Below are 278,666 nucleotides of genomic sequence, written 5' to 3'. Positions count from 1 at the left end.
ACCTTGCTCTTTTGATGTGACAGTTGTGTTCAAATAGCAGTGTTGCCGAGAGAAAAGAGAGGTACTGTCCCCGTTTGTAAAGAGCACTCACTGCCCTTTGTGTTTGGTTTTACAAGAGGAGGAGTAACTGCTGACCACATCAACCACAGGCCTTTAACTCACGGTGCAAGCACTTTCTGTTTGACCTTCACATAAGAGCAGCTGTAAACTGATGTCTAGAGTTCAGTGAGAAAAAAGGTACTCTCAATTTGTACCTTTTCAGAGTATAAAACAGTCTTTCATTGGGGCAGTGCCATGTTAGAGTACAATTCAGCATCCTTTTTTAAACCACTTATAATTGCCCAAACAATCTTCATTAGAAAGTTATTTGTCTATGTATCTTCCTTTTTTTTGATATGATAGACAGTGTATATTGATTTAAATCATATAATAAGGCTGTCACCATGGTGATGAATTAAGGTGTGAAATCAATGTTTTTTTAAATCCCTATTTAAATCCCTATCCTATTTTGTCCCTTTAGGCATATTGTTGACAAGCCTCTGTAGTGTCTTTCTGTATCTGAAAAGAACAATACTGCTGCATATTTAAAAAGTCTCATTTCACTTTAAAATGTTTTCACAGCTCAGTTGATGTGTCAAAAGTAATAGGCCCCTTATGACATCAAACATGTTACTTTTTTACCATTCCTTTGAGCTGTTTTCACTTGTTGTATTATCAAGCACTTTTCAGACACTCAAAGACAAACTTTATAGTTCAAAGTCTGTCCAAAATGTTGTTGGAGCTGCAATAAGAAATGTTTTTTCTCCACGGGTTCAACTCTGCTCAGGTAGAAGCCTGGCAGATTTCCAGACTAACTAAACTGCATCAGAAGAGACAGATCCAGTCTTCATTCAACATACTAGCATTTTAAATGTTTGTTTCTGCTCTCGAGTAAAGATGTTTTTCTTTTTCCACTTTTTACAAATCTGCATCATGATGTTGATATTTCAGTAAAATCGAGTCTAGCTAATTGCAAGTATGATCACAAGAAGATGATTGAGCAGAAGATGATCATACATCAGTTATCACAAAGTAGGAAAGAAAGGAGACATTGGAGGAGACCAAAGTTTACTGAAGAGAACGGGACATTTTTTTTGCGCTTGTCCAGTCATTGAGAGACAGAGATGGGGGAATTCTAAGGGCATTAGGTGGAGAAGTGGTAAAGGAGAGGAGAGACAGGAGGACTAGCGCAGGGTCTTTGGAGAAGTTGGTGGTTTGAATACAGGAAGTAAGAACACAATGCAACAATGCTAAGAAATAATCTTTAAGTAACCCAGCGTAAGAATGTCCATTTTACTCATTCATTCTTGTACTGCTGCTTTTCGAAACAGGATATAGGTTGCTCAAAAGCTGTAGAGGTTCTGTTAGGTGGATTTCGTTACCTTCCCATGGCCATCCAACTGTTCTCAGATTCATGCACGCAAAACAAAGATACTATATGGCTGCTGCCAACAGTGAAGAACTGTTTAATTTACTAATTCACTTTTACATCTTTTATTGATTTAAAAACACAACCATCGTCTTTAAACTTTGGGGAAGCCCAGCTAGCATTTTGCTGTATGCGTCATGTATCACACTGTGGGTCTTTCTCTCTACATACCTCTGCCTTTGAGAGTGTTTCCTCCTCTCACCCCTGTGAGCATTTACTAAACCCAAACCTGGGACTGATTAGCCCTCACCTCCTCTCTGGCTGCCTCTGTATATGTCTGCTGATGTTGTTTATGGCAGTACAGACCACTTCAAATTGTCCTCAGTGTACAATGTTAACACTTGCAGTCAGGGGGAGTGCTGAAACACATTCTTACATGTCACTTTTTAGCAAAACATTCAAGTGAAGCTCTTATTCTCTGTCTCAGCGTGGAGTTTGCAGTGTGGGCAGAGGGTGATGAATACAATGGAGAGAAAATAGAGGAGAGGAGCGAGGGGGAGTGGGGATGGAGGAGAGTGCGTGGGTGAGCAGATAGGACTGGAGATGAGGGGGAGGGTGGGGGGGGGCAGGTTAAGTTGGTGCCTACACAGGCCTCTATCCCACAGGCTCTCTCCTGTCTCCCACGCCTGGCCCCTCTAACCTGGCCTAGCTTCTGTTTAATGTCTGGCTCTGTCACACCTCAGCCCACTCCCTGGAGATCTGCACGTCTGTGGAGCAAAGAACATTTCAAACTAGTCCTCCAAAGAGGAAAAAACACTAAAGAAGCCTTCTGTGTATATCTTTGTAGGGCCTTCAACCTTGAGAGAAACTTCTTTTTGGCTCCAGCTTTGGCGCTTTTTCTAATTGCTGCTTAAAGCTCTTTTTTTCTTGCATCCTGCTCCCATTACTGTAACAAAGCTCATTTAACTCATTTAAATAAAAAGGTCTTACTGTATAACATGTGAATCTGATATTTTTGCAGCAGAAGGAAGGTTTGCTGGTTTCATAATTCAATAGGAACCCATTCACTTTCATTGTTCACATATTTAAACATCTTAATAGAAAGCTGGATTGGTTGTGAGAAAACAACTGTAGTGCAAAATGCTTTCTTCTATTTCAGATTACAGAGGAGCAGATGAGCGCTGAGTGATGTTGCATTAACCTCTAAGCGCTATTTAAAGGAGTGATACTGGATTCCTGTATTTCACATCACGTCCTGCGTCGTTTCCAGGTGTGTGACGTGTTTTCTTCAATCTGAATGTCGCAGAGGCGCTATGGTGGGACAAAGTGACCCTACATACTGTTTTCAGAGGTAATACTGTAGATCGACGAGATCAGATGAGGGGAAGGGGGGGGCCTCAACCATGTGTGTTTGTGCACATCTGACTGTGTTTTGTGTGGAGCTCCAGCTGTGCCATGCTTCTGCAACGCCGAAACAAAATGCAAATTCACAGACAGAGACATCAATATTACCCAATCATGGAATGAACATGTACAGATATGTGATGACGGTTGGGCTTAGTTACAGCACTTTCATGAATTTGGTTTGATTTGGTCAATTTTATACTGTAGAACTACAATTTCATTCAGGGACGATTCATTTAACAGAACGAGTCAGCACTATTCAATCTGATCCATATTGATCATCTGGATAAAGTTGTGGGAGTTTTGTGTTGTTAGTTTCGGATTAAGCTATAATACACTTTAAATCATACCTTCATTATGCATTATTTTCACTGCTTGTATCACTTCATTGGCATTGCTATAGGTTGTTGTTAATAAATGAATGTAACAGGCTTTATAACTGTGCTTATGAGTCATGGTAAGTGGTGGCTTCATATTAAGTGTTTCCAAAAATAGTTTTCTTTGGACTTGCTGGTGCTGGTTTTTGAAGTTCCAGGAACACTTTTAAGGACTTTAATGAGCTAAACCACCAGAGGCTAATGGAAAACAAGGTTGTCTAAAAGGGAACATACAGGAACTGATACAATGCCTCATACAGGGAACAAAGACAAACAGGCAATGACATACACTAAAAGAAGATAAAAGCATTTTTTTATACAGATGTTGTACAACAGTGTTGTAACGTTACTGTCTTCATCATTTCAAACCAAACAGAACGGTCATATGAGTGATTCTGTGTAGTTTTGCACAGTGTTCCAGTGTAGTGTGATTAATACATTACAAGATAGTGAATTTTACAGACATCTGTGTGACATTCAGATTTCCAATAATGAGCATCTTCAATGGTTCTGAAATCTTTTTAAAATGTAAACGCATCCAGTATGTTTCTCTGGAATACTGCTTCATGCCGAACGCCTGCCAAGACGGGAGCCTGAACAAGATTTTCTGTCTGAATGGTGGTTTCCCTCCTCGCTGCTTATCGTCTGCTTGTGTTGGCCAGAAAACAGGTAATACTTTATCAACTGTCGGTCTCCATAATCACTGAGATATTCAAATCCACATGAGGGCTGGATGAGCAGATTAATAGTATTGACAAATCCTAATTAGCGTCATGCTGAATCAAATGATTAATGTGAACAGTTGTTTAGGAGGCAGTGTGTGTCTAAATAGACCCAGAGGCTAGATAATAGAGTAATAGCCTATGACTCAGACTAGCACTGTTTTAATGAGAAACAGAAAAGACTGCAAGAGAAAAAAAGAAAGAATGACAGAAAAAAAGATAGAAAAATAAGAAAAATGGGGAAATAAGAGAAGGTGAGGGGAAATGACAGTGTTTTGTATGCATTCTGTTGTCTGCCTGCCTTGCTGCTTGGCTCCCTCCAATGTTTTTACACCTCGAGTTTTAAGCAGCGATGGGATTAGTTTGTAGGATTGTTGGCTTGCATTGTGTGCTGAGAGGATAGGCAGCGAAATCCCTTTTTCAGCCACCACTACTTATCCATGTCCCTGTGTTGTCTCTTTCAAACAGCAGCGCCTCGCTCTACATGCATGTAATCTAGGTGACAAGAAAGAATGAAAGGAGGTTTGAATGTGTATGAAGGGAGTGAAAATGGGATGGCTGACAGGGACAAGAATGTAGCGAGGTGAGAGAGAGGGGGTGTGGTGTAAATGTGTGTTGACTTTGTAGCACACAGGTTGCTGTTCTTTTCCTTTGGTTGCCATTAAAAGTGGGGTACAGGCACATGACATAAGCACAGTGCATTTATGTCTGGCATCAGTGTGTGAATAATTCATCCTCAACTCCACGCCTGAATTATTGATGTCTTAAAGAATACAGAAACAGGCAGCAGAAAACAGCAGTCTAGAGGGAGGAAGCATGATGCAAGATAGAGAAAAGAATTATGATTTCATCATTATTTACAGTATCATTTCAAAATGGGGAATTTGCAAAAAGAAAACTTTGAGATTTGAAGAGATACAGAAAAACTGGATTTATAGTCTGTACTGATTTTGATGTGCAAAACAAGATTATTCTTGGCAAAAACAAATGTCTCACACTGGGGAAGCTTTTGTGTATGAAAACAGGATTATGGATTGTGTTGTCGATCTGGTACAATACACAACTTGTTTGCTATATTTAGGTTGCGTACTGTTTTGGCCTCGTACATTAGCGATGACGTACCAGTTTACCGGTGGTTCTGCCACAGTAAAATGTAGTGGATTGCTATGCAATGTTGTTAAGAGATGCCTGGCGCCCAGATGGATATTACTGAAGTTATGTGTGCCCTTATTAAGTAGGTTATAGTATTCCAATTGATCTGAGTAAAAACAAGTGGATGGGTTTATAATGAACGTTCTGCCTCTGGTGCTGAATAGCTAATGCTAGCATGCTAAAATGAGGGGAACACATTTACTAAACATGGACCGGTCAATGTCCAGTTTAAGCTCAATTGTCTATTTCTGTATTAGAACATTAAGGTCAATGTGAAACAGAAGCATATTCAGACTTTGTAAATCAAGCCTATTCTGATGCTGCTAGCATTTTTTACTCAGAGCATGTGTGACATTAAGAGGCGGCTGCATTTTTACCTTCACAAGAGAAAGATAAATGGTTTGTAATAACAAAGTAGTTGATATGTTATGATGTTTTTGAAGCTCATCTGTTGGTGATTGGACTGTAGGGCCACACAGAACATCATAAGCTATTAGACGTAATGTGCTTTTCCCCCCTCTTTTTCGCTCTTTTGATTGTGACTCTTCATGAACACGTCGTGCCTTCGTGCTCAAAACTTGTTTAGAATCATTATGTAGAAGAGATCTGGGAGAGAAAACCAGGAGAAAAAAAAGAATAAAGAGCTGAATGGGTGGATGAAAGGACTGATAAAAATAAATGACTTGGATCCATTACGGTGTGACAATTCTTGTAACTGATTGGAACAAAGAGGACCTCCGTTTCTCTCTCTCCATCTTTTGTTAACTTTGTTATCCCCCTGAGCTGCACCCAGATTGATACTCGTGTGTGCTTACGTATATCTTCTGTTCGGTGGGTGTAACTGTACAGACGTGTGTGTGTGTGTGTGGTGGCGGTGCTGCCTGCTCAGAGAAGCACAAGGCCCAGACACTTGGAATCATTTAGTGAGAATTTCAAGTGTGGGAGGAGAGGAATGTGCGCCCAGATAAAAGAAAGAAAAGTGAAAGAAAAATATAGCAAAGAGAGGGGGTGGAGAGCGCGAGATAGACACAGATATAGACAGAGAAAGGGCAGGCTGGGAGGGAGTGTGGCAGGTGAGGAAGAGGTGGTGGGAAGATGGGGGGGGGGGGGGGGGGGGGGGGGGGGGGGGGGGGGAGATGTGCCACCTGAGAGAGAGAGAAACATTTGGAGTGGAGGAAGACAAGCTCGAGTTGAGGACTGGGTTGAAAATGAGGGCACAGAGAGAGAGGGGAACGAGAACGGAGAACGAGGCGCGCAGAAGACAGAGATCTGGAGAAAATGACAGACAGTGGGAGCAGCAGAGAGATAATAGAAGAAAATGGCTGGGAAAGAAAGTACTAGCTGCCCACTCCTTACCTACTGTTCTCCATTAAGCTGATTTTTCAAATGGCTCTTGCAGGTCTCGCTTAGGGGGAACATCTATTCCTATCACAATGCTGCCTACACACAGCGCAGTGACAGGCAGAGCGGTGGAGAAGGAAAAAAGTATAAATGAAATATGATTTTAAAAAAGGGGAAATGTCCACGGCAGTGTGTGGGATGGTTTTTTAAAGAAGAAAAATAATTGAAAGTTTTTTGTTTTTTTTTGTTTTTACTGCAGTCTTCAGTGACTCATTGATGAAAAAAAAGTTACCATTTATGCTTTGTGTTTTGCTTTAGTTTTCTTAACATTTTCTGATATAGCTGTTGTAACCATTTTTGATCACTGTCTTTTGTTGGTTTACTGCCGACAAATTTACACTCCCACATTCTATCATCGCTTTTCCTGCCTCTCCTTCCTTCCCTTGTCTGTGCCAAAGCTAACAACGTCATGTAGCATAACTGCTGTGTTTGTCTGCATGTAGGAGTGTGTTTGCGAGCTTGCAGGTGAGTCTGCAGGACAGCCAGAAAAATCCCATGAAATACAGATGACTTCCAATCTTTTCTGAGGGAGTTTGAACTGCTTGTGATGGTCTGGGAATGGAAGCCAATCAGAAATTAGCTTAATTATAGGAACTCTAAGCCTTTAACTACATTTAAATAGATTAAGAACCAAACTGTAGATACGAGGAAAAGCTTGGCTGTGAAAGCAAGTTCTACTTTGATGCAGTTTAAAAAGGCTTTGATTTGGATTTGATGGAAAATGTCTGCCGATGCAAATCTGCAATTGGCCTCCTGACCCAGCTGATGAGCTGTGTAGTTTAACTGGAAGGAGTATACACTGAAAACAACGGCAAATCAGCAACCATTGTTCACTATTGACAAGCACCAATACCTAGCCGGCACCCTGCCAGCAGGTCAAGATGATTGCCATCCAAAATCAATCCCGAGAGTAAGGTGTGCATCTGCACGGCCATTCCTCTATCTTCAAGGGAATAATAAGTGCTGGCTACATATTAAAAAATGTAATGATGAATCAGAGTCCTATTGATGAAGGCGAGGCTCTATTGAACAGCCAGGGTCACAGAATGAACTGGGCCAAGCTAACCTTTGTGGCTCCCGGCAACAAGACGGGCACATTCAATCTCACTTGACCCACTCAGCTTTGACCTATGACCCCTGGAAAGGCTGCCCCTGTGTGAACTCTCGCCTCCAGGGATCAGAACCTCTTGACCATTGCCTTAAGTCTTTGGATAGAGAGTTCAGGACAATGGAGGGAATTCTCATGATAGTGGACGGAGACTGCAGACCCGAGGCAGCTGATGCAGGCTTACACTGGTAAAGAAAAATAATGGTCGACTCAGGACGCATCGATTGTCTTCTGATGAAGATTTACACCACTGTGATCATTGTCCAACAGTTTAGGGCTTCCAGTATAGCCAGCAGTGAGCATCAGGCCCGGCTCTAGGCATGGGCAGGCTCAAAGTTTGATTGGTTGTCCTGATAATAAAACTGAATATGGCATGTTTTACTTAGCCTACTTTACTCAAGCTCTGTTGCTTGTTAGCTGCATGTGTGTGTGTGTGTTTTGCCAATTACTCAGTTGCTTCCCATTCTAAAACAAAACACATAGTTGACTCGTAAAAGATATATACTGGATAACAACAGATTGCATATTCTAAATATACCAGTCCGTATAAGAATAGATTATTTGGTGTACTGCAAATAAAGTTGTTCCCCTATAAGGCGGGGTCGGTTGATGGATTAAGATTAAATATATCATACATATTATTAAATCATACAGCTTTGTTTTAAAATAACAAAAAAACATTTCAGGTTATAGCTGACAAATCTAAAGAACATTTGTACAGTTCCCCAGTAAAAAGTATTGAAGTTTGGCAGTATGACCAATCATATTACTTAATGCCTTCCTAATCAAAGCAGTCTAGAATTGTGTCTGGTGAGCAATCAAGAACTTCTTGCCAAGACTTCCTTTTCTGTGGGTTGATGCTAACCGACTAGAGCAACTTGCACGGAGTGTTGAGAGATGAGGTGTAAGAGGATTGTTGGCTACATGTGCAAGCAGATATCTTTTTAGAGACATTTGGTGCAGGCCAAAAGGTTGTGGAAAGGATGGGGCAAATTTCTTACAAGCCTGATCCATCTTTGAGGGTAGTATCAGAGGTGCACTGGGAGGAACGAGCTGGCAGTATGTAACGCCGGAGCCAGCAAAGTGGAACAGTGGTGTGTCTCTGTGTGCATGCTTGAATGTGTGTGTATGTGGAGCTCTCATAGCATGCCTTTCAGCATTGCAAACACCATAATGCAATGTAAATGTACACACTAGGAGACCTATAGTACATGGTTATGGGTGCAGTGTGTAAGTAAAGGTGCATAATGGTGGGGGAAGTTTGTTACTCTGCTGTTGCAGAACCACAGTTTGTAAAGCTAATAATTAAAGCTAAACAGGTGTTGGATAGCATTACGTTGGCTTTTCACTCCTTTTATTCTGAACACAGACCAACTGAAACTCTTTCTCAAGATACTTCATATTTAGGGTTATAGAATGTGCTTTGAGTATAACTGTTGTACCAATAGATAGCAAGTCACATTCATGAAAATGCTAAAACATTACTGATGATTTTTATGTGGTGCTTATATGCAAAACATTTTTTTCAGTAAGTTATGTTGTGCTATTAAGTTGTTAGCCTCAGTTTCTTGTTCTTGCCAATGGGTGCTTATTTTGTAACCTGTTTGGGAGATTCATTTGTAAATTGACTCTGCAAGGGAAAGAGACATGTGGATATATATGAGGATATTAAACATATCACATACATCATTCATCAGCATTTTTTCTAATTTAATCATTTTCTTAAAAAAAAAAAAAATCAGCGATGAAATGTAGCATTTTAAACTTCAAAGGCCTTAACTAAAAACTTCAACACAGTGGGAGAAATCTTTTGAGCTCCCACAACTTAATAATGTCATGTGGATACACATGGATCCCTTAACTTTTTGGTTCTTACTTATTGTGGTTTTGTTGCAGTTTAGTTGGAAGTTTTGAACATGTCAGATCACTAATCCTCTTGTGCTTGAGATGAGCATGTTAAGATGCTCTGCATTTTAATCAGAAAGGTAAAGTTCTTTGATCCTGGGTTTGCAATCCTTCCTTAATTTTTACTAAGGATTCAAGGAAGGAGCTTTATCTTTTTAAAGCCTGCCAGCTTTTGCTTTGATTTTACACCAATACATCTGACTTTGGTACTAGGTTGCATGCAAAAAAAACCTGCTACTTCAATCAATATGACAGTTTCCAACTTCATTCTTACTTTTGGCTTGATCCTCTGGATTTAAACACATATAGAATCATGCTAACAAAATGCACTCTCACAAATAGTGGGTCTCAGTGGGAGCCAAAGAGATATGCTGAGGGTGTTATAACAGCAATGAGTCATCATCAACATAACACTGCAGAACACTGCTTTCTCGTCTGTGAGTACATTGTGCCCATGTTTCTGTACCAGACAATTTGAAACATTGAAAAACAAAAGGACAGATGAAGTCATCAGACACGCTACAGATGACATACTGTTCTCTTGCAGTGAGTACAGGCTCCTGAAAAACACGTTTTAAACCCAAACAAAAGAGTCTGAGACTAAACATGTGAAAGTTTAGCAGTTTAGGAGTTATTGATCACAGAGTGGGTTGATTTCATATCTCCTCTTCCAGCTGCTTTTCCACATGTTAGCGTTAGAGAAACTGCACCCCTATTTTTCCAGCACCTGGTGTTTTTGCACGTTCTGACATGACCCAGAGTTTTTACCGCTAGTCCCTTCGTAAATTTACTGTGTGAAGTTGGGGCGATCTGATGAGAGAACGTATTAGCAAATATTCAGGAAAATCCAATGCAGCAAGCATGAGGGTATGGTGCAATTTTTATCTTTGCAAGCAGCACGTGAACAATGACCGCATGCATACAACTAATGTGCTCGAAATGCCTCTGATGACCCGACTTCATTGTTTTCTTATCGTCAGTATCTTCTGCTTTTCTCTTCTGTTGATACTGTATAATGTAAAAAAAAATATATGCCGCTGTAGGTTTGCAAACTTGCGAGCAAGACTTAAAAAAAAACGTGACACTGTCGTCTTCCAAAATCCTTGTTATGCTTGAAGACGGCGTGGAAAAATCTGAGAGGGATTTAGGAATGTAGTGTCCTGAAAATCAAACTGATTCTTAGACGATTTGCAAGTTGAACCAACAGCAGCCCGAGCACCAGCCCACACCTAGTCTGTAGGTGGCTCTTACATTGATTAACCTGTAATCATCATACACACGTTTACTTTAGTTTGTTATGTCACCTTTCTTTACACTGGCTGCAGTTCAGACAAAGTTGACCATTTAAAAAAAAAAAATAGTTCAGCAGTTACTGAAACAAAACTTATCTTCCCTGTAACTTCTTCAGACATGTCCCACAAAGCTCAAACACTTTGAACAGCTTACATTGGTTGTGAGAAACAGGTGCTCCAGTCTGGCTCCAAGCTTATTCATCCCAGAATGCTCCTCTTGCACAAAAATATCAATGTGTGTGTTTGTATGTGGGTGTGTATGTGTGAGTGTTTGTGCAACTGAGACTGTGTGTCTGTTTGTTCTCTCATTTCCCATTTTTCATATCTCATGTCTGTGGTTTCACAGACAGCAGGGCCCATCTCACGAGAGCCGAGGCATGACTCAGACCTACGCAGACTTGTGGCTGGCGGCTGTGACTCAGAAAGGAAGGGAGGGAAAGGCTTGAGAAAGGGGAAGGGAGTAAGGGGGGGGTATAGACACAGTGATGTGGAGGGTGTCATAGATGGGATGTCGCCTTCCTACTCACCCTGGTCTGCATGGAGGAGCAGCTGTCCGTAATGTTTGTGTGGTAGAAAAACTCAACAAACATGGAGACAGAGACGCTCATACTGTGCTCGCATGCAGACGCACAGGAGCAGCTGAAAATAATGAAACAGAGGCCTTCCACAACATCTGCACAATTATCTGGCAGAAAGCAGGCCTGGCTCCAGCATCAGAGTAGTCCCAGCTGTGGGCCTGGACTGGAGGATGGCACTGATAGAAATAAACAGTGGAGAGAGAGAGAGAGATAGAGAAAGAAATGTCAATAACAGACAAAGGGGTTTTACAACAAGCGAAACTGGCCTCCATTGAGACTCGCGCATAGATCAGTCTGTCATAAACACATAGATTTATTTTATCCATATGTGCCGCAGAGAAAAGACCAGGGCCCCAGCCCTCCTAAAGCATTGGCAGGAATCACAATGTCTCTGACAGTCAGTCCGTTTGCCCACCTTCCCGGTCTCCGTTGCTCGCTCTCTCCTTCCCTTTGGTCTTCTCAGCTCTCAGAAAACGAAAGACAAACTCATTTCCATACAAATGGAGTGAGAGCCTGCAGCCCTTGGGACCTGGTGGAATTGCAAATATTTCATCTTTGCCTGGTAGCCTCGTGCTATTGCTGCTTGGCCATTATCCCCTCTTTCATTCTTTTCTCTTCTTTTTACCTTCTCTCTCTTCTTTGCTCTCATACCTGCTCACCTCCACTATATCCAACTGTACTTACGCCGACCCTCTGTACCTCAGTCAATCATTTTTACAAATCACACATCTAATAGAAAAACATCCTCCCGCAAATACATCATTCACTTCTACTTCTGTGCAGTCAAAGAATAACTAAACTACAAACACAGACTCAGTTCAAGTTTCCCATGCATGTGGTCATGTTAAAGTTATAGCGCTATTTTTTTTTTTTTGGAGGCCAAGCACTGTCCTGACTTTTAACTCAGCCGGAGAGCACCTGCTGCCCTTCTGTTTCGACTTGTTTCTCCCTCTCTTTCCGTGAAACATCCCTCCATCCGCCTCCTTCATATCATCTGCCCAGTGCCCACATTCTTGGTCACACATGGTGTCCAGCAGCTGCCAGGTCAGCATAGGTGCTGGAGCACAGATTGCCTGGCGCTGGCCTCCTACTCAGGCGAGCTGCCAGTTGTGGACTCGGAGATAGCAGGGAGGTGCCGCAGAGGGTGGAGGATTTCACAGACTTTGCTCGTCATAGTCTGCTTCCATTAGAGATCAAGATTACGGAAAACGCATGTGGAGATGAAAGGGGCCCAAGAATTAATCTATACATGGATAGTAATTGCCGAGTGAGTATTGGATTGCCAGATTGGAATCTTTCGATTAACATTAAAATTTAAACTTGACATTTTAGCAGCTGTGTTCATATTGATGGATGTCAGTGAAGCTGCACATTTCTGAAGCATTCAGTTTACCTTCTGTATCTGAGCATGCCAAATTTCCATCCAGCCCCCTTAACTTCTCCTCACAGTCCACTATTTTCTGCTTGCTCTACATTTTATTCCCACGAGGAAGGCCCTGGACTGGAGATAGGGAGCCCTTTACATGGCTGATTTTGCTGCTATACAAAGAAGAGCAGAGGGAGGACAGGCTAAGCCCCAGATGGACAGTGTGTAATGTTGTTAGCTATAGTTAGCCAATTTAGTCACACTGCCAGCAGCTCTCATTACATGATCTAATTCTCCTTCTCTATATCTCTTTTTCCTCCGATTTCTCAAGCACATATGCGCACACACACTCTCCCACACACGCCAGAGAGAGTGAAGAGGGAGTGCCAGGAGGTGAAAGACAGACAGACAGTGTGTGTGTGTGTGTGTGTGTGTGTGTGTGTGTGTGTGTGTGTGTGTGTGTGTGTGTGTGTGTGTCAGGATATGGGCGGTGATGGTGGACCTGCACTACTACCAGTATGTGCTCAGGAGGTTATGCAGGGCCTCCTCACTCAGGAACTTGTACTTTTCGAACAAGAGAATGGCATCAAAATTGAATGAAGATATTAATAATTCAGCGGCAGATTTCTCCAAGAAAACAGGTTTTCTGAAACGATAAAGCAAAAATCAATGCTGCCTCCCTCTCCTCGCTTTCCCCATCTCTCCGTGTACGAGTGGAGGAGAAAAGGGAAGAGGGGGTGGAAAGGATCAGCACATGTAGCTGTATGCCTCTTTGTTTGCACCCAATGTGTGTGGGAGCCTCTGCTTCTGTCTGTGTTCTAGCAGGGTGGACAGCAGCTTCGTGCCCGGCAGCCTGTGCTGTTACTCAGTGAATTCCCCATGAGGCATCAGCACTGCTTCGGCTGCGCCACCTCCAGACTGGGTCAGAGGAGAGGAGACACCATGTGGATGGAGGTGCAAATCTCACAGGGGCTGGAGGAAGACAACAACAATCGGAACACATGCGCCAGCACATGCAAGCACGCACCTATCTGAGCACACACATGTAACCAAAGCCCTTGCTGTGAGACAAACAGGTGGCTCATGCGTTTGAACATTGATGATTTGGGTCAGCCAGCATACAGCATGAGCTAATTATCACCTCACCGTGAAGCTATCTGTGTGTGAAGAGGAGCAGGTACAAACCCAGCCGTGCCTGTCTGTGTGTGCGCACGGGTGTGTTAATGTCAGACACACCACTGTGTCTCTCCTTGGTGTTTTCTTTTTTTTTCAAACATCTCCTGACAGCCAACTTTACATACCACACAGTCTCTCTCCCTGAACTCCCAAATGACCCTAAAACCTGTCGTCTCCATCACCTTCCTGGTTGCGTGCTGTAGATGGCATGTCCGATATTTTTTTTTTCCTCAAGTCATTTTTAATTCGGGAAGCTGCAGAAAGACTGTGTGGGCAGGGTCGTTTACTAATGTTTTTAGAAACACTTGACTTGCAGGGTTAGTTGGTTGGGACAGTTTCGGCTCTGACGTAATGAGGAGGAGGGAATGTAAATAAGAAGCAAAAACTGGAAGACGATGGATTTGTCTAACTACAACAACATATATTAGTTTATCTTTAAAGACAAAAAAGAAAAGACACGACTCTAATGCCTAAAGTCTGACTCTGAAGTGCCTTTTCTCCATAGAAAAGACAGACAGGCTTCATGTGTGTTGCTACTCGTTCAGAGCTGCATGTATCCATAGTTACTGGCAAAACTTCTCATAGTCACAAAAGTAGTCACAGTTACAGTTGAACAGGTAAAATTAAAACATTAACCGAAAAAAAGAAAAATCTATGTGTTTTCAAACTTCAACAGGAATATGAGATGCATTAAAACCCCTTGAGAGCCATTTTCTCCTTTGCTGCTCCACTGTTTGTCTTTTGATTGAAAGGGAAGGCGTTCAAAGCAACAAACAACGTAAAATGACGGATGAATGTTTTTGCTTGGTTTGTATGGTGGTGAGGGTCCTTTATTTAGTGCCGAGCGTTATTCATTGGGCGATCAGAGGCAGCACGGTCAGACTTCCTGTGATTGTTGAGGACAAACGATGAGGCCTGTGTGTTTGTGTGTGGGTGGCACATCTGGCACCGGAAGCAAATCGTGTGTAATTGTGTGCGTGTGTGTTTCTTCCTTTCCCTCTGTGTCCGTAAGGACGTGCATCTACTTTGGGCATCTAAGTGTGTGTATCTGCATGTAATTGTATCTATGGATATTAGCTTCTGATGTATGTCTGAATGTTCCTACGCATGTACAACCCTGAAAGTTTGGGCATGTGTTTGTGTGCGCATTCGTTCTGAGTGTTCATTTGGCGTGTCGAAGGATGGAGGAGGTTCTGCTCCTCTGACACAGCCACTGTGTCATGCAGACACATCCAGAGTAGAAGAAATCAGTCCTCTATGTTCTCAGTAATAAATTAGTGGGTTGAGGTAACCCAAGGCAAGGTAATACAAGGTTAATAATGCACTGTTATTCCCACTGGCAGAAATAAACAACCTCTGTTTATTTGCCTTCGCTACACTCCCACGAGAAGCTCGAAACAGCAGGACAGAGGCGTGGAAAGAGGGAAATGAAGGGGAAAAAAGATAGCGGGATAAGAGTGAGAAAGATAGATGACAAATAGATGATGCTCTAGTCCCACTCTTGACACCCACCTACCCCTCCTGCCGTGTCCTTCGTTTCGCCGCCGAGAGAAATTAAAACAGGTCGACCCACGTTATTTTTTTCATCTCCCGTCCCTTTTTTTCTTTCCTCCACATCGGGCCGTCTCTTTCTCGGTTTATCTGTCTTCCTTTCTCTCTCATCCTCCCACTCTCCTGGTCATTGGACGGGTCAGGATAGGAGTCACGACAGGCTCTGGGATAAAACCCCCCACTATCTGTCATTCATCACATCCCACAAATGACAGCTGCCTCTACCCACTCGCTCTTTCACCTCTGCATTTCTCATGAAAGACAATGTGTTGCATGTAGCACCTATTTGCCAAAGACTACACACATCTTTGCTACAGTCACCACTGTGTTTGTACATGAATAATATACCACAGAAATCATGACCAATTAGCTGGTGACACTATGAATCCCAACATTTATTGTCAAGCAAGTATGTACATAAATGCACTTTTTATAGCAGGTTAAGAGAAATAAAGATGCATAAGTAAGCATAAAATGAATGTATGTTTCTAGCACTCAGTTCTGCTGTGTGTGTTTGCATAAATAGACTTGTAAGAACATGTTGTCTCCAGAGAAGCCATGTGAACCAGAAGGTTAACGACCACAACACAAGTGTAAAATACATGGATGTCGTCTGAGGAGGTGGGCAAAATGAATGTTGTTTTCTGAAACATGCCCACCGAGCTCGTCTTCAAGCCAGCAAATTCCAAACAATAAAAAAACAAAAGCTCATTTAATGTAAGTAACAGGATAAAGCCAAAACATCTATCAAATCAATGCTTAGCCTTGATATAATCCAAATGGATGCGTTATAAAAACATTTACCCCCTGTACAGTAGAACCACTTTGTGTAACTGTGTGTGTGTGTCATAGACTATAAAACATGACACGACTTCTGTTGTAGACTAGCTGTCTCAAAGTAACTTTTGGTCAACCTACTATTAGGCAAACAGCTCCAGCACACTCACCCTTCAGTCAGATCAGCCACATCCTTTATTATGAGGAACTCTTGGCCTTTATTTATTTAAAATGGATGAGGAATAATAACAAAAAGTTTACCCCCTGAACAGTTTGTGCTGATTCTTTCATTTATTCTACTTTTGCATCGACCTAATTTTTCAACACAACAAATGAAAGTTAAATATTAACAACCTCACTATTACTGTAAGTGTAGATAGAAAGAAACAAAACTTAATATAAAAAAGAAACACATCATTGGGTACAGTCTTGCTTTGAAGATGTAGGGAACTATATGACTTTGGTGTACTGTATATCTCGACCATGCAGTAACACAACAGGGGACAGAGCAGAGAGAAGGGACCAATAACAAACTTGTCTCGTTTTATTACGAGAGACGGTGTTCCCTCATCATGACAGCTCTCCCCACAGTGACATTCTGGCCCCCGCAGCCGTCATCCAATGATCTCATTGGTGACACTCGCACTCGCACACAGACACATATACACACATTCACCTGCACAGCTATGACCTCGAATCTCTCCCACCAAAGACGGTTCTTGGAACTACGCATAGCTTAAGCAGAGACCTGACATGCGTGGGGAAACCCACGCATAAACACACAAACGTGTAGCATCGTCACCTGCACAGTGAAAAAGGACAGGAAATGCAGAAGTAGGAAGGAGGTGGTGAAGGCCAGAGATGCAGAGCAAAGTGAGCAACAGTGCTCGAGTAATAAAGGAAGTTACGAGCTAAAAACAGAGCTCACATGCGAGGCGAGTCTGTGTGAAGAACTACTAAAACCCACCACAGGGACTTACTAACTAGGTCACCCAGGACCTTTGGGTGTCTAGATGAGCGCTGCACATTTCAAAGAGAGGCCAACTTCTCTCCATTAGCGTAGAATAGAGGAGTGTGGGATCTATCATGTCCACCTTAATCTCCTCCAGGGGAAAGATCATTATGCCATATCTACCACCATGATCAGTTTTTTTTAGCATTTCCATTTCCCTAGGTAAACACTTACTTTCACCTCAGGCTGCTCTTTTGTGCTGTGTGTGCATCACTAAAATGAGGTCGACGTTTCCCTATTGATTCCTTTCAGAGGAGTACTTCTTTGTAAAATTCATTAGATGGTTACTCCTGAAGTGTGTTTAGCTAAGCTAACCTTTGGGGAAAATTGCAAGCCATCAGTCACACAATAATAATACTTATGTGCACAACAAAGCAACATTGGTTGTATGTGTCAGGATGTTGTGGTATATGGCAGACATTTCTTGTTAAGACTGGAACCTAAACCAAGTCAGATTTTACTGACCAACATCGTCGTTTTTCAGATCCCCCAAATGAACATCTCCCTGTCACCCCTTTGGTCGTTACTAAAATCACAAGTGCAATAAGGATCATGTTTCTGCTTTCCAGAGACCAGTAAAATATCTGATCCAGGCTCTTACAGCTTGACTACTACTATTGATAATCACATATTTAGCAACATTATTAAGATCAAAAACAGATTTCAATCATCAAATCATTTCTTATACCTTTCTCCTTTTGAAATAGCGTTAAACTAATCCCGTTCATTCCCATTCATACACAACCGACAAAGCAATTTAGGGTTAAGCGTTTTGCCCAAGGACACGTCGGACATGTTGTTGCAGCAGCAGCTGGGGATAAAACCCGCCACCTTCTGATTGAGAGACGACGACTCTTGCACTGAACCACAGTTGCCTCATTCACACTTGTTTTTACTGAATTAAAACTTTTAATGTGCTAATGTCCTCACCTTACGTCCAAGGTCGAGCATGCAGCCTTTAAAGGCAAAAAAATGTCCTTGGAGATGTATCAGAAATGTTGATTGACAGCTGGCAAATTTTGAATGTTGACTCTAAACAGAATAAGGGCTATCCAACTTTGATTGAGCCAGTTATTGGCCGACATTGTGCGGGTAATGATATTGAAGAGACAGGAGCAAAGTTGCATTGAAAGATTTAAATATGTGTATATCATAAGTAACATTCTAATGCTGTATGTTATGAATATTACCTTTTTAGTCTGTGAATGTCTGTTGTGCACTTCATACAACATATGGTGCATTTGGCAAACATTTCATTTTTGTAAAGAACTTTACAATCTTAATGCCTTAAGCCCCAACATAAGATCTAATTGGAATGAGACACAAGCTAACTATTATTCTGACTCTATTAGATTCAGTAAAGGCTTCAGTGTTATCAATGCTTTTAACTGAACATGTATGAGTATGTTTAAAATTAACTGTGGTACCCATGAGATGTGATTCTCATCAAAGCTAAGAGAGTAAAGAAAGACCCAAACATGTATGTAATATAACATGCAAAGCCATAATATTGGTCTCTGTGTACACATCTGTTATTCTTCGGTTCATGGTTGCGACAGACAAAAGTGCTTAAAGTTCCTGGCTCAGAGACACTATAATCAAACCAACACCCACAGCCCACACAGAGCAGAGGGGCCAGCAGCCCACACATGCACACACGTGAGTTCACACATCTTCACGCACACGAGCTCATAACACTTTCTGTCATGCAGACATACCGTCTCACATAGCCCTAAGCACTTATACCTGCAGTTTTTAATTGTACTTCCTCTGTTCTCATTGTATAAAACTCCAGACACCCACAACCTCTGTGCTGCCTACCTTCTTCATAATCCCTTTTTAACTCCTTTAAGAAAACATGAAGCAGATTTGTCCAACATGACTACGCCTGTGAGTCAACTCATTACGTTCCCTTTTTGTCTTGTGTTCATATCTCAGTACGGCGTACACAAAAGCCTGTTTACACACGCAGTATATGGTCAGCTCCATAAGGGCGGTCCGTCAAGGATGTGAATGAGATCCAAACATTTCTTTATGATTAACACTGGATGACTCATCCGCCACAGCTTCCCGTCATGCACACTCACAAACACACACACACGCACGCACACACCAAACTCTTGCACATAGGTGTACTAGAACAGAACACGTACATCATTAAAGGCATAAAAGGGATATATGTATGTGTTCATTCTCTGCACCCACACACATTTCAGTCCTCATACAGCTCTCGCCAGATGTCAAATCCTTTTTGTGCATTCAATATGTAGGCTGCGGCTGCTGATGTTCTTATTCAAAGCGTCTACACTTGGACTCTGCCGTTGACATTCAGTCCATTCAAAGGCGAAGATCGGGTGCCGGAGCTTCATCACAAGAGTGTCTTCTTTCACAGAGCCTGTTCGGATTTAACGGTTTTCTGTCATTTCGGCTGGTTGCGAGCCAGTACAGTAATTCCATATGTGTCAGCAAAGAAGGAATTCAGTGTGGGTGATTGTAAAACATAATTGCTTGAACATAAAAACCTCAACTTTATTTTTCCTGAATATGAACAGTGTGTTGCTGGATGATCTGCTATGCGACATGCCCCTCCCTTCTCGTCCTGAACGTCAATTAGACTCACTAAGGAATGAGAGGCATCTGTTTTGATCATTTGGTACGGCAGCCTGCATGGACATTTAGCTCAAGGAAACACACAAGTTGAACTTAGATGTCTTATAGATTGTAGATAAAGAAATCCCTGAGAACATACGCATTGCACTGCATAATTAACATCAGATCTCAGCAGATTCCCCTTGAGAAGGGAAACATCTGGTTTTATAAATACGCAAGATCAAGCACAAGCACGCATGCATTTGTATAAGACAAACCTGTGTGTGTTTATTCTGTAGGTGAGGGCCATTTCAAGTTTCTGCTTGTCGTGTGTGTGTGTGTGTTTGAGCCTTTTTTTTCGACCTGCTGCACTTTGTCACTAACAGCTCCTCCGGTTACGACCCGGCCCCTCTGTTGGGGCCTCTGGGGGCCCTCTGGTTAAATTAGTTTCAGCAGCACCAGGAACCCGAGTTGCAGGCCTCTAACCTCTCTTTGGATTACAGAGCTCTAACCCTACTCTCTGTCAAGGCCCCCCAAGGCCTTTGAAGTTGCTCATGGCTTTTCCTTCTTTACGCCACCCGACTCTGAATGGATGATCTACAACAGCCTGCCCTTCACTGACCCTCACCTGTATCCTCACCCCCTTATTCTTCTATCTCTCCACTCCTCCTTTCTTCATCTCTGACAGCAGGACGAGATCCCCTTTCCTCCCTCGTCTTACTCCCACTCTTCTGCCCTCTTACCCTCCCCTTTTTTTTTTTACTTTGGTCCTTCATTTCTTCATCGCCTCTTCCTCTTTTCCAATCTCCAACATTTAGTCATCCTCTCCTCAAGCTTTTTCTCAACCTCCTCTTGTCGCCTCAAAATCTGTTTCATCTCCCACTCTTTTTCTCAACTTCTCACACCATCTTGTGTTTCTTCTTCACCTCATTTTCTCTTAACCCACCCTCTTCTTCTCTGTCCCATTTGAACCCCTTTTCCTTCCTTTTTACCCCCCTCCTGTCTTCCTTTACACACTGTCCCAAGGGTTTCATACATGCCTCACACATTCCTTTGTGCTGACGGACTGTGTTTACATTGACATCCTCGAGTCTATGTGTGGACCAGAGCGGCCCAAACACCCGACAGCACAGAAGCTAGCACAGATGCACAAGAAAAACACGTTATTTTACCAATCCTTTTTTTCTGTTCCTTTTTTATTCTGAAATAAATAAATATAGAAATAGATAACATATTGGTTTAAATAGAAAGTTTAGAAAAATAATGATTCCATCATTAAAACTACAAGGCTTCAAATGTGCTATGGTTTATGTCTTTACATTCTAGGACCCCCCTTGACTTTCCCTCCACTAATTACACTTCCACTAGCTCTCTAAAGGTGGACATTTCTCATTAGGATGGCAGGTGAGTTGGAAGTTCAAATGGAACTCAAACACATTTGAGTACATTATGCCAGCAGAGGTTATGGAGCAAAGTCAAGAGCTGCCTAACTGTAATAGCGCCCTTAATCATATACCACCTGATCCTGCAGAGTGCAAAGCAGGAGGGGAGGAGGCGCGGCCCAGATTCATTGAAAAATAAATGCAGCCAAGTGGATCTTTTTATAGCTCCCAGCAGACAGAGGACAATGTGTAGCCATGTGAGCTATGTTTATTTTATTAAACAGAGTCAGAGAAAGAACAAGGTAAGAGTGTGAGGGGAGTGGAACAAGACAGAGGACAGCGACAGGGCTGGAGAGAAAGAAGTTAAGAGTGAGAGAGAGAGGGACAGGAGGGAGCATTAACAGGTGATCTATCATAAGGTCATCTTTTTCCACCGCGTACACGTCACCTGTACATTCGCTACCCAAGGACAGTCAGCACATTCAAATGTCACTGTCTGCGGCTTGTATTGTGTAATGTCATGCTCACACTGCCACACACACACACACACACACACACACACACACACACACACACACACACACACACACACACACATCCAGGCTCACACACTTCTGTGTTGCGTAAAAGTAGAAGAGCAGTGTGAGTACAGGTGCTTTCTGAGGCTGCAGCCCTTTTCACTGTGTTTTGCAGGACTTTACCAACCCGCCCCCCTTTTCTCAACCTTTCCATATGAAGATGTTATTTCTATTTAATGAGACATTTGATCTGTCTGTGTTCTATCCTTGAATTCACCTGTCATTCCGGCTTAATGAATCTTATTATTTGCTGTAAAAATGCGCTATTGTGGACCGGCTTTAGACACAAAATGGGATGACACAGTAACAGATGGCTTTATCACTAATCTGCTATTGTTTTTAAAGCTCATGTAGCTGACATTCTTGATTAAGCATAGCTTGACTAAACCCAGTGCTTATGGGTTACACACAGGCATGACCAATCTGCTGCTTCTCGTCAGTCTACCCTGTTATTTATAAGTATTTTCTTATTGATTGATCCTGGCTTGCACGTGTACGTGTGTGCGTGTGTGTGTGTGCTGACACATACGTCATACCAGGTCATAATTGCCAGGTGGCTTATTTGGTGTTGAAAAGTGATGGAAAAAATAAAAAGACATTTGGGCAGTGATTCATTCCAACTTCTACCAGCACTCACGCCTTCACTTCCAGTAAAGATCCATAGCAGCATGCCCACCTCTTCCCAAAGCTTCCGTGAAAACACACATCCCATGCCAACCGCTCTGGAAGTGCCCAACAAAGAGTTAACACCTCAGATGGAGCGACATGGTGGAGTGGGAGGAGGGGGTGGAGTGGGAGGAGAAGGAGGAAGGATGATGTGAAGGAGAAGAAAAAAGGAGTGGCTGGCGGCACGAGCTCAAAGGTGGTGAGCTCAGGGTTGTGGAATCAGGAACTGCTCTCTGCTCTTTAACTCTACTACGCCCCTGCACTACCGCCACCGCAACACCCACACCTCCACCCATGCTCTCTGCTGAGGAAGACCTCTGCTCCACTCTGGTCTTGCTGGAATGCTGCATGGCTTTCAATTGCACCCACCCCCTCTACATTTCCAATCCCTTCTTCTCTTGCAAAATACAGAGAAATAATGGTGAAATTGCATCCTTTATTATGGTAGTAAAAGTCTCAGAAAAGACTCCGAATCAGAAAAATCTATCCTAAAAGCTGTCTTGTTGTATTGGAGTGCCACTGACTAACTAAAAATATCTCCCCAAGCAGCAGAAAGATAGTCTGTTTTCACATGAGGCTCTATTAAAACCCACAGATTTAGCAGTGCAGACCTCGTTCCGATTCCAGTGAGGATCATTCCTGCCTCTAGAGCTGCACTTTGTTCTGACTGAAAACAACAAAAAAATATTCACACACATTCCCTGTTGAAACGGATTCCAGTAAAGAAAGTTTGTTTAAATGTGTGTCCAGGGGAAAAGACTTCAGAGTGGGTGTGCAGCTATTAATAAACATGATTTTTTTTTTCCTGGAATGATGAGCTGTTACAGCTCTTACATTAATACATAATTGATTTGTTGTAATACTTGAGTCATAAAGGGGAGAATGCATTTTTCCCCCTCCTCCTTATGGCACCTTGCTGTATGTTTTAGGTGAAGACAATTAGTTTCTCCAAGTTGAGACGCTCCAGACATAACTGGCTCATCATGTATTGTCACTATCTTTCTTTGGTTGTAATGGACCATATACACGGTCTGTCTTCTATGACTCATCAGGCATACTGTCTGAATAAAGGCCTTGTTTTTGTTGGCAGTGGAACATTCCCTTTATTTTTTGTGAATGTGGCCATTGTTTCTGGGAAAGATAAAGGTAAACATGTGATCAAATAGAGTAGCTTATTCAACACGTAAACCTTGTCCTTTGAAGAAAGTTTGACTCTTTTTGCCGTAGCTAGGTCAACATTTAGGAATGGAAGTGTCTTTAGCGGAGAGAAAGGAGCAGGGCGGGAGCTTACACATCTGTCATCTGTTTGTGGTGGGAAAGGAAAGGACGGTTCTCTGCTTATACCTGTGCAGTGTCAGCTCAGGAGGGCCGTTGAGGACATTTGTCAAGGAGCCGGGGAGTAAATGGTGAAGAAACAAAACACCATCTGTCTGGGCCCATTGATTTTCACATGAAAAGCAAATACATCCATTCTGTTTGCGCAGCCTCCCGGCCCCGTCTGCCTGCTGGGCAAGTTGAAGTTTACCTTTCGACATCATGTTCCTCTAATAATCCTTATGACTGAACCTCTAGCCTGATGACTCTATCTTGTAGGGTGTGACTGGTTGAAAAGAGGAGGAAACATTATGTGCTTGAGTCAAATAAGATACGATCTGCTTATTGTTGGTGAGCTAAGCAGATTGCATGTATGCTGTTTAAGCAACAAACAACAAAAAGAAGTTGTTGTGTGCTATCCACTGACCTGAACAGAGAACAATGTCAATGATCCAAACTTTCACATCCTTACATGATGGTTGTTTCTGCCTGCTGCTACCATGGCTATGCTCAACCCCAATCGATAACATGATCATGCACAGTTACATTTTGTACAAACAGATGAATGTTTTACCCCTTTCAATTTCCTGAACATCTCCAACTACGCACTCACATCGACTCACCTGTCCTTTTGCATACTAATTTCTAGGAGTCTGCTAGGAAAAAAAAAAAGTTTGGAAAAAGAGAAGGACAGGTTGCCGAAACAAGGGCTGCAAAATTTGGTCTTTTGTGTTAATAAATATGGCTAAACTGTGGACTTTTTTGGGGGGGACATTTTCAAAAATGCCGTGCATGTGTGTAAGAGGACTATCCATTTGTTTATTTCAAAAACGGTATGTTGCTGCCACTCTTGCAGGTCTCCATTGCAAAAGAAATCTCCAGTCTTATCGTGACAAAACTGATTTTAAAAAAATGCAAGGAGAAACAAAAAGATGATCTTAAATGTTGATATTAGTCACATTTCTACTATAATAATTGGTAATGCTACAAAATCCTACTTTCTTTTTTGTTGCTTTCTGTACGCTATCTGCCCATGTTGGTCTCTTTTCTTTCATTCCCCTTTCTTTTTGGAATGTTTTCTTGCAGTGGTTGCTTATCATCGTAGGCTACTGCAAGGTCTCTCTAAATATCATTATTTATGTAGTGTTATGAGATTGTTTTTATGTTATGGTTATAGAAATAATCAATAATTGACCCTAGGTTTTTGCGACATCTTTGAAAATGCAACATTTTCTGTCTCGTCGACCTTATTATCCTCCAGATGTCCATTCATATCTGTGACATGTCACCAAGACGTGTGAGGAGGTAGGCAAGAGAAGAAAAGATAGAAAAAGCGAGATGTGGAGATTCATCCTGAAGAAGAGAGAGAGAGAGCTTTCATGTCTTGTGTCACCACCACCTGCCTCCTCTTATGAAATCTCCTCATGTTCCACCCACTGAGTTTCCAATCCTCCATTCTGCCCTGAACAGACACTAATTCAGCCACAGAACCTTAATCCCTAATGCAACGACCTGATAAACCCCTTTCACTACCACCGTGTAAATGTTTATCATTAAATGGAGACTATTCACAGAATTGTCAAGGGGTGTAATGACTTTGTACACGCTCTGACTAAGGTTTGTGGGAAGATAACCTAACAAAGAGTACCTAGGTGCTCTCTGGGTGTATTATCCTCCCTATTTGGCTTTGATCGTTTTGGCATTTTGCGGCAGACACTCTAGATATACAGCTGATGCAACTGAAATGTCATCCCTCTTTTTGTACAACCGCTGGAGAGAGGGCCTTTTCATTTAGTGGGAGAATTTGAAACAGCTCTAACCTTTCATCAACAATGCCACCACTTTACACCGCGGAATTCCTAATTCAATGAGAGGCATACCGTGGCACCTGCTTAAATCAGTGTGAGGGTCCTCAGAGAAAGTCTGCAAAAAGAGAGAAGTAGAAGGACAACAACTTGTTGACTAGACTCTGTCGGCAAAAACAATGTGAGACGAGCACCCGAGGGCTTGTGATGTCATGTGGCACAAACAGGTTTTTTCTCTTGCGACAATAGCTACACATTATCACAAACACTCATATTCAAACAGATACATAGGCACATAATACAAATGACATGGCAGGAACTTTGAGGTCACACTTTGTGTTTTGATAATTATATGTCAGCGCATTTTCACGTGTATTTGCACGTAACAGTATGCGTGCACGTGACCTCACAGTATGTGTGACCTAATGCCATTGTTTTGCACGTGAAAACACTCCAGCAAACAGTCCCCTTAAATGGCCTACACTGCATCAGTACGAAGTGTCATTGCCCGCTTTTGCCAAATCATTCTTGTCCCTGCTCCCACGTTATCTAATTCCCGAAAAAACACTCCCATGACGAGGAGTTCTACCACGGTGGCCTTTTATTACCATCGTTCTCTAAGAATCGAGTCTGCACTAATCTTTCCATTTCTCCTTCTTCTCATTGCCTCCTCTCCTTATACCCCATCTCTGCCTCTCACAAAGCCCCCCCCCCCCCCCCCCCCCCCACACACACACACACACACACACACTCCCTGCTCTCCACATTCCTCGGTGAGTGGGTGGAAAGTTCAATGGGGATGTGGGATCCCAGAAGTGTAGGGGGGGGTTTGCCTCATACCAGAGCACAGTATGTGTGCAAACCAGGGGCTTCTTATCAGCCAAACCATTCGTTCAACAGCAGAGGGTGACTGTTTTTTATTGTATTGCATTGAGTCCCCAATGATTTAAGATTCTTCACAAAAGATGGACCTTTGTGCAGTGTACTCATGAAAGTCCTTCCAATGATACAGCTGAAATAGTGGACACATTGAGTTGTTGCGTTTGTCTTCATTGTTGATTCCCTCGACCAGACGGGACAGACACTAACAACACTTAATCAGAGAAGGACCTCTGCTGGATGTGTATTGGTACCGCAAGCCACCTTGTTTTCTCCGAGGTAAGTTTGCGTTGATGAGTTACTCTCAGTTTGATTGTAACAGTAGGTTAAAGTTCTGTTAAATTGTGTTTGCTGTGAATGGGGATATTGGACTTTGATTGTCTGGCGATGGGATGCATAAAGGAAGACACCCCGACATTTTAAGGATTTGTTATCTGCTGCTCTGTCATTCTAACACATCCAGATTGCCTCACTACATGAACTTGGCAAGGTTTAAAATAAAGAGCAGGGCAGGGCAGTATGGGTAGGCCACTTCCAGTAACTTGCATAACCTTCCTTTAGGGACAAACCCATCACTATTTTGTAAGTCGCATTCCACACTCTTTTGTCACTGTGTTTACCTTTGCTTCTGCCTTATCTCTACTGCACTGCAAAGACATAAACTGGTTTTAGAAGCAGCTCTGGTTCGTGGGCTGCGAGTGTAGGAGACACACAGGAAGCGGTGGGCGACCAGAAAACTGTATTTCCCCTTCCTGTCTATGTCCTCCTTCCCTGCTTGCCTGCCCTTTGGCTATTAATGTAACTCTGAGCTACCCACCACACACCCACATGGCCGCTGGGAGCTGGTGTGCACAACAAATCACAGACATGGATACACACAAACACACTAAAACACACACACTGACAAACAAACACGCAGCAGATTCCAAGTGATAGCCGTATAAATAATTAGAAGCTAAACAAGCAGGCAGCATAAAAAAATGTTCAGTGCAGTATGCCTACTAGCTCTTTCGTCTCCCTCCTACCTTGCTGGTCCATAAACAACAGACAGTGGGGAGCAATTAAATAGGAGTCCATCACTCAGTCAGGACATCCATCATGGCCAATGGGAAGACGATGTACAGTATGCATGCACAGAAGGAAAATACCAGCAGAGTGATAACAAGGAATCCCTGTTCTTAGCTGCACCTGTCCCTGCTCACAAACAGGCATGTTACACACACAGACTCAAAGCAACACATAAAACAGATTCAGTTCACTCTAAAACATTTCTCCCCTCCCTCCTTCTAGTAGGCCTGATTTTTTTTTAAAGTGGGCTGGCAAATTTAGCACTTTAGCTGGGCACTTTCAATATCTCCACTCTTTCTTTTTCACTCTTTGTTCAATTTACTATTTATGAGATACAGCCTACACACACACATGCACACAAAACAGGGGTCCATGTTCCATTACCGCCCATATCTCCTCCCTCCCCCCTGTCGGTCATCTAACTCATCTATGAGGACAGAGAGAACACACTCTGGCATGAATCACAGTGAATCACACAGTCCGGATAACACCCAAAGAGAGGTGTTGCATTTAACCAGGACACGTGCTATTTATAATGGCCTGGGTGTGCTAACTCTCATTATAGGCCAAGGAGGATGCTGACAATGGACGTGCAGATGAGGGGGTCGTGACTCCTGGTAAATGTCACCAAGTACAGTACGCAGACAATATTTACAGCGGGGTAAATAATCCAGATGTAAGAAAAAAGATCAATATATTCAAAAAAATGTTAAATTGGTTCTTAATCAACACATACAATACATTTCTTTTGACTGAATTACACCTAGTTCCTCCTGTTTAGAGTCAAATTTAAGGAAGATCAATCATGTTCATTAAACACTGTAAGCACATGAAAACACAGCATGAACATGAAAACAAAATGTCTCTCCAATGCAGACCTCTTCTTTAATGAGCTTGTTAAAGTCTAATTAGTGTAACAAGTAGCAGGAAAACAAATAAACATAATTATCATATCAAATACATTATCCGCTTGGGGGGGTGATCGACTCATTTGACAAACACTTTGTTCTTCTGTTTTCTTTTTTGGCTTATTTTCTCTCACCGCATGCCAATCATGGCCAATTCATGCATCACATCAGGACAGAGTTAGGACGTGCGGGCTCATCACTCTTTGGCAGGCTAACATTTAAATTACGCTATGTCTGATCCCGAGGACAACAATGCATAGAACTAATTCCAAAAAGCAGAAGTTTTGAGCTCAAATTTCAGATGAAACGAATGAGCAATGTATAATTATTATTAGGTTAGGACACCAGGCCAGGAACACAATATTGTAAAGGTAGATCATACAAAACAAGGACACTGTGTCCATGGCAGTTGTCCTGTTTGTCTTCTGTTCCAGCGAAGAGGGAGAAAAGAAGAAAGGAAGGGCCATTTCATTATCAGCCAACATGTAGGCTCATGCCGCACAGCTTTACCCAACCAGGCGTTGTCATGGTAACAACTTGTCATGTCATCTGCGTCTCACCTTGAATGAATGTAGATTTGCGGATTGTGAACCTCCCCTGGGTGCAAGGGCAGGGGGGGGGGGGTGTTAGTGGAAGTGCGTCAGCCCCATTTGAGCAGCTGGGGACACACCCACGGCAACCTGTGTTACCGCTCATTGTGTGCACTTGTGTGTTAGTGCAATTTTTGTGTGTGTGTGTGTGTGTGTGTGTGTATGTGTTTGCTTTCCTAGGAGGTGACAAGCAAAGCTGGCCTCCTCAGGACCACGTTGTCACTGTGGAGACGACAACAACAGCAGCTGCTCCTACATGTGTAAACTGCACTTAAACTGGCAGCCTGCCAAGAAAGGTTATATACTGTTAATTCCTGTTATCAGAGAGCATTTCAGTGTGCCAAGGGTTAAATGTAAGCACCATTTAGTTTCAGTTATAAATTTATAAATACCTAATAACATACTAGGGCCAGCTAAAAAAGGAATCAGACTAAAATCATCTCTAAAGCAACATTATATTTTAAAGTGACTATTTTTGGACAAATCCTCCCTCTATGAGATTTAGCAGAAAAAAAAAATGAATGACTGAAGATATTTTTGCAAAATAGTTTTGTTGGACCATTTTAGCTTCGCCATTAAAGCCTGATCCCCGTACAGAGACTTCAGAGTGCTCGATACAACAGCCAATGTTGAACTGTTTGCTTTTACTTCATGTCGTCCCCCAGTCTATCTTTACGATATTCCCCATCTCACTTTTCTTTGTCCGAGCATAACAAAAAAAAAAAAGAATGGTTTTCAGTGTTCTGATTCTATAAGAGAATGTCATGTCTGAAATCTTATCTGAGTAGCTTTCAAATGTTCTTTATGAATGTTGTGAGCTGTATTGCTTTTGCACTTTTTAGGATCTCTCCTTATGTTTTTTGTAATGCTCACTCAGTCTTCCTCTTCGTAACAGTCGGACATCCTCTTCCTGCACAGTCTATTCATGTTGTTTCTTAAGTATTTGTAGTGTAAATGCAAGATAGCGTGTGTGTGTGTGTGTGTGTGTGTGTGTGTGTCTACAAGTTTGGGTGTTGAGTCGAGTGATGAGTGGAGAGGAGGATAGGCACGGCTGGTTTCCATGACAACAACTTTTATTTGTGCTTCCTCAAAGGCGTTGGTGGAGTGGATGAATGGATGGATGGATGGACGGACGGACGGACGGATGGACGGACAGAGACAGACTGTGAGAGTCTGGCAGATTTATTTGGAAGAGACAGCCTGGTGGGCTGCAGTGCAGCGGGCAGGCGGGGGTGGAAGAAGGCAGCCGAGTTGTATGCTTGTTTGCTTGCTTTGTCTAGAACACAATGTCCTCTTTATATACAATCTTCATTGATAGATTACACCAACAAATTGCTAGCAGTCATCCACAAACCCCCTCTGAATCGAGCAAAGCTGATGTCTGTAGTAACTGGTCAGAGGAAGGTTAGACTCTCAAAAGCAAATCTGACAATGACACTTGTATGTGTCTAACCCCATTTACAGTGGGTGGTTGTGTAGTGATAAGACAAGTAGTGTGTTAACATAATTATAATGTTCTTTTTTCTTATGAATTTAAAAAAGTGGTCAAAACCTTACACCACAAAAAGAAAAGAAAAATCATCACACACACACGGCAGTAGACCTTGTTTCCATAGCAGGAAAACGTTCAAGAATCTTGTGCTGTAACTTTCAGTAAGTTTGTTTGATGCTGAAACCACATGAATCTGACACCCACCTTCAGCGGCGGAGTCGGGTGGCCTTAAAAAAAACTGTCCTCATGCTTCTGCAACATAAACAAAAGCAAAGTGATGCACAGAATGTTGTACTTAAGATTGCTTAGTATATTTCAATTTCAACTTTATTTGTAAGGGACCATGTGCAGTGAAAACATTAAGGTAACCATTTGATGCATTGCATCAGAGTTAGCCTTAGGCTAATTTACATCTGCAGTGCCTTTGCAGGTAACAAAACAACAGATAACAAAACAAAAACAAGCATCACTCAGAAAGAAACAATACTAATATACTAATAGTCAAATGTGAATGCAAAAGTGTTCTTTCCAACTGTTATAATGCATTTAAATATATATTTAGGTTATTTAAGGGTAAATAAAAAAGACAAAAGTAAGATGGCATCAAATATTTGTCTTAATACTTTTTTAAAACTCTTTTTTGATGCGTCTAAACTCAATTCAGTGTATACATGCCTTTGGAATTTTCTGAGCTGACCCAAAGATCACAGATATACTCACTTTATATTTGAAAGCTACACAGATTAACCAAAAATAACACTGTCATCTGCACACACAACCTAATACTCCGAGATGCACAAAGCAAGCAGTGTTTTTTATTCTGTATGCCTCTGCTGCTCAAAGCTCTATTCTATTCCCTCAACAACAATTTAGGAAACATACACGTGCACACATACGCACACAAACACACACACAATGACAGACTGTCTATCTATGTGGGGAATGACTCACCTCCTCCACCTGGAGTAGAGCCAAGCCTTTCTCGCCTCCTCCCCCTTCATCTGTGTGAGCCCTTCACTTCACTCACTCCAGCTCCACTATGGAAGCATTTCAATCATTCAAATTAGCTGTAATCACAGCCAAAGGCATGGAGTGGGAATGGCAGCACGTCACTCTGCATACTTGAGAACACTTAATACATTGATTTTATATCGAGCATGCTGTGTTTAAAAAAAAAAAAGGAGGGATCTGGGGAGGAAATAAATAAGCTATCCAGGCCAAGCCTTCTACCATGCATGTTTCAGAGACAAAGGATGGAAACTGGGATGAGAGGATGGCTTTATAATGAGTAGTGCTATAAGACTCCTTTAAAATTTTCAGACCTGACATGTGAGAAGCAGTGCATCGGTGGAACCAGCTGCAGCTTTCACATAATGACACAAATTATTGGCTCGTTAATGGGCGGCTTATCCTTGAGTGTTCAGCCTGCAACCCCATTCCAGAGAACAGGGGCACACAGGATCAATCTCGGCCTCCTTGGATGGAGCTGTAAAACACGGGATGCATCCAAAGGACATTTTATCCTCGCAACGCTCGCTCTCTCGCTCTCTCTGTATCTCTCGTTCTCTCGATTCCTCCACCTCTGTCTGCCTCTCTCCCTCTCGCTCACTCTAATCCATACTGGTCCCTGGAGACTCCTACACTCGCCCCTCCCACACCTTCTCTCTCCCCCACACACCACCCTCAGAACAACTATCTGTCCACCTCCACAGTCGGCCTGTGGACAAACCCAGAATAACAATGTGATCTTGCCTCTTAAAGGCACACAGGCAGCTTTTGTGCATCATTATCTTTCTGTTTAAGACTGATAACCTTATATGAATGTGATCCTCATTATCCTGATTCCAGCTAGACTTAGTTAATTACACCATCCCCTTCATGTGGATATGACTGAAAAATGTGTGATGTTTTAACATATGCATTGAATTAAATAATAACAACTTCAAAATTGCCTGAGGTAAACGAAAAGGGCATCAAATTCAATCACTCAGTCATCTTATCTTTAAGCCTCTGCAAAGCTGCCACTGCAGAATAGCAATCAAGTACAAATACAGAGTCAAGTGCAGGACACAACACTGACAGTATTCTTCAGTCAATGAGCCTCTCAGGAGGAGGTACTGGTCCAGACTTCTACAGTATACTTACATCAGGAAGCATAGGAAGGTTTGCTTACAGTGCCCCCTTCTGTCATAACAATATGGATTGCACAAATGACATAGCAAAAATAGAAAAATGAAAAACTAAAAAGATATGTGTCTACATGTTTAGGCAATACAAAATGTAAGTGGTGCCATTCACAACATTACATCTGCAAAATCTGCAACTTAAAATCTGATCTTGTTCAAAAACTGACGTTTTCCTTTTTTGACTTGATTGCATCCTGATTAATTGTTTAACTGGAAAAATCTGATATATTAAAGCATCAAGTGCGCTTCCATTTTTTTCCTGTAGTTTGCATTAAAAGACTGTTCAATTTATAAACAGAAACTTAAAATGTCTCTGGAGGTTATCTTACGTTCTCATCTGACAAAAGTAAAATGTGAAGCTTTTTAGACGTGATTATACGGCAATGGAAAACTGTGGTGTTGCACAGGAAGCCGTGAGGTGCACTTGTGTGTAGGAGGTGCTGAGGTAGAAAACGGGTAGTTCAGAAGTTAGAGTGCTAACTGCAGCAATATCTACTTCTATTTTTAAACTGACTGTGACTGACTGTGTTCTTTACTTTCTAATCACAATTGACATTACCAGCACATTTGGGTCTAGATTCACATTTTAAAACTCCTTCCTGCAAGTTTAAATAGTTGTGTTGTTGATAAGTAGCTGTGAATGAAGAAAAAAAAATAAAACAATAAATAGTCCCTCTCATTCTTCACTTATCTTTTGCAGAAAAAATGGCTTTGATCTCTTGTCACTCTGGCCTTTAGGCTGTGTTAACTTTAAACTCTTACTCGTCCTAATTATTTACACATTTTCCCACCATACCCACTATTACTTAAAAGGTAATATTTGCTTTAGCTGGAATAAAAATCAATACATAAGATGTATTATTTGTCCTAAAACCCTGAGTTAAACAACTCAAGGCTGCAAAATAATGCAACATCAAATAGATCCTGTCAAATATCAGCGCTGCCATCTAGAGGACAAAAGTATTGAAGCATCAAGCGCTGCACTGTGCGTGCTGTAATTTACATTTTCTGTAACTTCAAGGCACAGATTGCCAAATGGCTTTTGTCCAACTCTCTCATCCTAACATTAAACTACTTTTCAACTGTCAAAACTTCTTTGAAAATAAGTCGGGACAGAATATACATCTTTAGTGTCTGTTTCACAGAACTTTAAGCACTTTGTTTAAAAAAAGGAGTAATAGGGGAAGGATATAAAAATAAACATATACATGACATAGAAAGCTCATGAATACCGTTGTGATTAACCCTGTTTCATTAACATTATAGTTTCGAATGTTAATTTTACACTAAGCAGTCTATCATACCTTCATGTTGTGACTTCGTCTCATACTTTAACCATTATTACAGACACTGTTCCTTTACATTTATTGAGTGCTTTTCATTCTCTCTCTTTCTGTATCCCCTCTCACCCCTGAACACAGTTGATGACTGTTCAACAGGAGTCTGGTTCTGTTCAATGCTTTTGAGGGCAGTTTTTCCTGGCTACTGTAGATTTGCAAAAATGTTGCTTATACTACTGTGCTCATTGTGGATTCATGTTGGGTTGTTATAAACAAAATGCCTATAACAGACCTTCTCTTGTGTCTTCAAATCACTTATTTTATGAATTGAAGTTATACAATTAAAGATTGGTTGATTGATCGATTTCTGAGAGCTTTGTATGGCTAATAGTCCCATTACAAGTATGTAATGTTGTAGAGCAGAATACTACAGTTTAAACTATTACATTTACATGTTGGCTAATCTACAAATGTAATGTAAACAATTATTCCTTTTTTACAAGTTTAGCTCATAGACCGTAAATATTAATGGACGAAGCCTGATTGACGTCACCCATTAGTTACTGCAGAGGGCTTAGGAGTCCCCTTAATGGTGGTCACTATGCTGGGAATCCTGTCTCAGCCTATTGACAGGCAGAGAGCTGGAGCTTAGATTTTATTTTATTTAGGTTTTAAACCTCTTGGCAAACTGCTACAAACTGCCTGATTGACAGGCGAAGGTGACTTTCGGGACTTGTCTTGGAACCAGCCTTAAGCTGACCCTCGAAGATCTGCATAAATGCATCAGAAATGCAACTGCTGGTAGATAACTTTGAGGAGGCCGCATATGACAGCATTATCAACAAGCTGTCATCTTTTTCTTTTATAAATGACACTTGTAATGACAACATTACAAACATTATAAACAAGAAAATGAATCAGTAGCTTTTGTAAAAGTGTCTCTTTTCTCTGGCTTTTGTTCATTTTTTTTTCTCTTATATGACATTTTTAGTGAGAGATGAAATGGAGATCCACTACAGCTTTGTGTATACATAAGCTTCACTGTGAGCTAACTAAAGTAGGTTGTTGTGGAGTGTTTCCACTGTTAATATGCAGCTATGATCATATTTGAAAAGTCCTCTACATACCTTGTTATACAACTGCTACTCTTTCAGGAAACTTAAAAAGCACTTGTCCTCATTTATTATTGCGGATATTCTACTTCCTCTTAAACTCATCCATTTAAGCAGTTATATAATAGACACTCATTAGTAGTTGTAATGGTTATTTTTACTTACTTCTAGAAAGCGTAACATTACGATAAAAGAGTCAGAAGTATGGTGATCTTTTTCTTAAACATCACACACTGCCTAAATTTGGAAAAAGGTCGGATACAGTTAAGTTATTAAACCATTTGTTTCAGGATTCAGACTAAGGGGGCTTTGCAGAAGGGGTAGACTTTGCTAGATTTTCTCAATATGTATTTCCCATTGTGTGTAAAGTACATGCTGACTGAATGTGTGTGTTGTGTGAGCCTGAAAAATGCAAAATTCAGAAAACAAAATGTTGAATATGTGTGTCATGGAAAAAGTCTAACACTAACAGGAAGTCCAGTGTCAAATCTTCATGAAAATACAACTTCATTTATATAATGCTCAAAATAACAGTTTCTGAAATGTGAACCTGTTATTGATGAATTATTACACTTTATTCACTAGGAGGCAGTGTTGTCTTTACTGTTGATTTTATTTCAGTTTTAGAGCTCATGGAAAGATAGCAACACTATGTTTTAAAAAAGCGTTTTGATAACATTTTAACAAAAGAAAAAATATGAGCAAAGCAGTAAAGTAGTTAACCATAAAATGTTGCATCAAGTAGCAGGAGATCACATCTATCAAACAACTGGAAGTCTAGACAGAAATGTTTGTTTGTGAATGGTTAAAAACTGTTTAAAGCATTTTTTATAAGTAAAGATATTTAATCATAAAAGCAAATGTTTTCCAAGCAACTGAGTAAGACTCATTTAAAGTGTGCAAAATGAAAGAAAAAAATGACAAATGTTCATCTCATTTAATTATAACAGAGTGAACAGAGTAGAAATCTTCACACGTTGTTAGATCAGCCAACAATAACAGCATTTTAAGGAGTGTTCATAATCTTGTCGATCCAGTCCCTGTAGTCAGGAATTTTAGCGTAGCTACAGATGGTCTGACCATCTTCCATTTTACCACCACCAGACACCACTCCGTACGCCTTCCCTTCTTCACAGACCAGTGGACCCCCAGAGTCTCCCTGTACATACACAGCATGTTATGATTGTTTTAACAGTGAATTTATCCCCATTGATTTACACAGTGTGCTTGTTTCATATTAGAAAATTGTACGTACTCTATTTGGTCCAGTCTCCCCCAAAGAGCAGTAGGAGTTATCCTTAGGACACTTGTCACTGTCAATGATTGTGACATTGGCTTCCATGAGCACACGAGAACTATGTCTATTACTCGTGTTTGTCAGTCCCCAGCCGGAAACTGAACAGGATTTTGGCAAAAAGCCGTCATCTTTTCCTGCCAGAGCAATAGGACTCACATCTTTGCTGAAAGTGGCTTTGGAGCTTAACTGTGAGAAACAGTAACAAACTTGAAATTTGAAACAGGTATCAGTCAAGAAACATAGTTCTCATAATAAAGTATTCAGTAGATTATCTAAAAAATATGCCGATGTAGAAAGAAGTCAAAATCGTCATTGCTGTTTTGTATAGGTATTTTAATATAACAGGGTTGTTGTTGTTGTTTTTTTTGTTGTTGTTTTTTTTTTACCTTGAGTAGCATAATGTCATTTTGTAAACCAGTGGCATTGTAATCTCTATGTGGAAATGTTTCCTTCACGATTATGGTCATCTTTTGAGGACTGTCAAATCCAAGCAAGACTTTGAGGGACCTGACATGGCAAGAGCAAAACACATTTTTTTGGGGTCAGACAATAGGATTCTTTTAAAATAAACATAAATAATTTATTTTGCATAACTCCATTCTCAATGCATGACCTTTAGTTGTTGTTTGGATAAGAAATCTAATGAGGGATACCAGGATTCCAACTTAATAAACATGGAGTGTGTTAGACTTACTTGGCTTTGCAATGTGCAGCAGTCATCACAAATTCTGCATTCAGAATAAAGCCACCACAGCGTTCTGTTTTTCCATTCTCCATATGAAGTTCCACACGCACCATGTATGGCCTGCCGTGCGGTGCAACCGCTTTACCTCCAATAATTTTGCCTGTATGAACTGGAAAACTTTGCATTAAACTCTGACCAAAAAAATTGTTCAAATAATTGGATTTATTCTTATGTACTGTTTCTAAACTTTTTTTTAATAAAGGGATCAACAGCAAGGTATAATAAACTGTGTTAAATGCTACAATATACATGCAATGCAATAAAAACAAAACTAACCTTGACCACTGAGACTCACAGCAAGTATCAGTATCGCCAGTTTCAAGTTGATAGTCATGGTGAGATCAGTCAGGATGAGTTCCTGAGGAGCAATGACACACATCACTGACACGTACAGGCTATGAATGCTTCCTTGTATTAGAAGAAGGAAGTGTTTATCTCATTTGTACATCCAAATTAGGCGGTTTTGAACCAAATTCATATGAACGATTTCCTCATCTCATTCAGAGAATCTCCATATTTAATTGCCCTAACCCTAACCCTAAAAAGAATGCTGTTTTTTTTTTTTGTTTTTTTTTTAACCAGGGCTTTCCATTAAGAAATTACAGTGTAATACTCTCTTTTCATAAATTGTTTTTTTCATAAGACGTGTGTTGTGATCTCGAGCCAGGTATAAAAACATGTTTTCTCTTAATTAGAATTCAGAATTAAAAACAGTTGGTAGTAAGTAAAATCTCTATATCTCAGCTCATTCCCTCTAAAACAAAACATCAGAACAGAAACACAACCTTGTCATGAATAGAAGAATATATCAATGCTCTGAGGTAGTTATATTATAGTGGAGAAATGCAGAATACTGACCTTAAATCACTTGGCATATATAAACACTTTCAAGCTGTACCCAATGTTTCTGCTTATACTTCTGATGTTGACAGATAACATGACCATTTGTTCTATATAACAGAAGGGAAACATATAGAGTATGTGAGTATGTGGTAAGGGCACTGTAAAAATACACACATCCGTTGTCTCTTTTCTTAGAGACAATGGATGGATGAGGATTTATATAAAAAGAAACTAACTTTTCTTTAAAAAAAAAAAAAACCCTGAACTATCTGCTAATGTGCTCGTCTTACTATTGATAGCATCAGGCAGCATAGAGCTTACAGAAAGCGGAACTTGCAAGGATATTGTACAGCGCAGAGACGAGTGGCAATTTACAGCTCGTCAGTGGCTTTATGTCTGCATATCTGGGAAATATATAAAAGTTGCTGGTGTGTTTCAAATCAAGTTGTAGCCATTCTCATTAGGATTCTTGATTACGTGAAGCAATCTTTATATGATGAGCATCTTGATACAAACTAGGTCGCATGCAACCACCATGGCTTCTGCATTAACCTTTTTGCAGACCATCATTCTAAGGGAGAGGCAAAGTGAGATTTTTGTGGCTGACAGAACAACTTCCTGAGGAGAGTAACAGGAAGCCATGTGAGCTGGGGAGGATAAAGATCATGTCCCCTAAAGTTAGTGTCAGCATTAAAATGTTGTGAATTATATAGACCTGTAAAATATTAGTTTGTGTATGATTTCAAGTTTCCACTCAGTTATCTTTAACAATTATAGCAAAGATTATCATGAGGACAGGAGCCAGGAGTGCTGTCATTAAGGTAATGCTAATAGGAAAACTACATTTTCAAACTATTTTGTATACTAAAACAAAACAAAAAGAAGTTGAACAAGTTGTCCTAGTCGAGGTGTAACATATTCGTTACGATCTTGTACTGGATCGAACCCAAAAGCACAACTAGCAAACCAGGTTCAAGCAAGTGTCAATTTAATGAAACAAGTAAGTGACAGTGAGGGAGAGGGGGTGATGAAGCCAGGGATCCCAAAGGTGAGGTGTACACTCGGTCCGAGTGTGGCGCGAGTTCCAAACAATCCCGTGGTGAAGTTCCTCCTGAGTAGTTGCAGCAGGCAGTGAAAGTAACACAAGAGTCCAAGAGCAACGATGATCTGAAGTGGAGAAGCACAGAGGAGTTAGTAACCCAGCTTAACCAAGCTAGATAAAAATACAAAGGCCGTGATCAACAAAACACCACTACCACACTGGTATGACAAAACAATCTGGCGCAGAGGAAATCCAGGTTACATGTACAGCCAGGGTTGATGAGGAGATGAGGTACACCTGGTGCAGCCTGCACCCAGGTAGCCACGCCTACAGCCACACACAGAGACTAACAGGGGAAAGAAACATGAGGATCACAGACAGGGAATACAAACAACACACAACGGGGAAGGAGGGACCTGCCATGATGGGATTATGACAATATTTCCCTAAAACCTGGGGATCTAACTAATCATGCAATGGAAACAATGTCATCAAGACACGTTTTTTTTTTTTTTTTTTTTTTTTTTATACACATTTTACCACCAAGTCTCTCTTCTTCAGCTGCATTAAAGTTTTTATATTCCACAAATAAATAAAATGCTCTGGCATTTCCGTTATTGGCTTGTCAGTGAAATAAATGCATGAAAACAGATGATTGCATTGTGTACGTTTATTTTAGATGCAATATGATGTGTAGCCAGTGAATTAAATAAGTGAAACGCGGTTTCACCAATACTACGTAATATTCAGCAGTTAATAGACACACCGTAGAGAGAGAGATAGCACTGCTGAGGGGCCCGTTAGCAAGGCACCAAACCCTCAACTGCTCTTCTTTGCTTCCTGTGTAGCATTTATAGCAACCCCACTCTAACATCTCTCCACCAATGCATGTCCACATGTTTGTGCATGTGTGTGATGTCTTTAAATAGTGTGTAAGAGTGTAAACCAGATTTCCTCTCGGGAATTAATAAAGTGTATCAAAATAAAACACGAAAATAACTCTGCTTAGTAATAACATTGCTCCTTTATCATGATTAAGTTTTTTCTTCAAGAATTTGTCTCCCTGTATATGGATATGACAGACAGACAGACAGACAGACAGACAGACAGACAGACAGACAGACAGACAGACAGACAGACAGACAGACAGACAGACTACTGATTCTGTAAAATAGCATTGATTATTACTCAATATAAATATTGAGTATGTGCAGATTATTTTCATGAAATAGCATTTATGACGATATTTATATTTTTCTTCAAAATTTTCTGCATTTATCAGATGTGTTGGTGTACCTTCTATTAACCTTGTGTATGATCACGAACACTAACAACCTCAGGGTCCTGCCGGGCCCTGTTCTCTGTACGGTTTATTACAGCTTAATTTTTACAGCTTATTATTTAAAAAATAATTTAATTTACAACTCATCGTCCTTTTTAACTTCTGAGAAGAATATAAGGCTGATAAACATGATTAACCACATCCTCTGCCTGAGGTGAGAAACAGCAGACTATCAAATTTCAGATTTTATCTTATTCTTCATGAGGTTAGGGTTTACTTGCGTCTGCAGAATTTAGAATTTAGATTTTGTTATTCTTAGACTTCAGGTACGTTGCCTCACCTAACCCTAACCCTAAACCTTATTTCATTTACACTGTAATGCAATGTTAAATCCCCACACGAACGCCAAGATTAAACTCCAGGGAACTGAATTTATAAAATGCACAAGGCTTCTTTATGGAACTGTGGTGCAATTTGGAAAAATGGCTTCCGTGATTAGCTTCAAGTCATCATAGCTGACCTAATGTATAATCTAACATTATTAAATTTCTATATACCATACTATAACACTGTGGGACAATGTAACACTTGATCACCGACATTAACCCTTTGCAGATTCAGTGTTAAAGTACAAAGGCGTAGTGATGGCAAAGCTTTGTTCCAGTGCTGTTGCTGAGTCACAATGTAAAAAGTGCCATGGATCTGCTGCACATCATAAATGTGTCACTGTGTGTAAGATGAGGACATGTGCTTTCCAATTGAGGGAAATGAAAATAGCCTACCATGCTCTTATATAGTTGAGATTCACTGTTTTTATTCTATTCAGCTTGTTTGTCAAAAGCTGTCATAAAGGCTTGTTTAAAACAATGAGAAAAAATAAATAAACATATCTTGCATTACAATGATGTGCATGAGTATCTAATAATGTAATCACTAAAAGGGTTGTATAGAAAGGAAACAGCCTGATTGTGGGGAAACACAGACACTAAATGTTAATGGAATCTTCCACTTAGCAACACTAAACCATGTTTCTTAGACGTGCCTCCCTGTGTGGAACTAAATGATGTGTTTCATTAGTTTTTCTCAATAAAAATATTTGCCTGTCTGAAATCTATCACAAATTAAGATGTTAAACAATATGTAGAGCTGACCAAAGATAAATAAGAGTTTGTTGTAAATGGGCGCTAAACAAATACAAATTGATTAATTGATTGATTTAAAAAGGTAGAAACTTTTTTTTTCTCAAGACATATTTTGACAGTGGAAAATAATTGAATGAATGCATAATTTCAGGATTGTTTCATTTAAACATGCCTACAGTAGGAGATACTGTCAATGTGTCCTCCATACATCAAACACTAAAAAGTAGATTTACATGGTCGTATACACAAATGGCTTGTCAGTGTACTGAGCTGTTCAAATTAGAGAAAAGACCTTCAGCTCTATTTAACTCTTCATGATGTGAATACTGAACCAATTTCAGCTGCAACGCTTAATTTCTTTCACAAGGAGGCAGCGTTGTCTTTTTGTTGCTTTTATTCATTCTAAGACAGTGCAGACAGGGATTCAGAGCCCATTCAATGACACAGCAAGAGTTACACTTTCAGAAAAAAACAAATACTGAGGATCTTCCATCATGTCAGGGATGAGAAATACACGTGTGATATTCAACCTACAGTATAAAATTTGCAATGATGCAGAATGATATGCATTCTAATTGTTACATCTTTAAACAGCATAGGGTCTCTAACATTAAAGAACAAAATAATTGACAAAACACAAGCAGATTTTTTGAAGTCATGATATTGGTATATCGTATATGTATAAACGTGTGAATTAACATTTTGTGAATATTTTTGGAAAAATACATTATGCCATGTTCAAGTAGTTTTTCATGCATTTTTCAGTTTTGCATTGATCCAGCTCTCATGATCAGAAATCTTTGTGAAAGTTATGATCTGTGGTTCATTGAGACGTTTGACGCCAAAGGACACCACTCCGTATGCCTTCCCATCCTCACAGACCAATGGTCCCCCAGAGTCTCCCTAGAAGTACATAAAAAGCAGTAATGATTGTCACTGTGATGATTAACTAATGTGTGTCCATGGTATGTAAAAAAAAAAACGTGTATACAGTACCTCAGCTGGTCCTGTCTCTCCTTCAGAGCAGTACAGATTTCGCTTTTCACACTGCACATTGTGAATCAGGGTGACATTGGCTTCCCTGAGTACCTGCGACATGGTTTGGCTGCTCTTGTTGCATCTTCCCCAGCCTGAGACTGAACAGGACTTTGGCATGCCATCATATTGATGCACTAGAGAAATGGGTGCCACATTTTTGCTGTACTTGACCTGGGAGCTCAACTTGAGGGGTCGGGAGAAATTGAAATATTATTAAATTGTGTAACCATCAAATTAATCAAAAGCAACTTTTTGATTTTATCTGGAAGGGTTATTTTACCTTAAGAAGCATTATGTCATGTATATATTCTGTTGGTTTATAGTCTTTATGTGGGAATGATTGTTCCACAGATACAATCTGTACCTCATGTTGATCATGGAAATTGTGAACTCCCATGAAGACTGTGTAGGACCTGAAAGGAAAATAAATATTATGTCTCACAATAAATGATTTGTTTGCCCCTTCCCTGCAAAAACAGAACATTGAAGGAACTTGAATTCATACAACTATTGGTTAAGCATTTGTTCTCCCAGTAGGTATCATTAATCATTAAGTTATGGGTTTGTGTTGTTGTAGGATGAGAAATAAACACAGTGGCTCCAGAGTTTCTTAAACTTTTACTAATACTTGTGTAACAAGGTGTGTTAAAGTGACCTGGCTTGGCAGTGGGCTGCTGTCATGACAAAATCCTCATTTAGAAGGAATCCTCCGCAGTAGCTTCCACTGTCATGCAGCTGCACAAGAACCATGTACGGCCTGCTATGTTCTTCAGTCACACGTCCTCCAATGATTCTCCCTGTGTGAACTATAGAAAACAAATATATTTATTATGAATGAAAAAGCTGTCATGGGCCAAGAGGCCCATCAGAGCTTTAAAGACAGAGGACCATTCACACCCAATTACACCTAAGAACAATTCCTAATAAGAAGGCTGGAGTATAAAGAACCAACACAGCTACATGGAGAGATGTGATGGTTAATTTGTTTGTTCTTTATGTTTTTTGCAAATAGATACAACAAAAATATATTTTCTCCCAGACCCCAGCAGTATTACAGAAAATGAATGTATCTTAAAAAAAAGAAAACAAACAAAATTCTACTAATGTAAAAATCAAACAAAGAAAGTTGGACCAAAAACAATCAAAGTAAAATACATGGTGTATACAAAGCATTATCCACAATGTTTACAAATCAAAGTGCAGGAGTTCTGTTGTCTGAAGCAAATTCTAAACCAAACTGAAAGAAAATCCATTTTTACCACTGAAATAAATTTGATGAACTTACCTTGACCATTAAGAGTCAGCATGAGCATCAGGGCTGCCAGTCTAGCGAGGATATGCATGGTGAGAGTCTACGTTAGCACACAGTATTGACAGTATCAGTCTGTAAATGCATTCTTGTACCAGAAAGAAAGGAAGTGTGCAAATACGTGTGGCTTTTGACCACATACTCATATAAGGAGGCGCACTCCATCACTTTCAGAATATGAAAACCTTTCTTTTCAGGGTAAAGGGATTCATGATAGGGTTGAGATACCAATATGTAAAGTTATGAAATCTTTAAGCTGGGATGAACATTGGAAGGTGGCAATCATAACATTGTTTATATGGAAATACACTATAGGTATTAAATGTTTAGGGTAAGTTCCCATTCCAATAAATGAAAACCACATAAAAAGACAGCTTGTTCATACATTGTGAGTGAGTCAAATAAGCCTGGGCATAACTCAGACCAATGTGCGATTGTTAATAGTTTTTCCGTTGATCCTTATCTGCAATGCCATTTCATGTCCAGATCCTCATCTCCCTCAGAGGAACCTCTGAGTCTGTCACAAAGCTCCAAAGGTGACATTTTTCTCACGTTATCATGTCATATGACTGCTACAAAACAGAATTGTTTTAAATGTGCGTGGTGCAAGAAATTGAGAGGAAAACATGACCCTGAGCGACCGGAAGAATGAAATAGCCATTAGGAGATCAACCTGTTGATCCGTTTAGGTCATTGTTCTTCTGTTAGGAAATGAGCCACTGAAATATTATATTTGTCAGAAAAATGTATTCTTAACATAAATCTATGGAAAATCCTAACGTGTTCAAATCTGGTGGGCTCTGCAGATTGTTTTGTTTCAGTTTGGCAAAAATAAAGAAAAAGAAACTTTTGAGGCATTACCAAAGGGAAGCTGCTTCCTAGCTCACAACAATGACTGTGAAAGCCTTCTTCATAAAGCTGGGATAGAACTATAAAGAGTTTACTAAACCAAGATATAGTTGTGGGTATAACAGGATCCCCTTTTCTATAGCACGCTTAAGCCTAAAGGAATGCTGCTGACCAGCCACAGTGCTGATATATCTATTACAAAGCTTCATCAGTCTAGACTCAAGTATGTCCTTCTTATCTGTGTCAGAAAAATTTACTGCAATTGTTTTGGAAAATTCACAATACAGTTTTCATGAGTTGAAGTGAAGAACCAAAGGAGGAGATGTGGTTAAATGAGATGAAAAAGTATGAACAGGTTTTAGGGATGTGAGCTTCTGGAGTCCAGGGCAGTAATGGGAATCACAGAGAGGAACTTGCTCTTGCTATAACACGGCCTTTACTGTTAGCCCGTCACTTTTATAGGAACCCTGGAGCTGAGGAGATGGGCTGGTTTAGCCATCGGGCACAGGAACACGGAAATAGGGAATGTAATAAAAGTGATAAGACACATCAATCACGCAGCATAAATTACATGTTTATTAATAAGAAAGGACATCGGTGATAATAAAAGCCACAAGACGCTGAAACAAAAATTCCTAGATTAGCAATGATGGATCAAACGTGGTTTCACAAAATCACATGTGGTAACAGAGATTTATAGTCTGAAGGAGACATGCTGATGTAACTCTGACTGTGTTCAGCCACTTTCTTATAAGCTGACTCTGTGCAACAAAGAATCAATTTTGCATTGTCTAATAGGCATTTCATTCACATCTCCCATCGTTTATGTACTTTATTTGTGTACTTTAAATTCCACATGTTGGCCTCTATTACTTTTGTTGAGCATGAAGTGAATTGGATTGAGATTGCTTCATCTAAAAAAGGAAACCACTGTGGCTTGAGGGTCGACATCGCACTGCAGATATGGCGTACCACCTCATTACCCACAACAAGAAAAAAGAGCAAAAGCAAATATTAAACATGACCCCACCTCTGACCAGTGTAAGCCTGGCATAGGACGAGGGAGAGATAGGTATAAAGAAACCATGAGTAAAGCATCTATGCCTTTGTATCCTGTTTGATTTTGGATTTTAAAAACAAACACAAAAAAGGATACTTAAAAAAACCAAGACACTCAAGTCTGTATAATTGTTGGTGGAGTATAAAAATCAGCCTCACATTAAAATCTAAGATTTAATTTCTCATCTGTACAACGACAGATACTGTTGCAGATCTTGTCACCTACTGTTTAGACTGACTGCAGGTTCAATGCACTTACACAACTGTTTCACAATTGAAACACTTTTAATACATATTCTAAACATATATTGCAATTTTGTTAAAGAAAAATGTGAAATCAATGTCAAATCCCATGCAGGGCAGGCACATAAAATAACTTCTGAGAAAAAGGCGTTTGGAGGGTTCAGCCTGTTTATGTGTGCGAGTGTTTCCAGTAAACAGTGTGTTGCAACCCTGTTTTGAGGATTTCAGCCGACTAATAGAAGCTCTCCCTGTCCACAATAACGGGCAGGATGAGTCTAAATTCCAGGTCTGTAACTCAGCATCAATGACGGGAAGACGTCACCCCTGTCAGAAGCAATAAGACTTTTCCCAGACAGCAGAATAAGACAGCATTCCCAATGGGCTCAATAAACACACATACACAAACACACAATCTCAGCTAAACCCTTTAGTAAGAAAAGCTTCTTTCGATCTCAAAAGAATCCTTTTGATCTCCTTCCAGAAAATCACATTAATCATTATTATTCTGTTTAACACAAGACAAGGTCAAACATTAATCAGTTTTGGGTACACAATAAATTTCATTCTCCACAAAATTTTAGCAAATGCACTGATTACATGTTAATTCGAGTTACTTGTTTCTTTCAAAAAAAAAGAAAGAAAAGGAGATCCTGACTCATTCATAACACATCTTTCCTTTCTCCATTTCCTAGCTTGACAACATTTTGATGCAGTGGAAAATAATAGATTCTTTCATTAAAAAATTGCATTTAGTCGACGTTGCAAATGTGCTACATGCTTTCTTGTATAATTATTTTATATATTATCCTGTACTAAGTCAACACAAACATTAGTGTGTAAACAATTGGGACACTGTTATTAAAAATCCCGATCATCAACAAATGGAAATAGCACTTACTAACTGATCATGTCACTGAAAATGAAATAGTTTCCATATGCAATGTTGGAGTCAGGTAGCACTTCAAAAATGATTGAAGTTTATTGTTCACCTAAACATTATTTCTGAAAGTTATGAAACTTTATAAAAAATCTCCGGGATCCTGTGCTGACTGATCACAATCAACTGTGTTGATGTTGTCAGTCAATTCTAGTGAACAGGAAGCTTTAGAGCAAACGCAAAGAACCCGTGGTTAGTAAGATTTTGAGATAATCTGTAATGAGAGGTTCCTTGAAATGAACATTTTTCTTGATACGTTAGCAATAATTTATACATCCTGTATTAGAGCACAATGTTTAAAGTGCAATAATATGTGAAATAAATCGTATTTTATTCTATCATAATACTCATTACAATGACACTATTCAGTACTAAATAACAAATCAAAGCTGGCAAACAAATGAGAATAATCGTTAACAGCCTTTTAACTACTATGCTCTCACAATTATTCACACAGTTTTCAGAGTTTTCTTTAAAAAAAAAGTATTTTCACAGATGGAGACTGAGCCTGGACAGAGTCTATCAGAAGGAAGAAGATAGCATTCACAGATGCACCTGTGAATCCAATAAAAACTTTAACTATTTACACTATACTGAAGTGAGATATGTGCTGTTCAAATAAAGTTTGTCAGACATCACACAATGAAAGCATCCAAAAAACTGTCCACTGAAAGCAGAGAAGAAGGAGAAAACTACAGGAGGCTTTTGTTTTTGCCTTGAATGACCTGTCTTTCTCAACTGTTATTGTGAACAGTGCAACTGTTTAAGCATCATTGAAGAGTCTCATTTTATAATATATATTTTAATTTAATCTTAACATACAGTTGCTGTTTTTACAAATGCACTACTGAAAAGTTCAAAACAATCGGATGTATCCACAGTTCCAAGGTGAAAAAAAGTGTAGGAAGCAGCTTCATAACAATGTACAACAATTGCACTTATCATGCACTAATCTTGTGATGGAAATGTCATCACTCCCTGCTGTTGAATTTTCATGAATATTTCCTGCTGCATTCTCACACTCATTCATCCCATAACTGCACATCTTTTATTAAAAGTCTGGTACGAAAATGTCTGTGTGAAGAATGAACACACAAGCATTCTTGCTGTAGGTTAAAATACATCTGAGGTGAAATTACAAATGTTTGGCCTTGAAAATCACAACAAGAAGCTGAAAAATAATAGCTTTATCAATTGAATCATTTAAAATCAAATGTCTCAGATTGACGCTGTGAGAGAAAGATGTTGTGGTACATGTCTATTTGTTCACATTTCCACCATCTCTTGTTTGTTTTGTAGTATATAGCCTTGATGTGTGTTGGAGACGCTCAAAAAGGAATTTAAGAAAGCTCATTTTCCCACCACAGACTCTGATTTCTATGAAAAGTCTCCTAATGCAAACTTTGGCTTCCCATCAGACAGTTTTTTCCGACCAAACTGACCAAAGCTTCAGGATATGAGATCTTATGATTCAAACCTATATATGATCTTATGTTGATTGATGCTGCGAGTCCTTGTTGAATAAGCGTTCTATAAAGGATGTATTTGTTATTCTACGACAGCAGATCTTCAGCACATGAGCTGCTTTGCAGTGTTTGTTTTTATCTTATGCAATGAGCCTACTGGACGGTCTCACCCACATAAACACTGCATCAGGGGCACATCCTTCATATCCTGTCTGCAGTTTACATATCACAGCTGGCCAGTGTTATTGTGTAAGCATCCACTAACACTAAATGACCCGAACAATAAAAATATGAGCAGAGAGACGGTTAATGACTTGATGTAACTATAAAAACTGCAGGTGACCTCGCAAAATCTACTTAAGGACCAGGGTGAGTATAAAAGGAGAGAGGAAAAAGATTCTAATGATTGGACTAGAGCTTTACCAACATAAATTATGTCAGCGCTATGGGTGTTTTTCTGTTCAGCTTAAACCATTTAAATCCAAAAACCATATGGTGTCTATCCGCTGTAGACATGGGATTCATATTTAGATGTATCAGATTTAAACGGGTCTAATAAGAGGATGGGAATGTTCGTCTTTGACCCTCTTTTTAGTTTTGTGAAAAACAAAGCATTCCAAACTAAACAGTTAGAAAGGTGAAACCGTTCCCTAAAAGCTTACGTGTCTTAAGTTATACTATTAATCAGGCCCTGAAAAGAGGACCTGACAAAATGAGGAAATAGTATAAAATCACTAGTTATTTCGAAACTTAACAGTTTATTCTCAAAAAGGCTTCCAAATACAGAGATTGATGAAAGCAGTCCTCTAATCTATTACCGCCAACTATTGATATGCGGGCTTGTTATGACAATATTAGCTGGCAGATTTTTTTCATCTGTGTCAAGCTAGCAGTGATGTTTATATGAATTCCAATAGTTGGTTTCAAGAAGGCAATATAAGCAGCTCCAAATTGAGGGAGATGATGTGTTTGATTATCTACAGGTTTTGAGCAAGTATTTTTCTGTAGAAAAGACGTTGAAAAACCTTTCAAAGGTGAAAGTTCTTTCACCAGCTATTTGGAGATGTTGACTGAACTGTTTTTAAGCCGGATTTTAACAGGAAATCACACGATCACATGATCTGTCACACGACTCTTCGTTAATTCATGAACATACATTTTAAAGATGCATCTCATATTTATAGCCAAAGCTACATTTGGATCATCACTCTTTAGGGGTGAAGTTAAACAAGTTAACAGTTATTGAATTCAATAACTGTGACTACTTCTTTAAAAAAGAACCATATAATGGATTATTTCACGGGTCTTTTTGTGTAAGAAAAGTTTGATACAGAGCCACCTATAATCAAAAGATATAATCGATGACAACATCCATCTCTCTCTCTCACTCTCACTCAAACACATACACATAAAAACACCTATGCATACACACGTCCACAAAAATATCTTTGTAGTGTGCTGTGTCTCCTCATCACTCTGTCTGAACACACAGATCCAATGTTTCGACCACAGAGAGAGCTTCTGAAAGAAAAACGTGTCGGTCAAACTGTGTGGAAACAAAAACAGACCTTTGAAATGCTGCTGTATAGGTTTTCACTGTGGCGTCTTTTAGTAGGTAACAGAGGACCAATACATCAGCCCTTTTCATAAAGGGGTCTGATAGGAAAGGTAAGCTGATATTTAGACATTACCATTAGCTGCAGTAGCACTAAGAAATAATCGAAGTGCCAGATGTGGAAGTTAAAACGAGTTTGGTCTGACAATGTCAAATTGGGTCACAATATCTATGAAGGCTTTTCAGCTCAGGATCCATCCAAGATGTAGTTTCTTATTTAGTTCTTGGTGATAACGCTATACTATAATAAAAGGTCAACATTAACGTTAAAAGTTTAAGTTCCAAGTAAAAAAATAGTGATTAAGCTTCATCCTTTGAGCCATGACTCATTCTCCATTTTGTTGAAGTGAATTTTGGCTAAAGTGAATTGTATTTTTTTTTTCAGTTGTTTTACATGGCTACATAGATATAACACACACTAAGTTGGGTTTGTTTGACACAAGATTAAAATAATTCCTACTATGTTGGATGTGTTTTGGAGATAGAAATCAGAGCACACTCTTGAACTTTGCTTCTCACAAACACTTTTTTCTTCTCACTGTGGGGATTTAATAAACACACAGTTCGTGAAAAATATCCACTGCTATCTGATTGTGAAAAACAACAATATTTGTACTGCTATGTGTATGTGTCTTTTGGGGCCAAGCTTCCCAGTACCTTTTTCTTTTTCACAGAAAACCTTGAATAATTTGGTCCCAACAGATGGAAAAGGAAACTGGTATTCTGGGTATTTGGCAGTCACTGGGGAAAGAAAATGCAGGTATTTAGAGGTATTTGAGTACACAGTGGACAGAGAGGAGTTGGATAAGGAGGATGAGAGTGAGAACAATAGAGTGTGTATCTTTGGAGCTTGCCTTGGGGTGGAAGAAGAGTCAGACAGTCTGTGTTTGTCATTAAAGGCTTTTTTTTTTTCAATGGAGAAAACAGGCGAACACTTCTTATCGGAAGATTTCTATCAGCTGTGATCCAACAGAAACCGGATTAGTTTGTTTGTGTGTACACATTTGTGCCAACCGTGTATGAGTGTGTGCAGTATGCTTTGCTTGTCCTTTTATGTTTTGTTTTTGTAGTGAAAATTAGACATGGCTCATTATCCAAGACCACCCATTGTACCATTAATGTGCTCAGATTTCTGTAATGTTTAACTGAAGGTCAAGCTTGCAACATTATTACTCACGTTGTAATGAACCTCAGAAACATGCAATGGTAAGCTAATATATTTTCATTTTTCGTTTCATTTTAGCTTTGTTGTGCTGTTTTAAATTAAGTGTGTTCTATTTTTCTTTATGGTTTTGTATTTGAGTTGCATGACATAAACATTTCAATCACTGTCTGATTTATGGTTTATTAATGGTTACGTAATGGTTAATTAATGGCTACTTAATGGTTTAGAAATGGTTGATTAATGGTTGATTAATGATTTATGAATGGTTTATGAATGGTTGATTAATGGTTACTTTATTAATATTTTGCATACTTAATTAACAATGAATGGGAAACTAAGCACATATGCAATGGGTCAATAGTTAGTACTTCTTCATCACATGTTCTAGAGTAAGTTACATTGATTTAACAGATAATAATGTTTGTAAAACAAGGAACTAATGGTTAACTTAATGGCTTTTAAGTTACTTAGTGGTTACTTAATGGTTCATTAATGGTTTATTAATGGTTACTTAATAGTTACTTAATGGTTTATTAATGGTTACTTAATGGTTTATTAATGGTTACTTAATGGTTTATTAATGGTTACTTAATGGTTTGCTAATGGTTAATTAATGGTTACTTAAACATCAGCTAATAGCTGCCATTTTCCTGTGTTAATCATGGCTTATTTAAATGTGAGGTTGCAAAGAATTGGAACTGAATCTAGACAGGGATAGTCAACAAGATAAACACTATAGGGAGATGAATCAAGTTGGGGGACCATAGATAAAGATTACAGCAAGGAGAAGCAGCAAGTTTAGATAAACACATTCTTTCCGCTGAAAAAACAAATTGGTCACTCACTCAATCACTTTCTGGTCAATTATGCAACTTGGTACTGTATATTCTGTTTCTGGCAACAACAAAAAAATTATGCCATTTGTAAATTCTAGGACATATGTTTTGTCAATATTATAGATGACCTATATGACATCCAGCACCACCCCAGCAAACATGTACAGTTGGGGCCCATATAGGCCTCACTTGGGCTGGTTGGGCTTTGGGTGGGCATGGGCTTAGAGTGGGCTTCGTTGTTGGGCCCCACATGGGCAGTGGGTGGGCAGTAGACCCTGTCAACACACCCATGTGGGTAAGATATGGGCTGGTGAATGGGCCCCATCTGGGCAGCTCAGCTGGGTCCCGGTTAATTTTGTACGGGGGTTCCATGGTGGCCCCATGTGGGCAAGCCCAGATGGGCTCAAGGTAGGCATTACATAGGCCCTAGCTTAGACCCACATGAGCAACCCAGGTTTCTCCCATCTTGAATTAGTCATTTCCCCACCTAAAAGTCCTTATTGAGGTGTTGCAAGTTATGATTCACTGAATGTTTGGACCATGACTCAGAGACAGCTTAATCAGTTTTAACAATAATTTTAATAAACACAATGAAGTGACACGAGTGAAATCAATGTGCAAAAGTCCCAGTTCGTCCGTGACGGTCCAGTGAAATCCAAAATCCCGAACGTGTGCGATGAACACAGATGAGAAGAACAGCAGACGACAGGTCGACAGGCAGACGGAGGAGCAGGTGAGGCCTTGCAGGGAGATGATGCAGGGAAAAAACACGAGGAAGAGAGAGTCAGCTTATATGCAGACGCTGATCGATGATAAGCTGCACCTGGAAACAACACCTGCTGCAAATCTACACCGGGGGAGGAGACACAGGAGGAGCAGACAGACAGGGGATAGTGTGGTCTAGTGGCCATGTACTCGGTCCTACACACAGCAGGACTGCTTTTGGATTTCACCGGGACTGTCGTTAGGATTTACATTGCTGGATTGTTCACGGACAAACTGAGACTTTTGCACATTCATTCCACTCGCGTCACTTCATCGTGTTTATTAGAATTATTGTTAAAACTGATTTAGCTGTCTCTGATTCATGCGTCTTGTTTCAAAAATTCAGTGAATTTTATACACAGGCAACACCTCAACAAGGACTTTGAGGTGGAAAATGACTAATTCAAGGTCTCATCTTTGTTTTCGTTAAATAAAAAGTAAAAACGTAATTAATTGTAATACTGGTCTCTTTGTTAATATTATTATTATTATTATTTATTTATTTATTTTGTTATTATAGCATTTAGCACAATAACTGTATTGCATGAGTGTGTAAAAAGAGCGTTTGTTTACCCAAAATAATAATGGTGACTACCCTTATGGGTACCATCAGGAACCCATAATAAGCCCACATGGGGCCCAGCTAGTTTGGGCCCCAGATGGGAGAAACCTGGGTTGCTCATGTGGGTCTAAGCTAGGGCCCATGTAATGCCTACCTTGAGCCCATCTGGGCCTGCCCACATGGGGCCACCATGGAACCCCCAGACAAAATTAACCAGGACCCAGCTGGGCCGCCCAGATGGGGCCCATTCACCAGCCCACATCTAACCCACATGGGCCCCGCATGGGTGTGTTGACAGGGTCTACTGCCCACTTACTGCCCATGTGGAGCCCAACAACGAAGCCCACTCTAAGCCCATGCCCACCCAAAGCCCAACCAGCCCAAGTGAGGCCTATATGGGCCCCAACTGTACGTGTTTGCTGGGTTGTTTGATATGGAAATGAAGGGGTCCTGGGATAAGTGGCTATCCCAAGATGGCTGTAAAGATATAGAAGACATATTGGGACAAAAAGTTAGCCTAGAAGACTTGTTTAGTTACGCATGCTTCATGGATGAACAATGACCTGTTTTGCCCTGATGATTCATGACTCAAACGTCTGGCTTTCAGAGGCAGTCCAACTAGGTCCCAGTCTAGGTTTTTAAATTACAGGCAAATGCATGATCTGGGGGAAAAATTGTAGTATATTGTTGGGGTCAGATCATCAATGTCAGACACAAATAATGTGGACATCATTCTAAACACTTTTTCAACATCCAGAATTGGTGATATATATATTTTTTACAACATCAGAATAATGTATCTATAGTAGCTCTCACTCAGAACTGCAACTCAAGACTACTAAATCTCTGAAAGTTGTTTGGGGAAAAGGCTGCTGCAAAGTTTATGCAAACTATGAAAAAATCACTGGGTCAAAATGTTGCCTAGACTGCTGCATAAGTATTTTAGCTGCACAAGCAGTTATGCCCTTGGAAGAAGAATAGCAGGCAGTCAGGTTTGAGGGATGGTATTTGGAGCAAAAGAGCAGCTTGAATTCACCTCTTCAAAAATATTTATAACTGCAAAAACTATGTGCAATAAATACTGATTCAGCAAAACCATACAAGTATTAGTTTTTAACTTGGATAAACTGGATATTTCATTTTATACACATTTGTGGAAGTCATTTGAATGTTTTTCCCATCTGAACTTCTTTTCCATTACTCCTCTTTCACACTTGTTCTCCCTGAACCGTCCGACAAATAAAACTACAAACGTAAAAGAACTAAATATATATATTAAGGCCAGTAACAAGGTCATGAGTATCAGAGCAGCTGCTTCAATTATCTATGATTTGATGGGGTACTCTAGCAACAACAGCAAACAGATCATAAAAACCTGTTTAACATCTGTATGAAAAGCCTCTGCATCTGCTTTGTAGTTTATGAGAAGTACAGATTAATATCCAAAACCATTTCCTTTGCCTAGGTTGTGAATCAGCAGAATATTGGGTTCTGATTATATAAATTTTTAGGCATTTATTCAGTGATTTATACAAAGTTGCCTTAATGACTGGATCTTTTTCTCTCCAGTTTCTGATTAAAGTATTAAATTGGACAATCACTGGACCTTTGGCTCTCCATATTTCTGGAAAGACACCTTGTAACTCATCTAGTGTTCCACTTTAAGGCACACAGCTCAAACTCATAGGGAAGTCAGGAAAACATGGAGGATTCCCTGGACAAAATTTATTCATACCAGGTAGCTTCTGCACTGACCTATTTTTTAGCAAGTGCAACTTATTATATTTGCCATATCTGAAGTGAATTATGGGAACACGTGGAAGACAACAGGTGTCTAAGGTTTGGGCAGATTTTTGACCCAGATGTTCATGAGGTGTGGCAAAACAGAACTGCAGCTCCAACAAGTAACCTAAACATTATTATGCAATGGAGGGATGTTTATTTGAATAAGTATTAACCATTTTGTTCAATCACTCATGGTGTACAGTATTAAGACAGGGATGCTTTTATGATAGGGATGAAAATCTGTTATGGTGACTGTAAGATAAAGTTTGACTGGTAGAGTATGGTTTCTTTGAGCATGAGCGCTAGGTGAAGTGGAATGAGGAATAAGTATATCCTCACGTTTGAAACTGATGTAGAGACATACAGAACTGAAAGATCATGTATTTCAAAAAGAGGATCAACAATGGCCCGTATACCTATACATTTTGAAGATCTTTCATTTTTCTCAGTGGACCCTCTGCCATCTGCTTTACAATCTCATGTCTCAATTTACCATTTACTTTAAATTTCCAGTAAGAAGCTCTCAGTTTGCAATATATCAAAAATGTATTGATGTTTCTTTATGACGTTCAAAAGTAAATGAGAGAGTCAGCGGATAGATTATTTTTTATATAAATCTAATTATTGTATAGAAATCACTGATGCAGGGTAGGTGTTGGACAAAGAGAATAACAACCAATTGAGGAAACATTTGTTTTTGTTTTTACACTCTCTGCCAAAAAGATTTACACTGAATGATACATCTACCTGTTAAAATACGAACAATGAGCTTTTAACAAAAACACGACTCACAAATCTACAGAATTAAGTCAAAAAAAGTGACAATAAGACACAGTTTAAGGGGGCCAAAATTGATACAGACCAAAAGTTCCTCACAATAGTTATAAACTGCTGTTGTTGTGTTAGGGCTTAGGGGGAAATATAATAAAGCTGGTATGTGCCATGTTTGCACGCTGAACATTACAGACACTTGAATCTGATACACACAAATGATACAGGTCCCAAGCCTAGTCAAATCAAACACTCCAATAATGGATGAATCCAGTGATGTTCAAAATCCATGTAGTATATGTCTTTGGGTTGAAAAGAATCCATTCAAGAAGAAAACCCTTCAGAATTGGGCCCACTGAATCAAGCTATTTTTATCTGCAAGTTTCTTTCTTAACAAGTCCTTTGAGACTCATGTTTGTGAGATGGCAGATGCATGCTCCTCTTTTAAGCATCGCAAGTCAACAGTCATAGGAGATAAGAACTTTGAGAGAGTGATTTGTTAGTACTGCAAAGGGAACATGGCTTAAAAGAGATTATATCCTTAAAAGTTTCAAATACCTAAAATAATGACAGACACTAACTGTTGTTGTAGCAGATAACATTTTGCTAAGTAAGATAGCTGATCTTATAATACACATGTTGTTACAATGATTATTCATTTAGTTTATATATATATATATATATATATATATATATATATATATATATACATATATATGTATATATGTGTGTAGGTGTGTGTGTGTGTGTGTGTGTGTGTGTGTGTGTGTGTGTGTGTGTATATATACATGTAATTTTTTAGAGCTTTGAGCACATTTAATTAGTCATACATCTTTCCAGTGGCTGTTTGGCCTCTGCCAGGTCTAGCTATTATCATCAACTGCAGATGATACTGCTCTTTTGGCACGATCAAACCACAACATACAGATGGAATAAGGGCGGCTTACAGCTGTGAAGTGGTCTAAATAAAGTCACCATCTCCAAGTCTGAGGCCATGGATCTCAGTCAGAAAACAGTGTATTGTTTCCTCCTGTGATCTCATTTACAAGAATGTCCTGGCCATAGTTCTTGGCTAGAAACTGCACTGAACCTTAATTTTGTTGGAGTTGTTTTCACTACAAAGGTTCACACAAGATAAGCAGACAGGTTGGTGAAATGTCAGCAAACATAAAGGCTGGCACTGAACAGTCATTGTGACAGTCATTGTGACTATCTGGATGGCAAAGCTTTTACTGACGGTCTCCACTCTGGAACTTTTCTATACGTTCATGAGCTTTGGGTCTTGATCAAGAGAATGAGATTGCATTAGAAGCTTCTGAAATTAGCGTTTTCGTCAGGATGGTTTGCCTCAGCCTTAGAAATATGGTGAGAAGCTCAAACATACAAGGAGCATACTTGGAGCAACTGTTGTTTCACTTTATAAGGAGCTAGTTTAGGTGCAAGTTTACACATCTGATTAGGGTGCCTGCTGGCGCCTCTCTGGGGACCCCTGCATAGTGAATGGATGAAGAAATGTTACTTTATTTAACCTGTATCAGTTTTTAGCTTCAGTTGCTAAACCTCTTTTAATAATAATGTGTCCACTATAAACGTGCAGTATTTATTTCTTTCATATTGTAATTATGTTCAATCAAATTGTCTGAATAAAATTACTGATACAAACTTTTGCCTGAAAGCCCTGTAAAAGTTGGATTCAGTTATGTACTTCATTACTTTATATATCTTCTGTGTTATTCTGTTGTTTAAATTAAACTCTACCTGGTGCTTACTCAGCTATGTGTCATGTTTTGGTCTGTGTGTCTTCTCCCCACGTGTGTTGGTTTTGTTTCCCTGTCTGTCACTCCCTCTGTGTCCCCTTCATTCCAATTAGTGTTTTCAGGTGAGCTCCACAGGTGTGGCTCATCCAATCATCTGTCTATTTAAACTGGCTCCTTCCAGGAAGCCAGCGGCAGATTATTGTTCATCCCCAGTGGTTAGTAGCGCTCCGTGTTTTGACATTCAGTACTCTGTGATATATCTTGTATAATTCCCTGTCGTGTTTTTTGACCCTTCGTGTTTTTTTTTCTTCTCAGTGTTCCCAGTCCTGCCGTCCCGCACCTCGTGTTCCTCGTCGTCTTGTTCGTCTCCATCTGGCTTCCTCACGCATGCTATTGTACATCTCGATTCACATAGTATTATTGTTGCACATTTAGAGTCACTTAGTTTCCTTGTACACATAGTTTAGAGTCACGTTATTTACTTGTGCACATATTAGAGTCACATTAGATTTCATGTTCCACATTAGTGTCACTTATACTTCTTGTATACATTATCACCGTGTCACTCGTGTTTCAAATAAATTGTTATTTCGTTTTCATTCTGTCTCTGTTTCGTGCATTTGGTTTGAACTTATTCTGAGTCACAACACTATGTATTCATAAAAATGATTAGGCTCTCAAGGGACCAGATAAATAAAGATTAAAGATACATAGATTACCAATATTTGTTCGACTCATTCAAGAACTTATTGATCTTTTTATTGCAAAGAACATTGTCTTCTCCATTGTCTATAACTGATTATTGCTTTAAGTTTCATTTTCCATTTTAACCCATTGAGTATGCCGCAAAACATTTAGAAACTGCTAACATGTTGAGTTTCGCTCACGAATGGACCGTTCATTTTCCCAGATGGAATAGTCCCCACTTACAAATCGATCTTTCGTGCATGAGTCCTGCCTGCCCTCAAGCCAACTGAGGCAGACTGGGTCAGAGAGTCTATGATGTGGTAAAAACTGTTGGCCAACACATTTTTCATCTTTCCTTTCATGGTCTATTAAATGATCTTTTATAGAGCTGAATCTTCTTTCCATGAATCCTTACATTTATTGTGACTTTAAACATTTGATTAGTAGACATTTCCCGTTTGGTGTTGTTACAGTGATCATTGTCTCTTAAAGTAATACATCCTCCCCAGAATGGAAACTTGGGAACATAATTGATATATGGTTGCTGAATTTGGTTTTAAACCATTAGAATTTACAAAAAACTACAAAAAGTACATACGTCTGAAAAAAGCAAAGACCATACACACATGAAAATGATTTATTTCCCTTACTTTGGAAGGTATGGCCTCCATTATCCAGTCCCATATCTATCTTTTTTTCCAGACTGTTATACTCTTCATAAAATGTCCTATTTGTTTTCAAGGGCCAGGGAGTACAGTTATGTCTTTTTAAGAGTTCTGTTATTTGACATATGCAGATCACTGAGGCTTGAAGAATCCTTTGGAGTTTGACTAAGGGATAACATCTGCAGATAGCACTTAAGGGGAAAAAAATGTAACCTTTCCTAATTGGCCATTTTCAAAGTAATGTTCTAGAAGCAATTTCTCTCTCTTTTTCTGATCCTATCAGGTCCCCAACTAACTTTTTTTTCATCACATCCTCAACTTTATGCTATCACTGGTTTGACTGCAGTAGATTTGTGTTTCCAGTGATAAATATTTTGCAGACAGAGGCATATAATGTTGTCATTTCTTTGTTTAGGCTAAATCAACAAATTGCTTTAAAGACATAACTATTTTTTTTACTTTTCTTCATCCTCATATTGATTTTCTATGGACATCCATACTGCTGCATTGGAAAAATGCATATATATATGGGTTAGGAAACAGCACTTTACTCAATTAAGAAACAGTGTCTGAGTCCTTTTCCTTCAGTCATTGTCCCCTTGCTTTTCTCCTTGTTTGCATCACCTAAAACTAATTATTAATGATTTTCATAAAGTACATAATGTGTACATTTTTGATGTTAAGGCTGACAGCTCGATTCTGATTAAAAAATAAATAAAGGATGTTGCCTTAGAAAAGATCTTTTTTTATCATTGTGCAAAACATTGTCCCTTTTGTCATTACTCACTCCAAACTGGGTAATCTTACCCTTTATCAGACTGACTCATGTAACACACTCTTTCTTTTACTTAGAAGGTGAGATCTTTATCATTGACAGTATGCTAAATGCCAGAGAAAATAACTTCAACCTACAAGGTTAAACCTAAAAATATGTGACTCGATTACCCCTGACTTGTCAACCCACTTTCTCTGAAAGATAGTATCTATTCAGTTGCATACATTTATTTGTTTCTAGTTTACTAAAAGAGGTATAAGGTTTAAACTGAATAGACATTCACGTTTGGCCTTGACTAAGAAGTACAATGAGGCTATTATTGTTACATGATGATTACATCAGAGATCTTTTTAATTGATTTCCTCAGGAAGATGACATTTTTTTACTGATAGAAAACCTTTGATTTCAATTTAATTACACCAGAAAATACGATTTTTGTTACTCTTTAATGGTGCTCTATGATGAACATGATTTGCAGTAGGGGGATTTTTTTTGCTGCAATACCAATACCAAACGTAATGAAAGTATCTTATATTAAAGAAATAAGAGTAAATAAAGCTTTACTATCCCCTGTCTCACTCTTTAAATTACACTGCAGCTTACAGTAATCACCTTCAATCTCCAGAGTCTGGACCAACAGAGTGCCCCTAGTTTTTAATTAGCCATGCTAGCTTCATGGCTCTAGGGATGGTCCTCTCTGTCTGCTCCATAACTCAATTCTACACTTCCACATCTCAAAAAACTATTACTATTGCTGTGCTAGATAGCCATTGAATTACACAGACATCATAATCCCAAGAAGATAAACCTTAATACCTGTGGTGATCCCCTGACTTTTCCTCAAACATTAGCATGACATTTATGACTGAATGTATCTCCACAATCATTTGCTGGATTTTCACAATAGTTCGTGCAGCTACAAGTGTTTCCAAACACATTTGAAGACCTGATGACTCCTACATTTGGTTTATTGTTCTGTTGTTTGTGAACAGTGATTTTTTTGAAAATTTTTCTATTTTGATTTTATGAAGGACAGCTGAACTGTCTGAGGGGCCAGCACGGTGTAGCTGTTTATCATAAGGCTTAAAACCTGCCTCCACAACAGCTCTTTGCCCGTCATTAGGTTGCAGTAATTCTAATATGGTGAATGCCATCAACAGTCTTCCAAAGCTACAGTATAACCACTGGCTGACTTCCATCAGGCTTTGTCCACTATATTTTACAGTCTATGCCCAATACCTGTAAAATAAACAAAACCATTATCATTCACTGCATTCCTAATAGTATTTTCAGTTTTCTGCTAAATAGAAAGCTTGCTAACATATTTGACTGTGAGCATGTTGAACATAACATCTAGCATTGGCTAAAAGCACTTCTCACATACCTACCAGCAGGGTTGTGGACTCTTAAACGTGTTAATGTAAGACACAGAATTGACTGTATTTATTTAATCACCATAATATAACATGAATCTTGTAATATTTCTTATGGCCTGTGCTGCTGCCCTCTTGGCAGAAAGAGATCTCGATCATGATGGGTTAGTTACCGTGTTCAAAAAAAAAGGAGAACAAAAAAAACCATGTTAAAGCGTAAAGCAATCACCATCTAGGCATTTCACGACAACACCTTTGCATTCATACTCTCCATCAAACTCGCATCTTCACTTCTTGAGATGCCTCCCATAACAGTCCATGTACTATGCTGGGAACATTGAAGAACAAGATGTGTTGTGTCTGGATTAAATCAGGTCGGAGGACATGAGGGAAGGAATGTAGTCTGATCACTATTGCAGACATGTATGCTGTGGAGGTGTGGGGGTGGATGGCAGACTACAGAGAAGCTCTCACGAGTAAAATTAATGATGTCTTTTTTATACAAATAGTTTGGAGAAAGCCACGTAAGGTTTATATTGCTTGTGGGTCAAATAAGGTGTACTATACTGAATCATTGCAAATCGTTCTGAATCTTGTTGTCTGTTCCTTTTGGCATATTGTTGCTTCATAGCATTTATAAAGAATAACACTGCACAATATGTTTTGAATTACACTTTGTGTTAGCAGAACATTATGTTGCATCTAAATGGTTAAACGTGATTAAATTACAATTACAAGAAATATTAAGGATGTTGAAATAAATTGCTACTGTATGTTGACAAGTTAATACATAGAAATAGGAAAGAGTGGGAGGTGCATGCATTCACTACAATTTCAGCACAATCATCCCAGCAATATGATTAAATTCTCAAACTTCAATCACAAAAGAAGCAAACAAGGCCATTTATCAAGATTAATAACTGGATTTTTGATCCCCATAAATAAACTTGTTATTATAGGCAGTAAGTATTCATAATACATAACTGACCTTGAAGTTGCTAAATCATATATAAATCAGGCTACACAGGAGTCACATTAAAAGCTGAGCAGCAGTAAGAAGTGTGCTTATTGTTCTGTTTTCTGCATTTTTCTCTTGTTCAGCTGAAACGTTGGTCAAATCCGTCATCTTGACATTTACCCATTTTCCTTCACTAATGTAGCTTTATGTTTGGAAAAAGCCAAAGGATGCATTTAGTCTACCTTGACTCCTGCCAGCAGCTTAATATAGTGGATCTGTAATGGTGTGAACAGGCATGCCCTGTCATTAGATCTGATTATTGCTCTGCACAGTCATATAACAGCCAACAAATGAGACTTTTAAATAGGCGCAGGAGGTGCAGACACTGTTCGAACCGTGATCCTGTTGATCCTGATGGGCCCGCAAACACTGTTAAACAAATTATAGGGTAGTTTCAGAAACACTATTAAAAATAGAATCCTTGCATGGCCTCCCTTGCAACCAGATTTTAAAATCGTAGAGCCATTATGAGATCAGGAGCAGACAGTAGGGTTGCTTCTGTCTTATCCCTAACAGAAATGGAGGATTTTAGTTGGCTTTCTTCACCAGAGATTTTAGGCTATATGACTTTCTTTATTTAATATATTGATTGTTTTTTTCAAGACCGAGTACGGACGTTGCCTGACCTTTATAGTTGAGAGTTTTCAATCTAAGGCAGGGCATACACGATTGTATAAATATGGTAGACTGCCAATTCATACTGTATAAGTAAACCGTTAACAACACACAGCCAAAGCTCACAAACAGAGTCCTCACACGACGTGTTAAATTGCGAAGAAGCATTGACAGTTTTAAATAAATGTTACTTTTGAAAACTCTCACTGATAGATGTTGAAGAAAGAATTAGAAGCTTTGGTTTTGCTAGCAAAGGGAAAGATAGTGTGCAGAAACTAAAAGTGCAAATAAAAAATGAGATAACATTAAATCTTGAATCGCAAAATAAGCATATAACCCACAAAACTATAAGTCTTTAATCTATTTCAGGGGGAGTTTGTTACTCACTTTTTGATCAAATAATTTGTTATTTAAGCTTGACCAGAGCAGATTAATTTAAAAGAAGAGCGCTTATCAAAGAAGGAACCAGACATAAGTGGTCCCGACTAAATGTAAATTTTTTCTTGATCCTGTACATTAATTTTTTTTTACATTAAATAGCTTAGAATTGTTGGTTACGTATTCCAGCAAGGTCAGCAGCATTGTAGACTTATATAAGAGCACTCTAACGTTTATGACAGGGCCTTCAACCACTTATCGTTTTCACATAAGACACCGCAGAGCCTCGGGCGTTATTGGGAACGCAGGTCTCTGAGGGCAGACATTGGGACCGGGCCGAGGAGTCAGTGGTGGGTTTAGTTTCCTGTCCTCAAAACATCAAAGTTGAGTCTGGATTAGCATTTGAAGTGACACAAGGACATGATGGCTATTAATGGTCCACAGCTATAGCAGACACAAGTGGCGCAAACAACAGCGTCGTCCTTCCTGACCTCCATTTGGAGCTTTCAATCCAGCTGTCCTATCAGGACTTTAGACAAGAAGCACTTAAATGACATCATCTTGCAGAACAAGGAGCAAACAAGCAGGTAGTGGTGTTGCAAGATTGGCTGAAGCATTTGCTTAGCTAATGAAAACCATCTTGGCTATAGAGCCAGTCTTCCAACCACCCTTGGCGAATGAATTAGGAGACTTTAGAGGGTGGTTGCTGGGTTATGGACAAGACGAGGCTAATGATGGATGAGTTTGGGCTCCAGTCACAGTCTAATGTATCATTGAAGCCAGATTTCTCTACACCAAATTTCGCCTCATGCAAATAGTTACACTGTCCAGTGGTCTGAGTACTGCAATGAGAAGTCAAAGAAATTTATAGACAGTCTTATCCTCCTGTGATCATTTTGGCTGTGTCTCACTGCCTGCACCTTTGTTTATTAATCCCACCCTGACCACTGATTCAAATTTTCCACAATATATCATTTTGATTTCTCTACATAATAAACTTCATTTGGAACTAATTTGCATTCTTTGCAGTTTTCTCACCTTTCAGCAGAGCTGTGGCTGATGACTGTCAGTTTGTCAGTGCCACCTCCCTGCAGACTGTCCACGTCTTGGCTGAAATCCTCGAGGAGCCTTTTCATAGCTTCAGTACTAAATCCTTTCATTAGTAAAAGTTGGCAACAGTGCTGAAAATAAACACTCTTGGTGTTTCCTCCACACTGCTGAATAAGTGAAGGCGTCATGATCAAAGCCTTACACTTATTATCATGCTAAAGCACTCCTGTCTGTTTATTTTTTCACAGGTATTTCTACAGTACAATGGCATTAAACACTTGCTGACAGTATGCCATTTAAACTTGGAAATTGCCATACTGTTAGCCTATAATGTTTCCATTGTTGACAGTTAGAAATATCTACAAACAAAAACCATCACAATACTGTTCAGGACAGTAATTTGTTTTGTTGTTCTGACAATCAGGTAAGGCAGTTAGATTAGCACAAAAATAGAGAACTAGGTCACTGAGTACAGGTTTCTTTATTCTGGCTTTCTTTATTCTTCAGTGATTTTTCCTTAACATTTACTACTGCTATAGGATCCAACAATTGACAAAAGGCAGTAATGTTTTTTGTTTCTACTCATGAAAAGTTTTAACGCCACGGTGCCCTCCCCTGTGCTCAAACAGCCTGCCTTACATGAGTCAGTCTCTCAAAGTGAGTAATCAGAACAAGTGGCCTCTGTTATGTATCACTCCAGTCTAGACTGTAACTCACATTACTTGTATGCTAAACTGCCAGCAGCATACTGGCACAAAAAAATGCTGGAGCCAAGGTGAATAAAAGTGGAAGAAAAGCAGATCAGGCAAATTTTATTTTTCCAAATTGCCAATTGGACAAATTTGTAGAAGCACAAAGCTTGACTTCTTCTTTGGTGCCATTTATTAATTATTAATCTTCTTTGATCAAAGACAGATGGCCAACTTATTCACAAATTTAAAAATATGTAAAAATGCTACTCAGGTAAATGGTTGAACAGATGGGTATTGAACAGACTGAATTTTTACATGAATTATCAACTTTAATTTAGCCCATTAATGCATTGCAGATGGATTTTTTTTTGCAGACAGATTTTAAAAAGTAAAAACATTAGCTCAAAAACACTTCGGTTTACAAAGAGATGACTTCCTTTAAAGTCCACTTTTAGACAGACAGGCTACCTGTCTGGAACACAATGACTTTCATGAAAATACATTAGCAGGCTTTAACTGAGCCAAATGTTTTGAACAATGTAGCCTAATGCATAAGAATACAGGCTTTTGAACGCTCGCATCAATTGAAAAAGAAACAACTTATTCACCAAAAAGGATGGAAAAAATAGGTTGTAACAGGAAGTGTTTGTCTGGCTCTGTGCTTATTCAGGCTAATGATGGTTATAGACCAGTTGAATAACAAGCGTTTTGCTGAGGTTTAGTGTTTATGCTTGTTCTGGCAGCTTGATCATTCGGATTTTTTTTTTTTTTTTTTAGGACAGCTGTATAAACACGTATAACAACGGAAAACAGCAAAACCTGAACAGGTCTTTTGAGGAATATCTGCGCCGCTTATTATCTGTTAAATACATGACTTTATAGTTTAAATTAACGGGAGCTTTAAGCCCGATGCTCGGCGGGTCTGTTGCCCTGCCTCAGCTGGCAGGATGCAGCTCGTTTCGGAGGCAGCTCAGTCGACAGGGCTGACCGTCGTAAGTCGGCCTGCTGTTTAATATGGTATATTTTCTCAGTGAGAAGCGCCAAATCCATTTTTACCGGCGGGAAAAAAAAGCAACCCCGTAGCAGCGCACAGTAGAAAACCAGCCTTTCGCCGATCCTTATGGCTTCTGGCTTCGGGGACGAAGAAGGAACCACGGACGAGGCTGCATGGAGACTCATAGGCCCAACCTCGGTGCTTTCCAAGCAGCGCTGCCGTCTAATGTATTCCTCCCTCGGCTACGGCTCAGATGTCTGTCTCTTCTACGTGAGGGGGGAGTTCTTCGCTATGGATGCTCGCTGTTCACATTCCGGTAAAGGATCAACCTATCCTCCCAAATTAACCCTTGTTCAAATCTGTTATGGCACAATTATGCACAATGGCCTATATCCCATCTTTGGTTTAACCAGTTGTCAATTTCCCGTTTTATCCAATTAACATTTTCTTCTAATGTATGTGTCAAATGGTTTCTAGGAACATAACCTTTGTTTAAATTATGAACAATAGTTTCCTGTGTGTCCCAGGCGGACCTCTGTGTGAAGGGGACATCGAGGAGGCTGATGGTGTCCTGCAGGTCTTTTGTCCCTGGCACGATTATAACTTTGACCTCAGAACAGGGAAGTCTGGGACCTCCTTACAGGTCAGTGATTAATATGCCTTATTTAAGAGAGAAAAAAATGTTCAGCACAACAGTTCATATTCGTCTTGTTCCCTGTAGGCTATACAAAAAAAATTACACAATATAAACATTACTGAAATTTAGAAGCTGAAATATGATCCAACCTGGAAAATCTTACTATATCATGGAATAGAGGCTTTATTTGCTGGGAGTTGAGGAGAATATTGGCAGTGATATGTGGATAAATCCTCCTCTGCTAGGAGATGTTGGCCATCTGACTGATTGACATGGCATGAGAAATCAAAGCTCATCAGTCAGAGTTAGGATTAGGTTTCCCCTTTTGTTCTATCAAACATTTTGTTTCTATTGTTAGGATACATGTGCCAATGAACAGTATAAACACGAGCTTGACTTTCAATAAACATCTCATTTTTTTCCATTAATCATTTTATAAGCTCTTGTTCTCTCTAACGTCTCTGTGAAGTTAACTTTAAAGCAAACGAATTCAAAAACAAATCTCCTAATGTCTCTGAGTTCACTGAGGAGTTTATACTTTATTTTTAACCCATTAAATCCAGCAATAAATGTGAGCTTACTTGTACTTTGGCAGGTTCAGGTGCTGTGTGAGTTCTAACTGCTTTAAACAGAAGTTTGTGATGGCATGTTTGTTGCAGCTCTCATCTCTTTGTCCTTTGACTTTTACAGCAACAAGTGTATGAAGTCAAGCTGGAGGATGGGAACGTGTATGTGAAACATGCCAGTCGTCTTTCCTTACAGCCTTTTCCTGCGGACAAAAAGAGTTGAATATCCTCAGTGGGAACGGTTTATCCAGCCAATTGTGAGACTGGTAACAAACCCACTCTGGCTGTTTGTTCGACTTGTTCCACAAACCTTAGCCATCTGAAACATTCCTCAGCCTTATCAGCCATTTTCACAGACTGTTGCTCCTTTGATTGCTGTGAACTATAGGACGATATCAAGAGGATTGTCCGGAGGAGACATGACATTATGAAATTGTTTCAGAGTTTTTCATGCTGGCTTTCCCAGATAGAGACTCATCACACACAGTAAACATGGAGAGATGCAAGCTCACTGCTTACATTGAAAGCAAACAGAGTTGAAAATATGAATCATAAAAACACGTTTATAGAACTAACCAGAAGATTTTATTTATTTGCATTATTAAAGAAATCTGTGAGATATGCATTTGCTAAATGATTTTGAAGAAGATCACAAAGTTATATGTGGTGAAAATGACATAGAGTGACACTCAAAGTAAGTTCATATTTTATATTCAAGCAGTCATTTTTGCACTGCCCAAAGTTTACCTCAATACATTTCTTGACTTTTTATCCTTATTCTCAGAATCTTTTCCTGTCATTTTATTGCCAATCCTAATTTCACTTGTGTGCATCTGCAAACAAAAAATGTTTTTTACGAGTCGTAGAGGTACCGTGGTACAAGCCAATACAGTATATTATGCAATAACACAATGCTTATCTTGAACATGCACAAAGTAAATGCTGCAGATCATGACTAACAACATTGAGCTGATCACCTTTATTTAACTCAAAATGTTTTTATCCATCATTTGTGGTCTGTTTGAAAACTTTCAACATGTGAAATGGAATATTCAATTAGCCTTTTCATGAATAATAAATATCCCCTTATTACTATGACATATTTGTTATTGGAGAAGTGCTATGAAGGTTTCACTCACCAGCTAATATCTAATTAAACTAAATGATCTCATGTTCATTAATAATCCATCCGTGTCTTAAATAAAGCCACAAACCAAACAACTCACAGCCATCCTTGTTGAGTTACAACCTTTGGAAACCTCTGGACAATTATTCCAGTGATGTCACGCAGCAGAAAAGCCCTTTCTGTATTTCTCTAAACCTAAATGCAATTCCAGCAAATAGAACACACATGAAGGGCACAGCAATTACCACTGGTAGCAGTCCCAGAATAAAGGCGTCTCCATCAGCCTTTCTCACCATCCTTGGCCTGTGCTCAGACAGGTTTGTCTGTTACTGACGCAATGGGACCCAAAATACACGGTTAGTGAGGCGCCGGAGGAGGGTTCACGACCTGAAATGCACCATTGACTGAGGAAAAATGTGTTTTTCTACTTTCGTGTGTGTGTGTGTGCGTGGGTGCGCGTGTGTGTGTGCAATGATGCATGTATGTTTTCCTTATTCCTTAGTGGTGAGGGCAGTCACTCAGTATATTTTCTGTCAGCTCCACTTCTGGCAGAGGCACAGAGCCTGGTCTTGGAAGTGTCAGTGACAGTGTGGCTCAGCACTCTCATTTTGCTCCCTGTTGTGCAACTTTATTGCAATAATAATTCAACTGGCTAAAAACTGTCTGTGATGTGCACAGGAGTGCTTGCTGTGTGTATGATAATTCACCACCTGGAGGGTAACGGTGATACACGTTGAAAATGAACCATTATGTTTGGGTTGAAAAGTCAATACAACCAGTGTTCAGAGTTTTGCAATAATGTATTTTTTTTACTGTTGAATCTCAACAAAACATTCAGCATCAATGTGAGTCTTTACCATGTGTTTCCATGTATTTACTTATTAATTAGATTGTATTGAGTTATTTTTTGTTTGTCAGAAATCAGGTTGAGAAAGAATTGAGCAACTAGGCCTCCTGCTTCAAGGTGACTACAGCATCAGTACAATTCAACAGCTTCTGGCACCCTGTTGATTGTTTTCTTTTCATTTTCTTCTTTTTTTTGAATTACTTTATTATTCCCAGAGGAGAAATTCTGCTTTACACTCTTTTATTGAGAGACATGCTTGGAAACAACCCTTCCCAAGTCCCTAGAGACAGAGCTACTGCCACCCCCTAAAGTACAGTATGTTAAAATGATCTTATTGTTGCTTTACTGGCAAACCACATTTGATCTATCAGTTTGTTACAAGCTGCCATTGTTTAACTTTTTATTGTTGTGACTTATGCAAAGCTGAACATTTTGCTGCATTGTTTCAGACACAAAATAATGTTTTTTTATGACTTGAGTAAAAAAAATGTTGTTTAAAATGTGTTTGTTCTTTCTTCGTCTTCTTCAACACATATTTTAAAAATCTGATTACAATCTGATTTACAATGTGTGTTTGCAATAGTCAAAAGAGTGTGAATCAAGAAGTTTACACAAATGATTTATTTACAGTTCCTTTTTTCTACAGTTATAGTAGATTTCGTACAATACACAATTTACACATACCAACGTAAATCAGAGAAAACGAAACAGTCAGCATTACCATGCAATAGTTAAGGGTTTACAGACAATAAGCAGGATTTTATTCATGTATTACTATTACTGGAGCTCAGCTGACCTTCTACAGTGGCAAATTAAAATATATCTTTAAACTCTAGGAAGTGACTGAAAGGGTTCAGGATGACTTTCGAATAAATTATGTTCTCCTTTAGACCTGTACAAAAGAGAAAAGAATTATATTCATGCTTATGCTATTTAGTGATTTCTGTCCGAAGTTAAATAAGGCCAGATAGGATTTCATGCACTGTCTGATGTTCATCTGGAAGGTCAGCAGTGATAAAACCAAAACAATATATTTATTTCAATAAAAGACTAGTTCAGTATCTTGGTAAATGCAACTTTATTTTGTTGTCTTGTGAGACAACACATTAAGATTGATAACACTCTCATCTGTGTGATATTAATGAAGATACATTATATAAAACAGGTATGCAAAGCTAGTTTAAAGACATCTGAAAATTATATGATAAGGGTTTATTTGGGTAATTTGTCAAAAGGGTTTGGTGGACTGGAATGATTTTTTTTTTTTTTTTAATGCTTGGAATTTTGGAACGCTTGGAAACCTCAAGCTTTCCAAAATAAAACCAATGCAGAACTGCAAATGGACTACAGTTACCTGAGGGTTCTCTTGAGGAGGGCTACAAACCTGCAGGAAGCTTCATCAGCACCTATGTTGAACATGCATACATCCCATCCTGATTTAAAAAACAAATTTAATCTTAATAGGTAATTTCTTTATTTGCGAAAACCTTATGGGAGTTATTTTTTTTTAATTACTTATCGGTTCGGAATTTATTAACTTTATTTATTAACTGAGAGTTATGTATAACTTTCACAATAAGGTTGTGGCTGATATGACTGATAGGTAGGTGCATTGTAGCTGTTTGACTGGAGCCTTGAGGCTCACCTCAACTCCAACTCTTTGCCTGTCACTATGTTCATTGACGCAAGGTGGAGAAAGCATTTCCAATATGATAACCGTCAGGGTGCAAAATACAGGGGGTCCTGATTAACACTTGAACGCCCCTGAAAACCTCAACAACAACATTTTGGTGGGTCTTTGGGGAAAAAAAAATCACCTGCAATTTACTTTATACTCTGCAGTGGACCAGAGAGAAAGAGAGGAAAAGAGAGCGATGTCTGCTGTTTGGTCTTTGAACACAAAGCACACAACAACAAGCAACTGGAGACCGTCATTATTGGCTTTAAACCGCTATGCAGAAACCAGTGGGTAACGTCCATGTTTTATACAGTCTGCGATCTTTACTGAAAAATAGCACCATGTCATTTTCTACTTAGAGGGTTTACAGAGGACCCTGACAAGATATTACCCCTTTCTAGTCTTTATGCTAAGTCAAGCTAACAGACTGGATCAGAAGTCACAGATGGAGTGAGCTATAAACCTGCTCATCTTACTCCCAGCAGGAAAGCTGATGAGATTATTTCCCAAAACGTGAAATGGTTTCTTTCAAACAAAAACACACGCAAATTCATTTAGTTATGTTAGAGATATTAAAGCTCCTGTGAGGAATTTTTAGTTTGTCATAAAACTGTCTGAAGGTAATACTGAGCCCTCTTTATGAGATACAAAGGTAAATCAGACTAAGTGCAAAATACAACTTTTATCAAGTTGATTTTTAATGCCTGAAAGTCCTGTAGCTTTGGTGTATGTATCAGACAAAGACTATCAGCATGCTGTAGAAAACACCTTTGGTTAGATTTTACTTTAAACAAAAAATTACAACGAGTAATGTTTTACTGCTTAAACAAAGAAGAATACGATTTTCTTAAAGAAATAAAACAATAACAACAATATAAAAAAAAAAAAAAAAAAACGTTTTGCATATGTACATTGTACATGTGCAAAATCAGCAGAAAGGTTCAAACACAGAGTGAAAAAATCGACAAACCCAAAAGTTCCTCACAGGGGCTATGTCAATGAATTATATAAAAAAAAACAGTGGCTATAGTCCAGCTCCTATTCTTACCAACATCAAATTAGAAAAACCTTTTTTTTTTTTCCTTAAAAAAGAGACTTTGCTGTGTGTTTTATGTCTTGCATTCAGGCTAAAACTATATTTGATTATCTGGACCTTTTTCATTAACTATTAAACCAAACATCGCAAAGGATGTTTAATCTGCTTTCAAGTTCCCCAAGAAGACATAGTTGTTAAAGATCCCAGCTTACTTTCCCATGCTGAGCCTTACATAATGGTTTACTCAGCCTATTATTGTGACCTTGTCCTTCAAACCCCTCTGAAGGCTTCTCCTCATGAATAAGCCAATTCTCCTGTCAAAGCATTCTCCTCTAAAACCTGCATTCTTCCATGTGCAACCACTTTTGAAGCCTGATGTTTTCTAAGTGATTGACTGTTAGGCCAAAGACCACTAATATTTTCCCTTCCTTTTCCCCCTGTACCCCAAAAAATGATTAAATCCATCACTGGATAATCCCCTCCCCTGCTTGGCTTCTTGAAGTCTTTGGTCTAACATTTCCTCCAGTTGCTCTACAGCTGTCGGTCCTCCTCAGCTGACCTCACACACCATTGCATTTTTATAGGACTTATCTCTTCCCACACCTGGATTCAATCATCATCTTTTTTTATCGAGTGGATGCTATATCTGCTGCAGGGTGATGTTTGTTTTCATCTGGAGATCTGGACTATTCTGTTGCTATTCTGATTAGAGAGTTCAGTGGTAATAGTGAAGGTTTGATGTGTTGTCAACCCATATTGCTCCATTTCAAGTGTTTTCAGGAGTATGCCTGCACATCTCCCCAAGTGCATTTTGGAAAGAGATTGTTCTTTAAAGTGGGTACAATTATGAATGGCGCTTTATAAATATTTGGGTTTAGTTTGTGCTTGAACATCACACTATTTTGAGCCCACAAACAATATATCTTTTGCCCATTAGAAATTAAAATGTTAGAAAAAACATGTCAGAGTTAACTTTATAAATGACTAGATGCCAATTTGAAAGTAAATCTGTTGAAACACAGTGCTCTTGGGCTCAGTATGGTTATTTTCTAACTGTATATCCTCAACTTAAAACTGTGTAGCAGTTTGTCAAAGTTAGGGGATAGTATTCGAACGCTCAAGAGAATATGTGATTTGTTTTCCTATAAATAGAAGGCTAATATTTACTGCTCACCATCTCCTAGTTCCTTCATGGAATCCTTTATTTGGTTTTGGATTACCTTTGCTTGAAAAGTTTCTCCCATGGGTCTTAAAATAGACAAATATTTTTAGGTACAACAAAAACTATCAGTCTTAATATCTTTTAAGATGATTCCTAAAAAAGGTGGCCATTTGAGTTGTGTGTTTGAATTTTGACTTTAACAAATAAAATTGCTCTCTGGAGTTGAAAGGATTAATACGGTGTCAATTAAACAGTCATGCAGCAATATACAAGTAGGGTTATAGAGTCTATGCAGTTAAGAGAATTGATAAATGATTACAGAGCTGTTAAGTTATTTGCTAAAAATAACTCAAAACAAGTCTTATTCAAGATCTTAAACAAACACCTTGACCACACTTTTAGTTACACTTACTGAAGGAGTTCTTGCTCAATTGAACTGTAGCACTTTTTATGTACTTTGAAGTTGTCTTTAAGGTTTATTAAGAATTCTTAAGTTAAATTACATAGTTATTGCACTTAAGGCCACTCACAATATTACCCCAAAATATTACCCAGTATTACAAAAGGGTAAATTCAGACACTAAATTAGACTCTGTAATGGCTTCTTTGAAATAAAATATTGAATGTGCAGTTGAAAAAGTCCAACCTTACATACACTCACATTTTCTCATTTTAAACAAATAATTCTTAGCAATGAGAATCCATTCTTGTCTGAGAAAACGTTTGGATCTTGTACATTTTAAGAAAATGTGGAAAGACATGGATGACTCACATTTGGCAATAGGTCATGCTTAAAAAACCTTTTAACAAGCATCACTGAAAACATCCTCTGTTTCCTGTGTGGCATACCCAGGAGAGAGGTTAATAGGTTGTGAAAGTTTCCCAGTTTGTAAAAGGGCTCACTGTCCACTGTACTGGCAACAAGGATTTCAAGTTGATTCCTTTTTTGATGTTGTGGAGAAGTTCAGTGGAAAGCAATGGCCAATTATTATGTGTTTGGGGGACTGGCGCAATAGTTATAGTTTAAGGAGGTTTGATTTTTATCCAAGTGTAGAAAGACGTCAGCAAAACACCCACAGTGGATTGCCACAAAATTAAAACTATAAAAAATGTATTCTCAACATCAATAAAGTATATTTCTTAAAACAAATTAGACCACAGCTCAGCAAATCAAATGAATGCTAATCACTGCATTTCTTAATAATTAATGCAAGTCTTGTAGGAGGGAGGGAGGGAGAAAATGTATATACCAAACCCTTCAAGTAAATAAAAGTCTAATGAAGCTCTTCAATTCATTCATTTTGCTGAAATGCTGACTTCCTTGGTTGTTTTGTTTCCATAGTCAGGAAAGAGTTCTCGCTCATGAAAATGATGCCATCAGAAAAGTCTTCACTAAAGTCCTAGAATTATATCGCATAGAATCCTTGAATAATTCCATCTATGTAATGAACCATCCATTATCTTAACCTACTTGGTGGCACATCTATTGGCGTTGCTGTGTGCGCATAGACACTCTTCTCCTTGTTGTCGAGCTAACCCTGCGACTCTCGGTCCGCTGCTCTGAAGGATAGGCCACCACCCGGGTGGATGATCTCTGCACCTGCAGACCCTCAGATTCTCGCATGTCCCTTGCCATCTGAGATAGTGTCTGACCTGGGTTGGTTTGCAGACGTTGAAAAAGGCTTTCTCTGCTAATTTTCCTCTCTGGGCAGCTGAATGTCAGTGCTACTCCAGAATCTGACTTCATCTCTCTGGAGAAACCATCTGATGTTCCATCAAAGCAACGACCTATAGCAATTTCCTTGGCCAACCTAGGATTCTGGTCTGTGACTGTGTAGATACCGTAGTTGTGTCCTAAAGGATCAACAGGGGCTAGCATCGTGAATGAATTGGATTCATTATTTTGAGCTACTGGTGGATGTTTGATGAGATACTCTTGTAGGAGGTTGTTAGTTCCTATCTTGCGACAGTTTCCCTGTGGAAGGACTGATATTAGGGATCTGTCAACCTCAGCTTGATCAAACAACATGCCGCTGCATTTGAACTCCACACAGGCTGCTGAGGTGTTTGCTTCACGCATGTCCCTGGTGCTGCGAATGTCTCTTATACCATAAAGTTTGCCTGTTGTTTCTTTGTGTGTTCCTCCAAGATTCTTTGACCTGACCATTACTTCCTTCTGTCCTTGAATCTTGACCTTAATGAAGCAAGCTCTAAACTCCTGGGGATTTGGCCACCAGGACAGGTAGTCCCCTGTCCAGGTTGTTAAATCATTCTCCTCAAAAGGAACAACATTGTATTCATACTTGTCCTTTTCAACTCTGAAGAATCTGAAGTGATTTGCATCAACAGGAGCATTCTCACAGGCTATTAAACTCTGATAAGGATATATTGGCCCATTGGTCTCATCTAAATTATTTTGATTAGGCTTTGCCAAGTTGATTCTGAAGGCTGTTTTCTTCAGAGCTGGATCTTCATGGTCAGAGCGCTGGTAGTCTATTTTATCGAGATATGGCTGAGAAACTCCAATGATATTTGGATTCATCTTGGGGGAGGAAGGTGCTGCCTCCAGTTCTTCTCCACCCATCATTGCAGTAACATAAGCTGTGTAAGCATCAGGCCTTTGGGCATCGCAAAAAGCTGGTAAACAGGCTCCATTGGATCCAGTTATTACACTGTCAAAGCGTCCCCATGCCCTAGGATTGGAAGAATAACCTGGTTTTGGTTCCAAGTTAATTAAACTTATCACAACCCCCTCTAACTGTTCACTAGATAGGAACTTGTCACTCATGTAGGCACGGACTTTAACATAGCAGCGTCTGTTTTCAGGCACATCTAAATTGAAAAGCCGACGTTCTCTGATCTCCATATTGCCTATAAGAAATGTGCGCTCCTCTCGTTTGCTCCGCCCATGGCCACCAGTAGTTGTGGTGTAGGAGAAGTCGCTCTCCTCTTCCCAGACTCCTGTGTCTGGGTTTAGAGACCACAGCTTCATTTTGGGAATATGTTCTTCCATTTTGACATGCTGTGTGTCAAGAAGGACTTGAACAGCTCCAGCTCCAAGTACGTCTTTGTTGGACTCATCTCTGAAATCCACAGAAAACATGCCATAGGTCCTCAAAGGAAGCATGTCACCCTCATTGTCTACAAAGTTAAGATCACCCGGGGCTGCAGCGGCAGTAGTGATATTTCTTGGGTCAATGAATGTGACACTGGCTTTCACAGTTCCCTCATATATTTCTCCATTGTCCTTATGGAAAGAGTTTGGAGGAATTACTAGTTGTCCAATTGGGTCTTCCCCTAATATTTCACCAAGGGAAATAGAGTTGGTCTCCCCTGCATTAATATCAATTGGTGCCTGCTTTCTCATTACCTTTACATCATGGTAGATGGAACCCCCTTTCCTATCAAAGATGAACACCTTGGGGGTGTCAATGAACTTCTCAGTGGGGTCAACAAAGTTTACCACTAATCGTTGTGTGTCAGGAGTAATTTTTAAGGTGAAACTTCCTTGGTATCCAGTAGTGCCAACCCTGTCTTTACTGATGTAGATGTGGCCAAAACGCAGAGGTTCATTATTGTCAGCTGAGACCACTCTTCCACGAACAAGAACCGTTGGCTGCAAACACTTCTGACAGCTGCACTGGGCCACTGCCCGGATGGGGAGGCTGTAGCTCCCACAGTTAATTGTGCGACTTTCCATACTTTGGACCCCACAGCAGAACCCATCTCCATCTCTGCAGCGCATATCAAAGTCTAGGGAGCCAGCACATTTGTTGTGAGGGCAGCGGCCAGCGTTGTAGTACATGGAGTCTGTCCCAGGTTGAACACAGTCTGGCGGCAGTCTGATGAAGTGTATCTCAGGGGTTGAATTACATGCCGGTGTTCCTTTACCTGTGGATAAAATGATAGATTACATAGTGTAGATATGACTTATGGAAAGGATGAATTAGTCTTCTTGTATAAAACATAAAAAATCTGCCTATGCAAAAAATATTGGTCACTTTACTATGAAGTGTAACTTTGACCATGTCATTAACCCAAACTAGCCATATTGAAGACTGGACTGCTGAGTAATACTTTCTCTTACAAAACCTACCTTTACATAAAAGCAAGTCCATTGTATTGCATTTGTATTTTAATATTGTATGGTACTAAGTAATTGTAAATCAATTAATAAGTGGAGTAGGATAAGTCTGAAGTGACTACATTGGAACTTGCACGTGCAGCAATAAAACATGATCATGCCTTTCTTATTCATACATGTTGTGAACAAACAAAATATATTTATGCAAACACACAATGTTTGCAAGCCCTGAGAGTACCTGTGAGTGGCCAAGGTGGACGTAAAATGTACATAAGGTATTTGGAAAATAAAGACGTTGTTATGGACACTGCCAAAATAATTATTTGTACATGATATGGTGGTTAAACTCAAAGGCAAGTATCTTTTTCCCTTAGTAAGTCAATATTGTAAACAGTTGAGCATATGTTTATGAAATATCATAATTCTTGTGATGGCAATACGTTTTTAAGTCTTCCTTAATTATAAATTATATTCCCTTTATCACCCATATACATTGTGGTAAACATTATAAGTTAGAGAGGAAATTACTTTTTTTGACAACAGCAAGAAGAAACTGTGTTCAGTTAAAGCATTATAGCTTTTTTTAAAACCTGCTCTTAGTCTCAGTTGTTGAAATAGACACACAATGTCTCCTGCAATAATTACTTTTAGAGTCCAGGGATTGGTCAGAAACTTGAGATAGATTGCTTTAGTGATCTTCCATGAAAAGCCTGTTTGTTAATATGTTTCTTGACAAATAAGCTACTGAAGGATATTAGCAATGTGTAGTCCTCCAACGCAGATGTGGAAAAACATAGTTTTCTGACTGAGGGAGAAAAAAAAACAGGATTTATTGACAAACTTGGATTTCAACTCAATACTGGGTGGATAAAGCGGGGTCTGCGGTTTTACAGTGTCCAGAGCCATCTTAGACAATAAAGAATCCTAGTTTGGTTGAAACTTTAACCAATGTAAACATAATAAAAACGCACTGCTCCAACTGTGGCCACATTTTATGAGAGCCCTTGTATATTATTTTCCTATTTTTTCTCTAAGTAATGTTTTTTCAACCGTTACGACAGCCTCTTTACTGGCTTTTTTTCTCAGATATAGGACACTGTGGTTTTGATTGAATCCTTTTAATGCAGGGCCATGTCTCATGGATGACTTACTGTAGTTTGAGCCTAGTGCTGACATTCCTTGTAAAGTGTGTATTCAACGTCAGAGGCAGCAGCACTTTATACAGACAAATGAATTGTGGTTGTTTGCTTTGTGTCAGTGGTTTTGTTTAAGCCTGTGTAGAACTTTGACTTAATACGTCATTGTCAAATGAACTGGGAGAGCAGCCATTCTCAAAAATAATCTGTGTACCACTCAATAATATCACTGTGAATTAGTTTCTCTTTGGGCTGATGATGATGAATAACGGTTCACATTACATCACTGTGACATTGACAAGAAGGGAGTTTTTTGTCTGTCTTCCTGATCGTGAGAACAAACTTTCGGCACCAGAATGGGGTTTTTTTTGTTGTTTTTTTTTATCGTGCTTCAACACTTGGAGTTCAACACTTTCCCCTTCAAGAACACTGTTTTAGGGTTTAAAGCCTAACAGCTTTTAAGTATAAAAAATTGATTCTCAACAACATAAATGTTATTAATATTGCCCCACAAATAGCATTTTTAATCATGTGACAAACCTGTACAAGATGTGCCCTATACCTGGCCAAGTCAACTGGGATTGTAACCAGATCCTAATACCTTAAACTAATGGTGGACTGGACTATGTTACAGGGTTATTTTAAGCTCCAGCTCCAATACTGTACATACCAATCACAGTAAGGGAGGCTGGAGAGGACTTGATGCTGCCTGCAGGGCTGCTGGTTTTGCAGTAGTACTGTCCCGATTGCTCCAGCTTCAGGTCACGCAGCACAAGGTCCTCTTCATACTTGTATACCTTCCTGTCCAGCAAAGTCCCATTGTGGTACCTTGAAAATAGTCACAGAGCATACTTACTGAGATCTATGTGTTAAAATGTACATAAGAAAAAAGGGATTGTGTCACATTTATTCTTTTGCTAGGTTTGTAAAATCCTAAGAAAAAAATCTAATATTAAAAAGATGACGACTTTGTGATGAAATGGGTTGCTTTAATGATGAGCCAATGGAGAAAGATCACCTTGGAAGCCAAACCCAAAATACTGTTGGTATGCTACCTGCCAAGAACCAAATGGCAGAGGGAGAGGTCTGGGGTATTAACCACTGACTGAATTTGTGTACAATGCAGTCAAAGAAAATGGTTTCCGACAGAAATAGAGGTTTACAAAATGTCTATATTATCTTATACTAGAAGTGAAATTAGGATTTGTTGACCCTGAAATGTAAAAATGTTTCATAATATGCTGATGCTAGCCGTTTCTTTGAGTTAACATGTTCTTGATGATGTTGCCAGCATTATCATTCATCTCACCAGTAATATTTGTCAGGTGTTGGTGATCCAGTTGCCTTGCAGCAAAACAGCACCCGCCCTCCTTCATAACGTACTTTGTCCTCTGGGTGCTTCACAATGTACGGCTTCTCTGTGGAAAGCAGAAAAGAGCAAACTCTCAAGTCTTTACTCTGAGAAATGTTAATAATTGTTGTATAGTTTTGAGACCCTCATTAAAATAAGTCAAACATTTAACCTTATCCTCACATTGGTCTAAGCAAGGGCTTATGAAATATTATTGGTGGGAGATTTACTCTGTAAAGCTTAGCATAGTCTTGGTTTTATTTGGTCCCAGTGCAACAGCGCTCCAGACAGTGGGAATTCTTATAGTATACCGGACTGTTGACATTGTAGTTTTATTGATCCCCTTTTTTTTACGGCCTGATATTTTTTTACTGGAGGATTTATGGTCGATGTGTTAAGCACTCACCAGCAGACTTGAGGACAGCATGCACCCAAGACAACCCTGTGGTGTTACTGGAGGTGGACACAGTGATCGGGGCAAACTTCTCTTTCCGGATGGAGATCAAGGTGGAGCTGGAGGAGCAGACTCCAGGAAGCCTAAATCGACCTTTGGCATCTGTTCGTGCTCGGATCACCTTAGGCTGGTTGGCCAGAGCTACCCACGCTCCTGCCACAGGGACATTAGTCACAGTGTGAACCTCTCCATGCAGCAGGTGGCCTTGGCACATACACCTACTGCAGTCGTCACTGGGCTGGCCCTCGGTGCAAACAAGCTGACATTTAGCTGTAGGGAGAAAGACAAAATAAAATCAAATAAGAAAATAAAAAATAAATTAAAACAGTCTTAAAACAGGAGAATACAACATTTGAAGCACAAAAACCAGCATACCTGGGCATGGAGCCTTCCCACATTTCTGTATTTCAACGGGCCGTCCAGCACAATGAACTGTTACAGAGTCTTTCACACAGGTCCTCCGTCGTATCCTGCGACCTCCTCCGCAGGTCACTGAACACGTTCCCCATCTACCCCACAGACTCCACTTGGCTGTTCACACAGAGAAATTGTATGTCATTTGAATGGTGGATATGGTGCACCGACTGTGACTAAGTGGGGATTATGTGGTATATCAGGCAAACAAAGTGGAAAGCTGATTAAACAGCTGGATTTGAAATAATTACGATTGCAATTTGTGTAATCAGGTACTGTCGCAATTATCATAATGAGGTTTTGTTTTACAGAATTCTTTACCAGAGGATTGCTGCCTCAACAAATGGAAAAAACCTGGCCCTGTTCTTGTCTAAAATATTTTATTCAGTTGTGCTCACAGACAACGTTTTGCAATGAGAGTATCCCATTGACATGTTTATGCCAATGATTTAACTTCTGTGTGCAAGGGCCAGCATTTCAGGGCTTCTGCTGTGGCCAGCAGAAATCTGGATAACTGATTTACATATATCTTGGCAAGGACGTTGACTTCCATGCAATGATCATTGTTTGAACTCCCACAAATTAATTAATGTGTAATTTCCTGCATGCAACAAAAGCCAAGCCAACATGGATTGATTAGTTAAAATAAAACTACAAAGGGATAGCAAAAACATAACGAAAGAACAACAATGCTTCTGATCCCTTCACAGATTACTGTATCAGTTTACAGAGGCTAAATATGAACAGTTCCACTTTAAAGGACCTTTTGACTTTGCCTTTTCTTAAACAGATGCTCTTATGCCCACCAACAAGTTGTTCTTTCAAATTGCATCACATTGTGTAACTATAGTTAGTAAATGTCACCTGTACATGGAGGGTTGGAGCACTCCCTCCTTTCTGAATGATGCCCCTGACATGCTGGCACTAGCAGGAGAGGCATGGGCTGGGTGTTGACACATTTCCTCTGGCGGACCTGGATGCCTACATCATCACAGACCGTGGTTGAACAGGAACCCCAGTCACTCCAGTTGGTCCAGTAACTCTGCACTAAACACACACATTGAAAGAATGATATCCTGAGCGAAGCTGGCCGCATGTGATGCCATGTAAGAATCAAGAACAGAAAGCACAATATATGTGTCCAGTGTTCACTTGCATAAACGTGTTTTCATTCATGTGATCGAATGTTTATATCTATGAAGTAACAGCTTGTACAGTCCTGACTTGCTGTTAGAAGAGCTACCTGGGGGACACTGAAAGCGGACATGATAGTTGGAGCAGATGCGGCCCTGAGGCTGTTCTTTGTTGATGCACCAGAAGCCCTTCTCCAGGCTAGAGTGGACCACTTCTCCCGTGTCTGCTGCTGCCACCCAGTCTGTGGTCCGAGCCTCCATGGCAGTGGGCCGGGAACAGACCCTTTCCCTGTAATAGAAACGAATGGCCTCCAAGCGCTCGTAATCTCCATTCCCTCCTGGATGGTCGATGTTGAACCAAGACGTCCACTCTGTCACGCCTGGAAGAGCATTTAGTGGAGAAGAATAGTGGGTTACAACAGGTTAAAAAAAAGTCAAACAGAAAGAAAACAATTGAGCTTTTGATCGAGATATAAAAGAGGGGAGTTGGGGGTGGATGTGCTGTAGCTGGTTTTACACGGGGGGAACACATGGATCAGTACCAAGAAAAAGCAAGAGACAGGAAAACTGCTGGGATGGGTTACAAACTTGAAATGAGGTCTGCTACCTCCGGTTAAATCTGACTTCATACACCCCAGGGAGCTTAGCAATGTCCAGGTTTTTTCCAGGCCTGACTGATGAGACATATTGTCTAGATTTTTTTCTGTGCTGCATGTTTTGTAATCTGAGCATTCCCTCAGGAGAAATTTGAGAAATTAAAAACAAAAGGACGAATAACAACAAACTGGTGGAATTATTTGTTGAAAGATTAATAAATTGATTGTCGACAACATGTATACCAGACAGCCCATACATAAATAGTGTTATTGAATAGTATGTTTTTCAGTTGTGTGCTAAAACAACAATTTGGGAAATTGTGGGGGGAAAAAACAAAAAAAAGTTCTGTTTCTGATCCATCACAGTACACAGGATGCTGATTCTTTGAAACTGTTCTGTGGTTGTGATAAAATCTCAAGAGATGTTAAGTCATCATTTATCTTAAAGCATGAAAATCATGGCTATGTTTTTTATCGTTGACCAAACTGTGGAAATGGTGACACTGTATTACATTTTTGTAAAGCCTGCTAAAACTCCAACAGCTAAAAAAATTTGATACGTGGGGGAAAAAAGCAGATCATGCTTTAATATTCTTATTTCTGTTGTGCTTGAAACACGAGCATACACCATTCTCTTTATTATATAAAGTGCTTCTCTGCCACACATCTCTCCCTCTGAACTTCCACTTCAACTTTCACAGTTAAAAAAACCCAAAGCCAGCTCTGAAGCTCACTGCTGATGGATTCAGTACCTGTTGACTGCTGGTCGGTGAAGGCGTTGATGGCTGCTCTTCTGTTTCTGTCTGACTGACTCCTGGTTCTCACAAATCCTACAGAAAAAAAATGTGATTATAAAGAAATAGACACTAAAGTCTTCAAAAATGTTTTAAACTTTTAAAAATAAATCTTTTGAAAAACACAGAATAGAATCCAATAGGATGAAGCTTTAAAAAGACACAGATCAGTCATATGTTCGGGGCATCATAGGAAATATTCTCTCTACTACTAATCCCCCTCCCCAGATGAAAACAAACTCCAAGTTGACCAAAGTCAAGATCAAAGGGCAAAATAGCCCTGAGGAAGAGAATATGTTTAATGACAAGTTAATGTATCCAAGTATAATGTACATGATGTTTTTATCACAGCAGCACATACAGCTACTCGCTTCCTTACAATGTAATGATGTAACATCTTGTGTTTCCACGGCAACGATAGACATGCAGCTGCTGCAACACAACACGTCCCATTAAAACTATAAAATTAATGATTTTTTTCTGAACTGCTGGAAATATTTTAGGTGATATAAGTACTAAAAAACATAAATTTAGTCCATATTTGAATAACTTAGATATCTCAGTGTAAAAACTCTACATATTGTATCTTAAATGGTTAGACTTCAATTGGTTGATTTTTGTGGATTTCAAGTTGAGAATTGTGACCAGAGCACTGAGGACTTGGACTATAGGACTCTATCACTGACTGCCTTCTTACATTGAAGATTGAGGGAAGAACATTCTCACTTATTGTTGTATTGTTCACACTGGGGTTTTTTTGTAAAAGGCCCTATAGATTCAGTTTTGTGCCAGGGCTGGCACATGTGTTTACCTGCATGCATTTTTATTCTCTATATTTTTGACCTTATTCATCTAAGCCACATCCACTTGTTAGTCCCTTTTTTATCCCTCTATCTGCTCCCTTACCCTTTATCTTTTTGTAGATTTTCTCACTGCTGCTTCTCCTACTTGGAACATCCTCTCCATCTCCTCAATGCTCTTTGTCATATGTCTTCATCCCTCGGCTCATTTTTAACCCCTCCTCCCAGCTTGTCCTCCCCTTGTCCGCCCTTCTTTTCCTCATCTATCAACAAGCTACCGCCACTGAGGATGCTAATCAAACTCCAGCTGTGACAAATCACTGCATGCCAAGTCATGTTAGCCCGCAGCTGTACCAGAAAATGTCACGTAAACCTGCTTCATCCCCTTTTGCAGAGCACATACAGTACACATCAACAGTGTGTACACATGCTGTCATACACACACTGGTTGCAGTTTTTCTTATGGGTTTAAGACACGACGAATGTACGCACATACAGCATGCCTTAATCACTAAGTCATTCTTACATCATCATCATCATTTTTGTGCATGTTTGATCACACCATGAAAGCACTTATTAGAGAGAGAATTCAACCCAGCATGCATTGCACATTTGGCTCTATATCCTGTTTTCCCTATGCTTTGAAGTTTATGATTCACTTTCCAACAGAACAAGATTTTTATGTTTTCAAAAACGTCACTTGTTTAGTTGAAGTTTCCTCTCTGAGTGTCACGAAAAACACAAATGTCATGGAGCATACAAGAAACAGAGAGAACCTTATTAAAACGTGTGTGTGTGTTTATCTCTGCGTGCATGAGTTGAGCATCTGTCTGTGTGCATTATATGTGCAAACACTTAGCACTTTCAGAGAGACGCTGCTGATTTTACGAGGAGAGAGTCCCAGCACAAGGCCAGTATCAATCCCTATCCTCACTGGGTTTTACGGCTCACTTCAAGTCTTTCTTGTCATGCCAGCACATTTCTTCTCAACTCCGAACATTTTCTTGATAGATTTAGCAAAGCAGGGCAGTAGCTCAACAGAACAAAGGTAGACTGTCCAAAAATGTATTACATAAGTTTTAGGGTCAAATGCAGACAGTCGTCCGACCTTTGCAATGCTTTATTGTGCCCCTGGCTTAAAAAAAAAACAAAAAAACACTGATAGGTTTCCACATAGGTTTTGTCTCTCTGATACACTGGAATCACTTGATAAACAGAAGCAAATGCTTTCACACTGATCTGCTGGGCAGATGTGGCTCTGCTTGCAGGTTTTGTTGAGTAAATCAAATAGTTTTTCCACCCTTCATCTTTTGTCTATTGGATTCTGGGCCTGTTTTGTGGCTGGTTGCGTTTAAAAACGTTTTCTGCCACTGGGCAGAATATTTGCCGATATAAACCTTCGTAATAGGTTCTGAGACGTTATTTTTAAACTTGGAAGGAAAGCACATAAAGACTGGACACAAACCACCCTTTTTGTGTGTAATTTATTCAATTTTCACTTCCAAAATTGTAGTTAATTAATGACCTTCCCTCCTCAAAGGTGGAACCTTTTCTTTCCAAGAAATTACGAAGCTATTTTTTACTTGCTTTTATTGCACTTTTTTCTCATTCACACCTAAACAAAGAGAATTCACAGCAGAGCCATTTGACTCATGATTATCATTTCAAGATGTTAGCAAATGAAAGCAAAATAGCGAATGATTTTCAGTCTTGAGTTTTATGAGGTGTCTAATGGTTTTAAAAAGTTAAAAGAGGAAACTCAGATTAGCTAGAGCAGAAAGCAAATGTTGGGGTATTGGCCTCAGTCGTGGCAGATAGAAGTTGGCCTGATTCCTGTGGCAGACTCACAGAGCTTATTCTGCTTTTTGACCAGCATGTTAACACTTTTTATTTCAATTCATAAGTTGCAAGATTTTATAGGGGTATGCTTCATATGGCTGGTATGTGAGGAAATTTACCTCATCAAAGAGCAAATAACACAATTTTCTTGCCAAAGGCGCAAGGTCAAACTTGTGATTTCCACTTTGCAGCTGCAGAAATGCTCTAATATATTAAACTTTTTATGTTGTTTGTCCTGATGTTCTGTGTGCATGTTGCTGTTTACTTTGCAGACTTTAGAACTTTATCTTTCACAGACTTACAATATTTACTTGTATTTTCCTTCTTAACTAAACAACAAACAACAAGTGTTGGTCTGTGCTCTCTGGAACAACACATTGAAGCGTTTTCAGATATGTATGTACACAATCCTTTGTATATTTTAGTATTTAAAAACTGTTGAAAGTATTTATTGAGAAGTAAATCTGCTTAAAAGCGAAGCATGATCAAGGTACAGTTAAGAGACTAAAAACTTGGTGAATTATAGGGATTACAATTCAAATTAAAGTAATAATTATCGAAAGTTTGCCATGACGTGTTTTTTCTAATCTTTTCAACAGTATTTTTTTCAGTTCTCTTAGCTGCAAAAAATGCGAAGAAACCCTCTCTAAACCCCTCCATGGTGATTGTCTTTTAATTGTTGTGGGGGTTTGTTGAGGTCTTTTTGTCTTCTTAGCCAACATATGATTAAGATGATGTAACGGTTGCGATGAAATACAACCGGCAGTTTGCCACTAAGAAAGGAAAAAAATGGTGGTGTTTTACTGATTTGTTGATTCTTATATGTCAAACTCAGCCTCTAATTAAGTAGTATATTTTTGCTCTAAAACACATGGATGGGATTGATTTTGTACTTTGCTACAGAAACAAAAGCTTATAACTTTGTTATTTATTAGCCTTTCGCAGCCAATGTAATGGAATGCGTATAAGAACATATCAATCCTCTCTTGCAGTTCCACCTTTGACATGAACCCCCACCATGAGCTGGTTATAATAAACCTCCTCCAGCCTCACTGTGACCCTCATAAACCACCCACAAGGTAACAAGATACATTATCGTTGCACCAATATGATAAAGGAACTTAATCTGCAGAAGTTTAGGGAGTCTGTTCCAACCATGTCCTAAGCACCTGAATGCCAGAATATGTCAATAACATGTTTGAAATATAGCTACTGGATTATTGTGTATCCCACAAAGCACCTTTAGTCGCCTTTAACCCACTCTAAGTCTATTGTGACAACTGAATCTTATTTTAGACCACTAACTTTAGATTTAGAACAAACGTCACAGTGGTTGCTTTTGATATATGGCAGGTTTTCTTATAGCTAGGCAACACAAAAGCAAGTTTGCTATTAATAATCAGCAGCCCCATTATAAAGGACAGCATCCCTCAGGTTCAGCTTCTGGGTTGGCGTTTTCTGACTACACAGAGTCTAATAAAAAGCTGCTGAAGAGAGGAAGATGGAGGGGAAATATTTGTCTTTATGAAGTTGCACCCAGAATGTACAGATTAGATCCCTATGGCTGTGCCAGATGTCTGCTGGCAAAGAGACAGGTCTGCATTCATTTAATAATATGCCAGTTCCTTCAAAGATGGGGAAGATGTGAAAACACCCAGCCCTCCACAAAGCTATATAATCTTTTGGACAATCTTAAGCTTCCTAAGATAACAAAGCTGTACGCTATTTGTTGATGAAGTCCTATTTAAATTGAACAAAAACAGAGGTATTCCACGCATTAATTCGGTGACGTCGGTGCATGCATGTGTTTATTTGGTTGTGTGGGCTTGTTATGTGATTATCTGTTTACCATGTCAGATGGAAGTTGTTTATGTGTTTGGCTAGTTTTTCATCTGGGGTGAGTTTTTTTTTCAGGGGAGTCTGCTTTTTCTCTGTGTCTATCTCTTTCATTTACCCGATGTTCCTTATTAATAAAAATCCAACTCTGATTCCTTAAACATCTGTGGCTCATTAAAACTTTTAAGCCACAATTTGGTCTCTGACATTAACTAATGATGCAAATAAACCGCATGATTCAGAGAATTACAAAGGCTTTGTGTTCTCTGGTATTTTCTCCTCGATGCTATTAAAAACACAGTTGGGCATGAAACGTTTCTGGAGGTCCTGAGACGAACTTCTGCACCTGTGCACAGGTACACAGCTTAGGGCTAGAAATAGCACAATTAAAGCAGCCGTGTAGTCCTGCAATTAATTAAATGTTGGTAAATCCACATATACTGTAAATGTGCACATACATAGAGGGTGAAACGAAATATTTTCCATGGTTTTGTGGTTGTCATTAATGGGAATTTGTACCTTTTTATTTAATCCATAGTTATCCCTGTGACAGTCATAATGTCAGCTGGCCAGACAGCTCTGTGTATGGAGCAGACAGTGGTCAGCATCTGGAGAAGTAGACCTCCAGCTGCTCAAACACCCTCTAGCTTTGCCAGATAATCATGCAAAAACCAAAGAGGAGGTGACTTTAAGTTCTGTAGTAGGTTAAACTATACAGAAAAAAAGACTTGTGGTAAGAGTTGGTAATGCCGCAGCTCTCACCTCTGACTTGCAGTGAGCGTTCGGCAACAGCTGCCGCCTTCAAAATAGGCAAACAGCTCGTAAATCTGTGAGCTCTAAGGTGTATGGAGAGAGTGACACAGAACAAGGCTAAGAGAGCGCACTTGATGGAAGAGAGCGGCAAGAAAAAGGTGTGGAAAGGGAAAATAGGGAGTGTGAAGAAATACCTGAGGGAGACAGGTTGGAAATAGTAAGTGAACAGATGAAGACAAACAGAAGGATGGAGACATACAGGCGTCACTGCTGCGTTAAGGGCTGAGACGAGAATCAGAAATGAGAAGGGAAAGAGTGACATGCTGGCCAATTTGACAGGAGGGAAAAGTGGACGGTAAAGTCATTCTATACCTGTACACCATACCCCTCCTTTTATTCCATTCACTCATTTTGCCGAGCATAATCCCAGCAGGTGGGAAATTCAGCCTTTTGGTTTGTGTTTATTGCTTCTTGTTTCCAAGGTGACAGGGTTTACATCTTTAAGGGCCACTGGCAGTGCCTCTCAGGGTGAAATGAGGACAAAAATGCACCACCTTACTGCAAGATGGGGATGTAATGCCAAAGGAGCTCGGCCCAGAGTGTAACATTTTACAATCCATTTTAAGGTCGGCATTCAGTTACAGCTGTGGCACAATCTTTAGTTCAGTGTGAGTCAGTCTGAATAACCATTTTTACTTTAAGCCCCTTTTTTTTGCGTCCAACAAAACAGTCTTTGATAAACTCATCAGTAAATGGCAGAGAGCCTTTGCGAGACATTTACCATTCTGCGGCCTCCAAATCCAACAAGATATGGAGACTATTAAGGTGTATTTACTGTCGTTTGCTTTTATGAACTGCCAGCTCTTGGTTAATCGGGAGCAGCTGTAAGGCAGACAGCAAGGGACAACTTTGTGAAAACGGATTCTATTTGTGTCTAAGGAGGATTACTTCCAAAGGATGATAGGAGAAAAATATGGGGTGTGGGGAACTTTTTTTTTACAAGCTACTTGTGTGGCTGATGGTTCATGACACAGAAGAATCAGTGAATTATATTTAAAGAATGTACAGATTAAAATCTTAGTTCAAATCACTTCTCATAGGAAGTCAGCGCAATATGGTGCGTTTTTCTGAAAATCAGGCCTCCTGCTCGCTGATTGTCGCAGCAGTTTGTCTTTACACAAAAAAAAGTGTGGTTTTACAGCTTTAACATCACCAACAGCACTTATCCTGTCATCAGCAGATCAACAAAGCTTTCTCTATCATTATACTAGACCACATGGGTACCAAATGAAGAGTTTTCCCTGTAAAGATTTCCTCCTCCTCCTCATAACCTCCTTTTCTATCACCACGTGTTGTTGATTAGCCTGGTGCTGAAAAAGCTGGTGATTTAACATTGCAGATTAAGAATCACTGTGGTGGTCTACAATAACACACAGTTATACACACACTCTTATCATATGAGCTCACCAACAGACTTCTCATCGAGAGTCCCCCCTGCTCTGTCATCCTCAGGGAAATGTGCTCAACATTAGAAAAAAAAAAGAATAGAAAAAAACTGTGCAGCTTTGTTCACATGTGCTCTGGCCTCCCGCTTTTATTTTGTGATTACTAATAATGACAACATGAACAATTGTTGCAAGTCCAAACTAAATTATCTTAAAATTGTATGCCTTCATTTTTTTGTTGTTGTTGTTGAAAACTCCACATTTACAATAATTCCCCGTGATGTTCTGGTGCCATATAATCTAAAGAGGAAAGAAAGAATTTCAGTCTCACTTACCTTGGCCCAGAGCCACTAAAGCAAGGAAAGACAGCAGAAGTGCCACCTTTTTTAATTCCAACATGGTCCCACACCTTTAATTACAGATTATATTTCTCTCTTTCTCTCTCTGATTCTTTACACAAGTTGACATAAAGAAAAAAAGAGCTTTTAAAATTTAAAAAGCAGGCCCCTCAGTCCCTCAGGTGTGTGATGCTGCTGTCCGAGCAAAGCAGAGCGGCTGCCGTGTGTTGAGTTGGAGGACAGGAGCTGAGCCGTCTTTAAAAGAAGGGGCATTGGGAGTGCACACCAACCCAGCCCCTCTCTGCTCACCATTGGCCAGTGAAATGTAGCATCTGGGTCCCCCATATCATCTTCCAAAAAAAAGGTAAGGATATGGAGGGGGCAGAGAGAAAGAGAGGGAGAAGCTTACAGAGAGGGAGGGAGGATGTGTGTAAGTGGAAGCTGAAAGTAAAAAGGTGTTTTCCTGTACGTCAACGCAAGACCTTAAAAGTTCTGACTTTTTTTTGCAGCTATATTCATGTCAAATTTATTTCATTTGTTACACTTTGTTGCTCTGTGTATATGTTTTTTTTTTGTTTTATTTTGTTTTGTTTTGTTTTTATCCAAAGAGCAGGTGTGTCTACTCAATACTTTTGAATTAATCAATTTTAAAGGAATTATCTGAATACTTTATTTTTTATTTTAGTAACAATTGTAACTTCCAAAAATATTGGAGAAATTTGTTTTTATGTGTTATATTCTAATCTAAAAATGTCATTCCCACCAGTGTTTTTTTTCTTCTGTCTAGCTACCAGACAAAGGACAGTGCCAGATGCTGCTCTGCCTTTGTAACTTTCTAAGAGTCGCTGATTGCAGGGTGATGCACTGCCAAAGAGTGGAAGTGGCGTCATATGGCATACCATTCAGGAAAAAACTAGGAATGCAGATGCAAGGCGTGCTTATGAGGTGCAATGTACCCTGGCTTATTCACAGTACTTGCATAGCTGTAATTAAGCAATAACACTTATTAATAAAAATCCCTGTAGATGATAAATGTTATGTATGTTCAACTGTTTAAACATTCCCTCTCAGTTATAAATAAAGGAAGTGTTAAACAGAAACTTTTGAAAGGACATTTCTTTTGAAAGGATTTTTCAGTCCATTAGTCCAGCTTTAACTGACTGTTTGCAACTAGATGAAGGCTGATGGGAATAGCAGTAATAACTGTAGCATTGTTTTGTTTGATGCCTTGCAGTAAAGGGGAGTTCTGAGGGAAGCAAGCATTTTTAGTAACTTTTTTTGTCATACGTAAAATACCACACATTGAGATACAATCAAATTGCTTGCCAAATGCTTCTGCTTGTTTAACAAAGAAGCAGTGTCAAGTTAAGGACCCACGTCACATGTCAGGAATCAATGAGTTGTTAGTCGTCTCAAAGTGACATTTTCCCTAAAAATAACCATACTTTTATCTGAATAGCTGTTTCATAATAAATGTTCTTTTATTTTATCAAAAGAACTTCACCACTACTTACACGTTGCAGAACTTGTTCCTCTTTTCCCTCCATTTCCTCTTCTCATAACACCTCCGATTTTGATTTGTTTTAAACTGGGTGAGTGTTGAAAACTAGTTCAAGCTAGTCCCTTATATACCACAATCAAAGATATCAACAAACCAAATCTTTCAAATATTTACATCTGCTAGTGATAATCGAGAAATTCCACAGACAGAGACACATGGCACTCAACAAATTGTTTTGGTGCACCATTTTCACATGAGGCAAAGCCTGGCATGAACAAGGCCAAAACATTTCATGATGTGAACAAGTAGAGAAAGAAGGCTAGCGTGCAGGTTTTTATCTTTAAAGTTGTTCGTTCACAAAGTGACGCAAAAACATGCAGTCTGTAAAGGGCCACCAACGCAAGTTTATACATGTAGAACGTATCCTGTGAGTCAGACAGTGTTTAGACAGATAATTTGCAGTGGATTAATAATACACATGACTGATCATAAACAGGATTTTTTAAACTCTTATTCAAACAGTTAGAGAGGGACCAAACATGCATCATGTTTTATTATTATGACAGGTTAAACAAAGACACCTGCAAACATATCCTATACACTCCATACCATAGAAAATTAAAATTAAGTGAAATTTCAAATGGTGATTCACCTTTACCGGTCTCATCTGAAACATGGAAAGTGGATTATTGAAATGTCTTTTTCGATGTATGAAACATCCATTGGTTGTTTGGTTTAGAAACAAATATTTATCACATTGAAAAAGAGCTGGAACCCTTTTTGTAATTTTGCTAATGCTTTGTAAATTCTTCAATTCGTTTTGTGTATTGTACAAAATAAACACTAGATTTATCTTTCTGCCTCATTGTGAACACAATTCTTTGCCATAATAGGACTATCTCTCACTAGATAAAACAACAAGCCCCACTGTCAGTTACGATTGTCCCATTCTCCAGGCCACTGACATCTCCAAAGCTCATTACTCAACAGCTTTCAGGAAAAGCATAAAGGACAGAGTGGTGACAAGTCTTTGTTTCCTGACCGGGATTGGACAGGCATGAAAGACAGAACCGCTGAGTGCTCAGACATATTTCTACAACCCTCGTCAGTTTCCCACTGACAGATTTAATACCACCAAGTGAAAAAAACGGGTCCACATTCCTTTTCACTGACTTTTTACACCCACTCACACATGTGCACACATGGGGTATTAATGCATTAGTATTCAGGAGAAGCTCCTGTGCTTCATATAAATACACATTACCTCATCCATAAACAGCACAGCAGTCTCACTTAGTCATTCTCACTGAAGCCTGCAGCCCCGAGCTCGATAATGAGAGGCCTCCTTCCACAGCAGATTATAGCTCCATCACACCTGTTTATGGCTTTCCCTACCAAATCAAATCCAGTTGGGAACCAATAAACAGAATTAAGTGTGCGCTCATCTTTAAGGCACAGCGCTAGTTGCATTCAAAGCCCCTATAGGTAGACTAATGAGAATAGGCACTCATTTAACTGGCTTTGGCTGTTTTATAAATATGTAGTGAAAAAGAATTGTTCTCACTTTTTTTTGCCTAAAACATCTGGTGGCGATGTGCTTGATGAGAGCAGAGATACTGGCCAAAACTAAACAAACAAACAATGAAAAATAGGTCAAAAGACTAAAATAATGTCACCAAAAATTACACAGTTCTATATTACATTCAGCCATTCCTGGTATTATATAAACGTATCAATGATCAAGGCCAAAGAAAACAAAGAAGAAACTGAACCATCTCTTTAAAAGTAATATTTTATTCGACAACTACGACTCTCTGCTTACAAAGTACTGTAATTGAAACAAAAGGAATGCAGAATAGCAGGCTGACCATACAAACCAAAAACACAGAAATAGAAAATCTAAATTTGCCAGCCTACATTAATTCATCTCAGCAGCACACTTTGTAAAACGTTTAAAAGAAAACACAAAAGCATCAAAACATGAACATTAAAAAAAAAGTTTCATAGAGGAAAAAAATCCCAGTGGTCGACATCCAAGAAGATTCATCATTCTTTGCTGACTGTAAAAACAAAGAAATGTCTGTCTTTGTCATTGTTATCGGAAAACAGTTATGCTACAGCTTTTACAAGTAGACTGACACAAAAGTCTCCTCATGCCATTTTCCCAGTAGACATGACAGAAACTGTTGTTATTAAATATGATCCGTCTACTGTAGCTCAACAGCACATTTGGCTAAGGTGTAGCGTGATTTACATAACTGAGATGTCAACATCAAATCACAATAACAATCTATAAAATACAAAACAAGACGATAAATGTAACATACTGTCTTAGAAATGAGGAGTGGCCACGGTGGCTCTTAAGTTTCTCGTGTGTTACAATTCTATGAGAGAGTCCGTGCCAGGGTAATCCGGGAGGTTAAGCTCAAATTTTTTTTGGATATCATAGGGTAGGAAGCGTCCGGCCAAGAAATGCTTCCCCGAGAAACTCATAGCACACTTTTTTGGAGCTGTTAGTGAGATGAGAACTTCAGGGTTAATCCCATCCTGACTTTGTTCCTCTACGTCCCAACCTGAGAAAGACACAAAAGGTGGGAGGGAAAAAAAGAGGCATTTAAGGAGAGGAGGATTGTGATATTTCTTTGCCTGTTGGACTCTAGCTCAGCAGGTAGTGTATTCAGGGTATGATGAGCTCACACTGAGCTGACTGTAGAGTAAGATTTATCCTCCACGTGTGCCTCCAGACTTGGAAAACTCCTGCTTGGGAGCCAAGGCTCCTAGGGAGCTGCCTGGAGGCCCATTTATCATGTTGTGTTTTTGAGCCTCCACCCTGATATCTACACGTTTTTATGAACACTTACCTGAGGGCACATCCACACTAGCAATGGGGGTCTTGACTTGCTTAAGGGTGACCAGGATACCAGAGTAGGGCTCTTTAATGTTGGCACATTCTGTTTCTGGGCCAAGCATGGCATCAATCACTAGGTTGTAGGCATCGTTTATGAGCTGCACCTGAACAAAACAGATCTCAGCATCAATTAACAGAGTTTAACTCCCTGTAGACAAAAATTCATGTGAACAACCTCAGACACCACCTCGGATCACCTTTCCAATTTGAGGAAATGCAAATCAACCAATCCCATTGTATTCAAAGGTTTCCAAGTCAGAAGTAATTTATTAACTTTATTCATTTAATAGCAATAGTTACATTTTAAAAGATTTACTTACTTGCTCTCTTGCTGGGGGCTATCTGAAAAAAGGGTTGTACTTCCTTGTCTCTCCATTAAAGCGTCAATAAGTTTGACCAAGCATTAAAGCTGGAAAAGTTTGGAAAAGCTGCAACATGGAACAATCGGTTGTAATGCAATAACCTCCGATACATAAACGGTAAGGAAAGGAAGGATAAGATATGATACAGTACTATATAATTTGATGTGGTTCAATGTCATGTGTTTTTGTATGATACAATCCAGAACAAGACGTAGTCTGGTGCCTAACCCCAAATAGAAAATTGTCATTTTTTTATGCTTCCGTTTTGTGTTCCAGATTATTAATTCTGTGGACTCAAGAGTGGTGCAGCGAAGGCACCACTCTTGCTTGCAGCTGAGGTTTTTTTTTACCTTTTGACTGTACAATGCTAGCAGTTTCCCACTGTTTCCAGTCTTTATGCTAAGCTATGCTAACACACTTATTGCCTTTGTGAGTCACAAAAAGTGAATGGATTTTTAAAAATCAAATTCTTCAGAAAAAAACAAAAAGAACCTTATTTCCCAAAATGGTGAACATTTTGTATCAAAGGAACACAACTGCTGAAGCTCTTGTAAAATGTGAATGTATGTAAAAGTGCTGCCAACCTCTGTGGGGAGATAGGAGAGGAATGGGATGTCCATCTTCTCGCACTGAACTGTAAAGTCCTGGTGTAGACTTTGAGAGGAGCGTTGAGGGTGGTAGATGGTGGGCTCATATTCCTGTGTGAGATGAGAAGAAGAGAAAAACAGCAGTAAAGAGTTGGGGGCTTAGGGTTCAACATCAGGGAGATGGTGTTTGGGTAGAAAGGTAGAATATGAAAAAAATGTTACATAACATCAACACTATAGCCTGCAATACCAGTGAACATGAATATGATTGAGTATAGGGCTCATCAATGCACATTCATGTGACGATAGTAATTCTTTCATGTTTCCTCTTATACAACTATGAGGTTGTTTTTTTAAGGATTTTAATTATCAGCTTGTGGATGGATTAACATTATATTGTGTCCATTCATATTAACCCTGAGGATGATTTGTTATTACTGCAGTGATCTTCTGACTTTTCATCCAGCAATCTGGTTAGTTTTTAAATTTGTCCAATAATTGGTGCATAAAGTAAAACCAGGACAGTTATTCCATCAACCTGAGCTGGACCTCATGGCTTGTGGTATTAATTTCTTTTACAACGCAACCATGCTTAATTAAAATGAAAGACAAGCTAAGTATTAAAGCCGCCTAGAATAACTATTTTCAATGTGACAATACCAGAAAGCCAATGTTAGCAGTTGGTCTAAACTTCCCCTGTACCTGTATGTTCCCAGCCACCAGATATAATGGATATTTTTTTGTGAATCCTGCATAACAGAGTATCAAACTTTATTGCTTTTATAATAACAGTCGACCTTTACCTTGGGATTAATATTAATATACAGTGTGTGTGTATACATATTGTAAATGAGAACTGTTCTTTGCATTGCCTGGGAGGTTCTCTGTCCACAAAGACTGTTTAAAAATATGAATCATGACAGCACTGCAAAAATGAATAGTATGAATATGCTTTTGCTCATTGACTTTATTTTAATCATATCAAACTAATGCTAGATCAGAAGTGTTTACTTTTTTGTAAGAGCCTAGTGTAGTTATTTGTTGCAATAAAAAGGTATAACATATTATTGATAGCGCTGTTGACAAATGCAGCTCTTGCAACACTTTGTGCTCCGGTTCTGCAGAGTAGGAGAGGAATGATGAGAGAAAAGATAATGAACACTGACAAAGACACTGCAGTATAACTTTCCAGAACTGTAGATGCCACTTTATACCAAAAAAGAATATGTTATGGTGGTCTTTGTTGACCTGAGGGATCTTAGTAATTTTAGAGGTCAAAATATGTCAAATATGTGTTTAACTCTTTGAACTCAAGAGTAGGGTATTGATAACAGTGAAATAATCTATTGTGTAACTCTGACTCCAAATGATCTCACCAGGTAAAAATACCAGTGTCCGTGGAAGGGGTATAGTGGCTTCAATGTTGTCCAACTGGAGAACATGGAGACATATCATCCATCTTTATACACAGTCAATGGGTTAAACAGACTGCTTCCTTTCTGGGAATCCTGAACCGATCATTTGGTCAAAGACACTGATTCTCTGACGTCATTGCTGTCCTGAACTCCACGGGCCACAGGATAAAAACCTGAGCAAGGATACAATCCAATATGTGTGTGTGTATGTTTGTGTATCCCTCAGGGGGTTAAGCGTTTAACCCCAGGATGCCCTTGATCTCATAAACAGTTCTACCATCACACCGTGTGAAAACTCAAAGCTCAGATGACCGTCAGTTTCACTGAGCATGAACAGAAATGAGCCTTGGAGCAAAAATAAGCAAAGAAAGAAAGCAAGGCCATGTAGTCAGCGTTCAAATTCTAGAGGGTTTCACTTATTTTCCCAAAAGAGTGATGGTGCCCTGTCTAATTTAGTTTTTTACACAGTCCATTCAAATGAATGGGTGAGATTTGCAGGAAACAAAGATGTTTTTACTTTACTTTACTGTAAAGTTCTTAAGAATATTTGAATTTTATGAATGTAAATTATAATGTGGCTCAGAAATATGAACTTTGTATGCAGTGATTTCCTTTACAGCACAAAGTAGAGAGCCAACGATAACATCATAGCCAACAAAACACTGGAACTAATGCACATATGACCTGCATTTTATTCTCATCCAACATTAAATATGATCAAGGAATATATCTGTTCTCTGGTATGAAGCATTGTGCTTTTTACCATTACCTAACCGTGGAAACAATCAGAGATGCATGACAGAGTCCTGCACAACTTATGATGTGTGTCTGTGAACACGGACATCTTGGAGTGATGCGAGGAGCAAGCTGGCTTGGTCTTTTATGTCTATGCTCTGTCTAATCACATTCACAGTTCCACATCAGGGACTCAAAGCTGTCTGTGTGTCTCACGTGTACGCTTGCATGTCTTCCTGCTGACAGGGATCACATCTCACCATGAAACACATACACTCTTACACCAGGAAAGTGATTCACAGTCCAAAATAAGTACTCAAGTTTCTGACGTTAGAGCAAACCCAGACAAGCACTGTCCCTATTGGCCACATGTTCAGTGCAGTCACTTTGAAAATATTGATCATAAAACTTAATTTACATAGCACATTTTAGGATGGAGGTAAATGTGTCTCAAACGCTGACAGATTCACGGGAAAAAAATGAGCAGATGTTGAAAGCATTAGAAACAAAAAAGATAGATAGTCAGGACTCATTATGGATTACTGGAAGTTGTGGATGTTTATAGTGTGGATATAAAATGTGCATTAAAAGAACAATTTTACACATAAATACAGCATAAATGAAGTATATCCTCTGTCAATGTCTCTCTGAGTCATGTGTGTCTACAATGAGCGAGATGCCCGAGTCCTGCCAGTTGTATTGTTGTCGGGCCGTGTTTACATGCTGTTTACATGGATGGTACGGCCTTGCGTCTAAAGCTGTTTTAATCAAAGACTATAGAAAAGAAGAATAACATCATAGCCTAATCACAGCTCATTTTGATGTCACATCAGTGTGTTTAGATCACAGTCATTTTGTGTCAATTTATGGGCATCATGAAGCTATGAATTAACCAACGTCTGCTACCGTTAGCCTGCTAACACAAGAATGCAGGAAGCAGACAATCTCAGCTCAAGCAAAGGACAGCTTTGTCTACCATTTGCCCTTGATGGTCAGTTCATGCACTTACAGCATGCATACAGGTAGGTACAGAAGTTGAAAAGACAAACCGGCGCGGTGGTGTTTTAGCTTGTATTTTGGAAAATGTGGGTAGAGTAGGAAATCAATCGAGCAAGAGAGAGTGGGGGATGGACTTGTGGAAAAGGAGCCACAGGTTGGACATGAACCTGGGACGTGACCGCCAGGTCATCTGTGCGTCAAGAATAAAGAGTTTAAAACAAGTAAATAAGTAACCAAAGAATATTTAGCTTTTTTAGATGTAGTTTCCTTAAGAAAATAATGTAGCCTACATTTTTGTGGCTGTTTAAGGGAAAATGCAAGAATCTATATTCTTTATACAAGAAGGAAACATGATGTAAATGTAATGTATGTTGATGTATATTTTTATTTACACCTGGACTTGAAGCCAGCAACAATGTCTCCACTATTATTTCTCTGTTTCTCTTTCTCTGCTCTGTAAGTTATACAACGGTGTAACATTTTGACTAGGACTAAATCCTTGCATTAAGACTTCAACTCCTTGAAAAACCTTAATCAGAACTATCAACTCTCTGTAATTCTACCATGCAAGACACATATGGTAAAGTATATTGATGAATGCCATTATAAACCAAAGATCCCAAAAACACATATATTTCCCTTGACATAAAGTCATAGACTACAGGCAGGATCACATAATTAAGTGGTAAAATGATCCTTGCACTCAAAAGAGAAAGGCTGTCAGTTCAAGCCATGATCTGTGATGTGATGGAAAGGATGGATCCAGCCTCTAAAATAGTTAGTCTTGAGATGTCAGTCAGTATGCGGCCTACAGGGGCAGTCATCACGGTCATGACATCATATCAAAGACGCAGACAGCTTTAACGAGAGTAACAATTCGATGATATCATGACTGTCTGAGTGCCCTTGCAGGGAAAGTAATGGGATAACTACTCTGAGCCATTTACAGGAGCTGAAATGAAATTGTGTAAAGGGGAGAGAGCCTGGGGGATTCACTGTCCTAAGTAAAGTTCAAGTTTGCAGGGTTTTTTCTTTGGTTACACATAAGACTATAATTCATAGAGGGTAATATTTCATAATTTTGTTCAACCTTACTGAAGGGATTTACTCTGCTTGGAAGTTGTTTACTAGATATTTACTTACAAACATGCGCAGGTGTCGGGCACAGACCAGGCCAATGGAGCCATTTTGATCTGGGCCACAGATCACCAGCACTGTTGGCTGCTTCTTTGCCAGAGAGCTGAGAGGGTATGCCTGGGAGAAACACAGATTAAAAGGTACAGGAAGTTAGAAACATGACTAAACAATATAAAACATAAGACACAGGGATAAACAGAAGAGAAAAAAATGGCTTATTGATTAAGAACAATAACGGCAGAAAGAGATGGATGTTCGTTAGTATTTGTTTTAATCCCTTAGACTCAGGCCGTCTCATTTAGAGAAGGTCACATATGTAAACGGTGCCTCTGCCTTTCTGTAATACTCAGAGTGTCTGCCAGCAGCATGCCAGGCATGCCAGACGAGGATGGAAATGGCTCCAGCTCATTGTCTCGGCTGTCTACCAGAAAAGACCCTGGCAACAGTGGAAAAAATGTCTGTGTCCTCGCCTTGAGATGCCTCCATATATGTAACACACTTCTCGTCGCGTCTCGTCTCCCACTGCAGAGAGCTGCTGGCATCAGCCTGGTTAACTGGCACAACATTACCTTGTAAATCGGCCTGCACCTTCTTAACAGGGCAGGTATGTGCCTGTGGAACTGTCAGCTTGAGTGGCTAATCTTCCATCTCCAACACCCTAACAGTACTGCTGTGTGTGCGTGTGTGCATGTGTACGTTGGTCATGATCTGTAATGAAAGCCCCAGAGGTGTCTGCCTTCATTTTCCAATGACTTGTCAAAGTAAAATCCTCTAATGCCACATTAAGTATTAAGCTGATGGTCTTTTTTTTAGTTCAGTTTATGAAATGTAACTTTGTAGCACAAAGGTCATTTATCATTCTAAAGGTCAGAAGCGTGGTTGTATGACATAGAAGAAAAAGTTGAACGGAAGAAGAAATTTTACAAAGACTACCCAGAAAATTAGAGCTCAATACAAGGGTATAATACAAAAGCAAGTCTAGTTTGTAACTTCTACATAGAGTCCATTCTTTGATATGTTTTCATGAAATATATATAGTCTATAGTGTAAGACAGTCAAGTGGTGTATACAAGGAGTTAGACTTTAAATGTAATTCCAGCTACATTTATGGGATGGCTACTCCTCCTGTAGTGTTTTCTCATTGTTGGATTACTAAATCTTGTACATTTTTAGAGAAAAAAAAGTCTTTATGGGCATTTAAAATGTTTTCACATATCCATATCATGATACACTATTATTATTTTCACAAAGCTGTAATTTTAAAAATTTTACAAGATGCAACCCCTTAGACATCTTTGGTTCACCAATAAATGTTTAAGTTTGTCCCAGTAATTATGTAATGTTATTGTTCAAGTACACCATCATTACAGAATAATTTCACCATAATTTACAGGCCGTAAAACAAAGCTTTACGTAATGCCACTTAATACTCTTGTGCTAAATCTGAGAGAGAGCAAGTTGATGTTTCACATAACAAAGTTTGGAGAAGAGCTTAAAAAACAACATTTTGCTCTGGCACATTGAATGAACTCCCACTTACACTAATGCATTCAGTAAAGGAGAAAGTTAATGTGGAGAATAGGCCCCCACATGCACACGGGATAATTGGATATAACAAGACTCAAAGTGCATTAACTGCGGTCATGAATCCAGGAGAGGAGACAGCAGCCCTTATCTCCATCATAACTGCTCAGCTGAGAAATCATCACAGGCACTCAATGAGACAGAGGGAAAGTTTTATGAGGAGAAAGGAGCAAGAAGGGACAGAGAGGGTAGGAGGCAGAGACTGAACGTTGAGGACAGTGTTTAATATGTGTTATATCTAATGAGACAGAAGATCTTAGTACATGTACTGCTGTGTAAACATGATGTTAATGACACATCTTACCTAGTTGATTAGCAATGCAACCCTCTTTGGAAATGTTTGTTCATAAATGTTTATGTGCCGTATAATGTGTATGTTGCTGATCTGCTCCCTCGAAGGAAATGATAACTTTAATTACGGTAATTAGATATTAAAGAAAAAGCATCTCCCTCGACTTGTGAGCTCAACCATGGGTGCAGATTGAAGGAAAAATGGGTTACACTCAAAGGCTTTAACTGAAAACTTAAGCTCTCCTGTGAGGGGCCTTAAACTGGTTTTGAAATAGACTGCAATTAACAGTAATGTCCGTAAATAGATAAACAAGATCAACATAAAAATCAATTATTTCTATTTTGTTATTGTTGTTTCTTTATGCATGAAACAGCTGACACTGGGTAGGTGGCAGTCATGACAATAAAGAGCACACTTTGTGAAGCAACATTTTCAAACATTTACAGTCCAAAGAATCACTTGAGTGATGTGCTTGAATGTTGAAAATGAGCAGGATAGGATTTTTTACCAGAAAGATACTACTTATGCATGTAGCTACATGACAAGATCAGTTGTAAGCGACCACTTTGTCCACAGGAGACACCAAAATCAAAATCGACACATACTGGAAGTCCTTCACAGGAACTAAGGTCTATATGTGCATAGTGAAATTAAACATGCAATCAACCTACGGAAAGTTAAACACACTCTGATCACCAGGTAGTTATTTTCGGCACTCATGTATCGCTAAAATGATTAGAAAAGATGCAACAGTCTAGTAGGCAAAATATAGAGTGACAGTTTACAATGCTGCTAACCTTGTTTTGGAGATCGGAGTAGAACTGGTTAAAAAATTTGATTCCTCAGTGCATTGCAATTATTATTTTCCCAATTCATTATTGATTCAGGGAGATCCTCTTTCTCGTTGAAAAGACACCCCTCTCCACTAGGGGCCCTGTTGATGCTGTGAATTCAGGGCAGGCACTAATGTGCACATTACACACTATATTTGTTTCTATGCCGTTACATTACTGTTATGTTTATTTACAATCTTGCTGTAAATGATTGCAGTACTTGCTTTAAATGATTTAAGTCATATTGTACTTAAATATTTTATTCTGTTTACTGATACAAACATTGCAAACAAATATTTACAAATATCAGTAAGTTCTGTGATGAGTTATCTGGGTATTTCTGTCATACATATGCATAATTGAATTGATATTGAATTATATTAATTGATATTGAATTGTGACCCAAGAATCGAATTGTGAGGTTGCGGACAATACCCAGTTCAGAGTGATTGTTTGACCTACCGGTACTTATATGTAGGCACAGAAACACAGCTCCAACAGAATCCTAATGTCTGCTGGAAGTGTAAATAGACTCCATTTGCTAACATGGCAGTCATAAAACTTAACAAGGTGATAAATAAAATGTCTGTGTTGTATTCACTGTTTCAATGTCGGCCATTGGCAGGAATCTAAATAATGCTCTACGATAAACATGCTGTTAGTGTGAATGTAACTGAACTAAACACAGTTCATTTTGTTTTTTGTTACTCCCTCTTTCACCGTCCTAAGCTTCCCAGAATACACAACATTTAAAAGTAAATAACATTTGATTATGACCTTTTTAAAAATGTTTAGTACCATCCAGAGGCTCAGTGACATCAGCGCTTGAGCCATTTCATGCAGCTGGAGAAACCATTAGAGCCGCACACTGTTGACGCTAAGCAGCTTTAGGTCAAATCAATTCACACTGTGTCAGGCTGTTTTTCAAAACTGTTTTCTGACTTCACTCTGCTAAATATATCTTCTTACAAGTCATTTATTCCGATAAGGACCCTTGAAATATAACCCTAAATAACTAAAGGCAAAAAGCAAAGAGGAAATGGAAAATGCAGATTAAAAAATGCATGTCAAACAAGAAAGTCAGGAGTAGGCTGTAAATGGAAAAACAATGTGCTGCAAAAAGCTGAAACAAATGCATTAATAGCAAACTTGCTGCAAATACAAAAATATGGTCCCGGCTGGTTGTGTACTCTATTACCAGCATGTTGTTCACAGTGGATTTGCATATTTTGTTCTCACAAACCCCCGTAGCTTGTAGCTTGTGTTCTATTTGCCTGTTTCTTTAACTCCAAAAGTCACTTTTCAAAAACAATGAGTTTTAAAGCTGATTTGTTCATTATAATAAAAACACCTTCCTATTGTGATCTTCTTTTGTGGTTTTCAACGTAATACAAAAGAAATGGCCAAAACATATGAAAGTGATGTGATTTTTTTTTTTTTTTTAAAGTGATGATAGCTTCACTTCATTCATTGAGTTAAATAACTTGATGTGATTGTGTGAACAATATTTTGTATTCAATAAAAACCCCATTTGTTTTTAATAAAAATCCAACAGCTTACACAGCCTTGCTAAAAAAAATAAAAGACATGTCATCACAATTTATTTCTTATATTATTGTTATGACTCAGTTTTCGGCTTATAAACTTGTTCAAATCATTTCCAGTGTTTGAGATATTTATGATAGTTTTGATGTGAAGAAGGGTTCTACAAGTGCAGACAGATGATCTGGTGCATCTGTTCAACAGGTTTATGATCTAGCTGCTACTTTTTCTCTGTTCTTCTGCACAACTTTTGACATTTTATAACTTTGCTGTGGACATGTTACGTCAACTCTAAAGCTTTTCATACAGACTCTCGAAAATAAAAATCATACATGTTGGCAATGACAAAATATTTTGCTATTTTGCAATGTTTCTCGGAAGTGAGCTTCAGAAAGGGATGTGAAATGCAATCCGAGAAAAAAATAAAATAAATAACAAGTAAAGTGTAACTGCCAGCATCCCCCTCATAGTCCAGTACACACCCAGACGCAGTCTCCCACACACACCATCTTGATTATAATGATGTCTCCAAGGGAATACCTCTATGAGACAAATCTTAAAGGCACATGTTCTTTCACCTCCAATCAACCTGAAACACACGCACAGACTGAAAAAACATCATCAGGCTCCTAAAAACACAAATACTCTCACATAGAACAGAAAAACGGTGCCTTTTATGTTTGCACTAGGAGACCAAACTGAGGTCCGGGGCTCGTGTAAACTGCAGACTAATTTATTGCTGTGGGGTAACAAAAACGTCTCCTGTCTCCGCTCAGGTGTTGAAAAGCCTCAGACTGATACAGAAACACGCAAATAGTCTGGACCTGGAGGCTGTTGCTGCTGCTGTTGGAAGGATTACTTACAGAAAACCTATAATCTATCTGGCAAACAGAGGTGTGTGTGAGTGTCCATGTGAGTTCGAACACATGCTTGTTTGTGTGGTACACTTGGAAGCCAAAAGCAGTAGACTAGCAGTGAAATAAAGTCTGTCTGCATCTCCTTCTACTGTAATTTTCCCTAAATAGCAGTGATGTCATGTTAGCAGTGGGGTGCTGCTGGCGGCTGTGGGCAGCAGCCATCCACAGTGTCCTGTCCGTGTTTGTCTAGAAAGGCAATGCTGTTTGGGGGCGGCTGGTGGAGAGCTAGGCATGGGGCCAGTGATGCATGATGATAATAGAGGGGAAGTGGATGTGGTGGGTTTAATCACACACTCTGAGGGGAGAAAAAAGAAAGTCTCTTGTCGTTACTGGTGCTGCCACTTTCACCTCTTCCCAGTTTTCCATCTCACCCTCTTTGCTGTTTTTTTCTCATCCCGAAAGAATGTAATAGCTTAAATAGGTTAAAGAACAGAAGGTTGCATCACCAGCACATAAACTGTTATTAACAAGAACTGTTAAAGAAATCAGAGACTAATTGTTCAAACTAAACACCCAAACACACATAAGTGCAGTAATTGTTGGGGTCCATATACACAACAATGGCTTGTTGTCACTTTATAAAGTTTGTACAAATGCATCAGCAAACAATCACTTTTTCACACATTCACAGACACAGAAGCGTCATCATTTAGCTTAAGTTGAACACACTGCAAATATATGTTCAACATCCTTTTGGCTCTGGTAATGTCTCAAACCGTTCCCAAGGGAAATGTCTGACTTATAAATGCTTAAAAAGTGAGTAGCCTCATTTGTGTACCTGCCATTTGGAACTAATAATGGAAATTTGGATATAATTGACAATGCATCTCTCTGGTACTACAGTAACCTTTCAGCACAACTTTTTGTTTTTTAAAACACGTGAGGCAGCTGATTTCAGTTTCAAATCTCACTCTCCATTACCTGTTTAGCATAATGATACACTCAGTTTATGCAGGTGAATTTAGGTTGTGTATTATATCGGTAAGAAAACCAGAGATGAAGACCAAAATCAGAGCGAAAAGAATGAATTATGTTACATACAGCAGCAGATTTTTTGTATTAATAAAACTAAACTTTTTGCTAACAAACATACTATATTGCATAAAAAAGAGATCATATTTTTACATGTTCGGACATTGTTTCATCTGCCCAAAAGCTATGTAATAATACAGTAAAAGAAAAAAGCATAATGATGAAAAAAACCTGAATAGTTTTGCTATAAAGTTATGTTCAGGTCAGTATTCATTTTAGGGTGGTCTTGTTTTTTTTTTGTTCGCATTGTCAAAAAGTGTTTTTTTCTTTTTGTGTCTTTCTTCATATGTTCATCTTTAATTTGTCATTGTTTTTCTCTTCATTGCTTTGTTAAATTGGAGATTGTCAAGTTGCTCTAACTTTTCTAGATGTGTTAGGTTACTTTTTCCAAAACACTAATATATGTTTTCACTTCTGTCTTTTGCCATCATTGTCTTTGTCTCCTCATCTCTCCTTCAACACAAAGTTTTATGTGTCTTTTTAGTCCAGACTCTTATTCATTACAGCCCGTTGAAGAGAGCCTGTTGAGGTTTCCTCAACGTGGCATTCAACCAAACTAGTGGTCAGGTCAAAGGAAATCACATGTGTTTCCAGCAGCCCTCTCACACACACACACACACACACACACACACACGCACGCACACACACACACACACACACACACACACACACACAAGCGCACACACACACAGCTTGACACAGTCCAGCGCATGGAGAAGAAGAGTTGTGGTTTTGAGCCTTTGGCTGTGGATCACTTTGGACCAGTAATCTTAGGTGTTCTGTCCGAGGTGAGTGGCTCAAATGTTTGGGAGTAAATGTCACAGAAAGTTCTTCAAAATTAACAGCTGACATTTTGTGTGGAAGAAAATGCAAATGAGGACGCTAAAAGTTGCAGCAGCTGTGACTTTACAACCTCTTGTACAGTCCAGCGGTCACAAGAGGAGGTTTACAGTGATTACTGAGGTTACATATAACTGAATAGAGGGTGTTTTTTTTTTTTTTAGGAATAAACTAAGTGACCTTGAGCTTTGAGTAAAACAAAAGGCCAGGCTACTAACAGGATCTGCAAAGTAGGGGCTTGGAGCAGGCCTACTTTTTGAAATTGAGATTGAAATTGTGGTTTTATAAAGAACAGTTGTGGTAACTGAGAAATGGCTGATTATATTGAATTAGGAACAATCTATTAAATTAATTAAATATCTTTAAAAAAACATCAACCACTTTATGGTACATAAATATAAGTTGTTGAATAAAAGCTTGATATACAGTATAACTGAAACATTGGAGATAGCTTAGAGTTATTTATTTATTTGAGTTAACCACTTTCACCCAGCCTATGATCACTAGATCAATTCATAAATTAAATTGAGTGTAGATCTTTTCCCCCATCTCTTATCTTATCTTATCTTTTTTTTCCCTAAATAGGGGTAATTAATGAGAGCAGACTGAAACCCCTTTTGATACTAAAACCAATATGAGCAACAGAACATGGCAGTTAAAAACTAGACTCGAGACCCTGTTTGGAGATCCAATTCCACAGGCCTCTGGTTCATCATAAGAAACAAGTTGGCATGAAATCATAGTGGTAAGATTATAAAAAAAATATGACAATTCCAAGTTGCTCCTCATTTGTTCCTTAATTGTGGGTTAGAAACTGCTTGCACCCTTTACTTAACAATAAGGAAAAGTGTACCATCAAATTGTCTATTCATTTTAAAAAACTGTGTGCAAAATAAAAAAAGGCTGCTAGTTTTACAGCACTTCTATACAGACTAAACACAAACATACCCAGTGCATTACAATTACTGTTTATTTTTTAGTGCTACTGGTTTAATGGTATAAAGAACTGGGCTTTGAAAGCATAACAGGATGTTCAAGCTAGAATCCATTTCACAATAAATATGTAAGTGCGAAAAAAATCATATTGGGATGATGTCATTTGTCCCAGCTTTTGTTTATTGCAATAATATCTGTTAATGGACATAAATGGTGGAGGAATATAAATGAATCAAAAACAAGAGAGAAAAAAGGCTTGGACTGTGTTTTGCACCATAATTCTAGTGAATTATGCAAGCCAAGACAGCAAAGAAAAATCAACCCAAAGACAGACAAAAATGAAAGATATGCTGACCTTTGTGATTGCAAGTGCACATGCTTGACCCCAGATCTCAATCAGCTGCTGCTGTCCAAACCTGTACTCCTTCAGTAGCTCTGTCTCAATAGCTGCTGCTTCCGCCTTACTGGAAAATACAGAAGAACAAATAGTTAGTAAAATAGTCAATTAAAACAAAAAAACGGATGAGTAAAATAGAGTTTTTCATGGAGCAAGTCGTGTTGTGAGTGATGTCTGCAACACTGACAGCATACCAACATTTCAGGATGCAGCAGGAATACACTACATGTAAAAGTGTGATTTTAAGAAAGAAAACACACCAAACAGAGTAATAGTTCAAGGTACACGGTGACCCATAATGCCAAAAAGGTATTTACAACACTGCTAAATTGGTCTGCTTACATGCATACGTGTTTAAGTGGCTGTCACATGTTAAAGTAGAATGACGGTCCCTGAGCCTCCAGTTGAAGACTCTCTACATGCCAACGACTACTCATTACAAACATTTACAGCTTCTGGAAAACATGTTCAGGAAATTTAAAACACGACAGGTGGGTGATGGGCTGTCCTGTGACCTTTACAGTTGCTAAACTGGGTTATGCCTGCATGTATACCTTCTTATTTTCTGCATTAGGAAATGTATTAGTAATATAATGTTAATTTATTTATTTTTTGTTCTGAATTGATTGTCTCTTAGTTTCCTCTGGCTGCGTTTTGCATTGTGACAGTGTAACTAATGCTGCTGTTTCAGAGCCTGCTGGTGCTGCTTTTAGCATGTACAGTATGTGTGTATGTGTATGTGTGTGCATGTTGACAATAGGATGGCACAATAGAAATTTAGTGACATGGCCTAAGCCAGATTTATACTTCCTCTCACAAAGAAAAGAGCAGTCATGGGAAAACAGGAGGTGCAAATAAAAAAAAAAATCAGCCTTCTTTATTTGGGTTCTGGTTTTGAAACATGGAACATATCCCTTTAACTCTACAGACCCCTGGTGGCCCTTGTTAGTAGTACAGCTCAGTAAGAAACGAGGATTTTCAGTTGAACCAAGAATGGATCTCTAAGAGATACTTAAGAAGACCCTTAAGCAGAGGAGATTACTGTTAAGGAGTTATTCACATGGGATTCAATATGTGTCATCTTAATTGGAGCACAGATCTGTTGCAAACTAATGAAAGCAAATGAGAGAGAATCAATGCACAAAATCAATATTTTGTTTCTAATCAACACTGACTCAACAGGGTCACTCTGCTGTGCTGCAAACCCTTCTAAAAAAAGATCAAGAACTGTGAAGGTGTATGTATGTGTCAATAATAATGATACTTCACGTTCAGACATGCAAACAGATGAACTGACAAACAAAAACAAAACAAAGAATTTGAATCTTTTATGGTGTAATAATGCTGCTTTATGCCATTTTTTTTCACAATTGCTTTTTTTGCTTGATCCATTTTCCAGGAAGGAACACAACCACCACTTCTTTAATTGGTCTGTTGGTGAATGACTTTGTTTTTAGATTTGTGTCATCCGGTGTCTTTGTGTGTGTGTGCAAGCTTAATTCTGTGTCATTTGTCTCGATTCTCTGTGGTGACAGCGAAGACTTAACCCTGCGTTGGTTCCTTTTAGGCTTTTTCAAGAGGACGCTGCAGTGTGCGTATGTGTGTGTGCGTGTTTGTGTTTCAGCAAGCCTGTGTATCCAAGTGGGGCTTCTGGCATTTACCTGAGCCAGTGGAGAGGCAGCAGCTGTCACCCACGGCTCACCTCAGGGAAGGATCCTGAAGCACTGTGACAAGTGATCTTTGGAAAGTTCAGCACCGTCTTCAGGGTTTATGGCAGCACCAGAGCGTCTTTAAGAGTATTTTAGAGTGGTTTTTTTTCTTTCTTTTTGACAAATTTGTTTCTAAAAAAACAATAATCTATAACATTGCCTTGATAAGAGAAAGACAATCTAATTTATTTCAAATACCAAATCTGCCATGCTTGTGTTGTTAGAAAATGGATGGAACACTGAGCCCTGGACTAATATTATCAGTGACAGCACTTCTCCTGAACAGCTTGTTACTATTGATCCTTAACAGTACTGACAGAACAAAGTGTTGTGGGTGTACAGCTCTCAACAGCTGCCAGAAGGCTTTACCACACAGGAGCAGCGCACAGCCTTCAGGACAGACAGTCTGTTCCACAACTGTAATGGTGCTAAATATAATTTAATCAAACATGTTGTTCTATAAACTATTCAAATGTGTCAATAAACTATTTTTAAGCAGTTATTAAATTATTTATTATTACAAAGGGAGACACAGAAAGGCAGTTATTAAATAACTGCCTTTCTGTGTCTCCCTTTGTCCTTTGTAGGTCGATCAGATTGTTACATGATGGCTGCCCACTTGTCAGTCATTTCCTTTTTTCTCTCTTTCTTCTTGTTGGCAGGAGGTAGAGCATACACCTTACTCAGTGGAGGTCACCTCTGGCCCAATCAGGTCCTAACTTTGCCCTCCCTGTTATGTTTCTGATGTCTCATCTTTTTTTTTTTTTTTTTTAGTTTTTTCTCTTCTCTCCTTCCTCGTGTGGTTTAGGATGCTTAGTAAGAACATGGCATGGAGGGTGTTTGTTCCTGGACACAGGAGCGCACTGTACCCCAGGGTGTCGTGAGCCTAACTTGATGAAGCATTGTTAAATGAAGGCGCCCACTTGATAACGCTGTTGACAATCTAGCTTTCAGTGCCCATTTGTCTTCATGTACTGCATGGTTGTGGTCATTAAGGGCCATGTGACATGGAAGGCAGTATCAGCGTTATCATTACCTGGCGCTCACATGTACAGTATGTAGCCTGGGCAGGTAATATAAAGATATGGGTATGGTGGGTAGTGAAAGCTGGCCTTGAGGGTGGAGGCTCTGGGATGCTGGAGCTAACTGTTTAGCCACCTGAATTGTTGTGGGCGTACTGTAACTTGACGAAACACTTGCACAGCACAGTGTTTCACAGTGAAACACATAATGAATTTAACATCAACATAACATAAAATGAATGTTGTTTAGTCAAATAGTGGTGTATTTGAAAACTGCCCATATTAGCTTGCTTGACGGATGATTAGTCTTGGGTCTATCTAAATAGTATACACTTTATTTACAAGTTTTCTTGTTATAAAAAAAGACGATTTGATGAATTCTCATTATGGCGTTGTAGCTTGAATCTTAAATAGAAAACGGTTATACAGATTTACTGTCTTTGTTGCAAACAAATTATTAGTGTGCGGGAGCATAGTTCATCTGCAGTGAAAACAAGGCCTTGTAAATATTCGCCTCTGTTGCACCTGTAGCCACAGACTTGCAGAAGCCAGTACCCTCTCCCCAGAGAGAGAGAGCTGATTTCCCCATGCTGGGTTTGATGTGCTCCTGTGGCATGTCTCCTACACTGTATCACTGCTCAGCTGTGATCCCAGCCTGCTTCATTAGTCTGTTTACCTTTTACACGAGATAAGGTAAAATGAAACTTTAATGGCCCCTGTGGGAATTCAGGGACACTGCAGGAGCATATAATGCAAGAGTTTACAACATGGATAAAAAAGAATTTATATTTAGAAAGATGTTCATCATAAAGACATTAAAATTCATATTCAAACAGATGGATTAATGAAAATATGATGAATAATACCTTATCAGTTTGTTATTGTTTCTCAGCATGCTGCTGAAAAAAAGTGCAATTTATCAAGAGGGACATTCTGGATGCAAAAACTGTAAGACACAAAATTGAACAACGAAGTCAAACCACTCCTTGTATCAGAATCAGAAATACTGTATATATACATTAGATAAAGATGTACAATTAAAATGTAGGCCAATAGAGGATAGTTTAGCCTGCAATGCTATTCAATGATACACTATGTACACCATGTTTTACTGTGTATAGTCTTCAGGTATAACACATCATTGTTAAATGTAAGAGATGAACACGCCACAGACAAGAAAAGAGCTTCTATTCCTCTACCGCAAAAAGACTGAAATAGACACATTTCCTACCCCCTCCCTCTCATGTTGCATATTTCCTACCTTTCCAGTGTGATTACATGGTAAGATAAGAAGACTGATTGAAATAAAACAGATTCCTGCCTTGGAGAGTGCAGAGAGAAAAAAAAAACACAGTATTTATTAGCTCCTCAGGCTTCTCCCCCACACCTCTCTTGTCTTGTTTCCATTATCTGCTCATCTCTCATTTAACACTCTGCCGTTGTTGATTATACTCCAGGCTCTTTCAACACAAATAAAGTATTGAAATGAACATTATGTTGATGAGAAGAAGGCCACTATTTTCTGTGCATACAACTTAGGGATACTTCCATATATACAGTATTACATTTTGTTTGGTTAAAGAATAGTCATCTTTAATGGAGAACAGTGTTGATTCAGCCCAAATAAAAACTGCACTGAAAGCGTTTGTGTTTACTAGATTTGTTATTCTAGTACCAACTATTGTATTTATTTTTAGAGAGGGGTATAATGAGTGGAGCATTTTCTTTATCGTGATATTAAAGACAACAATGTATCAGGTCAATGTCTCATCAACCTCTTTTTGTTGAAGCATCGCTGCAAGCCTAGTTTTTCCAGATACATCAATTACTCATATTAAAACATAGACTGTGTACACAACAACAACAATGTAAATTATTGTTGTTGCAAGTAATATAGCTATATCAATTTCAAAGCAGAAATGTGAATAATACGGGTAATACGGGTGTGGGTTTAATCCCATAAATGCCAACACACCACTGTGTTCCAAAATACAAGACGCTTCATTGTGATGCAGAAATATCAATGCTGAGATGTGCAGGAGGTTCTATTGAGCCAAAGTGCAGCTTCACTGCTCTGCCCTGTGATCCCAAACGTCAGTGATCTGGCCTCATCATCCAACCCAGTTTACCAGTTTTCATTTTCTTCCGCCATCTCCCTTTGATGCCATTGCCATACAATTTCACCACCCTCTGTCTCTTCCTATCACAGCTGCTCTGATGAAGGTTAGCACTTCACTGAACCAGAGTGATGGCAGAAGGCAGGGTGTCAACAAGAGACACTCAGAGAGAGAGAGAGAGAGAGAGAGAAAGAGAGAGAGAGAGAGAGAGAGAGAGAGAGAGAGAGAGAGAGACCACACAGATTGAGCACATGGGAGATGAGTCACCCTGGTTCATTTTTTATCATTATTATTATTATTGTTTTTTGAACATGGTCAGATGTGGCTTCATACCATCATTGTCATGTTCAGGAAAAACAAGTAGTAGAACCCAAATGCAGAGATAACAAATGTATTAAACAGAAGATCAAAATGATCAAATAAAAAGCTTATACTTTTCAAGTAGAACAATCAAAGTCCAACAAAAATCCACAGTGAAAACAAGGAGCCACAAGTAAGAATAACACAGGTAGGTAGTAGTTTCTTGGAGTTCTGTTGTCAGGCAGAAACTGACAACAGAAAAGAAACACTGAGACTAAATAGACACTGGGTTAATCAGACACAGGTGAGACTAATGACACAGACCAGGGAGGGACAAAGGGAGGAAGCAAGACAAGAAGCACTGGGGGGGAAAAAACTACAAAATAAAACAGAAAAACTAAAGAAAATACCAGGGAAATGAACACACGGCCTGTGTCCGAAATCCCTCCTATAGTGCACTATATACAGTAGTGCACTATATAGTGGCCACACCCTTTTTTTAGTGCAGTGTGAATTCTGAGTGATTATGATCATACCCTATGGTCTACTCAGTTTATCCCACAATGCACTTTGAAAAGTAGTGTAAGAGCAGTGTTCACTATCCGAGCAATACCAACATGAATTGTCATTAGAAGATTTTCAGGAGTGGAGAGTTGTGTTTGACTTGACTGCTCTCAGACAAACGAGAGGAGTGACCAATGTGAACACAGAAACACAATATAGTGTATATTTGCAGAAATCTATGATCTATTTTATTAACAAGTAAAAAATCTTTATCGTCAGTAAATGGTAGTTTGCAATGATGACGATAGACGACAGACCAGCATCTGTAAGCATGAATGAATGAGTTTGAGAGTTTTAGAAATATGTTTCATTATATCTCAAATTCAATATTTTATATGTTTTTTGTGAATGTATTGTGAGAATATATTTAGTATAATACAAGTTATCTCTAAATGTTCATGCTGTTATTTATAGCTGTTAAGCTGCACGTTTTCGTTGTGCGACAATAATGTCATCACAGTCTTGTTCCAGTTAAAAAGCTTTGATTACAATTCTGGGATGATGAGGAGGACAGACAGCTGGCTGTTGATAAAGGTTAGCCCCCATGCCATTATAACATGATTTTCAATGGGCTTTCCTGTGCTGTGTGAGTGATGCCTCTAATTTAACTTGTCAAATGTGATGACACCTCCATTAGCTACACCTCCTGCTGCGTGGCAAGAAAGTCCTGCAGGATCTAGCTGAGAGATGATGTAAAAGAAAAAAAATTAAGGGGAGATGGTAACAGAAAAAAGCAGGTTGGGTCAGACCCCAAAAGCTCAAACAAAAAGATAAAAGAGATGTTGTTATTGTTAGAAAAATTGAAAATGAAATGGAAAAAATCTTCAATGGGAATTCCTGCAGAGCAAGGGAGTCGTCTGGCAAGGATTTTCTGATAAGAAATGTATGAAAAACACAAGGCTGTTTTTGTCTTCAGAAGAAATAACATCAACAAAACAAAACAAGAATCCAGTTGTTACATTTTAATTGAAAAACTAAAGCCTAACAGTCTATAACACTATGTCTGAGTGCTTAAAAGCTGAGTATATCTGTTCTTTGGGAGGCTGCAGAAGTGCTCTTGTTATGATTATTGTTATATTTGGCTGCAGTCAGTCAGATGTACAGCAGCATTTTCTTATAGAAGCTATCCAAAAAAACACAGGCGCAGCTGAATCACTGCAAGGTGTTTTTATGTTGAGTATATCCAGACTTAAATTTTTAGATTGCAGATAGGAAACGTAAATACACCTATTATGTTTCCCTCAGCTTAATTAGATGATGGGCAGGAGGATCAGGTGCCACAGCAGCAGGATGGACTCATAAACAGGCTCAGCTGGCAGATAGGAGCCGGCCCTGTGCCTCCATATGCTCCCAATCTAACTGCCCAGTGAGAGCCTCCTTATGCTGCTCAATTCTCATCAAATCAGGATGGCATGATTCACTTTGTTTCAGTTCTCCTCAGGAAATGATTTGGGGCTTACTCTATGCAGTATATTCAGATCCATACAAAGGTCTCAGGGAGCATCATTCTTTTAAATCAAGTCTAATCTGTTTAGCTATTCGCTCATGTTCCTCATATCCGGCACAATGAGACAGACATTCTTTAGATGATCCCATTCACTATCCTCATTTATGTTTTCCACAGCACCCATGTACCCGTACAATATAAAGAAACATGGATCATGTTTATCTGATCCACAGGTGTTCCCAGTCTCATCTTGATTTCCTGTGTGCTTTTGTGAGCTGAAAATGCCCATCCATGAGTCAGGTCTACAAATTGCTTGATTTAAGATGTCTTTTTTAACAATAAAAAATTATTGATTGATTGATTGATTGATTGAATCTGCAACTGATGACTTCCATGACTAGGTCCAAACTGGTCTAAAGTTAAGGTTGTAGTTCAGGAGTACAAATGTAATGACAATAACATACAGTCACTTTTGCTAAAAATACAAGTAATTGTAATTGTGGCCATATATAGTACCGTATGTTTAATATAGTAAAATATATGTAGCAGAATATAAATATATAAAAGGACCACTTTGGATGTATTTGCAACAGTATAGAAGATAGACATACTGTAAACACGCGGTTGTTTTATATAAGCATAATTATGTGTGAATTCAAAATATTTCTGATATATCTTTTCAGATGCAGTGTGATGTAAAAGGTTATTTTTCTCCAGCCAGTGATCTTTTGTCTTTGTGTTCATTATCCAGCATAACCAGTTTCAATCTTTAGCTCTGCTTTGACTCCAGCAGCATTACACATAATGAGGCATATGTTGTCACATCCAATTCCTTTTCGCTGAGACACGGTCTTGTACTCAGGTACTGCAGGCGACCAACATGGCTAATGCAATATATAAGGTTGCTGGCCAGCCATGATCTCCTGTTTGTGCTTCTCAATGACCTTAAGTTTAATCATAACCATGGATCAGCTTGGCTTGGCTGTTGTTGTATATCAGTCAGTGCCTGACACTGTCTAGGCCTGCCTTCATACTTTATACCCTGATAAATCCATATCATGCCAAGAATGACTGCTGCGACAGCATACAGCACATTTTAAAATCCGTCTCCAGTGATGACACTTCATGATGACATTTTTCTTTTGTGCTCAGTATGAAAAATCCATAATGTTTCTCTGGATCCAACAGATAGTATTTCAACATATACAAGAAAAAGGTCACCTAATTTCCTTCCGTACTGTGTCCCTTATGGACAACCATGTAGCCATAGCAACAGAGTTTCCGTTGTCATGTGATCGCCCGTAGGCACCCAGGCGAGTAGAAAATGGAGCACATATTTACCCATTATGAAAGGGGCAGAGATATGATTTAAATACCGCTCTTTTTGTCTTTTTAGACATAACCCTATCATCATATATTCAATACAAGTTTAAGGTAATTTTCTAATAGCAACTGACAAAAACAAGTAATAAAATCCCAGCATTTCTTTCCCTCCTTTGAGTTGCTTCAATTGAATCACTGATATTGCCAATTATTTAATGTAGGATTCAAAATTTAAGATTTTTATTTGTCACATGCTCATACAGATGTGCAGTGAAATGTAAGGACTGTTCCACAGGCCTTGCAATAATAACAATAAACACTCAACATGCAGACAGGAACATGCAATACTGTTGACAGTACAAGCTGATTGTACTTTTCTGTTTTTCATTCAGTTCTTGTTTTGTATACTTTCTTTGTTTTCCTTAGTTTAACCTTGCTTTTATAGCAAGACAATGATAAGAACCAGAGCCCGAAAAGCTGTTCAGCATTGATGAGCAGCGAAACAGCTGATGGTTATCAAAGCAACCAAACAGCATTTGTGTCACTTGTTTAAAAAAAAAAAATATATATATATGATGATAAATAAAATATATAGATATTTTATTGTAAAGGTAACTGCCGTGTAACATAAGAAAGTTGTTCTGTGCTGGAGTAGATGATACTTTTAGATCATATATATCTAAAGAATCACAATTTTAGCTACCGTCGTTTAGAATAGCATATTTTGCGTTGATCGGAATTTATTTGGTCTTATTTGGATATACATCGTCCCTAAAGCTATATGAGTGTATCAGATTCACCTAATGATTCATATTTTACCCACGCAGGAACGCTACTTTGATCAGAGAATAAATCTAATGTGACTAAACAGTCTGACTTCCAATCTTTCTTCTTTGACAGTTTAAGTTTTATGGAGAGAACTCGAGATACCATCTACAAATCGAAAGCATACTGACATGAGTTAAGCAAACACAAATTAAAAGAAATAAAGCATGTTAACTCTTTACCAGTGCACAAAGAGTTCTACAAAACAGTGGCTTAGTGTCATAGTGGTGTGATGGAAAACGTTAAAATTCATAATCATGATATAATCACCTTTTCTTTTTTATTGTTAATAGAAATTTGTATTGCTGACTCTTGATTTATTTGGAACATAAAATAATTTACTGATATTGTACACAAAAATGTTCTTTATCCTTCCATGAGGATGTTATGAAAATGAAGAAAAATAATCTGTAAGGAGAGGTTAAAATGATCACAAACTATCTAATGAAAAAAGTTGAGGATAGATTGGGAGGTGGAGAGGTTGCAGACAAGAGGAATAGAGGAGGAGAAAGTGACACAGCATAATTATAACTGCCGCCAATGGAACAATTGTGTCAGACTAATAAAACCCTGCCATGAGGGGCACGTACAGTCTTCCTCCAGCCTTTTCTACAATATGCGGCTTGATGAATACCTTACTCTCAGACTGTCAACTTAAACCCAAGTGCTTTCCTATGGCAGCGTGACTCTGGGTGTTATCCCAGTCAATGGCCTATCATTATGTGGCTAGTGCTAACTCAAAATTGATAGGAGCACTGAAAACAGCTGAAAGCGAATAACACGATGTTTGCTTTATTTCAAGTTTGTAATCCCATTAAGCCTACTGTCTTCTGCTATTATACCCATTTGGCTCCAGATGTCACACTTGGTTAGTTGCAAAACAGCATGTAAGAGAGCGGAAGAAAAACAGGAAAGACTAATGCTTTCAAAGTAAATGAGCGTAAAAAATAACACAGAATACACGTGGTACTATTTACAGTATATGCATTATATGCATATGAGGATTGTCCCCCCAAAAAAGATGTTAGAACTCATTTTGCGCAAAAGTGGGCTTGCCCTGACTAAACTGTTAGAGTACTCAGCCCCATAAGAGATGTACTTTACTCCATGTTTGGAAACCAACCTGCTTTACCTTTGAAATAAATGAAATAAGGCCCTCTTTTGTACCATCTTTCAGAAGGATTGCTAAACTGTTTTACATTGTAAAGCATAGAACTGGTGACAACATGCCAAAATTCAAGTTGCAGCTTATCAGGTCTAAACCTTGCTCTTGATTAGTTTTTATTGAGAGCATCAGCAATTTTTTTGAACACAAGTTTTTCATGATTAATTCAATAAAATTCTTATCAGCATCTGGGGGAAAGAGAGCAAAAGCTAAGTTCTCACAACAATCCATTTTACAAAATACATTTTTTAATCAGTATTGAAAAAGAAACAGGCTGCACTTAACTTATAGCATTACTTGTTTTTTGGCAAACACGTCAAGATTTTTCCAACTAAACACAGGAGTACTTAATGGCTGAAAAAATCTAATGAGTTGATAGAGCCAACAAGATAGAGTATTGGACAATAACTCATATCCAAAAGAATTACCGTAAATTCCGGACTATAAGCCGCTACTTTTTTCTCACACTTCGAGCACTGCGGCTTCTACTCCGGTGCGGCTAATGCATGGATTTTTTATGGGGGACAATGAGCTTCTGCCGCAAAAACATTTGACTTCGTCACGTCGGATCTTAATATCAGTCATTTTGCGCTTCATGCACGCACCCTCATGATGGAAAACACACGGAGAAATACATATGATGCAGCTTTCATGTTAAAGGCGATCGACCTGGCTGTCAAAGAAGCTAACAGAGCTGCTGCACGTTAAGATGACACTGACAGCGACAACAGAGACTGAGGAAGTGAGTAATGAAGTCATTCTGAGGCAGTGAATGGATGGACTTTTTCTTGTGAAATATATTACGGTCATCTTTTTCATCAGACGTGTTACAGACACGGTCGGCTAGGCTTCGTATTGTAACGGTTCATGTTGTAAAGTCAGTAGTTGATAATGTGTTCATAATTCCGATTATGTGGAGAGTCAGTGAATGCACCAGCGAGAACGTGTTGAGTGGCTGTATGAGAGAACGCTGGGGGAGAGAGTTGGATTGTTACGGCAAGTTATGGTTTTGCTCTCTGCTGTAAACGGCGTGGTCACGGCCGACAGTGATCGGGTTATTAAAAGTTATTATTTGAACGCTCTCGTCGTCCTTTAACGTCTGTACGGACGCTACAGTATTTGCGGATGTTACCGGTAGCCTACGTCTGTGTAAATAGCTCTTGTTATAGCGTGGACACCTGCGGCTTATAATCAAGTGCGGCTTATATATGTACAAATACATTTATTTACTTATTTTTAGCCGGTGCGGCTTATATCCAGGTGCGCTCAATAGTACGGAATTTACGGTATAATGTTGACCCAAAAGGCAAAAAAGCAGATGACCACAGATGCAACAAATATACAATTATGGGCAACCACAAGCTTTTTCTACGTAAGTGTAGGTTCAAAAGCATTATCTAAGGTGACCAATCAGATTGCATCTTTAGCAGAACCGATTTTAATTGAAAAATGTTCGAAAAAATGAATTGAACCAGGTGAGAGCCTTTAAAGAAAGAAGATGAGAGGCAGATCTTTAAATCCAAACCAGAACACCAGACTAGTACAACGTGTTGATTGATAAGCAGACCAGAAGTGAAAATTAGATCTTGAGGAGAACATGTTACACATAAGCTGTTGTTTATACCAGGGTGTTTTTGCATTAAAGGGATTAATAAAGCTCAGATGTTGAGATGTGAGCTGCAGTGTAAGTCTGTTCCCTCTCTGCATCTTCTCCCCAGACACATTTTCCCTCAGTGGGGCATTAGGATAGGTTCAGTTGTCAAATCAAGGACACCATGGGGGCTCACAAAGGGGTTGGGCTGTCTTTATTACATTCTGAAAATTGTGCCATTGACATTATTTCATTTTTTTATATTCCACTGATAACCTCAAAAACATATGGCCTCTAATATATGACCCTAAAAGACCCTTTTTCGGCTATACAGTTTGGAGATTTACAAGCACAGCACATCTTTAAAAAAGGGCCTATTGAGAAAATTAAAAAGATATTTCTCCATTTCTTTTTTTGAGTTGACACAGGGCAAGTTAAGAAAATACTATAGTAGGTACAAAAAATAAAATAATGCTTCTATGATGCAGAAAATTTTACAATAATTCAGATTTATTCCCTTCGCGTAAAATTGTCCACACTCTCCCTACCTAGTTATGTGTGTGTGTGTGTGTGTGTGTGTGTGTGTGTGTGTGTGTGTGTGTGTGTGTGTGTGTGTGTGTGTGTAGGTGTGTGTAGGTGTGTGTGTGTGTGTGTGTGTGTGTGTGTAGGTGTGTGTGTCTGTGTGTGTGTCCTGAATTATTTCTCATTCACTCACCAAACTATGCAGACAGTTTCATAAGGAAAAAGCCATCGGGTCAACTGAAAGGCAATCAGATACAGAAAACACGCAGCACAAACACAGCATATTAATGAGAGAGTAAGCCTCAAACACACAAAGTCAGTCTCTCTGTTTCTCCAACCCTTATGTTAGCTTGAAACTTAGCAACGTTTTGTTTCTGATACAACAGCATCCACACAAAAGAGCACCTGCAGGACCAACACACATAGGCCTACTATGTGCGGGCTGTGTATAATTCATGAGCATAGCAGTAGGAGGAAACATGAAGGACCAGAGACCCAACATACCTAAACTGGCATTCGGCCGACCTGTCACAGCTACTTTAGCGTGTGTATGCATGTATTTATATGTGCAATATGTATCTGATGTGCATTTTGTTTTGTTTGTGTTTGATGGTTGCATAGCTGGTAGTTTAGAGTTTTATTTCCTCATTTGTTTTGCAGTCAGCTTTAATACCCAAGCCAGAGATATGACTTGTTGTTTTGTGGTTGGACGTTTACATTTGGAATGGACTGATCTGTGGGTTTGTGGGGACTCTGGAGCGGACTTTTTCCTTTTATGGATTGAAATTTAAAACAGACTGTGACACTCTCACACATGCTGCGCACATCCATTTTTTGCACGGTGGTTGGTGATTATTGGGGAATTTTTATTTTTTATTTTTTAAATTGCATTGCTGGTTTGATTGCTTTACTTTGGCAGATTTGACTCTTAATGGCTCCCTAACATTGTCAAACCTGCTTCAAAGTGATCACGTGTGTGTGGGTGTGTTAATGTGGCTGGTGGTGGTGTTTAGTATGCAAGAGGTGCAAAGAAGCCAATGCCAAGTCCAGAGTAGTAAAAAAAACAAAGAATTCTTCAGCGATGCTTTGAATGAAAAACATGGTGAGAGATGTAAATAAGGCAGTTGAGCAAAACAAAAATAATCCAGTGATATGTATTTTAATAAGAGCAGAGCAGCCATGCGTTGTGATAAACCTGGAGAACAAAATAACACACTGATGTGAGTCAGACACACAAATGTGGAGCTCTACATGCAGTAAAGTGCCATTTAACACCAACAATTAGCCAGCCCCTGTGGCATGGTGTTCTGTTATTGACACACAACCCTCCTACACAAGTGACAGCTTCAGGACTTACAAATACGTTTATTAAATTTCCAGCTGTTGCTCTTTTTTACCTCAGGTATCATCCCTTCTTGACGGACAAGTTTGACTGATAAAGGTCCATGCATTTACCTCAGGCTGCTAACGGCATTTACACTGACATGTACTGCTGTAATGTATGCACATGTGGCATTTCCCATACATTAGGAAGAAATGTCACACAAGCTGTGCAGCCTGGGGATCCTGGTAGGGTGCATTGCAAGAGATTTGTTGAATGTGTGTGTGTGTGTGTGTGTGTGTGTGTGTGTGTGTCAGTGTCAATCTAGAGACACACATATTGTGGATGTGTGGGGTTGCACATGTGCACATACGACCAGGCTCCCTCACCTCCCTCTAAAATGACTGGGAGGTGAAAGAGGAGCAGCAGGGAAGGAGAGGGAGGCACTGATGTGTGAACCTCCTGCTGCAGAGGTGTGATGTGGAGGAGGAGCGTCACGCAGAGTCAGCTTATGTCATTGCTGCCCACACAGGAACCTTCATCCACTCAGCTTCACTCCATCGGCTTATACATGCATAACCACCTGGCACCAGTTGCAGCGACATTCAGCCATAAAATTTCAATAATAGATTTTTATTCATGTTAGTGCAGCATAATAAATCATGGGAAAAAAAGGCAAAACTGCATTATTTAGATCAGGGGTGTGATCTAAAAGGCCAAATTTACTTTTGTCTAATGTATGTCTCAAAATGGTACATTCATATTTTAAAAGTCAATAATAGTTCACTAAACAGCCATGAATTTCCCTCGGGATCAATAAAGTATCTATCTATCTATCTATCTATCTATCTATCTATCTATCTATCTATCTATCTATGAGATACTGAATGCTTACAGTGATTGCTTTAAATCCAATTAATATGGGGTGCCAGTAGCCTAGTGCAGATGTTATACAGTAGGTGTGGTTTTGTGTTGCTAGGGCGATGTAGCAAAGACATGTTATTTGTCAAATTTGCAGTTAATTGTGAATATGAGAAAAAAAATAGTAAGCTTGCACAGAATGCAATATGATGGATAAAAATAATATTTATTATTGTGATCCATCGCTGTATTATGCACAACATTGCAGTGGAGGGGCTGATACAGGTAAGTTACGACATTTTGGAAACATCTATGGAGACATCTCACAATGTAGGAATGTGACAAGGTATGAAACACTAGAGACTTAAATACAGGACAGAGCCCTACCCACAAAACCTTTATCTCTTAAGAGCCTCTGTTGCTCAAAGCAATTAAATACACTCTCACAGTCTTACTGAACCTTTAAGTGATATCAAGAACAGCAGTATTATTAATTTCCTTTTGCGTGACTTAATAACCTATCTTTATTAAATCTCCTCAACACTGGCTTATCTTATTACCATAACCCTGAAAGTGTCATGGAGGAAATTTAATTTGTCAGAGGAAAATTATTAAACAAGAGCAAGGGCTCAAGAACTCCCCCCATCCTTCCTTATTGCTCCTCCTAAATAAATGTGCATTTCATGGAGCAATGCAACATGATGAGCACTTAGTGCTCATTGTAGCTTTCGTAAAATCTGAGTTCTGGGAAGTGAAACTGATGTACAGTAGATGGTTTATTTTATCCTGGTCAGCTCTGAACCACTTTAAAGCAAGGTAAATGCTAGATGACGTGCAACCTTTTGGTAAAATAACAAAAATCTGGTATTAAGTTGAAATAATCCTGATAATTGAAACTAAATTAATTAATTAACAAAAGACATTTGCACAGCAGAAAGAACAAGGCCATCATAAAGACTTCTCTCAGCACCCCAACTTAAACTGACTTCAGTGTCCCTTGTCTGTGACCTCACTTGGCACTGTGCACAAATAATAAACAATAAGCCAGAAAAGTGGATGGATGTTCACTTCCATTCGGGCTTGTGTGACTGTGCCTTTAGTGCAGTCAACTGCCTTCCCATTGGGACCAACTCATTATATTCAGTTAATGTGCATTCATTGATTTATTTTCTGTGTTGTTAAAGTTTGACTTTCTGTTACATTTGGATGGTACCCATGTGTAACAATGTGTCAAACTCTTTCCCATCTCTCCCTCCCCCTTTATTCAATTCTGAAAGTCAAACAATAATGGCATCTTGGCTCTGCACAAAGCCTCTTCAGAAACCGTTTTCAGACTTGTCAATTATAGAGCCTCCCACTCTGTTTATCTTTTCCAACAATGGCAGACCTTTGGGCTTTATAGTTACTAATTACAGTAAGCTGACAGAAAATTTGAAAAATCTCTTGTGCCTCTCTCTGTTTCTGTATGGTTATCACTGCAGAAGTAATCAGAAAACAAAGCAGACATTTCATTTTAGACTGAGAGCAAGAATAGGCAGACTGGATTGGTTTGGGCTGAGAAAACAATTGTAAAGGACAAAACTTAAAAAAAAAAAAACATATACCATCCAACTTTTAGTACCTTACCTTCTCTCATATTCTCCCACCTCTCCCCTTCCCCTCGATGTGTTTGATCAACTTTCTCTGTGTAAACATCTCCCTGATTGTCTGAGGATCCATTTAGCTCTCCAAGTAGCCGCCTATATCACTGCATGCCTCTCTCAGCATCACAATTAATCTGCTGCCTCAAAAGCCACCAAGGAGTCTGTCCATCAAAGCATCCAGGAGGGAAGAATTCCTCTGCACCTCAACTCATTACAAGTACCAGAGGAAGAAAAATAGACCTTGAAATAGGAAGCCTGGGCTAAGAGACAATCTTGGTTGTTTGGGAAATACCACAAAATGCTAAATAGAGGCTTGTGTTCAACAGGGTGTAAAGGGAGGATTTGGGGGCTGCTTTGCCTTACACAACAAAATAATCTATTCTTTGATGATACTCTGTCCGTGTACCTTAAATGAGCTAAAAATAGCATAAAGATAATAAACTTGTATAGATTGTTGGCCTCAGTCTCATCTCCCTAAAGTCAATTTAGATTTTGTTATCCATCAGTGAACAGGGAAGACATGGTAAACAACAACACAGAGCCATTAAAAAGACAAGCTGAGTCATTTGCATAATCAGAATTTAGTGACAGTGTTCCTTGGATGGGAAACAAAATAAAGGCACAATCAGGATTCTGCAGAGCGAGACAGTGAACCCAATTACTGAGAGTTGGGAAAGCCTTCTTAGCTGCAGGCTCACAAAAACCACACACTCATGAAGACCATACACACATGAGCTGACAAATGTCCCTTTGTTAAAATCAGAAAACAGGATTGCATTAACAAAACAGAAGATTCTGCAAGCATAACTGACTTCATTCCTTCAAGTGCAGCCTTCTCCTGGCTTTTTTGCTTTTACTACCAAATTTCTTTTTCAACCATACAAAACAGGAACAGCCCAAGAGCCCGATATAGCATGCAATTTTATCACAAAAAAATGGCCCAATCGGGTCTCCTGTGATGAAAATTTCAAGAATATAAAACAATTTTACAACTTCCCTCCACCAAAACTGATCACCTGTCTATGTTTCAGTCAGGCAGACACCTTGCTGGGGGTGTAGGTTTTGTTTCTATGACAACTGGTACAGAGAATAGATGTGAGTGACAAGTGGTAATAGATGAGAGAGAAGTGAAGGATGGACAACAACTCCCTCTGGAGCTTATTATCAGCCCTTCTTTTTTCCTTCTCCTCCTTATCTCTTTTCCTTTCCTACTTTCATTTGGGGGATTTTTTTTTTCAACTCCCTGCATTGATTTTCCAGTTGAGAGAAGACAAGGGGAGTTGCTAGTGGGCATCGCTCCCATTCTGTCACCATGAGAACACCACTTTCTCAGTGCTCAGACCTCAAAATAGCAGTGACCCCTGTGAGCACATCGCCCACCCAGGTCAGAAGAACAAACCCGAGAGCAGGAAAAATTAAACTGAAGTGTCAGTTGTGGGAGAAGATGTTGTATCTTCAAGTAGATAGTTTGATGGAATGGCTGATTTTCTTTATTTACATCAGCTCATGGTGAGGCTGAGATTGCATTGTTTTTAACAGACACATGAGCTTTTTAACCAGTCGATGTGGATGATATCAATCCTAGGGCCGACAGATTTTACAGAGAAATGTAGAATCTGCACAGAAGTGTCCCAGAAGTGTTCTGTTATGTGTTTGCATTCCAAGTACTGACGAGTCACATATCAGCACGCTTAATCTGTAAAAACTGTGCGTGTGGAAAGCAAGAGAAATGGATCACATTTGCCATAACGCAATCCTGAAAAACTATTTGTGGTCACCTGATGATAATTTAGATTTAATATTATGAAGTGGTCTCTAAAAATGAAAGCGTAGCTTAAGGTCTTCTCAATAGCCACGAGAAAAAGTTTTTGTGGTGTAAGGTTTGTTAAACGTGATCCAATCTTGCTCTGAAGGCTGCCATGGCTGCACCAATTTTAAATCGAAATTTCAATTTCAATTTGAAATTTGAAATTTGATACATATTTAAAATTGGATGTGCCATTTTGTGGGGAGGAACCTAAAGTTGCTGTTTGAGAAATTCTGAGAGATTTCCAGTTTTGAGAGTCTGCATCCCGTTTGTTCTTGAATGACATCTGCCAGTGATTTATGCTGGCCACAAACTATAGGACCAAAACATGTGGAGTCTCCTACATTATAAACTTGTTTTCCAACTTTAAAATATTTTAGGGTTGGCCCAGCTATAGACACAGTCACTATACATTTAAAGTGGATATCAGTCTAATAGATAATGACAACATACAGAGTAGAAGTCATGAAATCCTTTACTGCAAACCAGTGTTTTAACCGGATGCTCCAAATTTGAGCTCCCAGAGGCAAAATCATCACTGATGAGGTTCCAGTGGAAATTAAATGTGGAAAAGTGATGTAATCTCAGAGCCAGTTGTGGGATTTATACAAGTTGGAAGCTGTGTTTGACAACAGAGTGAAATAGGATTATTTCCGATAAAGTGCATCCAACACACTCATTAGATGGTGTTTGAAAAAAAGTTTAGCCATTCGGCAAGTAAAGGTCATCCACTTCCACAAAACAAGTCTAATAGTATATCAACCTGAGTTTAAAAATATGTCCATCCACCTAAATCCAAGTTTACCAAAGTGCTCTACAATTACTCATAAAAACAAAAAAGCACAGACCAGTGTAAAAACAGATCAGTCTGCGTAGTGGTGTGACTTATTTTCTGAATATTACGGTTATATCAAAAACATCAGCTGTAGGCCTATATGTTTTTTTTCCCAGTGTTTGATATGTTAACACCCAAAACACATCTTGTTGTTTTGCACACCATCTGCCTTCAAGTGAATATAAACTAAAGCATAGTGCTGTTGGGCTGCTTGTGAACCTGTCGATAGGCCTATATTAGCTGTAATGTATAAGGTGCTATTGGGCCGCAGAAAAAATTGTTCCTACCTATATTTTCTTAGGCCTACCCAGTTATCAATTTCTGCCTACGCCACTGGATAGGACCCAGACATAGGAGGCCAGACTTTCTGCATGTCATTATTTATCAGTGTTTAAGTATGCAAACCCCACAGTGTTACAGACCAACGTTATCTCTCATGGTTTCTTTGTGAGCCTGATGATCCACCTGAGCCCTTATGGACAGGTCCAAGTAATAAACCCCCTATCTAGAGAAAAGAAGAAAAAAAACAGCCGGCCTCCTGAACAGAACAGGATATTTTTTTTACAAAACTAAAAAGATGTTATCCATTTTGAGGAGCTTCGTTCTTAATTTATGAAACTCCCCTCCCCCTACAGCTCCCTGTAAACAGGACAAATCTTGCTAATGCTAATAATTATTTCAAAACCTTCTTCAATGAGTGATGAACACAAATTGACAGCAGATGAATATAAGATGATTAAAGCTGCCTGGAAAACCCACAATCTCAGAGTGAACGAATGTTTGAGTTACATAAGTCTTCCTGATTGACAGTTTTGTCCGCTCTCTCCTTATAAGATCTGATGGATCAATGCTGTGTGCTTAAGCCACTCACATGAATGTGAGGGGACAAAAGGAGATACCTGCACATATAGAAACAGAGTAGGACACCACAGGCTGAAATTAATACAATAACATGAAAGCGGTTGGTTTATAGCTGCTTGGATAATAGCATATGAAATACTTTTATGACGCCTGTAAAATCTGGAGAGTTTATAACAGTGGATGATGCTCAAGTGATTCATTTTATTTATGTTAAGACAACAGAAAAGTAAGAGCGAAAGGAGCACCATACAAAAAAATCAGTTCTTCAAAAGCTCTGTGTTTGAAACAATCTGTATCTTCACACACACTGCCATTAACTCTTCTTTTTCTCAGCTCTCTTGTGCATGCCTTCTAGAAGATATTTGCTTAACAAATGATCTTTGAACTGCCAAAACAACATGACAAGGTCTGTCTACATGCATTAAAGGTGAATAATAATATCATCTACTTGCACACTTATCAGACATTATGCGCCTATTACAAATCTGCACTATCTGCAACCTTCGGCTCTTTCTGTTTATTCTATTTGAAACTGTCTAAAGTATATTTAATGTATGTGGACTACAGTTTAAATGCGTTAGTGTTTGAGTGTTAGTTTTTTGTGGTTCCATTTGTCTTGATTACTTTAAATAATTTAAATGGCTGTCACAATGAGCTGTAAGAATTAAGGATAAGGATAATCTTTATTGATCCCCCAATGGGGGAAATTTGGGAGGTTTCTTAAGGTTACTTAAAAGAAAAACACATTTTGTAAAGCACATTTTATTTTCATCTTCGTGTACATCATTCTTATTTCCATTAATTGTTCATTTCCTTAACTAATTTCATTGCTGAGATCTTAGGAGTAAACAACATCAATCCCAAGAAACATGAGTAGATAGATGATCGAATCCTCGAGAGAAAACTATTGCAATAACAGACATGCATTATCTTTATAGTCCTGCAAAAAAAAGGGTCAGAACAGAACCATTGATATATGCTGAAGAAGTTTAACAAAGCTTTTTGGATCAAACCGGTGGGGTATTCGCTTTTTTTCCACTGGTGTTGTTTTTACAAAGGTATTCTTTTTTTCTTTCTTTCCAAAGGTGACAGATAATGATTTGCCATAAATAGAAAAAGCAGCAGAGAAGGGGCAGAACAATGTACCACCTAAATCAAAACAGCAAAGATATCAGTTAAGAGGTCCATTTTAATCAGCACAATAGTTTAATTTATGGTTAATTGAGGCACAGTGTGGAGCTGCCAAATGAAATAACGGCCTGTCTCTAATAATAGCCTGCTGCTGTGAGTCAGATGAAAGCTCCTGTCATAACTGCAAGTTTCTCATACTTCAAAAATGGCAAAGGGCTCTGAAAGTAGATACTGAATCCCCTTCCTCACTAAGTATAATGGGCCAGCTTTAAAAACCAATCAAATTTAGTCAACAGATTTTTCTCTTGTGTATTCAGCTGCCACCAAAGAATCATATCAGCTCAATCTAGGACTTAATTGAATCAGTCTTACACACATTTACTGCATGTGTAAAGTCACAAACTCTCACACAGGAAAACATCCAAGGCCCTCTCTTTTCATCAGAATGCCTTAATCGTGATGACATGGTCATCTAGAACTGATAATGATATTGTTAATGATATTGCGTTTAATTCCAAATAGCATCTCAAAAGTAACACTTTTTTGGAGTCCAGAGATCGATCTTTTCTGTTCATACACACTTTAGCTGAAAGTGTTATTCTTGTAATTCTTTCTCAATCACAATTTGAGCTTCATTTCTTCTTCAGAGCACTGCACTACCTCTGTGTCTTTAATAAGACACTCAAAAGGAGTGTGGACTCCTCCCAGCAGCCCAGCACTTTGACCACCTATATTGTGTGTGTGCATTAAAAAAACAATAGTAGCCTGATTAATCACACATAGGGGATGAGGAGAGGGAAGGGGGCACTTGAATACAAGGTATAAGGAGTACTGGAAGGGCTTGGAAATTTTCTGGAAGGTCAATGTTTCAAAGACAAGATGAACCAAGCTGTCTTTCTCGAAGAAAGGGGAAAATAGATATTTTTTCACTGTGAATGTTATCTCAATAAATTTGGCACACAATTACTGGTGAAGTTTAATAACTGACACGTTCTGTATCTATTTCATCTCATCTTCTAAATAGCACAAAATTAGCTCTGCGAGACAGGGGGGCTGTTATTACAGTTGTTCTTACACACAATACAGCAATATAGAATAATCACTTTACAAAATGTGTCGTACTAAACATGATTGCTTAACTGTGTTTAAAAATATGGGCAAAAAAACACTTTGACTTGCAGCTAGAGCATAAAAAAGAACACAGCAAACTTGATTTTGATTGGCCAATTATGCATAGCAAAAAACTGCTATCCTTTGACAGATCACAGAAGAACAAACCCTTTCTAAGAGAAGCAGCAGACATGTAGCTCGGGACTCAGCTTTCAACCCAGGTTCTGAAAGAATAACTGTAATTATATCAGTCCACAGAAAGAGGTCGAGTTCATTTCACGTTGATCTGTTTACTGTGGGAAAAATAGAAAGGTGTGGAAAATAACGAAGGGAAAATGGAAAAAAGACGCTGAAACTGTACGCTATGACAGAGAAATCTACAAACTGAAGGTGGCACGTGAAGTAAACACACAATGAGAGTGTGACAAGACCAGCAACCTGCTCACTGAACATAATCCTCCACGTAGAGTCATGCACAGATCACTGCACATTAAGATCAATAAAAGACAGTGGTATGCAGTTCAGTATCAGCATTGCACACATAGATTATTGAACAAATTGTGGACCGGTTTAGAGTTAGATTGCAGAGTTGAAAATAAATGATGAACAATGGAGGAGTTCACAGCTGTTAAAAGTGTACGTTTTTGTGTAACTTTTTAACTTTGAAAAGTACCACAACTGAATTTGTTCATTTAAATCATCGAAGCTTAGTGTTTTAAGGCCTCAATGAGAAGATCCAAATCTAAAAATGTAAGGTACTAAAGGACATGTGATACAACTAAATTCAAAGAAGCTACTAGCAGCTTTTATCAACACAGTATTACATCTTACTTCTGACAAGTCAATAACTATATCTTAGAATTTGCGGGTGCCAGAGATGTCCAGGGAGCATGCCACCTCTGTCTAACACTCTGCTCAGACCTAAAAAACATCTTGTGCCAAAATTGGTACATTTTTTTTCCTCCTCTGTAAAACGGAGGAAGCATTTTGTTTCTCATCTCCTCTAATATCAACTAAAGCCCCTTAAAGAATTCTCAATAGGCCATAATGAGGAGGACACAGTCTTGACTCAGCCCTCCTCAAATGGCTCTCTTGTGTTTTTCATAAGCAAAGGCTGTTGTCTGGAGACTCATTTTATCCTGAATCAGCTGAGCTCAAAGACTGGGGAAGAAAATGCTATTAAAACTCGGGTAAAAGACATCACAGCCTCACCTGACAATTTATCATCATTAAAACTTGTCCCTGGTTTTCTTTTGTTTTTATGAAACTTAAATCTCAGTTTCAATCTTCAACCTGCTTTGCCTCTATTCTACCCACTCTCCCTCACACTCGACCCTTTCAAACTGAGCAAAATAGAGAACTTTTACATCCAATTTGACTTTAATGGTGGCTAAAACATTGCACTGCTCACAAATCATCTCCCCCCTCCATCCTCCATTGCTGTGTCCACCTCGCCGCCCCGATCATTAAATTCGGCCTATAAATAAATGCCTGAGCTGTCACACAAGAAAATGGGGGCTGTAGACTTGGGAATTGGTGGCAGGGAAGTGAAAGGAGGGAAGCGAGCCAAATGAATAACAATAAGCCCAATATGCGTTGCCAAGGCAGGAGAGACATGAAGGCTGGCAGCTCAAGTCAGACAGCCTGACACTCTGGTCGACAGGTAAGGCAGACCAGGTGGAAAGATGGCCGACTGAACTATATCAGAGCAGTGGAATATTTCTGAGTGCAGGTGACAGGGTCTCAGGTGTCAGCAGTGGAAGTGTTGTGAAATCGAAACACAGATCAGCGTCAGAAAGAGAGATGCAGATGGAGCAAAGAGTCTAATTAGATTCAACACAGCATCAAAGAAGGAATAAGCTTGAAAGGAATTACTCTAAAAAGTGACATAATGTGCAGGCAGGTGTTACACTATTTGTTGAGTCACTCTGAACAAAAAACGCCCCCCAGTACAGTTTCTAAATTCAGAGTGTCTCTGAAATGAACCAGGCTTTGAAGATATTTTCATCCTCTCTTGCTGGTTGGAGGACTTGATTTGCGGTTATATGAAAGAATGGAATAACAACTAAAGAAAAAGCAATAAAGGCAAGAGGATATTTTAGAAACAGTTGCCGTAAAATGTCTAAATCATATAAACAAACCTTTAGGGCATGTCTTTATCTTAACTTCAAAAACCAATAGGCAAGGGTGAAGCTTGATACAAGGTAAATCCCAGCCAAAAATGTATTTCACCATTTACAGGTCATCCACCTCCTCTGGCTTTTTATCTGCTGAACAACATCTGCAATTTCATTTGTTTCTTTTGGCTGCCTGAACATATACAAGGTTATGGTGTAAATGCTCTTTGCTTTCCAAGTATGGGTTGAGGACATTTCGTGCATCTTATTTGTTCAATCTGTTAAAGTGTATGGCAATAAATTGTGTTTAGAATTAGTTTTTGTCTTATTGTATAATAACAGCAGGACTGTCACATTATGTGAATTGCATGCACCAGTTTAAGAGGTTTGTTCTTGCCTCAAGCGAATCCATTTCTTACAATGTTTGTATCATTATTTTAATAAACGTCTTTTTTTCACACACTATTGAGCTCATATTCTCTACCTTTGTATTTATCATTTTACTCTTCTTTACTATAATTTTCTCCCACAGTTTTATGCATATTTGAATAATTAGGATCACCAGGTTGATTTAGAAAGTGAATAAATCATTAATGAATTACGCACAAGGTCACACAGGCACCTTATGTTTACATGTATGCACACAAACATGTGCTCTGGTAATGATGGAGCCTGTATAATTAGCTACCCATGTAGCAGTATATAGGGGCTATAATTGACCACCTTAATTGACTGGCAGAGGGCACCAATCAAGCTGCAGATCTGAGAGTGTGGGGATCAGGCTGAAGCCTCTCGGGTAGGGATTTATCTGCCAGCCTCTGCTGGTCACATTTCAGCACACATAGAGAAGAATGTTAATGCAGCCAGTGCAAAGGGAGTAATGCATGTTCTTAAAAAAAACCCTCCAATGACATGGAAACAGTAATGATGTGTGCTCAGAGATTGATGCATTTAAAGCGTGCATGTGTCTTTGTAGACACAGGCGAGTCCTAGAAAAGTTACAGTATGCATTATCATTCATATATCTTTAGGCACCATATGGCACCACACGGTGCCAGGTTCAGACGTCGATTCACAATAACCATCTGTTTGATCTAATTTAAGTGCATCTTCCTGTTTAAACAGCTCTACATGACGAAAGTGTTTCCTTCTCAATAATTAAAATACCTCCACATGAGGTCAGCAGGTCATGTATTGTTTCGGCAATCACATGGTTTTCTTTTTAACATGAAATTCAAATTCCTCAGAGGGTTTGTTCAAGATATGAGCCCGTGGCTATGTGTGCTATGTCTTTTTTTTTAAAATTTTATTTATATTTTTTAGTGCTTCACAGAAATAAAAGGTAACGTTACAACACTCGATTGATTTAACATTGCACTTATGACTGACAGTAAAAAAGAGAAAGGGATAAAAGTGGATGCTGCAGAACTACATATTTATGTCATGTCGTCCCTTCTTAGAGCCTGGTGACTGTAATACTCAAAATACTCAAAATGTAAGTCATCCTCCCACAGTTCATTTGGAGGTTCTGTGATAAAACCTCTCGTTTAAGAAGCCAATTGCGCCTTAAGTAAGTTGCACACAGTTATACAAAGCTGTCATCTCTTGGAGTGTTTTCTGTACGTTCTCTTTCATGCTGCATTTTATGTGTCACGATTACATCGCGGCAGCTAGAAGCTTTATTGTGTGTGCACATCAGGAAACCAGACTGTCCATTTAAACCGAATGTGGATCCAAATAAAGCACTCAATATGCACGTGTGCTGTGTTGCTGTTTGTGTCTGTGTAAAAGTTTGAATGCTCTCATAACGGCTTACTTATATTACGTCAGGCAGTTTACAAGTGCCACCCTCTTTGTTCCTTAAATTCACGTTTCATGTCTGGGACTACAGAGACAGTCATGGTCACAAATGCACCTCAGAACAACACGGTAAAACATCTCATTCACACAGATTAAAAAGCGTAACATGCTTGGCTTTAGAAGTCATATGTAGACCAAAAGAGCCTCATTTAACTCTGGCCCAGAAATTCAACAAACACTCATTGTAGTTCAGTCATAAGCGTGTAAGGAGGGAATAGAGCAATGGCAAACGATCCGGTTGGCAAAGTAGAGAGGGAATTCTCTGGGTTGGTCAAGGTATAGCTGAGGACATCATCCTAGCTACAGTCGTCATTATCACTTGTATGAATTGAGCATTTGGCAAGAAAGTTGACTAAAACAATTAATAGTTCTTAGTATTCCCTCCCCCGAGTCTTTTCCCTAACAGCTTGCTCAGATTCAAGCAGGCTGTGAGATTAATGTAAACCACAAGTCCCCATGAGAGGACTTCTCTTGGGTCCTCCGAGAAGATCTGCCTGTCTCTCTTGGGTGGTTCTCTTTACTGCCCTGTTCTTCAGTTTGAGAGGATTATGTGAATTTGTGAGGCCATTAATCAAAACCAGCTAAAGAGCCTGACAGCCAGGATGATTTAAAAGAGAGATGTAGAAGACACACAAGAGAGATCTGATATAATAGAAGTGAGGGCATGACATACAACAGTGAGCAGGTGCCTACCTGAGGTAACGCAGTGGTTCTATGGTTTCAGCTTCTGCCTCAGCCGAGCTGTGGTTCATCTTGTCCATCTTTTTTTTTTTTTTTTTTCACCCAGCAGGACTCGGAAAATACAAGAAAGGATGAGCTGTGCTGCTTGAAAGAAAGCACTTCCGCTCCTTGTGTGTCAGTCTGATTCAATAAGCACACTGTCTACCTCAATGCCTCGAAATAAACTGAGAATCTAAATGGGCTTTCTCCCATGTCCCTCTCTCTCTCTCTCTCTCTCTCTCTCTCTCTCACACAGACTCTCTGTCTGTGGCTCTTGATTGGTTCAGATAGTGGAAGGTAATTACTGGATGCTACACACACTCTCTGTATGTATTCCTCTCGTCTCTGTCTCTCTCCCACTGTGGAGCCGGCTCTCTCTCTAATAAAACCATCTGGCTCCGTGGATCAGCTGCAGCTCACCAGGAAAGACAGCCAATTAAGAATCAGCAGGCATGGTGCTCTCCGGCTGATTGGCTGAAGCTGCTGTAATAAGAGCTGTTCAGTCATCCACAATGCACCCCCACCACGACAACACGACATATTCACACGCATCGTCCTTCGTGGCAAAAGAAAAAAATCCCTTGATGTAGAATCTGGAGCAAGCATTACAATGATGAAACACTTGACTGCTCTCTGAATCACAAACACAAACACAAACACCTCACATTTGATGGTGGGAGGTAAATGAAGACCACAGCTGAGATAATAACACTACAGGAGCTGAGTGGTGCTATTTGTAGCTCCGACACAAATAAATGGAACAGAACCAAAGTGACATCAAAAAGTGGTTTTCTCATGCAGACTAACCATATAGATTTAGGGCAAGCATAAGGGGGAAAAAAGAACTTAATCATTAAAATGTAAATATAATGCACATACAAAGAGGGCGGAAATGTAGAGTAGTACCAATGGGAGAACCTGCAGGAGCCAAAGAATGCTCAGAAGTGGGTCATGGTGAGAAACAATAAGTCACCTTGTTCTCTAAAGGTCTCTCTCTTTTCTTGTCTTTGTTCCAGTTTGCTTCGTCTAAAAGGTTTCTCACCACTTCTTTCAACTCAACAAACAGGGTAACATCTGTAGTCTTTTTCTATGGATAAGGATGTAGACACGTGTAAACATACATACAGTACAAAGAATGAAGATTGAATTCCTGAGTTTTTTCTCGATCGCTTTGACAACATTTTCATAACACTGTAATGTGCTCTTAACTCTAAGTACATTTGTCACCACTGTTTAATAGGACAACAAAATTGTAATGCACGTTTGTAAAAATTCATTATTCAACCAAAACATTTCTTTCTTGTTTCAAAACTGAGTAATTATGTCAGCAAATTGGCCAATGCCCTGAAAATGAAAAGTTACATTTTCATTTTCTTTTTCCTTTTTGTCACCATGTCAGTCAACCTTTTTTACATCCATTTTGACACTAACCTTAATAAAAGGTTAATATATACTGGGAAAGATACTGTAAAAATACAGCAGTACACATAAAATATATATAAATCTATATGCAGAATAACTGTTTACGTAACATTGTGTGATACTGTATACAGAAAGTTCAGTATTTCAGCCCTTTGAGAATTGAGCCAAAGTAAATGAGAAAAAAACAACTTCAGGGCAACGGAGTGTTTTTGTTGGTGTATGCTGCCACCTAGGGAATTTAACAAATGATTGCAATTCAAAACAAGCAAACCACTGAGAACTAATGACTAACTCGGGCTATAGATAATTTAAGTTTGCTGATTGTCAATGGCAAAAAGTAACAGCAAGTGTTGACGTATGGCTGTTTTATCTTGATATTTTGGAATAAAAAATGAAAGGTTTTCTGTTTTCAATTACCAATCACATACTAATATTGAAAGCATTACCTGCAACTGTAAGTGTCTCAGTCAAAACTTTTAACATTGAAATTTCATTGTGAAAAAAAACATGTTTCAATTCAGTTGAATGTTTCACAATGATATTATGGGCATATTGGTAAGTGATAGTTGATTTAAATAGAGTTGAAAATTGTCAACTTATCAATGTTTTCAAAATTGTGTCTGGAAAAACAGCTGAGTTAAGAAGAGTTTATGGTTTTAATCCACTCCATGTACATTTCTTTGATAAACCCTGAATTGGAAAAAAGGAAAGAAACATAAAAAATGTATAAACAAATCAAAATTCTGATCTGATGACTTGTGTTTTCAAAGACAGCTCAAAATATCAGCAAATCAGTGTGAGTGGTTTTCTTTCATGGCTTATTTTGTTCCTGGCAGACTGTTGATGATGTAACAGCTACAAAGGACCTTAAAATCAATCTAGCCTGATTTAAGATACCAGTATGTAGGTAAAAAAGAAACTATGAGACATAAATCCAGCAAGGCCATGGAGTAAATCCTTTTTCTAACAAAACCCTGAATATAGACCACTACGAGCATTACGGATGCAAACTCACACTTTATAGTTTCACATGACTTTGTTTTGAGACATTACGTTTCCAGATAAGGTTTATTTACTGGGCTTGGATGTGTTTGTGTTGTCCTCCAGCGTTTCAAAGGCCACTGAACAAATGTGATTTTGGAACCATAACTATTTAAGTGACGACGTTTCATTCTGCTGAAGACAAACTTACGTAGCTGCCTGTCAAAAGTTTTCATGTTTCATAACACCCAGCAGTATTTTATCATTTCTGTTCATTGTTATCCACCAACACATTTCCCGCATAATTTTCTTAATTTTATTTACTTTTTGTCCTCTTTTTTCGTCTTTTGTTTAAAGATGCAACCACTTTTTAATATTGGCCCCATTTCACTGAACACAAAATAACATCATTGGAAAATGAAATATTGGTCAACTTTCATTTCAGGAAATTCCAGATAAATTTAGAAGCATATAATTCCCAAATGAAACCATTTGGAGACTCATTTTGTGAATATCGTCTCACATGCTTAATCATCCTAAATGACCAGGCAAACCAGCCATAAAGTAAGGGGTTAAAATTAGTTTTATTATTTGATAGAGCAGAAAAAAAATCCAAAATAACAAACAATTTTCATACAATGTTTTTTTTTTTCCATTTGGGCTACACTGCATTCAGCAGAGCTCTGAGCCCAAATGAACGGAATGGTGATATTGTTGTCTAACAGTAGCAGCAGCAGGCAGTAGTCAGGAAAGCACAGGGTTACACTTAGCAGGGCACTAAATGAAGGGCTTCATCCAGATCGCTTATTTTGCATCCACAAGACGCGGGGCGGCTACCTTCCTGCCTGTCAGGAATGTACAGACAACCTGTTGGATTTCTGATGCTACATTGACACAGAAATACTCAACATGGAGAAATGTTAATTCAACTTTGTATAATTGTATTTCTATTAGCAATGAATATTTGCACCATCCTAAATGAAACCCTCGTGTACAGAGATGACACCACAGTACATAGTGACTAACTTTAAGTGATGCCCAGTTAGCAGAAGAATCTGTGAGCTAAGGTGTGCAGGAAGCAAGTTCCAACAGGACAGCAAGACTCCAGGTATATCATGACAACGTGATGAGATAATCATTACCGTTATTTCAATGTGAAAATCACATCAAAATGAACACAGTGGATATTTAAATGCTTCTGTCAGGATTTGTTTGTTTTTTTTAAGAAACACTGCTTGTAAACATCTTTATATTAGAAATATCCACATTTTCTTAAAATTTAAGTTTAATTTCTTGACATTTTCCAATAGAACAGCTACGCCTCTGCTTTATGAATTAGAGAAACATGACCACCTCAGTGAGTGAAATTAAAGAAAACACATCGTTATTAAAATATGGTCATCTATCATATGAATTCCCCAGGTTAAATGTCGGACATGTATTTACTAGCTTATCCTGTGCTGCTGCAACCTGATAAAAAAATGCACAAGAGCTCATGTGAAAGGCATAGTTAGCTCAATTCAAGGACCGGACATAAATCATACACACTCCAATGATAAAGACTAAGAAGTTCATGTCATGTGTTGCTATAGGGTTTGTTTTGCATAACTACATTCTGAAAGCTGTCCAGCTTCTCTCAGACCAATCGGGAGGTGAGTGGGAGCCACTGGACACATGAGAGAAAACAAGTGAATATTAACGTGGAGATCCATTCAAATGTAGGGCATAAGGATATATCTTTACTAACATGACCCTATAAATAAACCCAGAGACAGTTTGTCTATAGAAGAAAAACAATTCACCACAACCTATGACTAAAAGCAAAAAAAAAAAAAATGTCAAAAATATGACATTCCTTACACCCCCTCAGTTTAGCATGAATTCATGTTTATATCCAGAGAGGGTTCAAATAAACTAGAAACCTTCTAGCAGAAGGGATTCCATTTGGGCTCCACTAGTTCTTTGGAAGGTTTTTTTTTTTTTGTTTGTTTTTTCATTTTTGTTTTTACAATATTCAATAAGAATAGTCCTCCAAACATATGCTCCATGTTTTTACATTAATCAGTGAAACCTTAATCTTTATTCTTCCACTTCATCTTAGAAAAAACAAAGTATTTAAAAGTAGGCCACAACATGGAACCCAGCAGATGTAAAACCACCTCAACAGTAACATTAGCCTGTGAATTAAGACCTGAACAACAGGCCACTTCCAAAGTCTCAGGGAGCACAATATTCCAAACACAGTATATGACTTATAGAAGAAAAAGACAAAAAAATCCTAACATTCATACATACAAAATAATCCAACACACATCCACTTCTCCACTATACACACACAACTCTGTGAGATAGAGAGAAGAGGCAGTCTGTGTGCAGATAAAGATCTTTTTTTTTTTTTCCTTTTGTTAAAGTCCTTTTTTATGTTTTGAATTCATTTTTGCAAAGCTGAAGCAGTTATTATTTTGTGGATGGTCCTCAAAGCGCGACCACAATCCCTGGGGTGAGGTCTATGGTAAAGTTCAGTTCGGCCAACGCGTGGGCCTAAGTCCAACCGGCTCAGGCTGAATAAGAGTAGGACGTAAGGCGTGTATTTTACTGTTTCACCAAGTGATTTTTTTTTATTTATTTCCCTGCCTGATCCAGAGGCAGGGGGGGGGGGATTCAGGGAGGATTCCTCTTGCTGCAACTGCGAGCTTCAACCAATATCAGGGAGGCAGAGGCAACATTGCTGGAGAAGTTTGTGAAATTGTACTCTCCCATTTTAAACCCAAGGTAGTAGAATTAAAATTGATACACTCCTTGTATTGTGAGGAGCCGTAAGCTGTCGCAGCTTCACTCCAATTTGGGATGAAGAGTCGAGTTAGAAAGATGGGATCCGAAATATCTGTGGAAGAAGTGGAGGAACGCCCTGTATCCAACACAACACTAGGCTGATTCTCCCTCGTGCCATTCTGGCCAGAGAAAGGGTCCATAGAAAGGATTAGAACGATAATGTGAATGGCTGTTATTGATATTAAGAGGGGTAATGGTTATGATGTCAGTAGGGAGTCAAGATTGCATTATTTCCATGTGTTGGCTGCTTGGGAGATCGAACGGGAGGGAATCATGTCCAGCAGGTACTCTCGCTGACGCTCCACAGCAGAGGTGGTTTTATGGGCAGATAAGCTGGGGTTGACGTAGGCCATAGTCACACCTGGAAGGAAACGAACACGACAGGCGGTCAATGTGCTGAAGATTTATCTGTTCGGTTAAAGACTCAGGAAGAAAAAGTAGTCCACTTTAGAAGAAAGTGATTATCCAAAGGAAGAGCAAGAAAGCAAGAACAAGTAAGGCTCGTCTCGTGTGTATCTACCTGCGCTGCCCCCGCTCTGCTTCCTCCAGGCAGCCACATTGCCCTGGTTACTGCTGCTGCTGCCGGCGCTGACCTTTGCTCCCTGCTGCAGCGGGCGTGCTGCGGCATGCTTACCTGACCTGCTGCCCAGTGCTGCTGCTGTCACCGCACTCTGCAGCTGAGAGGAGGAAGTGTATGCGTGGGCCAGACCACGAGAGCTCACTGCAGCCTGGATGTTGTGAGACAGCTGACTCTATATAGAGAAACAAAGTGAGGGGAGACATGCTGACTGTTGGTACTGGTGTTAAATCGCACAACAATTTATGATGACTGCAAATGTACTGAAATCTTTCCACCGCTCTATAAAGCACAGTTTTGGTCAGTGACTGCGACAATGGAAGGCCAAGCTCACCTGCTTAATGGAGTGGTGGCCAGACACAGATCTGTGCTGCATGGCAGCCCTGGCCTGCTTGTACTGCTGAGACACCAGCATCTCACTCTTGGACATTGAGGGAGAGTTAGATGAGGTGGTTTTAGAGACAGATGAAGAGGACGCAGCCTGCTGGAGAATACGCTGCTCTATCTCCTGCTCCTGCTGGAGTGCCTTTACAAAGGCTGCCTTCAGCCGGTTGGTGTGCTCAGCCTTCAGGGCCTTCTTCTGATTGGACGACATGCATTGGTCACAGAGGATAGTCCCGGCTTTCTCCTTTCTCCAACGGGAAGTGAAGTCAGTCTTACACTGGGCGCAGGTGTGGGGCTCTTTGGGAAGGGAGCTGGCCATGGCAGCAGCTGGGCCCAGGTTGCCTAGACAAACAACAATTTGCTTTGTTGAAACAGATATAAGCGTATATGATCTACAATGTAATCCACCAAGAAACTATAATATCCCCAAACTAGCGACAACAGGGCAGACGTCTACACACCCCTGCCGTGCATCTCCAGAAGCTTTTGCACCACCTCCTCCAGCCCCAGCAGGTAGATGAACTCATTATTGGCTGCTGAAGGAAGGAAGTTGAACTCAGGAGCAGGAGGTTTAGGCGGAGGGATCTCCAGCAGTGTCTTCTCCAACTGCTTACGCAGTGCAAGCTTAGCAGCCGCCTGCCTGCTGGCAGGGGAGTCATTAATGCTGGAGTTGGGGGACAATGAGGAACCTTTTAAGCTGGTTGGAGAGGCCTGGAGAAAAACACAAGAGAAAAGATTACATTATTTTTATGCCAATAGAACAGAAATGTTATGAAAGGGCTTTTTTTTTTTTTACCCCTGAAATGTACGCTTGTAAATAGTTTTCCTACCTGAGGGATGTTAACCATGACATTACTGTTGGCCACGTTCGCCACCCGAATGAGTCCCTGCTGAATGATTCTCTGGCCCTGGACCTGGACATTGGGCACAGAAGCCCTGGGGGCCAGGAGCAGTGGAGGGGGGCCTGTTCCACTGTGCTGCTGCTGTTGCTGACGTAGACTTGCTATCTGCTGAGGAGTCATTGCAATAGGCTGAAAGCAGCACATACACAGAAGCAGCCATCACCATGAAGAGCGGGCGGGGAGAGGAAAAGAACAATATTTACAAAGAGCTCTTGAAAAGCTTCACTTCTTCAAATGTGCCCTGCATAATGTATAAAGTGATCATAAGGAAAAGAGTCACGGACCCTCACACTAACCTGCGCCCCTCTGACAAGTGGCGGCATGACAATCTGAGAGTTGTGTTTGGACGGTACATGTTGCCCACCTCGCACCAAGGGTGGAGGGATCACCGTGCCTGAGCTTCGACCTGTTACCTGGGAAAGCAGACACATACTCAGTGACACAAGTATGCAACAGACGTGGAGCATCCTTAACTGTATATAGCAGTATTCCCTCTGAACATTATCGTAATTACCTGGTGGGGTCCTTTGCTTGATGTGATGCTACCTCGAACCAGAGGAGGGGGAGTGGCCACTGAGCCAGATGTCTAGAAACCAACAGGGTTTGATATTAGTCTGGGAAGCTGTGTGTACTTCAAAGCATACATTCATTTTTTTTTTCAGAATAATGTCAAATGTACTCATGGGGAAAGTCTTAGCATAACTTTTCAACTACAACAATTCACATTCTTGATACATCCATCAGAAAGACTGGGATTTCACCTTCTGCGCAGAGCTTTCCTTCTGAATCTGGCTCTGTCGTAACTTCTTAAGCAGCACCAGCTTGGCCTCTTGGAGTCTCAGTTCCTCCTGCAGCTGTTTGATGATGCGCTCCCTCTCCTCAGGAGGACTTTTCTGTACACACCGATAGAGATAATAAATAAAAATAAAAAAACAACAACAAACAAGAAAGGAAACTAAGCAGACATACATGTACAATTTTCAACTTTGTCAGAAAATTCCCCAAAAGTAGTTTTCTTAACTGCACTAAGTGAGAATAACAACTTCTAAAGCAGTGAAGAAAAAAAAAATCCAGACGGATCAAGTTTGGTTTTCCTACCATCAGTTTATCTGTGTCAGTCTTGGTGAAGCAGTGGCCATTCATGAGAGGACTGGAAGGCTCATTGTCTGATAACACAATGACATCATCAGGCGATGGAGGCTGCCGTTCCTTCTTTATGTCACTGAGGAGGGGGGGGGGGGAGGGGGGGGAAGGAAAATAAACCATTATTTTCAAACTGTCTTTCACAAGTCTTTTAATGACTACACACTGTATTCATTTTCATTCTACAATTACACTGTTTTCTATTAAGTGCAACTAACATGTATGTTTGCTGTAAATCCAGTAGGTGGCGGTAGATAACTACGGTTTCATCAACCCTGTTTTGGAGCAAATGTGCTCTGGGACACACAAGAACCAAGAGATCAATAATGGAGCAATGGCGGCAGGGCAAGATCGCAACAACCCATTATACCCAGCGATAGGTAACATCAACGAGCAGACCTCCTGCAGCCAGTCAAACACAACACGCAAACAGATCAATTAACTACATTTCCTTTCTTTTCTTTTTTCTTTTCTTTTTTTAATAGGAGTTAAAGCTTCAAGCCTTTGAGAGAATGTTAAGTGGCTTTTCTTGGGAACTAAGGAGAACAAAGGCGATAGTGGCAAGCTACATACGCATCATTCTCGAGGGGGTGGAGATAAGACGAAGGGGGTGGTTATGACTTTTACAATGCGTGAACGACTTCAAGTATAAAATCTGCCTCGACACTAGTGATCCTGTACGGACCTAAAAGGATCAGCACTTTAGTGAAACAGAAGTCTGAGTGGGACGCAGGGGTGCTGCAGGATGAGGCGCTTTAGGGACTGTGATGAATGGCGAGCGTGTGAGAGGCAGAGGTTCAGGGCCATAATGTGGAGTTATGCACGCACTCTTACTGTTACGTTATATAATTGTTCAGGCGCTGTGAAGAGCCCCAGGGATTCATGCTTAGGCCCAGTTTACCACCCAGACAGGGCCTCACCCCTCCCCTCTACCTCCGTGGCGAGGCCTATGGCCTAGCTGGAACGGCACAGCCTGGGCCTCAGCTCTCCCCTCCCTCCCAGCTGCCGACACCAGAGTCACAAGCTGAGCAGAGCGGAGGTCCGCCGGAGACACTGAAGAGGGTGACAGTGAGGGGGAGGGGAATGCATGGCCAGGAGCCAACCTATTGTGTACACTCTCTCTCTTTCAGTCAATCACTCAGTCTCTACTTCAAACACCCTTCCCCCATCCTTACTTAGTTGTTCATCTTTTATAGTCCCGCATACTCACTGACGCACTTCTTCACGCTTTTTTTTTTTCCTCCTACGTTTGTACACGCCTGTCTCCCACCACGTTTCTCTGCCAACCTCTCTGTCGTCACCCCGGCCGTGCAACAGCTCCCCTCAAACAGACTGCATACAGAGTTCAACAAGGTCAACCATATGACAAGGACTGTGTTGTTTATTCCAAACCGCTATGAGACGAGAAGATCGGCAGACTCCACAATCAAGAGTCAACAATAAACGCCGACTGTCATACTCTTCCATCTGATGAGAACACAACCGTCACCTTGTTAATACATGATAATGCTACTTTCTGTAAAGTGCTCTGTATCGTACTGTTAAAGACTTTCAGCATGCTCGTACTATTCTGGGAGGGATTACCTCTGCTGAAGACTGAACCAGCAGCACTTTTCCTCCTAAGCCCCGTTTACGTTCTGAGCACTCAAACATGATAAACCACCATCCACAGATCATACAGTAGTAATCAAATGCTTCATCCTCCTTCAGACACACAACCCTAATGGCACTAGGTTGCCTTGATAGACTTGGCCTATTAAAAGAAAAGAAAAAAAAAAGCCACGGACTAGCTTGTGATGGTTGATACCACTCTATTGAGAACAGCTTACACAAGCATCCCAACACACAGCAGCTTGGTTACGTAAGGTCCAATGTTTCTGCATGCCTCGGCTTCTCCGATCACACCGGCTTCACACTGACCCCACTATAGGATCGCTGAATCAGTCATTATTAGGTGCAGAGCGATTGTCAGGGCCAAATGCAAAACTGCAACGTGCCATTTTTAAAACATGTAATGCTCTCTATGTTAAATAAATAGATGAGCTATTATTAGGAAAACGAGCCTGGAAAAGAAGCACTCGGATATTTTTAAAACGGATACATGACATGTACTTAGAAGGAGATCTTGTCGTCTATTCTTGGTGACACAATTTATTCACTTACCCTGTTTTTTTTTAATTTGTTTTGGGTTTGTTTTTGTTTTTTTTACAAAGTTGCCCTACACACTCAGCCCTCAGTATACAGCAGTAAGTTCATCACCTTGCACTCAGTAAACACACAAACAGGGAGGGCAGGTTGGAAAGGTGGGGGGGCAAAGGTGACCCTCCTGATCTCGCACAATCAGACCCAACACACGCTCAGCCTGATCACATCTCTGATCCACTTTGACGAGCATCACATCACTCCCGAGTATTTATTGCTCTACCCAGCACGTCACATGACATCAGGCATTTCTCTGCGTGGTCATGTGACACACCCACCACCCCCACATGGCCCCTCCTTCCTCCAACTGCTCCTTCCAATGTGGAAACCATGGCAACGGCCAGTTGGAACCAGTTTGTGACACATAGCCTTCATTTTGTGTGAAGTGCGAGGCAGAGTTCAGGTGCTGGAGTGAGAGAAAATGGAGCCCAGACCTCAGGAGCCTCAAACTTTTCAGAACGGGGGCAGGCTGATGAGAACCGCTCAGCGACTTCCTGTCATGAACTCCTGTCAGACCACTTGCGAGTGCAAAGTTAAACAGAAGCCTCGAACGACAACAGACTCTTCTTTATGCACAACTGCGCAGTGTGCGTGCATGCAAGATACCCAAAGTCTTCAGTTAAACAAACAACCTCGGAAAACTCTTCAAACCAGCTCGTATGCAAAAATGCTGACAAATATTGAGCCTGGGATGTCAGCATGTATGAAGTCCCACACTTTGTATTCACCCCCCCCCCCCCCGTCTTAAAATGGTTCAACATCACTTCAGCATAATCACCTAGCAGAACAGCAGGAAACTGTTGTTGTTTTGTTTTTGTTTGTTTTTTTGCATTTTATGCCCCGACTGATATAGACTTGTGTACAGGGGGATTAACATGCATTAACTCAAGCTGGAAATACTTACAAAGGGTTCATTGTGGACAAAGTTGGCTGCCTAAAGCAACACAGAGAGGCCGGAGTAAAGTTAAGGTACAGTGTTTATGGTCTCCCTTTCATCGCAGCTGAGATGAATGACTCCGACTGTGTCTCGTGAACCCTACAACAATATGATCTTTATGAACAACGAGCTCTCAACCCCTCTAAGACCTGCATGTCACTTCACGAGTTTGATAGCAAAAAAAGCAGCCCGTGTTCACATCAGACCCTTGGTGCTGTCACACAACTCCTGAAAAACTCCTCAAGTTTTTGTTTGTTTGGTGGCGAGCTGTTTGTGTGAACGCAAACAAACATTTTTTCCCACTCAGACTTGATCTGGACTTTCTCCTGCCAGCCCCCTCGATTTCTTTTTTTTTTTTTAACCGCAGACAGTCAGTGAGTGAGCTGATGTTAGAATGTGGCAGGAAATGAGCCCCTCCCATCCCGTCCGACCGGGAAAGTCTCCCTCTGTGACGTGCATGTGTGAATGACCAGATCAGAGGGATTTCAGGGTCTGTCCTTTCCGAAATTCTCGACAAACGTTCAGGATTTTAAAAAAGAAAAAAAAAAGAAAAAAGGTGTAAACATCTCCTCAGAGAACTTTCTTTTTCTCACCTTTTCGATGTGCTCATGTCAACGGGCTCATCTCCGGTCTGCACCTCCACCTTGATCGTGGCCTTCACTTCCCCAGCTTTCAAGATGCTGGCTGCTACTTTCGCTGCCTGCTCACTCTTTAGCTTGACACCATCAGCTTCAGATGCCACGAGGGCCAAAGGAGCTCCAGCTTCATCCCCTTTCTCCAGTTTAACACGTTTACTGTCCATGTCTCCGGGTGACCCAGGAGCAGACACATTGTCCTTCTCCAGAGCACGCTTCTGACTGCGCGTTTGACGCACTGCCTCCTCTGACATGGCTGCTCTCACCCTGGAGACGGAAAAAAAGAAACTGTTAGCATTTAGCAACAGAGAACAGTAAAGTTGAGGTTTGGACGGTACACGAATAAATAAATCAAGGTGTGCTGTGAAAGTTTTAAAAAGAAAAAATGCTGCAGTGCCCACAGAAGTTTTGTTAGGCCCCGTGTCCACCTAACGCTGTGCGCTCGGGAGTGTTTCCATGAAGCGTTTGTGAGCTGAGGAGAAAAGCGCCGCACGTCCATCCTGTCTCTATGACAACAGTCTGTTGACAACGGGGCGCAGTATGACCGACACAGCTCTGTTACTTTCCACTGCACGTTTTGTATTTGACATTGTTTTTAAGCCCGGCAGACACTAAAATACGAGAAACATCACACATGTGGACCAAAGCAGTCGTGACGTCAACAGCTCCTTTCTGAAGAGTTTCAACTTGACCGCTTGGAGCGGCCGCACAAAAACGACAGAGTGCTTAGTCAGTACATATCCCGGCAGTCCAGGATACCCAAACAAAAGATTTCAAATAAAAAGTGTTGTCCAATGAGAAAGAAGTGGTCCTATAACTCTTGTAGAATAAACTATTGGTTGAGTTAACCTGTCTGAGCTATGATTATGACCCACTGTGTCTGCAGCAAACAACGCCAACCATCTAAAGCAAAAGACACTCAAAGTTAATTTTAAAAAAAACAAAAAAATATATAATTGTTTTGGATGATGGCATTGAAAACTCTACGGAGGATCTCAAAGTGTCAGAGGTCACCAATCATTTCTTGATAGTCCTAGAGTGTGCACACACTCACACACACAAATATGCATACATGTACATAATGGGAGAAACCTCAGGTAATAAGCTGGCAGTCTTTGCTGTGTAAAAAAAAGGGTACATCCTGAAGTGTATGGGATGTTCCAGATGTTGACCCAAATCTCACTCACTAAGAATTCTGGGAAACCCCATTACTTGGCAGAAAAAGAAAAAAAAAGCTCCAACAGGAAGTAACATTTACTTCAATATAATAACCATTAATGTGTGACGTACGCACTTTCATTTGTTAAAATAATTCAGCTATGACAACATGACTGATGGTTAATGATTTGAGCTTCAACAAACAGTATAAAAAGAGGTCCACCATCTTTTCTCGTACAGAAAAGCACACTTAAGATCTTCCTAATCCAGCGTGACATCATCACTGCTCCACACGACCCCATGGCAAGACTCCCGAACACAAACAAGATAAAACGCTTCGATGTAGAGACGGAGACTGGTAGGCCACAGACTCATCTCATACAGGCAGAGTTCATTCTCCAGGACTTCTTTTTAGAGACAGGTGAGCTGACAGCATTACACTGTGCTAATACTAGGAGATGTTGACGTCACCATGACCTCCTACATGCTTATAAATGATGACCGATTGATCATAGAACAATGTAAACACACCTGCAGGTGTACAGCACTTCATTTGATCAAGTAAGTACATTACTGTCAAGGTTTAAGCATTTATAACCTTGTTTTTCTCTTTCATGTTCTCCAAAAAAAAAAAAAAAAAAAAAAACTGGGCTGCGTGAAAAATAAAGAGCCAACAAAAGTCACTTGTACCTGCCTTATTCAAAATTATAGTAACTCCGGGTGGTTTTTAAAAGAGCTGCCAGCGCTTTTATTTTCTCTGTAACACAGATTTATCGTAATCTGATAATTCCATCAAATCATCTGAACAACGCTCCACAGATATTTCACACCTGCAATCACAAACTTCTGCAGGCGAAACAAACTGACGAGTAACAGCACGTCGGCTTCAGCAACCAAACCAAACACGCTTACTAGGGATGTATAAAATAAACCGTGAAGGCAATTATAAAATCGATTCAAAGGAGTCAAGACTCACATCGGTACTACTGAAAAAAAGAATCGCAGTCATGAACGTCGGCAGCTGTAGAGCAGAGCTGGTTGGTTGTAACAAGCAGAGGTTACCATGGCAGCTGCGAAGCAAAACCATAACAAACAGGTTTGTAGCCTCGCTCGCCCAAAACGAGCTTAAAAGCCAACGAGATTACGAGGTGCATTTGTGTTTTCATCAAATAATAAAAGGAATCTTTTTCAGTCATAATTTGTGTTCAGTCTCATTTTGGTAAATAAATCGTGAAGGAATTGCATCATGAACCCAACATCATGAATTGTATCGGGAATCGATTGAATCGTTACGTCCCTAATGCTGACCTATTTAACATTATTCAACTGTTAAAAACAAAAACAGACAATTTATTTTTACTACAGTCGTAATGTTACCTTCATATCATCCAGCCAGCTGAGCTACAGTGTGATGACACTTAACAGGACCCTTTACTACATTTATCTCTTGTAGATTATCATATCAGTTGTTTTTAGGGGATTCTGATGTGAAATGAGGAGAATTTGAAAATAATTTTCTCACGTGTTTTCCATGACAGACAAATCGGTAAAGTGTCTACAAGGTTTTCCAGGGAACACTCACTGACAGGGGAAGAAAAAAATGAGATGGGAGGGGAAAAAATGATGCAAGATACTACATGACGAGATGAACTTCTGTAGCATCAGAGAGCTAAAAGACACCGACAGGCAGGAAATGCTTGAAGGAGCAGGAGGATTTTGTGGCACAACTTCAACAACTAACAAGGTGCATAAAGAGTGAAAGGCTTAGAAGAGGTTAAATCACTCCAGTAACACTTGCAGTCTGAAGATCAACTTTCCTTAACAAGTTAGAAGGATTGTGGCTTTCATCGAGGTCATCCCTTGGTCAGGTATTAAACGCTCACCGTTCCAAAGTCCTAAAAGGTTTTTTGATGGTGGTGAGTGTGTCACAATCTAAAATAGGAATGTGATCTATAAAAATCCTAACAGATGTAATCTGTAAAGCTTCACATTCAAAGAACTGAAATGTAAAGAGAGAAAGTGGAACTGCTCTTCAATAAGACTGGAGTTTTCTCAAAGCATTTAAAGGGGACATTATGACAGATCCACTTTGACAGTGTTTTGAAAAACTATTTGGGTAACTTGAGTGTCTATCAACCTACAAAATTTGAAATAAATCCATCCAGTAATTTGTTTGTAGTCTGCTTAAGTCTTACCACACAGAACAATGCTCAGTTTCAAATTGTCTCAGTTTGTGACATCACAAGTTGGATTCTGGTAAAAAAAAAAAAAAAAATCCCCTCTCTTCCTCTGGCATCTCCACCTCCAGCCAAGAGCAAAACTTTTGCACAGGTCTGCCATTTTTATTCTCATTAGCGAAGGAGTGATGTCTACGGGGAAAACTCTGGGGTGTCATTACATTTAAAGGGACACACACACCAAAACGGAACGTTCTGAGTGAGCTGGTTTCTACAGGGTCACGAACCTTCTCTGGTGTTTGATTCATGTTATATTTTGATCAAAGCACAGCACAGAGGTTTCATTTAGAGCACAGGGGACTGTTTGAAAAGGATTAAAAAAAAAACATCTGTGAAGACAGATTCTTTTAACTGGAGATAACATGCAGGAATCGTTCAACAATTTGAAAGGTGTTGATTTAGGTGATGCTACAAATAAATTCTTAAAAAAAACAAATCAAAAAAATAAAAATCTACAATGCAGCGAAAACCTTCAGGTCTGCCTTTGCAATACGAGTGTGAGGAACCAAAAATGCACCCTGCTCTGGTGCACAACAAGGACAGATGTGCCCTGCTGTACCATCCCTGGACACAAAGGCTATCTATCTTCCACAGATGACAGCTTCAGTGTGGGTGTGCAATGTGTGCATAACCATACATAACACCAAGTGCTGTTAAAAAAACAAACAAACAATAGTTTAGCCTGTAAGATCGGAGAAAGAGTGGCTGTAACAGCGAGGTGGTGAACCATGTCAGGTACAAAGTGACTGTAACCCTCTGGGACAGTGCAGTGTCAAAGCTGCACGTTAGGGACAGGCAATGGTTGCTAGTTTCACATCCTAGAGACACGTGGCGACTTTGGTCCCAGATGAGGCCGATGGCATCATGAATCGAATGTTTCATTTGTTCGATGTATCAAGAGGAGACAAACGTGTACAAGAGTGGTCCTTCCATATGCTCAGTGATTTTCTATGCAATCAAGGCCTCACAGTGACGTGTGCTAGATGTCAATTGTTGCCGCACGATCCATTTCACTCAGCCCTCAGTGAAGGAGCACAGCTCACGAAAGGCCATTATTCATTCAGTGCGAGCCGTGATGACCTGTTGTGTGAGGAAAAAGTTAAGAGCCCTCTACACTATGAGCTTGTGAGCATGCAAACATCATCAACACATGAAGAACGTTCAGCGAGACGAAGCATCTGCGAGGTAAAGGTGAAAACCTTTCAGAGGATTCCATTAAAAAGAAAAACCGTGTAGGTCGGCAGAAATAAAAAAAAAACATCAACTCGTCAGAAAAATTAGATGGTGTTGCTCAGCTCAGAGTCGGTCGTGACACGAGAAAACAGCAAAGATGCATTTCAAATGGTGATATTCAGGGTCACTGTTGGAAACACTTCAACTTCATTACCCAATCAAGGGGCAAAGATTCTGCAACACAAACTGCGCTCGAGTGATAAGATGTGTGTTGTAATCACTGACTCGTGCCAGACTGAAAACCTGTCGGGCTCCAAATATCTCGGAAAAAAAACATAGCACTCTGTGGCTGAGCTAACATCAACAAGTTTGGTTTGAAAGAGGCCATTAAAAAATGAATTCTACAACGAAGAAATAAACAGAGTGGGATCCTGAATCAATCAGTGCGAGCAGTCCAGTGTGTAAACCACTAGATGGAATGAAGCTGTCCATCAGAGAGTCCCGCTGGGAGAGGGTACGGATCCCAAAACCCTCCCACTAATGGACTCAAGGGTTTGTTTATCCCATTTCTGTATGCTTTTCTTGATTTTAACTGCCTTCCAGTATTTCATTATCTATACTATGAAATGCTGGGATGTGCAGTGTACAAGATGGGCTTAAACAATGAAATGCCATGATTGTTTGTAGCCTCTACGGTCATATTTCACCCCAAAGCTACCAAGAGCAAAACAGAGAGCAGTGGAGACGGTGAGCACCGTTCATGAAAACAATAAAAAAATATATTTAATAAGGTGTAATTTTCTGATTGTTTGTCCGCTGTAACATTTTGAAGAAACAATCAACATGTCCACCCCGCCACAAAATCCAGCAGTTATGTGCTGGACCGTTTGTCTCTCAGCTCCGCTCTACATCAAACCTGAGGCTCAAAAGAGAGAGCCTCCGTAAGCCGACCGTTCCAATGCTGCAATCAAGTCAGCTCCTTCTGGCAGCTTATAAAGTTGCACAAGTTCAGGCGTCGTCTGGCACAGTCCCGTTTGAACCGCTCTGCCTTCCTGCACACTGACGAATGGTCAGCTTTAACAATGTGAAACACAGGGGTTTTTTTTTTTTTAACGGGTTTGTGCGTCTGCAGACGGGTTAACCAAAGGATGCATGTGCACATAAGAGGTTACACCTTCAGTCCTTGCAGAGCCTTGAAGGGTAAACCAATAGTGAAGCCCGTTGGAGAGCTACTCGCATACTCACAACTGAGGTTACATCAGTTACTTTATTTTTTTGGAGCAAACACAGCGCTCTGTTTGTCCATGTTCACACACCACAGCAGGCTGTTACATTACTGACAATACAACTGTGACTGTTGTCAACCGTAACCTCCAGCTGAAACCCTGCATGAGATTAAAAAAATAAAAAAAAAAAAGAAAAAAAAAGAAAGAAGAAGCTGCGTGAGATGAATATAGTCGCCTTTCTGCGGATCAGAGGGGGCATCCCACCCAGAGCTGCTGTTGGATCTCGCAAAAGAAATGTAGGAAGATTTGGATCCATTTTTCCCTGACAACAGCAGTTAATGCTGAGGCCTCGTTGTTAAGGTGGACGCCTTCTTTGGAGCAAAGATCACAGATTCAGTAGAAGACCAGAATGGTGCGCCAGAGAGTTGGGTTTTTTTTTTCTACACCTGACCTGGGCATTAAAGTCCGACAGACACAACCAAAGGATCCACATCTCGCTCACTGAGGCTCACACTAATCACTGAATGACGTGGTCGTCGTTTACGTACACAGCATCAAAAATGTTAGCACATTGAGCAACCATTGTCGACGTTGTCGTTTATACCGATCAAAAGACTTTGACATAGAAAAAAGGATTACCTACAACAGCGAGGAAAATGACGACGGGATGAGGGAGAGAAGAAGGCCGTCAGTGATTAGTGATCTGTGTCTGCTCCTCTCAGGAGACTATAGAGGAGGAGTGGATGCATGTCCCTCTCCTTAATAAGGCCTGAAGGCAGAGCAGAGCTTAGACAAGGGAGGAAATGAGGAAATGAGGGATTTAGAGGAAAACGAGAAAAGATAAATGGACTTCGTGTTCAAATTTGTCTAACAAACAAACATGTATCAAAGATGCACAAATGAAAAGTAAGCTACGGGCTTACGTTCGTCTTCTCGTCAATAAAACGAGGGGCAAGGAGGAGATCTCCCAATATCTTTGAGGAGGGCGGCAGGATTTGACGCACTTGAAAGCAAAAATGGAAATCTTGTGACCTGCGCTGACACTACAGGTTCAACTCTCAGTCGCTCTCCTATTGTGTCCAGTAGTTCATAGAGAACAGATCAATGGCACAGGCTCATCCCCTCAGGTAGCGTGCAAGCCTCTCATCTCCACTACTGTAATGATGTCCCCACTGGGACCCGACTCAGCCAGCAAACACATTAGCCATTTAAAAAAAAAAAACGAAAAAAAAAAAAAAACGGAGGCTATTGCACTGTGTCCTTCGGGTTCAAAAGGAGTGGAAACATACACATACTGACCAATGCAAGTATGGATTATCTGTGCACAATAAAAAGACATCAGTGTGACAACTGTCTGGCTGAGGGGCTCTGGTGCATTTATTATTAAATTAGTTTAACAGCCAGATATCTGACCCAGAGGCGCGTCCAGGCAATGATTATCTGACGGTGATGACATTCTTCTCGCCGCCATAACGAGGTGACGCTTCAGCTTCTTGTCAAGTCACTTCCTACTTATAAAGCAAATTCTCCAATGATGAAATCACTCCCAAAAGGAGTCGAGTTCTTACCCGGAGGGATATCATCAAAATGAAAAATAAATAAATAAAAAAAGACTGGACTACCTATCCTAATCTGTGCTCACCAGGCGAGGAGTGGGGGCAGGGACCCAGCTGAGGAGATGCCATGGTTGGGGGAGGGAGAAGGGTGCAGAGCGCATGTGGCTAGCTGAGCCATAATCTAACTGTACCCAAGTGAAAAATACTCTTCCTTGTCTTCTCTCTCTCCGTCCTTCCCTCAACCCCTCCCTGCCTCATAACCCCCCCCCCCCCCCCCCCTTTCACTCTTCCTCCTCCTCCTCAGTTGTTCTGTTGTAGGCTCGGCCAGCCCAGTGTGTGTGTGTGTGTGTGTGTGTGTGTGTGTGTGTGTGTGTGTGTGTGTGTGTGTGTGTGTGTGTGTGTGTGTGTGTGTGTGTGTGTGTGTGTGTGTGTGTGTGTGTGTGTGTGTGTGTGTGTGTGTGTGTGTGTGTGTGTTCCCCTGCTGGTTGTGTCCTGAACGCCAAGGGTTAAGCCCCTGCCATTTTAACGCCACTGACAGATCAGACCATTAGGGTGTTACCTAACAAAATGGAAGCCTTTAACCCTGAATCTGCCAGACTGCCTGTGTGTGTGTGCGAGTGTGTGTGTTTGAGTGTGTGTGTGTGTGTGTGTGTATGTGTATGTGAGCGAGCAAGTGAGCAAGAGCCACAAGCACACAGAGAGTATGTGTGTGTGCGCATGTCTCCACCTGGATTCTCCCTCAGCAACGTGACAACGACAACAGCAGAAAGTCGAGGAAGTGTAAGCCACACATGAAGATATACCGACATTAGATTATGTACAGCTATGATTGTTTAACACACACACACACAGACACACACCATGCACTGCTGAACTGTTAAACGCACCTTTAGAGAACTAATGAATGACTAATAAAAAGTGCAATGCCAACATCTGGATTCTGGCGAGCGTGTACAGACGTGTGTAATCCATTAAAGCCTTCTTTTTTTTTTGTATTAAGAGAGATTTACACCTTTAATACACGTCATTGACTGACCACTGTATGACAAAAGCCACATGTAGCTAATGATAATGGCAGCCTTTAACATCTCAGTCAACCCTCTGTTCACGTTTTCAACCACAGGGACAGTCTTCAACTTCAGCCAAATTGCTTCCAAATGGTTCCTTCATAATCCTGTAAAAACAGAAGCCCATACGCTCGTATGCAGACTGATATCACGTTACATTCTGCAGAACTGGATGGCAGCAGGAAGTGAGTGTGTGTGTGTGTGTGTGGGGGGGGGGGGGGGGGGGGGGGGGGGGGGCAGCAGCTTTAAAAAAGGTGCAAAGAAATACACCTAGGATCACGGAGTGGACGGGAGAACACAAACGAGATCCAGTAGGTCAGTGGTCTTGCGTTTCTGAACGAAGGATGCATCTTCACTGTGGTGTGAATCTGAGCACTCTTCAGAGAGAGCGAGTGATTTGGAGAGGAAACATGATTCCAACCTAAATTGGACCTTGTTATACGCTGATGGTGGGACTATTCTGTAGGAGCATTGTCACACCTCACTGTCAATGTGTGCCGGAAACTCTCAAGATTATATGAAATCTGTATTTCACACAGGGACAGCTCACTTCAGTGTGTATGATTTGACTTTTCTCTGTTTCATCTAATCCGGTCGGTACAGATGAATGTATCAGCTGGTGGCTGTGTATAAGATCAATCAGGTGAGTGTGTGCCCTTGTTACGTGTTCAAAACGGTCAAAGCTCATATGAGGGGAAAAAAAATACATTTCTGTAGTTTAAAGCAAACCTGTTATTCACAGAAAGATTTGTCTTTGGAAGAGTTTGTAAAGTTGTCTCGTCGAATTCTTATGAAACGAGGATCCTGTACTCGAGAGCCGAGCGTATCATCACACCTGCAGTTTAGATGGTAGAAAGAATACTGCAACAAGAATGGAGCATCAAGGGCTGGATTTTGTAAGGCTACATAAACGCAACTTGTTTTAAAGGCAGACATATTATCCCCCTTTTTAACCTTTTCAAACAGTCCCCTGTGCTCTAAATGAAACATCTGTGCTTTGGTCAAAACATGAATAAAGCACCAGAGGAAGTTTGGGACCCTGTAGAAACCAGCTCTCTCAGAACGTTTTGGTGTGTGTGTCTCTTTAAATGCAATGAGACCCCCTGAGTATTCCTGGTAGACATCACTCCTTCACTAGCGACAATAAAAATGGTGGACCTGTGCAAAAGTTTCTCTCTGGGCTAAAGGTGGAGTCCATGGGTGGAGATACCAGGGGAGGGGAGGGGATTATTTTGAACCACAATCCAACTTGTGATGTCACAAACAAGAACATTTTAAATGGGGCATTGTTCTGTGTGTGGTAAGACTTAAGTAGAATCACAAACAAATGACTGGATGGATTTATTGAAAATGGTATGGGTCTGTAGAAACACTCAGGTTACCCAAATAAATGTTCAAAAACAATGTAAAAATGGATTTCCATAATATGTTACTCTTTAATAGAAAAGTTGATCCAAAAGGCTGCCCAAAATAAAAGAAATTCAAAGAATGAATATTTGGTCAGTCCATAATTATTTGCTAATTACTTTTAACTCCCATAAATTCCTGTTAATTCCCATGGAAAGTTTCCAACATTGAAAATTCACAGAATTTTGCAACCCTAAATACAGCCTCAACACTTGATGGGATTTCTCCACAATGAAGGCTGTCCACATTGTATACCTGTGCTTGTCCATGAACTGTACCGTGCCGAGGCGTGCCAGAGCTCAGGCAGCCTACCATGCCTCAACATAGATCGGCGCTCTGTGGGGTCTTAAGGAGCGAAGCGAGCTCTGCTGGATTGCTTAGAGTGAGTGTACCATAAGACAGTGTGGTTGGTGCACAATATCCAGACATGATATCACTTTTGAGTTTGATAACAAATAATCATATACTCTCTGTTGTGGTGGTGGGGGGGGGGGGGTTGTAAGCCATAGAGAGGCAACAGTACTGAGTTCAATCTGTAACATTAGCAGCTGAAAACTCCTCATAGGAGCTTTAAATCTCCACAATCCAAAAGTTCTGAAAGCCCCCCCCTCCAAAAAAAACCCAGACTTTACTTAGTTCAACTTTCTTAGTGTAACTAAGCTTTGCCGAATAAACTTAGTAAGACAAAAATAAAAAGGTGCACAGACGTGTAGCTTCTCCAGCTGGAGCTTCAGCTTTTAAATATATATATACACACACAAGTTCCTTTGCGGTTTTAAATAATTAAAAATCATCTCGTCATGACGTTTTTGACAGTGTTTAAGTTTGTGTTCATACTCAAAGCTACGGTGGATTTGCTGCAGGAGAGGTTTGAGAAGATTATACAATCTTTTTTTTTTTTGTTCATCCCAAGTCAGCAATGGGCTTCTTTCTACAGTAACCCATCTAGTCTGAGGTATCAATGAGAGCCCATGGCTTGTCATCATTTTGTCTACAATGAGTGCGGTCAGCGCCACTGTTGAATGTTACACAGATCACTTAAAAAAGGTAGAATTCAGTGATACCAAAGATTTTTGAGGAGACCACTGCATGCCACAATGAGAAACCAAATTCTATTTTGGAGTCATAATGGTGAACTTAGAAGTATGATTTGTCATTTCCTCCTAAAGCTGCAGACATCAGTCTTATAATTCCCCCATGTCACAGAGTTTTAGAAATGATAATGAGGTCATTTTGGTCCCTGTATAAAACGACGTGGTACAGAACCATCAATGCACCTCAAAGATATCTAAACCATGATTCAACCTGTGTGACACTTTAGTCATAACTGGGGTTTGACTTCCAAAGTCTGTGCGGGTGCAGCTTGTTTTATGATCGTTACAGCAGGCATTAAAGTGCATTAATAAAATATATGAACGCATGATGTAACAGGAAGTGAAGCAGGCCAGTTTGTATCCATGTTGCCAGTCAGTTATCAACCATTGGGTCCTGCAGGGGGCTTTGAAAGCCCATTTTTGGCAGTCACACATCTCTCGCTTCAGTCATTAAAACAAAATGTCCGAGTTTAAAAAAAAGAAAGTTGAAGTGTGTGCAGATGAAGACAATAACTCAGACCAAACTGTTTGTTTTGTACCAGACTGTAAACATGTTTGTTTCTGCTGTCAATTCAGACATTTCAGAAGGGGGGGGGGGGGGGGGGTGTATTTGACTTAGGGGTCTCTTTGAGCCATCTTCAAGCGAACACTTGAAGAACTGCAGTGTGTCTTTTTTTTTTTTTGTTGTTGTTGCACTTCAGCATTGGCTTCATTTTACAAAACTGGAGGTTGTCGCTTGTTGTGTAGAGAGTGAAAGCGATAGGATCAAAAAAAGCAACAGGCAGAAAGGACATAAAGAACTTCTGAAATGTGAAACCCATAACATGTTAATGTGACACAAGTCTTGTTTATGGCACATGACTAAAATTATTATCACCTATTTATCACAGCTCTAAAATGATGGGGATAAGCTTAGCTGGAGAAAGAAAACAAAGTTTCTAAATGTTGTGTTAAATTAAAGTTCGTTTGCTCTATTCATACTATGGGCTTGCCATAAATTTAAATTTTTTCATACCAACTCAATTTTTTTTTCCCCTTCTAAAAAAAACTGTAAATAGCAAAGAAACGACTAAACAAGTGTTGCATTTATTTATTGACAGCCCTACAAAATACTTAAAAGTTGATAAGAGTGGGAGGAAGCCCTGTACTTCTAATCTTTTTTTTATTTCTATACAGCTCCCTCATATCAACACTACATGGTGGTTTTATTTGACTGTATGTTCTCCTAGCAAGGGTGCATTTCTCATTCGCTCATGAAAATATTGCCAGGAACCTTAACAACTACAAACAGTAAAAGGGAAACATGAGGGCATGTTTATTGGAAGTAAAGTGACGTACCTGGTTAACAGGTGGTGATTTAGAATGACTCAGGAGGCTTTGGTTGTATAAAGGGTAAAAAGTAGTAGATAGGTTGTTTCTAAAATATTTGTTGTGCATCTGAAACTTGAAATTGGCTTCATGTAAAACCATGCCCACACTTTTTATTGTTCCTTACATGCATTTCTTCCTTTAATTGGCAGGTTGATCACATTGTAAGTGCCCGTGCTTCAGTCAATATGAAGTCCAACAGGGTAAACAAGAAACAGCCAGTCAAACACTAGAAGATTCCTTTCTTCCAGCTCCATGAGTTGCCTCAGGCCTTTGGGTGGGACCCTGTGGACAATATGACTACTCCTGTCCTCTGGCATCTGATGCAATAAACAAGGAAGCTGACTGAACAACAGAGAGCTCTTAAAAAAAGAAAAAAACTAAAACACATTCAGATCATACAAATACAGCGTAGATCTATCATCTCAGCTGAAACTCTCTTCCAGATCATATTTCTGGCAACAAACCAAACAAACCGCCATACCTGTCTGATCTCCTCACAGCTTGTATTGGTTAACTCCAATTGCTCGTGAAGGAAAAATTACTGACGAAACTTCACGGTGGAAGATGCACCCATCTGCAAGCCGAGTGTTGCACAGTATACCTAAATGTTTGTACCTTTTATTCCAAATGGCTCGGTACTACAATTTCTCAATGTCCAGTACTTTCCGCAGGTCAAATGTGGCTCTGCTGTAAGTGTCTGAGAAAGTATGGTCCAGACTGAGATCATTACACATTTTTTTTCTCCACTCGGCAGCAGTATGAACAAGGTAGTCAAGTAAAACCGTCAACGGTCAAATAGCTGTGCCCAGTCAGCTATTTAGGGTTCATACAGCACGAGCACCCTGCCACTCCAGAGAGGCATTGACTCTGCCTCAATATGTCGAGGAGCCTATTCATCATCAGCGTGTTCAATAACCAGCTTAAAGCCAGTAAATTTCCGGTTGGCGAACGTACGGGCTTGTCGAGCCTGTATGCTAAAGATGCTACAAAACAGTGTCATCTCAAACTTTAAATGTCACAAAGCAGCTCAGTGACAGACACCCAAACCCCTCCATGAGGTACAAAACACAACATGTTAGCATATAAGCTAGCAGGCTATCCCTTTCGTAGGGCAGTGATGAGCTTCTAAATGATGTTTTATGTAATAATAACGTTACGTTAGCATATCAGTAGGGAATCAGCAGTATCCCGAGCCTACATTGTAAATAGCATGACAAGCATATTAGAACATGTTACCTCCAGTAGTACATATTTATTAAGCTACTCATTTTTGTGTGCTTTCAAAAGTTAAATAACTAAAAAAAAAAAAACATCAGAAAAAATGTATAATGCATGGGCATTGTGCAGGGCAGGTGTATAATACCTAATATAATCCAGTTTAAATGCCATCACATTCCAATACATCAACATGGACTCAATCAATATAATCACAGATTAGAAATATGCCCTGATACACAATCAAATTAGATATGGAAGATATCATTGAAAATATTTTCCGTACACTCTTGAGTGTCACGGATCTGTAATAAGCACAATGAATGTGTCCAAATAAATAATCCAGAAATAACTAGTTTGCCCTGATGAAGATTAGATAAATGTTCAGTGTAAAAATTAAATAACAATAAAGTAAAGTAAGTAACGATAAATCTCCTTTTACACTTCCTGTTTCTGATTATTAGGTATTGAGAATTAAAACCTGTATCATTCATTTCAGTAATGAGTATCTTGATACTGAACTTAGTATCACACTACTACTAGTTCACACACGCATCCCTTCACAGATAAGTGTGCAGTGCACTTTCACTTTCAGTTGGTGGTCTGCTTACTTCAAGCCTTGCCTCTGTTTTAATGAGCCTTCCTTCCAGCAGCTTGATCTTAGTCTCAATAAAGACTAGACTGGAGCTAATAGACCATGACCAGCAGCCAACAAGAAGACTGGGAATTTTTCTGAAATCATGTAGATGAGCAGCCAGACTGTGTTTTTTCCTCTGTTACTTCTCTGTGCTGGCCCCCCCTCTGGACCTCCCCCCCTTGCTGTCGGTGCATGCGTCAAGCCGTTTTGAACCTCGATCTTCGCCTTCCAGAACAATCAGCCTCGTCCCTCCTCTCTTTCTCTCCCTCTCTTATGTGTATGTTGTCCATTCCTCTCTCCTTACATGTGTCAGGTTTCCTCTCACCTGTGTTTGTGTGTTTGAGTGGTCTCTACTCTCCCAGCTCTCCATGTTTGTGGAGAGGAGGTCTGGCAGAATTGGAGTTATCCAGTATCTTGTTTTAATACAGTCTTCATATTTGTTAAAAACTGGAAATTGTGAGTTCATTCAACTATAAAATGTTAAACACGTATGCTTGTCCTAAAAACAGGTCTCTCTCCTCTGATGCATTTCCTTCATCAAATCTGCTCTTCCTTCCTTTAGGCAAATGTAAAATATCAGGCCAGATAAATAAAACTGACTTGACAACAACAATCCAACCAGAGTCAGTCAAGCATCCATTCACTTTGAAAAATGCTTTTTCCCCCCCACAGTAATGTCTTTTACTTCACCATGCTTTTTTAGATTTTAAAGTACAATGCAGGTCACATGAGCGACTGTGAATGATTGTGTAGACTTTGTAGTCTTAACAGCATTTCCTGTTATCGTCTCACAATGACTGAGCTCACACTCAACCAGATACCAAGTGTTAAGTTTAAGTGTGTCTCACAGTGAGCTACACAGACACTATTGTTACAATGACAGGCCAGATTTGGATGGATTAAAATGATAACAGATATGTCATATTACATTACATAGTCATCTTGACACGTGTAGGGTCTACATTAATCATTGGAAGAGGTAAGATACAGAGACTGTTGTGGGGATTGTAACAAACACATGTATTACAGATCTGATCTCCAGTCACATGCTTCACTTCTACCTAAAAGTAACAACAACTACAGTAATAAACCATCTGGATTGTTTAGCTCAATATCAGGATTGAAGAGCACAATGTGTACCTTTGAAAGTTAGCGACACTATGCAAGGCAACCCTTAAGCAAATGAAAAAACGCTGAGTGAGAAAATTTAGTCAGTTGAGGGAAAACATAAGGTATGTTCAAAAGTGTCAGTCATGATGCAGCAAAAAAGAATGGATCTTAAAGTCATGCCTGTCTGGTTACATCACTCTCAGAAGATTTTTTTCTCTCCATACAAGGCACCCCTCCTCAGGCAAATCTAAAGGGCCATCATAGAAAGCAAAGCGACATGTGTTCACCATCACTAGCCGAGGGTGCCAACTGTCTGCTTGCTCTAAAAAAGGAGGACACTAAGGGGACAGGAGATAGATACACACTGCTGTTCAGCTTAAAGAACAGGTGGAACACTAAACTGACATAAGGCGTCCACTGACACGATGTGACCCATGGTTCATAGCTTCTTATAGATGTAGCAACTTCCTCAGAAATCAAACTCAAAGCCAAAGTAAATATCTTAATAATTCAGACACCTCACAAATGATGTATCGCATGTTTAATATCACATGATTCAAATCACAAGATGCCTTCAAATACCTGACTTAAACGGGAAATGGACGTCATGGTGGAGGTAGCAGATCTCTTAAAAACCTACGCGCAAGACATCTAGTTACATACATAAAGTGGTGAATCTGATCCTAGGAACACAAACCTTCATTATTTTAGACCAACCACAAAGTGTGTGTTCAGTTGTCTACAGCTTGGTGTAGGTGATCGCCACAGAGACACACACACCCAGACGGAGGCACCACCGTCCACCATTACGCCTCCATAAAAAAAGGCTTTTCACGGCTGAGCTAATCTGACAAAGTTGTGAGATCAATGGCTCATAGAGCTGTAACTATGCCCATCCACGGCTAACAGCACGAGTCGACTTAGCGAGAATCGGAGCCAAACTGGATATGAAATGCATAAACTTTAGAGCCCCAACTTTGCCCTTAAAATGAAAGCTACTAATTTCTTTCAAAACCCATCAACAACAACAAGCTACCTCATGCTAACGTTAACTTGGCTTGCCATCAACAACCTGTCCATCTGTCCGGCTACAAAAAAACAGCAGCTAACTGACGCGAGCTAACAGACAATCATGATTACTGAGTTAAAAGTAACCAATCTGAACTCTGGACCATATGTTCCTTTGACAGTGAGCATAACGGTTATGATATGTTGCGTGGATTTCTGTACGCGTCCAAATAGCGACACACGACAGACAATGAAATCGACCCCATCTCTGTTAGTTGCTAGTCATTTCGAGGCTAGCGAGGCGAGCTATGTTAGCCCGCTAACGCTAACTCCCCGGACACTCAGACAGACAGACGGTCGCTGAAATTATTCACCAATAATCCGGTGTTAATTACGTAAATTATGACACTTTTGTCTCCGAGTTTACATCTTCTTTATAGGTCTATAGAAAGAACAACTTCTATGTTATCCAACTGTAGGTGCATACTTAAACAAGTTTGCCGGGGAAGTTTGAATAATGCTCGACTTTTAGAGACGGTGTGTTGTTGGCAGCACTGTGTGTGTATGTGTGTGTGAAAAACAGTGTGACTGTTACCTTCACTTTAGCCCGGATCAAGCTATGCTAGTTAGCTCAACTTACGTTAGCCGAGCTAACACCAAAAGAGAAACTTCCCTTCGTCGTCATAATTTGATTGAAAACTGAATAATGAATGAGTTGGCATGATAACGAAATATATGAACTTACGGAGTCTAGGAGGAGCCTGATCGAGTTCCCCCGCGGTTTTCAGATGTTTGCTGCTGGTATTTAACTGGCTTCGGTGTAAAAATCCCGGGGATCCCCTCTCTTCTTCTGTCCGCTGCCACTCCGGTTGCCAGATAATGTAATGAGCCACCACAGGCGGCGTCATGCTGCGTTCATACACACCTCGGAAATGTTACGTTTCCAACTGATGGGATAGAGGGGAAAGACTGTTTGGGAATTGTTCAGGGAAGCACTGAAGAGAGTGAGAGAGAGAAAAAACTCCAAACAACAATTAACACATTTAAATGTGTGAATAAGTAAACACCATTTTTTAATTGCGTTATAACTTATTGTTGTGGTAATTATACTACATTTCGTGGATTATAATAGGTACATGTCTGACATTTACAATGATGGTCTTGCTGCCCCCCCCCCCTCATTTCTAAGGTTAGGTCTAATCCATAATAACGACAAAGAGAATAATATGTACATTTTTGCTGCAGAAAAGTATTCCTTTACATCTTGCAGTCTTAAGAGGACATTATCCCCCCTTTTTAACCTTTTCAAACAGTCCGCTTTGGTCTCAATGAAACATCTGTGCTGTGCTTTGGTCAAACTATAACATGTATGAAGCAACAGAGGAGGTGTGTGACCCTGTCTCTCAGAACGCTCCGTTTTGGTGTGTGTGTGTGTGTGTCTCTCTCTAAATGCAATGAGACCCATGTTTCAATGACCCTTTAATTGTGTTATATTTTACTGACTATTTAGTAAGTCAAAACTACAATATAACGTTCTTACATCTGTGATGTTTTCAGTCCATATTATTCTGAGTTGAGTTGGTGTGCTTGAAAAAAAACCTATTGTTTTTATATATATCTATATCATACTTTCCAAGTATGTTTTTCTTGGTCTCTGTACTTTTGACACAGATAATTAGTTTGTCTTATTTGGCTTAGTTATGTGCATGTGTGTCTCTGTCTGTACATGCACATTTGCCAGGTCCTTCATTGGTATTACTCCAAAATAGTAACTGCTGTTTACCCACAGTTTATAAATGCTTCAAACTTGTAAAATTTAATTTAGCAATTTCTAGAATTATTCAGTTCATGAGATATTTTAAGGCTCAAAAGCCTCCCTGATATAATCCTATGACGATCATAGAGACCCTGGGGCAGCTCCAAGAATGATTAAGACAAGAGTTATACCTGTTTAGCTTGATCCTCAAGTACACAAAGTGACAAAAGAGCATCCTGTGATGTATCTTGACTATAAAACTCATATAGCATATGGGATCACTTGATCAAAACTAACCTTGCTAATTATCATCCCTGTTAATAATTCCCCCTGACAATATCAGTTTCGGTTGCGCAGTAGGACTGCCTAAAAGATGTGTAAACCAAGAAGTTTAAGGGAAAAACAATTCTGAGCTAAAACAAAAAAGGAAGTTTTCCCCAGGTTCATTCAAGCACCCAAGGCCTGCAGATCGATTTGACCTTTTTATTTGACCTCTTTCATCTAAAGCATCAAAAAAGAAATTAAAGAGTGAACTGTTAGAAACTAACCTGACATCTCTTTAAATATAACATGATGCATAATTTTACAGAAGCACTTGGTTTACCCTTTCCTGCTTGTAATGTTAAATTGTAATAACTGCGAATAGTCAGTGTATAGTTAAAGGATGTAGTTGTGCAAACATCACATAGGTGCAAAAACAGCAAACTGAGGAAAAAGATACATCCATCTTCTTCTCCAATAGTCAGTATATAGACAATAAAACCAAAATGTGTGGATATTGTCTTAAAGAAACTGAATACAGTTTTGTGCTTGCAAAACATTTGGACACTCTAGCACCACCTAAAGGCTACTTAAAAAATCCTCCCGATCACAAACTGAAACTTGCTTACTCTGCAATTATTATCTTACTTCAATGCATCATACAGTTACCAGTATCACCCAGATGTCTTCGTTTCGTATTGCTGTGTACAAATTTAACCGGTCATCAAAGAGCTCAGTGGCCAAGTTCTCCTCCGTTTTATCAAGCTACTGTGTGAGAGGTGCAACCAGAGGCTTCAAAAACAACCTTTAGTTAAACAGAACAAGGTCTTAAAATCAATGTATTAGTCAAGAAAATACACAATTTCAATCAGATTTTTATTGGAAAATTATTGAAAACTAGGTAAGCATTAAAAACATGGGCATTGGATAGAATAGGGTATGGCTTGTACTTAAGCTTCAACTGTGTCCGTACAGAGTGCCTTAAATACCAAGCACTGAGATTTCTACATAGGATAGCTAAAAATACATATCACACTTTACTAAATTGACTTTATAAAATGTCACTGTACAATAAGGGTTCAACAAAGGGGCAAATCTATACAAACAAAGTGAAAAGAAACCCTTTAGTAGAACTATCAAGACAAATTAAAATATAACAAAATAAAAGACTTTTTGAATATCTGTAGAGTAAAATGTGCCCAATGATTTGTAAAAATTAATCGAGAGAAAGATTTATCATTATGTGGCACCTTCTAACCACTAAGGATAAAAATTCAGAAGGATTCCATCTTTGCTCATTAACAGACCGAAACGAACGCATACTCTGGTCCATGGAGGAACTGCACAGTAGAATGTGCACTATCCAAATACAATAGACACTGCCTATGTGAAAATTCTCAGCTGATTGTGTGATCATATGTTACATGTCCCTATTCTTTCAAATATAGATATTGTGCAAAAAGTATCTACGAAGAATGTTTCATTAGGAATCCAGATCAGAAACTAATGTACAGGAAGTCCGCATCAGTAATTTCCATGCATGGACAAAACAAAACAAAACAAAAAAAAAAGTTTGCTTACAAACAAGAAGGCAACGTGAAAAATATTTACGAACAGTTACAAAAATATCAACATGAATAAATTAATTGAATCTGCATGCTCCCCATCTACTATTTTTGTTTTTTCCAACAAATGGAAAAGAAACAGAAGGTGGTCTTTCTCTGAGGCAGGGATGCCTCTTCACATATCGCTTTGTGTCCTCCACTACTCCAATTCAACCCTCGTAGCATCTTTGCCATCAGAGAGCATGAAATACATGTATGACAGTAGTTGCAGTTGTTTTAACATTTGAAAATGTGATAGACATTCAGGAAGCAATGTTTAGAAGCCAATAAAGGGAAGGCCTATACTCTGTGAGCTGCTACAGTGGTCTGATAGCAGGTTGTTCAGCACCAGTCTGTTTGCTTACAACGATATACAAGCTACCATCATCTGAGACACGTGTTTCCTCATAGCAGGCTTGCTAGGCTGGTGGTTGGGCCGTTCTGGGCTTGGATCTGGACAGGAGGAGGGCCATCAGTCCACTGAAAAACAGGCAGAAAATATTGTGATGCGAGTATTACAAAAATGGACAAACTAGCGCTCGTGTGTGCAAACATGAATTGGACATTGCTTTAGTGAAACTAACAAGGATAAATGCATGTTAAATGTCATGAAGGAGTGCTCCACATACACTGATGAGGTTATGCTCGGGGAGGCTGCAGGCGGCGATGTGGTCCTGCAGCAGCTGCTGAGAGAAGTTCTGGTGCATCTGGGCCGCTTCATGGGCATCCATGGTGTTTCCGAGGGCCTTGTTCAGGTCTTTAGACAAACGCATGAGAGCAACCTTATTAGAATGGATAACATTGTGCATATAAAACACGCTGATTATGCTTCATTAATAAGTGGTGGTTTACCTTTTAACAGGGCTGAAGACCAAAGCTGAACAGACATGTCAGGGATCTTGCTTGCCAGCTGCATGGCAGGTACCACCATGTTGTTGCTTTCCTACGGAGAATAACAGCAACGATTAAAAAAGAAAAAAAAGAAGGAAAATCCTTAATTAATACACTTCTAGGTCTGAACTACTTTAAATATATGCATGAAATCCTACATCCTCAGGGTATATATGTTTTTGGATCATCCATGGGCATTAAGCAACAGTTAATGTGTTGCAATTAATGTTTGTACAGAAAAAATAGTAAAAGATATGCACCTAAGTATTTGCATTTTTCCACGTTTTCGCCTAAGACTAGTTATTAAAGTAAGAGAAGTTAAAGTTTACAGTGTTAGTGTTGCGATTGAGGAGGGAGCAGGTTGGACTGGGAGACGTATGTGAGATGCAGCGTGTTGTTCACCAGGTGGCTTCATGGATTTTTTTTTTCTTTGTCTTCTTACACGAGGAAGGAAGGAAGCCATTTAGCTTCAGAGGACTTCAAACAGTGAATCACTCTTATCAAAGGGATGTCAAATAGGGGCGAGCTCTGAGCCTAACCAGTTACATTTATCCTCTGCTGATAAACAACAACACACTTTTGAACTTCACAAAGCATGGCTGTGAAAAACTCGTCAAGTTCATTATATTGCAAAGATACTTTCTTGGGATATTTTTGAATTTAGTTTAAAATGTATATCTGGTTTCATAAGTTAAGTCCGAGCTACTGAAGTACAAGAAGTAAGTAAGATCAAGTGTGCTATTGTGAACACGGTGATCAGGCACAGTAGTGTGTCTTTCTCTTACTCTGTGGTTTCCCAGTACATAGAAGATGTGACCCAACAGAACCAGGGAGCAGGCAGTCAGTCTGTTCAAATCCTCAGCATTGGACATCTTTAGAGTTTCTCTCAGGAAGCGTCTGAAATAAAGGGAAACAAACGTGTCAACATTATCAAAAAAAAAATCGGGTGAATCTGGGAGTTTTGTTCAGAAAAATAATTTTGATTGGGTCATACTTTGCCTCGTTGTAGCGTCCTTGAAAGAAGGACAGTAATCCTCTGATGTAGAAGGCTGCAGCACGGAGGCAATGAGAGCTAAAAAAAACAACAAAAAAACAGGATGTTTGTTTAAACAGGCTTTGACAAAATGCAGTCTTAAATGTGTTAATTTATGTTCCCGTTTCATTTATATTTTTAATTTAATGCTTCTTACCTTACTGGGAAGTTATGGTCTGGATTTATTCTCTCCAGGAGGCTATACAGCTAAAGAAGAAATGAAACAGGAAATACATTTCGTGAATCATTTGGTTTGTATGTTTGTTTTTTTTTGCCTCTTCTCACACCTACTTAACTTTTTAAATAAATACTATCATTCAGCCATTACAACTTTAATCAACTTCCTGTTTCCATAACAAAACAAATAAACAACTTTTCTTTTTCAAATTACTGTACACAGTGAGACTCTTTCTAGTTTATATTGTAACTCGTTAGCACCCTCTGGTGGTCAAACTACACAGTTGCAACACCGTTTCTAAATGCCAACCAAACCTCTGTTTTTTTCTCTTTTCTTGCTGCTCCTTCTTTGAAGTCTTCGGCCGGCTTACACACAAACAACATAACATCTTTAAAAAGCTATCAGCCTTACTGAAGTGTTGATTTTACTCAACAAAGTAGCACATGGCAACTAACCACTTCTATGTAAGTGGTTCTATACATCCCACTAGAGTACAATTTATCTTGGCCCATTATTACGTAACTGACCTCCTGGTGTCTGTTTCCTTCTCTTATGTAGACACTGGCCAAGTTGGTTACAATGTATGTCCACAGTTCCTGGTGTGTGGTGAGCTTAAAGACATCAATAAAGGCATGTTTGAGACGAGCACAGAGAGCAGCAGCAGTGTCAGAAGAAAAAAAAAAAAACAATGATGAAAAGACAACAATGGTGACAGTATTAGAGGAGAGCACATCGCTGTGTACTTACTCGCAAAGCTGTCGTAAACTGTGCCTCTGCGTTATCCATACAGTTGACTGAGATACAGTACAGGCCCTTGAAGAAGAATAACAACAGATTGCCATTTACAGAGCTGGATTTGTAAAAGGAGTCAAGTTCCAGAATATAATAAACATGACATTTCCATGTGATATTTTTATCAGTTTTTTCAAAACAAACATGCAGGCTACGAGTTAGAGTTATTGTGTAAAAATGTTTGCTGAAGTGATCGTTTTCAGGCACACACAGCTGTAGACACAAGTGCACAAAGAGAGTTCGGGTTGGAAGAACTCACTAATAGTGTGTGAAGCTGAGCAGCGTGGTTGGTGAAGAGCCTGGGGGACTGTTGGCACAGCTGACACACCTGAGAGATCTGAATAAACAGAAGAGAGTCAAGTGTTCACTTCCTCAAACTCACTGAAAAACACTGATTCCGTTGTGTGACACGCTTTAGACAGAGCTGCTAAGGTGTCCATGTTTTGTATCTGCTATTTACAAAACGTATAAAAATTGTCATGGATACAGAAAGAATATCTACCTCTTGTAACGCAGTAGCCTTGTGGCCTGTGACGAGTCGACACATGATGATGTGCTCCAGTAAAATGACTTGAAATGTGGAGAGGATGGGGCTGCAGTCCAACACTACAACAGAGAGATACATATCCATACACACATAAGGGGGTGTCAATAAACGCTCCACATTATAATGTTACCAACGTTAATAAGACAGAAACAAGTAACTCACTCTTCAGTTTCTCCAGCTGCATCAAAGCTTTGTCTGTGTACTTCTGGGCCTTTTCCAAATAACCTGCCTGCATTGAGTGCATCACTGTGACCTGAGAGGTGACAAGACAGAGAACCCTTTGAACAACCTGGATCAAGGCCCCGAAGAAACATGTAACACAGACTAAAGAGTGCCATGGCAACTAAATCACAGCAACAAAAGCCTGAGTGTGAAGCGTTCAGTGGGGATAAAGCAGGAGCCTTAAAATGTTTGTCATCTTTTTAAAACCTGGATTCATTTCTTTGCACATATTCTACATTTCTATGTAGACGAGGAGTCCAGATCGTCAACTTGGGAAGTGCTGTGGTTTCTGTTTGCAGCACATTTGTAGTCCAAGCTCTACTGACCAATCACGTATCAGCAGGCTTTTGTGTGCTTGAGAACCACAGTGTGGACAGCACAAACAAGTCAGAACATTAATATCCACGTTAATGACACCAGTTCCCATCAGCAGTGATCTCTCAGGGATTTATTGATCTCTAGGAACAGATATCTGGATAGAGGTGCATCTAACAATACAGTACAGATCAAACATTTAAACTTTATTGTTAAAGCTAATTAGCGATTAGAATTCCAGACACATCGGACGTGGTCGATCCGACCGCCATCTAACAAACAAGCAGTTCAATGCTGTTTCCTTCTCCTCTCGAGGACAGCCAAGACAAAGCTTGCGTGTTTACTTTCTTTTTTTAAGATCTCCATCAATAATTCCTGATGATTGCAAATATATCTGTTTGTTTTTTCCCCAGCTCATACAGCTGTAGTGAGTGGTTGAGAATCCACCATAACTTGTAGTCTACTGTTGAACTAAGACTTCACGTTAAAAGCTCTAACATGTGCAGTGGACAGTGACAGACACTTTTTCCTGAGCGAATGACATTTTTGTTTTGTTTTATTGTAGTCATGGCCTACATAACTTGTTCAAATGTCTATTATATTTGTTAAGTTTTAAGTTGGTGAGTCGGGACAGTTAAGGAAGGATTTACTGAATTTATACTCAGAATCCAGAGACCATCTGTGACCCACCCATTTGATTCTTCATGGCCTAAAACCTTTTGCGTCTATGTCTAAAATGCCGAACAAAGTTAACAGTCGTAACAGTTACAAGACAAAGGAGAAGTTTCTGGAAACTAGTGTGCAGCAAGTACTCAACCATACAATCAAAAACCACTGATGTTCACTTAAAAAAAAGAAAGAACAAATACTGTGTTGAACTTTTGCATTTGAAGTTAGCATGAAGATGTGTAATGCTCGTACTTGTTTCACAACAGACCAAAAAGAAAAAAACCCAGAAGGAGTTTTGAGTGTTCCGTCTGTTTACTGTTAATTTATTTTCACTTCATACTGCAGTAAGAACCTTAAGTAATCACAGCACACGTGTGGCTTTGGTTGACTGATTTTTAGGGACCTAAATGTTACAAGTAAAAAAAGAAGTGGCATTACCAAATAGACGAGGACACACATGTGCTCCTTGGGCAGCCAGTGGAAAAGGTCCGCTGGGTTGCTTGGCAGGATCTCATCATCATGGAGTGTAGAAATGGTCTGGATGCACTGCTGCAGCTGCTTCAGGCAGGGCTTCACACTCTTTACCTGGGGACACATGAGCATGACAATACGTCTGATTTCAGATTCAAGTAGCTTGAACACAACCAGCTTGCTGATCAACAAGCTGTATGTGGGTTCACAAGCCGTGTCATTAAAACCCCTACCTGTCCAGCATCCAGGTAGTGTGTGACCTGTAGAACCAGGAAGAAGACCCTGAGGGACTCCTTCTGGATGGGATTTCCCTGCCAGTTTTCAACAATAGTTCCGCACAGTGTGAGCAGAGGATGTACCTCCCCGAGCTTTCTCTCCATTAGGAGCAACTACAAGATACAAAGAACAAAAAAAACACCATGAAAATATACACTCGATAGAATCCAATGTTTACCGTCATTGTTGTTGCTGGTGTTCGACCGCTATTACTGATGATGAACAGGTATTAGGCTTTTAAGTTTTTATTTTACACTCAAAAACATGCAAGAGGAGCATCGCAAGGTGTACTTACCATTCCCTTACTCAGGAGAAACAACGCCCTAAAAGGCAAAAAAAGAGAAAAGAATTAAGTTCTCAAAATCAATGGTTTTATTTATTCCACTTTTTTTTTAAGCAACAGTTTACTTTAGGAAAGGATGGACAACAGATAACACTACACTAACATGTAGAACCTGCAGTAAGCACACTATCTTTTTATTTCTATTTTGTAGACGACTATTGGGAAGGAAGTGTCACAACTTGCCCATTCTTGCACCCTGGACTAATAATAATGTGTGTTAGTGAAAGTTGAGGGTGTCGTATGCCAACAGCTTTCTAATATGCAGCCAACATACGATTGAGTGAAATTTACCTGGTATATTCTGACCCAACCACTCGGGCGTACTCAGCTCCGACACCCAGCAGGTCACACGCTGACACCAAGTCTTTCTCCAGAGTATGAAGTTGCTGAAAAGAGAACACATCTACCACCTTCAGACAAGTCTTTCATCAATGTGACATTAAGTCAAACTTAAAACACTGGACAACCAACTGTTGGACATGCACATTAAAGAGTCTCGAGTGAATGTCACTCCTGTATGGAAAGGTTTATAAAACAGCACTTCTACATACAGCCAACTGGAACAACAGCCTGCAGTGCCAGTAAGGTGTTTGTTGTGATATCTGGATAGCCTTCCGCAGTAAAGGTTTAGCAGAGTCCACCAAATTCTGGAAAATTCACAAAAAGAAATATTGAAACACCAATGTATTACACTTCAATTTAAATACGTGAAAAAACACATCTTCATACATTGTATATCTCCCATTGTGGGTGGATGGAAGAAGCTAACTTCTGAAAATAGCAGACTTTCATTACTTCAAATTAAACGAACACGTTTGATTATCTTACCTGTTGGCAGAAGAGTTCTGACAAAATGCTGGCGGCTTCAAATTTGACATCTTCAAACTGAGGGACTTGTTGAGATATAAACCACTGGAAATAAAAGACAACATCGTAAGTGTCGGCTATTTTTCTATGAATTAATCTGAAGAGCGGCGCCGCGTTATTTAGCTAATGTTAGCAAAGAAAGAATTAAATCAGCTGCCTCGGGACGAATACCAAAGAAAAAGAAGGGGAAACATTATAAAAATATCCGACATTCCTCGATAAAAAAAAGCTATTAAAATGTTCCCCTTCCTTCACTTGGTTCATTGCTCGAGGCCTACACTTTCCCCCCTATCCACTACATCCCCGCTCTTTCCTATATCGACTGTCCCTCACCGCTTTCTCCAAGTGGCTACGTGCCAGCTCGCTGTTCTTGGTGTGGTGGTAGAGAACCGAGCCCAGCTGAAGATGTGTCCGGGCTTCAATCCGCTGTGGAGGTTTAAACTGAAACACTGCCTGTAAACAATGCACACACAGTCGGATTTTTGGCGGACTCGAGGTCCGAAAATGCTCCGCGAAGCCGAGAAGGGCGAGGTACCAGCGTTCCGGGGCCTCTACGTTTGACGCCATTTTCCACGACAACAACAAGTTTTTTCAGCGCTACAGCCAGACTCCCGGGTTGCCAGGTTGGGTCATGTAGTGCAAACGACCAAAGCATGCAAACATACAGTGAACCTCTTCTCTAAATACGTCTGTTTAGTGTACATTGAATAAAACAAGACAGATAATTGTTGAACGGCCAACAATTATATTTTAGTTTACTTAGTTACAATTTTTTTTTTACAAAATCACATCTCCTAAGCACGAGAAAAAGTTGCCATGGATCCAAATGAATTGACTGTGACTTGGTTTCCTGTTGAATTTTAGGCTGCAAAAACAATAAACTTTATAATGATATTCTTTTTTTTATTTTACTTACCAGTTTTTGGATTATTTTTCAACATTTCACAGTATAGTGTAAGGTTTAAGATGTAGGTTTAAGTTGTTTGTATGTTTTGTTTAAGGTTTGCACTGTAACGTAATGCATGCTGACTTGCAGGTCAATTCAAATTTACTAAGCATCATCTATCATTTGATTATTCGAGATAATTGTGATTTATTTTACAGAGATAGACTTTAGATAGACGTTTACTTAAAATGTGCTGCATATTAACAGCTATTACTTATTGAACAGTGAGATTACTTCTGGTGTGATCAAGTGAACCTGGCAACCAAATGTTGTGCTTATTCTCGCGAGATTCAGTCTTAAAGGAGGACACTTTGTATATGGGTGTTGTAGTCCAAAAAAACTGGCATCTCCTGCCCTAGTTTTTTGTAAGACCTTGAAAAGCCCAAATAATCTTGTGCGCAGAACCAGGCAGTCGCAGAAGTTTCTCGCGGGCGTCGTCTATAAATAGACAAATCTTTGCTGTGGCTTGACACCTGTCTTTTGCAGTCACCTTCAGAAACGTAAACAACAACGCGACGTGCAGACTTCACAGATAGTTTAAAGATCGACTGGCCAGTATCTATCGTGCAAACGAGGATTGTGTTCAAGAATCTTCTGGGCAGACTAGTGACTTGAAGACCAGTAAACACAGGGTCCTTTTAACCACAGAGGCAGGTAATGAAAAAGCATATTTAAATAATTATTTTAAAAGCTACATTTAAACGCACTACGATGATGCATTTGCCTGCTCGTTCATATTTTTTGGGACTGTGATTTGCAAAATTTTGCAATTTATGTTAGGTGTGGTCAATAAGTTATTACCTGCACCCATGAGAAAAACCGATTTCCAATTGATCAAGTTGTTTTAGGTGATTTGCTAGAAAACTGTTGGTAGACTAAACCACAGATCTGTGTATTGCGACACTGTTTACAATCGAGGCTGTTTTTCTAGAACATGGGCGTGCATGTAATCACACAATAAAGATAGCCATGCGTCACGGGGATCGTTTTTTTTGTTTGTTTTGTTTGCTAAATAAGTCGTTATGCTTGTCTCGGTTCCTCTGCAGTGTGTATTCTTGAATGAGTGACCGAGTGTCCGACAGCCTTTGGTAATCTGTGAAGGGCAAACATGTCTCGCACTTTGAGCGACCATCAGAACTGTCTGCCTGTGGCCCAGGACACTGTGCTGGCTCTGCCACCCTCAAGCCAAACAACAGTAAGTAGGCCTATTATTATTATAACTCATTCACATGCTCTGCCTTTTGTATTAAGATTGCATGCTAGAGTACATTACTTTTGACCATGCATGATCCAAGATTTTGAGCAAATCCGTGCATGGATAAGCCTGCCTATTTGTTTATGTGAGTGTTAAACCTTCCAGTAGAACTGCATAATCACTTTAACATAAATTACTTTTAAAGTCAGTGTGTCCCATTTCCTCACCATGGTGTATTTTTCTCCAATAACCTCATACACTGTGTGGCTCACAGGCTTTTCTCAATGTTGTGTGTCTGTAGTTGTGACAAACAGCGTGTGTCTTCCTGGTACTACACGTACTTTTAAAGGGCATGTTCTACTTTTACATTGCTGTAAATAGCAGGGTGGTGGCAGTTAATCTCAAACTGGCCTTAGTTTAATAAGAGGTTTAGTGTATCAAAAAGACTCATGACTGGTGTTCACTACAGGGTTGGTAAGGTTTTTAAGTATTGTCAACACGATTTAGAATTTTAACAAAAAATATTGTTTTGAAAAATATAAAAGTACTTGGATGCTCTAATTTAAAGTACATTGTATCATCAAAATTGTCTGTAGTTGACTCTCAACAATAAATCTTAATGGTGTTGGCAGATGTCAATAAAAAAATAAATCTGACTTCCTAACTTTCCTGACCTAGACAAAATCCAGACGTGTGTCATTCCTGCCCTAATTTAGGTTGCGAAACATGTTTTTCATGCCAAGTGCTCTACTTATCCGTTTGAACTTATTATCAATTGGGTTCAACTTTGACTTCTAACTATCTTCGTGTGGATGCCCGAGGCACACATGTACACACACACACAGACACACACACACACACGCACACAGACACACACACACACACACACACACACACAGGTCATCTACTGTCAAACACCAGTTGTGTTATGTGTTGTGTTTTTGTTATACTGTACCAGTTAAGTTGGCGGAAATCCACGTGCAGACTTTGTAGTTCTATCGCAGTAACTTTTCAGAGAGATAAACTTGGGAGTGCCTGTGCTGATAAGCATGTGCCATTTGTGTTACATATTTATAAGGTCACAAGAGAAACATTGTTAAGCTTAATTTAGCCACACTTTTAAAATGTGCAATGGGTAGATAGCTTGGGTCAGTGAGTGTTATGGCTTAGTTATCAGTCTATATCAGTGGTATGGGACAAAGTATCCAGTAATGTGCACGTGTTTCTGTTTCCTAACAGGACTTGAGAACAAGATTGACGGCCCTGGACTCCCTGCTGTGTGGGGCTTTTGCTGGGGCTGTAGCCAAAACTGTCATCGCACCTCTGGATCGCACCAAGATCATGTTCCAAGGCAAGGAAACTCCACAAGAAAAATAGTTCTTCCCAAATATAGAACTGGAAGGCAGAAAATAGAGTGCTGTGTTACGTTACTGACTTATCCTGGGTATTACAATCCTCAGAAAATGCAACTACTGTTCTTGTGTTTTCACTGAATGTTGTAACTGTTAAGTAATTGTTAATCCTCTTAGTGAATGTTTAGCCTATCAGGAAGCATGTGTTGTTTAACCCTGAGGTGTTCACTTTGTTTTTTCTTGTGGTCCCACAGTGTCTTCAAAAAGATTCTCCGCTAAGGTGGGTTCAGGTTTCTGTCTCAGTTGCCATTCAGTCACTGGTATATTCCAGATGAACCTCAATGAGTTTGAGTTAACTGGCAGCATTACTAGAACTGAAAGGCAGAACGTATTACTGCTTAAATAATCCACTGGCCAGTTGGATGTTTGATATTTTCTCCCCCCCCCAAAAAAACAGTGTTTACAACTCCCTGTATTGATATGCATGAGAAAACATGCAAAACAGACAAAACAAGTCATTACACTTTTAATTTTAATTTGATTAAGGTTGGAAATATTTGTCCTTTTGACATTGTAAGTAAATGATTGATTTCGAAAACAAATCATCAATGGTAAAACAACCTTAGTTAAAGGTTTTCTTACGTGATCTACTTTCAAAGCCAACAGTCACCTTAGAAAACTCCTTCAGTCATTTACCTTTAGTATATTTAAATAGATCTTTTTATTACACAAAGACAATGACACAACATATCATCTATCTTCAGGAGGCCTTCCGGCTCATCTACTGCACCTACAGGAAGGATGGGCTGCTCGGTCTATGGAGGGGGAACTCTGCTACCATGGTGAGGGTGATGCCCTCCGCTGCCATCCAGTTCTGCTCACATGAACAGTACAAAAAGTACCTGGGGGGCTACTACGGCTACCAGGGAAAGTGAGTAGACAGTTTGTCATTCAGTTATTTGTTGTAAAATATACATTTTGTGCGAGATAAACTGCATACTTTTTTTTTTCTAAGTCATAGTTGTATCATTGTTGTAAAGAGGAGACTGTGCCTTGTTTGTCTGTTATGTTGCTTAAATAACCAAGAAATGTTGTTGTGAAAGTTGGTTTGGATTTTAACGCCCTCTAGAGGTTGAATTGAAATAGCTTTGATCTCATTGACTCTCAAAATGTCTCCACACTTGATTCTATGACTTGTATACCTGCACTTTAAATGACATTTCTCTGCCACACTTTGCACTAAAATCAGAAAATTGTCCATTAATACTTGCTTAACCTCAACATGCTGGTGTATTCACTGTAACATGTTAGCATGTAGCAAAAAGGACTGCTGTGCCGGACCCACAGAACATAGGCTCCAGAAGTTAAGAAACTGAGCACTGTTTGTATTATCTTTTACTACAGTGTGTTTTTTTGATTTGTTGCAGAGCTCTGCCTCCTGTCCCTCGCCTACTGGCGGGCTCCCTGGCCGGTACCACTGCTACTATGCTGACCTATCCTTTGGACATGGCGCGAGCCAGGATGGCAGTAACAGCCAAAGAAGTGTATGCACCTATCCCGCATTACATAACACTTCAGACAGTTTGTTAGAGAATCATGTTCTGAAAGCTAACAGCTTTATGTGTTTTGTTGATGTTTCATAAAAATGATACAACGTATTGCAGTTCATGGGAGTTACTGAATTTCCCTCGGGATCAATAAAGTATCTATCTATCTATCTGAATGTAACAACTAATGGTAAGTGATTTGGAACAGTTTGGTAAATCATGTGTATTTTCTTTGGACAGGTACAGCAACATCATGCACGTCTTTGTGCGGATATCCCAGGAGGAAGGTGTGAAGACCCTTTACAGAGGCTTCATACCCACTATTCTTGGTGTCATCCCATATGCAGGCATCTCATTCTTCACATATGAGACCCTAAAGAAGCTTCACACAGGTACTGACCATGCCCCTTGACTTTGTTTGTCATGGAAACGTTGTTTCCATACGTTGTTTAATTCTTTGATATTTAGCACAAAAGTAATCGTACCATTTGTGATATGTTACCTTGAAGTTATAATCATTTTAACCAGTTTAAATGTGCTTTTTGTAAAGTGGTAAAACATGTGTTGCCACATGGCTATTAATGTTTATAATCTATTGGACTGTTATTGATTTACAAAGCAATAGGCTCTCTGGGACTATGTTTGCTATTTTTATTTCATTTTAAAGGAGAAGAAATTTATTTTTTATTTATTTAGTCATTTAATTAGAGACATTTTTGAAGTGTGACATATCACCTGGACAGAAGGAGTTGGACCCCAGGAGTCCCACCTCAAACTGTATTTCGGTCCACTTGTGTGTACAAACATAAAACCAAATGAATCCATATTTAGTCAATAAACCCAGAGGGTTTTAACTTAAATATTGTATCCAATAATATAGTAGTGTAGAGCCTAGATAACAGAGAGACAAGAATTGCAGGCAGCATTTGGTACTATTTTTAAAGCATCGCCAAGTTTACTTCTTTCTTTTATTTTTATTTTATTTAATCTTTATTTATCCAGGAAAAGTTACTTATGCTACTTTCCATGAAACATGTGAGCCAGTCACTTTTATGTTAAGAGAGAGAGAAGGGCAGAGTTAGCTCGTCCACCAGAGAAAAGGAGTGAAGTTCAGTAAGAGGGGGATGTGATGTAATTTAGTTTTTAAAAACCTGTTGATATTTACTACAATAGATTAAATGATTTACTATTGGCTGAGAATGATTAACTTCTAAATGTTCTTCCTCCGTTTCTTTCTCTTGCTGTAGAAAAAACAAAGCGTTCCCAGCCATACCCCCACGAGCGCCTGGTTTTTGGTGCCTGTGCAGGCTTGATTGGTCAATCTATCTCCTACCCTCTGGACATAGTGCGTCGGCGCATGCAGACAGCAGGCGTTACAGGCTCGTCGTATGTAACAATTCTGGGGACCATGCGTGAGATTGTAACCCAGGAGGGAGTTATACGTGGACTATACAAAGGCCTGAGCATGAACTGGATTAAAGGGCCCATTGCTGTTGGGATCAGCTTCACTACATTTGACATCACACAGAACCTTCTCTTCAAAGTGCACTCGATGAGCAGCGTCACGCACTGAGTCATCCGAGTGACAACGCGACAGTGAAGGATCCTTACCTGCACTCTCTTGTTCACTTAAAACAGGATATCAGAGGTGGATAAATGGACAGGACTTCTGAGCAAGAAAAAAACATACTATCGCTTACTATGTAAATGTATATTCAGTGTTCACTGTGTGAGAGAGTGTGGTCTAAATTGTTGCTCACACATTTTTTCTTTTTTTAAATCATGGACCCGTCTTGGTGGCTAAAGTGATCAATGCTGACTGTTTGTTGATAATATTCTTCTTGCACTTTAATAGCCCTGCATTTCTTATTCAGTTTGCTCTTGTATTCACAGAGAGAGCTTGTTTTTAAAGAATGTTTATCTTTTAATTTGGGAGATGTTTTATTTTTGTGGAATCATTGCGATTGCTCTTTTGAATCGTTTTCGTCATGCAGTATGATTGGTGCTGAACAAGTGATTTTGCAATATGTTTGGTTTTTAATTTTCAATTTAATGATGATGCCAATGTTGATTGAACTAAAATGGATGGTGTAAATGAGTGTCCAGAGGTGGATCATGTCAGCAGGACTGTAGAGTTTCATTGTCCGTCCAGCATTGAGATGGTGTTCATCAGTGTTAAGATGTCTAATAACTGGAACCTAATGAGAGATACGAGAAATAAATATAGATATAAATATGTAACATGTTTTGGTTTACATGCATATCACCAACATTTCATCAGCTCTAACAGTGTTGTGCTGGTTCAATCATTGCTTTGATTTGACTGTAATACTCAGTACATATATACTGAACCCAGGCACTTATCCCTGTCATAAGTTTCATGTGAACAAGGAATCATTACTATTCAAATATCATGTGCATTTCGAAGAAACACCATTTCCAAAGATGTATGTTTACAGTTGTGTAAAGCACCCAATGCAATAAAGTGTCCATCCAACATCTGGCAATGACTCATTTTGTCCACTCGGGGGAGCTGCCTTATAAGAAATCTTGGACATTAAAGGCTGGTCTGAAATATGGCCTTTAGAAATCAAGTGAGAAGGGCACAAGAAATACTTAATCTGAATACTTCTGTTTTCTAATGGAAAATTATAGACATTTTTTGAATTAACTAAAGATGTGGTCTTTATTATATCAATGGTGTGTTGATTTTATGTTTTTTACCCCAAAGTTCCCCCAAATTCACTGGGAATGTTGTTGGAAATTAAAGAATTAATCTAATCCATTATATTAAATATGTATATAAACTAAAACGACTCTATATGTTCTGTGTTTATTTCATAAAATCGTTTCTGACCTATGTGCGACCACCTACAGTACCTGTGCCCTGTCAATAGATGGCAGCATTAGGTGAAGAACCCTTTAGAGTGCGCTCTGGACCATAATGGAGGTTAGTTGGGCTCTGATCATCTCATGGCCTGAACTTGACCTGCCCTCTTGTCGTTGAGACTTTGATATGAACTTATTTTCCCCCTATGAGTTTAATTTGTTTCCATAAATCCCACTCTCACGTTCGTGCAATAAGAGCTTTTAATTTGAGGATGTAAAAACAAAAAAAATACAAAAAAAATACAAATGTTGTGAACATCTGAAACATTTGTGAAGACATACAACAAGCACACACATAAAAATGACCAGGGTTAGGGTTAGGGTTAGAGTTTAGGATTTCTTAACACTCTCTGTATGCATAATTCATATATTATTTTCTTTTAAACAAAACATATCCTATGATGTTCACATAACCGTGACATCAAATTTAACCAGTGTTTATAATACGACCTATGTTGGCGTATATATTTTGTTTCGTGTAATTGATATCAACTCAAATAAAAAGGAAAAACAATGAAAAAAGATACAATCTCAAAGAAACAACCAGAAACAAATTCAAACATTAAAAAGAAAAAAAAAAGTAAATATATAGAAATCCGTTTTGTTATTGTTTCTACATATTTGTATTTTTAACATTTTAAATCAACAACTTGTTTTTCCTCCTATTATTGTTTTATCTTAAACTCAGCCTCACACACACCCTTAATATGCTTTTATTTTGTGTGTGATAGACATCTCTTTGAATGTTACACAGCTATGTTTTTTCAGTTTAAACAATTTAACTGATATATCTTAATATCCCAATGGTAGTTTTGATAATAATAATAATAATAATGATAATCAATATAAATAATATGAACATTTATATTGATGTTTTTGTGTTTGCTTAGAAATGTAGTTTTTTGTTAATTCTTTTTCCGCAGGTTAGTGTGCATTAGCAGGGACTTTATAGATAGTAGTCAAATGTGTGCCTGATTTGTCGCATTGGTGATTGCATCATTCACCACCTTTTCTTCAGCAGATGCTGAGTGTCATCTTCTGAACTTCACATCCGAGCAGCTTGATAGAGGAAGGCCTTCTTCCATCTGTCCACCCTCCATCCCTCTGTCTCTTATCCTTTTCCCGCCTTTATGACCTTGACTGTGAATTATGGGATATCCTGCCACCCCAGAGTGTGCAGCCACCCAGCCTGGTACTGCAACAATTGAAACAATACCATTGGGTGGATAACATGGTCAGAGGGTGGGTGCCTGAAGAGAAGCCGGTGAGGAGGAGGAGGAGGAGGAGGGGTGGGCTTCTTGAAGGCGCAGTTGCCATAGGTAACCTGGATGTGAGCCAGGAGAGGGGAGTGAACCATTTGCATGTATTCAAATCTCGCATGAATAATTCACTTTGAAGCCCCTGCTGGAGCACTGGCAGACAATAGCTGTTCACACACACAAATTCACAGTAGATGGGTGAAAATGCACACAAACTCAGCCTTCCAACACACACATTCTCAGCCTGATCCTGTGTGAGAAAGGTGAGGAGGTTATACTGGGAGGTAGGCAGGAATAAAGACCCAATGTGAAAGCATAGTACTATTATTTAACCTACGCCTCTCAAACACATTCTCCTCCATTTAGACGCCCCCCCCCAAAAAATGCATAACCAGTCAGGTGCTGTTTGACTTTGGGCTTTTACTTTGGAGGTCACTCTTTCAGAGGCTACGGGTGGGATGTATAGTAAACATATGCATGTACACACATGTTCACACCCCTGTGGTTCCTTGCTAAAGCCACACTGGCTCAGATCCAGTTGTCGTTTCTTTGAAGGTCAGCTCAGTATTCAGCACTCAAACACCTGCTGGCTCACAGTATCATTCATAAATTCACCAGCATTAAAAAGCCTTCAGAGACATTTTATCTAAACTGTCCAGTAAACTTTCATCATAAACTTGCCTTAAAAAAGCTGAAAAATGAGAGAAATAATACCTAATCGCACTGCTGAGACTGTAAAACTCTGCGACGAAGAGCTATTATTCCTGCATGCATGCACGCTGATATTTACAAGACCTATAGGGGCGTCATCTTCTCCCGCCACCTGCACCCTCCCTACAGCTCCCACTCCTCATAGCTCAGTCTTGTTAATTTTATAAGATCCAGCATATTGCCACTTATCGGCTGGCAGTGTTGTAAAAGCTCTGGGGTCAGTGCATTACTGAGCTGCTGGGCTCCACTCTTCCATTAGAGGGAGTGTTCAGGCTGCGTCGGCCTTCACTCAATCAAATACGGGCTGCAAACGGCTGCTCCAAGTGCAGATGAGGGGGCATAAGCACACACACTTTCACACACAAACACATACAAATGGAGACTCCTTCAATACCTGGTTGTGAAACTATCGTGCGCATAAATCTAGGCACATAAATCTGGGAACCTACACACATTCACTCACTCACTTACACACAGTGTGTGCTTATCCTCACTGTTTCAAGCCCCGAGGGGCTAACACATTCATTTGCATGGAGTGTTTGCATTTAAAGAGAATAAATGTATAGGTGTATGTGCTTGTACTGTAGCTGACATTTTGAGCACTTGGCATTTTGAACAGGTTCAACACCAAATGAGATGTAGCTTCTCTCCACCTCTGGACCGGTTGAAGAGGATGAGGTGAGAGTTTTGAGCAAGTAGAAAAAACAATAAGGGAGTGAGATGGATTAAACAGAGATGCTCATAAGAACAAATTAAATAGGATGTGTGTTTGTGTGGGGAATGGAAAGCAAAATTATTTTTCAAAATCAGTCTCAGGATAAGGTCAATGTTAAGCCACAGGTTTTCAATGTAGAGTCAAGGTCGTTGTAAGTCAAGCATACTGATACCAATATGGCGTATACCTCTCACACCAATGGAATGCTGTAGTTATGACATTTTGTTATGTATGCTCTTTATTAATAGTCATTTGTTTGTCTGAATTTTGCAGAATTTCAGGATTTCCACTCAAATCAAATCCTCCATCTGAATAACTACAATGTCAGGGACAGGTGATAATTCATGTTCATTCATATTAATATAGGATGTTATGTCCACATTAAGCATCTTGGATATTTAACACCTAAGATATCAGCCCTATTTGTGCCATTTATAGTTAGATGACATATTTTGTGTGTGATTGTGACGATTTGATCCGATTATTATAATTCCATTGTTGCTCGTATTTGCAAACAGAGAACGTGTAAAGGAAGGAGGGCACTCAGGCCTCACATTTATTAACGTGTAATTCTTCTGCACAAGAGTAAAGGCAGGGGGTGGCTTGGTAGTGTGGGTGGACACATGATGAAGACCCTGGCAGACTTAGCATGAGAATGACCAGGGGTCCTGTGAACCTTCTGCTCCCTGTGTCCACATTCAATGGCATCTCTGCAGTTAGCATGACAAACTAGGCTTCAAGTTTTTGGACTTTTTAAAGCAGTCTGCAACCCCCCCTTAACTTGATCAATGTTCTACCACCCACATAACCCCCCTCTTGGTGAACTCTTTACCCTAAATTTGCTCCACTGCAAAGGCCAAGCCTACAGACTTTATGAGGTGTCTATAGGGCCCTACTAAGTTCAGGGTAGGCAGGGAGATGGCCTCTGTATACAGACACACACACACACACACACACACACACACACACACACACACACACACACACACACACACACACACACACACAACTTACCGAATCTGAATAGCTCTGGTTTAATTTGATTCATTGTTAAGCTACATATTTAATTTGCAAAATTAAACTCACATTAAAAAATGTATCTAAATTTCACACCATTTATAAGACTGCACTTTTCCTCAGAAGAACGTTTTTTTTTTTGTTTTTTTTTAATCTTAAATGTTTTCTTCCTGTCTCCACACCAGCATGATCCACAGTAAACCTGTTATTACATTTGCATGTGAGAACAGTCATTGGGGTCTGAAATTAGAACACTTACATAAGAATTTAATTTTGTATGTGTGCATGAGTGGATGGCACATCAGTGCGCCACAGCTAAACCCGATGAACTCAAAGACTGGGTTTTAGTCATCACAACGAAGGAAAAAAATCCTTACATCTTATACATTAATTTCAAGTTTATCTTTTAAAACATAATAATCACATCAATATATTTTTCTGCATACAAATATGTTGTCATATGAGCTCATTCGAGAAAAACATTGACATTTTCTGCAGGTTTAAGTGGATAGATGGAAAGATTTTCATTTAACCTTAACATCACAATTACATTTGACAAACCCGATGCATCTGTAGAGTGTTTCACCACACATATTAACTCTCAGCACTTGTCAACGGGAGGCGTTTGAGAGACAAATAAAGGTAAAAAATAACAAGAATGAGAACAGTTATAGAAATATAAAGAAATTATTAAGGATATTAATTAGACAGACAGAAATGATCAAATACACATTAATAATAAAAAAGACAAAAAGTGATGTAATAGATTACCTGCACATTACTGGCTGCTATTAAGTTCTATGTGTAAATGAAGTCTTCCCGTTATGCTAAATTATTTGATACAATTAACATCACGACTATTTGAAGTAAATATGTGTTTTATTGTATGGTACATTCAATGGACTCTTGTTAATGTGAGTTGAATCCAATGTTCTTGCAGTATTTATGTGTTTATGAGCAGCCTTGTCAATAGGTGTAAAACATCGAATCCTGCCATCTGTGAACACTCTCTCATAGATAGATAGATATGAATGTATCTTTCTGCATTATGCTGGCATTTCAATTCTGTTCAATGAGCTTGATTGTGAAAATAAAGCTGTTCTGTATTTTGGAGAATATAACAATACCTTTTCAAAAAGGCCCATACAGACTTTTCAAATGTGTATATCTGACATGCAATTATGCTCAACATTAATAAAAAAAAGTATCATCCTGAAGGAAAAGAAAAAAATTGAAATACGCTAATCAAACGAACATAAAAATGAAGGACAATTACAGCTAATGTGAATGCAATTTGAGTACCAACATAGTTATATTATCTAATGTGATCCAATTTGATGCAGTTCGTGTTATTTTAATGAAACCATTCACTTTGCTGGGATGATTTGTCTCTTCCTTCATTCTGTGTTAATTAATTCAACGTCTCTTCTTCTGAGACTCACTGTGCTGTGTTTCTGAGCAAATTCATCTGTTGTTTGAATGTTTGAGGAAACAAAAAACAGTGACACCCACAATAAAGCCTCATATTGAGAAGTGTTGCAGGAGCTACCTGACATATTTGTGGTCATTATAAAAAGGAAATGTGTTTATAACCATGGAAAAACCTGTAAATCAAACATCGTGTTACTTTCAACAACATTGCAAGGAATAAAACATCAAAACAAAGAAAGAATGGATTGTAACCTTTATTTCCATATTTATTATTTTATTTTGACAGAACATCCTCCTCAATTATAGTTTACACGCAATAAAAAAACATGCTCCTCCCCATCAGTTGTCTTATTTGTTTTTGTACAGCTTGTGAGCTTTGTGCAACTCACCCCTGCTGATAAAGGCCTTTGTTTGTGAACGGACAAGGATGTTAGAGACTCTCCATGCACAAACAAACAGCAGGGCAATTAAAAGACAATGACTTGACCCCTGTGGGTTTGTTAAGCTCAACAATGGGCTCTCTTTTTTTACAACACAGGGAAACACAACATTTAAAGAGGCTAGTCCATTAATAAACATTTATCTTGAGGAAGTTTGGTTACAAAATGTTTTATTATTCACTGTATTACCTGGTTAACAGGAGACACTATGACAACATACAGCAAAAAAGTTTGAAAACATAAATAGAATAAAGAATATGTTTATGATGAGAGAAAAGGCATTTTAAGGGCACTATATGAAAGATAATTGTAAAATAATAAAAAATAAAATAATAGGTAAGAGAAGAAAGTAATTATTTCTTTCAAAAAAACTACTTAGTTTCATGCTCCTTTTCACGATCACAATCAGCAGTGAGCAGGCCTCCTTGTCAGAATTGAACACTGTACACAGAGTGTATGTGACATGATCCGTAACTCCATCTATAGGTGTTATGGTATCATTCCCACCATTAAAGAGGTTTTCCACCTTCCCAATGACCTCCGCCTCGCCTCGCAGGACACAGAAAACGACCTGATGGCAATGTCTTTCACTGTAGGCTATGTTGCAATGTGTGTGTGTGTGTGAGAGAGAGAGAGAGAGAGAGAGAGAGAGAGAGAAAGAAAGAAAGAAAGAGTGTAAGTGAGTGTGGGTTTATGTGTGTGCGAGAGCATCTGTGCATGGAGGGTGGGTCACTTGGTGTAAGGACTCCAGTGTCTTTAGAGAGCGTCCAGCCTGCAGGGTTTCGGCCTTCTCTCCGGTGTGAGGGAATCTAGCATGGCCAGTAAGCATGTATATCAGGCCATCTCACGGCTGGCTGGACGCTCCCTGGGTGGCCCACCATGGTCAATACTACACTGGTGACTGGACACACAGAATGGGATAATCTCCTACTTTCTTTCAGGGCCATAGTGCACACACACACACACACACACACACACAGCTCTTCTTTCATGCAGGCCTAGCCATGGAGGCTTGCCTGGCCCTTATTTCGGGTCAGGAGCCCAGTCAGGGGGAGGCCGAGAGAGCAGAGGAACCCAGAATGAGCGATAGAGTGATGGGACAGTGTGTGTGTGTGTGTATGTGTGTGTGTGTGTGTGTGTGTGGGGGGGGGGGGGGGGGTTAGGGAGCCTATTCCAGCCAGAGCACTGGAGCACACTGGGGGCACTGGGGCATCGCCTCCACTGGCTGTTGGGGGAAAACAAAAGGAGGTGTGATCCCCACAAAACATAGGTTCAGTGTGTGTGTATGTGTCTATGTGTGTGTGATTATGAATGTGTATCATTGTTCGGAGTTTCCTTCAGCTCCAGCAACTCGCTTCAACACCCCTGCTGCTCACACACAAAGGCACCTAATTGACACCACAGATTTAGGCCACTAGCTTTAACTGTTCCCCTTCCAACCCTTCAGCCACTGTTGGAATAATCAGAGTAACCCAAGTGTATAGGCTGCTATAGCTTCACATACCCAATCTTTTATGATACGGTTACCTGAAGCATCAATGGCTGGGGGTTTTATATAGTTTTGTTATGTTCAACAAGGTCCAAAAAGACTACACAAACTCATTTGTTAAAGGTTTCTCAATATGGTCTTACTTATCTAGCCAAACTTTAGCTCTATGTGCCTGAATTTATCTTTTAGATCTTCTAAAATCTAAATTTTAGATCTTTTAAATCAATGGTCTTATCTCTGGTTATTAAACAAAGACAGTATGTTGGACAGCAGCGCACTGGTTCATTGGAATAAAGGGACATGTCAAGCCGTGCGATCTGGTGCTTCATTGCAACAAGCTTAGTACACAGCAGATTTCTCTTAGCTATTGTTGGTTCCCACCATTTAATGGGAATTAAATTTGTAAAACATCAACACAATTGTCCTCTACATTAAATGTTCAGCTATCAACTCATACAAATAACAAAGATTATTAACAGACATAAAAACAAGAAAGAAAGAGAGAAAAAAACAGCAAAGACCAATTTTCATTTCACAAATTGTTTGACTTTATTGAACATGTATATCATATCAACGCAACACCTTTCTCATCGTTCTTGTTTAAAGCATTATGATACATTACTTTATATTATGAAAAATCACATGGACGTAGCTAACACACATTTGTGAGTACAGAAAAGTGGAAAGTACTTCAACAACAGCCAAATATTCAAATATATATTACTGAGTACAAAGAAAGGCCCCCTCGGGGTGTCATCCAATCTCCAAACTAAAATTGGTGTTGAATTTAGTACTTTATAACTAATAAAACTAACTCTGGAAAACATTGCTCAGTGGCTTTATTTTACACTTCAGTTAGCTTCTAAATTGATTGAATCTCAAAACTTACCTTTAAAAATTGGCTTGTACTTACCTGTTCACATCCACAAAGACCACACCAGAGAAATGATAATCCACCTACAATGATGTGCGTCTATCTTTTTGTTCTTGGTGTAGATGGGGGCTCTGTAGCTGAGACTTAACATGTCCAGAGAAACAGATAACAGACAGCATGTGTGCATTGTGAGAGTAACGTACAATGAGCTGTTTTTATGTCCATAGTAGCACTCTTGTGTGGCTGCATCTGTAAAGACATAAAGAGAGGGAAAAGAGTGATTAGTGAAAGTAATATTTTAACACTTGGTTTCCTTGAAGTTCACATGGTATCTCAAAGCTTTCTCTAGACAGGTGTACATCTATAATCAGGTATTCCTATCTGTGCATAAATCACATTCGCTCACAGTGTACAGCTAGCTTAGATGACGTAGTTTCTGTCACCATCTCACCAGACTCAGCACACTTGGGGGGTGGACTGTGTTTTTTTCTTATGTGTGTGTGTGTGTGTGTGTGTGCATGTACGTTTGTTTATGCGTCTATCAGCTGTCTGTATCTATGGTGTGCATGACCCCTGAGCTAGCAGACAGTCATTGGTCAAAGGTCAAGGTAGAGGCTGTCTGGGCTTCCTGGCCAAAACCAACGCCTGCAGCACAAGCACACATTAACACACAAACACATACACACAGGGAGGAGGGGTTGCCCCCTTACCAGACTAATATCACCTCTGGGATTAGGATCCAGACAGAAATACATTGACCCCAAACACACGCACCCCCATGCACACATGCACACACACACACACTATGGTCTTAGACGGGATATGCTTGGTCATAAACAGGACTACGTTGCACAGAATGACGCAGAGTGAGGCAGCAGAGATGCCGTGTCTGAGAAGGGTATCTAATTATGTTTCAGCACCTCTCTCTTAAAGAGGAGAGCAGAGGAGACTCAGGGGTGCAGACGTCACCATGGTGAGCAGAGGATGTAGCTAACACAGAGCTAGCTAGCTAAATACAAGTGTGTGTGCTGTAAGGGTTGAGAAGAAAGATGATATAGAATAAATAGGGCAGCTTTTATAAAAAAACAATGTTGATTTGAACAGGGAATTACATGAACATTTAAATGTCTCTGGGTGAAAGAGCAGATAAAAGAAAACGTTGTTGTTGCTAAACCTTCGTTCTCCTTGTCGTAAGATGTGCTGTTGAGCTTTGTCATTGCCTATAACTAAAGCACTGGTGTACTGTAGCTGCAGAAATTAAGAGCCCAGAGCACCAATCTGGATAAAACAACATCAGAATGCCAAGCGCTTGAAAAAAAAAAGAAATCGCGAATCAAAGAGAATAGAGACTGCAGGATCTCAGTACACAGTGAAACAGTTAAAGGTCAAATTCAGAGGAGCTGACGGGCTCCACTGCCAGGCCATCGGGAAAACTCCCCAAATAAGCCAGAGTGTTAAGCCTGCTAATCCCCTGTATTATTGCAACATCTGTGAGGTCTAGAGAGGCTCTGCCAGTGATTAGCAAGACAGATGTAAACAATATCCTGGCTGAAGAGGAGAAGAGAAAAGACGAGTGGAGAGGGCCTGGTTGATGTATGAAACACTGTGCTGAAAGGATAGGGAAGGTAGTAAAAGAGAGAGAGAGAGAGAGAGAGTGAGGAGCATATAAAAAAGGCATTGGATGTGAAAAGGGGTAAAAAAAAAAAAAAAGAGCACATGTGGGCGGGATGACCAACTCAGATTAACTGAGAATAACCTGTAGACAAAGTGTTTGTGGAAGAAATTCCAGGTGCATAAAAAAAAGCTTTATTAGCATTGGAACTTCTAGCAAAAAGAAGTAGATGGATAAGCTATAGTAGGTGGGGGAGGAGGAGGGAGGAGGAGGGAGGCAGAAAGAGACAGCATGAGAGGGAGAAGGAGCAGCAGATTGGGAGACGGCAGACCCGGGGTTCAGGGGTGCCACGACCGGCTGACGAGACACCAGGGAGACGTGCCTAATTTATGCAGAGTTAGGCTGAGGGGCTGCAGTGTGGAGGGTGTCCGGGACCTCTTTCAATACCTCCTTAGAATGAAGGGGCGCAGCTATGGGTGCGAGCAGTGAGGGGCAAGAGGGCTATGGGGGAAGGCAGAGGGGGATGGGGGAGTCTCCAGACAACAAGAGGGGGGAAAGAGTCCGTTCTCTCTGCTCAATTCAGGCGAAGCTGTCCGTCTGACGTCCCATTAAGGTTTGGGACAGGGCATGGGGAACGAGGCGATGAAGGGGGAGAAGGGAAGGGAGGAGGAGAGGTGAGATAGAGGCAATGCTTCACTCCCCCTTCTGCTGGAGATGCCCCCCAAACCCCCCACTCCAGTGTTCTTCTCCAGTCTGGCTACCTATTAGATCCACATGGCTGTCTGTCTGCTTCTCTGCATACTAATTCCCCATTATAGCAACCTTGAACGTGAGCAAAGAACAGAGCCATACTAAATCAGAGACAAGTAGCTAGCTGTTTGTTTGGTTGTATGAGGAGAGCACTTCAGGTACCAGGCAGACAGATTCATGGAGTTAGAGTTGTGTGTTGATGTGTTGGCCTAATATGTGCATTTAAAAAAATTAGTTATATGATGAGGGCAGAGGGATTATAAAATATATCTCCCCGCCATGTAATACTAATGAATTAAGTTGAATGAATCTGTTTGACAAAAAAAATAATCAAAGCTTGGCAGCTTGATTCCAGAGATTGGTTACATTACATAGTCATAACAAGTTTCCAACCTTTTTTGATTTATTTTTTGGATTTGATGTCGAGCTTACATTTTTGCATCCGTTTTGGGTTGACTGAGAGGAAACATACAGTATGCTATTTGTAAGTGAATCCTGGCTGATAGCCAAGTGAATCTGTGTGTGTGTGTGTGTGTGTGTGTGTGTATTTGTGTGTGTTGTTCGAGGGCCCAGCGAGAAGCAGAACAGACAGCCTGGTAGGATGATGGTTGAGTCTGGTGATGCAGGCAGACAGTTTAATGACAGTCCTCACCCCTGAACATACAAGCCCGTGAGCGGCCAGCATGCTCTCAGATGTACACACACCGTATGACACGCACACATATATGTGTGATATATGGTGTGGCGTTTTGCTTTTTGAAAAAGACACTGGGGCCGGTGAAAATGAAAGGGAACCAAATCTCTCTGTGTATGACCCTGGAAAAAATATCTGGAGGGGGTAGAAATGACTAACAGAAGCCTCTTTTGACCGTCGCTTTTTCTGTTACAAATAAACAGGAGTTTTGAGTTTGTCCTTCAGCACATTTACCTTTCACTCCACATATTAAAAACCCAATTTTACACACTTCACTGCACAAACTGCCTAAAGACACAAGAAATTATAAATTTCAAAACAATTCTGCTTGTTACTAATCTTCTGGTAAGGACCACTGCAAAGTACGGGCTATTCACAGGCTAGCTGAAGCCAAGTGCTTTGTGTGTTTTTTTTGTGCCTGACCATGGCCTTGCATCTTATTCAGCTGGACTTGCTCAGGTCTGGACTTGAATCTGAGGCCCAAACAAAGACATGGAGCCACCTCATTAAAAAAACATGTCATTGGATCAGGCCTTGGCTGAATTGTGTGATTTTCTTCCTACGATAAGTGGCCGTGACTGAGCGTTGGGCTGAATCAGAGGCTGGATAGAGGTCTACCAATGGAGCGCCACACTACATCCCTATGGGAACCACCCCTTCACAGAGGGGGGCACATTTAAAGCTTTGTTGCTCTGTTAACACAGCTTTTTAAAACGCCTCTTTATGGACTCAGCTATGCAAACTGCAGCCCCTGGTTTTCCTGCACCAGAAGGACAAAGTAAAAAAAAAAAAAAAAAAAAAAAGACAGAAAGGGGACAGTGAAAGGCAACAGAAAAAGGGAGAAAAACAAGTCTGGAGAGGTTTTTTTTTTAAATGGAATATTCAATCTTGAAAGTAATGATAGCAAGTACTGATGTTTAGGAGACAAATTATATTTATATATTATTCCCACAATCGGATTTTTTTTAAATCCAGACTCACCCCCAAAAACTTGCCATCGTAAGGAATCCTTTGCAGAAGGCTCTGTAGCTACATCTGCTCTCACTGCATCTAATCACCAGAGAACTGAACTTTGTAGTTGGAAACAGCAGAACCAGGTCAGTGACAAACTGCAATGTCTCACAGTGTCCTCTGATATAGTCAGCACACACGTTTACCCAGAGGACTACAGACATCCTGCGGCTGGAACAATAGGTTTGTGTGGTAGTGTGTGTGTGTGTGTGTGTGTGTGTGTGTGTGTGTGTGTGTGTGTGTGTGCAAAAAATAGAGTCGTACTTTGTGAACCTGGGCTGGAGACAGTCTCTGGCAGTCTCTCAGGGTGCCCAGGATGACAGTGAAATGAATAACAATGAACTTGCTGAGAGTCAAGTTCAGAACATTAGAGATGAACCTCAGCTGAATAGATACCTAAAAGAACAGTGTGTGTGTGTGTGTGTGTGTGTGTGTGTCTGTGTGTGTGTGTGTGTCTGTGTGTGTGTGTGTGTGCATAATTGTGTCATTGTCCTTAGGAAATATCTCAATATAAGCAGAGCGCGGCGCTCCAGAGAAGAGCACCCACTAAGATAAAAATTGGCACACACATGCAAACACCTCCTCTTCTTCCTCTCTTGCTCCCCTCCCCTTCCCATCTCCCCTTGCACATGCAGCCAGGACCCCGTCCTCGCATTTCTATCGCTGTCTGCTGCGCGCCTGATGAAAAAGCAGAACGAGCATAGGGGGTGCACATGCCTAAAGGCAAGAAATCGCACATTTGTAAATCACAGCCCCAATATCAACATAGGGTTTAATAGGGGTTTCTGAGCCAAGCTAGCAGGGGTCCACCTCGCCGTATGCTTCACCAGCCGTGTTGCATGTTTTTTTTTTTCCTGCCTGCTACAGGAGATGTGACTGAGCAGCCGCCACCACCACCATCCTGCCGAGAGGGTGGTGCATGGGTCTGAGAAAGCATCTGAATACATTTACATAAAGATGGCGCTAAGACAGAGGCAATACTGAGAACGCACAGACTCGTTATCGTCCCTGAAAAATCAGAATACTGATTGAAATGTTGTGGGAGGGGGATAAAAAAAAGGGAGCTTTTTTTTCCCACTCTCATTATGTAAATGACATCAGGAATGCGTATGAACTAGAGACACTTGCAGGGTGAATATTACAAAGGTTAAATGTAGCGCTATGAAGGTATAATAATTAAAATTACACAAATGTCTTTTATAAGCGAGAGATTTGGATAATCAGATATTTGAACAAGAAGATGGAGACCATTTAGAACAACATGGTTCATATTTTAGCTGAACTTCAATACTGATATAAATTGTCAGCATGTATGCAAATGGTCTTTCTCCAAAAGAAATTACAATCTTTTAACAGTTAGCTTAATCACAATCCTTCTGGTTTGAACAAGATGATAAAAAGTAGGTATAGAGTGTACAAATAATTAAAATAACTTCAGCTGCAGAAAGTTTCTGTGTGATGTCTTGCAATATTCTGGAGTTTAAAAAAAACTCTGTAAGGATATTTGATAGTAGAGTGAGTTCAAAATGCTGCAGATATGAGACCTTCTTTCATAACACAGCGCAGATATTTCAGCAGCAGATTTTTTTTGAAGAGATAAACGGGCCAGATTTTACTGTAACAAATTCAGAGGATAGGATTCCTGTAACTTTTTAATCAAACGGATGGCTTGTAAAGGTGAACGTGGCCTCGGGTACAGCACTATTTTTGGAGAAAGTGCTTTAATTTTTGAAAACACAAAAAAAAAACAGGTAGGCAAATGAGAGAGCGAGCAGTGAAGCCCTGTGATAAACCTCTTGCAGATATAGTCAGCTAGCCAAACCATCCTGTCAGATCAGCGCCTGAGGAGAGACAGAGGGGGAAAGAGAGGCGGCGAGAAGGGGGAAGAGAGCAAAAGACGGGTGAAAAGGGTCAGCAGGGAGGAAGGCTAAACCCCAGAAGCGAGCAAAAGATTGTGTGTGTGGTGCATTTATATTTCAGCATATGTGTGTGTGTGTGTGTGTGTGTGTGTGTCAACCCCAGCTGGGCAGACATTTACTTGACATGCTGATAGGGATTTAAGCAGTAGGTGGGTGGTGTGTCGGACCAAGGTGAGTGAATGAGCAGAGAAGGGGAGCTGGTGGGGATCTGAGGATGATATGAGGCGGAGAAGGGGGGGGGGGGGGGGGGGGGGGGAGGACCAGAGGGTCTCACAAAACTGCCGTTACTAAGCTTGATTTCAGCGCAAGTTGAGATGATTAGGAGACGGAGGCAGGAATGAGGAGGAAAAACAGGGGGTAAGGGAGGCGGGTTTTTATAGGAGAACCCTCCAGGCTATGGGAGCGAAGGGGGACCGGTCTATTGAGGTGATGAGGGAAAGCGGGTCTTTCTTTCAGATGCTTTAATGAAGCATAAGTCCCCGATGAAGAATGGAGGCAGGCGAGCGCAGGGTGGGTTAGCTGGTGTCTCGGCTCCTCTCCATTTCTCCCCTTTTCCTCTTCTCCTTCTCCATCCTCTCTTTCCCTTCCTCCTCATCCAGTCTTTCTCCCTTCTCCTCTTCTCATGTGCTGCAGTCCCTCCTCTTAAAGGGCTTACACTGTGTATTTCGAACGTGCCGCAAGCCCAAGCACTCCCCCTTCACATGATCTGATGAAAAGGCAATGATACAGTGACCGGCTGCATTTTACCAATAAAGAGGATTGCTATTGATGGCTGGCCTCATCAAGAAAATAACAGAAGGAAAATAAAATCTTGTGAAATGTTCAAATAGCACTGACAAAAAAACTACACACAGTATCAGAGTAAAAAATAATTTCTATATGATTCCAGCCAAACCCTTTAAAACAGCTACAATGAATGAATGATACATATGGATTGTGGCGTGCACACATACGATGAACCCCTACCCGACATGTTAAATTACAGGAGGCAGCAGACTGAGACAGACAGGTTGGGGGGTGGTGGGGGGGCTGTCAAAGTGTCTGACTTGGTTTGACTGTGTTTGGCTGGGGGTTGTTTGACCAGGGGGTTGACGGGGCTGCAGGACTGATTTCGAGCTCGATTTGGCTCAGGGCTAGCTGCAGACGGACCAGAGACTGACTGAACGGGGGGTGGGGTCTCCCTTTGCTTCTCAGCTCAAGTTGTCCCTGGAGCGAAGCAATAAGAAGCAGCTTATAACATAAGCAAACACAGAGGCAGCTTACAGACAGAAAGACAGCCAGCCAGCCAGCCGGGGTATGAACACACACACACACACACACACACATCCCTGACCTTGACCCCTGAGGTCCTTCCTAACCTGTTTCTGAATGGAAGTCAGTGCAGCTGGGGCGTCTAGCCGTGAACTAACGTCAACCCCCCTCCATTGCACGGACCCCTCATCGCCTAATCATTTAGCCTGTTCCCACGCTTCCTGACTGGGTGCTGTCTCTGCATCTGAATGGAACAATTCAATATTTATGTGGCTGCCATAGTCCTGGTTCTAAGGCGACTACAATTGCAGGATTATCTGTGACTAGTATGAATTACCTGATAAACATGAATGGAAATGTTTTATTTTTTATTTCGGGAAAGTTTTTCTTTCTTTCTTTTCCAGACACCATTAGTCCTCTCTTCCTCACGTACAAAATTGCATCTCAGTCTCTCTATCACTCACCCTTTTATTCCATTCAGCCTGTGCACATACATGCACAATAATGTATGTGAGAGTTTGTGTGTGTGTGTATGCTCATACACCATTCAGGGGGTTCAAACCCCTCCACCTTCACATTTTCATTACGGCCAAATCTCAGGCCTGTGCTACAGCTGCGTGGCCTTTTGCCGGCAAGGAGGCAGTTTAATCACACATACAGCACTACTCCATTTTCATTTCCTTTTTATACAGCCTCCATTCCACTCTGGCTTCATAATTCTCCCCTCAGAGCTGTCTAACTCGCCTGAGTGTTTGCAGCCTGTTGAAATGACATAATCAGTGACTTGGATAAATGCCTGACTGTTTTCCACGAGTCTATAATCAGACTTGGGGCTCAGTGTTGCAGCTACGAAGAATTTTGGCTGAGTAGAGATTAAATAAATGTATTATATTCTCCAAAGTGCACCTTGAAACAGTTGTTTTTCTTTCAAGAGGCATTACCAAAGTTAAACTATTTAAAGATATACAGTATGTTAAGGTAAATTACATCCGACAATCCGCTAATAAAATACAAATCTTATTTAATGATCAGAAATGTCTTCAAGATGCAAAAAGTATGACTAGGGAGGACATTCAACATGATGACATGTTTTGTTTATATGTAAGAAATCAGGAAAGTATAAAAAAAAAAGTTCATTTCACAAAAGGGCTTTGCGGTATAAGCTGAGTTTTTAATACTACTTACACACAGCAAACTGTTCATTCTCTTTTCCCGTCATTTCAATAAGATACCCAACAAGAGTAAATTTGACCAAGTCACTTAATTTGTTATGTTTAAAAGACGTCGAAAGAAATCTTTTTTTTTTCTTTTTTTTGTTATCATAATTTGTTTGAGTAAAGAACTGATCACATCATTTGTTTGGTTTCCACAAAGAAAGAAAGACGTGGGCCAGGATGAATTGAGCGATGGCTGTAAATGCTTTCAGCAACTATTACTTCAGTGGGTGGAACACATTCAATCAATACCTGAGCAAATAAAAAGCAGTGGGCAGTCTGAATGAGAAAAGCTGCAGCGGACTGGACAACAATCACACTCACACAAATGAACCGTCCACATTAAAGCTATACTGCTTTAACTTAATAAGAAATACATCCCTAGATATCCGGTTGACAAAACTATCTGACTGTAAAAGTTACTGTAAAAGTTAAAGGTCTTAAATACTCTTACAACATAATGTATGAATCATGCAACATTTTGTTGACAGAAATTGACAGCATTAAGACAAATATATTTATTACAACAAGGTAACGCCAATCAGTTCTGTATTTAAGATAGCTAAATCATTTTACTGCAAATAACTTGAGCACTGTAAGCATGCCGGACCCCTACTGTTTCTTTAGTCTCAAAGCCCGTGTGAATGAAGACAGTGGATATTTTCCTTCTGCTCAAATCTCAAACACAGACACACACAAGCAGACAGTTTGCATGCAATATGTCCTCAGGCCAGCTGTAGTCCATGCTGCCTGTTGTCTTAGTGTGACGCAGTGACGTAGTGGCACACATGGCTACAAGAGGTATTTGTGTAAAAGCTTTCTGCAGGAGAACATTGGGATGTGTGTTCTTTTCTTCCTTCAAAAAAAATGTGATTTATTAATGTAAATGAACAAATACTGGAAAATAGGAAGGAAGAGTGTGTGACACACGACACATGCGTGCAACGTGTGTGTGTGTGTGTGTAACAGTTATTGCGACTGACAAGAATTTGCGGTCAGTTGATGGCAAATTATGGTCCCTCTGGTTTGACTTTAATATGCAAATGAGTACTAAACAGCTTCACCCAGTTTTCCCCCTTGATCCCTGCAACTCATTCTTCTTAACATCCACATAATACCCCTTGTGCTGGTCTTTAATTCTGCAGCCTCGAACATGGCATCACACCTTTCTGTAATGCCCACGCAAACATACAACAGGATAAGATGTTTTTCCTTATGTTCACATGTAGGCTATGTTGTTTGAAATCTAAATATTAAATGAATTAAATAAATGTTGTTCTTTTTTGTCTGGACTGTTGATGCCTATCCGTAAGAACAGAATTTTGTTCTGATTTTCTTGTCTCACACTTTCCTTCACAGAAGAATACAGTAGCACGAGGAGGCCTCTCTGGGCTGCTACTAAAGTACAACTAGCACAGGCTGTTAACACTAACCTGATCTACACCTCAGCTCCTTGAGTGTCACTCTGGGCTGATTAGACAGAGAAGCTTGATTAAAAACTGCTTGAGTCTGAGAGAGGAGACGATAACAACCATGAACGAGCCTTTTTAGCATGCCTTCATGTTAACAGTTTTAGCATAAGGAGCTTAAAAAAATAACTTGTGTTAAAATCCTGACACCGATTTAGGGGATGCTCATAGCCTGCTGTTTGCTACATCTTAGCAACTATTAAGAAATATAGTTCCTCTGTAATTGAGAGAGGGAGACAGTTCATGTCATCCTCTCTGTGCAGTTCAATGCTACACTAGCACACAAACACATATGTAGTGTAGAGCAGGTCTTTAGAGTGGATGATGGCCTGTTTCCAGGACACAGACAATTCCCCAAATCACTCTCTCCAATAATTAGCGCTGACAGCTCAAAAACGACCGCAGATGCCACGGGAGTTCACAATGAAATGGACAATTGCACAGACACAACTACAGAACACAGACGCACACATACAAACGTTGAAAAAAAAAAACATGTCAATGCACAACAGCAACAACAGTGGATCCATCCGCACAGCTAACACCACATTAAGACCATAAAGCACCGATACATCTCCTGCTTCACGTACATTGCCCGTATCCTGCTGCTTCTGCACTGATACCCCTGATCCCCCCGCGCTTTGACAAGGCGTAATAAAGCCTGTATGAAGCTCCGCATTGTGTGGGGAGAACACAATGTTGCATGCTGAGTGCTGTGAGAAGGGCGTACACCCGTGGGTCCCACGGCGCAGCAGCGTACCAGGGCCTATATAAGGGAGTGCTGAGCATGCTAATGAGGTCATTATGTTATGCCTCTCCCTCGCTCCTGCTCTCCTTTTTACAGTGTGGGCTCAGCCTGTCAGAGGAGGCAGGGTACCCTGCTAATACAGCCAACCACAGATGTCACATATGGCACAATGAGAAGACACATGAGCGTCTCCGAATGAGAGAAATGCGGGTGACGCTCCATTTTTCATCTAGCATCAATAGCAAGCGCATGGCATCAGTGATTTGCATAAGGTGAGCTTAAAGGAAAGTAAAGAGGATGGCAACAACGGGGCTAATTGTTCCTGCTGCGTATTCAATCAGCTAACACGCTGAATTGTATTTCCTTTTTCTCCCTCTTCTTTGCTAGCGCTATTATTTACAACCGAGGAGGAGGGGTGAAGTAGCAAGCACATGCAAATGCAATTACATGATATTTGCATAGCCGTTAACAATTAGAGGGCAGATGGCAAACAGCGGGCATTAAAAAGAAGCCGAGCGCCATCTTGGCTGAGGGAGACAGCTGGCAGACAGGAATCGGCCATTTTGTAAGCATGGGTCGCTGCCAGGCTGAGGCGGAGAGAGGCACCAGTCTCCCTCTGTGTGCCAGCAGATTGGCAGGCAAGGGGGAGTTGTGCTTTAATACCCTTTCCTGGTACATGCAACAACAACATACTCGTCCAACAGTCAGTGACAGAATGATCACAGCACACCGCTCCTGTTGAGAGCTGAGGAGATCAACTGCCACATACCGCATCTGTGTTCACTTTCAAAACACACACACACACACCTCTGAGAAGAGACGCGATCTTATCATAACACTGCCGCCAGTGAAATGTTTCTCATTCCCATTATTCTTCTTGCTTAGAACAATATGTCCCTCAGTATTACACATCCACAAATAAAGCAGTTAAATGAAGATACCGTACTCACCATGAGGTGTGAAGTTTTCCTGATTTCACAAAGTTGTGGGGTAGTTTTCTGGCATGGCAAATTCTTTTCTACCGTCTTCTTCGTCTCTGCTTTCTTTTAAAGGCTTCACCTCAGCACTGATGCTACATATGCTGGGAGGGGGGGAGGGGGGGGGGTTTATTCCGGAGGATCTTTCAAATGTTTTCAGTCAGTGCCAATTGTGTTAAAACATCTCAAAAAAAGGGAGTCTCTCTCTGTGTGGACTTTTGTAAATGTGGAGGGCCGAAAAAAAGTCAGATGGAAAAGCACGTCGTAGCAGACAGGAGAAGCGGGTCGGGGTGGAGAGGAGGGGGTTTGAACACGAACAACTACTGTCCTTTTCATCTCTCATTCAATTAGCAGCCATTCACTCGCGCTGTCATGGGATCCCTGCTGCACGGCAGTAAGTGGACTTCAGGTGCTATTTCCACACATATGGAGAGAGAGAGGTATGAAAGGCCTGGCCCGCCTTCCTCTCTTCCACCTTCTAGATCAATACTGCGCTGCCATATCCTCTGATGGGAGCTTGCTGTAGTGAGGGCAAGAAAATCTAAGGTGAAAAGACAGGTTGTGTCTGATACAGCGGATGGGAGAAAAAGTTCAAATTGTCCTTTCATCCCGGCTCATGAGATCTTAGGAATATTGTGCGCCAGGAGCTTGGAAGAAGGACTGAGAAGAAATGTACCATCTCCGCTGGATCCTTATTCAAACTGGTTAAGCTGGAACGTGCAATGAGAGGGAGGGAGCTGGAAGAAAAAAAGACCTTCGACGTCCTGTCTCATCGCTTTTGAGTTTCTCTCCTTCCCTCACTGTCTCCGAGTCTCTCTGACAAACTTTTATCAAGCGGTGTTGGACGCAGCAAAACCCCCTTCGGGTGAACCACACACAAAGACTCACTCCTCTCTTTCTTTTCCCTCTCCCTTTTTTTTTTTTCCCTCAATTTTACACACACGTGCACCTCCTGACACACATACTGCGTGTGGGGCGGTTGCAGGGTTAGGGCCCTGGCCCTAGCTGATGCTGGCACTGTTTGAGGAAGATAGAAAGAGAGAAGGAATGAGGAGCTGGGAGCAGTGGTGGTGGTTGGTCCCTGGGCTCCAAGGCCTGCAGGCTGTGCTGGGCAACCTCTGCTAGCCTATCTCCTCTGTATTGATTTCTGCTGCTCTGCGCTGCTCCGTTCTGCCGCGGAGGCTCCTCGCCGGCGGGGATGAGAGCTCGGCTCACCCGCCTCACCTGCCTCTCTCCTGGCTCGGCTGGCCCAGCCTGCCCACTCTGCCGCAGCTTTGGCTGGCCCCTGCTGGCTCCCCAGGACCCCTGTTTACAGCGCCGGGGCCACAGGAGAAAGGCAGCCAGAGAGCCCATGGCGATCCACAGCTGTGTTCACCTGCTCTGGGTTCACCCGCTTCGAACCACCTCCTCGAACTGCTTCCATCCTTCTCTCCTTCCATTCTTCCACCCACTCTTCTTCTCTTTTTCCTCCTCCTCCACTACCTCCTCCTCCTCTTATTCTTCTTCCTGCTGTTCACAAACAAGCAGAGACAGAGATGGAGAAAAAACAAGTTAATCTTAACTTTCAGCAGTTTACCCACTGCATGTCAATCGTGTGCTTTGATCAGTGAGAAGTCGGGGTGAGGAATCTGGCATCCTCTCCCAGCCTGAATGTGAACCTGCTAACCTTGAGAGCAAAAACTGCAGGGATTGGAGGCCTGTGAGTTAAGTGTGTCAGGCAGAGAGATACTGGCTGCCAAAGGTACTCTCAGCTATTAGATTGTGATGTGCTGCACATAGCAAATATAGCGAGAGTGGGCCCATTATAAAAATCACCACTGCGTCAATAAAACACATCAGAAATATTTACAGCAACATTTTCTCACCAACACCCGACCTCAATACTCTCCCTTAAGCTTGCTTAAGTTATTCATTTGCCCTTAACGATTATAAACAACAACATGAAATGTACGACTGATGGGATATTTCAAACTACCCTCTCTGTTTGCACCATAGTGTTAGTGAAGGAATGGAAATGCTTTGGCTGGACTGGTGGCGCTCTATAGAAACTTTGTCAAAGAAAACATCTCAGCTTTTGTATCAACCCAGAATTATTCAAATGTGTTCAGCAGCTCTCTTCTTATGATAATAGCAGTTTAGGGGAAGGGGTAAGAGGGGGGGGGGCGCATTTCTTTGAGGATTCATGGTCCCATTGTGTTACTCAACAGAAAAAAAGAGCCGTGGCCAAATTCAAGCTCAACCACCATCCCACATTGCACTAAACCAACCACACCATCTTAAAAAAATATCCTTAATATCCTCACAGCCTCAGCCACCACAGAGCTGTGACAGCCCTTCTGTCCACTTCTTTCTGTATAAGAGACTAAAACCCACAGGCCGACTGCCAGGGGAATAGAGAAGTAAAGTGTAGAGGTTTAGAGTCGGTGGGCCGGCAAGGCTTTGGAAGGAAGAGCTGTCTGTTAAGGAAGGGGGTACAAGAGTTGCATTGGGGGGGTTACACAGTTGGGACAAGAGAGGCAAGTTTAGGCAAGGGGGGTGAGTTAAGTTAGGATGGGGGGGGGGGGACATGGATGGGGACCGGGGGTGCGGTGCATGTCTCAGACACAATAATACTATTCATTGGGCTCAGACATGGGTGTTAACTCCCCTCTGACAGAGCACAATGGGGCTCGGCGGCATTCAGGCAGCCTCGGTGATATTGTTAGTTCAGGGCTGCATTCTCCCTGCTGCAGAACAGAGCGCATGCATTGTACCAGTCCAGCACGATGGATGGAGGGAGGTTTGAGAGGTGAAAGGCAAAGAAAGAGAGAACAGTACGTTTGTCTATCTGTCAGAAGCTGAAGGAACCAGCAGCAGAGGGAACAGGGGGTGTAGAAGGTGGGGAGGGGGTGTTTTTGCCCCATGGCATTAGACCTGTTTGTTTCAAAACATAAAACTGAGACTTAAAGAGGACGTGCAATAAATATTACTCAAGCAGCTGAGTGCAGGACTAAGGGGGCACAGACGGCTTGGTAGCTTTTCTTATGGGAGAAAACACAGCAAGTTGATATGCTGCTTTTGAGTTTGGGTGCATTTTGTTCATTTGCCTTAAAAGAGGACGAGGAATGGGATAGAGGAATGACAGAAAATGAGAACAGGAGGTTGCTGCCGTTTGTGACTCAACTGAGGTAACATCCAACTTCCAGGAGACCTACTTCTCCGGGGGAGAGGAGATGCAGCCTATGATTCAAGGGAGAGAAAATAAAAGATGTGATCCAGCACAGAAGGCTACCAGGACTGAAGGCCGCGACAAAAACATTAATGCAAGTCAGGTCTTCAACCTAATGCAGCACAAATCTAAACTGCATTTCCAGAAAATCGACAACTTGAGTTTAAGGTTGAAACGTCTTGTGAGTCAAATTCTTCAGATGTTTGCAATTTAAGTATAGCAGAAGAAAAAGCCCAAAATAAAAAGATGTACCTAAAAGACCTGTGCACTGTCTCCTTATTTCTACATACGTGTTCATGTATGCCACAATTCTTCATCTCCTCTATTAAGAAGCTTTATGTTTGTTGAGGATACTGTGTGTGTGTTGATCAAATGTTGTTGCATTTTTCTTTGTCCATTCACATACTTTTAGTCAAGTGTTAAAACAAACCCAAACTTCACTTTGGCTAAAAGGCAAAGCATCCACTGCTAAAAGTATAACTCCTTCTCCACTCTGCACTTACACATGTACTTAGGCTAATATGTAGAAGCAGAGTGTGTTTCTCTTTCTTGTGAAAAAACAATTATTACACAAAAAATTGATTATTTAGTGAATAGAAGATCAAATTACCCATATAGGCACATGCAACTATTTAATTGAAGTAGTTAAGCAGTACATCAAACTATCACAGTGTGAACACACGTGACTTGACGAAGGTTCCGAGGGACCGAAACGTTGTGAAAGTGTTGATGCCAAGCATGAGCAGTGTGCAGGACTTTTTCTTTTGAGCAAATTTGAAAAATAAAAATAAAAAAATAAATAAATCTGCCAGCACTGTTAATATTAAAGAGTTATAGGTAGGGTAGGTAATTTCCTCACACATTTTAAGTTGTGGGTTGAAATTGTCTTTATGTCCTGACAGTAATCTTATGTGCTCTGAAAAAGGAACAAAGAAAATCTGTCATCTGTAGCAGCTGTAAGCCTGTAAAAACTTCGACCAACGTCGGGTGAAGGTTCGTTTTTTTATAAACCAATCAAGCCTCTCGACCCCGTGCATGCACAAGCCCATACTCAAAGCATGAGCTGAAATCTGCTTATGGACCAATGGCGCTAGTGCGTGTAAGTGAGGGGCACACAGAGGGGAGGTGGTAGGTGTAGACAGAGAACGTAGAGGACACTACTTTCAAAATCAGGCTCGTTTTCAAAAATGACCAACCCTGCCTTTAAACCAATTTTGGGTTTTCATTGCTGAGCATTCATTTTCAGGTTATGACTATTCGTTACAACTCGCAAATAAGGATTCCAGAATGTCCACGAGTGAGTGTATCTTCAGGAGTGCATCTCCCAAACTGAAATGAGTCTGAGGACAAGCATACAGAGGTCAAATATAAAGGCAACAGTATGTTATCACATATGGTCATAGTCATTTAATCATCATCCTTTGAATGATCAGTCATCAGTCTCTGATGGTCCACCTTCAACTCAGCCCTACAAAGATTTTATAAAGGTATGCTATCGGAAGAGTAGTTAAAAAGATGAAAAGTAAATAACCAGAGGAAGTACGAAAAGCATACACAGTATCAGTGTTCCTTCTGCACCTGACAATCTGCTGCCATGAACAGTACTTTGTTTGTTTCCCCTCTGGTTAACTCTGACCAGCCGTTCCCATGGCAACCTTACCTACTCATTCCCTGTGTGAAAGTGTGTGTGAGTGTGTGTGAGAAAGAGTATACGCGAGATAGGAGTTGAAAGGGAAAGGTATGTGGGGTTGTTTGAGGGTTTAAAGGGGGCCGTCCTGATCGTAATACAGCAAACTTACATGGGTGTGTATGCAAGAGCATACATTTGTGTGTGTGTGTGTGGGTGACAGGATGTAGAAATATCAACGCAGCCATCCTGCTCGTGCACACCATAGTGCACACCTTAATCCTCAATGAACTGTGGATGATACTGTAGCATCCAGGAGAAGCTGAAGTCATCTGAATTCACAAGCCAAACTGCTTCTTCAGATAAGGGAAGGACCAGTGGTGTGATGCTGGTGTGTCAGGCAGGCAAGGCCAGGCCAGTGCACGGCTCTCATCAGGGGGCTAATGCCCTTCAGGGGTGGCTGAGGTAGCAAGGGTATTGCCCTTTGTCCCCAATGGGGGATTACACTGGTCAACCATCACAGACAATGTACCCCCCTCCTGCGATAGGAGGACCAACCTGCTCTCTACCAATGATAGGGGCAGTCAACTGATCACTAACTTAATTAAGGACAGAAGTAAGAGGGAAAGAGTGAAGAAGAAGAAAGAGAAAAAGGCAGAGAAAAAGAAGAGGAGTGGGGATAGAGAAGACAAAGTGAGAGGAGGAGAAGAAAGACAAGCAAAGAGCAGAGGGACATGCTAAAATAAGATGAGGGACAGAGTTAAAAAGAGAGCAATGGGAAGCATTGGAGGGTTGAAGAGAAGGTTTCTCTAGCACAGGATTAGGGGAGGTAAGATGAAAGGCTCAGGTCTCACAGAGGACAGGAAGAAGGGCCAGGAGAGATGGCCAGAGGAGGGAAGCCATGGACTTAAACTCCAAGCGGGGAATCAAGAAGTATAGGAAAAATAAGGAGGAAAAAGAATGCAAGTGTGAAAACTCCCTCCCTCTGGTTTCTGTTTATGCCACTGCACACACACCCATTTAAATCCAAAGAGGAATGCAGCAAATAATTGTATTAGAGTGGACTTTAATGGAGGATATTTAGGGGACAGTTAGCGGACCCAGGTAGCATAGCTGCAGACAGATATGGCTCTGCAATACTTAACAACAGGGATTTGGCAGCACTGTTGATTGAACATGCCAAATCCCATTTGTCGGAGGGCTGTGCGCGTATGTATCGACACTCTGTAACCTTGTGGCTCCGTAAAAGGAGACCTCAAAGTGTGTCTTTGTGTGTGTATTTTCCTGGCGGGCAGGCGGGTAGGCAGGCAGGCAGACAGGCAGGCAGGTGGGTGGCATGTTTCAATGGGATATAGGTGCAAAGTCCCCTCAATCTATGTTCCTCTCATCCTTTCATCCTTCCATCTTTTCCATCTTTACGCAGCTGTCCATCTCGATTACCTCTCTTTGCAAAAAAGGGTGACAAGAAAGAGATAGAGAGGCTTTCTTAACACTTCTTTTCTTGCTTTTTCTCCCTTCCTCCCTCCCTCCCTCCGTTCCTGCCATCCCCTATGGTAGAGCTGCAAGACAGGAGTACTCAGCAGCTCTCCGAACGTTATTGATCCTGAGAGCAAGCCGGCCAGGGAGTAAGTGTCTCTCTCTCTCTCTATCTCTACTTCTCCTCCCTCCCTCACCCTCACCCCCCCATCGAAGCCCACAACTTTTTCTCCCCCATCCCTCCCTCCCTTACTGCCTCTACTTCATTTATCAAGGTTAAAGAACTCTTATAAAAAAGGGAAGAGGGGGTCGTCGGGATGTTATCTGACTTCATGAAAGAAATCCCCTCAGGCCACTCCACTAGAGGGGGATGCTCTTTGCCAGGCCCAACTCTGCACACACACACACACGCACGTGCACACACACAAATCATGCTGTGGCACCAAGCAGCGGCCCACTCATAGGTAGTCAGAAATAGAAAGCAACTGTTTGGTACACAGCAGCAAGACAAACAGGAATAGAAATGAAGAGGATGGATGAATGGAAAATTACAAAATTAGTCATCGAGTGTTATCCAACAAACTCAAACATGGGCATTACAGTGCCACTGTGCAACACACACAAGAGCTGACATTACACAAGTTCACTGTTGAAAGATTTTAACTAATGTTTCATAAGTCGTGAATCATAACCCATTAGAACAATGTTCGGTGGTACAAAAGCACTGCAGCCTTTGCAGTAAGGGATCCATCAGATAACAATTTGTGCAACATTGCTTAAGGAAGAAGTGCTTTATAACACTCAATGAAAATGTAATAACATTGTAAAATAAACACTATTTGTAAAGTTGCAGGCTACAATACACATAGGTTATATAAATAACCTAATAATTGTACCTTCTGGTATTTCTTAAATAACGTGTGCATTACTTGTATATTGTTTTAGAACAAACTGACTCAAACATGTATTTTATCGTTGCACTAATCCTTAAAAGAATAAAACATGAAAGTACATAACGCACCAAAGTGCACATCTGTGCCTGAGCTGAATTTACAGCACAAAAGTAATAAACATGACCGTACCTACGTAGAAAAAAAGTAAAATGTATGTACACCTAAAAACAAATCTTTCCCCATAGTTTGACTGTGATTTTATTAAACCGTCTGTGGTCTAAGACATTTTTTCCATAATAGGATTAATCCATTCAAAATTGTTCTAGCTTTCGTATTTCTGTGCTAAGAGCAGGCGGTGACACCTGTTTCAGGCTGCACTGGCTTCTCATTGGCCCTTATATGTCAGATGATCATATAAACAGGTTTTGATTGGTCAACTGACCAAAACAAGATGGCTGCATCTACATTGGCTTAGTGAGACAACAAACAAAAGTTACACTATTTCACTCAAATGTATGATTCATCACAGATTAAATTTGTTTTGGGGAGGATTGGATCCATATAGTCACTTACACGGATCTTCTCAGTGATATAGAAAACCCTCTGGATGTCGCAGAAACACAAGGAGATTATTACTGGAACGCCATGATGAAAAAAGCGAGTGGATTTTAAAGTAAGTTGATATGTCATATAAGAGCTGGTGATGTAAAGACAATATATACCACATATGCCGAACATATAATGCAGTTATCAGTATTTAATTTAATCAGCAATAAATCCTTCCAATTTTAAAGCATATTGGCTAGTGAAAAATAAGTAGCCTATTTGTTGGCTTCCATTGTTCTCTATGATAATTAACTCAAAAATGGCAGCCTGCTTTTAAGCTCAATTACTACTGCTCTGCTACAGTAGCCTAACTTTCAAATCTCTCAAGGTACATGTCATACTGCTAAACATTATTATTTTCGTTCTGAAACAGTGTGTCAATTAAACTCGAATTACAGACAGGGATATACCAAAGCAGGTTTCTCCTTTCTATGTGAAGATTGTCATTTTAGCTATATAATTGGAGTTACAGTCACTGCAGATTGTTCAGGTTTAGGTAGCTAGCTACCAGCCATCTCAAGTCACATAGCTGGATAACTTATTAAGCTAGATTGAGCAACATACGCCTACTTTAAATGTTTCCACCATAGCTTTGGTATAAAAGTCTTGTACAACATTATGTTATCTATAACTTACCAGTTTGTGCCCCTCCACAGTCCAAACAAAGAAGATGTACAGCCCCATGCACTCCTCTGAAATAATGAGTGGAAACCACTGCCTGATATGCTTGTTGGAGCTGGTTAAAGTAGCGAAGCTACTTGATTGAGTAATAGCTGGAAACTCCTAATTTGATATGTTTTTCTGTGCAGTGGATAATTAATATCCAGGGGGAAAACCCCAAGTTGAGGCTCAGTAGTTTTAATATGTATAAGTGAATTAAAATGAATTAATTAAATAGGTCTACAAAAAGACATCACTTTAAAGAAGACCTTGTTTGTCAGTAGCCTTCAAACAAAACTTTACATAAAAGTATCTTGAATAGATAGATTGCACAAAGCCTCCAGACCTGTACATGTCAAGCTTCATAATCCATCCAAAGAGCCAACACAGATTCTGCATTTCCAGCTTTTAAGAGATTGCGGCAGCTATTGTCCTGTGTGTAAAAGGACTGGAAATGGCTGTACATGTGTAGCACATCCTGTCTTTCATTGTTACTCCTTTCACTCTCCCCTATAAAGGCCTGCCTGCACTCCAGGCTACAACAGCCCAGGCAAATACACACAGCAGCACATTACAGAGCCATACCTTACCCTCCCTTTGTGCTCAGTAATTGCCACAATGCATCTTCTCGTCCAGCTAATTAAGTGAGTCTTTCCCATTGTCTCCCAATGCTATCACCTCTTTACACAGGGAGAGAGAGTCAGAGGGAGGACTATTAAAGCAAGGGATGGGAAGAGCAAAGGGGTGGAAGAAATACAAAGAAAGGAGTCCAAATAGAGAAAAGATGATTGACAAAGGCGTGTGTCCTAAATGTTTGGCAGTAAAGGTTCCTGTTGTGTGTGTGTGTGTGTGTGTGTGTGTGTGTGTGTGGGTGTGTGTGTGGGTGTGTGTGTGTGGTTGGTTGGTGGGGGGGTGTTTCTTTGGGCAGTAAACATAACGTAAAAGTTATTTCAAGCATCAACAAAAAGTCTCATTTAAAGATGCAGCGAAGCATCTTGTAAATTACAACATTGTGACTTAGCATAATCTCTCTTTAGATGTGTATATGATTACAATAATAAAATAATATTACATGAGTTTTAGAAGTGGTTTTGATGATGGCCATGGCATACAGTTGTATGTGGATGTGCTGTAGCAGGGTAGGTAAACTGCAAAGGCTTAAAGTCTCCATCAACTCAAAAACTGTGTTTAGGTTATCGATATTTCACTTATGTGTTTTATCTTTTGTTTTCACCAGAAATTGATGCTAGAAGGTGATTTTCACTATTAAATCTGAGTTTAACACACAAAGGAATGACTTCTAACATTACAACAACACAGGAAGCTTGTAGTGGTCAAACATACACAAGCATGTTTTGAAAATGGAAAGTTTTTTAGAATGCGAGATTTTGCTAAAATGCATTTATAGATGAAGTAAATTCTTCAAATGTTGAGAAGTGTTCATCTTTGCCTGTCAACCTCAAACATCCAAATAAAAGGTTTGTAATTTGTCTTTGTTGGTCTTTTGCACAACTTCACCAGCAGTTAGGTGTAATATTTTATTTGTCAAAATTGTTTGGCTCGAACAAACATTTGCAACTCTCCCTTCACTAAGTCTGTGCAGAACAATGGAGACACATCAATGAACAAGTAGGGAAAACCTAAACTGGATATCTAAATTATATTCCTCTCTCTAAAGTTGCTCAGAGAGCCCCAATTCTGCTCTAACTCCCCCCAAAAAACATACACACAGAGGCAGACACATGGTCCATGCTCAAGTCCATTTGCTGACCTCTCGGGCCAGACTCTCTCTTCCACGAACCCCCCCCCCCCCCCCCCCCCCCCCCCATAATCTCCTCCAAACTCTCAACCCCTCCTTGATCCCACCCTCCCACCCCCATCCTAACCACTTTGCCTTCCCACACTCAAGTTCCTGTCAAGGTCCTGACAGACAGACAGACCCACAAGTAGGGTGACATCATGATGCAGAGTGTTAGAGAGAGAGGAAGGGGGCTGCCTGCCTGTCTGCCCCCAGCACCCACACAATACAGCAGGGCATCTGGCACTTGGGTGGTGGTGGTGGTGGAGGAGGTGTTGGGGGACAGGGTGGGGGTCTGTTAGACAAAGCGTTTACATCCCCCTCCCCAGAACGTGATTAAAGTTTGTTAAAGACATAAATGTGTAGGGAGAAGAAAAGGGCTGACATGAGGAGGTTGACTGGATGATATATTTACAGTTAAGACAGAAATTAGCCTGATAGAAAAATCAAGGAAGTTTGTGGGAAATTTGTGGATCTCTTAATTGGAATCTCTCAGCTGTGTCTATTGTGAGACAAAAATAACTTTCAAGCCCTTTTGAATTCTCAACCTTTTTTTTTTTTGGGGGGGGGGGGGGGTGATTTTATTCCCACACACTGAATTTTAACTTCTTCTTTTTTTAAGCAGCAGCTGCACTGGTGGGATGTGCGTGGATTTGTGTCTGTCAGCTCGTTAATGTGCAGCATCCTGGACTAAACAATGGTGCCAACGTTATTGGAATAAGTGTCATAATATTCCTACTCTCTCTCTCTCTCTCTCTCTCTCTCTCTGCAGCAGCCCCCACCTCTGCCTCTGTCTGAGAGGCCGTCTACTTACTGTGTGCATACAAGTGTGTGTCTGTCTGTGTGCATACATAAAATAAATGAGCTGTGCTTGTGCATTGTGTGAGTCCACAGGCCCGGTGTATATATTAGAAATGTGACTTGACCCTGGCAGGCTGTAGCAGGGTTTGTGCAACGTCCTGGGCGTGGGAAAAAGGGGAGACCTCTTTTCACAGCTGCTCCGGCCGTTGCATTGAACCAATGGAGGCCCCCCAACAACCCCCCAACCTGCCTCTGCCGCTAATGCCCCCCCACCCAACCAACACACTCCCCTTTTTTCTCTACCCCTTCTCCCATTCACTGTGCAGCCTGCTGCCTTTCAGACCCCTCGTTCCTCCCTCCTACGCTCTGTTTGTCACCCTACTACACCCCACCCTCACAGCCAGCACCAGCCTTTAATTCAGCCACCTCGCCATTCAGACGGGGTGCATTGAGATGCCAGAGGCCTCTGAGGCTTTAAGGAGGGTAAGAAAAACAACACAGCTCACTTGCTAATGATATCAAGTAACTAATACTATTCAGAAAAAGAAGCTCACAAAACTAATTTGCTGATGAGCGTATATGTAACAGAACATCACAACTGTTTGTCACACTTTCCTTATAAGGGTCTCCCACAATTTGTTGTTCTTCAAACCAAATGTTCTCATTCTAATCCTCACGTTCTGCCCTTCTTTCCTCCTCAGAGCCCCTCTGCAGAAACACTTTAATTTATGTTAACATACGCCTGCACTCCACTCAGACACACACATAAACGCACACACAAATCCTTATTCTCCCCCTCCCTCTATCCATCCAGTGTATTCATTTGAAGAGATTTATTTCCTATCAAGCAGCATAATGCAGAGGGTATAATTCAAATCAACTGTTAAGAACAGCCAAGCAGTGCAGCAGTTTATGTATACAAATCTAGAACGCCGAGCGACAAAAAAAAAAAAAAAAACAGCAAACAGTGGGGTATTAAAAGCAGATTGGCAACTTTAAGAAGCAATGGGTGGGCGATGGGTGTTTGGTTATGCCTTTAAAGATAGCCTATTACTGATAAACTTCACAGCCGCTCTGTTTAAACACATAAGGCGAGCTTCATTTGCGTCAGATACTCTTGTTAATCTGACTGTATAAGTCAGGCTCACACACCCCCACATGCAATTTTAGAGAAACTTTAAAAGGTCACATAATGTGCAGAATAACTTCGACTGATTCTCAGCCGCCGTCCTATCGCTGCTGTCAAGCCACCCTGCTGATATACCAGGCGTGTTGAGGAAATGTTGAGGAGCAGCGATGGGGGCAGCGAGGGGAGGAAGGGAGGGAGGTTGTAGCCGAGAACCTGAAAGGACTCCATCTCCCTTGGCCAACATGCCATGACGGTGTGGAGCAGAAAGTCTGAATTGGTTTCTCTGGGGTGGCGGAGCTGGAGAGGTGATGGCGAGATGAGCCCGAATGGGGATGGAAAAGGTGGCGTGGGGGGGGGGGGGGGCATAGAGGGGCGGGGGAAGATATGGACTGAGGTATGTGTGATGTTTGTGTGTTTGACAGAGAGAGGGAGAGAGAGATAGAAGGCCGGATCTGAGGTACTGTAAATGAGCGGATTACTGCCTTCCTCTCTTCAAGTCTTTCCATAAACATGAGAGCGCTCGGCTGTGGGGGCAACACTGCTATGTGTGAAATCATACATCCTCCAGCCGGCACTTCCCATACGAACAATTGTAACACATGCACATTTTGTAACATGGCTCCTGTAAGGGTAAAACAAGGCGTTGAATGCAGACCCGTTCTGGCTCTTAATTGCTGTTATGAATATAAAGAAGATGTGAATAGTGTCACTTCTGGATTGATGCGTCTCTGCGTCAGATTTAGCCTGTAGCTATGCCTACACTTCTAAAGCCCACGTCCAGCCGAAGCTTGTTTGAATCGATTTAGCCAGTTTGTGGATATGATATTGACTAAGTAGACGGGCAGCTCTTATCGAGTTGAAGCCAAGTGAAGGAGGTTTAAGAGGTGGTCGAACGCTATGGAGGAGTATAGCCACAGGCTGTGAAATCTCCTCTGATCTTCTCTTGTCTGATTCTCAAACGCAAGTCTTTCTCCAGGGGGGCAACGCTCGTATAGAACTAGGCCAATGTCACAGAGCGCTCATCTAACCCTGGAGGGAAATAAAAATCACTTCTACTGTTTTCTCCCCAATGACGGGCCTCAATCTCTTCTCCCCTTCGCCAACGCTCCCTCCATCACTCCAACTACTTTGTTCTCAGCGAGAGGTTCGACATGCACGAGCTGAGCGGCACTCTCAGGCTTGTTGGCCCACTATGGCAGCTGTTAGGATAGCGGAGGTAATCTTTAGTCGTGTCACTCAACACTGAGAGGGAAGCTGAGAGGAAAGAAAGGGATGCACCTAGTTTTAGTTTCAGCCTTCCATCATCCTCAGCATTAGACGGTGCTGTAAAAGATTCTGTCTTCTACTTATGTGTGGTACAATGACAGCTGGAGCTATAGTCCCTTTAGATACAATAACAAGATAGATTACATGATAAATTAGTCAAAGATTTGTTGAAATCTAATAGTTGAACACCATTTTCCCTGAACAAAAAATCCGGCTTTGAAATTATTATATTTTTTTTAAAGGCAATTTCCCATTTGTAGCAAAAGGAACTGTATTCTTTGAAATATTTAGTCTGTGTTACATTATAAATTAAAAGCATTATTTAGGTGCATCTCATGTTGCTTGTACACAAACCTCTAAAATATTTTATCTATTTTGTCCCGTAAACGCATAAGGCACGTTTTCTATATCCAACAAATATCACTCTGCCTTTTTGGATAAACCGACTGATTACTCGCTGTGAATACCTGATGTGCAAAATGTGAACAAAGGCTGTTTCAGCAGCATGCATTTATGACATTGGAAGCTGTTACGGTCATTAGAAAACTACTGTGTGAAATCAAATTCAAAAGTTCATATTCGATCCTTTCGCAGATGGTCTTGTTGGCTTTTGTAGGTTATATAGGGACATCAGTTTTAATTTCAGATTTTTTCATGAGCAAAAAAACAAACAACAGTTTAGAACAAAACAATACAGGTTTAGGAAAATATATGTTTTCCCTGGTGTGTGAGTGTGAGGAAAGAGAGTTACGTAGTTTCAGGGGAAGATCTGACAAAGGGGGGGAATTAAAGAACTCAGGGACTTAGCCACCCTGGCAGTCTTTCCACATGAGCACACCTTACACACACACACACACACACACACACACACACACACACACATAAACACTCACACACAGAGGGCAAGCCCCTCCATGTATCCTTTAAAGGATCAAAAAAGAACGGACAAAGGAATTAAAGTATAGGTTACAGAAATAGGCACCCTGCGTCTTATCTGGCAAAACCAAAGAATCAAACAAATTGGATCAGATATTATAAAGCAGGGGGTGAAAGGGAAAAGAGAGGAAAATGTAAAGAATGAAAGGTACATACTTTTATGCTTTTTAAGAAGAACTCAATTTAGCAGAATCAAGGAGCTGTTTCATAAAGCTATAGTACAAAGAAATTCTCCTATATACTGACAACATTCTTATGATTAGGATGTTTTCTAAGAATTTTCCTTTAACCTAAAAAACAGATTCTGGTAAAGATAACAGTTATTTTTAAAGCATCTTAGCACTTAAGAGAGTTCTTATTGTAAGTGGAGAAAATGTTTGAAGTAGTGAGAAAAAGACTCAAGAGATCTCCCACCCATGTTTTTATGAAGAATTTGTAAGCCTTATACTTGCTTTTCTATGCCTATTATCACAGAGGTTTTTTCTCTCTTTTTTTTTGGATGAACCAATCGCAGCTTTTAAAGAATTTGTCTTCTCACAACAGCGTCAACCATGCCTCTTCACTAAGATAGCATTTTCTGTCCTGTCCTCGTTCATCAAAGGCTCCTAAACTAAGATTCCCTTCTAGAAAATGTAAAGCTGAGAGGACCTCTCCGAAAGTATCGTCCCAATGTTTGTGAGTAAGAACACAGGTTTCTATAATAATAATGGGTTCATAAGGTCAAGTGTAATCAGGCTATAAGGTAGTGATTTGAAAGTTCAAGTTCAAGTGTGGAGCCAAATCACTGCCATACATTCACGAGGAAGTGTGTGTGAGGGAAATTACATGTAGGAGGATTATTTTAAAGACTCACCTGTAACTTTAGAGGGATGAGAGTCTGACCCACAGTGTGACCTCAGATCCTCAGAGCAGTTGTTGCTTTGTGGCTCTGCTGACCTGTTGTCCTGCAGTCTTCACACTCAGGCCTGCAGATGGAGTGTCTCTGTGTGATTGCACTTCTTTCTGCACTCCACAGATTCCTATAAAAAAACATAAAGCATTGAATTGAGAGAGAGGTCAATTCCCAGTTCAAGGTCACCACTTCACTTCCTAATCTGTCCGATTCACCTTTTCTTGTCTATTACGCAAACGAGAAAAAGAAACACAATTTGCCGCTGTTGCTTTGATTTCTGTTAGATATGATCATGAGTAAAACCTTTGGATTCAAGCTAAATAAACAATATTACACAATATGACATACATGATATTTTGGATGTTTTGACTTTTAAATAAGATAACACAAAATGTAAGTTGTTAAAAATAAACAGGCAACATTTAAGTTTTATGTTTTCTATCTAACAAAGCACACTTTTTTTAGCCAATTCCTTTTGTTCTTCCGGGCTATATAGCTACACAGATATCGTAAGGACCTGTAAAACTAATTCCATGACCAAAAAGTAATGTTTCAAAAAGGCCGCAAACAATTGCGTCTGAGATGAGTGTTCTTCTTTTGTATTATAATAGAATAATGAACAGAGTATATCTTGTAATTATTTAAAATGTGTGTGAAGTTTCTTTTATTTCTAATTTCAACTTTCTGTGGTGTACAAAGGACAATACCATTCTCTTCAACACAAACACACACAGATGAAGACACACGCACTCGAACACACTTCACAAGCGATTACACAAAATACTCAAAGATTACATCCGCTGAAACCTGATGTCCTTTGCAGGTTGAAAGCCTGCATGTCAGCCTTTCAATCCTTTTTTTTCTCTGTCTCTTGCATGGGTCAGAGGCTGTTGCTAGGCTACCAAGCCGGAATTCATAAGTTCAGACAAAAGGTTTATATAGGCCATTGCAATTCATGGTAAAATGATAATAGTGAATTGATAACAACCGTATATGGATTGTGACGATATGGAATCAAATAGAATCATAAATTATTTCTGCTCTGTATCAAAGTGTAAAAAAGTTCTAATATTGAAAATAAAAGCAATAACGATAACAGTCATGTGTAAAGCTTCTATAAAAAAATTAAAGCTATTTTTAAAGTGCATACAAGTAGTGATCTAACGATAACAAGCATTTTAAACACTATACAAGGCAGAAAACCGCGTGTAAAATACTTCCCAGATAGTAATGACAATCAGAAATAAGGGCCAAAAATTAAAGTACGGTAAAGCCTTTGCAAAAATACCCAACACAACCAGACCTTGAGCAGTGGTGCACTCAAAAAAAAAAAAGACAAAATATGTATCCTGATTCCACACTGAAAAAGGATTTGATCAGGAACAGACAGAAAACTGCCTTTTTCTGTTGTATTACTCAGTGACAGAAAATAAGGCAGAGCGCAGAAACACCACACAGGTAAACACATGCAGAGAAGCGCATGTACAACTATTCAAAAACATAGGCCTCCACTGATACACACTTAACACACACAGTTGTGCAATCTAGCAGCTGAGTGTGATGATATAAATAACATCTATAGGTGGGTCTCTTGGAAATGCAGCAGGACTAAGAACCTAAAGCAATTCCTCTGCTATGTACAGGACAATTCCGGATGAATGCTTCGATCAAACCCTCAACCTCATGAAACAAACGTGTCTATAACATGAAAACACTCAATGATATCGATACAGTGCAGAGAGTGATGGAAGTGAGACAGATGGGAGGACATACTGACATATCCATGCTTCAGCGGGAAAGGCTATAAACATGACAGGTCGGTTAGAAATTCACGGCATTCATGCATAAACATCCCCGTTGCTTCTCTCTTATCCTCTCATTCCCTCTTCATTATTTCCAGCCCATTATACTCATATCACACTATATATTTGTTTGTTAATCCTTCTATTGTAGCTGCACACTGAATAGGTATGATCTGCTGCAACTATAACATTTCAAATAGATGTAAAAACAAAGCCATCACTGCGCAAGACAATAGGAAGTGCAGCCTTATGGCAGGTGTTAGTAGACTAGACGTAGACTAGACTGGGCTCCATCTGGTGAAGAGGGCCTCCTCCTGATGGTGTAGAGGGCCCAGACAGACACATATTAATGTGGGAAAAGCAACGTCTAGCCTGCCTCTCAGTCACTCGCCAGACTGCATTTCAATCTCAAAGGGGCTCTCCCCATATCCCTCATTTATTACCCCTCATTCATGCATTAATTTCAACTGCAACTGGGCATGAGCTGGGCGGGTGCTGCTGCTGCTGCATGGTGTGTTGTTAGGTGTGTTAACGCCATTGTTAAATCAAATGGAAATATGCTGCATGATAAATACTTAAGCGTGTCATTGCAAATTACAAGGGACAGAAAGGGTGTGCATGTGCAAAATATAGAGCTTTTTTTTATCGCCAAATGGGATATTCTATAGAAAACATTTTTTTTTTAAATGTATTTTGCATACAATATAATGCCTTTAAGGGACATTACCCTCTACTGCTACATGCCAAAGTTAAATAGAAACAAGTATTCAGACTTCTTCTCTGTTTTCTTCATATCTGCTCGTGCCTATTATTTCACATTTTCCTTCATACCATTAAAAGTACATTTAAAAAAGTACACCACAAAAAATACTTTCATGGTATACTGTTAGACATCAACATTTGCATTTACACACACAGATGTTCCCTCTAATGTATAGAGCAGTATAGGAGTGTGATGCCACAAAAACTAGATGAAGTACAGCTATTTCCTCATCAAATCTATGCTAGCTTCTTCTTCACCTGCCTTTCTCTGTGACGCAGCAAGCTGGGGCCTACAGCCTATCAGTAGCACCAGCCAAGCTATGTGCTACTTCCCACTCATACCTTCTCCACACAGCAGATCAGAGACACCACACACAGCAGCTATACAGCTTTAGCAGCCAAGATGGAACTGCTTGTTTAAAATTCAACAAGCTACTCCGAAGAGTACGACCTATCACTCAAGCAGTCCTGGACCCAGTCAGGGACTCCACTCTGACTTGTGTGGAGTGGAGAAAGAACAGATGATGGGCAGCCAAAGTGGGACCAAAAAAAATAGGCCTAAAAAGCTGCTCTGTCTCTGGACAACCCAACTGACCTTGTTCTCACTGCCTCAAAGATATCTGCTTGGTGTGCTACCAGTCTTCAACAATGTTAATTGGGAATATGTGGTATTTAGTGTGCATGTGTTGACAACTCCCAAATCAGTATTTGTCTTTCAGCTTTTCGTTTTCAACTCTTCGACCAGTTTAAAATAGCCCACAATTTTGAACACCTGCTTATCAGCAAATACAGTCCAACTAACTTGTAAAAAAAAAGGTGTACATGTGGTTTCCTTTCCTCGGCAGTGTGACATTATATTGTTCTTTCTTCCTAGTGCCTGAAGCCTGAAGCTTTTTTATAATAAGCACATCAATCAGGCTAAATCCAGGGCTACAAGATGATCCCTATGACAAACTGAATCCACAGTATCATTTTCTCGCCACTTCATATCCTGTGACACATTACTTTGATGAGCAACTGCACATTCTCCTGATCTTTGCAAAAGCTACTGTTATACTAAGTCCAACAATGTACTTGCAAGTTTGATTATTTCTCATTTTACGAATACAGTTTAAGGGGAAATGCATCTTCTCAGCAGTAAACCACCAACAACCACCAACTTGAAATACACACAATATCTGCTAAATCAGTTAAATCAGAGGATTATGTTGGTAGGCCTACATTAGCTCTTTTCCATACCAGTATGGCAGGCCAGTTGCTAAAAGATATGGGAGCCAATGGTGGAACACGTGACTCCCACGGGTCGACCAATCAGATTCTTATCCAGCTACAAACCGTCAGCATCTCACCTCTCCAGGTTATCAACATTCTTATGACCAACTAATCCATAGCAAACATTAAAACGTGCTTATGTAAGCTACTAACTTCTGACAATACAGTTCCATTAGAGAAACAGCAGAATCAGCACTACGCTTCGCTCTCCTCCTCCTCCTTCTCATCATCATCCTCACCATCACTCTGTGAATGGAGCTTGTCTCCGTTTGCACACTGCTGTCACTCCATGCATTCCTCGTGAAGGAAAAAAAATCGCTATCGTTCCGTTATTTTTCGGTTGGTGTTCTCCTCCGCACAGGCATACGTCCCAAGCTTCGGGAGGCGTTTCTCGGTGGATGCATGGTCGCTGCCGCGGGCTCCTGGTCCTCCGTGCAGGCTGCATCCATCCGTTCCTCCGCTCCGGTAGCAGCCCCTTCGTCCGATCCCGGTTCCGACTTGCTCCGCCGTGACGACTGTAGGATTAGTTTATACTTTCGGTTCTCTAGCTTTATGATATTACATAAACTCATACAGCTAGATAACCAAAGAGAAAAACTAACCCACGTATCTTAAAGGGGCCGCTGCCGCCACCGCCGCCGGAGCTGCTTGTGTTGTGGTCACATGGAGCCATTGCATTCCGGCTGCATACGCACGCCTCTCTCTCTCTCTCTCTCTCTCTCTCTCTCTCTCTCTCTCTCTCTCCCTCTCTCTCTCCCTTTTTCTTTGCCCTCCCTGTTCCTATTTTATCTCTGTCTTTTATCCCAAAATTTCACACTTATCTGTGCACATTTCCAATCCAGTAGGCCTATGCCCTGTTTAATTTTGCTGTTGTGCATCAATGCTTAAACGCTGTCACTGGCAAAAAATATACAGGCTACCGGTACTGCTTTGAAATCGCACATAACGGCATGGGTATGGTGTGGAGAGGTTGCCACTAACAATATGCACAACATAGCCCAACCTCTATCACCATGTCACCATTATTGCAACTTCGACATTAGGTCACAGAATGCCTTCTACATGTATTCCAATGACAGATGTATTTGAATTAACTCCATATTTGCTGTTCCTTAAGACTAGCAATGAACTGATTTCCTCAACTGCAAACCTGAGTCATCTAACTGCAAGAGGATGAGGACACATCGACCTGTCATCCACGTGACAGATAAACTATAGTCACCAGGTCGCAAATAACCTTTATAGAGCTAAATTCTACCTCCTCATGAGACAATTTCAGGCATTGTTCTAGTTACTGGTGATAACAGTTAGAAGTCTGAGCTAAGAAACAACATTACTTCCACTGTCTCCCTCAGAGATCACACTGCAGACCCTAACAAACAACCAGCTCATTGTTGTTTTAAATGCCAGCTCACATCGATCCATCTCAGACCATAGACCATAGTTTCCGTTTTCAGTGAATTAATCCATGAATTGTTTGAAAGCATGACAAACTATCAAAGGCCTGTACAGTCTTTCAGCTAAATGTCAACAACATGATCTCGTGGAAGAAGTCCTCCCTTACTGTGGAATAGTTGGCGACATGATGACAGGACAAACTGTCATTGAAGATCTATCATCAAAGCATGATTGTGCACCATTAGTGTGCTTATATCTTCAAGAATCCTCTACTGAATGTTTAAATCGAATTAATCCTGCATGAAAATATATAATTATATGAACATTATTACAGGCACCAGAATAAAGTCTAATGTATGTTGTATCACGTATTGTAGTTCTAACACAGTATCGGCCAGGTAAAGAAAAAATATTTCGACTGCGCTGTTTTCTTCCTTTGAAAATAATGTTTCAAAAGACTGCTGAAAATAAATTTTATTTAAACTAGCATTTTCTTGTTGACATACAGTAAGCCCAGAGAGTAATCAGATAATACTCACAGTCATCTTCCACAATTGGACGATCAATTGTGTGTCTTTGAAATGAAAACAACAATAATTATAATCCACAAGGATTCGTAGCATCCATATTCTCTAAACTCATCCCGGGTTACCAGCCTCTCTGTCCGGTTCTCTCAAACCATCATGCTCCCGGATGCTCCCTGTCTTTGACCACGTGGGTTGCCGGCACATCGCGAGGACAAAGCCCATTTTACAATGTTAGACCACTGATGTGCATTTTTATCCTTGGAGGGATATGAGTAAATGTCCATTGCAGGCTGTCAGATACAGTGCAGGAGGAGAGAAAAAAGGAAGAGGAATGAGCGTCAGAAGGAGCAACTCGGCCATCAGAGTGTCAGATGGGGGGCGCAGGAGGCGGAGGGCCGCCTGGGGGGCGAGGGGTCAGACGCGCGGTGTCCATAGAATTAGGCATGCTCATTGGTACATACATGGGTGAGCAGCAGAGGTATGAGTTCAACATAACGGACATGTAGAAACCCAATGAGGAAAATTAATAAAGGAGGTTAACGGGAAAAAAAAAAACATGTCAAGATGACGAAAAAAATTCTTTCAAAAGGTATCAGGCGAATTCAATATTATTAACAGTTACAACTGGTATAGACAATTGTCTTTGGATCTCAATAAGAGGTGCAATGATCCTTTCAAAATCCATTGATGGGAGTCTCATCTCATCTCAATAAAAGTGAGGAATAGTATTGCATACATTTAAAAACAACAACATCCATTTCGATTTCAACTAGTTTACTAATTACCAACCTGTGCAAAATACAGTAAGCAGTCTATTTATAATACCTATACTGAGGGTACTATGATAAGGTGAGTCAGGGTGTATCACAGTCACCTGGGCAGACAGGCCTTGGGCAATACATCACACAAGTGGCCATGTTTAAGGATTTGTTGACATTAGAACATCCGTCTTACAGCCACACCCTATCTGCGTAAATAAGGACACAAAATATGTTCCAATAAAGGAACATGGAGAAAGTAATGATACGAGTACTGAACAAAGTAACGGCAGGTTGCAGGACTAACCATTACACAGCAAAATTGCTAGAGTCGCAAGCATATTGAATATATAATTATAAAGCTATAATCCTCTTAATTATATGTTTCATAATGATGCCGAAATTTTAATTCTAAATTCGTTTGTTCCCTTATTATGAATGCAGTGCCTATAGGAGTTTATTATGTGAGATATTGAGATAGCATAATGACTAAAGCGTTTAAGTACTTACATTACTTTTGTACTCTAAATGTTGTAAACAGATTCATTTAATTTTCATTGCACATGTCCCTGCGTGGTGTGTGTGTGTGTGTGTGTGTGTGTGTGTGTGTGTGTGTGTGTGTGTGCTCATTTTATTCAGCTCTGTCACTTCTTTATTTTCTTAAGTAAAAATATATCAAGGGGAAGTAGGCTACTACAGAATTGAAATAAGGACCATGAGATCATTCTACAAAATGCTGCAGTTTTTCTCAAAAGGAGACAGCATTTTGTTTTAACGATTCAAAACAAGTCAATTCGCCTATAACTACTTTCTGAGGCTTCATACTTTTTGCAATCTTTGAGGAACCAACCGTGTAGGATAGTAATTTTAATTCCTCAATTTCACAGAATTACTTTTGTAAATCCGACTTGCATTGTTAGTTTTTGCTTTTTATTAGTTACAGTATGAGCACTGTTGTTTTGGTGAAGTCTAAATCGATGTTGAAAACGTATGTGTGTGTGTGTGTGTGTGTGTGTGTGTGTGTGTGTGTGTGTGTGTGTGTGTGTGTGTGTGTGTGTGTGTGTGTGTGTGCGTGCGTGTGCATGCATGTGTGTGTGCCCGCGCGCAGGTGAACACTTTGCCTCTCTTGATTGTACTTTATAATGATGCCATTGACTCTCAGGTGTTCCTTTTATCAGACTCTCGTGAAATCAACTGCTCACGCCCCCTTACTGCGTCACGTCCTGCCTGGCATATAGTACAGTGAAGTGCCGTACATGACCTGTTAATAGTCCTTTTCTTTGCTTATAAAAATCAAACTTTAAAAACTAAGCCACTTGCCAAATTGACATTATTTGCTTCACAAACTGGATTATTGATAAGGTAACTGGAGAAAAAGTACTGTCCATCCCTTCTAATTCTTTGTCAAAGCAAAACTTAAAAAATCAAATCTAAAACCACAGAGATGCACAAACGGGTGTTTGAAATAAAAATGCTTGTTATAGTGCAGTATCGGTAAGACTGGGTAGCGAGCTTCAGCTATGTAAAGTACAGTCTCTGTCCATGGTGCTGAAACCAGTGACATTCACGGCGCTGTTTAGAAATCAGAACGTGAACAGAAACACCCTGAAGTAGGCTATTTCTCCCTAGGCATGTTGTGTTGTAATACATTAAATTTAAATGTAGTTTTCAATAAATAAAGTCAGATAAGTAACCTTAGGTGGGCAAATAATGTATATTTAATCGAGTCAAAGTTAAGTTAAAAAACCTACAGCAGCAGAACATATATATGTATAGAGATGCGGTTACAGGTTTATGAGTTCAATCTTTAACTGAAAACGAATAACGCTTAATAATCTCCTTTATAATATATTACGATCCATGCATCAAAAACAGGTACGTTTTGTATTTCTTTATTGCTGGCTAAATAACAAAGAAAATAAACTTGATTCGACTAAAACTAACAGTAAATTGTAAGTATTTTATTTAAAAGAAACATATTTTCCCACTCTGTAAGTTATGTTTAACTCTTTAACGAGGCTGTTTGTACTGTAAGTGAATCTAAGTTTCGCTCACAATAATGTTTGGGCTTTTGGCGCATTAATGCAGTTTTTTTGTGCTTGATTTTTTTATAAATAAGAAATTATACGTTTTAAATAAAAATGAATGAAGTAGAAAGGGTTTAATCCAGTGCCCTTAACTTCAATATAGGCCTAAATCTGTTGCATATAAAAATACAGAAAGAAAGAAAAACAAATATAGAGATACAGTAAATGCAAAAGTAACCCTATTAATAATTTCATATTCTTACAAAATGCATGAATTAAATTGGAACCATTGCGATGAAAATAATATACCACATTTCTTTGTTCAAACAATACTTTTATAAATAATGTAAAATGGTAGCATATGAAATCTGCAGTAATTTAACATTTGTTTTCATTTTGGCTTTAGAAAGAACATTTTTCACCTCCCTGTTAATCCTGCAAGGCAATCTCAGTTAGTGTATTTTCTTTCTTAAGAAACGAATCCACAAAATAAACTTTAACACTAATTTTCCCAAAGTGAATAAAAAGTTACTTTGCGTGTTCCCAGGACTGAGGAGGCTTTCTATTGTCGTCAGCTGCTAAGGTCTCATTAATTAATTTCACAGTTTAGCTCTGGAAAAAAAATGTTTCCTCAAACAAGTTACCAAAAAAAGCCAAGAAAGAAAGAAAAGCAGTTAGAAAAAAAAAACTGAAGAAAGAAAAAAAGTCAACATCAAGTTCAACAACGTGCTGGTGCTCATTAGCATCACAATGCTGTCTGGCTGCACACAAGTCTTCTTAACAAGAGGCGCTGGCGTCAAGTCCCTCCACCTCCCAGCCGAGAGGACATTTTCCCAGGCTCTGCTAACAATCAAACAACTGTTTGCTTTCTAAACGCCAGCTCAGGGGCCACTCAGCCCTCTTCGGCCCGCCCTTGCCCGCCTCACACCGCTCAATGGAGGTACCCGTCATACTATGGCACGAAACAGCCTGCTGCCACTCATCATCCCAGGGTTCACTATTTGCTTTGGAAGCTTAATTTTTCTAGTTTTACGAACAACTATGTAATTCCACATACAAAATCATTTAGTATTTTTTGTATTTAAATAAAAAATACTCTCTCATTGTACTAGTGCAAAAACTAAGCAGAAAAGTCGATTTTAAAAAACCACAATAAGCCTTAATAGAAAAACTTAAAAAACATACTTACAGGCATGTACTTTGAATAAATTCCGAATCTCCAGTCCAAGTCCATCCAGTAGCCTATTTTAAGTTTCTAACATCATCTCTTGAGTTTAACCAAGAGCCAGGAGTCCTGGGAGAAATCAAAATGTTGCAAACATTCACTGACTGGGAGAAAAACTGCACAAAGACTTGATCCAACTCACGAAGAGTTTTTTTTTTTAAAAACGTTGTCTTTACTTTTTTTGTTTGAGAAAAACTGAGGCCAATGCGTTACTTCTGCCAGCATCCCAGCATCTCCTCCCCAGCCTAGGGTGACAGTGCGCGCGGAGCTGCTGCGTCGCTGGTCCCCCTCCCTCTCTCTCTATCTATCTCTCTCTCTCCCACCCTCACGCCCTCCCTTTCTCTCTTTCTCACACACACGCCGGCTGCTTCGGACGACGTGTACTGCAACTTAAACACATTTTGCACGGCTGTGCGTTGACCATTGTGAACCGGTATCCATTGTTCTGGTTTGAATGACGCATCTCCCTTTTTGGTAAAACCCAGCATCTTATTCTGGCAGCGTTTGACAGACGACCTAGTAGTGATCTTCAAACCTACACCTTCCTTCAATGAGTCACCTGAGTCAACAGCTTGTAGGGAGAGCGAGCCACACATACCAGCCGATCCAACAGTAAAACATTGACGTTTCTACGTCAATAAACAGGCTTAAAGGAAACAAGAAGGCTAAAAGGGACATACTTTGAGACAGACAGGGACGATTTAAGATTATCACGCAGCAACAGAGTATGTCATGCTGTTGCAGCAGATGCTTTCCCAGAGCTCCTGCGGGTCACGCTGCCTTACGTGCTGCGACGTCTCCTTCCTCTCTGTGCGTAACGGAGCGCGCTGATCGACACACGTGTTAAGATGTCAAGATAAGCAGAGTGTAAAACGCTTAGTATTTCTATTAGAACAATGAAAGGAAATATATATGGATAAGGCAGGGAATAGAAGAGCGTGTGCTGTAATGCAAGCCTTTGAATTGAACGTTATAGTTGCGTGCTTACGTCAGGCTACGGGATAGGTTATTCGAAATATTTAATCCAACACGCATGTGTGAAGGATCCACTGTCGAGGCTCATTAGTGGGTTCTCAAAAGACTGATTTTATCGAAAGTCCACCTAACTGCCGCCGCTTCTGCTTCATTGATGAAATGTTTTTGTATATTTATAGCATTATGTAGTTTTCCAAAAAATATTATTTTATTTTTTTTGCATTTTTAATGAAATTCTGACTTCCAGAATTAAAATGGAGGGACTGCGTGCATATGGTGTGTCTCTAAATGCCAAATTAGCAACAACAACAAAAACAGTATAGGGAGTAAAAACTCCAACAGGATCAAGATTAGGCACAATATGTTGTAGTTCTTGAAAACGAACCGTGTGATGATGAATGTTAAAAAAAAAAAATGCAGCAGTATAGGAGGCCCACAATATAGGCTATGTCACAATGTTCTTTTCAACTTAAATTGATTCAATATTTAATGGAAGTTTAATAGAACAGTAAACATTTTTGCAACAATATTAGGCACCCAGTCCGTTAATAATAGAGTTTCTCATCGGATAATATTGAGGTCTTTTTTTCCTGTTAAAGGATTCATGTTTATAAAGTGAAAGTTAATTCAATGTTCAAAATAATACCCCAGGGAACAATAATCAGAATAAAATTGTATAGATAGACGTACTTACAAATATATAGAGAGTAACGTTAATTTGTTCTATAAGCCAAACACGACATTTAAATGATCAACCAACAGAAGGTAAGCTTAATATTGAGATAGTTAATATAGTCATTTTTACGTAAGTGAGTATCTTCTCTTCTTATTTTACAGCTTCATATGATTGTAGGCTTTGAGATATATACGATGTGCACATTTTGAGAGGACACCTACTGAATGTAGCTGGTCAAACTAATAGCCTACACAAAGCAATTATTTAAGTTAGCTAATAAAAACATTATCCCTGATCCTCAAAAATACACTTAGAAGGAAAACGGGCGATAATAATAAGCAGAGTCCAGTTGTAGTTGGTTATATTGGAGCTAAACAGCGACATCTACTGGCTGAAAATCAGCTCTGGAGCTCAGGCCTACGGAAACTCTGATGGCCTGAAGCCACAAAACACTGAAAACTCTAAAAACCAGAAGACAACAGCATAACAACAATATTCCATTATTGTAGGCTTTAATTTGATGCAGTAGAATTTATTACAACTCTCCAACTCAGAGATCAAGTGCTCGTCTCATGGAGAAAACGGCAGGCCACTAAATATCATACAATAACCCAAACTTTAAGAAATGACAATTATATAGAAAGTAAATTAAAATCAATTGTCAATATAAATAGTGATATGTATGAAGACGAATATTTTATGGTAATCAATGAGCTTACGTCATAGGATCGTATCGCGTCATGGCCCGGTAGGCCCACTTGACGGAGCAGAATATAACAGATCGTTTTAAATATCTTTGCATAAAAGATAATAAATAAAAACGTTTTCATTTTGAAATAATGAAGGAATAAATCTACAAACATGTTTAATCTAAAGAAAGAAAGACAATAAATTAAAAAAAACTCAAGTAAAATACGGATATGATTAATATCTCTGTCAGATTTGTAAAATCTCATTTTAAATATTGATAACCATTTCATGGGATTTTTATTCATCCGTCGTAAAAGGGAGAAACAACATTTATAATTGCGTATGCCTTTTTAACAGCTCTAACAGGAGAGAGTTCATTAAAGTAGCCTAAAAAGGAATACAGGAGCAGATACTGATTCGGTTGCCTAAATACTTTACATTTGCAGCTAAGATATCATTTACTATTACCCTTTTTGATTCAAAGTTTAAAAGAGAAATTATGATAATATTAAAATTCCATCTCAAACATGTCCGCTAGTTTGACCCTGTAGACCCATCAATTTATGATATCGTGGAGGTTTATGTACTCAAACATAATATATTTCTACATTTTTAGACGGAGTAAAATAATCAGTGTCGATAACTGTTGGCTTTTTGGAAGTCACGCATTTTTATTTTATTTCATTTTTTGTAGAAAATAGTTATTGTTCAATCTCAAACGAAAATAGCAAAGAATGTGTGAGAAATGAACTGCTCTATTGAAATGTATAACATTAATGATTGAACAATATATCAAGTCTCTGATGAAAGAAATTCGAAAAATACCAAGTCAACGGGTTTAAGCTCATTTAGGTGAAACTGAAATGTACTGAACAAAGATTATTGAGGTTTTATCAACTGTGTTTCAAGTAAATGTTTTAATGTCATGGTTAAAAAAAGTACTGGCCTTCATCACTCTGAAAGACCTTCAAACATACATGATTTCTTAATTTCCTTGTTTATGTAGGTATTTATTCAGTCAAAATAAAAGTGAAAGCAATGATGAATCATGAGTTGACATAAAGATACTTAAAATATTTGCTTTGATTTAAAAAGCTTTGCAGTTTGGACTTTCTTGAAAGAACTGTGATTGTGCTGTGATGAACCGCAGGTTTTTTTCTTGAAGTGGAAAAGAGTTTTTAAAAACTGCTTTTGAAGTCACATATTTATTTATTGTACAAATAAATGGCAAAGTATCTCAAAACGAATCAAGCAAAAAAAATAAAAAAACATAAACATCTCAATCCTAACTTCCTTCAATCTTCCTTTTTGAATTCATTCACATCTGTCTAAATTGTATGTCTATGTCACCATGTCTGCGCACACTGAGCACGATGATTTCAGTCGTCAATAACTGACCCATTCAAGTGGCCACTTCTGGGAATTGTAATGCACGCACTTCAAAGTGGCCTGTCCTGATACTGGGACATGAAGAGGTCAGAGGTCACATATGTAGAGGAAAGGCGTGTAGATATTTGTCATGCAGACACATTAGCACATATTAATAACAATAACAATAGTGAATGAATAGTTAGAACATTTTGTTCTGATGGAGGCTGCATGTGCACCAATTTAAAATAATTATGTGTCACTAATACTTATGTAAAGGATAATTCTGCAGATGTGTATTATAACGAAAAGGCATTATCTCATAGCATGGTATCAACCTGTGTCAAGGAAATGTTACAATAATCAATTTCGCCAGTACAAAAAGGACTGAGAATGACTTTAACTGCAAGAAGAACAAAAGCACTAACAAGGGATTTTACTGAAACTCAAGAATCAAGTGGCCTTGATTCCTTTTCAATATCTTGCTGCATATTTCACGTTTTACAAAACAGATCTTTGAGTTTAAAAGATTTCAAAGTCAATGGTTTTATCTACCAGTGCAATGGGATCATTCTACTGAATTAAAAAACATTACACTGCACATACTGTAGTTAACAAATAAACGTGCAAATTGTTGAATTGCTCAACAAATTTCATTGTTATCATTATTGTATAATATCTCAAAAGATTCTTAACAGACTCTCCAACAGGTGAGTAGGGACAATGTTGATGTTCTGCTTGCCAGTTACAGTAGCAGCACTTTCAGCCGCCTGCATAATGCTGACAAACAACACAGCTGCAAAAGTATACAGTTTGGTATACACTCAGCGGAAATAGTCAGTTTTCCAATAAAGCAAAAGCTTTCAAGGGTACGACACGATGCTGTGTCAAGAAAAAGAAATCAGATACTCTTGGAATAAAATCACAAAACTCCAGACATCAAAGATTTGGACTACAGAAAGAAAAGAATGAAGGTGGAAACCAGAGCCAAACCACATCCATCCATCATGACTCCAACAAACATGAAACAAACTTTACTTAGTAAGGCAGATTTAAAAAAAAAAAAAAAAAAAGACATGAAAGACAATTTCCGAGTAATTCCATCATAACAGGTTAAAAACGTTTCAATTACACATAAATATGTACAAATATAAAACACTAAGATGCCAGTATCACAAGATGGATTAAGCATTAACTATTCAAATACCTGAAATCAATATACTGTAAGAGATGAAATGAATCTATGAACTTACATTGCAGCAGCTTCTTCTGGTGCTCAGTTTGAGGGTGAGATGTTGGTGGATTCCCTGCCATGTGCAAACAGACCAGTTTTCTGACTGCTTTGCTGGTTTAATTGGGAACAGGCTGAAGTTTATGCTAATGAGCTCTGACATCAGTCTGAACAGCCTGCACTCCATAAAGGAGAGGAGCAAAGGGCCAAAGTCTCGCCTCTTTTCCCAGGAAAGTCCACCGGTCAAGTTCAAGCGCAGAGCATGATTATCATTCACAACACGTTAATGCACACACAGAGAGATTCACAGGGAGGAGGGAGGTCTGGAAACACGTTTAGTGTCATTGTGAAGGTTTGGAATGTGGTAAATAGATGATCAATTATTACAATATCAATTTTGTTCATTTCTGCCTCAATAGGACTTGTTTGCAAAGTCGATACTTTTTTTCCATTTAAATTGTTCACAATCAACAACAATATCAAACATTGCACCTGTCATAAAGCGTCTTCTGTACTAATAATAGAATCCCTTTTTTCTTTTAATAACGTAAGGAGATGCTGCGGTGAAACCCGGTAAAAGACATTGCTACATATCTCTTTATACATCCATCAGAGTTAAAGAGTTTAGAATTTGAGAGAAAAAAAGATGCATTTGAAGCTTTTAAGATCAAAGTAAAAACAGTAAAGGGGCCTGCAAGTCAGAATATTCAAATATTGTGTTTAAGTTGTGAAAATGATCATTTGTGTAAGGAATGTTCTATTTGACCCAAGTAGATATGTATCTGTGTGTGAGTGTATAACACCCAAGTCTGTAGGCCAGCAAATGCAATGAAAAAAAAGATTGATTTTTTTTAAAAGGATAAATGAGTAATAACTTTGCTAGATAGAAATCTGTCTAATATTTTCCTGATTTAGTGCAAACATATCTTTATTTGACACAAAGAGATAACAAACTGTGTCAAGCATATATTATTGCACGCAGTTGCAACTTTTCTTCTTTGTCTCTGTGATCATGTACATCACCCATCTGTGCATTCTGCATGCTGGATCATCCGTGGGATCATCTTTGCAACAAACACTCAGTGAAATAGAATTAGCAGCATTGATTTGCCTAATTACAGTATAAGTGTGCAGCGATTCATGTCGTCCAAATCCAGAATCTGTGTGAGCACAAGCTAGAGTAATGGCTTAACACATCCAAGCAGGATCAGGCCCAACTAATACGGTGTTGTTGCAGACTAAATCCTGAAATACAGTCATGCATTTGTCCTAATGCAGATGGTATGCTTTCTGTATGTACTGTTCCTCGCAATAACTTTCATACCCTTACTTTTCCATAGTCTACTTTGTTACAACTTGGACTTGAAGAACATATGTATATTCGAGTAGATATATTACAATTTGATAAAAGACAACAGGTGATTAAAAAGCCAATGTTCTGTAATGTGCACAAGTTAACCTGAAGGTATTTTGGTTTCACCAGATCTTGGTGCAAAGAATTAAAATGAGCGCATACAGCTTTTATAATTTTAAAGTTTCCTTTTTGGGCATTTCTGTACTTTTTTATTGTAGAAATAGGACATTGGATAGAGTTGGATATCAGGGAGATAAAGAGTGGGGAATGAAATGTGAGAAAGAAGCCAAAGGTCAGATTTAAAGCCACACACTTTGCAGACTAAAGCCTCCCTACATGGAACTCGAGCTCTAACCTCTACAGTACTCGCACCCCGTGTTTCATAATTTTATGTTGAAAATATTTTAAAATATATTATATTCCCCATGCCAACTTCACAATGTTGGACTTTTAGTATTGTTCAATTATAAATATCACCAACAAAATTCTTGATAATATGCAATTGTTTTAAAAAGGGAAAAGACAAGAATGCTCATGATTTGAATATTTGTGAATCAAAAGGCTCAGTTCTACTCGTCTGTTTTGATGCCTGCATTTTCAGAGAAAGTGTTTAATCTGTTTTTGACATGTTTCTCAGAACAAGCTGAATAACAGAAATGTTTTCAAGATATGATTATAAGTTTGAGAGGAAAAATCATGAGTGAATGAAGAAAGAAATCCAATTAGTTTACTTCTTCTCCAGGGTCTAAGGTATTACACAAGCTGACTGATACACTGTCAAACAGAGGACCACAACTTTAGTGAATGTTAATGCTGACGAGAAAAAGGCATCAACACACCTGTGCCTTTTTTTTAAAAAAGTGGAATTGCAAAGTTTAACCAAAGCATACAATACGGTATGACAAATTCTTACTAAATCATTGTCAATATATGTAACCTACATTACACATTGAATGTGTTATCACAAAGACCACTGCGCAGACACTTGACACCTTGATTGTGTACAGAGAGTACAGTGTGTTACAGGAGAATCACTTTTAAAGACTTCTTTCTCTTATGGATGGTTATAAAGTGTTTCTATGTGTGGTAATTATCGGTCATGAGTCTTACTCCTGTTTAAAATAAATCCCTGTGACAAAGCAGATCTGGCCCTCTATAGCTGGTTCCCACAGCACTCCCCCACACTGCAGAGGAGGCCGCAGTTAGTAGAGAGACAAAAAGGAAAAAGAGCGGGCAAATTGAAGAGAGATGGTGGTGATGGGAGTTTCCTTTGACGGGGCACCATTGCAACATTTGCATATATTCAGATCAGCCGATGAATACCGTGCATGCGAGCAAACAAAGACGAGCCAATGGGAGGCCTGCATCCCTGCTGCGGGCTCAGAAGCAGCCGCCGGTATCCCAGCAGCCCTCTGGGAGAGACACAGAGAAGTGGTGTGGGAACCAAGAGGCCCCCCGAGCTGAGCAGAGGGAGGGGAGCCACTTGTAGCCAGTGGTGAATTAGCATTTTATTTGTGTCCATTTTTCTCAGTAATTTCTTCCCCGCCACTTCAGCCACAGATGGCTAACATGGAAGAGGGATTAGCATTTGTGTCAAAGATGATGATTATGGAAGTGTTTTTCTACCCAGACAGAGACGTCTCTTCTCACAGTGTAACTGACATTTTAATGACTGATATTTAGGCAAATGTACTAAATATGAAATGCATTTCTGTACATTTTACATGTTTAAGATTGATGTAAAATGTTAAAAGTACATAACAGATTATGTTAGAGCTCTTTAAACATTGCTCTATGCTCCCCTATCCATGTATCCTAAGGCTCATACACTTAATTCATCCAAAATGAACCATATCTTTCCTCACATTCTGTAGATACTTTATGTTCAGCTGCAGCAAGAGAAACTCACTCTTTAGAATCAGAATCAGGTTTATTGCTGAGTAGATTTGGCCATTCAAGGAATAAGTCTTGGTGCGCTGGTGCACCGAACATGTAAATAAAATAAAGAGCGTAAAGACCGTTACCAGCAATTATCATATTATCATTAAACATAAGTGTAATAAAATGTGAATATTTTTATGATTTAAAAGCTGCTTTGAATTGAGAGACTATGCAGTATAATCAGACAATTGCCCATGTAAAGGTAATTCAAAATTAAATATGACTAGTCCATTTTCCCTGGTGTAGAATCTTACAAACTTATTGTCTAAGGGTTATAAGCTGAAGCTGCATCAACAAGACTCAAAAAGATCAAATAGTTTGACGCGGAGTAGAACAACTAATTTGAATTGATTTACGTTTGTAAATCTGACTCGGTGGTGCATACATGCAAACCAGAGATGCCGTTCCTTAAGCGCACAAAGCTTCATTTGATCAAATTCACAGGACTCATGGAGCTGTCATGCTCTCATGCGCAAATTCACCGGGCAAAGGATCAGACATAACTTCAGCAGAAGGGCTGCCAGTAATTATCAAAAAGTGGGTATTCAAAAAGCTTCAGCAGACCACCCAAATAACCCACACACATGCTTAACACAGTTGTTATATGGTGAATGGTTTTGGTAGAAGATCTTTGCGAGAGCAGACTGCTTGGGGACTCTCTGCTCTATTGGAGGCATACAGGCCTCCGGTTTACAGAGGATGAGCTGACATTATAATGCATGCACAGGCCACTGTGTTGTGGACATTCATTTTCATCTAGAGGGACTGCACGTACCTCACATGAAGGATGCATCAACACACCCAGAGCTGTTGTATTTGTACCACAATATTCCCCCAAACACTTCATGGTTAGGAACATAATCAGTGATAAAACGGCAACACATCACAGAGAGACAAACTGTAAAGAGGTTGGTTATATTTTTTTTCTTCCATTTTCTTTCTTAATGAGAAAATAATACCTCAACTCCTGATTACATCAAAATCCCCACATCCCCTCTCTGTTGGCTGATGTTTTTGTGCCTAAGTAGAGCATATCTGAGACTTAAAGCCTACCATCTGCATAATGTTTGTTTTCTTTCATGATTGTGGGAGCATGAATCCCAGAGATTATCATTAGAAGGCTCTCACAGAGGTTTTCAGGGCTACCGAGAAAGAGGAAAAGGGAACACAGATGAAATTGTAAAATTTAATTACAAAAATTTGGATCTATAATCAGGGTATGTAAATGTACTTTATTTTTCCTTTTTTTTAATTTGAAAAAAAAAAAAACTCTTAACACACTTGGATTGTAACGTGTGTTTGTTTTTTCATGTTAAAATGTTTTTGTTGAGAAATGAAATTGTTAAAGGTACTCATAAAATGTTTCAGTGGTTAATATCAGCCAATAAAAACTCTTTATTGTTTCAAATGCCTTCATGGAACTCTTAGACACCTATTGTGATAAATAATACGGAGACATAAGACAGCTGATGGGACACACTTTGACATGTTAAGTTTCTATACAATAAAAAACAATGTGTTCGTAAATGACAATAGTTATGTCAAACTCAATGGTGTAGGTTTAGTTTCAAAAATCAAGGATAAGGATTATTTCTGAGACTGATCAAAGTTTTTTCTTCTTCAAAAATGAGAAAGCATATATGAATGCAGAACTATTAACACACTAATGCTAAATAAAATCCCACTTGGTTTCTATTAAGAAAGGTCTGATATCTACTCTAATGAACATGTTGAAATAATGTTCAATTCTCCTAATTTCATCCAGCATTAAAAAGGAGAAGAAAAGATAAAAAGAAAAACATGTGCTGTCAAGCAATTAATTTCCAGTTCCTTCAAAGAAAATAAACATATAATCACAAGTATCCCTGAATAGCCAGGACTAGGAGGTGCTGCTTAATTTAACTGTGTCACAGCAGGATTAATAAAATAAAATAATACTTTATTGATGCCCAGTGGGGAAATTCCAAAGAGTTGCACAAATAAAAGATGTAAATCTAAGATCAAGATCAAGTTGCTTGTACCAATATGATGTATATGGAAGACTATGAGGGCCACTGAAAAAAAAGGTTGGTTCTGACTTTTCTCTGAGGGTGCACCCACAGCTTCTCAAGCACGCTACACCCCTATATCCAGTTTGTTTGACTCGTGACACTGTTCCGATCCATGCCTATAAGCACAATACACCTCCTGGACCCTGGAATGCTTCGAAGAGGTGTGCGTTGGCACAGCATTTTGTGCACGAACACAATACAGAAATCCCTGAGTGTTCCAAATAAATTACTCAAAATAAGCCAGAAAGTCAGTAAAGTACCTGCCATCTTCTCTGTGTTATACTATACGTACGGCCTCAAATTAGGCCTATAAAGCCATGCTTTTTTTTAAATGATTTCCCTTATGTACAAGAGCAAACCGTGCTCAGACCCAGTTAGTCCTGGAGCAGGCCAGTGGGGGGAAGAAGAGGAGGCACAGTACGGGACAACTTTGCTGTTAGTGAGTGAATGCTCCCTAAAAAACAAGTCAGAATTATAAAACTGAAGTCAGAATTCCCCCAAAAAGTCAGAACCCTTTTTTTTCAGTGGCCCCTTGTCCTCTTACATAGATATGTGGGGACATAGGACTATAAGCGTAACTCAATTTGGAACGTACTTTTTCCTTCTTTCCTTTCGTATCAAGACATGAAATGCAGTCTTACTAAACGTAAGCAGTCACGTGACATACCTAATTAACTTCCTCAATGACAAACGACATCCTTTATTTTTCTACCTCTCGTCGAGAAGCCGAGGTTTTCAGTGATCTTCGAATTTCCAAAGCTTTTTGTGGAACACTTGAATGCAGCACGCGACTCAAACGCTTGAACCACATCCGGGCCATTCAGCTGTCTCACACATGTCAGCATGTTCGGCTGTCTGTGAAGAGGGTCCATCAACTTCTCTGGTTTTAGCCACAACTTTTCCGGAAACACATGGTAACTGAAGTAACTGGCATGTAATCACCAGTGTTTAGTTGTTTTAATGGTCGTCAAGTGAGCTCATTGTTCTTGTATTGGTTGGCGTTATTAAGAGTTGTAATGCTAACAGGCTAGCTCCGCCTGCAGCAGCACTGACAGGTGGTGAAGTTTAGCTAAATTTAGCACGATAGCCATTTGCCAACTTTCATTTATTTTGCAGGGAGTTTCAGCGCATCCTGTGTTAAAGGTAGTTTATCTCCTGCTACTGTACGTTTTGTAATATGTCTTCGCAACGACGGCGTCATTTGAACCATAAAATGAGTCCTTCAGTCAACACAAAAGCACTTATTACCTCGAGTCTTGCATGGCCAGTCCACATGAAGTGATGCATTCACTGAGTCATGGTTTCACACAAAGTACACCTACATCTTTGACTGTCTATAAGGCTTCAGTTACAGACGCGATCTTGTTTACATGTTCACGATGGGACTCTCAGACATACATGTTCATTTTAACGTGAATGTGCGTTTTCTCTGACAGGCGCTGATGGGGATTCAGCTGGTGGTCAGCTTGCTGGCTGCCAGCATTATGCAGAGGATGGCTCCACATTGCTCATTTGCACGCTGGCTCATCTGTAATGGCAGGTGTGGTAAATCCTACCAATCAATACATATGTCATACACATAAAGGCGATGCACTTTTTTTACATATATGAGCCTGTCATTCCTTCCAGTTTGTTCCGGTTCAAGCACCCATCAGAAGGAGAGCTGTGTGCCCTTGCGGGGAAACAGATGCCAAAACAGAGCAAGAGAGACAGGTGTGTGTGTGTTGGGGGAAGGTCTGAGGGCGAGGGTGGGGCGAGGAGTTGCGTAAGAGTAACACGACCTTAAGAGAGGACCTGCCTTTGATGGAATTACTGTACTTCTGAGCAAAAAAAAAAGCCACTCCAGAAAAGCTGGCAGTGTTATTATCCAGTAAAACTGACATTTTTACAAGTTAGTGTTGTTATCTTGTTTGACATGATTTTGTGTATTTTGTTCATTAGGAGACAAAATGGAGAGAACAAGCCTCTGACTGTGCCTAAAGACATCGACCTTCACCTGGACAAAGCTCCAGTCAACACATTGGATGCTCTTGGTAAAACTAACACTCCTTAATTTACTCCACGTGAACGTTTTTGAAGCACAAACATTTCAACTGTTTAGCTGTTTTCTCAATATAGACGCATAATACAGAAAGCAGAAGAGTTTAACAGTGCTCATGAATCTCATGCCTTTTAATCTTGTTTCTTTCAGTGCTGCGTTTTTTCTTGGAGTACCAGTGGCTGATCGATTTTGCAGTTTATGCTCTGGGTGTCTTCCTGTTCACTGAGTGTTACTACAATGTGGTTGATGCCAAAAAGGAGGTGAATATCGGAGCCATCTGGTGTGTCCTGACAGTGCTGTTCGGTCTGTATCCTTCAACTTTAAAGTCACTTCCAGTAGTGACAGGAAACTCTACATCCTACAGAACATGTTTTTCTTAATCCACAGAGATACAGTCAGACTTTTTGTTTCATCATTTAGATACAGTCTACTTATATTCTGTAAGTTATTTTTGTTTTAAACGTTTTTATGTTTAAAAATAATGATGATGACTGATATTGTGACAAGTTATTGTTGTGAAAGGTTGTCTTTGAATAACCTATGATATGTGGTATGTAAAACTTGAACTATTTGTTAGTTGTTGTCATTTAACCGACAACCCTCAGAAAGACCCTTCACACTCTGATGAGGCACTACTTCCGCTCTGAAGAGGGGGGCGAGCGCTCCGTGTGCCTTGCCTTTGGTTTTCTCACTCTGCTCGTGGCCATGCTGGTGCTTGTGGTCAGGGAGGAATACCTGGAGTTCGGCCTGGAGTCTGGCTTTTCCAGCCTGTTCGACAACTTAGAAACTTTTGCCAAACAGCAGGGCTACGCTCAGTGGTCGTAAGTATATAACACATGGACACTTTCACTCGTATGTGCAATAATAATATCAACCAAGTGCAATAATCGCAACAATAATCATTGCCTTTTTTGTATATTTTGCTTCTTCCATGCATATTTCTGGTATTTTCCTTCCAACGGAAGAGTGTTCTATTATTTATGCTATATTATTCTTTATATTGTTACTTACAATACATTTTTGTATTTTGTGTTACATTTTTATCTTTATTTTTCACTCTTATTGTATATGCTGCTGGAACCTAAATTTCCTGAGGGAGTCATCCTCAAGGATCAATAAAGTTCAGTCTAAGTCTAAGTATCGGTGTCTGCTAAGATAACTTGTTGCTGAAATACTACTTTGGTATCTTTAAATGGAACATGTAATGTTATATTGAATAGGATTACATTTTGAATCAAGAGTGTGCATGAGCTACTAACAGGCTATAATTGGCACAAATCTGTTCGTGTTGCAGCAAAACATTTGCTTTCTGTTTTAATCCCTCAAGAATCCCAGTGACCAAGCTGACCGTGAAGCTCGGGCTGGCTGCTGTCTGTGCTTACATCGGTTCTATCCTGGCCTTCCCCGGCCTGCGACTGGCTCAGACTCATCTAGATGCTGTACAGATGAACTCGGACCGCCCACTCATCCAGTAATAACTAAGGCATTTAATTCAACACTTGTTACTTCCTCGTGAAAAATCTTCTTTTTGCATTCTTTAGCTTTGTTAAATTTCCCTAAATGTTCCTGCAGGTTTCTGCTGCACATGAGTTTTATGTCTCCTGTCATTGTGTTGGTTCTCTGGGTGAAACCCATGGCAAGAGACTTTCTGGCCAGTGCACCTATGGGGAAGACCTCCATCACAATGTGAGTGCAAATTCCTAACTTCTTATTTCATCCTCACCTCTCTGTTGTCAAGACAGAAACACTGACCTGCTATTGAACATTTCAAAATGGCCAGTACTGATTTTTTTTCTTTTCTTTTTTTTTTCACCTCTTCATAATCCCATGCTTGCAGAGTTTCCAGTGCAGCGTTTGACAGCGTGCGCCTGTGGATCATCGTGGGGTTGTGCGTGCTTCGACTAGCAATGACCCGTTACCATCTTCAGGCCTACCTGAACCTGGCTCAGAAGTGGGTGGAGCAGATGAAGAAGGAGGCGGGTCGTATTGCTGCAATTGACATTCAGAGGAAGGTAAGGATTTATTTATATTTCACTCAGAACTTTTGGATTTTTTTTAAAGTAGGTTTGATTTTTTTTTGGCAATAGAAAAGTAAAACTTTCAAAAGTGCATTTTCTGTCCATTTGTTTTTTTTTCAGGTCACGCGTATCTTTTGCTACTTAACTGTAGTTACTCTCCAGTATTTGGTTCCTATTCTTCTCATCCTCTTCTCCACACTTTCCCTGAAGGCATTAGGTAAGTAAAATGAAGTCGCTTTTATCACAATTAAAGTGTTTGAGGATCAGTCTACACTACTTTTATTATTTTTGTATTTTTCCAAACCATCTGAATTTACAATTATAGAAACAGTAAAAGACAAACTTTTGTAAAATTCCTTGTTTTTTTGCCTGGCATTTCATTAAGCTAGTCTAGCTTAGCACAAACTATGAAAAAATTCACCACCTGCTTACACTGGACTCCACTTCTACAACTGAAAGGAAGATGTGTACAAATAAAGTTTGAAAAATAATAAGTGATGTGCCCACTTGGGATGGTGGTGGGTTAAAAAAAAGAAAGAAAAAGAAACGGCTACTAGCCAAAATGAATCAAGCACAAGATCCACCGAAACCTAAGAATTAAAAAAAAACAAAAAAACATACTCTTCTTAAATAGTATTGTTAGTATGGCTGGCAGTTTGAATTTTTCAGCCATACAATGAGCATGGCTGATGTCATTTTGAGATTAATCGCAGTTTCCCTATTTTCATTCTTTCTTGCTTTTTCCTCCAAGTTCAGCTGTAAAAATCTAAGTGTTGTCTGACTTGTAGGGGACTTCTCCTGGGGCCCTGGTGCAGAGGAGACTCCTGGGGTGACACCAGCACTGGTGATGCCCACAGCAGCACCCGTGCTGCCTGGTGGTCTTGACGAAGACGAAGAGGGTGTGGATGATATGGACGAAGACATCCAGGCTACAGTAGCACGCCTGTCAGAGGCCTTCACAGCACTGCGTGCCGTCCTCACACCACTTTTCTTCAGAGGTTTCTTTGCATTCCTCACATGGTGGGTGGCTGCCTGTCAGGTTATCAGCTCTCTGTTCGGCATCTACTTCCACCAGTACCTTATGCAGAACTAACTGACAACAAGCACACCGTGCCGTACTGCCTGCAATGCAATTCCAGCCCTCAGCTGTTAAGCTGTTTCAAAGGATAGCCACAGGCAGCAAAAAGACTTTACATTAACACACACATCTACAGACAGAATGCACCTTGGTTTGGCTGTAATAAACTACCTGATCGAGGTGGGTTGAGAGTAAGATAGATGACTGACAGTGTTGGTTGCAATATTGGTTACATTCTTGCTCTTATGACTTTCAATGGCCAGCAGGATACTGGTATCAATAACCCAGATGTAAAGAGAGCACTGGAGCGAATAGAAGAGAACAGGTTCAACGTAGTCTGGCTGTCTTTGGGTTTTCCTGACCTCACTGCGTAGAATACTGGGAATTCTCATCATCAAAGAGCTGGTTCAGTTATCTGTTACTTTATTGATCCAGCTTCTGGTGTTCTCCCATGAATGCAGCTAAGATGTACAGTAAGTTAAATCCATCATCGCTGTATACAGTTGCAATTGGATATATCTTATAAACAATTTTCAAACATTTCAAGTATGCTGTTTAATATTGCTAATCATGTAAGAATAAGGTCGTCTTAATATGGTTGGCATTTCAACAGGTTGGGCAGTGTTTGAAAAGTGATAATTTTATTCTTGACACTTGTTTTATTTGTGAACAAACCATTTTGAGCGATATACTCGCAGCAAAAAGGATTAGTAAAGGCAAAGAAATCCAATCATGTAAAGGTGATCAGTTTCAATTGGCAAATAGAAACTGTTCATTCAGTCGATGATTCTGAAGCAGAAGGTGTCGGATCCCTTGAAGGTCACCATGGTGATCTAGCAGATTCACAAGTGGTCCAGCTTTTGATAGAGGAAAACGAGTTTAGCCCAAAGAGTGTCGGCTAGCCAAATAATCTTGCTTTGTAATGTCCTACTGCAGTCATCTCCTGCCTACTCAGCGAAACGTTTTTCTGCATCTCTACAGACGTATCAGTACCAGTGGTACATGAAATCTTAATAGAACAGTGTTCAATGCTGCCTATGTGTTTGATAGTTAAAATTTAACAGGGTATGTATTAGTACTTAATCCCTGTCAGGATAAGTTGTTAGTTTTTCAAGGGACTTTTTGTCCCTCTTAAGGAACCGATTCAAGAGTGCTATACTTTTTATTTCATTTTTTTGTGCTGTTTTATGTTGTTAAGTTGAAACCGTCCTCAAGAATCAGTTGAAAATGAACCGTGTATGTGTATCAGTCAACAACTCAAAAGTTGTTGCTTTTTTTGTTTTTCCTGTAGAATTCCTAAGTGCCTGGGAGCTCAGGGATTTTGAGTCAATTGAAATCTCCTTTCTCTGTGATAAATCATATTTTGACTGAACATAAACTTTGACATATCAAATTTAGACTCTTAACCGTTTTGTTTTTTCAAACACTATTTACTAGCGTCATCTTTAGCAACAGTGAGATCAACTTTTTTTTTTTTTTTTAGATAATCAGTAAGGTCAGATTAAAGGAGCAATATGTAACTCTGACAAGTAGCATTTAAAATAGGGACAACAGTCCGAATATTGTAGAGAGCTATCTCCCCCTATTTCTCTTGAGCCAAATTTTCACATACTCCGTGCGCATCAATCAGCGCTGTGTGCGTCAGTCACGGCGTGCAGCACTGGCGTTAACTTCCAATCTAGTCAATGATTGTGTTTCCATAGCAACTCCGTCTCCGGAGTGTGCCACTAGCTTCACTACGCTCTGCTCCTTTTCTGGTGGACCATGGCGCACGGAGTATGTGGAAATTTGCATGCTAGAAACTGTGCACGCAGGCTGCCATGTCGCAGACACGGAAGCTTCAGTGTTTAGCCAGCTCTGTATCGATCTTGAAACCTTTTTGCCTGCTGACCTCACCTAGTTTTATCACATTTTTGCTCATGGAGATTAATAGAAAAATGCAGAGGCTTTTTATTTCGGTAAAAACATCAGTTTTCTCTGAAACTGTTTGCTTGTCTACTTCTTTCACTGCAAAATCTGTTGGTTTGCTTTGATAACTTGATTCTTATCTTGCAAACCAGGGGTGTGCAAAACGCCTGTGTTGAGGTGTCTGAAAACCACCAATCTTGTCCAAACGAATACAGAACCCTCCGGTCCACAATCTAAACTTAGGAGGACATACTGGCCGCTTCATTGTTGTCAGAGAAGCCAGCACTCTAATATAGCATGTTTTCTTAATGCCTGAAGATATAGTGTGGTAATCTTATTAAGTAGATTTCTCACATATTGCTCCTTCAATCCAAGTCCACTTAGAATAATTGTGTGAATCAGTGGGTTTTATTTATTTATTTATTTATGATATATTGTTTTGAACAGAGATGATACTGATGCTGCAACATTTTTATGCTCTGTTTTTGTGTGCTTTTTTTAGATAGAATATTTGAATGAAATGTTCTCTAATCATTTACACTGTGAAATTCATATTCTAATATTGCTTTTTGAGATTTTCTGAATGCATGGTGTGTAAACTTTTTGCCATAAGTTTTTTTTTGTTGTTGGTGTGTGTGTGTGTGTGTGTCTCAATAAAACATTAGTTTTGAGTCTGATGTCGTTTCCACTTAATTCTGCTCTCCTCCAGGAGCGTGGGAGATACTGCTGATAAAACATTTCCTTAAAAAAAGAAAACTCTGTTCCAGTTGACAATAGACATCATGCATGACAATGGAGTGTCTCGCCGCTGTGCTGGGTCCTGATCTCTGACCCCCAACCTCCTGAGAAGATCCCTGTTTAATTGCTGATAATGACGGTGAACCTGATGCCCCAAACGAGTCTGGGAAGAATTATTGTTAGTGGATGCTCATCTGGACCTTTGTAAATTGTACTATTTACTTAAAATCTTCCAAAAAATGTTATCAGTTCAACCTTAAAACTATAATTGTTTCAGTTACTTTCACAATTTTATGCCAGTGATGCAACATTTCAGGAACTGACCTTTCACCACAAAAGATCGGAGAGGTTTTTTGTCTGAAAGTTGACAAGATATATTGGTGATATTTGACTTTCATGTCCTGTCAGAAGCCACAAAGGTTCTCAAATGTAGGGAGGGATGGCCACTTTGCAGGCTTTTTATGTGCCTGATTAAATGCTTCACTGAAGGGTATCAACAATGAAAAAGGCTCTGCAAGAGTGAAGACATTTAAAGGTGATCTTCTCAATGAGACTACTTAAGATAACTATTACGATACATCACAGATATTTTATTTGTTGTTTCAGCCGGCTCCTGTGAGGGGTTTCAGCTGGTTATGAAACAGACTGAAAAGAAAATGATTCCTCTTTATGACATACAAAGGTAAAAGAGATCATCAGGGATTATTTCTAAAGTAATTTTTAATCCCCGTAACGTCTGCTGCGGAGGGTGTGTCACACTACATTACCGACATTCTGCAGGAGCAGCTTTTGGTTTACATTTTTCACAAACATTCACGAAGTGATATGTTTGACAGTTAAAAAGAAACAGATAGGGCTCTTTTATCTGAAAATATGACTTCCACATGTTCAATCAGCAATACTTTGTGTTCAATTTGTTTAGAGCCATATGGGTATTTTAAAAGAATCATTATTTTCTCAATAGTTTAACTCTGGGAATTATTTTGTCGGGACGAAATGTAATTGATTCTATCTTTTTCATAATGATTATTATATCTATTAAAAAGGGTTTTAAATGACAATATTATGACTCTTTATTTTTTTTACAGAAAAGTCTTTAGTCTCTTTCTTTAAAATGGAACACATGTTTCTTCATTTTGTACTGTCTTGTTTCTTTGATTTGAGTGATTAAATGTGCTACGTTTTTGATGATGAGTCAAGTAAGTTTCCAGAGAAAATGTTTCCATCATTGTTACTTTGTGATTGTTGCACATATTGAAGAGACTTCATCGCCTTTACATGACCAGTGTGGGTCAGCTCCTGTCTAAGCCTGTAGCAGGTCTGTGAGAGCGTCTGGCATAATAGGTGACAAGGTTGACAGATCTATATAATCATATTAATTACATTTGTCTGTGCTGAAGCCTCGGGCCCCCCTTAAGTCTGATCTGTGAACTGCAGTGTCGTTGCTATAGGAAATAGGAAGTGTGTGTGCAGGGCCCAGACATGCCCTACAGACTTGTCCCAGGGGAGAAGACCAGACATGACCCCAGTCAGAGTCTCTTTTCACTTAGGGAGGAGAGGACAGAGAGGAACCAGAGCCCGATTCTGCTCTTAGTTAAAATGTTCCATGGTGGTGGAAAAAGAAAATGTTCTGGCAAAGTAACTGTGAGACAACCAGCTGTGGCAATGATTTTTTTTTTAAGGCATAAAGGTCTCTGGGCTTTTACGTGCTCTATTCTTGTTCCTCAGGTTTGGTGGCTGCATGCTGAGCTGCCTGACAGAGGCTAGACATGATAATGAGGGAGAGTGCTTTAAAAGATGGAGAAAAAATGGACACTTAAAAGCTTGATAGCTACATTTGTGTATGTCTTCAGATTGAATATACAAGAATCTCTTTACATCAAGGAAGGAGATTTGCTATTGACTTTAATGTCCATGAACAAAAATTGAAGCAGAGTAGGAATGACCACAAGGTGAAAAGCATAGCTAATAAAATTCATCTTCATACTACCAGTGTTGCTGGAGTGTTTTGACCTCTGCATTAAAAAAAACCCCTGATATGTAGAATCTAATTTGTTCTGATTAAAAAAGTGGACCAAGGCAACAACCCATACAAATCAACCCATTTTTATTTTAAAGGAATCACAACAAATATCTTTGCTTTGTGAAGCATTCAGCAAAAATATAAAAGTCAAACTAAAGCATCAGAACACTGATAATTTGTGTTTTTTTTCTCCACACATATATTTTACAATATTACTGCATAAGAAATCAAAAGAAAAAAACATATCCCACAGCAGCACTTGAATTTGAAGACCTCTACCTGCCAGCTCACTGAATCTCTGCAGAGTTTATCACTATGTGTTTGTTGAATGTCTCCAGGGCGAACCACTGAACCTGCATCATGTCTCAAAGATTCATTAGATAATTTATCATAGACTAATAAGATGGATGGTTTATGTTGCTTGAACTTGATCTTCTGTGTTGTGTTCTAATTTAAATACAAATGTTGTGAAAGGGATGCCCCCTTGTGGACGATAAGGGGAAATAATTGTAATAATGATGGGTCTATTTTATCATCTAGTGCACACTAAATTTACAGATGAATGGTAGAATTTACCCTAACCCGAGATTGACAATATACAATGACTAAAATTAGACACTAGAGATAAAATAAACTTTTTATATTACTGAAAATAAATACTAGATAGACCCAATACTGACATGCCCTTATTGTCTTTGGCTGTTTCATTATTATCTTGTAATGCACAGGGGAACAATGGAAAGTATTTGGTGTTCATTTGAAGTAGACTACTACAAGTTTTGGTATTGAAAGTGAAAAAACAATAAAAATTGTTTACATTGATAGAAGCGGTTTTAAAATTTCAAAACAAAGCATCAGCCGACTCCCTGAGATTCCCTTGATGGAAAAGAAAGGTTCACATTTGTTAAAGTGTTTTTTTAAAAGCAAGAGCTAATATTCCAAGTAAAACAGCTTTTGGTGTGTTGTGATAATTCCTCCTGTTTGTACTGGCCTGGCGGGGTTTATGTTAAAACCAACTTTTTAGTCTGTTTTTGCTAGTTTTCTTTAGATTTTTTTTTTATTGTACATTAAATTGTACATTAAAAAAGGTTCCACATCTATTTCACAAGATAGGTGCATTGGAAAGTATTGCACTCTTACTTACTATGAACTAACTAGCAAAGTGTCAGTATTAAAACATTGCCGATTAATGTATGTTTGCAAGTTAGAATGTCGCAGGAGTTTGCATACTTTCAGTTAATATTGAACACAGTTTGGGAGTTTAAACATGAATCGTCTTTTGTGTCGTTAATAATAAAGCTAATGTTGTCAGTCAGTGTCCGAGATGGGCAACCCGAGTCAAAAAAATCTGAACATGCCCCTGCTAAAGAGATCCACTTAATCTGATTTCAGCAGGAGCAATTCAGAAACTTCTTTTTGTGTTGAAGTGGAAGGCCTGAAGGTATATATTTAAAACAGCATTTTTGAAGGACATTAACTTTTTAGCTGTTTGTTGTATTTGATTTGCCTTGTGAATAAACTTATTTCGGCAAACTAATATGTCCATGAGTCTTGTTTTAAGGTTAACTAAAAAAGTTGTGAAATAACCCTTGACATGTCCTTGTCTAGGTCTTGACCATGTCACTGATATTGTCCTAATGCTGAGGTGGTTTTGCAGGTTGCTGGTGTTTTGTTTGTTTTTGATATTCAGCTGGTCCCGATGTGCTGCTGTAGCTAACAAAGCAAAAGAAATTCACAAAACAAAACAAAATATTTTTCCAATGGTAATTTTGATTCATATACACTTCACACAGAAAAATAAAGCTAACCAAACATGAAAGGCAAATGTCTGTTTGCATGGGTCTCCTCTTTTAAAGAACCAGGTGATGCAGAGAAATTCTCCATGGCTCAGGAGAAACCAGCTCTCTGTGAGGAGACAAAGAGTCGCTCTCTCTTGCAGGATGGGGAGAAAATCAACCATCTCGTTATCTTCTGTGTTATATCTGTGTGCGTGTGTGTTCATGTTTGTTTGTAAGAAAGGACTTGATGGAAGATAGCTGATTGAATGGGAGATGGTGGGAGACTGCAGCAGCCAGCTATCTCTGCCACCCACCACTTATCTCAAGCTGCCTGAGCTGCTGCCCTCCTTCCTCTTCGTCCTGTGGGTAACCTGCTTTAGGAAAATCCTTCGTCCCATTGGCCGGACAGGCTTCTGGAGGAGTATGGCGAGCGGAATCAGGGTTGCTCATTGGGGAGTGCTGCCTGAGGTGGTGCAGTGGGGGGGAGGTGGGGGAGGACATTTGCTCAGGAGAGCTACGCTCTGATTTGATGCTTAGATTAAGGGAGGGCAGATGTGGAGAGGATGAGGAGCAGGACTGAGAGGGGAAGGAGCACCCTCCAGTGGAAATCCTACAGACGACATAAGGAGAGAAAAAAACAAATCTGACACGCAATCAAGACATTATTCTAAAAATGTATTTTTTAAATGCATTAATTATTAAAGACAGAAACTCCTATTCATCAAATATAAGCAAAATGAGCATAATACAACCAGCTGGTTGTATAGATCCAGATGTGACCAAGAAACATCCATAAATTTGTGGTTCCATATCGATGAGGAAAATGACCTATCTTACCAAATTTCCCACAGGGATTAATGTAGTATTTCTGAGTCTCATACCTAAAGAATCCAAGGATTGTTCTCTTTCACAGTTTAAATAAGTGATTTCACATGTAACATATTGTTATTGTTATTTGTGGCTTCCTGTTGCCCAGCAAAAATGCAAAAGAAACACATTGCTGGAGCTTACAACAGTGTGAAGATAATACTCTCTGCCATGATTACATATGTATTCTTACCCTGGGCTTATGTGAGGCCCGTGGGGCTCCTGAGGTGGCTGTGCTGGGTGCCAAGGGTTTCCGGCTCCTCTTTGTAGATTAACAGAGTGATAAAAACCAGGCTGGCTGTACTCTGAGAAGGGGGAACAGAGACAAGACAACGGAAACACATGGATAAAAAAAGAAAAAGAAAAAATATATATTTTTATGATGATAGCACAAAGTGTATACTATCTTCTTTGGAAACACTTATTCACATTCATGCTCAGAGGTAGAGGGGAGGATAGTAATTCCTGCTATTTTCAATATTCATAACTCACTAATAAAAATGTTGTACCACAAGTTTTCAATCCTAAAACTATAAGAATGCTGTTGCTATGAGTTACTGTATCTCATTGTGATTGATCTACTATTTGGGCTATCTGTGATGCTGTGAAAGTAAGAGCAGGTAAAAATGACAGAGTGATAAAAGCATATCTAATGAATTGAAATAAACCATCATTATAAATTAGAGTCAACCAGCTAGAAATTAAACAAGTGTGCCTACTAAAATGCTGAATAGAATTTAATGTAATGGACTGTTTTCTGTTTGTCCTAATTTATCATAGAATACATCATACACAGAAGACGTACCCGAGGCTCCAGGAGATGTGAGTCCATAGCCCCCCAAACTGTGACCCAGCAGCCCTGCCTTTCCCATGGCTACCATGGAGCTGCCACTGTGCAGACCTTGGTACAAGACCCCCCTCTAATAAATAAGGAAAGACTTTTATGTTCAATGTGAAATAATTAAGTTCTTATGTCAGGCAAAAAATATTATCTGTTATATGACCTACTGGATTGCAATTGATTATGTTTCACTAACATGGTGTGAATCACACTGAATAGTAACAGTCACTTACAGCAGAGCTGTGGTTAGCACGTGTGGCCCCCATGCCCTGATTAGCAGCATCTCCCCGCAGGTTCTCAGTGCCCAGGCTAAGAGGAGGAGGACTTTTCATGTCCAGAGCTCGGTTCAGGCTGCTGTGAGAGAACACGGAGTAGCCAATGCCTATGAGTTCAAAGGAAGGAACAGGAAGTGAAAAGAGATGTGAGCATATTTCACCAGAGAGGCATAATTCTCTCTCGTCTATGCCTCTCCCTGTTTCTGTATATAAGTGTGACAAAATACACTTCTCTTTTTAATTTGACCTTTGGATTTGTTTCTGATCCTTGCAAAGACGGGTGAGTTAATGGTGAAATCTTTAATATATTCTGGTCTGTTAACAACCCTAAAAAATATAATTCAACTGTAATACTTAATGAAAAATGTAAAAACTTGTAGTAACAAGTTTCTCATGACTCAACAGTGCACCGAAATAGTAAAAGACTATATAAGATGATTGTGAGGTGGGAGACTTTATATACAGAAACCAAACAAGTTGTTGAAGCCACTGTTTCACACATGGAGGGCCAGTTTCACAAAACAGTCCAAATGCACATGTGGATTAGTACACACACACACACACACACACACACACACACACACGCACACACACACACACACACACACACACACACACACACACACACACACACAAACACACACACACACACTTCCTGTGTTCACAGCCAGCTGCACTGAGGGATCACAGCAAGCATTTAGTCAGGCCCTCAAAGGGCATTTAATGGATTTGCATGCTAAATATTTTGCATCTATTTGAAGCAGAAAATTATTTTTTTAAAGCTGACAATTTGTAAATGCACTGGGATTTGCTTGTGTCTCAGATGCAATATAATAAAAATAAATTCCCTCCAGAAGATGGTTTAAGTTTAATACCATCTGGTTTTTTTATTTGTCATATTTTTTAACTTTGGTAAAAAAAAAAAAATTAAAAAAAAAAAAGATATTGGACTCTTTTCCACTTCTCATGAAAAGTGTTTTTCGCTAAAAAGAATGGCATGCAATTTATCATATTAAACACATCTTATTTTCATATTATGTACTCTAAAATATGTGAAAATCAATGATCCATTTAAAATCTGTTGGTCTTAAATGGCATTTTTACAAAATCCACAAAACATGTTTATATTGTTATCAAAATAATTATTTCAATGTTTAAAGCAAGAGAACATGAGGTTAGCTGACCTGCGTGTGGAGACATAAATGCACTGTGCGTGTGTTGTGCAGCAGGGCTTGCAGAGCCAGGTCTGGAACTCAGAGCTTTAAAGCCCTGAGGTCTGTGGGACACCATGCTGGATCCAGAAGAGTTTGGAAAGCCATTCTCACAGCCTGCAGACACTAGAAACTGGGCCTCTGGTGAAAGAAGTGATGGGGCCTGAAGAGCAGAATCCATGTAAAAAAAAACAAAAAAAAACAGTGTAAGAATGTCAAAAAGTGAATACAAATTTCAATTAAAAAAGTTGTTTCTTTGTGTATTCCAACCATTTCTAAGCTCTTTCAATCTAATAACATCCAAATGTATACTTCCAGTCACAATGGCATGTCTGTGTGTGTGTGGTGTGTACATGTGTGCATTTCTTTGTTTGTGGTGCACAGCAGAAGTGTGTGTGTACTGACATAGAAGCGCTGGCGTGCCACAGAGAGATCCATGCCCTCAGTGAGAGGATATTTGTCTGCAGCCACCTGCATGCTCTCCTCGCTGTCCAGCTCAGTGCCGTCCATGCCGAGGCCCTTCCTGCGCAGAGTCTGATACATAACAGAAAGCTAACACAATCACCAACAATGAAAGCATAAAGAAATGCAAAAACAAGATGTGAGTGGGGTTTTTTTTTCTGAGTTAAAACGTTCTTCTAAATATTTTGATACCTGAACTGCTTGTTCCTGACCTCCTGCTCTAAATCTATTAACATGTTTTTATTTCTCTAAAGGTAATCCTGCTTTAGTGTCTTTTCATTTGATGGCAGCTTGAACATTACCTCCAGGATGTCTGTGTTGGTGCGACTCTCGTGTGGCTCGCTGTACTCTGTGTACTTGAGCAGCACTTTGTCCATGTCTGTGCTGGCGTACTGGAAAAGACGGTTGGTGCTGTTGAAGATAATGAGGGCGATCTCACAGTCACACAGCACACTCAGCTCATAAGCCTTCTTCATCAGACCAAACTTACGCTTGGTGAATGTCACCTGCCAACAGAAAAAAAAAATATATCTTTGGTGTTTTGATCAATGTTAGGTAAACATATTGAATGTTTTTATTCAGTTATAAAAACTTGCTTGAATAGTTTGTGAGTAATTAAAGGGAATACAAATGTAGTAGATAAAGATGGGGTTTTTTTGTTTTTGTTTTTTAAAGGCACAGCTATTTTGAAATTATAGATCCATAAATAAAAGTTTTTCCAGGTAGGTAAGTGGACAACATATTAAGTGTTTCTCATTAGACCTTGATTTCGGCTAAGGTAAAAGCCAACATAAGAACCTTCATCCTAAAAAATCAGATATAAGAAGATTTTTTTGTCCAATAAGGAATACCCTTTTCTTGTTGTCAATACTGTTTCCTCATCACTTCTTGGTGGGTAACTTTTGTATGATGTTTTAAAATATTCATGTTAATAGTAATATGATGTGCTATTCTTTAATGCGCCACTGCAAACATTAACAAACCAACACACACATGAAGATTATATTCAAAAAAAGCCTTTGACGAGAATAAGGTGATCACTTTTCTTGCATTGTACTTTCCTTTGACCTTAACAACATCTGTTTCAATAACAAACTAAACTTCTATCACATGATGTACTCATTTTACAGTGAATATAATGTCTGCTGTCGAAATACATTCTGCCTCTGATGTGCTCCATCTACCTTGTTCAGTGTGACGGGGCCCATCAGTATTAACTAATTTATACACGTTTGAATTTTTAGGTTCACTCTCTTCCTCGAGAACACTTTGTCATGTGACAGCAAGAGCTGGGTAACAAACTCCTGTTTATATCATACACAAATACACACATATACACCAACGCCTCACTCTTACACTTCTTTATTCATTTACACATCTAGCCGAGTTTTTATTGACACTTAATTCATTTGTCAGTTACTGTATCATTTGCATAATCAAACACTGCTGAATTAACCTGTTTATTTTATAATAACTAATTATTATTAATAATCGGTAGAAGTAGTAGCAGCATTTGTAGAAGCAAAGCTCCTAGTTATATCATTAATAATTTATCATTATCAATACTTGCTTCAAGCATTCTCTCTGTACAAAACATATCTGAGCTACATTCACCACAATATATTCTAATCCATATACCTGAATAAGTTAACGTTAGGTGTGTGGACCTCAAGCTGTGTGTATCAAACACATGTATGTGTAAAGTGTTGAGGCTTCTTTTTTATTGTGTATCCTGCATTCACTTTGTACTACTAATACAGCTATGTGGGTGTGTGACTAAAAAAATAAATGGTCATTAGAAGTTCACTAAGCTGTACACGATAAGTTCAAGTGTGGTCCGTTTCACAGGCCATAACCCCAAAATAACATATGTTATTTATGTTACATACAAATAAGCGATACTGTTTGGGTTCTATTGAGGGACTTTTTGACTATAATATCAGAAAAACTGAACGTGTAAAGTTATGTATTAAAATTATGTCTTTAGGGACAAATAAAAAACAGGAACGATTATCTGTATGTTGACTCACCTGTCTATTCCTCTGATCCAGTATACGGGAAATTTGTATTTTCTTTCTTCCCATTTTTTCAGCCGTCTTTGAGTCTCTAAAATGAAGAAAAGAAAAAAATTATAGAAGTAAATAATAATTTACAAGTTTGATGAATTTGCAGTTTATTTCTGTATACCAATGAGAACATGTGATATCGTTTTATTAAGTTGTATTTTTGGGCCATTTTTGCCCAGTTTCAAACCCATGAATGCTGAGATGAGGGCTTTTGCTACCGTACATGCAGCATGCGACAAAGCCGCTGGGCTATATTTCTCAAGTAGCAGGAAAGGAAAATAAATATTGTGTGGCCACTGAGCTTCTGGTAAATTATAATGTTTGCCAATATATTTCCAATATAAAGACAATAAAATCATTCTATAGTTCTTCTGGTAATTCTGGTGGGAAAATGTCAATCATTTGGTTTAAGTGACTCAAGTTCCTTCCCCCTTTGGTAAGAGCAGGGTGTTTATTTTTACCACCATGAGGCGATGTGGTCTAAAGTTAGAGCAGCCCTTGCCGAGCCAGGAGTCCACACTGTCTGACACCCCCACAGTCTGGGTTACCCCGGGGCCACACAGCAGTAGCACAGTGCTTCTCTGCACCGCACAGCCTCAAGAGACGGGGTTAAAAATACAGTCCATCGCTGCTTTTAAAGGTTCAGCAGGCAATAGCTAAAACCAAACTGTTGAAGGAAAACGGCGTGTTTCAGAGAGATGACTGACACTAAAGCCACCCACTCCTCTCTCATGCACAGCCAGGGAAGAAAAAAAAGGACCTGGAGGGGAAGAGGACAATTGCATGGATGGATAGTGGTTAGCTTGAGAACGTCCAATTTTCAAACTCACACCCGCTCGCTCTATTTTTTTCTAGGTTTAGAAAACCCCTGCTCACGTCTGTGCCCTTATAGGATTGTATAAAGCTGGATGTTATAGAGACATTTGACATTCTTTGTATTGGAGGAGACGGACATGCAATGACATTAAAACACAAATGCAAACATAACTTGGTCTATGTAAAAGTTATTTTTTTCCATTTTATACTTCACTATTAGTCCTCTGACCTGACCGTGCAATGCTTCTCCAAAGCCCAAAGGAGTTTTCACTGGTTTTCCCCTTAACATGTATTGGACTTTTTTCTATATTTAGTGCCCTATCCCTCTGATGGTGCATGAGCGGATATGGTGCCTGTGTTCCCACGACCCCTGAAGTGCCCGCTGTCCCTCAACGTAAGCTTGGCAAACAGGCATCTGGGGCATTTCTGGAGGAATCTTTGCCCTCTTTATTACCTTATAAAGTCTGGGGATGTTCAATGTGCTGTACATGCTGCAGAGACAAGACACACCTCGACTCAACCTCAACTGACAGCTGACGATGAACCCATCAATTGCACTGGGTTTATTATAAAACACGATAAAATGCAGACAGATCTTCTCTAGGACCGAGAGTAAAAGGTAATCTGCCTTTGTAAAAACCAGCATTTCGCGAAAATTAATACAGACTAATCATTGCTGTCTTTTTTTGGATCAAACGTGAGAACATGTTGCCTCATATCAATTCTAATGCACAAAAGAAGGGAAGTGGGACATTTGCTCTTAACAGGGCAGAAAGATCTTTATCTCAGGTTTTTACAGACAGTTCCTGTCCTTTCAGATACAACTAATCCACGGCTCTCACTGTCACAAACAGCCCTACCAGAACACATACCCAGGTAGGTAATTAAAGCTACATCTCGAGCCGGACGATGTGACACTGAGTGTGGTTTGTTCGGCCATTCTACAACTGCAATTTGAGGTCTGTGAAAACACCAGAGCTGCCTGTGAACTTCCATCTCTAAGGACAACTCCTGAGTGTGAGATCAAAGATAGATTTAAACCAAATTGAACCTGTAATTCAACTTTTCATTCCAGGAACAAGACCCATAAGTTAAATCATAAGGATTTAAAGAAAAAACTGAGTCTCTATATGGCCTGTATTGGTGTAGTAATAGCACACACAAATCACACAAATACCCAAGGGTCTCAATGTTATATAGGGAAATACAGCACCTTTGTCAGTTGCCTTCCCAGAGGCGACACAATGGAAAATATTGAGTACAAACACAGCACAGGCACACAGTAGCCAAGCTCTGTGACATACCCTGGGAGCTTCTGACAGAAATCACTGAGGACCTCACTGTGACAACTACGTGCATGTATAGTAAACCAAAAGCTTCTGGATCAACAGACGGAATGATGTGATCAGGCTTAATCAATTTCCTATACGACATGCAAACTGCAGCGAACTCTATACACAAACGACTAGAGAAAAATAAGGAGGGTTTTGTAGAGTATTGGGGGTTCTACTTTAATGGTTTACCTTTCATGAGTAATTAGTAGGATGGTTTATGTAGATGTAAAAAACATGGCAATCACATGTTAATATGAGCTAAAGGATGTAATGGATTGACTAATTGTAAGAAAGCAGATCTCTAGAACATCGACACAAGTTAACACAAGCTTGTGTTCTCAGTTTTCCCGAATTAGAAAAAAGCATTATCAGTGTTGATATAAACTTGTCTACAACCTATGCAAGGTTTTGACGACAGATTCCCCTTTGGGTAAAATCAAGCATTGTAAAGTATAAATAGGTTTTTCCTTAGTTGTGCAATGATTGTACAATGAAAGCAGTGGTTAAGAGGCTTTGTAAATGACACTTAATCCAGCCGTTGTGAAGTCTTATCAAGTCTTTTGAGTTATGTTCACTGATGGGAGATCAAAGTAAAACAAGACCTAAAAATGTCACCAAAAAAAATACAAACAGAAACATTTCTGAGATAATGAATCACAATTCTCACACATATAAGTTCAAAGGCGTAATGTTCCCCCAACCTCACACACACGCATACACTCAAAAATTTGATTTGAAATAGCAATAGCCTTATTATCCTTTCAAATTAAAACATATTTTTAAGAAATGACATATGTGCCTCATTTCAGTAATGTGCTTCAAGCTGAAGATCTTTAATCAAAGCACCAGTATACCAGTTAAAATAAATGTGCGCCACCCGATGTGTGTCAGGGTCAGACAGTTCATGTGCCCACCAAGCCCTTCAGAGTAATGGTGAGGAAATATTTGTCTAATTTTAACAGGAGATAATTGAATTGCCTTGATATTTTTGATCGAACAAGAATAGCTATAGTACATTCAGGCATGTCCTAAACATTTGATCTATGCAATGTGTGTGAAAATTTGTTTTGCAAGACATAAGATGTTGTACCAGATCCAGTGAACTGTAAGAAAGTGAGAAGACTAACATTGATGAAAAGTGACTACCCTTACGAATCAAACAACTGGCTTATTTTCATTCAAATTGTGGCACAAAACAATTTTAATTATACCATAAAATTGGGAGTCATCAATGCTCATTTCAAGTGAAGCTGAGCAGTGGGATGATTGTTAAGGCAACAGGTTGCAGTGATGAGAAAGATGAAAGGTGGAAAGAAGCCATAAGTCTTCCCTGAAGAGTCTGGGGATCTGTTCAGTCTCTATCTAAATTCTGACAGCAAGCTAAGAATAAAAACTGCAAAAATAGGATGAAATACATGGCTCAAAACGTGTTTGCAGATAATTAAACCTAACAAATTGCTGACGTCATTCAAAATAGACGCTTAAGAATAGCCCGTCTGTCCCCGAGTTGCCAAGCATCCCTGTCTAATATAGCCTCATCTATAAGCTGCTTTCAATGACACAGCAACAGGTAGGCCTATAGGCAAGTTCGCTCAGACTTGACACAGGTTAACCAATCAGTCTTAAGTAGGCCTATAAACATACAAAAAACTTATCTCATGTGCTTTCAGAAACAAAAACAGAGCATCTGATCTCACCTGTTCTCGATCTTCTTCTCTTTTTTTGATCTTTCGCCTTTCAACCTCTTGATCAACACCAATCTCACGGGGGAGAGTCGCAAATGGCAAAAAAAACGCAGATTTGCAGAAGTGTCGCCTGGTTTCTGGTCTCGTTTTGATGAAAAGATTTTCACCTGGTGCTGTAGTAGCGATGGTTCAGGAGCGCTTTCTCTCCAACAGCTGGCTGCTGCCGCCTGCCTCTCTGTGTCAGCACACAGCACCTCCTCAGCAGTGCCATTGGACACACTCCTCCTCCTCCTCCCATCCGCCTTCAAACGCACCACAGTCGTTTAAGGTTTGCATCGAGATTAGGCCTACATAAATCCCCTTGTACTTTGTCTATTATGTCTACGGAACATTTATTTAGGATTGTGTTAAGAATAATATTAGTGAAGAGAGATGCCAGTGAAAAGTGTTTGCATACATTGTGTCTGTTTGAAAAGAAAAAAAGGTATTCAGGATTCCACTTAAAAGTGGTGAGGTTTGCAAAACATCTTAACCATCACACATCGTATAATAGTATAGCTGATCATTCCGATAAATGCGTGAGTAATTATGAATTTAAGTTGGGTACTGACAAAATTATAAACCATATTTAGTAAACAGTATGTTCAAGAAGAGATCCTTTGACCAGGTTTAAGTGATATCACTTTAACTGCCATTATTGATTTGTTAATGATCTGATGTTTCCATATTTTTAAAAAGGGAAGGATTTCTTTGAGACTCATTTACTCTAGTAGCACCAATTATTTTTTCGTATTATAAACACTTTTTTGTGAGTGATGGTTTTTCTGCTTCAATGTGTCTTGTTCAAAATTGATTTAAATGACATTTTAATTGATTAGTGTATAACATTAAACTATATGGAGTTTCTATAAGTTGTAGACAGTCATCAGGGCCTGTGATTAATGAATGATGTGCAGATCCCAGCCTGGAAGAAATGACAGTACACCCCAAGCAGTAATTTCCAATAAACCTTTCTTTAATGCAATGTATGAAACCCCATCTGCATCTGCGAGTGAGTGAGCAAGTTTGTGAGTGAGAAAGTGTGTGAGCGAGCGAATGATTTAGTAAATGAGTGAGGTGAGTGAGCTAGTGAACGAATGAGAGTTAGAGAGCAAGTGAGAGATTGAGTGTGCGAGTCAATGAATGGATGAGTGAGGTAGTGAATGAGTAAGAGAGGGAGTGAGTGAGAGAATGAGTGGGAGATTGATAGTGTGAGTGATTTAGTAATTGAGCGAGTGACAATGTTCATTATCTTACATAGGTACACAATCATAGATTAGAGTAAGAAAAAGATCATATTACACTCAATGACGACAAGATGCATCGCTGCATTTTTTTATGGTTAAAAAGAGTCTCATTGCACCTAAGATTGATCTCTCAAAAGCACTTATGGTTTCCACTACCTTACTAATGAGACACATTCAACAAATAATGATCCTTTGATCAAAAAAGTAAATGCATCATTTTCATGTCATCTTACATTGATACTTTGTTTATTTACAATATAAAATTCCATACCTGTTAAGAACATAAAACATAAAGTAACATAAAGTATGTTATACATGATTTGTGTCACGAAGGGACCATTGATGGATGGTAAATTCACCCTCCTCCAAAAAAATTAATAAATATATAAAGATATAACAGAAATCCTTTGCCTTTTTTATAATCAGTTTCTCACCATAACTGTTTCAAATCCCTAAAGAATAATTGAATCTTGTATCTCTTTATTTCATAATTATTACTCAAATTGTGGCGTAACACTCCAAATGCAAATATATTTCATCAGGACATTATAAACTCAACCAAGCTAAGGTTTTGCACATGCTTTTGGGCTGTGGGCAAGATTGCAGGAACAGTTAACAGCAGGCTGTAATTCACACCACAAGTTGCAGACCACATTTATCAGTATTTTATGAAAATGGTCTGATATGCTCTGCAAATGTTGCACGTGCCTCAGAGAGGGCCCGTATTTGTAAGATACAAAAGAATTTAATTATCCAGGTATACAAATGTACATATTTCTTCTGTGAGTTTATCAACTGTACCTAAACATTATTTTTTGACAGATATTAATAAAAAATAGACATAGAAAAAGCTCAGAAATGAAAAGCAAGGACACAGACATGCTGTCAGCCTGATAGATATATTTAGAGGTAATAACTGAATCACTGCATGGGCTGCATTATGGACTATTCTGGGATGTGACACTGTGTACTCCTAAAAATAATGTGAGGATTTATTAGCACTGATTATCTGTGGAAGTGTGGACAACAACTCTGTTTCTCTTACACACAAACATATCAACACTCAGCCACACACACATGGAGCTATGTTTGCACAAACACACTCACTTTGTGAGCCCCAAGAGGTAACTTATACTGCACACCTGATGCAATAGATAGCAACATCCCTGCAGACTGCCAGGGTTTGTACCTCCAGGATTCACCTGCTTTGGTCTCATCAACCCCCCTCTGTAAACACAGCAAGCTAATCAACTGCATCCAAGCGGAAATAATATTTTCATCAATGTGGTGTTAATGTAAGTGTATTTTTCATCGGTTATTGAAAACACTCTGAGAGTTCTATGCAGTTGAAGTTTGAAGGCTGATTTGCAACAGTAAATGGTATTCATTACTTCTATTAACCACACAAGGCAAGACTCTTACTAAGAAAAGGACAGAATGATAAAGGTGTCTTTGAGAACTTTCCGTATCAGTTCCATTTTTTTTTTCATTTTCCTGAAACTTCTCACTTCTGCTTTCGACAAGATCAGCTTCTACCCTTTTAGAGCATGTGGTGAGGCTGTTGACTTCAGAAATAGCCTCGCTGGTCAGTGTACATGTGTGAGAGCAATTGTTCGCATTGTGTCCTTTTATAGCTGCAGTCTTATCTACATCTCAACAGAACAAGGTAAACACCTTTACCCACCCCCCCATCCTAAACCTTAACCCCCGACCTCTGTAACATAAGTCACACACTTAAAGTAAGTCAAGGTGTTTTCTGTCCAGCAATGATAAAATGTAAAGTATAAAGTCTTTCATTTTAGGTCGTATTAAATCAGGAAGATACCGGATGAGTGCCTTATTTTATTCCAAGGTAACAATATGTTGTAAAAGTGTTTGAGTGTGTTTGTGTATGAAACGGAATTTGAAAAAAAAAAGTTTAACAATGGAAATATTCATGGCAACATGCAAGATTAGACTCAAAAAGTTGGAGGAGCTGGGCTAAGAATACAAGCTTGGTTTTTGGGGAGTTTTTTTTTTTTTTTTACATTGAAATAGGATAAGCCAAGGTGGTCCAAATTCCTCAAAACTAAGCTGTAAAGTACACCTAACAACTTTAGTCTTTTTGGCCTTTGAGTCATATTTTATTTTACTTTGTTTCCATAAAGTGCATGTGCTTTTGCTTCATTGTTCGATTTAGACATTGACATGGCCCTAAGAAGTGCTATTATGAAATCTAATCACTTGAAAGGCAACATACAGTTCAGATGAACACGACCTTGGCTCCTTCATATTATACTATATTATAAGGAGATAGCCTATTTGAGGGGCAGTTTTTTTGTTTGTTTGGGGTAGGCCCTTGAAGCTACAGGCTATTTCTAATAAATGTATTTGTTTTCGTTAAACATCATTAAAGGGATTTTTAATAAGGTGCCTGTTTATTATCAAAGTAGTAGAATAGCAGCTGTTTAAATAGCCTTTGTTCACGGTGTTTTGTGTTGAGTCAGTGAGCTGTGCCTCTCCCAGGAGCACGTCAACGCATTGTTGCCGATGATCCAAGAGAAAAGTCCATTGTTGTTGTGAAGTTTTTAATCTGAGGATTTTAAGCACATCACATGCTCGGACCGGGCAGCGGGGGACTCCACAACAACAGAAAAAAAACTAGGCTGCAGCAAATATCCACGTCGGGGAGGAAAACTTTTCATCGCGAACGGAGCGACCAAACATTTACTTTTTCGGAGTTTAGGATCGCCTGGAAAAAAAAGTGCAATATAGAAGGAACTTTTTCTGTATCACCCTCTGGTGAAACCTGACATCTGGGATAAACATGACGCTAAAGTACAGCCAGAGGTCTCTCATAGTGCTGTCTTTCCTAGGGATTTTATCGGCCATTATGTCCGTTTTATCGGTCATTTTAACTTTCCAGCTCCAGTCTCAACAGATGGTCATTAAGGAGACTCCCCCGTCCACCTCCGCGGTCATACCAGTTCAGGTGTGGGCCGTCCTGCTGCCCGTCTCCGCGGTGCTCTCTGCTCTGTCCCTCACGCTGAATCTCAGCTCTATGGTGGTGTGCTTGCTGCACGGCTACTTCTCAACAGAGGTCTGCAGAGGGGAGCACGACACGGAAAGGTATAGATGCTTAAAACGGTTAGTTCTTAACTAAAGAAATGTCCTGTCAGTGGCTTGTATCACTTTTTGAAAATGTTGCCGTTGAGCCAAATAGTACTGAACATATAGGCCTAGTTCCGCCGGTTCTAAAAGCTTTTAACGCACCTGTGATCGATTAATGGTTACAATATCAATGCGCGCCTGAGAATCTACTACGACAGGAAAGTAAACCTCAGCACGACTGTTAAACCCGAATACAAGGCGACACAACATAGTCTCTTAACACATTAAAGGATTAATTCACAAGCACTAAATCCCAGCCTGGCTCAAATGAATTCTCACAGGAGCTGCTGTTGCCTAAATTGGTTTGATGTGACCAGTGGCTTAAGTGGTCAGCGTTACCTATGTTAGCAAACACTGGAGTTAACCAAATGACTGCTCCATTTTGAGATTGTAATCCTGGAATTGTCACCTGTGGTCACATGAGCCACATGGAGAGAAAGCTTTCTGTAAATTATGAACCCAAACTTAAACAAAGGTTAGAATAAAATGATACAAATACAATAAGCACTATTAAGGTACTACCATACTTCCAGGATGTTATTAATACTTTGATAAAATATAAAGTTTTCATGAAGTTCAAAATAAGTAAAAGGCTGAAGCAATAGATTTTTAATTCTTAGAATTAAATAAACACTTGTTGCTATATGGGGAAACGTTTTTACTGTTAAATGTTTCTGCCCATGCCCACACAATCTTCTTTTATTGTTCTCTGTAGACCACAGAAGATCCTGGTTGGCTTTCTTTTTTTTTTTTAAACTTAGTTTCAGAAGCATAAAGATGCCTTCCTTATGTGTCAGGGTGCAGAGGCCGGTACTTCAGTGTTGTTGGTCGACCCCCACCTCTCACCCGCCCCATCTAAACAATGGCCTCCGTCTCATTATGCACCCAGCACACAGCCTGTAGCTGGCTCTTCCCTACGTCGCTTTACAAATCCAACAACATAACCCAAGACCTCCCTTCTGACAGAGAACACATTCCGAGGAAAGGGGAATAACAATGAGCTAAACAAAATACACTTGTATTTTCACATACCCTAATCATCAAAAACCTAAATGTTTTAGGACTTTAAGTTCTGTTGGGAAAACTTAACATTTGAGACCTTAAAGTGTTTTGCAAAGTATAAAAGAAATACATAAAAAGAAACTAAAGTTTTCAAAACATTAATGATGATTTATTTAATCATCTCCATTTATACACCATGAGACATCCAAGGCATCAATCTTGAAGTGTAAACGTGCTTGTGCTACGACATTAAACCTGTCACATTTGATTCCACAGAGAAGACTGGTTCCTTTTGGATAGCAGATCTATACGACATGTGGCTATAGGACTGTTCTGCCTGGGAGTTTCTGTCTACTTGGCCGGTAAGAACAATATTGTGTGGGAAAAAGTTTTTCAACGTTTAAGACACAGGCTTTTCTTTTTAAAAACTTCAACTTCCTTTAATGTTGAGATACTGATTAGAACTGAAAGTCTGTTATTTCCAAAAATGTGTTTGTTTTCCATCAGTTACATGTTAAACCTTTATAACATGATTGCAGAGTACTTTCAGTCTTTCCCAGAAAACTAAAACACAACGTCCAATATATCGGTGAAACTTTGGATTTAAACCAAAGAGGCGAAAACAGCTCGACTACTTTCTCCCGGTCCCTCCAGTGAGTCTAAGAGAACAATGCATTCTTTGAGCAGCGTCCATGACTTGAAGTATTTTTAATGCCGGCCCTGGCAGTGCTCTGGTGCTCTGTTCCACTGAGCGGCTTGCACCGGTGGGGGTCACTGGAGGCAGTCCATTGTGATGAGGAGGTGTTGCCCTTAAGACCCTACTTCAGGCTCAATCAAGAGGAAGTTGAGTAAGGGACCATAGAAGCAACACCAGCAACTCAGAAGGGCACGTCACATCCCAGAGCTGTGCTTTTCTCCCCCTTCTTTTTGCATGCCTGAATCCATAGTCCTTTTCCTAGAGGTAAAGACAAAACCAGATAAGATCAAGTTTCATAACTTAGAATGTCACTCATCCAGAAGAAAATTATAGCACAAGATTGTTTCAGAATTACAGTACAAAAAGTAAGTGTAACAACATAGGAACCGTTTATAAATTATTTCATTTATTTTAGAATTTTAGTTTTGAGGCTCATCACACAATATCTGACTATTTTTCCTGGTTATTGTGTTTCTGTGTTCCAAATTTCTCAGTTTGATCCCCTCTCTTTCTTAACAGCTATGTCCATCTTTATGCTTCTCATATTTGAGGTGGAGACCGCCATCGCAAGTGCCTGTGTACTGTCTTTTGGGATCTTAATCCTTCTGTTCATAGTGACCCACTCTCTGGTCAAAGCTTCCTGCGGTGCGAGGCAATACAAGAGAGACCACCTTGGCACTCTTTACGAGAACGACCATGGGAATAGCCCCAAACCTCTCTCCCGACCCTGCGAGCTCAAGATCGGCGTGGACAAACCGCGAATACACCGGAGCGAATCTCACCTCCAGCATCCGATGACCTACCCTCAATATAGTAACCCGAGACAGCGAGAAAAATACCAGCAACCGCAGTACTCTCCAGATAGAGGTTCCCAGGGCCTCGCTAGTGATAAAGAAGGATACAGCAGTGGAGGCAGTGGTGCCAGAATGCATAGGACCATATCTACTGAATCTGGTCTACTGCAGGCCCAGGCTAAACCTTGGAACGGGGTCAACAGTGAGATGAGGAGTGTCCTCGCCCGCAAGACGGGGATAACAGCAAAAGACTCTACTCTCGTGTGACACGAGAGAAGCTGAGCATGTGGTTACAGAACCTGGCTGTTACCACAAACGTCATCTTATACAGATGTAGAACTGTAAGTGTATCCTGACTGCTTGCAGACAACTTATTGTAGATGAAAACACCCACGTTTTTGTCAACGGATCTACTTTTCAAATTATAAAGCGTTCTTAATTTGTTTTGAATATGTTGAGCATCCTGAGTAATTGGTAGTTTTGTATCAATGAAATTGATTTTATTTTTAAACACTAATGCTGACCAGTGAACAAGTATCACTCCAAATGTATAGCTTTCATTGTAAATATGTTACTCTGCTGTTTTTGCCAAATATTTGAGCACAGTCTTCATTTTTTTTGTTGTATATTTCATATCGACCTGAATTTAATTTTAGAAAATATCATTCAAATTTAATGTAGGATACATTATACCTCAATAAGACAATAACATCACATCAAATCTAACATGTTACTTCAAATGTAATTTAATTGTACATTTCTGTAAGTTTTGAATGTGGTAATATAATGTCTGGAGGAAAAACTAACCTTGGACACATCTGTGTTGAGGTCATGAGGAAGTGGAAGGGGGATGTGAAGCAGAGACAAGGGGACTGGGAGAGGGGGTCACATCACTTAAGCTTCATGCAGGTGTCATTGAGAAATGAAAGAACCACACAGAAAATAAAAAAAAAAAATAGAAAAAAAGAAAACATGAATCCCAAATAATATACAAGGAACTCAGAACAAGCCGGACAAATAGTTAGCAGTTATTGGGAAAATAATTGGCATTAAGTAAAATTTAAAAAAAAAGTTAAAGAAAAACAAAAAAAATGGTCATAAATGAGGGAGGAAAACAAACCAATGAATGCAAAATGCAGACATGTACAAAGGTATGATGTGAATCACATAAAGAAAAAACACACTCCACAGATGGTGATTAAAAAATAAATGATACTATATGCATATGTGAGGTTGAAATGGGTTTTTTTATGTTGGTTGAGGGACATGGCTGAAGAAGAAACATCCTCTTATTGTCTCTATTAAAGTTAGAGTTTCATAGATAAAGAAGTTCAGGCCAGGGCTGCCTCCTACCTGCGACCTTGGGAGGTACTGATCTGTTCCTTCATGCTGATGGCTTGACGGAGGAGGCCGTCAATGTTTTTGAAATACAAGCTGCTGTTTGTCATACTCTTTACGGCGCTGCAAAATCCAACAGGACAATTAAAGTGTTAAAAAAAGAATATGGAGGTGGAAATCCTCAGTTTTTGCAAGCCTAAGCATTTCTTACCTGCATGCATACTCTACAGTGTAAATGGCTCCTTGACTCTGCTCCTCCCAGCTCTGCATGTCTGTCTATGTAGAGAATGACAGCAGATATATTTTCATAAACATGCAAATGTTCAGTGGAACTTTATTATCACAACTAACTACAGTAAACTCCTAATATTAATATAACAGAACAATGGACAACATAGCACTGTATTTTTATCACCAAACAGTCTTTGTGTTTAATGCTTTTTCTTATAATCTGAAAACAACTTCAACAACTAAGAGAAGGAGTTTTAATGATGGAAAGAAAATACAGTGATAACAATAAAAGCCCTTTCCAATTTAAGGCCCAGTCCATTTTATTATTCTGGTGCTTTATGGTGTGACAAATAAAGACAGTCTTCAATTAGAGACTCCCTGTGCAGTTAATGATATAAGTGTTTGATTTCAGTTCGATATACAGCATTCAATAAATAACCACAAAATAGTTCATCAGACATGCACTCTTATTAGAAAAAAATATCCCACCTTTAATATTTCAGTATATTTAAAGCAGAGACCCTGTCAGTTAACTATAAGGGCAAAAAACGTTTAAACTAAATAATCCTTTGTCATCATCAAGGTAAAATGTATAATTAATCGTGATACTAACTTGAGGTCATATTGCTCAGCCATAACACAGGTTTGCATGCTGTCAAACAAAGCTACATCAAATGAGTTAATTATTATTAATTTGCTTCATCTGTTTCCTGTTTTCTGGATGTTGTACATAGTTGTGTATTATCTTTTATCTCTGCTGTAAAGGAGGTTTATTTGAAATAATTAGCGGCTCGTTTCATAGTGATGCCTGTACCAATTAAAGGCAGGGGGATGTTTTGATCATCATCCTTATCTGAGCCTCTATGTTTAATGCATAATCTAGATGCATTGTTAACTGATACAAGACATTTCAGGTTGAGACTGAGGTTATTGGATTAATTATTGCTATCACTTCGTGATATTGAATCCCCTCGTGAGTACCTTGTGCTGCACGAGCTCAGGTAGGGACCTCCTGACGTGTTCCTGTAGTCTGTACAGAGCCACGGACGGCTCGTTGGCCAGGACGTACATGCTCTCCGTGAATTTGTCAGTCACTGGAAGATTAAACAGCAAAGTCAAATGCATGATGTACATAGCCTTTGTTAGAAAAATGACAAACTGTTACTAAAAAAAATCCAGCAGCAGGGACTAAAAAAAGCTGGGCTAAAACCTTTGACGTACATAGCATTAGCTTCGTGATTAAACACGGCAACAACAACAAAAAAAAACTACAAACCTGACAACAACAATGAGGTAAATTACGTGTGGCTTAACTAAATTCATGTTTACCTCGTCTGACTTTAAGTTGCATTTCTTGGTCCTCCATAATGCAAACTGTGAACAATACAAAAACAGCAGCTGCGGACGAGCCGAGTCAGCTGATTCCGTCTTCTTCCGTGTTTACGTTGTTATGTGCTACAACGATAAAACTCCGGACAGAAATATCAATTAAAAGAAAAGTAGTTCTGTCTTCTAATAGTACCACATGCCGCGAAACGTCTGCTTGGTAAAAGGAAACACGTTTTCCTTTTCTTTTGGAAGACTAATGGACTCAAAATGAATCAAGCGATGATTTATGTATCTTGGTTCACTTCGGCGGCGTGTAAGCTCCATCGGTTTTCATAAAATCATTTACTTTAAGTTTTCCCCGAAAGGAAGTTAACGCAGATTGGACTTCGTGGCTGGATGTGGTGAGTTGACTGCAATATCCTGTACATAAACTTTGTGTTGCTACTTTTTTTTCCTAAGTGTTGATACGACATAATCTATTTACTACATCGTGTTATTATTGCAGCAATTATGGAGGCCGAAGGTGATGAAGAGGTTGCAGATGGCCGAAATGTTCAGCCATCTATCGAGATTACTAGTAATAGAGAGGAGGAATCCAATGGTGGTTACCTTTACATAGCCTATCATATTTAAACAATTTGTGATCACTCTCTTAACACACTTTAAAATGACAAGTTATACAGGGGATATTGTTGTTCCACTAACATAGTTCATCCGGCTGGTCCAGTGTCTCCAGAGAACATGGATACAGAGGAAGATGGTTTGTACAAACACTCAGCCACCCTAACCAACAAACAGCGTGGGAATGAGATTACAGTACTGCCAGCAACATTAGACGGTAAGTACTAGAGATGTTGTGATGACAAAGTTGTTTTAAAAAGTTTTTATTTCTATGACAATAAGTGCCTTTTTCATATGGAGTTACAGAGACTTATTTTCCCTCAGCTTTGTCAATACATCAGCTGGCAGCACAAGGCGAGGTTTCACAAGTGGCTGCACACCTGAGTAAAGGTGAGAAGTCTGTATGTCACGGTCAGACCTCATGCTTTAGAACACAATCTTAATCGAATGCCTCGTCCTTTTTTTGCAGACAGTTCGTTGCTGAACAAACAGGATGAACGGGGCTTTACACCCTTAATGTGGGCAGCTGCGTTCGGAGAGAAAGCAGTGGTGGATTTTCTCCTTGACAAGGTTTGAAATAAACACCTTGCTGTAAAGTTAGCATGTGTTTATTGAGAATAGAAAAGCAGCATCTCACCGATATTTCACTCTCACTGTTTTTTGTTTTATTTTTTATTAAGGGGGCTGATCCTAAAACAATAGCCAGGGAGAGAGAGAGTGCGCTGACACTGGCCAGCTCCGGAGGTTACGTGGACATTGTGGAGACTCTCCTCAGACATGGAGCAGACATTGACACTTATGACTGGGTACATAATGACTTTCTATGTCTGATAGGTCATGACATTTATCAATTATGGCACACCAACAAGATAACACATATGGCTTCATAGTGTATAGAGTTTTTTGTTTTGTTTTTTTAATGAAAATTTTTATTGATTTTGCTTGAATCACAGAATGGTGGTACTCCTCTTCTTTATGCTGTTCGTGGGAACCACATCAAATGTGTGGAAACACTTTTAGGTAAGCTGCACTTGTGTATGATGTACAATCATTTTAAGTCACACCACATTATCAGTAAGTGTACTGGCCTAAACTTTTTTCTTTTGCAGCTAAAGGGGCAGACATGACCATCGAGTCTGACTCTGGGTACAGTCCAATGGCTTTAGCTGTTGCCCTCGGACACAAAAAGAGTATGTATTGTCTTCTTATAGCCGGAAAAAAAACTGTTTAAGTTTCATTTGAAGTTAGATTAACAAATGTTTAAGTACTGAATTAACGGTTTTATTTGTTTCTAGTCCAGAAAGTTTTGGAGGATCATATTCTGAAACTCTACAAGCAGCCAACATGACACCAGTAATCTCAGATCTACATGGTGTGAAGACAGAGTAAAGTAACGAGTCAGCCTGAAAGACCAGCACATATGCAGAGATGTACACTTATTGAACTTTTTTTTAATGAAAAGAATATTCCATTTAAATGCATCCCAATGAACAAAAAAAGGACTAAAATACAAAAGTTGTGCAGCAGATTGTTTTTTTGTTTGACTGAAGAAAAGCAAAGGTCTGTAAACAAATGTTAATAAAAAATATATTTTTCATACCTTGTGTCAATGGAATGGTACATTCTTGTAAAGGCACAATGTAAGTGTATAGAGTGGGATAAAATTTGTGAAATTTTCAATTCTAACTCAGCATCAGGCTGCATGTCAAACCTTTATGGGTTTTTGTTAACAGAAGTGAGATGTCTTGATAAAAGCCTGAAGAGTCGATACCAAAAAAGGCCACATTCACATCAGTTCATGAGGTGGCAGTACAGATGTGCCACCACACCATCCTGTACTTTACTCAGGGGTCATTTCCTCTCTCTCGTGAGAGGATAATAAATGGTCACAAAGCTTTTTCCCCCAGGACGTCTAAGGAATAAACAATAATTCTCCCAAAAAAGTCTGCACTATTCTCAAACATTATTTTAACTTTGTCCACTGCAGGGGCCTCCTGTATGGGAAAGCTGTGGGTGTGGAGTTAAGAACAACATAATCTTGATATTAATGAAAAGCAGGACCAGGAAAATATTGTTGAATACTTATTTAAAGCATCAACAACAGTCACAGGGAACACGCTGTTCCTACAGTGGCAGGTGCAGCTTCAGCCTCTGTAAACAGATCTGCCAAAGTACGCTGAATAGTTTATTGATGCAGATGGCATTAAATGTAATGTATATCTGTTTCATTTCATTTTTAACAGTGCACATTTTCATTGGTTGTTAACTGTCATTTGTATTATTTAAGTAGTTAACAGATATTTGTGCTAGAGAATGTAGCCAATTAAACTGAAATTCTCATTCAATGAAAAAGAACAAAGGATATCTGAAGAGAGTTGTTGTCTTCTGGATAAAAATGGCTGATTGGTGTAAAGTCTCCATCTATTGGACAACCTGCAGAAAGCACAAGTTAAAAATACTTTTACATCATATCATACACAACACCTTGTCTGAAACAGAAATTAAAAACTGAAACGAGAACCCTGTAGAAAAGCTCACCATATATCAATTGAAGTTTTGCAGTTAGAAATCTGCTATACCTTCTAGTCTGCAAGTTTTTGCTGAGAAGCCACCCTGGAACTGGACCTTTAGCTCTGAAACCTTGACAGACTGGGGGAACTCCAGATACACCCACTGATATTCACCCTGTCAAGCATAATTTACAATACAAACAACGTTATTAATATCATTGTAGGCAATCTGTTTATAACAGTTTGTAATATGCATAGAAATGTATAATAATGTAATGTCAAATATTTAAAAATGATGGGCTGTGAATACGTTTTTCAGTTTCATAGGCATATTTGTTTATCTCTGCATCTACATAAGCATCGAACATTAAGTAGGCTGTGATCAGAAATTGACTAAATTCTACCCAACAATAAAGGTGCAGTGAATTAACAGGTTTCCAGCATGCTGTATACACAGGTCTCTTACAATGCAAAGCACAATCTGCAGACAACAGACTTTTGCTTGGTTTTCCGATGATGCAGTAGGCTATCACTGTTTTAATTTTCCTTTAGTAGTCTATACAACAGTTTTAGTAAATGGATATATCGTGTATGGTAATTACTTACAACGTGGACGATAAACTATATAAAAACACTTTTCTGTTACCTGATCTGAGCTCCAGCAAGTCTCTTCATTGCAGTCAAACATGAACTTCTTTCCGAACTGCTTCACATCCCTGTTTAACACCGAACTAACCCTGTTTGGGATAAATGATGTTAGTTTACATCTCTACTATTTAACAACATGAGTTTAATAAAACACTACTGAAAATCCTGTGTCATTATGAGTCGTTCATTGCTAACATAATGAGATACAGTCGTTTACTGGTGACAGTGAATCCAAAAGTTACGTGTTGAAATATAATTTCGTGAATGTACAATGTTTCTTTACCTGCTTTGAGTCTCACCACAAATCAACGAGGAAGCCATGCCAACATACACATTGCCGTAAAGTGGAAGTGGCAACCCGAACGGCAACGACGTGCAGGTCTATTTTACGACAGTGACATCCCTAAGCTGTTGTTTCTCATTCAACCACGAGGTGGCGGTCACGTTCCTTTAAAGTATGAAATATTGAGAGCGGGTACTATTCACCGTAGACTGGTATTTACTGAATAAAAAAAAAAATACAGGCTTACAGTACACACGTCAGGTCCTAATTCTACCCTGTAAGCAACTGTTAATTTATGGCCAATTTTCAGCACTAAAATATAGTTTTGATCGAAAACAGTTATGAACTGTAGTTAGTAACAGGACAAAGACCCTAAACAGTATAATGACCTTTGATGACCTTTTAATACTGTTGCATTATTTGGTAAGCAGTTAGCCTTCATGGCAGAGAATAGTATATAATAATAGGATTTGTTTGTATATTGCGTTTGTGAGAGACGGAGATAGAGTATAGGCTATTTGACTTCTTGCAGATAAGAGGGTTCCTGCTGGACTTTGTCACAGTGCCTCCTCACTGCAGATACTCAATGATTCGAATAGAATAAACCTGATAAAGCACAGCCATTGTAAAAATTGCAGGGGGCTGGGAAAGAGTGACTGACACACCTAACCTTCCCCATTCCATGATCAGCACACACTCCCCTGTCAATTTTTAGAAATTACCCTATTAGAATTGTTGCTTTCTTAATAAAGTTATGTTCCATATTATATCAGATTGACTGTGAGTTGTTATGAAGTTATTTTACACTCCAACTGGACCACATATGGGTTGAATAATGAGCTGATAAAAATCTGGTATATGTCGTGTGCTGGTTCCATGTTTTTGTACTCCTTTGGCTTGTTAATAATGTCCAGGTGTAAGTGAAAACTCTATCATAATAATGATATAAGACTAATTGATAAAATGGACCAAGTGTAACAATGTTTGAGGAGAGTCAGATTTAATTCTCCTGGACTGATTGAAAATATACCTTTTGGTCAGTGAGAGGGACGAAGACATTTTGGGAGGAATGACCACAATATGAGCCAAAGACATAAAGAAATAGGATATCAACTCAAGCATATGGACGCAGCTTTCATATTTAAAGCGTGTCTTTAAATCAGGTCTGATTGTGTGACCTGGCAATAAAAAAATACATTCTTAACCTGTTAAAAGCGACTGTTCTTCACAGTTCTTCCAGAGGCCCCTTCAGAAGAGCTGTGAGCCTGTATAAAAAACTAAAAAGCTGTTTCCCACATAGAACATCTGGTGAGGCGTAAGAGCAGCAGGCGAAGAAAAGTGTGATTGTTGCCAGGATAATATGACAAATACTGGATGTAAGATCAGTAACGATTCTGTAAACAATCATCTCTAAAGACTAATAAAATTAGATGTACAATATAAATAATGGACAGAGCTGTGCAGCTGGTGTGCCCATATGGCTGCCTCCAGCTCTTATCCCTCTGATTGTCACATCTAGAAGAAAAATCAAGAATCCAATGATCTCAAGGGGAGGGACTAACAGATAGAGCTGTGTATTTACTTACTCATGAAGGGAGGGATACATGATGGAGTTTTAACAGTTCAACAGACACCTTAGGGGATGCAGATAAAATACACTTCTCCAGGAGGGAGCGTTTCAGAGAAACCACTGTTTAGAGAGATGCCCCTGTTCTTGACCCTGGGAAGAAAGGATGTGGTGGGAGGAACTAAGATGCAAGGAGAAGACAAAAGTATAGGATGCGTTGATGTAACACAACCTCGGACCTCGGATGCAGCCCAAGTACATCAGCCATCTTCAATAACAGATACAAACATAGAAATGCTTCTATAGAGTCCAGAACCGAGAACAAATGTTGCAGGTTTTAACTATATTTAGTTCAGTTATCAGACGGACTTTTGACACATGCAGCATACAGACATGGTGAAAGCGGCATTAGCAGCTATAATGTTGGCTTTTCATGTATAGGTGATTTAAAGTGGTACACAAAGCTCATTAGAGTAGTTGTGCTATACATTATCAGACACACAATGACAGCTGCCAGAGCTCAATTAGTCGCACACAAACACAGGAACATTTTTTTCATTTCTTGGCAAAGCAAATTTGCATCATAGCTACAGTCGTATAGTAGAAGGACTTTGTGTCCAATTTATTATTCACAGAGCTACTAAAGCTGGCTGCTGCTGTTAATAAACTGCTTGAAACTGTCGTGAGACAGCTGTGATTTGATGTATCCCTTTGCAGACTGATTAAAGTATCAGTCTGTCAGTGCAACAACACACACTGGAATCAAAACTGAGTTTAGAGGAGCCTTAAGATCACAAAAGTAACAATGACTTAAAAGTTTGAAATTTAAATGTCCTTGTTCTTTTTGTGTGTGGAGAAATTTAATAATTAATTGTGTGAATAGTCGTACTTGAATGACTGTTTTCTCCTCAGGAGCTCCTTGTCTTGACATATCATTAGTCAACATTGGGTAAAGGATATTCGCACAATAAACTTAATTGAGAGTTCATTCCTAATAGCCTCCACCGCTGGGGGTAATTAAGCAAAATGTGTTTTTAAGCAAGGTTTGAAGGGAACCATGCAGTCATTAAAAAATTACACTGTATGAATAGCTGCACAAGGTGCATTAGCTCAGAGATCAGCATTTTACAGTGATGGCCTTCTTCCACCATTAGTTTCTCTTTAAAGATAATTTGTGTAAGTTGACTAATTTTCAGACGTGACGCCCAATTTAAATAAGACTCACTCTCTAGATTTCTCCCTCTGTCCTGTCCTGTCCCTGTGACTGGTTTATGTCTATTTACTATTTTCAGTAGTATAATGAAAATACAGATGAAGTCTCTCCCAAGATGCAATTCCACACATTCCTCAAGGCTGTGCTTCATGTGTGCAAAGTAAGTCCGTTATGGATGTATACAACTTCATATTGCATCAGATAGCATGTTTAATATCCACGTAATCAATGTCAATGGTCACATCTTTTAAGGCCAAAGAGTGGCGCTAAAGCTTATGAAAACTGGTTGATGGGCATAACTCAGAAAGTAGCAGGGTGTATCGCTATCAACCAAAATGTCATCTTTACAGACATCATCAGATGGCACAGAGTTTTGTAATTAATTACGTTACAGCTTTGACAACACGCCAAATGTTATTATACCTGTCATTTATGTACCAACATTACATAAGGTAAGGTCCCTGATAAGACATCAATTATTTTTGCTTCTTTTATACTCTAAATATAATGTCTTATATTCATATTGCACTGCTTTAACATTTCAAACAAGTAGTTTGTGCATGCTGAATAGTTCAGTGCACGATTAAAATGTATCAAATCACTCTATGTATTCTATTCTTTTGCATCCACAACCCACAGATGTATCTATGTCATCTATAAAAGTTTAAAAAATACAACAGATTGAGAAATAAGCAGAGAAATGAGCAACATCGAAAGCCAAGAACTATCTTTCACATGCTCTCTTTAAAACATGCTGCTTTGGAAGAAGCCTGCAGCCCAGCACACTGCTCATAACTGCTCATAATTCAAAGCTGCTGGAATAATCAATAACATGAAACTGAAAATGCACAGTTCTGTGAAAGGCTGTCTCTGTGTTTGACATCAGATACAGTGATCTATAATCCATTAGTTAAGCCGGACATTGTCAAGATCCAGTTTATGAAATTGTATTTGTTGCTACTTTTTTTTTTAATGCTCATCCCTCTTCTTTTATCTCCTCTTTTCTTAAACTTAGCCATTTTTCTTCTTAGCCATTATTGAATCAGGCAAAGGGAAATGACAAAAATAGGATTTGTGCTAATGAAAGTCTACAAGGGGTTTTACATGAAAAGTCTGTTTAATTTCTACCTTGTTAAAAACTCCATGGTCTGTTAAAGAGTAGAAAAGGCCACTCTTATGAAGTGCACCCTCCACTTTTGTTCAGATAGGTGCATTTGAATGACACACACTCACAAAAAGACAGCTTGATTTTATTCCGTGTCTCAGTTAAGTACAGTAATCACCATTCCCACAATGTTTTTATAGTTTGTACAAAGTGAGAAGGAATGGCTTGTGTCCAAGATTATTTGCAGAAGCTTTAAGAGACAGGAGCCGAAAAGTACAAAAACATATAAAAACATTTCTTTGAAAGACAATACATAAACATCGTCATTTTATTATCAGAAAAATAAAAATGTTTCCAGTATATTAGTAGTAGTAGTAGTTTAATGTTACTTTCTGAGCTTATGTTCCGTTTTATAAACTATAAAGTTTCCTTTCTTCTTCTCAGTATTATTGTCCAACTGTATCTTCACATTCTGTAAAGGATATGTGCATTAGTTTGATCAAAGATAAAACTCTTATCTGCCTTGTAAAGACTGAGAGCAGCACAATTCAGTAACAATCCTCTGACCTTTCTTCAACATCAGAGATACAATTTGTTGAATGTGACATTTAAAAGCCAAATTATAATTAATTTCTATAGTGTTTCTGTCACTGTTTGCAACGGTTTTAAAAGCAAACATCTGATGTAAAAGCTTGTACCGTCAGTTCCAGATAGCTGAGCAATTAACTGAGTGGATCACTTCTTTGGATTCCTGCTTCTACCTTCCTGCCATCATTGCATTATTGTAATCCTTATGGCATCAGTAACAAGGTTACTTGTGCTGCCCGTGCAATACAGTAAATCTCAGAGTGTGTTTTTCTGTCAGGATGACCTCAGATGGATGGATCTCCTGATGGATGACTTGTTATGTTTTTGACACAGTGATTCATTAACTTTAAGTAAAGACAAAGTGTGTTTGACCAACCGGCGTATCTCTTCAAACTGCCTGACATGATCATAAATAATGTCTGAAGAGCTGCTGATTATCAGCTCAGCTGGAGATATACAGACAAGGTGGTGACTTCAGAATACTAAGAGTTTTCCTGTAGTTAAAGAGCTGTGCTAGAGCTTAATCATTTTAAAAGTCATTTAATGTCTTATCTCATTACAGGTGGAAGATGAATCTTTATTGCAGCTATTTCCAAACAAACACTTACAGTTGGGGCCCATATGGGCTTCACTTGGGCTAGTTAGGCTTTGGGTGGGCATGGGCTTAGAGTGGGCTTCATTGTTGGGCCCCACATGGGCAGTCCCCACCCTGTCAACACACCCATACGGGGCCCATGTTGGCTGGTGAATGGGCGGCCCAGCTGGGTCCTGGTTAATTTTGTCCAGGCGTTCCATGGTGGCCCCATGTGGGCAAGCCCAGAAGGGCTCAAGGTGGACATTACATAGGCCCTAGCTTAGACCCACATGGGCAACCCAGGTTTCTCCCATCTGGGGCCCAAACTAGGCCCTGTTCTGTTCTATGGTTTCTCATAAACATTGCAATCATTTGTCTCGTGAAATATTTAAAAAAAATGCTGCATACACATATTTTACCACAACCTTTATGACATAAACCTTCCGAACAGTATAATATTTCGATGTGGTTTTCTAATTCAAAATTTGCTTCTATGAACACTTATAAAAGGAAGCACCTGATAGAGACAGGGGCAATGGGCTCACTCAATTTCAGTGAACACAATGGATGGTTTCCAAAATGTAAATTGTCATTATTCGCAGAAGACACTTTTCTGCTGAGCTTATCTCTCTCATGGTCGGTATACCTGGGGGAGGAGGAGGAGGCCCTGAATTGACAGTAAAACAGTCTGAAATGCACTAAAATGAAAATCAGGTTGGCCATTCTGGTTGTCATTAGATTTAAAACAGACAGATTCTGAATTGGTTTTTAGCAGATTGAGAGGGTGATTTTGGGGGATCAATTGAATTGACGTTGAACAATAATGCCGTTGTCATAGTGACAGACCTACACTTCTGAACCCCAGCCGTTCTACCACCCTATGCCAATTGAAACCAAAACAGTATCAATCTCCCAAACATTCTACACATAACATATTTCTTCATCTCTCAGCCCGTGGGTGCTATCAACTGCTGGTCCCCTCTCTTCATGCTCCGCTCCAATAACAGCTGTCTGCACAGAATGAAAAAGCAGCCAATATGACAGCCGCAAAACACTAAACCATACTCACACAAACAAACAGTGCAAGCAAGCAAACAGCATCTAACCCCATCAACATACACAAAGTCAATTTTATATGCATCCACTGACATACAGTACACTAAACTACATGAAAACAAATTACCTGTTGACAACACTCACATCTGAGACACACTTGACCCTTTCACCTTGAAAGTATGAGGTCCTTAATCAGAATTCTATCGATTTTTTTAATTTTTAGACGTATCACTCAGGCAAGAGACTATGGATGCCCTGGCCCTTTTATGTAGTGTATATGACTCTTCTTACTTGAAGATCCCGAACGAGGAGAGGGAGGATGAGGGAGGGTGTTTGAAGTGCTGCTCTGATGCTTGGCTGCTCATTTTCAAAAGGTGTGCTGCTGTAAATACAACGAGATACAGAGAACTGGAGGTGGGTTCACCTACTGGAATACAGAGTGTTAGTTCTTCTCCTGTCTAGACAGATAAAGCCAGAGAGAGGTAGACCCAGAATGTGTAAGACTTGGCAATCCTGCACCACTTAGTGTTAAATTTCACTTAAACAATACCTTCCGATAACAGTATGGATGTATTTTTACCATTGTTTAACGTAAAATTTCAAGTAAAATGTCCTTATACATGAGATCACTTGCTATTTCTCATGACGATCCCTATGATCTTAACATAAAACAATAACCTCTAGCTAATCCTAATACCAGGGTCTCCTGTGGCACTTCCCCCCCGGGCCGGGCACATGGTTGTGGTACTGATGGTGCAGGATACAGGGAGCAGGTTCTGAGTGCTGGAGCATGAAGCAGAACTAGACACACTACATGAACCTGCTCGTCACAACACTACACATATAGTCAGGGAAATAAAGCTTGAGGGCACAAACGAAATGTGTTCTTGTATGTTAAGTTCATCTGTACAAAATAGTAAATGACATACACCTGTTATGTAGCTTATTACCTTTTGTATTTTTAAAAAATATGCATTTAGAAAGAAATTTTGAATACTTGAATTGTTTACATTTGATCATGCTTTTGTTTCTCGCTGTAACATTCCCAGTAAACCTTTTCAATATAACTAAATAATCTTCCAGTCATTCATCAATCTGTATCACTGTAAGCTGTGAGGCATCTATGTCTGCCATTTACCCGACTGGAAGCAATAGAAAAACCCACAAACCAAAACAGGTACTCACAATGTGATCACGTGTACAGAGCAAAAAACAACAATTGGAGTCTGACACGCTTGCATCATGAATGAAACAATTACCAGTATTTAATCTAAATGACTTACAGCTTTGCCAAATCATGTCAATCACAATCATTTTTTCTGACGTACAACGGATGGTGACTTTAGGCAGCTGAGCTTGTGTTTAATGGTTTAAGACAACTTTCATCAAATGCTCATTTGTCCCATAATGAAAAATGTAATAAGTACAGCTTCCGACAACTCAACTGCA

General features: G+C 39.7%; 13 protein-coding genes and 2 long non-coding RNA genes across 22 annotated transcripts; 6 read left to right on the top strand and 9 right to left on the bottom strand.

Moving 5' to 3' along the window:
• Window positions 1–35,682: 35,682 nt before the first annotated feature.
• LOC306828576 (uncharacterized protein) lies at window positions 35,683–43,816 on the bottom strand. Its single transcript, XM_079351097.1, has 10 exons — window positions 43,753–43,816; window positions 43,123–43,273; window positions 42,748–42,880; window positions 42,426–42,650; window positions 42,201–42,332; window positions 37,397–37,478; window positions 37,070–37,229; window positions 36,762–36,882; window positions 36,334–36,561; window positions 35,683–36,237 (listed from the first exon to the last, which is right to left on the bottom strand). The coding sequence occupies exons 1-10, from the start codon at window positions 43,808–43,810 to the stop codon at window positions 36,085–36,087; spliced, it is 1,443 nt and encodes a 480-aa protein (XP_079207223.1). The 5' UTR covers window positions 43,811–43,816; the 3' UTR covers window positions 35,683–36,084.
• A 13,838-nt stretch (window positions 43,817–57,654) lies between these two features.
• Window positions 57,655–58,185, top strand: LOC306828318. The gene is made up of 2 exons (XR_013779724.1): window positions 57,655–57,801; window positions 57,902–58,185. It is a non-coding gene; the product is annotated as an uncharacterized lncRNA (long non-coding RNA).
• A 7,226-nt stretch (window positions 58,186–65,411) lies between these two features.
• LOC306828322 (Rieske domain-containing protein) lies at window positions 65,412–69,472 on the top strand. Its single transcript, XM_079350704.1, has 3 exons — window positions 65,412–66,149; window positions 66,361–66,476; window positions 67,161–69,472. The coding sequence occupies exons 1-3, from the start codon at window positions 65,960–65,962 to the stop codon at window positions 67,257–67,259; spliced, it is 405 nt and encodes a 134-aa protein (XP_079206830.1). The 5' UTR covers window positions 65,412–65,959; the 3' UTR covers window positions 67,260–69,472.
• Window positions 69,473–69,617: 145 nt separating this feature from the next.
• cilp2 (cartilage intermediate layer protein 2) lies at window positions 69,618–90,066 on the bottom strand. The gene is made up of 9 exons (XM_079349947.1): window positions 89,856–90,066; window positions 82,806–82,883; window positions 81,568–81,837; window positions 81,189–81,371; window positions 80,286–80,441; window positions 79,863–80,180; window positions 79,415–79,523; window positions 78,776–78,933; window positions 69,618–76,776 (listed from the first exon to the last, which is right to left on the bottom strand). The coding sequence occupies exons 1-9, from the start codon at window positions 89,917–89,919 to the stop codon at window positions 74,369–74,371; spliced, it is 3,744 nt and encodes a 1,247-aa protein (XP_079206073.1). The 5' UTR covers window positions 89,920–90,066; the 3' UTR covers window positions 69,618–74,368.
• A 2,950-nt stretch (window positions 90,067–93,016) lies between these two features.
• Window positions 93,017–135,196, bottom strand: yjefn3 (YjeF N-terminal domain containing 3). The gene is made up of 6 exons (XM_079350280.1): window positions 134,700–135,196; window positions 107,834–107,942; window positions 99,509–99,619; window positions 95,214–95,327; window positions 94,221–94,371; window positions 93,017–93,932 (listed from the first exon to the last, which is right to left on the bottom strand). The coding sequence occupies exons 1-6, from the start codon at window positions 134,765–134,767 to the stop codon at window positions 93,736–93,738; spliced, it is 750 nt and encodes a 249-aa protein (XP_079206406.1). The 5' UTR covers window positions 134,768–135,196; the 3' UTR covers window positions 93,017–93,735.
• Window positions 135,197–137,694: 2,498 nt separating this feature from the next.
• On the bottom strand, window positions 137,695–163,983 carry gatad2ab (GATA zinc finger domain containing 2Ab). 4 transcript variants are annotated; one of them, XM_079350275.1, is made up of 11 exons: window positions 163,746–163,983; window positions 146,700–147,008; window positions 142,923–143,046; window positions 142,586–142,717; window positions 142,339–142,410; window positions 142,121–142,237; window positions 141,753–141,932; window positions 141,384–141,633; window positions 140,873–141,264; window positions 140,482–140,713; window positions 137,695–140,322 (listed from the first exon to the last, which is right to left on the bottom strand). In XM_079350275.1, the coding sequence occupies exons 2-11, from the start codon at window positions 146,993–146,995 to the stop codon at window positions 140,189–140,191; spliced, it is 1,929 nt and encodes a 642-aa protein (XP_079206401.1). In that variant the 5' UTR covers window positions 146,996–147,008; window positions 163,746–163,983; the 3' UTR covers window positions 137,695–140,188. The 4 variants fall into 4 exon arrangements, with proteins under 4 accessions (XP_079206401.1, XP_079206398.1, XP_079206400.1 ...); XM_079350272.1 differs by having other exon boundaries at window positions 141,753–141,953; window positions 163,746–163,982; XM_079350274.1 differs by lacking the exon at window positions 163,746–163,983 and adding an exon at window positions 163,596–163,686 and having other exon boundaries at window positions 141,753–141,953.
• Window positions 163,984–165,876: 1,893 nt separating this feature from the next.
• Window positions 165,877–173,883, bottom strand: mau2 (MAU2 sister chromatid cohesion factor). The gene is made up of 18 exons (XM_079350119.1): window positions 173,559–173,883; window positions 173,187–173,270; window positions 172,910–173,005; window positions 172,650–172,744; window positions 172,311–172,338; window positions 171,973–172,128; window positions 171,707–171,853; window positions 170,225–170,315; window positions 170,018–170,121; window positions 169,775–169,852; window positions 169,471–169,536; window positions 169,251–169,334; window positions 168,703–168,752; window positions 168,507–168,584; window positions 168,298–168,409; window positions 167,474–167,564; window positions 167,251–167,378; window positions 165,877–167,101 (listed from the first exon to the last, which is right to left on the bottom strand). The coding sequence occupies exons 1-18, from the start codon at window positions 173,790–173,792 to the stop codon at window positions 167,027–167,029; spliced, it is 1,797 nt and encodes a 598-aa protein (XP_079206245.1). The 5' UTR covers window positions 173,793–173,883; the 3' UTR covers window positions 165,877–167,026.
• A 589-nt stretch (window positions 173,884–174,472) lies between these two features.
• LOC306828065 (mitochondrial coenzyme A transporter SLC25A42-like) lies at window positions 174,473–180,762 on the top strand. Of its 2 annotated transcripts, none has more exons than XM_079350277.1 (8): window positions 174,473–174,825; window positions 175,273–175,366; window positions 176,606–176,717; window positions 176,973–176,998; window positions 177,483–177,649; window positions 178,146–178,262; window positions 178,506–178,657; window positions 179,513–180,762. In XM_079350277.1, exons 2-8 carry the CDS (start codon window positions 175,280–175,282, stop codon window positions 179,836–179,838), a joined length of 987 nt encoding a protein of 328 aa, XP_079206403.1. In that variant the 5' UTR covers window positions 174,473–174,825; window positions 175,273–175,279; the 3' UTR covers window positions 179,839–180,762. The 2 variants fall into 2 exon arrangements, with proteins under 2 accessions (XP_079206403.1, XP_079206402.1); XM_079350276.1 differs by having other exon boundaries at window positions 174,475–174,825; window positions 175,218–175,366.
• Window positions 180,763–201,015: 20,253 nt separating this feature from the next.
• LOC306828068 lies at window positions 201,016–230,842 on the bottom strand. Its single transcript, XR_013779699.1, has 3 exons — window positions 230,761–230,842; window positions 215,989–216,154; window positions 201,016–202,244 (listed from the first exon to the last, which is right to left on the bottom strand). It is a non-coding gene; the product is annotated as an uncharacterized lncRNA (long non-coding RNA).
• Window positions 230,843–236,876: 6,034 nt separating this feature from the next.
• On the top strand, window positions 236,877–243,800 carry tmem161a (transmembrane protein 161A). Its single transcript, XM_079350496.1, has 11 exons — window positions 236,877–236,998; window positions 237,521–237,624; window positions 237,714–237,797; window positions 238,026–238,117; window positions 238,276–238,432; window positions 238,731–238,946; window positions 239,453–239,596; window positions 239,698–239,811; window positions 239,963–240,137; window positions 240,264–240,360; window positions 240,932–243,800. The coding sequence occupies exons 1-11, from the start codon at window positions 236,996–236,998 to the stop codon at window positions 241,234–241,236; spliced, it is 1,491 nt and encodes a 496-aa protein (XP_079206622.1). The 5' UTR covers window positions 236,877–236,995; the 3' UTR covers window positions 241,237–243,800.
• Window positions 243,801–245,957: 2,157 nt separating this feature from the next.
• Window positions 245,958–257,443, bottom strand: mef2b (myocyte enhancer factor 2b). Of its 2 annotated transcripts, XM_079350681.1 has the most exons (9): window positions 257,238–257,443; window positions 253,355–253,430; window positions 251,627–251,830; window positions 251,268–251,396; window positions 250,836–251,025; window positions 249,610–249,758; window positions 249,341–249,455; window positions 248,729–248,840; window positions 245,958–248,278 (listed from the first exon to the last, which is right to left on the bottom strand). In XM_079350681.1, the coding sequence occupies exons 2-9, from the start codon at window positions 253,406–253,408 to the stop codon at window positions 247,966–247,968; spliced, it is 1,266 nt and encodes a 421-aa protein (XP_079206807.1). In that variant the 5' UTR covers window positions 253,409–253,430; window positions 257,238–257,443; the 3' UTR covers window positions 245,958–247,965. The 2 variants fall into 2 exon arrangements, with proteins under 2 accessions (XP_079206807.1, XP_079206808.1); XM_079350682.1 differs by lacking the exon at window positions 257,238–257,443 and having other exon boundaries at window positions 253,351–253,413.
• A 3,538-nt stretch (window positions 257,444–260,981) lies between these two features.
• On the top strand, window positions 260,982–264,613 carry tmem221 (transmembrane protein 221). The gene is made up of 3 exons (XM_079350597.1): window positions 260,982–261,619; window positions 262,940–263,025; window positions 263,880–264,613. The coding sequence occupies exons 1-3, from the start codon at window positions 261,318–261,320 to the stop codon at window positions 264,419–264,421; spliced, it is 930 nt and encodes a 309-aa protein (XP_079206723.1). The 5' UTR covers window positions 260,982–261,317; the 3' UTR covers window positions 264,422–264,613.
• On the bottom strand, window positions 263,236–267,218 carry borcs8 (BLOC-1 related complex subunit 8). Of its 3 annotated transcripts, XM_079350601.1 has the most exons (6): window positions 267,053–267,218; window positions 266,705–266,817; window positions 265,704–265,768; window positions 265,508–265,615; window positions 264,962–265,053; window positions 263,236–263,618 (listed from the first exon to the last, which is right to left on the bottom strand). In XM_079350601.1, exons 1-5 carry the CDS (start codon window positions 267,087–267,089, stop codon window positions 264,984–264,986), a joined length of 393 nt encoding a protein of 130 aa, XP_079206727.1. In that variant the 5' UTR covers window positions 267,090–267,218; the 3' UTR covers window positions 263,236–263,618; window positions 264,962–264,983. The 3 variants fall into 3 exon arrangements, with proteins under 3 accessions (XP_079206727.1, XP_079206729.1, XP_079206728.1); XM_079350603.1 differs by lacking the exon at window positions 264,962–265,053; XM_079350602.1 differs by lacking the exon at window positions 263,236–263,618 and having other exon boundaries at window positions 264,961–265,053.
• rfxank (regulatory factor X-associated ankyrin-containing protein) lies at window positions 267,219–269,272 on the top strand. Its single transcript, XM_079350598.1, has 9 exons — window positions 267,219–267,453; window positions 267,558–267,653; window positions 267,762–267,890; window positions 267,998–268,063; window positions 268,143–268,243; window positions 268,354–268,479; window positions 268,627–268,693; window positions 268,783–268,863; window positions 268,969–269,272. The coding sequence occupies exons 2-9, from the start codon at window positions 267,563–267,565 to the stop codon at window positions 269,019–269,021; spliced, it is 714 nt and encodes a 237-aa protein (XP_079206724.1). The 5' UTR covers window positions 267,219–267,453; window positions 267,558–267,562; the 3' UTR covers window positions 269,022–269,272.
• On the bottom strand, window positions 269,103–271,183 carry nr2c2ap (nuclear receptor 2C2-associated protein). The gene is made up of 5 exons (XM_079350600.1): window positions 271,115–271,183; window positions 270,830–270,920; window positions 270,253–270,358; window positions 270,039–270,106; window positions 269,103–269,682 (listed from the first exon to the last, which is right to left on the bottom strand). Exons 1-5 carry the CDS (start codon window positions 271,150–271,152, stop codon window positions 269,560–269,562), a joined length of 426 nt encoding a protein of 141 aa, XP_079206726.1. The 5' UTR covers window positions 271,153–271,183; the 3' UTR covers window positions 269,103–269,559.
• Between the last annotated feature and the right edge of the window lie 7,483 nt (window positions 271,184–278,666).

The sequence above is a fragment of the Symphodus melops genome (genome assembly GCF_947650265.1).
Source record: "Symphodus melops genome assembly, chromosome: 8".
Lineage (NCBI taxonomy): Eukaryota > Metazoa > Chordata > Actinopteri > Labriformes > Labridae > Symphodus > Symphodus melops.
The sequence above is the reverse complement of the archived record's forward strand: the minus strand, read 5'-3'. Positions and strand labels throughout refer to the sequence as shown.

What these genes read in the sequence shown, in the direction of transcription:
- tmem161a (XM_079350496.1), top strand. An exon ending in TCGGACCGCCCACTCATCCA is followed by an intron (nt 239,597 to 239,697) that starts GTAATAACTAAG and finishes ATGTTCCTGCAG; the next exon opens with GTTTCTGCTGCACATGAGTT. An exon ending in CAATTGACATTCAGAGGAAG is followed by an intron (nt 240,138 to 240,263) that starts GTAAGGATTTAT and finishes TTTTTTTTTCAG; the next exon opens with GTCACGCGTATCTTTTGCTA.
- mau2 (XM_079350119.1), bottom strand. Translation starts at nt 173,792, where the DNA reads ATGGCGTCAAACGTAGAGGCCCCGGAACGCTGGTACCTCGCCCTTCTC. An exon ending in ATGTACTGGGAAACCACAGA is followed by an intron (nt 167,565 to 168,297) that starts GTAAGAGAAAGA and finishes TATTCTCCGTAG; the next exon opens with GAAAGCAACAACATGGTGGT. An exon ending in GTCTTCAGCCCTGTTAAAAG is followed by an intron (nt 167,379 to 167,473) that starts GTAAACCACCAC and finishes GTTTGTCTAAAG; the next exon opens with ACCTGAACAAGGCCCTCGGA.
- LOC306828065 (XM_079350277.1), top strand. Translation starts at nt 175,280, where the DNA reads ATGTCTCGCACTTTGAGCGACCATCAGAACTGTCTGCCTGTGGCCCAG. An exon ending in CACCCTCAAGCCAAACAACA is followed by an intron (nt 175,367 to 176,605) that starts GTAAGTAGGCCT and finishes GTTTCCTAACAG; the next exon opens with GACTTGAGAACAAGATTGAC. An exon ending in GCAGTAACAGCCAAAGAAGT is followed by an intron (nt 178,263 to 178,505) that starts GTATGCACCTAT and finishes TTCTTTGGACAG; the next exon opens with GTACAGCAACATCATGCACG.
- yjefn3 (XM_079350280.1), bottom strand. Translation starts at nt 134,767, where the DNA reads ATGGACAAGATGAACCACAGCTCGGCTGAGGCAGAAGCTGAAACCATA. An exon ending in GAACCACTGCGTTACCTCAG is followed by an intron (nt 107,943 to 134,699) that starts GTAGGCACCTGC and finishes TGTATTTTCCAG; the next exon opens with TAAGGCGGAAGCAGCAGCTA. An exon ending in TAGTGTGGATGTGCCCTCAG is followed by an intron (nt 93,933 to 94,220) that starts GTAAGTGTTCAT and finishes TGTCTTTCTCAG; the next exon opens with GTTGGGACGTAGAGGAACAA.
- rfxank (XM_079350598.1), top strand. Translation starts at nt 267,563, where the DNA reads ATGGAGGCCGAAGGTGATGAAGAGGTTGCAGATGGCCGAAATGTTCAG. An exon ending in TAGAGAGGAGGAATCCAATG is followed by an intron (nt 267,654 to 267,761) that starts GTGGTTACCTTT and finishes CCACTAACATAG; the next exon opens with TTCATCCGGCTGGTCCAGTG. An exon ending in TGGATTTTCTCCTTGACAAG is followed by an intron (nt 268,244 to 268,353) that starts GTTTGAAATAAA and finishes TTTTTTATTAAG; the next exon opens with GGGGCTGATCCTAAAACAAT.
- LOC306828322 (XM_079350704.1), top strand. Translation starts at nt 65,960, where the DNA reads ATGGCTTCTGGCTTCGGGGACGAAGAAGGAACCACGGACGAGGCTGCA. An exon ending in TGCTCGCTGTTCACATTCCG is followed by an intron (nt 66,150 to 66,360) that starts GTAAAGGATCAA and finishes TGTGTGTCCCAG; the next exon opens with GCGGACCTCTGTGTGAAGGG. An exon ending in AGTCTGGGACCTCCTTACAG is followed by an intron (nt 66,477 to 67,160) that starts GTCAGTGATTAA and finishes TGACTTTTACAG; the next exon opens with CAACAAGTGTATGAAGTCAA.
- nr2c2ap (XM_079350600.1), bottom strand. Translation starts at nt 271,152, where the DNA reads ATGGCTTCCTCGTTGATTTGTGGTGAGACTCAAAGCAG. An exon ending in CTTGCTGGAGCTCAGATCAG is followed by an intron (nt 270,359 to 270,829) that starts GTAACAGAAAAG and finishes TATGCTTGACAG; the next exon opens with GGTGAATATCAGTGGGTGTA. An exon ending in AAAAACTTGCAGACTAGAAG is followed by an intron (nt 270,107 to 270,252) that starts GTATAGCAGATT and finishes TGCTTTCTGCAG; the next exon opens with GTTGTCCAATAGATGGAGAC.
- mef2b (XM_079350681.1), bottom strand. Translation starts at nt 253,408, where the DNA reads ATGGGAAGAAAGAAAATACAAATTTCCCGTATACTGGATCAGAGGAAT. An exon ending in TGGATCAGAGGAATAGACAG is followed by an intron (nt 251,831 to 253,354) that starts GTGAGTCAACAT and finishes TTCTGTTGGCAG; the next exon opens with GTGACATTCACCAAGCGTAA. An exon ending in GTGCTAACCACAGCTCTGCT is followed by an intron (nt 249,456 to 249,609) that starts GTAAGTGACTGT and finishes CTTATTTATTAG; the next exon opens with AGGGGGGTCTTGTACCAAGG.
- borcs8 (XM_079350601.1), bottom strand. Translation starts at nt 267,089, where the DNA reads ATGGAGGACCAAGAAATGCAACTTAAAGTCAGACGAG. An exon ending in GCAACTTAAAGTCAGACGAG is followed by an intron (nt 266,818 to 267,052) that starts GTAAACATGAAT and finishes TTAATCTTCCAG; the next exon opens with TGACTGACAAATTCACGGAG. An exon ending in ACTGTAGAGTATGCATGCAG is followed by an intron (nt 265,616 to 265,703) that starts GTAAGAAATGCT and finishes TGGATTTTGCAG; the next exon opens with CGCCGTAAAGAGTATGACAA.
- tmem221 (XM_079350597.1), top strand. Translation starts at nt 261,318, where the DNA reads ATGACGCTAAAGTACAGCCAGAGGTCTCTCATAGTGCTGTCTTTCCTA. An exon ending in GGGGAGCACGACACGGAAAG is followed by an intron (nt 261,620 to 262,939) that starts GTATAGATGCTT and finishes TTGATTCCACAG; the next exon opens with AGAAGACTGGTTCCTTTTGG. An exon ending in AGTTTCTGTCTACTTGGCCG is followed by an intron (nt 263,026 to 263,879) that starts GTAAGAACAATA and finishes CTTTCTTAACAG; the next exon opens with CTATGTCCATCTTTATGCTT.
- gatad2ab (XM_079350272.1), bottom strand. Translation starts at nt 146,995, where the DNA reads ATGTCAGAGGAGGCAGTGCGTCAAACGCGCAGTCAGAAGCGTGCTCTG. An exon ending in CAAGCAAAGGACCCCACCAG is followed by an intron (nt 142,238 to 142,338) that starts GTAATTACGATA and finishes CTGCTTTCCCAG; the next exon opens with GTAACAGGTCGAAGCTCAGG. An exon ending in GCCACCACTCCATTAAGCAG is followed by an intron (nt 140,714 to 140,872) that starts GTGAGCTTGGCC and finishes TTCTCTATATAG; the next exon opens with AGTCAGCTGTCTCACAACAT.
- cilp2 (XM_079349947.1), bottom strand. Translation starts at nt 89,919, where the DNA reads ATGTTGGAATTAAAAAAGGTGGCACTTCTGCTGTCTTTCCTTGCTTTA. An exon ending in CACCGACCAGCAGTCAACAG is followed by an intron (nt 81,838 to 82,805) that starts GTACTGAATCCA and finishes ATGCTCTTCCAG; the next exon opens with GCGTGACAGAGTGGACGTCT. An exon ending in CTCCAACCCTCCATGTACAG is followed by an intron (nt 80,442 to 81,188) that starts GTGACATTTACT and finishes CTGTGTGAACAG; the next exon opens with CCAAGTGGAGTCTGTGGGGT.
- LOC306828576 (XM_079351097.1), bottom strand. Translation starts at nt 43,810, where the DNA reads ATGCATATCCTCGCTAGACTGGCAGCCCTGATGCTCATGCTGACTCTT. An exon ending in ATGACATAATGCTTCTTAAG is followed by an intron (nt 42,651 to 42,747) that starts GTAAAATAACCC and finishes CGACCCCTCAAG; the next exon opens with TTGAGCTCCCAGGTCAAGTA. An exon ending in TGTGAGTCTCAGTGGTCAAG is followed by an intron (nt 37,230 to 37,396) that starts GTTAGTTTTGTT and finishes AAAGTTTTCCAG; the next exon opens with TTCATACAGGCAAAATTATT.